The sequence below is a fragment of the Hyperolius riggenbachi genome, chromosome 9, assembly GCF_040937935.1.
Source record: "Hyperolius riggenbachi isolate aHypRig1 chromosome 9, aHypRig1.pri, whole genome shotgun sequence".
Taxonomy (NCBI): domain Eukaryota; kingdom Metazoa; phylum Chordata; class Amphibia; order Anura; family Hyperoliidae; genus Hyperolius; species Hyperolius riggenbachi.
Genome location: NC_090654.1, coordinates 140,074,216 through 140,362,573, shown reverse-complemented (window position 1 = coordinate 140,362,573; position 288,358 = coordinate 140,074,216). Strand labels below are relative to the sequence as shown.

The window sequence follows — 288,358 nt, the reverse complement described above, 5'->3', positions numbered from 1 at the left end:
TTTTGGTGCACAAAACCACTGCTGATCTACTGTGCTATGGTCAAATATTTCACTAAACCTGATATGTTATCTTACTTCAATGATAAAAATTCAATAAAGCACTAATTCCACAAGCTCAGTCAGGCATTTTTCCCACTAAAAGCCCTGTTTTAAGTCAAAGCCTTGCATACAACCCACACGTGTAGCATAGCAGCAAAGACATATCCACATTTTGCCAGTTTTTTATCCCTCCCTACAGCACTTATTTTAAAGAAATGGAAAAAAATGAGTTATACCCAGTTTTGTCAGTACTTCTTGGCAGCGAGGGCAAAGTGCACAATCCTGGTCAATGAGGACATGCTTCATTCCATAGTACACCACGGGAGCTACATCATAAAGACATGGAGGGGGCAGGAAGAGGAGGTGGGCTGTAGTCACATGACAGGCCTAAAGGTCAAATTTAATCTCTAGGTTGCCACATTATTCCAGCAATGATCATATCACTCACATTCCTGATTAAAACAGTTTTGCCGAGTTTAAACATGCTCAATTAAAACAAAATTCAACATGTGATACACATTAGTGTTGTCCGGATCATGAACGATTCGGATCTTTGATCCGAATCTATTTTATGAGTCGATCATCCGAATCATCAAAATGAGTGATTCGGATCGCAAAAGGGGCGGGGCCAGGAGCGACACGCCCCCTCTCAGCGGGCAGCGGGGTCTTGGAAGCAGAGCAGAGATGGATCGCTCTGTTGGAAGGGAGGCAGCCTTGCAGGGCCAGGTAGATGAGAGAGAGGGGACATGGGTGCCACTGCCAGATACGTGTAGAGCACACATACTGGCTATAACGTGCTGCTCATTACAGGCTGTCTGTTCTGTAGTGCTGCACAGTGAACACATGGGAAGCTTTTGGCTCAGCTCAGCACAGCTCAGTAACTTTGCAGACAGTGTGATTGAAAGGCAATATAATCCTCCTGCACTCGGCACTAAACAGCTGCACTTCACTTCTGGGAATGCTTTCTTTCACTGTGCGACCTTTTCTTTCAAAGTGTACAGATGAACATATAGGTGAAATATATGTAAAGCATATGACTTCAGCATGTGGGTATTACGTGCAAACATTTCTGCTCTCTGCTCGTCCCTCCTCCCATCTCTGTCCACTCCCTGCCCTCTGTCCATCTTCTCCCCTTCTCTGTGTCCACTCCCTCCCCTTCTCCTGTCCACAGACCTGTCCTGCTGTTCATTTCACCCCCAAATGCTTCCGGTAGTAAAATGATCCGAGATTCGGATCAAAGATCCGGATCTCTTCAATGATCCGATTCGAATCATCCGCATCATTGAAAAGATCCGAATTTCCCATCTCTAATACACATGCTGCTTTTAATGACAAATTCTGACTTTCGGGCTGTATGACTCTTAATAGCCATGCATGTAACCTGTAATACTGGTGCACACACTTGTAGTCTGCCAGTGGCTCCCTTCTATCTGTTCTCCCTTTCTCAGCTTAATTTTCGTCTCAGCCAGCTCAGGGTCCCTTCACACTTCACTGCACTAGCTTGCCTGGAGCAGCACACAAGAGAGGTGACAGCGGCAGCCGGCCACACCAGCCACTGCAGTCTGCTCTTTGCGTCGGGGTGGGCGGAACTAAAAAGTTTACCACCACAACAGCCAATAGTGAGAACATACAGCAAGTCTGTGACAGGGGGCGGCCCGCAGGGGGCAGGCATTGAAGTGAGAGGTCGCAGCAGCAGCACATTAATCACGAGGCAGCTGACTGTCACTGCTGTGCGCAGTGTACACCTGTCCTGCACCTGACCGGCCCTAACTACTTAGGAAGAGGGCAGCCCGGGGGGAAATTGCCCCCCGTCCTCCCGGGCCAGTCCGCCCCTGGACCCAATGCTGTGTGCCAGAGATGTCACCACTTGCCTTTCAACATAACGGTACAGTTTAGGTATCGCCTTTTTTGAGAAAAAATTGTGGCCTGGTATCTTCCACTCCGGTGTGTGGCTTTGCTTTTGTGTGCTGCTTTTCCTCAGGTGGTCATCCCATTGCAGTTTGTGCTTTGTAATCTCGTGCCTTCGTAAGGTAGTTGTCCCTACGCGGGTCTTGGTCTTTCCACGGCTCAATTTTCGGTGGCAGAGAGTACAGATGGCATTGCTCTCATCTGAGGCAGACACACACAAAAATTTCCAAACTGCTGAGCCCTGGGGTGATGGCCCTTTGGTGGTGGCGGCCGACTGAGTGTTAAGTGGGGTGCCAGAATCAGAGCAGGAGGAGGAAGATATGTCATGCTTCCATGCGGAAGCTGAGAAAGATGAGGTGTTCTGTGTTAAATAGTCAACTACGTCCTGACAATATTGGGGGTTGATGGCATGTGCCTTCTTCTGAACACTGTACTTTGGTCGAGGGCCACCCAAAATCACGACAGCGTGACCTCGAACAGACCTGAAAGGTTGCCTGCCTCTGGCTCTGCCTTTTGTTTTGTCCATATTGGGGGGGATGAAGTGGAAGGTATGCACTGACTTGACTAATACAATGTACGGTTACACAGGTGCAGTGAACAGGTATGCACAGAGTGGTATATCACACTGCGTGTGCTCACATAGGTAGGTGGGTGCACTGAACAACAGGTAGGTATATGCTGTGATGGGTATTACAAATGTGCACCTGTCACACACATGTGACGTGAACAGGTACAGTGACTGGTGGTATTAAATAGCACACTGCGTGCGCTCATGTAGTTAGGTGGGTGCACTGAACAACAGGTAGGTATAGGCAGTGCTGCTGGGTATTACAAATGTGCACCTGTCACACACACACACGTACCGTGAACAGGTGCACGGAAGAAAGGCGGAAGTCTGAAACAGCGGGCTGTCGCTGGTCATCGGCCCCACGCAATTTTACCATTTTTATGGATTTTTAAAATCTTTCAATAAAGAGCTATGTTTTAAGTAAAAGAGCTTGTACATTTTTGGAGGTGCTGAACACTGCTTTTGGGTATTACAAATGTGCACCTGTCACACACACACACACACACGTACCGTGAATAGGTGCATTGACTGGTGGTATTAACAATACGTGCGCTCACGTAGGTAGGTAGGTAGGTGGACTAAACAGTAAACAGGTGCAGTGATTGGGATTACAAATGTGCAGCTGCCTGTCACTCACAGGTAGTCACAGAATGTGCTGGGCCTGGCAGTGGCACAGTAGTAATTAAGGGGCCAAAGGCCAGCTGCGACTGACTGACAGGGCTGTATATAAATATAATGCAAGTGGGCCACACACAAAAAAAAAATAGATCACAAGAACAAGATTAGCTCACAAAAGAGCTGTTGAGGGGTGCTTTTTTTAGCAATAAGAATCAGCAAGGAGCAAGCTAACAAGCCTACAAGAGCCTAACTAAGCTTTCCCTATGAGAGTCTGCAGCAGCTTTCCCTTCTCTAATTACTGCAGGCACACGAGTGAGTCCAATGCCTAACGCTGCCTGCATTTTATAAGGGGGGAGGGCCTCCAGGAGGGAGTGTAGCCTGATTGGCTACTATGTGCCTGCTGACTGTGATGTAGAGGGTCAAAGGTGACCCTAATGATGTACTATGGGGGTGAATCGAACTTCCTGAAAAGTTCGCGGTTCTCTGCGATCGCGAACACCTGAAGTTCACCAGCAAACCGTTCGGGCCATCTCTATATAATAGACAATGACAAGTTCAAGAACCCCCTGAGCCCAACTAAGGTACCCCTGGGGTACGCATACCATGTAGTGTGAACCTATGTGCTGTAAGTGCACATGAAATACACTACCCACATAAGACCTCATTCACACTAGGGACGTTTCTGTGCGCTTTTCAGAGCACATTGCGCTGTGCATTAAGCAAGGTACATTGTATTCTCATTAACTTGAACGTACCTTGTTCACATCTATGTGCTATGCTGAGCAGCGTTACAAAAACTTATTGTTGCATGCATTTCTGTGCGTTGAGCTGTAAAGCGCACATCAATGCAAGTGAATGGGTGTGCTTTTTTGAGGCATCCAAGCGCATGCGCTTTTTACCCCTAATTGGGAAAAAAAAAACATTTTCATAAGAAAACAAATCTTTATTGACAACTGCTACAATAAACAAAACTTGCTTTAAAAAAAGTGCACCGCAACGCACTGAAACACGCACTAAAACATTCACCAACGCATGCGTTTTTATCACGCACTTTTACATGTTTTTGAACGCACCAGATGTCATCGAGGCCTTACTCAATGGCCACGTCCACATCTCTGCATTGCAACGGATTCTAATTTTGTAACCCACAGTCCACAGTCTAGTATGTAAACACATATGAAATGCAATGCACATAGTGTGTAAGAGGCCTTACAGGGGCTGTTATTTTATCAGTGGATAGAAAGAAGGGAGGAATCAAGCTTTCACTGCTACCAGCATCTTTTTAGGATGAGTTTTTCTAACTCTGTAATTCAATAAGCAATTTTTCTTGCTCTACACTTCACACCAGCAACCAGCATTTTAGTTGTAGTGCAATCTGACAATTGCATCACACTGCAACGGTAAAAAAGAGTATTTGTGTTTACCTGCGCTAATCTGCAGTAATGAGCCTTCATGTAATTCCTGGCAGCAATTCAAATCTTAAGTGAGGGTCTTTAGTGCTCACTTCCTGTGATGGAAATACACATTGAAATAAATTGTATTGATAAAACTTGCTGCTGCGCATGCACACTGCAACATGAACACATCTTAAAACATCTGTGGCGCCATTGACTTACATGACTTGTGGACGTCACTGCGGATGTTGACCCATAATGGTCTGATGCTTTTGTGTCAGATCCGATACTTCCAGCGCATCGTATCAGGTATGAAATGTCCTATAGACTTTCAATGCTTTAGCATTACCCGGCGATAAAATAGGGTAACACAATGTACTGAAACCGCGCTAGTGTGAAAGGGGCCTATTGCTACTTTCTCACTGCATCCATTGTGGTGTGTTGTAATGGCATATTAACATCAGCAGATTCAGTCGAAATGATGCTCAGCATACTGTACATTTATTGAATGAAATGCAAGATTACAGTAGCAGTGAAGCCGACGTCACTCCGAATGGGCACATCATATGTGGATAGAATGACGTGTCTATGTGCAATATACGTCTGGTTGCTGCGCAACTAGAGTAGCATGTGACGCTCATACAAGAGGTGGTATCGCCTGGCAGGGACTGCCCCTTGAGTGAGCAGTGGTTGGTGTAGTATAGCTCCCACGTGGTCATTAGCGTGATGCACGTGAGGGGTGGGGCTATGTTCTGAGAGCTGACATTGCATTTTATTCATAACTGGTGAATTCATATTGTAATGTGTGCAGAAATGCTTTCTGAGTATCTGTCTGTGTTCTAGAGTGTCTGAATTGCCAGAGAATGTTTACATTCCTCATTTGGTACAATTAACCACTTCACCACTGAAGGGTTTTACCCCTTGAGCACCAGAGCAATTTTTACCTTTCAGCGCTCCTTCCATTCATTTGTCTATAACGTTATTATTACTTATCGCAATGAAATGAACTATATCGTTTTTTTTGTCACCAATTAGGCTTTCTTTATGTGGGACATTATGCCATGAATTATTTTATTCTAAATGTGTTTTAATGGGAAAATAGGAAAAAATGTGGGAAAAAAATCATTATTTTTCAGTTTTCGGCCATTATAGTTTTTAAATAATGCATGCTACTGTAATTCAAATCCATTAAATTTATTTTCCCATTTGTCCCGGTTATTACACCATTTAAATTATGTCCCTATCTCAATGTTTGGCGCCAATATTTTATTTGGAATAAAGGTGCATTTTTTCAAGCCCATAGTTTATAAAGTAACAGTGTTGTACCCTCTTGACATAAATATTTAAAGAGTTCAGTCCCTAAGGTAACTATTTATGTTTTGTTTTTTTTTATTGTAATTTTTTTTTTTAATTGCAAAAAAATAAATAAATTGGGGAGTGTGGGAGGTAATGAGTTAATTTATAGTGTAAAAGTATGTATTTGTATATGAAAATGTTTTGGATGTAGTTTTACTATTTGGCCACAAGATGTCCACAGTAATTTTTTGTTCATGCTACCTGTAAGCGTCGGAAGTACGCTTACAGGAAACTTTGGCTGGGAAACTTTTTTTTTTCACAATGATTGTGCTGCCAATCATTGGTTGGGGGCTGAGATCAACGAACGGGAATGGTTTCTCCCATTCATTGATCTCCAGGCGAGCGGCGTGCACGAGTGCGGGAGCGTGCGCACAAGCGAGCGGGAGAGCGGACAGCAGCGGTAGCGGCGGGAGGTGCGTACATCTACACTCCTGGTGGGGAAAGGGTGTAAAAAGGAGCATAGATATACGCACCGCTGGTGGTAAAGTGGTTAAGTAAACACAAGATAATGTTATCTCCAGTTCGGATACCTCCAGCTTTTCCTGCAGGGGGAAGCAGGAAATTTGGGCGCATGAGACAAGTGGACAAAAAGGGCGCCGCCATTCACTCCCATAATAAATATCGTTTGATGGGCGCTGAGCAGGAAAAAAGGGCGCCCAGAGATTATTAACGTTTTCAAACGGCACCCAGAGATTATTAACATTTTCAAAATGCGCTTGTGATGATTTAAGTTTACAAAATGTGCCCGTCACGAATAACGTTTACAAAAATACTAAACATATTTATCATATTTAACTATAACGTTATTTAAAATTGTATCCCTTACTTTTTGTAAAACATTATTATTCACATAATAAAGCGGTCAGTAAGTAAATTGTAATATATTTTTTACAGTAACTATTTGTAAAACATTGTGTATGGTATAACGTGGTACAGCGCTCTACACCTTATAGCTCTAGTCTCTATAAATGAATACACCACAACAGTATATATATATATATATATATATATATATATATATATATATATATATAGCAGAAACACAAATGAGGTTATATCAGGAGTCCTTATGAATAACTAGCAAAAGTCCACCATAAAAAGTCCACTGTGATTGCCCTTATCCAAGCAGGAATCATATGGTAATATGAACTACGCTCACCAGATTCAATGGCTAATTGGTTAAGATCAGCAAACACAGGCTCAGTCATATATAGGATCCTTGGGACCACTTGTACTTCTTCCTAATAATGGCTCAAAAGACAGAAGGGGCATACATAGCGTAATTGTGTTTCAGAAGAAAAAACCTAGCTTTCTCCTCCACCAGAGTAAAACCACAGTGCACACTCTGTGTAATGATCTCTCCTTAGTGCACAAAGATCTGAATACACACTCACCAGATGCAATGGCTGACCCTGCAACAGACCAGCTTCATGCGCTTATGGGTGTAATCACAATCTTCAATCCCTCATGTGCGGTAGTCCTCCTTTAAAAATTACAGGCCGCCATAGCATAATACCATTTAATAAATAAAAAAAATATACAACAGTGCACTCACATTTTAATTAAAAGTAATGTGCATATCTTAAAAGTACATAGGACGTCATCTCTGCCGCCACTCTCAGTCAGCGTCTCCACCACCGCGACGGAGGCTCCGCCCTACTGGTTTCGTCATCAATGATTTCATACACCTTATTAAATGTTTTTTAATTAGTAAAACATTATTGCAAACAAAATACAACACAATATTTTATAAACGCTATTATCGCTTATCGTTTACACCACATGCCCTTTTTTCCCCAACGCCCTTTTTGCATGGATGTGTATGCTTGTTAGTCCTGTGTTTAACTAGTTGAATGCTGTTCTAGTAAAAAAAAAAATGGTGGTAGTATATAATATGCTGTAAATAATCTTTTAGAGCAAAGAAGAAATGCTGGGTTTCATACCACTTTAAGGCTGGTTTCACAGTGGGACGTTAAAGTCCCACGTTACAGCAGCCAGTAATGCAGCCTAACTCACAGCACTGTAAAATCAATTGTGCTGTTCACAGTGCACACGTTGCGTTACATAGTAACGCAGCACGTTTAAACAAAGTGCTGCATGCTGTTTGTTATACTGGTCTAAGCCACGTTAGACTGTTTGCACATGCTCAGTAATGTTGGAGGAGGAGGTCTCCCCTCCTCCTCCGCGGCCAGCCACATGGCTAATTAATATTCACTGCACTGTGTGACTCATGGTGGGACTGTAGTGTTGTCCTGATCATGAACGAATCGTTCATTTGATCCGAATCTTTTTTGTGAGTCGAATCATCCGGATCATCACAATGTAAGATTCGGTTCACAGTGGATGTCTGTCTGGAAGAAACAGGAACATACAGAATGTACTGTGCAGGGAAAGTCCTGTCCTGCTAGTCATTTCACCCAGTGTGCTTCCCTAGTAAAATGATTCAAATGATTCAGTTCAAAGATCCGGATCTTTTCAATAATCCGATTCAAATGATCCGAATCCTTAAAAAGATCCGGACTTCCTATCACTAACCTGGAGCGGCTGCTTTGAGAGCTGCATTACGCAGCTCAATCCAAAACTATTCATACCCTTCTCAACAATCATTAGAAAAGCCTTTATTTGCCATTACAGCAATCAAACACTTCCTATAATTGCAGACCAGCTTTTTGCATGTCTCTACAGGTATTGTTGCCCATTCATCTTTAGCAATGAGCTCCAAATCTTTCAGGTTGGAGGGACTTCTTGCCATCATCCTGATCTTTAGCTACCTCCACATATTCTCAATTGGATTCAAGTCAGGACTCTGGCTGGGCCACTCCAAAACGTTAATGTTGTTGTCGGCTAACCATTTCTTCACCACTTTTGCTGTGTGTTTTGGGCCATTGTCATGCTGAAATGTCCACTGGTGCCCAAGGCCAAGTTTCTTTGCTGACTGCCTGATGTTGTAGTTGAGAATCCTCATGTATTGCTCTTTTTTCATTGTGCCGTTTAATGTGATTAGGTTCCCTGGTCCATTGGCTGAAAAACACCCCCAAAGCATTAGGTTCCCACCACCATGTTTGACAGTGGGGATGGTGTTCTTTGGGTTGAAGGCTTTTCCTTTTTTACTCCAAATGAATGAAACATTATTGTGACCAAACAATTCAATTTTTGCTTCACCTGACCATAACACAGAAGACCAGAAATCTTCTTCTTTGTCCAGATGAACATTTGCAAAGGCCAAGCGAGCTTTTGTGTGCCTTATCTGGAGAAGTGGCGTTCTTCTTGCAGTGTGCAGTGTCTGCCTTGAAACATTGCCACCAGCAGAGCCCAGATTCACCAGGGTGGCCTTGATGGTAATCCTTGGATTATTTTTCACCTCTCTCACTATCCTCCTGGCCAGCTCAGGTGTCACTTTTGGCTTCCGACCACGTCCTCTGAGATTTTCCACGGTGGGGAACATCTTGTATTTTTTAATAATACTTTGCACTGTAGCCACTGGAACTGGAAAAACATTTAGAAATGGCCTTGTAGCCCTTTCCTGACTTGTGAGCAGCCACAATGAGCAGCCGCAGGTCCTTACTGAGCTCCTTTGTCTTAGCCATGACTGTCCACAAACCAACTGCAGAGAGCTGCTGTTTTTCACCTGTTGAGTTGATTAAAACAGCTGTGCCCAATTAATCAGGGTAATTAGGATGCTTTAGAACAGCTTGGACTATTTGAAATGGTATAGAACTTTGGATTTTCCCACAGACTGTGACAGTTTGTGAAGGGTATGAATAATTTTGAACTGGACACGTTTTGCACAAATATAAATAAAAGCTGTGAAATGTTTTTTTTTTCCCACAATAATGCCTCTTGTACATCGTCTTATTATCTTTTGGGAGACACCTATGTCATTTCCCGTCAAAAAATTACTTGCTGGTTGAATAAAAGTAACTTTAAGTCAAAATTTGCCAGGGGTATGAATAATTATGGGCAGCACTGTATATCTAGGAATACTAAGTAAGACGTTGCTGACATATACTAATTAGGGGAATGAGGCAGCATATTTAAACATTTGGGGAATGGTTATGTCTTTTAATACTGCTTATATGCCTTGACAAAGGGGACCCCACGGGGCCCCAAAATGATTTGTTGGATCATGGAATGAATTTGCATCACAACTATTGAATAAATAATCAGAATCAGAATCAGAATTAGAATCAATTTATTTTCGCCAAGTAAGTTTGCACCTACAAGGAATTTGTCTTGGCAGTTGCTTAACAAACACAAACAAAAACAATACAAGGACAGACAGTGTGAGTATTACAAGTTAAGGACATTATAAGTATAGTGGCAGTAAGCAATGTGAGAATTGTTCATTTACAGTTCTGTGCTGATTACTATCAAGTCCTAGCAGCTCTAATGTGGTTCAGCATTAAGTAAGGCTACCGCTTGAGGAAAAGCTCAAGCTGTTCCTGTGTCTGGAGGTTTTGGTAGCGATTGACCGGAATCTTACTCCTGAAGGCATGCGCTGGAAGATGGAGTGAACTGGGTGAGAGGGGTCAGAGGCCATTTTGGTTGCTCTCTTTCTGCACCTGCTAGCGTAAAGATCCTGCAGGGAAAGTAAGCTACAGCCAATTATCCTTTCCGCTGATCGGATGATGCACTGCAGCCTCCCCTTTTCTAATGCTGAGCAGGAGCCGAACCATACAGTCATAGATGATGTTATGGTGGATTCGATGATTGCAGTGTAGAACTGCACCATTAGATTTTGAGGTAGGCCAAACTTTTTCAGCTGCCGTAGATGGTACATTCTCTGTTGCGCTTTCTTGACAATAGTGACAGTGTTGTTGTCCCATTTTAAGTCGTTTGAGATCATGGACCCAAGAAACTTGAATGACTCTACTTGGGTTATTGTGGATCCATTTATGGTTAAGGGGAGGTGCTGGGGGGGGGGGAGAGATCTCCTAAAGTCTATTATCATCTCCATAGTTTTGAGAGCATTTAGTTCCAAGTTGTTGCTGCTGCACCAGGAGGAAAGCTGTCCCACCCCATGCCTGTATGCAGACTCATCCCCGTTTTGTACGAGACCAACTACTGTTGTGTCATCTGCAAACTTCAGAACCTTAACAGATGGATCTGTGGAGATGCAGTCATTGGTGTAAAGTGAGTACAGCAGTGGGGAAAGCACACAGCCCTGGGGTGCACCAGTACTGACTGTCAGAGAGCTTGATGTGTGTTTACGAAGTCTAACACGCTGTCTTCTGTTGGTTAAGAAGTCGGTTATCCATTTGCAGATGGATTCAGGTATGTGTAGCTGGGAGAGCTTGCTGTGTAGCAGAGATGGCATTATGGTATTAAATGCAGAGCTGTAATCTATAAATAAAATCCTGGTGTAGGTTCCTGGGGTGTCTAGATGCTGTAGTACATAATGCATACACATGTTCACGGCATCATCTGCGGATCTATTAGGCCTGTAGGCAAATTGCAAAGAGTCCAGCAGAGGATCTGTGATGGATTTCAGATAAGTCATTATCAGTTTTTCAAATGCTTTCATGACCAATGATGTCAGGGCAACAGGCCTGTAATCATTTAAGCATGTAGGTTTTGTTTTTTTTGGAATTGGTACAATAGTTGAACTTTTAAAGCAGGCGGGAACAATTAAGAGTTCTAGAGATGCTTTGAATATGTCTGTGAATACAGGAGCTAATTGGTCGGCACAGAGATTCAAGCAATTTGGTTATTACTGAGTGTGCGGACCCTCTGGATTTCTTCTATCACATTGGTCCTGCACCTCATGAGTGGCATGCGATTCTTCATCTACGCATTATCTAGGTTGAAAAAAAGGCATGCATCCATCAAGTTCAGTCTCTTGAGCTTCACTACACCTCAACATGACTGGATGGAGGTATCATCTTCTTACACTTAGCAATCATAGCTGTTAATGTGCTTCAAAGTTAGATAAGCATCAAAGTCCCTTTTTAATAGCAAGTATAGATTTTGCTATAGCTACTTCCTGTGGTAACATATGCCACATCTTAACCACACTTACCATTACACAGATTATAAATCCTTTGGAGTATTATACCTATCAGTATAACTACTTGCGGACGACGGTGGTTGAAATCTACTCCCTGTTTTGATGCTGTTATTCCTGCCAGGGCGTAGATTTCACCACACCGCCGTTGCGCATTCTCGTCACCTCCGCCGATCTCGTTGCTCTCTGTCCGCAGCTCACTCGTCTCGCTGTATCTATGCTGGCAGAGCTCTGTGACCCGTCAGAAGCCATTTTCATTGGTTGCTGACCCTGTCATCAATGTAAGCAACTCCCATTAGCTTACATTGATCACACGGTCAGGAGCCAATGAAAGGGGCTCCTAACTAGCTAACAGAGCTCTGCTGTTATAGGGATGACAGAGTGGGTGGCCTGAGATGACGGGTGTGCGGCGTGGATGGTGGTAGCGGCGGGTATGTGCGGTGATTCGCCGTTATGCGCCGGTCTCTGGTCCTTAAAGGGACACTTAAGTAAAAAAAAATGAGTTTTACTCACCTGGGGCTTCCAATAGCCCCCTGCAGCTGTCCGGTGCCCTCGCCGTCCCCCTCCGATCCTCCTGGCCCCGCCGGCAGCCACTTCCTGTTTCGGTGACAGGAGCTGACAGGCTGGGGACGCGAGTGATTCTTCGCGTTCCTGACCACAATAGCGCCATCTATGCTGCTATAGCATATATCATATACCATATAGCAGCATAGAGGGTGCTAATGTGTCTGGGAACGCGAAGAATCACTCGCGTCCCCAGGGAGATGGCGAGGGCACCGGACAGCTGCAGGGGGGCTATTGGAAGCCCCAGGTGAGTAAAACTCATTTTTTTTTTGTTTGACTTAAGTGTCCCTTTAAAGAAAACCTGAACTGAAAATTAAAAGTCAAAATAAACATACACAGGTCATACTTACCTCCAGTGTAGTCTACTCATTAATCTCTTTCTCCTCTCCCGTGCCCTGTTTGTCCACTGTGATCAATGAAATTCTCCATCCTCCATCTTGAAAATGGCCATTACCCCATAACAGCCTCCTGGTCAGCACACTGTTAAACTGTAATATTGACCACTTGAGCCATAGGGAAACATGGACATTACCTTGCACATTCAGTTATAACTGACAGCAGCTGATATATAACTGACAGCAACTGGTATATTTCAGTTCTGACAAAATATTGTCAGAACTGGAAGGGATCACTGTAAGAAGATAAAGGTGAACTTCTGAGAGGAACTGACAGCGAGGTAAGTATGTAATATTCATTTACAGCTACATCATGTGTTTATTTTAAATCATTTTACTCAGTTCAGGTTCCCTATTCCTACTAAGAAAACTGTATCAAATAAGACTAAATGAAGGGACAGACATGAATAAATGGAATGCGAGAAGTAGTGGCACAAATCAAAACAATTAGGGAAGATGTAAAAGACAGCTGTGTGTCAGCCACATGGCCTTGGCCGGCCTTTGACCTGAGCGACCGGAGCGGTCGCTCAGGGCGCCGGCTTCCAGGGGGTGAACGCTTCCCTCCGTCCGATAAAAGGTCTTCTGTGCCCCACAGCTTCCCTCTTTCCCTCCGATTAATGTCCCCGCTCTGAGCTCCTCTCAGTTCCCTTCCCTCCCTCCGATGTAGAGAACAGTGCAGGTAGTGGCTCTCACCGTCCATCTTGCAAACAGCATCTTTGCTCAGCTCCCGAGGCATTTTTCTGAATTGTAGCTTTAAGGGTCCTTGCTTGATGCAAGGACCCTTAACCACCTCGGCGTTCTGATTCCCAAGGATTTCTGTGCAAAAAGCGGTACATTTAATTTTCAGCACCTTTTTTCCTGTAACTTACCAAAATGAGCCAAGCAAGAGTTTAGTATACATTCTGAGTATAATAAAAGTGTCAAACACTAATTCTTGTCAAAAATAAAATAAAATTTATTAATAACTAACTGAAATACCTTGCATTTTTCCTCAATGCAGAAATATAAAGAAAATGCAGAAATAAATAAATCAATACAGAAATAAATAAATGAAGGCAGAAACAAAATTATACAGGGTACAAGTATACCTTAGAACACTTCTTTAGTGTGGTAGATCTTGAAGCATGGTAATGCGCAAAGTGGCACGTCACAATCTGGGCAGTAAGTGCGGGTCTCTTTCCGCATCTTTTTGCCATCCTTGTCCTTCTTATTGCAGCAAACAACGCACCTTCTTGTAGGGTTTGCTTTCTGTGGGGTCGGTGGCAAGTACTCCACAAAGTGTCTCCCTGAAAGCCGTGCCGGATTCACGACATATGATGCCCTGCGCCCCGGTCTAGATGTTGACTCTGGTGGGGGGTACTTCATGCAGATTGCTTCCGTCAGCTGCCAGACAAAGTCATGGTGGGGTACAGGCCTTACACAGCTTTTCTTGTAGAGCACATAGCCATTCCACAAACACTGCTCAAGTAAGTGGCGGAAATTTTTTTTATAATATTTCCGCTGCTGCTTGCGGACAGCCGGATAGAAAGTCATGGCTCCATCAGCCCTGTCCACACCCCCCATAGTGTTGTTGTAATCCAGTATGGCTTTGGGTTTATCCACCTCCTGTTTACTCCTGTTGGTGGTGCGGACAGTCTCGGCATTATGAATAGTGCTGAGGACACATACATCACGTTTGTCCTTCCACCTTAGAGCCATCATTTTGCCTTTCTGCCAGGCAACGACCTCCCCCTTTTTCAGCTTCCTGGCAGAAAAGGCCGGCGGCAGATTCCGACGGTTAGCCCTCAAGGTACCATAGGCATCGGTTTTATGCTGGACCAGGTAATCAAAAAGTTCAGGGGAGCTGTAGAAATTGTCTGTCGTCAGGCAGTACCCCTGATCCAGCAATGGCTCAATTAGGGTTAGGACAGAGGAGGTGGCACACCCAAACTGGCTGAACTGAGGGGCAAATTTGGTGCCTTTGCCCGTGTAAATTACAGAGTTCCAGATGTACCCGGAGTTGGCCTCACATAACATAAACGACTTCACCCCAAAGCGTGCCCTTTTTGATGCAATAAATTGCACCCAGCTCAGTCTCCCCTTATATGCCATGAGGCTTTCGTCAACCGTGATGTCGCGATCTGGAACATACACAGCCTTGAAGTTCGCAACAATCATCTGGTATATGTCCCAAATTTTTTTCAGCTTGGGTGCGGGATGGGTGGCCTCATCAAACTCCTCGTTGTTTCCGAAGTGCAAATACTTCATGATGAGGGTATACCGTGGCTCGGACATAACAGATCCAAAGAAGGGCGTACTGAGGATCTTATTAGTGGTCCAGTACCACTTCTGCAGCGGCTTACCAACAACTCCCTGGAGGATGACGAGCCCCAGGAACACCCAGATGTCGTTGCTGGTCACAGGTTCCCACTTCCTGCTCCGCGAGAACCTGGGTAGAGAAGATTCCTGCTGATGTTGCGCTGCATAGCGATTCGTCTCCTCAACGATCTTGCGGATGACGTCATCAGTCAGGAAGAGCTCCAGAAAGGACAGCGGACTCTCGTCGCACGCGATCTTCTGCCCGGGTGCCCCTGTGAAGGGGAACCTGGGTTGCGGAGCTTGAGTGGGGCTCCCCAGCTCACACCAGGTGCGTGCGACCGTCACTAGCTCCTCGGCTTCCTCATCACTGGTCTCCGTCTCCGAAGACAGGTTACCGGGAACCTCGCTGTCTGTCGATTCCTCTAGGAGCTCGTCTTCGCTGTCGCTTGCCTCGAGGACATCCAGCAACTCCTCGTCACGCACACGCCTCCGGGAGGACGAGGCCATGACCCCAAGCAGGGTACGGGGTCACGGGCAGCGACAAAAAAAAAACCAAAAAAAAAAACCAGCAAGAGCAAACGCACAGGGATCACAGCGTCTTGAAAAAGACGGAAAGCAATACGCAATCTGACAGTAATATGAACGAAGCTAAGGCTGGAAAAAAGCAGTAATCGCACAGAAATCGCACAGAAATCACAGATGCTAGCTGACTAACACTGGACGCTGGGGACTCTGAAAGAGGGAGAGCCAGTAACTGTTCAGGGCTTTTATTGAGAGCTGACAGGTGTTTGTGTTTGTGCAAACAACTTTTTGAATTACTGTAGCATGATTGGATTACATAGAGTTTGTTTCCCTATGTAATCCAATGATGCTGTCGCCGCGACGGACACTAGGGGGCGCAGGAGCCGGCGTCAGAGGAAGTGGCTGGGCTACGCCATCTTCCCTGACTGCCGGATCTCCGTAGGCTTGCGGAGAGAAGAGGGGAGCGGGGACCGGAGGATCGGGGGAGCCTGGGGAGCCTGGGACCGGCGATCAGAGCCCAGCAGGAGGGAGAGGGAGCCCCGCAGCAGCCGCAGCAGCACAGAGAAGGCGGCGGAAATCATGCGCTGCACAGCGGTGAGTGGGGACAGCGCTGGACGAGCTGAGCTCGTCCTAAACACTAACAGCAACTTTTTCTTGGACGAGCTCAGCTCGTCCAGAACGCTAGGGTGGTTAAAGCTACAATTCAGAAAAATGCCCCGGGAACTGAGCAAAGATGCTGTTTGCAAGATGGACGGTGAGAGCCACTGCCTGCACTGTTCTCTACATCGGAGGGAGGGAGGGAAGGGAACTGAGAGGCGCTCAGAGCGGGGACATTAATTGGAGGGAAGGAGGGAAGCTGTGCAGCGGGGAAAACACTTTTATTGGAGGGAGGGAAGCTGAGTGGCTGGGTGACGGTTTTATCGGAGGGAGGGAAGCTGTTTGTGCATGTGTGTGTGGTCTGCACATGTGTATTTGATCTGCATGTGTGCGTGATCTGTGTCTGTGTGATCTGCATGTGTGAGTTTGTGCGTGTGGTCTGCGTGTATGTGTATTTGATCTGTGTGTGTGTGTGTGTGTGTGTACAGTGTGTGTGTGTGTAATGTGTGTGTCTGGTGTGTGTGTCTGGTGTGTGTGTGTGTGTGTGTATGTGCGTGCGTGCGTGCGTGTGTGTGTGTGTGAGTGATATGCATGGTGGCTGGATAGAGTACTGGTTAAGGGCTCTGCCTTTGACATGGGATACTAGGGTTCGAATCCTGGCTAGGTCAAGTACCTATTCAGTAAGGAGTTCAAGGCAAGACTTCCTAACATACGGTGACCATACGTCCCGCTTTACCCGGGATGCGTCCCGCCTTCGGGGGGCGCTGTCCCAGGCTGCATGAGGTCCCGGGAAACGTCCCGCTTTTAGCAGCGGGACGTCCCGGCCTCGGGACTCTGGCCACCGTACAATGAACTAGCCGCAGCGTCTCATAGACGCTGCGCTAGTTCATTCTCCGCAGCCCCGCTCCACTCCAGCAGTCTGCATTGTGTTCCGGGCGGCACAGGCAGAGCAGGGCTACGGGAAGATGGCGTCCGGAGGCGGAGAACTGTACTGTCTCCAGTACAGGGCTCCGCCTCCGGACGCCATCTTGCCGTAGCCCTGCTCTGCCTGTGAGAGCGGGAGATTGAAGGAGGAAGATCGTCCAGGGGGAGCTGCACACACCAGAGGCCGGCTGCGTGAGGGGACGTCTTCTGTCAGGTGAGTAACTAAATGCTTTTTTTTCCCAGGTGACATGTTTGCCCGCAGTGCGTTTAGTTTGTACTGACATGTTTGCCCGCAGTGCGTTTAGTTTGTGCTGACATGTTTGCCCGCAGTGCGTTTAGTTTGTGCTGACATGTTTGCCCGCAGTGCGTTTAATTTGTGCTGACATGTTTGCCCGCAGTGCGTTTAGTTTGTGCTGACATGTTTGCCCGCAGTGCGTTTATTTTATGCTGACATGTTTGCCCGCAGTGCGTTTATTTTGTACTGACATGTTTGCCCGCAGTGCGTTTATTTTGTACTGACATGTTTGCCCGCATTGCGTTTATTTTGTACTGACATGTTTGCCCGCATTGTGTTTATTTTCTACTGACATGTTTGCCCCCATTGCGTTTATTTTGTGCCGACATGTTTGCCCCCATTGCGTTTATTTTGTACTGACATGTTTGCCCCATTGCGTTTATTTTGTGCTGACATGTTGGCCGCAATGTGTTTATTTTGTGCTGACATATTGCCCGCAATACGTTTATTTTGTGCTGACATGTTGTCCTCAATGCGTTTATTTTGTGCTGAAATTTTGCCCGCAATGCGTTTATTTTGTGCTGAAATGTTGACCTCAATGCGTTTATTTTGTGCTGACATGTTGCCCATTGCATTTATTTTGTGGTGTCTGGGGTAACTGTTGCTGCATTTATTATTTAATGGTCATAGTTGGCTGTGTTTGCTGCTTTGGGGTTATGGTATACTATTAAATAGCATCACACAGTTTCTGCACACCCATGATGCGAATCCTCGTTTGACCACATCACGGCGTAAACACTGCTTTCTTATGCCTCGCTGTTGCATCATTTGGTTAGCTCCGCCCATAGAATGTCATGGCCACACCCATTTTTTCACGCGCGCCACAGACTCCACATTTTTCGCCGCGGTACGCGCGCCGCACCCCCTATTTTCCGCCCCCCCCCCTGCCGCCCTGTCCCAGGTTAAGCCTACAAAAATCTGGTCACTCTACCTAACACTGCAGGGTGGCCTCTTGAGCGCGTCCCAGTGGCTGCAGCTCTTGAGCGCTTTGAGTCCGACAGGAGAAAAGCGCTATACAAATGTTCGGATTATTATGTGTGTGAGATCTGTGTGTGTGTGTGTGTGTGTGTGTGTGTGTGTGTGTGTTCGGATTATTATGTGTGTGAGATCTGTGTGTGTGTGAGATGTGTGTGTGTGTGTGTGTGTGAGGTGTGTGTGAGGTGTGTGTGAGGTGTGTGTGAGGTGTGTGTGTGTGTGTGTGTGTGTGTGTGTGTGTGTGTGTGTGTGTGTGTGTGTGTGTGTGTGTGTGTGTGTGTGTGTGTGTGTGTGTGTGTGTGTGTGTGTGTGTGTGTGTGTGTGACAGGAGGATGAATGGGGGGGCACCAAAATCTGGTTGCGCTCAGGGCGCTGTGAAACCTAAGGCTGGCCCTGGTCAGCCATATTGCTGTGTAACTTACCAGAATCATACAATGCACTGATTAACACTCTGGAAACCAGGCCTGAAGCAGAACTGACACTAGAATTTGTTAAAACCAGACCGAGGCCTGGAACACACCAGAGGAATTTTTCTGAGCGTTTTGAGTTTTTAAATCTGCTGCTAATGTTATCCTATGTGTCTGTGCACACTGGAGCAATGAGGTTTTGTAAAAAAAAAAACATAGCATTACATGGGGAAGAGCTTTTGAAACCTTTTAAAAGCTCTTCCCCATGTAATGCTATGGGTTTTTTTACAAAACCTCATTGCTCCAGTGTGCACAGACACATAGGATAACATTAGCAGCAGATTTAAAAACTCAAAACGCTCAGAAAAACTCCTCTGGTGCAGTGGTGCTCAGCAGAGCTCGAATATTCGAGTAGCTCGAATATTCGAGCTCTTTTTCAGCTATTCGAGCTCGGTATTCGAGCTCCGAATAGCTGGAGCTATTCGAATGGGCTATCCGAGTACACTCGAATAGCCCATTCACTATTCGAGCTATTCGAGCAACCCGGCGCTATTCGAGCTCGGTACCGAGCTCGAATAGCGTCATAGCCCAGATTGATGTCCTTAGAGCCAATCATAGGGCTCCCAGGCCCTCTGACGGCAGCCAATCACAGAGGGGGACCCTGGCCAGCCCCTACCCTATAAATAGCGGCCGCCATGTTCCGTTTCTCCATGCTTGCCTGAGACTTGTACAGAGAGAGAGTTGCTCCTTTGTGCTTTGGCTTAGCAAGTGCTCTATTGTGATCATTTACCTAGCGTTTTTGCTCACCTACACCTGCCATATACACCTATATTGTTGTTAGTTAGATAGACATTGTATTTTAGTTAGTAGCTTGTGTGTTACATTAGAGACAGGCAGCTGCTGCAAGCTTACAGGTTTAGGCCTCAGGGGGGCCTTGCCTCTGTGGGCAGCTGTCCTCTGTTTATTTCTCTCATCTATACCAGTATTTCTGCTGTCCTTTACTAATAGTATTGTAGTTATACTGTACTAGGAGTAGGACACTCACTGACTGTCACTGTTTATAGGCTACTAGCTAGCTCCTGCGTGTGTGCACTCACTCACTGTCTGTGTGTACACACACTCTATTTCCTTCTGATTACTGATAGATTATTGTTAGTTAGTTGTACTTACTTACTACTTACTCTTACTGTACCCGTAGGGACACTCACTGTCACTGTTCATATAGGCTACTAGCTCCTGCGTGTGCGCACTGCACTCACTGTCTGAGTGTACACACACAACACACACTCTATTTCCTTCTGATCGCTGATTGATTATCGTAATTAGTTAGTTTTACTTACTGTTACTACTTACTCTTACTGTACTAGGAGTCTAGGACACTCAGTCACTGTCCATAGGCTACTAGCTCCTGCGTGCGTGCACTCACTGTCTGAGTGTACACACACCCACACTCCATTTCCTTCTGATCGCTGATTGATTATCGTAATTAGTTAGTTGTACTTACTGTTACTACTTACTCTTACTGTACTAGGAGTCTAGGACACTCAGTCACTGCCCATAGGCTACTAGCTCCTGCGTGCGGTCACTCACTGTCTGAGTGTACACACACCACCCACACTCTATTTCCTTCTGATCGCTGAGTGATTATTGTAATTAGTTAGTTCTACTTACTGTTACTACTTACTCTTACTGTACTAGGAGTCTAGGACACTCAGTCACTGTGTTCATAGGCTACTAGCTCCTGCGTGCGGTCACTCACTGTCTGAGTGTACACACACCACCCACACTCTATTTCCTTCTGATCGCTGATTGATTATTGTAATTAGTTAGTTCTACTTACTGTTACTACTTACTCTTACTGTACTAGGAGTCTAGGACACTCAGTCACTGTGTTCATAGGCTACTAGCTCCTGCGTGCGTGCACTCACTGTCTGAGTGTACACACACCCACACTCCATTTCCTTCTGATCGCTGATTGATTATTGTAATTAGTTAGTTCTACTTACTGTTACTACTTACTCTTACTGTACTAGGAGTCTAGGATACTCAGTCACTGTGTTCATAGGCTACTAGCTCCTGCGTGCGTGCACTCACTGTCTGAGTGTACACACACCCACACTCCATTTCCTTCTGATCGCTGATTGATTATTGTAATTAGTTAGTTCTACTTACTGTTACTACTTACTCTTACTGTACTAGGAGTCTAGGACACTCAGTCACTGTGTTCATAGGCTACTAGCTCCTGCGTGCGTGCACTCACTGTCTGAGTGTACACACACAACACACACTCTATTTCCTTCTGATCGCTGATTGATTATCGTAATTAGTTAGTTCTACTTACTGTTACTACTTACTCTTACTGTACTAGGAGTCTAGGACACTCAGTCACTGTCCATAGGCTACTAGCTCCTGCGTGCGTGCACTCACTGTCTGAGTGTACACACACTAAATTTACTTGTGATTACTACTGATTATTGTAACTGCTAGTTGTACTTCCTGACTGTTACTACTTACTTACTGTACTAGGGGACACTCACTCAGTCACCTCACCAACCAACCCACTCCATTAAAGTACCCCACTTTTCACCCGCCCTTTTACAAAACTTTTGTCTATACGCCCAAAACATTTAAGATGTCTGGAAGTGGCAGCCAGCGCGGTTTGGGCAAGGGGAAGGGCAGCAAGGGAATCAGGAGGAGAGGGAGCAGCATTGTGGCAAGCCGCGGCCGCGGGCGCGCCACCATGCACAGTTCCGCAGCAGCAGCGTCAGTGGCTAACATTCCTCCCATAGCCACTGGCCGTGGACGCCTTGGGCGCCGCCCAGCAGGAGCATCTGCAACTCACGCTGCAGAGACACAGCAGCAGCAGCGTGTAGCACCTGCTCCCATTTTCCTCCAGCCGGGTCGGAAACGTCCCATTGAGGAAAAGGATGCAGACACTGTGGTGCAACTCATGACGGAGGATGAGCAGCCCGCCATCAGCTCTGCATCCGAGGCCTCCACCCTCACCACCACCACCACCACCACCACCCCTGTTCGCAGCAGCCGCCCAGCAGGGCCTGGGGAGGAGGCCAGTTCACCGTCAGTTGGCGACCTGTCATTCAGCAGTCTTTTGACCCCAGGCATCATGAGTCAATTGTCTGCTGTTGTTGGCGATTTTGAGGAGGAGATGCTGATGGGCACTTTGGGGGATGAGGGATTGGACAGCAAGACTGTGGCGACAGTCAAGCAGCCCATCCATGCATCAGGAGAGGAGTTTGGGGGGTCCTCATCCCAGCAGGACATGTTTCAGGAGGGGGAGGATGATGATGACCCGGTGACAGACAGAGACTGGGTGCCACCACCTCCAGGGGATGTCGTCCTCAGCAGCTCTGAGGAGGAGGAGGAGGATGCTCTTGTGGGCCTTGCAAGGAGGCGCATCATTGCAAGCATTGGCAGCAGCAGTAGGCAGGTCCCACAGCCTGCTGGTGTCTCAGGCTCAGCAGCAGCAGCAGCAGCATCTGCCAGTACCACCACCAGCCGCACCCAAGCCCCCCAAGCCCCCCCCCCAACCACCACAGGGAGACAGGCAGCAGCGCTTCCATGCCGTAGGGGGATGTTTAAGTCACCAATCTGGCGATATTTCACCATGCCCACTGTGTACAGCAAGTACGCCACTTGCAACCACTGTCAGCGGAAGTTGAGCAGAGGTGCAGACCCCTTAAAGTTCTGCACCAGCTCGCTCATCAACCACCTTGCGGCTAAACATTTCCACCAGCATAAGGAGTTCCAGAGGCTGAAGGCATCTGGTGCTGGCAGTGGCACCACACCCATCACTGCACAGCCTTCAGCAGCAGCAGCAGCAACAGCAGCCACCCGCCCTCCTGCTCCTCCAGCAGCACCAGCAGGAGTGCGGAAACGCACTGCTCCTCCCCCCTCTGCAACTCCTGCCGCCGACACTGAGGCCTGTTCTGGCAGCCAGTCCTCAGTGGCCTCCTCTGCTGTGTCTGCTGATTCCCGTGTCAGCAAAAGGCCACGCCAGAGCCTTTTGAGCGAGTCCTTCCAGGGGGTGGTTAGGGCTCTGCCTCCCAGCAGCCGTCGCGTGCGGCAGCTGAACGGCTTGCTGGCACGGGCCATGTGCTCCCAACTCCTGCCGTACACGCTCGTGCAGGAGGGGAGCGACATTCGTGCGCTGCTTGCTTGCGCAGCCCCAGACTGGCAGCTCCCCAGCAGACACTTCTTTGCCCGCAAGGCCATTCCTGCACTGCACCGCTTTGTGATGGCCAATGTGGAGCGAGGGCTGGAGCACGCGGTTGGTGAAAGGGTCCATGTCACCATGGACTCCTGGAGCAGCCGCTTCGGGACAGGCCGCTACCTGTCCTTCACTGTCCACTGGGTCAGCTTGGTGGAAGGGGGTGAGGATGGGAGAGCAGCAGCGGGCACAGCAGCAGCAACACAGTGGGTGGTGCCACCCCGCAGGGTCAGGGGAACTGCAGCAGGTTCCTCCGATCCTCTGCCATCCTCCGGCACACCTGGCCAAACCCCCCGCCTCAGCAGCAGCGTGAAGGCCCGCCACTGCCAAGCGCTGCTGCACTTGGTCAGCCTTGGGAAGACCAAGCTGACGGCAACCCATGTGTTGGCCAAACTCCAGGAGCAGGAGAGGATTTGGCTGACCCCCAGAGGCCTCAGAGTCGGAGAGGTGGTGGCCGACAATGGGGCCAATCTGGTTGCCGCAATAGACAGGGGAAACCTGACCCACATCCCCTGTCTTGCCCACGTGCTGAACCTGGTGGTGCAGAAGTTCCTGCGCACCTACCAGGGGATGGGCGAACTGCTGGAAACGGCAAGGAATGTTGTGCGTCACTTCCGGCGCTCGGCTGCAGCCTGTGCGAGCCTGGAAGACGTGCAAAAGGAGCTGGATCTGCCACGCCATCGGCTGATCCTTGACGTTCCGACTCGCTGGAACTCCACCCTGGCGATGTTGAAGCGTCTGGTTGAACAGAGGCACGCTGTCAAACAGTACCTTGCCCTGGCCACTGTTTCCGCAGCTCAGAGAAGGGACAAGACCAGCAACATCCCGTCCATCGTCCCCGATGATGACTGGAGGCACATGCAGCAGGTGTGCTTTGTGCTGGCTCCCTTCCTGCAGGCCACAAACATGGTGAGCAGGGACCATGCTATGGTCTGCGAGTGGGTGCCCCTGGTTTCTCTGCTGAACAGGGCCCTCGATGCTTTGCTGGAACAGGGAGCGGCAGCCTTGGACCAGCAGGAGCGGCAACCAGCTGCGCAGTCCACCTCTGAGGGGGAGGAGGAGGAGGACTTGGTGGAGGTCCCTGACCTGGCTGCTGATGAGGGGGATCAGCACAGCGCAGCTGAGTTGGTGCGGGGGTGGAGAGAGGATGAGGCGGCAGAGGAGGAGGATGAGGACAGCACTGACGTCGATGTGCCAGCAGACGTGGCCCGCCTCTTCCCAATGGCAGCGCACATGCTGACGTGCCTGCGCAGGGACCCCAGGGTGATCCAGATGAAGCAGAGGGAGGACATCTGGATCAGCATGATGTTGGACCCACGCCTCAAGGGGAAGTTGAGCCAGTTCCTGCCGCCTGCAGGAGGAGACCCAGCGCAACAAATAAGGAGCTTGCAGCAGGCCCTTGTTGAGCGCTTGGAGGAAGCCTTCCCCCAGCCTTCCACCCCCACTGTCCAGCAGCGAGCACAGAGGCAGCAGCAGGTGCCTGCATCCAGCAGCAGCAAGCGCCCCACAGACCTGCTGTCTCTCAGCCACGAGCTCTACAGGACTGTAGAGGCTCCGGCAGCAGTGACTAGAGAGGAGATGCATGCAGCAGCATCCTCCTCCGGTCACAGCCAGCGCCTGACCCGCATGGTGGCTGACTACATGGGGTCGTACAGCGGGCTTGACAGCGATGCCCCTGTTGATCCCATGGAGTATTGGGTCAAGCGCATGGAGATCTGGAGCGAGCTGGCGCAGTACGCCCTGGAAGTGCTGTCCTGCCCCCCTTCCAGCGTGCTGTCCGAGCGCTGCTTCAGTGCAGCTGGTGGCGTGGTCACCGAGAAACGCTCACGTCTGTCTCACAAGTCTGTGGACAGACTGACGTTTCTCAAGATGAACCAGGCGTGGGTGGAAGGCGAGTTCCTGGCCCCTGTTGTCGGCGAGAGGGGGACATGAACTGGCTGCCGGAACCATCGTTAATGTGCCTTACCACCCTTTACCACCTCCTGGCTCCTGCTCACTAAGCCAGCCTGGTTCACTTTGACTATTACGTCGCCTGCAGCCACACATTTTACACCTACAGTGGGCTGCTGTGCCCTTCTGCTGTCTGTCTGTGTTTCCCACTGCCAGGGTACACAGAATTACCTTCTTCTGCTGCCACTCTGCCACCAGCTATTACGTCAAACAATAGCTATATTGGTTGCAAAACCAAAAACCAAAAAACCATAAAAAAAAAAAAAGGTTTAATTTTTCTGAGGTGCCCGGGTTGAAAACTGTGTTGTCCCAGTTGTGTATTGGACACAATGTGGGCTGCACGACCGCTGTCTGGGACCTCCTGTTGTGTTTATTTACAGCCCTGGTATCACCGCTAGGTACCAGGGCTATTATGTCACGCTGCCTACCTGCTGCCACACTCACACTGCTCCTCCATACCTCCTCCTGCTGCTGCTGCTGCTGTCTGTCTGTGTTTCCCACTGCCAGGGTACACAGATGATTTACCTTCTGCTGCCACTCTGCCACCAGCTATTACGTCAAACAATAGCTGCTCGCCTACTCCTCCATTCCTCCTCCTGCTGCTGCTGTCTGTCTGTGTTTCCCACTGCCAGGGTACACAGAATTACCTTCTGCTGCCACTCTGCCACCAGCTATTACGTCAAACAATAGCTATATTGGTTGCAAAACCAAAACCAAACAAACCATTAAAAAAAAAAAAAAGGTTTAATTTTTCTGAGGTGCCCGGGTTGAAAACTGTGTTGTCCCAGTTGTGTATTGGACACAATGTGGGCTGCACGACCGCTGTCTGGGACCTCCTGTTGTGTTTATTTACAGCCCTGGTATCACCGCTAGGTACCAGGGCTATTATGTCACGGCGAGCTGCCTGCCTCATTGACTGCCTGCTGCCACACACTCATCCTCCTCCTCCTGCTGCTGAATTTACCTCCTGCTGTCTTTGTGTTTCCACTGCCAGGGAGCACATACAATGGCGCTTCCAACATGCGTGCGCCCACCAGCTATTTGTTACGCTCAAAAATAGCTGCATTTCTTTAAAAAAAAAATTGAAAAGAGAAATACGTGAAGAAGAAGAAGACGATATTGAAAAAGAAGGAGAAGGAGAAGATGAAGATGAAGAAGAAGATGAAGATGAAGAAGATGATGAAGAAGAAGATGAAAAAGAAGAAGAAGATGAAGAAGATGAAGAAGAAGAAGATGAAGAAGAAGAAGAAGATGAAGAAGAAGAAGAAGAAGATGAAGAAGATGATGAAGAAGATGAAGAAGATGAAGAAGAAGAAGAAGAAGAAGAAGAAGAAGAAGAAGAAGATGATGAAGAAGAAGAAGAAGAAGAAGAAGAAGAAGAAGAAGAAGAAGAAGAAGAAGATGAAGATGAAGATGAAGAAGAAGAAGATGAAGAAGAAGAAGATGAAGAAGATGAAGATGAAGAAGAAGAAGAAGATGAAGATGAAGAAGAAGAAGATGAAGAAGAAGAAGAAGAAGAAGAAGAAGAAGAAGATGAAGAAGAAGAAGATGATGAAGAAGACAATATAGAAGAAGAAGAAGAAGATATAGAAGAAGAAGATCGAGAAGAAGAAGAAGAAAGATAAAGAAGAAGAAGAACAAGTATATACAGTAACACTACTGAACAAAATTAAGGACACAACTTCTCTTTCCACATTTTTTTTTAAAGGAACATCCCCACATAATCACTTGCTGTTGTTACTTGGAAAAAAAGATGTTTCTTGCATCATTCACCCTCAAAACAAGTGTTGGAAGCTATTTAAGGCCAATTCGAATAGTCAGCTCGAATAGTGAGCTCGAATACCGACTCGAATAGTGAGCTCGAAGTCCGAGGTCGAATCGAATAGTAAAAATTATTCGACTCGAATATTCGACTGACCTCGAATAATTTACTATTCGAATTCGACCAAACTCGAATTTTAAAAAGGGGTATTTGAGCATCACTACTCTGGTGTGCACCAGGCCTTATAGACGAGTGCAGGCGCAGAAATGAACGGACAATGCACAAAGTAATGCTGAAACTGCACTTAAAGCTACTGACACAAAAACACACAGAAAAGAGAATAAAGCATGTTTCTGGTGCAAGAAGGTTAGATTCTTTAAGAAAGATTGTTCAATATGGAGAGCATAGTAAGAGACAAGATTCTCAAGGAACCCTTAACAGTCAGTGAGAACTACAGTAAGGGCCCTTTTCCACTATGAGCGTTTGCAGTGCCGAATTGCAAAATCGCAAATCGCTAGTGATTTTTAAATCGCTAGGTTTGCAAGATAACGTAGGAATCACGGTAGGTATTTTCCACTACCGCGATTCGGTTTTTACAAAAGCGTGATCATGCCTCAGCTATTTTTGCTGCAATTTTGCAATGTAATGCATTGCATATGCAAAATCGCTATCGCGTATTAGCAATTGTGATTGCGATTGCTAGTGGAAAAGGGCCCTAAATGATAATAGAGACCATTGGCAAAGAACATTTAAAGCAACAGGCACTCCAGCAGGCCAGAATTGATATATATATTCAGGAGCAACGATTCACATGACCTGTTTCATACAGTGTCATACTGGTAGGTGGAAAAACTGAGGAAATCCTACTGCTGACCAAACAGCAGTAACCCTATGTTATCACTCCCATTAGAAACCTGCAGCAAGTCTTCACTGTGAGCAGCAACACCTGATTACTGCTGCTTGGCCAGCAAGTGGCTTTCCTCAGCTTTTCCAGCTCCCAGTCCGACACTGGTTACATACATTTCTTTGCAGAACTTGATCCAAGTAATAGTCAAGTCTCATTACTTGGATCAAGTTCTGAAAAGAAATGTATGTAACCAGTGTCAGGTTTTGCCGATGGGAGCAGCATGCAGCTGAGGGCATCAGTCATGGCAAGCTTATACGTCACAATGCAGATGGTCAAAGTCTAGGTATACCAAAGACAGAATGTGTTATACTGTATGTTCCCAAACTAGATGGTGGACTCTGATGCTTCAGGCTACTGACAAGCAAGAGATTGATCACAAAATTCCAAGGTGACCAGTGCACTACCCAACATGGAGAAGAAGTGATTGCAACAGCCAAAGTGGGTAAGCACCAGGGGTCGAGTTCTGCGTGGACGCGGGTGAACGGCGTACACCCACTTTTTCTCAAGCGTGGACGCCGTTCACCCTGGCTTGTGTGGAGGGGAGCAGAGCAGAGAAGGAGAGCTATGGGGACATCTCCCCCCCCCCCCATCCCTCACCTTCGTGCTCCCCTTCCTGCCTCTCCCCTCCAGTGTTTTGAAGTGTCGGGCCCGGCGACGAAAGTGGGCGAAGACTTTCCGCGTTCCAGTCGCAAGGGACGATCCGCTCTGTGTGCGGCTAGAAGACCAGACTAGCCGCACACAGAGCGGAGCGTCCCTTGCGACTGGAACGCGGTAAGTCTCCGCCCACTTTCGCCGCCGGGCCCGACACTTCAAAACACTGGAGGGGAGAGGCAGGAAGGGGAGCACGAAGGTGAGGGATGGGGGGGGGAGATGTCCGCCCATCCCCGCTGTCCCCATAGCTCTCCTTCTCTGCGCTGCTCCCCTCCTGCTGCGCTGCTCCCCTCCCCACCTGGCTACCTGGGCACATATACCCCTGCCTATATATACTGGGCACATATACCCCTGCCTATACTGTATATACTGGGCACATATACCCCTGCCTACATATACTGGGCACATATACCCCTGCCTACATATACTGGGCATATATACCCCTGCCTACATATACTGGGCACATATACCCCTGCCTACATATACTGGGCACATATACCCCTGCCTACATATACTGGGCGCATATACCCCTGCCTACATATACTGGGCATATATACCCCTAGCTACATATACTGGGCACATATACCCCCTGCCTACATATACTGGGCACATATACCCCTGACTACATATACTGGGCACATATACCCCCTGCCTACATATACTGGGCATATATACCCCTGGCTAAATATACTGGGCACATATACCCCTGGCTACATATTCTGGGCACATATACCCCTGGCTACATATACTGGGCATATATACCCCTGGCTACATATATTGGGCACATATACCCCTGCCTACATATACTGGGCACATATACCCCTGGCTATATTTACTGGAGACATATACCCCTGGCTACATATACTGGGGACATATACCCCTGTCTACGTACACTGGGCACATATACCCCTGGCTACATATACTGGGCACATATCCCACTGGCTACATATACTGGGCACATATACCCCTGACTACATATACTGGGCACATATACCCCTGACTACATATACTGGGCACATATACCCCTGACTACATATACTGGGCACATATACCCCTGCCTACATATACTGGGCACATATACCCCTGGCTACATATACTGGGCACATATACCCCTGCCTACATATACTGGGGACATATACCCCTGCCTACATACACTGGGCACATATACCCCTGGCTACATATACTGGGCACATATACCCCTGCCTACATATACTGGGCACATATCCCACTGGCTACATATACTGGGCACATATACCTCTGCCTATATATACTGGGCACATATCCCACTGGCTATATATACTGGGCACATATCCCACTGGCTATATATACTGGGCACATATACCCCTGCCTATATATACTGGGCACAAATACCCCTGGCTATATATACTGGGCACATATACCCCTGACTACATATACTGGGGACATATCCCACTGGATACATATACTGGGCACATATACCCCTGGCTACATATACTAGGCAACTATACCTCTGGCTACATATACTGGGGACTACTATACTCATGGCTACTTATACTGGGGACACCTATAGACCTGGCTACCTGGTGGTACCTATTTTGGGGGAACTGCTGTCAGATTATCTGTATTTTTGTGGAACCGCTGTTATGTATTTTGGGGAACAGCTGCCAGATTATGTGTATGTTAGGGGAACGGCTGCTGCCAGATTATGTGTATTTTGGGGAACTGCTGCCAGATTGTGTATGTTTGGGGGATCACTACTGCCAGATTATATGTCCTTTGGGTGTTACGTGTATTTTGGGTGATCCGCTGCCAGGTTTCGCGTATTTTGGGGAACTGCTTCCAAATTATGTGTATGTTGGTGGAACTGCTGCTGCCACATTGTCTATTTTGGGGGAACCACTTCCATATTATCTGTATTTTGGAGGAACTTCTACCAGATTATGTGTCTTTTTGGTGAAATGCTGTCAGATTACATCTATTTTTGGGGGATACAATACGGCAGAGCTCAAACTTCCTCGGCAGACCTTTTACATCACTGCTAAGGTCATGTATATTTGGCCCCATCCATGACCACGCCCACGGTGTGCTTGACCACACCCATTTTTTGGCGTTCTCCAAGTGAGTCCACTCACTTCTTTTCCCAGGACTAGACCCCTGGTAAGCACCTACATGAACTTGACACAATTAAAGGAACCCTAAACAGAAGAAATAAATGGAATCTGAACTTATGTGGGGCTTCTTCCAGCCCCTCCGTAGCCCGCAAGATCCCTCGGCGTCCTTTGGGTCCCCTCTGTTGTCTCGCTGGCAGTGACTAAGTGACTTTGGCTGGTGAAGCACCGGGTGTGCGGAAGGGCCGTGCATGCGTGACTTCAGCCAAAGTCGCCAAGTAATGGAGCCATCAGCGGGTCAACAGAGGGACCCAGAGGATGCTGAGGGACCTTGCGGGCTATGGGGGGCTTGAAGAAACCCCAGGTAAGTCCAAGTTCCATGAATTTCTTCTGTTCAGGGTCCCTTTAAGAAACAAGCAAACCTTTGCGCACCTGGACATAATAATTGCATTCATGTGTGGCAGAGATCCCTAGGTCAAAGACACCCTTACAGCATACAGGAACTGAATAGACAAAACCTGACAAAAAAATGTTGTCAACCTGTTCGATTCCTTTGAAATGTGAGTATTGTATCAAATCCAAAGTGACAAGGGCAAGTCTTTCCAAGGCAAGAAACACAGAGCTTGAAGACCATTTGATCTCATACACAGTGATATGTGTGGGCCCATGAGAGTCCCTAAACCATGAGGAAACAGTTAAATACTGACCTTCATAGATGACTATTTAAGGTACACAGTTATATATCTAATGGAGAGCAAATCAGAAGTGCTTGATAAGCTACAGGACTCCATAACAAAAGCAAGTAACAAATTCCAAAGAAAACTTCTTGTGGCAATGGAGGTGAATTTGCTGGACACAGAGTACAGAGTTACCTGAACAGAATGGGGTAGCTGAAAGGAAAAATAGAACACTGACAGAAGTTATCAGATGTATGCTGACAGACTCCAGACTTTCTGAAAAATATTGGGGTAAAGCAGCAATGACCGCAAATTATCTTCAAAACAGATTGTACTCTAAGACAGGGGCGGACTGACCATTAGGGCACTCGGGCACGGACCGAGGGCCCGTGGTCAGGGGGGGCCTGCCGCCCGCCAGAGAGCCCTGAGCACGAGGGGAGACAGCCAGCGAAGGAGGGCGATGGGCAGAGCAGCGGAGAAGGGGGGAAGTCCCCCCCCCCTTCTCTCACCTTGGGGCCCCCCTTCCTGGCTCTCCCCTCCAGAATCGGTAAAGTGTCGGCACAGTGGCTGACAGCGGGCGGAGACTTACCGCTGTTCAGCCAACGGAGGGAGCGCTGATCTGTGTGCCACTAGTCTGGGCTTCTCAAGCTCAGACCAGTGGCACACAGATCAGCGCTTCCTCCGGTGGCTGAACAGCGGTAAGTCTCCACCCCCTGTCAGCCGCTACCCGCTGCGCCGACACTTTACCGATTCTGGAGGGGAGAGCCAGGAAGGGGGGCCCCAAGGTGAGGGAAGGGGGGGGGACTTCCCAGAGCCGGATTAAGGCTAAATGGGGCCCTAAGCAAAGTAACTGATTTGGGCCCCCCCCCCATCGTGTCGTAATAGAATCAGAAGATGCAGCTGCACAGCAACACCGGGGCAGCCGAGCTTCTGGTTGCTATGGGCAACAGCCCGCTTTCCTCTGTGGGTGCACAATGCAGGGAACAGCAGCGGCAAAATGCAGAGTGAGAGATGAATGGCTGGGACATTTGCACTCATGGGCTGGGGCACCCCTGTGAAGAGGGTGTTAGATATCACAACAGCAGCACTTTCCCCCTGCATCTTCAACCTGGCAATAGCAGAAAGCTCTGGACACCGCCAAACCTGAAGACGTTCCTCGGACAGAATTACATAACTACCCCCACCACCGAACAACCAATTTCGTCCCAAACTAGACAGCCACCATGTAGCCTCCATCCCAGTGAATACGATAGTCCAGCAGAGAAGGCAGCCGCAGCGGGAGAGAATGACAGCACCAGATGACTCACATTCACCTATTGCGATCCAAGCAATAGAGGTCCCGTCATCCGGAGCCCATCTGTCTCCTCTAGAGTGCTACCGCTCTGTTACTACTACTATTACTACTTCCTACTTCCTGTCTGATCTGAGAATCAGGAAGTTCAGAGCGAGCGGCTGCACTGTAGAAGAGACATGGGTTTCAGATGAAGGGATCTCTATCGCTTGGATCATGGATAGGTGAGTGAGCGTTTGCCATCTGCTGCTATCATTCTTGCTGCAGCTGTGGTTCTCTGTGGGAAGGGAGGGAGGAGTGGGCAGCAGCAGAGCGCACAGTAGCAGGAGGGGACCTAGGAGGAGAGCCTGGCTCTGAAGAGAATCAGCAACGCACGGCATCATTTGACAAGACAAGACAAGACAAATAACATTTATATCGCGCTTTTCTCCTGGCAGACTCAAAGCGCCAGAGCTGCAGCCACTAGGACGCGCCCTATAGTCAGTAGCAGTGTAAGAGAGACTTGCCTAAGGTCTCCTACTGAACAGGTGCTGGCTTACTAAACAGGCAGAGCCGAGATTCGAACCCTGGTCTCCTGTGTCAGAAGCAGAGCCCTTAAAGGGACTCCGAGCAGTGCCTGTGGGTATGCCTTTAAGCATACCCACAACTAATTAATTACATCCTCACACCTACCAGCATGATGTTTGTAATTATATCCCCCTGGGTTCCTTATATTTCATTGCATTGTGCTGAATCGAGCTCCCGACTTTGGAGAAAAGTCGTCCTGTGTAATACATTGTAAATATGGAAAGATGCATATCATTTTGAAGCTCTCTTTCTTCTCTTTCCAATGATAGATAAACTGCCACCCTACACCTTTTAGTTTTCGCTATTTTCGCGATCGAAATTGCCGTGGCCGCGATTTCAATTGCGAAAATAGTGAAAACTAAAAGGCATAGGGCGGTGGTTTATGTATCATTGGAAAGAGGAGAAAGAGAGCTTTAAAATGATATGCATCTTTCCATAGTTACTGCACTGCTCAGAGTCCCTTTAACCATTATACTATCCAGCCACCGCTGACAGGATGGTGAGGGCTGGTTTATGTGCTGATGGGGCCCCTTTGACTCTGTATGGGGCCCCAAGCGACTGCTTTTGTTGCCTGGTTGGTAATTCGGCCCTGGGACTTCCCCCCTTCTCCGCTGCTATGCATATTGCCCTCCTTCACTGGCTGTCTCCCCTCCTGGAGACACTACAAGCCTGGCTGCATATACTGGGGGCACCTATACGCCTGGCTATACCGGGGAGACCTATACACCTGGCTGCATATACTGGGGAGACCTATACACCTGGCTGCATATACTGGGGGCACTTATACACCTGACTACATATACTGGGGGCACTTATAGACCTAGCTACATATACTGGGGGCACCTATAGACCTGGCTATACTGGGGACACCTATACACCTGGCTGCATATACTGGGGAGACCTATACAGTACACCTGGCTGCATATACTGGGGGCACTTATAGACCTAGCTACATATACTGAGGGCACCTATAGACCTGGCTATACTGGGGAGACCTATACACCTGGCTGCAAATACTGGGGAGACTTATACACCTGGCTGCATATACTGGGGGCACTTATACACCTGACTACATATACTGGGCTCACTTATAGACCTAGCTACATATACTGGGGGCACCTATAGATCTGGCTGTGTATACTGGGGGCACCTATAGACCTGGCTATACTGGGGACACCTATACACCTGGCTACATATACTGGGGACACCTAAAGACCTGGCTGTCTATACAGGAGACACCTATATACCTGGCTGTCTATACAGGAGACACCTATAGACCTGGCTATCTGTACTGGGGACACATATAGACCTGGCTATCTGTACTAGGGACACCTATAGGCCTGGCTACATATTCTGGAGACACCTGTAGACCTGGCTACTTATACTGGGGACACTTATAGACCTGGCTATCTTAACTGGGGACATCTATAGACCTGGTTATCTATTCTGGGGACACCTGTAGACTAGGCTACTTATACTGGGGACACCTATAGACCTGGATACCTGCACTGGGAAAACCTATAGACCTGGTTACTTCCACTGGGGATACCTTTTGACCTGGTTACCTATACTGGGGGCACCTATTTTGGGGGAACTGCTGCCAGATTAACTATTTTTGGGGAACTGCTGCTGCCAGATTAAGTGTATTTTGAGAAACAGCTGCCAGATTATGTGTATTTTGGGGGAACCGCTGCCAGATTGTGTATAATGGGGGAACTGCTGCTTCCAGATTCTGTGTATTTTGGGGGAACCACTGCTGCTACATGTATTTTCGGTGATCCGCTGCCAGATTATGCATATTTTGGGGAGCCGCTGCCAAAATATGTGTATTTGGGGGAACCGCTGCTGCCAGATAACGTCTATTTTGGGGGAACGACTGCCATATTATCTGTATTTTGGAAGAACCTCTGCCATATTGCATGGATTTTCGGTGAAATGCTGTCAGATTACATGTATTTTGCGGGGAAACACTATGGCAGAGTTCAAACTTCCCCGGCAGACCTTTTACACCACTGCTAAGGTCATGTATATTTTGCCCCACCCATATGCTGTTGCGTGACCACACCCATTTTTTGGCGCGCCGCACGGGTTTTTATCAGTATAAAATATAACATATTTACTGTTGTCAGTAAATTATTATATCTTAGTCTGTAAAAATATAACGTGGGAAACACTGGTATGGGGGCCCCAAAATTTCCTATTGCCCCATGAGTTGTCAGTCCGCCCCTGCTCTAAGACAGTCACAAAAATTTGATATGAATTGTAGAATGGGGAAAAACCAAGTATGAAACATATTAGAATCTTCAGATATAAATCCTTTGTCTACATCCCAGAAGAGTAAAGTAGTAAGCTCCAAAACTGGGCAATGGAGGGTATCCTTGTCAGTCATGCAGAGAACTCCAAGGGCTATAGAATTCTGACTCCAAAGACTGAGAAAGTGACAACCAGTAGCAGTGTAACCTTAATTGAAGATTTGAGAAATGGTGTGATGATTTCACCCGAACCCACAATAGAAACAAACAATGGCCCAGAGCAGTTAACCAGCACACCTACAGAACAGGAAATTGAAGTAAGCATTGAATCAAACATCACAGATGTAGAAGCACACACAAGTCCAGAGACAGAACCGAGGCGTTCAATTAGAGAAAATAGAGGCAAACCACCTTCAGACTTTTATACAAGGTGAATATAGCCCACAAGCATGAACCGACATCCTGGGATGACATATTTCATCTCCCAGAAAGGGAAGCCAACAAGTGGATAAAGGCAGCTGAAAAAGAAATGACTGCACTGATAAGCCTGGAAACTGACAAAGGCAAAGCTGCCAGCAAACAAAAGAGCTAGAGGCTGTAAGTGAACTTTTAAAATAAAGTATAACACCGAGTGTTTAGTTGAGCGATACAAAGCAAGGCTAGTAGCCAAGGTATATTCTTAAAAATATGGAGAAGACTATGATAAGACATTTGCTCCAGTGGTTAAGCACACCACAATCAGAACATTGCTCGCTGTTGCAGCAACAAAGAAAATGCACATAAGATACTTTGATATAAGAACAGCCTTCTTAAAGTGTACCAGAGACTAATCAATACAAAAGATTTATACATCGTTCGCACCCACAACGTCTTCCTCTGCCTTCTCCTGGTCCTGGTAGAAGCCCTGTAAATTTGACCAGTCAGAGTCAGTTGGCGCATGCGCATTGCAGCCGCGCATGTCCCTCCGCCTCACTCCCGCAGTTGGGAGCATTCTGCATTTAGGTGCAGAGCGCTCCTAGCCACACGTTGCTGGGCCGCGCATGCACAGTGCGCCCCGACTCGCCAAACTTACAGAGCTTATACTGGGACCAGGAAGACGTTGTGGGAGCGATCGATGTGGAGGGGGCTGGAGGAAGCCCCCGGTATGTGTAACGATTGGTGTCAGCAACACAGATTTTTCTGATTATTGGTGATCTGCAGTATCACCAACAATACAGATGCTATACCTGATTATGTGGTGATCTGCAGAATCACCAATAATACTAGTATAGCTAGACACAGGACACCCAATGTGGTATTGTGTTTGGTGCAACAGTAAATGGAGAAGTTATCTCCCGAGGAGCGGGAGATACAGACACTACTGCAGCCAAGGATTCCCTGAGGGGCAGGGAATCGGACTGTACTGCAGCCAGTGGATGCCTGAGGGGCAGGGACCACTGAATGGAGTGATATGATAGGATTGGTCTGCAGCTAGGGATTCCTTGAAGAGCAAGGAATCAGACTGTACTGCAGCCAATCAACCTTAGAGAGGTAGAGACCCACTGACTGTGCTGCACGATGGCCTCCAGAGGAGCTGGTGACCATAGGCCTGATATAGCAGCTAGTAACCACCTGAAGAGCAGGTGTCACAGGTGTACAGTAAGGCTGATCACCCAAGGGCTAGGTGACAGCCAGAAAGGTCGGACAAGCCAGGTCGGCAACACACGGACAGACAAAGTACAGAAGCGGAAGACTGATTCGGTATCCAGGTACAGGCAATGTTGGCAACAGATAATCAGATGGGCGGAAGTACCGAATCAGAGAACAGGAGAGTAGTCAGGAAAGCCAAAGGTCATAACAGGTAACAAATAATGTGTCACAGTCCTAGTCTTAGGTGTGAGGACCTTGGTCTCAACACCTGGGATCTAGTCTAACAGATAAGCAGTGACAATATAGTAATCTCCTAGTCTTAGGTGTGAGGTCCGTGGTCTCAACACCTGGGAACTAGTCTAACAGATAACAGTAGCAAATGTAGATCTCCTAGTCTTAGGTGTGAGGTCCTTGGTCTCAACACCTGGGAACTAGTCTAACACATAAACAGTAGCAAGAAATAGTACTTTAAAGCTATCAATGGAAACTGACTCAATGTGAATTCCCAGCTCCGGCTGGTTCTAACACACTGTGGGATCTGACTCAAGTCTGAGCGCTCACACGTAAATGTTCGCAACAGCAGACAACTTGCAAGTGATAGGCAACTCCTATATATACTAAAAGCACTCCACAGCGCCGCCCCAGTCACTCAGCCAATCCAGAGCATAGCTGGAGTCAGCTGATCGGCATGATCAGCTGACTCCCCTTCTAGCAGCATAAAAGTCCTGTCGCCTGGCGTTCGCGCGCGTAACTCTCCATCTGTGTGCACTAGAAGGACAAGGCAAAGCAGTATCACGCTGCTGCGCGGCAGCAGCCGCTGGCTGGGATGCGGAGATAGCCACCATGCTGCTTGCCCATGCGGCGGCATCTCCGCTGTTCATTACAGTATGTATAAATCTTTTGTATTGATTTGTCTCTGGTTTACTTTAAGATACTGTAGGGGGGTCGGGGGAAAATGAGCTGAACTTACCCGGGGCTTCTAATGGTCCCCCGCAGACATCCTGTGTTGGCGCAGCCACTCCCCATTGCTCCGGCCCCGCCTCCGGTTCACTTCTGGAATTTCTGCCTTTAAAGTCAGAAAAACACTGCGCCTACGTTGCCGTGTCTTCGCTCCCGCTGATGTCACCAGGAGTGTACTGCGCAAACACAGACCATACTGGGCCTGCGCTGTGCGCTCTTGATGACATCAGCGGGATCGAGGACACGGCAACGCAGGCGCAGTGGTTTTTTTGACTTTAAAGTCAGAAATTCCAGAAGTGAACCGGAGGCGGGGCCGGAGCATCAGTGAGCGGCTGCGCGGGCACAGGATGTCTGCGGGGGACCATTAGAAGCCCCGGGTAAGTTCAGCTCATTTTCCCCCGACCCCCTACAGTATCCCTTTAAGGACCACGGTCTTAAACCCCCCTAGTGACCAGGCTATTTTTTACAATTAAGGCCACTGCAGCTTTAAGGCCTCACTGCAGGGCCGCACAACTCAGCAGACAAGTGATCCCCCCCTTTTCTGCCCACCAACAGAGCTTTCTGTTGGTGGGCTATGATCGCTCCCAGGATGTTTATTTTTTTTTGTAAATATTTTTTTTCCTTTTTTTTCTTATAAATGTCCTCTTTATTATTTTTATTCCAGTCCCTCCCTCCTCCCCGCCAGCCAATCAGCACGATTGGCTGTCATAGGTTTAAGCCTATGACAGTGGATTGCTTCCCTGCCGCCCCGCTGTACTGAGTAAATAGACAGCGGTTTCGCTGTATAACAGTCTCCTAGTGGCGATCACCACTGGGAGGCTGATGACGGGGCGGATCGGTGGGCACAACCCCTTGCAATCTTCGCCCTTAGCACTTCACGCCAATTGGTGTGGAGTGGTCCTGGGGCTGCCGCTGCGTTCACGCCAATCAGCGTGGAGAGAATGGTAAGCAGTTATACAGCTAGTTAACAGAAGAGATCTACATGGAACAACCAAAAGGATTTGTTGACTCGCAAAAGCCAGATCTAGTATGCAAACTTCAGAGATGAATCTGCTTTCTTAAGCAAGCAGCTAGACCATGGAACATGAAAACCAATGATGTGCTCACAAAAGAGAATTTTCAGAGGAGTCCAGAGGAGTCCTGAAATTTCCAACAAATACAGGGAAAACACAGAGAGCGACCAGGAGCCCCTTCTGGTGTATTATTTTAACGTAAGGTTCTGTATAAATACACTATCTAAGATACTCTCAGCACAACACAGATCCCACCACTGCCACCACTATCACAAGCCCCCTCAGAGTCGGACCACTCAATGCCTTCCAATGTATTTCAACCCACAGACCGTCCAACCTGGTGGACGTAATCAATGAGCTAAAGCAGCTGGAATTTGGCAGCAGACAGGCTAGAGGGTAGCTTGCGAGCTACAGTAACACAAACTACACACTATTTCAGGGTACAAAGCTGCCACCACCTCTGTAGAGGATAGAGGACCTACTCTCACTGATTCTAAAACCTGTGAATAAAACCGTTAGAACACACTAATTTGGCTATAGCAATATAGTTACATCAGGTAGCATATCTTCAGAAGCTAGGATTCCTTCTGGATGGCTGAATAGCAGGGTGCAGCTGAGACAAAATGACTTAGAAGTCTTTTTTATTATAAATGCAATATAAATAATTAATATATACAGAAAATCTTTAAAAATAACAATTAGAGAGAAGAGTAAACTATCGTAAAATAAAAGGGAAAGAAAATAAACGGATACTTAAAGGGACTCCGAGCAGTGCAGAAACTATGGAAAGATGCATATCATTTTAAAGCTCTCTTTCTCCTCTTTCCAATGATATATAAACCACCACCCTACGTCTTTTAGTTTTCGCTATTTTCGCGATTGAAATTGCCGCGACCGCGATTTCGATCGCGAAAATAGAGAAAACTAAAAGGTGTAGGGCAACGATTTAGGTGTCGTCAGAAAGAGGAGAAAGAGAGCTTTAAAATGATATCCATCAAGCCATAGTTATATTGTATTACACAGGCCGACACTTTCCCCAGTGTCAGCAGCTCCATTCTGCTGAATGCAGCTGCTGACTTTGACAAAAAGTCGCCCTGTGTAATACAATATAACTATGGCTTGATGGATATCATTTTAAAGCTCTCTTTCTCCTCTTTCTGACGACACCTAAATCTTCGCCCTACGCCTTTTAGTTTTCTCTATTTTCGCGATCGAAATCGCGGCTGCGGCAATTTCAATCGCGAAAATAGTGAAAACTAAAAGGCGTAGGGCGGCGATTTATATATCATTGGAAAGAGGAGAAAGAGAGCTTTAAAATGATGTGCATCTTTCCATAGTTTCTGCACTGCTCGGAGTCCCTTTAAGTTTGGAAGAAATATGTCCCTTTGTGTGGAAAACCGAGCACATGGAAAGTTCTTTGTTTCCGGATCAGAGTTCAGACCAAATGGCAGCTAGATCTGTCCTCATGCTAGCTGCATGCAATCCTTACGATGGTAAAATGGAGGACTGCTCCTCCTTGCATGCACCTTGGTTTTATTGGAGCTAGTTTTGGGGTGGAACAAAGCCTGCCCCCCAGGGGCGTCGCTAGCCCTGTTTTAGGGGGGCACGTGCCCCCAATCTTTCCTGGGGTGCCACGGATCTCCGCCCGGCCGCCCCCTCTGTCAGACTCAGCGGCTCCCTCCAGCCGCCGCGTCACTGACAGTCTCAGACCTCAGGATCAGGCGGCGAGCCGGCGACCAATCGTGCATCTGGTCGGGTCGCCGCTGATCCTGAGGTCTGCTGAGAGGTAGGGGGGGGAGCGGCGGCGGCTAGAGAGGGGGCCTCCCTGTCACTCACTCACTCACTAAAGGGGCTCCCTGGCACGCACTCACTCCCTAAAGGGGCTCCCTGTCACTCACTCACTCCCTAAAGGGGCTACCTGTCACTCACTCCCTAAAGGGGCTCCCTGTCACTCACTCACTCCCTAAAGGGGCTCCCTGGCATTCACTCCCTAAAGGGGCTCCCTGTCACTCACTCACTCCCTAAAGGGGCTACCTGTCACTCACTCACTCCCTAAAGGGGCTCCCTGTCACTCACTCACTCCCTAAAGGGGCTCCCCTGGCACTCACTCACTCCCTAAAGGGGCTCCCTGGCACGCACTCACTCCCTAAAGGGGCTCCCTGGCACGCACTCACTCCCTAAAGGGGCTCCCTGGCACTCACTCACTCCCTAAAGGGGCTCCCTGGCACTCACTCACTCCCTAAAGGGGCTCCCTGTCACTCACTCACTCCCTAAAGGGGCTCCCTGGCACTCACTCACTCCCTAAAGGGGCTCCCCTGGCACTCACTCCCTAAAGGGGCTCCCCTGGCACTCACTCACTCCCTAAAGGGGCTCCCCTGGCACTCACTCACTCCCTAAAGGGGCTCCCCTGGCACTCACTCACTCCCTAAAGGGGCTCCCTGGCACTCACTCACTCCCTAAAGGGGCTCCCTGGCACTCACTCACTCCCTAAAGGGGCTCCCCTGGCACTCACTCACTCCCTAAAGGGGCTCCCCTGGCACTCACTCACTCCCTAAAGGGGCTCCCCTGGCACTCACTCACTCCCTAAAGGGGCTCCCCTGGCACTCACTCACTCCCTAAAGGGGCTCCCCTGGCACTCACTCACTCCCTAAAGGGGCTCCCCTGGCACTCACTCACTCCCTAAAGGGGCTCCCTGGCACGCACCCACTCCCTAAAGGGGCTCCCTGGCACGCACCCACTCCCTAAAGGGGCTCCCTGGCACGCACCCACTCCCTAAAGGGGCTCCCTGGCACGCACCCACTCCCTAAAGGGGCTCCCTGTCACGCACCCACTCCCTAAAGGGGCTCCCTGTCACTCACTCACTCACTCCCTAAAGGGGCTCCCTGTCACTCACTCACTCCCTAAAGGGGCTCCCTGTCACTCACTCACTCCCTAAAGGGGCTCCCTGTCACTCACTCCCTAAAGGGGCTCCCTGTCACTCACTCACTCCCTAAAGGGGCTCCCTGTCACTCACTCCCTAAAGGGGCTCCCTGGCACGCACTCACTCACTAAAGGGGCTCCCTGGCACGCACTCACTCACTAAAGGGGCTCCCTGGCACGCACTCACTCACTAAAGGGGCTCCCTGGCACTCACTCACTCCCTAAAGGGCCTCCCTGTCACTCACTCACTCCCTAAAGGGGCTCCCTGTCACTCACTCACTCCCTAAAGGGGCTCCCTGTCACTCACTCACTGCCTAAAGGGGCTCCCTGTCACTCACTCACTGCCTAAAGGGGCTCCCTGTCACTCACTCACTGCCTAAAGGGGCTTCCTGTCACTCACTCACTGCCTAAAGGGGCTTCCTGTCACTCACTCACTGCCTAAAGGGGCTCCCTGTCACTCACTCACTGCCTAAAGGGGCTTCCTGGCACTCACTCACTGCCTAAAGGGGCTCCCTGGAACTCACTCACTACCTAAAGGTGCTCCCTGTCACTCACTATCGGGGTCCCTGTCACTCACTACCTAACTGGAGGCGCCTGTCACTCACTAGCTAACCTGGGGGTCCCTGTCACTCACTACCTAACTTGGGGGGGTTACCATATTAAGGGGGCATTCTGCCTATTTATGTGAAATGCTGTCTATTTATGTGCCTCATGACTGCTGAATGTGTCTTGTTGGGAGCCTTATGATTTGTTGGGGGCCTCATGATTGCTGAATTTGTCTTGTTGGGGGCCTCATGATTTGTTGGGGGCCTCATGATTGCTGAATTTGTCTTGTTGGGGGCCTCATGATTGCTGAATTTGTCTTGTTGGGGGCCTCATGATTTGTTGGAGGCCTCATGATTGCTGAATTTGTCTTGTTGGGGGCCTCCTGATTTGTTGGGGGCCTCATGATTGCTGAATATGTCTTGTTGGGGGTCACATGATTGCTAACTGCGAGACTATGGGAAAAGCTGAATCCTTATCATATGAGACAATAGCATTAAACCTACTTTTTTAGCGTTTTAAAACAGAAAATAAAACTGGGAGGTTCTAAAAAATTGAATACATTTTTCAGGAGTAGGATGGATGAAATTGTTTATCTTCACAGTTTATTTTCAACTTGGATTTTCCATAATGTTCATGTATGAGTTAAAACGTTTGTACAGTATTTAGTTTAAATTGCTGTTGCCACTTTGCGATAGATACCGGTAAGTGACTTTTGGGTTGCAGTTTGGGCACTCGGCCTCCAAAAGGTTCGCCACCACTGTCCTAATCTGATGTCCCACCATTGCTAGGTTCATGTAAATTTGTCTCCACCCGTTACCACACCTATATTCTGGTCCATGGCCCACCCATTTTTTGGTGCGGCGCGATAAGCACGCCACACAACGTGATCGTCATATTTTTGGCACGCTAGCTGCAGTGTGCTGAATTCTGCTGCCTACAGTATGTACAGTATACGCTGTTCTCTAGTGCTTGCACTGTGTGCTGATTTACCTCCAGTGTGTACAGTGTAAGGTGTTACTCTGTGCCTTTATTGATTGTAAACCAGCTGTATTGTATGCTGATCCCTGCTACTTTCAGTATGTACAGTATTAGCTGTAAAGCCTGGTACACACATACAATTTTGATTAGCCAATTTTAGCTCTGTTCATAAAATTCATTGTCTGTTGGCCCACTTACTGCACGGGGGTGGGAAATTGGGGGTCAGTGATTGACCAATCAAAATTGTATGTGCGTATACATCTTTGATCTATGCCTATACTGATTGTAAATGATCGAAATAAAGGACAGGGGGCTCCGTCCAATATTTCGATGGGCAGGCCCGTTATCCGTAGCTTACACCGCTGCTAAGTTCATGTACATTTGGCCCCACCCATGGCCACGCCCACTCACCGCATGGCCACGCCCATTTTTGCCATGTACCTCCCCTCCTGGTGCCCACAGGTGCCACTGATCTCCAGGGACCCTAGAAACGCCCCTGCTGCCCCCTATGGTTTACAGACCAATCACAGTCCATCTCCTTGGACCTTGGAGGGAGATTTTAGGTATAAACTGTAAAACACTGTAATTCAAAAACGATAAATGCCATATTTGTGCTGATAACAGATTTATACACAGTGAATCCGGTGAATTCTACAGAGACCAAGGACCAATGATCTAGCCTAATTAGTTGCTCCAAAATTAATATCTTGGTGGCTGGGAATGTCAGTGGAATAAGATTGATATTAGAATACTCAGCTGATTCTGACCAACAAAATGATATAATTCTCATACCTGTCATATGTATGTTAACCTTTACAAGGCACAAAAATCATATAATACATTTAGTTTGTATCTGCTCAGACTGGCTCCAGTAAGGCCCGGTTCACATCTGCATTTGCCAACGGAACCGGCTGCACGGTTCCGTGGTCCGTTCCTCTGAACGGACTAAAAAATGGTGCAGGACCTAATTTTCCGGCCCGTTTTGCTCAACGGAACGGAAACGGAAGGTTTTGCAGCTACATAGTAACAAATAGAACACTGACAGTTTACAGCACACTGGCTGTAAAAACTGACAGTTTTTCCTGATCCTGATGGCCGGATCAGTACGACCGGCTCCGCAAAAAAACACTAATGTGTACCGGGCCTAAGCCTACTCCCTACTGTGAAGAGCTGCTTCTGGCTTCCTTTACGGAAAGGTAAACATTTGCTACTGGCTGCTGGCAGAGCTTTACACCTAGCTATTACCTGCCAATGAAGAAAAAGCCCTTTTATTCTCATTAATTAAACACAAACATTGGCTTCCCTGGAGAACATATGGAGTCACATGAATAGAGACCTGCTAGAATAGACAGACCCCAAGTTATTTACATTCTGCTATAACTACACATACAATGGAATTGTACTGTTAATCACAATCGGTGCAATTAAGAAAACCGATTGCAGTTGTGTTTTTTCACAGCTCATCCATGACACTTGCTTCTTCAGGGCATCTATCTAGTTAGTTATTCTATCTGGTGGCACTTAAATTAGGACTAGAGTCGGTACACACTTGTTTCAAAACCGTATCTGTTTTTTGCCCTGGACAAAAACGGAGCCCCGGATACCAATGTTAAAAATAGCGTCCGTCTTCACACACTTCAAAAAAACGGATCCATGGGCTCCGTTTTAGAAAACTGAACGTAGAGTCCGGATATTGCAAATTTTAACGGAGCCCAGATACCCGTGGAGGCAATGAAAGGCAACACAAAAATGGATCTCCCTCTACACAGAGAACTTTTGCACACAAAACAGATGCCAAAGCAGATTGCCCACTGCCTGCTCCTTCCCTCAGCATCATCTTTGCGGACCTCTTTATTTAATAGAAACACACAGAAAGGAAGGACACGTTTTTGACATATGTTTAAATGGCCTGGAAACATACGCTGCAAAAGCACAGCATTCTGAAAAACGGATACATTTTTAGAAAAACTGATTGGTTTAAAACGCATTCCGATCTGCAACCTGACAAGTGTGGACCGACCCTAAATTAAAGCTGGTCTTTAAGCACAAACCAAGCTGTTAGCAAAGCAGAACTGTCAGCACTTACTGCCATCAGTAGAGAGTTTAAATACTTGTCTATATATTATGGAACAGTGGTGCTCGGATACCTCTTTTTATTATTCGAGTGGATCCCAATTCAAATAGCCCGAAATTCAGATAAGTCCGAAGTTTCGAATTCGAACGATTCGGAAATTCGATTTGAATTCGGTTTTCGGACCCATTATTCGGGAAAATTTGGTATTCGAACTGAAATCACGAACTGGCCTTTAAATTGCTTCCAAAACGTCTTTTATAGTAAATGATGCATGAAGCATCATTTTTTTTAAATGAAAAACAGCAATTGTTTATGTGGGGAGGTATAATTAAAAGAGAAAAAAAATGTCTGTAAATTAACATCAGGAGGTTCCAGACAACGATCGTGAAACCCACATTGTGTCCAATACACAACTGGGACATCACAGTTTTCAACTCAGACATCTCAAAAAAATTATACAGTTTTTTTTTTCAACAATACAGCTATTGTATGGCGTAATAGCTGGTGGCAGACTGGCAGCAGAAGATTTGTTCTGTGAGTGGACCCTGGCGGTAGGAAACAGACTGAGACAGCAGCAGGAGGAGGAGGAGGTAGATGCAGCTATTGTAGTGGCGTAAGGGCCCATTCAAACTTGCTGATCGCAAAATGCTAGCGATTTTGCTAGCGTGTTGCTCTGGCTTTTTTCGACGATTAATGCCAAAAAATCACCGTTCACACCTGGCGATTTTTTTAGTGATCGCGTTTTGCGCTTCTATAGCACTAAAACACGATCGCCGGGAAATTGCTTGAAAATGGTGCAGGCTACGCGTTTGCATTTAGAGAACAGGCCCTTTATTACCCTAGCGCTTTCAAAAATCGCCGGCAAAACACTCCAGTGTGAATGGGTCCTAATAGTTGGTTGTTGCAGACTGGCAGCAGAAGATTTGTTCTGTGTGGACCCTGGCAGTGGGTAACACAGACTGACAAAGCAGAAGGCAGGGCCGGATTTGGGGAAAGGCACCCAAAGCCCGTGCCTAGGGCGCCAGAATCCACGAGAATCCAAAGGGCGGCAGGTGGTGACAAGGATGACTGCACTTGTTGTCACCAGCGGTAAGAAGAACCGCTCCGCATGTCAGCAGCCGCCCGCCCCTTTACAATCGGCGGCTTGGAGTGCGTCGCTCTTCCAGACAGTGTGGAACGCCTTCCTGAGGCTTGGGCAGCAGGGTCACTCAGCTCAGCCACAGCCCGCACCTCCCTCCGCCCCTGCGAGATTGGCCGCTAGATGCTATCCCCTGCCAAGTGCCAATTCTCCCCCCGCCCCAGCAGGAGACTGTGCGGATGTCTTCTCCCCTCCCCAAACCCCGAGAGAGCGGGAGTAGCAGAGTAACGTACCTCTCCAGACTTCCAGCGCTGCCTCCGAAGTTTCCTCTGTCAGCCGCCGCTGTGCATCTCTCCCTCTCCTGCTGGCGATTCCTGTCATGTGTCTCACTGGTAACTTGCCAGCGAGTCACATGAGTCACATGTGAGAGACGCCAGCAGGAGAGGGAGAGATGCACGGCGGCAGCTGACAGAGGAAACTTCGGTGGCAGCGCTGGAAGTCTGGAGAGGTATGTTACTCTGCTGCTTCCGCTCTCTCTCGGGGTTTGAGGGAGGGGGGGGGGAGACATCCGCATAGGCTCCTGCTGGGGCGGGGGGAGAGTTTATGGGGGATAGCATCTGGCGGCCAATCTCGCGGGGGGAGTTGCAGCATTTAACTATACTGGGGGGGGGCAAGGGGTGATAGAATCGGTCTACCTATGCTAAAGGGGGGGGGGGGGGCATGGCTACTGGCTACCTATACTGGGGGACAAGGGGGGACAGAATCTGACTACCTATACTAAAGGAGGGGGGCATGGCAACCGGCTACCTATTCTGAGGGGGGAAGCCTCTGGCTACCTATATTACTGTAAAGGGGGGGGGGGGCAGGTTCTGACTGACTACCTATACAAAAGGGGGGACCACATCTGGATACCTACAGTGAGGGGGCAAAGGGGGACAGCATCGGACTACCTTTACTAAAGGGCAGGGGGGAGACACATAGCATCTGTCTGCCTATAGTAATAGAGGGGGGGGGGTGGAGTTCAGCATGTGACCACCTATACTTAAAAAGGGTTGGGGACATCTGTTTACCTATACTAAGGGGGTGGACAGAATGTGGCTACCTATACTGGGGGTCATGAACATATTCAGTGCACAGGACCCTATTTTTTTTCCTGGCTGCACTCCCATGTACAAGTGCAACTGTACTGGGCACACATGAGTATGGCACTCACATTACTATTAGCATAAAGTCACTTGAGCACAGAGGAAACAGACATGCACTAAAGGCTTTGAGCTACTGGGCATGTGTGGACCATGCTTGTGCAGATCCAGTATGGTTGCACACAGATGGGAGTGTTGTAGCAACAGCATAGATGAGGGTCCCAGGCAGCAGTGAGGGGTCTGAATATGTTCAGAGGGTCCCAGGGCAGGAACAGTGGGCACCGAGAGGATCTGTTAAGTATTTTTCGTATTTTGTGCCAGGTGAAGACTTTTTGCTTGGCGGAAAGTGTAAGTTTGGGGCTGTGGAGATGTTGTAAAGTGTGTGGGGGCGTGGGAGTGTGTGGGGGGGGGGGGGGTGTGGGGGGGGATGTGTGTGGAGGGGGGGGGGCGGCTGGTGACAGTAGGCCTTGGGCGGTAAAAGGTACAAATCCGGCCCTGGCAGAAGGAGGAGATAGATGCAACTATTGTAGTGGCGTAATAGCTGGTGGGGGCAGACTGGCAACAGAAGATTGGTTCTGTGTAAACCCTGGCGGTGGGTTACACAGCGAGCAGCAGGAGGAGGAGGAGGTAGATGCAGCTATTGTAGTGGTGTAATAGCTGGTGGCAGACTGGCAGCAGAAGATTTGTTCTGTGTGGACCCTGACGGTAGGTAACACAGACTGAAACAGCAGGAGGAGGAGGTAGAAGCAGCTATTGTAGTGGCGTAATAGCTAGTGGTGGCAGACTGGCAGCAGAAGATTGTTCTGTGTGGACCCTGGCAGTGGGAAACACAGACTGACACAGCCAGAGGAGGAGGTAGATGCAGCTATTGTAGTGGCGTAATAGCTGGTGGCAGACTGGCAGCAGAAGATTATTCTGTGTGGACCCTGGCGGTGGGAGACAGAGACAGCAGCAGGAGGAGGAGGAGGAGGTAGATGCAGCTATTGTAGTAGTGTAATAGCTGGTGGTGGCAGACTGGCAGCAGAAGATTTTTTCTGTGTGGACCCTGGTGATGGGTAGAGGTGTACCGAACGGTTCGCTGGCGAACGGTTCCAGGCGAACATTGGGTGTTCGCGTTCACCTGCGCCAGGGCGAACTTTTCCGGAAGTTCGATTCGCCCCATAATGCACTATGAGGGTCAACTTTGACCCTCTGCATCACAGTCAGCAGGCACATTGTAGCCATTCAGGCTACAGTAAGCCCTGGAGCCCCACCCCCCCTTATATAAGGCAGCCTCCGGCGGCCATTACAGTCACTCGTGTGCCTGCTAGAGAGAGGAAAGGGACAGCTGCTGCAGACTTTTTCTCTTAGGGACAGATTAGTTAGGTTCTAGGCTGCTTTGCTTGTTCCTGACTGATTAATATTGCTTTTAAAGCACCCAGCAACAGCTCTTTTCAGAGCTCAACCTGTACATTTTTTTTTTCTGACACTTTGTTGCATGCACAGCCTTGCTAATTGATAGTGTGTGTGCCACTGCCAGCAGCCCAGCACATTCAGTGACTGACTGCCTGTGTGTGTGACAGGGAGCTGCACATTGTACTACCCAGTACTGCATATACCCCAGTACCTGTTGTGTTTACTTAACCCACCTCATCACTGCATATACCTAGCTTTGTGTTGAGTGAACCCAGCTCACTGCATCTAACTACCAGTACTTGTTGTGTTTACTTAACCCACCTCATCACTGCATATACCTAGCGTTGTGTTGAGTGAACCCAGCTCACTGCATCTAAGTCTAACTACCTGTTGTGTTGAGTGAGAACCCACCTCACTGCATCTTAAGTACCTTTACTGTATACTGTTCAGTGAGCCCAGCTCACTGCATCTAACTACCCAGTACCTGTTGTGTTTACTTAACCCACATCATCACTGCATATACCTAGCGTTGTGTTGAGTGAACCCAGCTCACTGCATCTAACTACCTGTTGTGTTGAGTGTGAACCCACCTGGCCACCTCACTGCATCTAACTACCTGTTGTGTTGAGTGAGAACCCACCTCACTGCATCTTAAGTACCTTTACTGTTGAGTGAACCCAGCTCACTGCATCTAACTACCTGTTGTGTTGAGTGTGAACCCACCTGGCCACCTCACTGCATCTAACTACCTGTTGTGTTGAGTGAGAACCCACCTCACTGCATCTTAAGTACCTTTACTGTTGAGTGAACCCAGCTCACTGCATCTAACTACCTGTTGTGTTGAGTGTGAACCCACCTGGCCACCTCACTGCATCTAACTACCTGTTGTGTTGAGTGAGAACCCACCTCACTGCATCTTAAGTACCTTTACTGTTGAGTGAACCCAGCTCACTGCATCTAACTACCCAGTACCTGTTGTGTTTACTTAACCCACCTCATCACTGCATATACCTAGCCTTGTGTTGAGTGAACCCAGCTCACTGCATCTAACTACCTGTTGTGTTGAGTGTGAACCCACCTGGCCACCTCACTGCATCTAACTACCTGTTGTGTTGAGTGAGAACCCACCTCACTGCATCTTAAGTACCTTTACTGTTGAGTGAACCCAGCTCACTGCATCTAACTACCTGTTGTGTTGAGTGTGAACCCACCTGGCCACCTCACTGCATCTAACTACCTGTTGTGTTGAGTGAGAACCCACCTCACTGCATATAGCTAGCATACCCCCGAGATGGAAAAAATGGACAAACCAGGTAGAGGAAGAGGTAGAGGCAGACCCAGAGGAAGGCCACCAGGCACCGGCAGGTCTGTGGCTGTGCGAGGTGGTGTTGCTGTGATTTCATGCGGACCTGCCCCAAAATACAGTGCTCAGAAGAAGGCACGTGCATCACTTCCCAAAATCGTGAGGAGGTGATTGAGTATTTAACACAGAACACCTCATCTCCCGCAGCCACCAGCGCTACAACAAGCACCACATCCGCTGCATTTGACACTTCACAGGAGTTATTTGGTGGTGGTGGTGAAATCACTGATTCCCAGCCACTACTGCAACAACAACAAGAAGGCGCAGGTGCACCACCTCATACGTCTGAGTTAGGTGGCGATAGTATGGACGTAACATGTGTGGATGGGGATGATGGTGGACCACCTGAAGTTGGTGCACTTGAGGAGGTGTCTGAGGAAAGCGCACCTGGCCAGGAGGATTATGATGACGATTATACAGATACCACATATGTTCCCGGTAGAGGAGATGACCAGGGGGACAGTTCAGAGGAGGAGTCAGAGAGGAGTAGGAGGAGACGACTCCATGATAGAAGCAGAGGGAGCTCGTCCTCAGAAACAGCTGGGGGCAGTGTCCGGTGCCATGTATCGCCAGCTATGGCCAGGGAGCACACATGCCTTCAACGTCAGCTGCTGATGCCACCGTAGCGCCATCAGCCCAGGGGGGCTCAGCGGTTTGGAAATGTTTTCACGTGTGTGTCTCAGATCGGAGCAAAGCCATCTGTTGTCTCTGCCAGCAAAAATTGAGCCGTGGAAAGGCCAACTGTCACGTAGGGACAAGTGCTTTACGAAGGCACCTGGAGAGAAGGCACAAACAGCTATGGCAAGAACACCTGAGGAAAAGAAGCACCCCTCAAAAGACAAGCAGCGGAGAACAACAGTGGCAGCCGTCACAGGGGGCTTCTGCTGCTCCACGTTCCCATGGTATTGTTCGTGGCTGGGGGAGGAAGAATGGATACACTTTTAAACAATTTAAAAATACAACCATCTAAACTTTCAAACAATTTAAAAATACAACCATCTAAACTTTCAAACAATTTAAAAATACAACCATCTAAACTTTCAAACAATTTAAAAATACAACCATCTATCATTTTCAAAAAATTTAAAAAAAGGGCAAAAAAACTTGCCCTCCGTAAAACATTCTTGGCAAATGCTTTCGACTTGGTTTGTCTTCCGCTGCTCAAGGGTCCATCTGACCACAGATGCCTGGTCTGCAAAGCACGGTCAGGGCAGCTACAGCATGGGTCTCAGCAGGCTCCCACTTCGGGCCGCAATCCAACCTTCATTCCCCGCGGTGACAATGGCAGACTTGCCCTCCATAACGGATTCCCGTTAAAGGATTTAAAGTTAATTAATTTCAAATACACAGCAGGGCCTCGAAAGTCCGCCTCCTGTATTGTTATTTTGGTCACTACCTCGGGGCGGGCGTGCATGCCTACCTGCTGCCCTCCTTGGATGTGTAGTGGTAGCCGTTTCTCAGGCTCCACACCGGATTCCATCCCTCATTCCGGGCCATTACCTAGGGTCACAAATGACAGACTTGCCCGCCTCCATATGATTCTCGTGAAAGAAATGTGGTGTCATCTTTGCCCGCCATAACTGGTTCTCGTTAAAGGATTTAAAGTACATTCATTTCAAATACACAGCAGGGCCTCGAAAGTCCTCCTCCTGTATTGTTATTTTTGGTCACTACCTCGGGGCGGGCGGGCGTGCATGCCTGCCCGCTGCCCTCCTTGGATGTGTAGTGGTAGCCGTTGCTCAGGCTCCACACCGGATTCAAACCTCTCATTCCCCGGCCATTACCCGGGGTCACAATGGCAGACTTGCCCGCCTCCACAGGATTCTCATTGTAGCGGTACTGAACAAGTACACAGCAAGTAGAAAATGTAAATTAAAAACAAAACGTAAGCTTTTTAACAATGCCATGGAAAGTTGAGAAGGAAGTCACACATTACCTGACATCACTGAGTGAGGAAGAGCAATCACGCCATGTTGCGTAGTGGTCCAGCATGGCCGTCACTACACAAACAGCTGTTTGCGGTGCGTTACACAGTGAGTTTGGTGTGTCAGTGTGAAGCAGTACTCTAATTACACTCCCTGTTTGATGTATACACATGCAAGATGTTTGAAAGCACGTTAGGCCTGCAATTTAGCATTCAATGTGATTTCTGCCCATAAAACGCTGCTTTGCGTCACATCCAGATTTTTCCCCCGGGACTTTTGGCATGTATCCCACTCCGCCATGCCCCCCTCCAGGTGTTAGACCCCTTGAAACATCTTTTCCATCACTTTTGTGGCCAGCATAATTTTTTCTATTTTTCAAAGTTCGCCTCCCCATTGAAGTCTATTGCGGTTCGCGAATTTTTCCGCGAACCGAACCTTCTGCGGAAGTTTGCGAACCCGGTTCGCGAACCGAAAATCGGAGGTTCGCGACATCTCTAGTGATGGGTAACACAGACAGCAGCAGCAGGAGGGGGAGATAGATGCAGCTATTGTAGTGTCGTAATAGCTGGTGGTGGCAGACTGGCAGCAGAAAATTATTCTGTGTGGACCCTGGCGGTGGGAAACACAGACAGCAGCAGGAGGAGGAGGAGGATGTAGATGCAGCTATTGTAGTGGCGTAATAGCTTGTGGCAGACTGGTAGCAGAAGATTTGTTCTGTGTGGACCCTGGCGGTGGGTAACACAGACAGTAGCAGGAGGAGGAGGTAGATGCAGCTATTGTAGTGGCGTAATAGCTTGTGGCAGACTGGTAGCAGAAGACTTGTTCTGTGTGGACCCTGGCGGTGGGTAACACAGACAGCAGCAGGAGGAGGAGGTAGATGCAGCTATTGTAGTGGTGTAATCAGGGCCGGCCCGCTCATGAGGCGGGGTGAAACTTTTGCCTCAGGCGGCAAATTTCTAGGGGCGGCATCCACCCATCGGTGGGTGCGGGGAGCCGGCCGCCCAGCTGGAGGGGTAGCGGGCAGGACGGGGGTATTGGGCCTAGCGGCGGGGAGGGGGGTCGGACCCCCCCCCCCCTCCCTCGCCTGGGTCCCCCGTCCTCCGCTCCCCTCCAGCCTTAAATAGATAAGAAGCGCAACTCGTAAGAGGCAGTGGGCGGGGAGGACTCACCTCTTCCTCGATCCAGCGTGCGCTCCACTGACGTCATTTCCTGCAACGCCGCCCACTGTATTGTAAGTGGACGGCGCTGCAGGAAGGGACGTCAGTGGAGCGCACGCTGGATCGAGCGAGGAAGAGGTGAGTCCTCCCCGCCCACTGCCTCTTACGAGTTGCGCTTCTTATCTATTTAAGGCTGGAGGGGAGCGGAGGACGGGGGACCCAGGCGAGGGAGGGGGGGGTCCGACCCCCCTCCCCGCCGCTAGGCCCAATACCCCCGCCCTGCCCGCTACCCCTCCAGTTCGGCGGCGGCGGTCCCCCCCACAGGGGGGGTGGCGGCAGCAATCATTTTTTCCTCAGGCGGCAAAAAGTCTAGGGCCGGCCCTGGGTGTAATAGCTAGTGGCAGACTGGCAGCAGAAGATTTGTTCTGTGTGGACCCTGGCGGTGGGTAACACAGACAGCAGCAGCAGGAGGAGGAGGTAGATGCAGCTATTGTAGTGGTGTAATAGCTGGCGGGAGTGGCAGACTGGCAGAAGAAGATTGTTCTGTGTGGACCCTGGAGGCAGGGTTGCTCGGGTAGTACTTTTTAATACCCGCCCGGATCCGGATCCAGGTACCTAGATATCTGGATCCGATTCGGGTACCCGGATCCGACCTTGCGGATACCCGAGTGAATTCGGGTATCCGACCAAAACACCCGCGGGTACCCGACCTATTCGGGTATCTGGATATAAAAACCGGAAGTGCCCTTTAAATAGCTTTAACCACTTGAGGACCTAGGGCTTTCTACCCCTTAAGGACCGGCCACTTTTTTTCCATTCAGACCACTGCAGCTTTCACGGTTTATTGCTCGCTCATACAACCTACCACCTAAATGAATTTTGGCTCCTTTTCTTGTCACTAATAAAGCTTTCTTTTGGTGCTATTTAATTGCTCCTGCGATTTTTACTTTTTATTATATTCAGCAAAAAAGACATGAATTTTGGCAAAAAAATGATTTTTTTAACTTTCTGTGCTGACAGTTTTCAAATAAAGTAAAATTTCTGTATACATGCAGCGCGAAAAATGTGGACAAACATGTTTTTGATAAAAAAAAACCCATTCAGCGTATATTTATTGGTTTGGGTAAAAGTTATAGCGTTTACAAACTATGGTGCAAAAAGTGAATTTTCCCATTTTCAAGCATCTATGACTTTTCTGACCCCCTGTCATGTTTCATGAGGGGCTAGAATTCCAGGATAGTATAAATACCCCCCAAATGACCCCATTTTGGAAAGAAGACATCCCAAAGTATTCACTGAGAGGCATAGTGAGTTCATAGAAGATATTATTTTTTGTCACAAGTAAGCGGAAAATGACACTTTGTGAGGAAAAAAAAAAAAAAAAAAGTTTCCATTTCTTCTAACTTGCACCAAAAAAAAATGAAATCTGCCACAGACTCACCATACCCCTCTCTGAATACCTTGAAGGGTCTACTTTCCAAAATGGGGTCATTTGTGGGGTGTGTTTACTGTCCTGACATTTTGGGGGGTGCTAAATTGTAAGCACCCCTGTAAAGCCTAAAGGTGCTCATTGGACTTTGGACCACTTAGCGCAGTTAGGCTGCAAAAAAGTGCCACACATGTGGTATTGCCGTACTCAGGAGAAGTAGTGTAATGTGTTTTGGGGTGTATTTTTACACATACCCATGCTGGGTGGGAGAAATATCTCTGTAAATGACAATTTGTTAATTTTTTTTACACACAATTGTCCATTTACAGAGATATTTCTCCCACTCAGCATGGGTATGTGTAAAAATACACCACAAAACACATTATACTACTTCTCCTGAGTACGGCGATACCACATGTGTGGCACTTTTTTGCACCCTAACTGCGCTAAAGGGCCCAAAGTCCAATGAGTACCTTTAGGATTTCACAGGTCATTTTGAGAAATTTCGTTTCAAGACTACTCCTCACGGTTTAGGGCCCCTAAAATGCCAGGGCAGTATAGGAACCCCACAAATGACCCCATTTTAGAAAGAAGACACCCCAAGGTATTCCGTTAGGAGTATGGCGAGTTCATAGAAGATTTTATTTTTTGTCACAAGTTAGCGGAAAATGACACTTTGTGAAAAAACACAATTAAAATCAATTTCCGCTAACTTTTGACAAAAAATAAAATCTTCTATGAACTCACCATACTCCTAACGGAATACCTTGGGGTGTCTTCTTTCTAAAATGGGGTCATTTGTGGGGTTCCTATACTGCCCTGGCATTTTAGGGGCCCTAAACCGTGAGGAGTAGTCTTAAAACGAAATTTCTCAAAATGACCTGTGAAATCCTAAAGGTACTCATTGGACTTTGGGCCCTTTAGCGCAGTTAGGGTGCAAAAAAGTGCCACACATGTGGTATCGCCATACTCGGGAGAAGTAGTACAATGTGTTTTGGGGTGTATTTTTACACATACCCATGCTGGGTGGGAGAAATACCTCTGTAAATGGACAATTGTGTGTAAAAAAATCAAAAGATTGTCATTTACAGAGGTATTTCTCCCACCCAGCATGGGTATGTGTAAAAATACACCCCAAAACACATTGTACTACTTCTCCCGAGTACGGCGATACCACATGTGTGGCACTTTTTTGCACCCTAACTGCACTAAGGGGCCCAAAGTCCAATGAGTACCTTTAGGATTTCACAGGTCATTTTTGTTTCAAGACTACTCCTCACGGTTTAGGGCCCCTAAAATGCCAGGGCAGTATAGGAACCCCACTAATGACCCCATTTTAGAAAGAAGACACCCCAAGGTATTCCGTTAGGAGTATGGTGAGTTCATAGAAGTTTTTATTTTTTTGTCACAAGTTAGCGGAAATTGATTTTAATAGTTTTTTTCACAAAGTGTCATTTTCCGCTAACTTGTGACAAAAAATAAAATCTTCTATGAACTCACCATACTCCGTACGGAATACCTTTGGGTGTCTTCTTTCTAGAATGGGGTCATTTGTGGGGTTCCTATACTGCCCTGGCATTTTAGGGGCCCTAAACCGTGAGGAGTAGTCTTGAAACCAAATGTCGCAAAATGACCTGTGAAATCCTAAAGGTACTCATTGGACTTTGGGCCCCTTAGCGTACTTAGGGTGTAAAAAAGTGCCACACATGTGGTACCGCTGTACTCAGGAGAAGTAGTATAATGCGTTTTGGGGTGTATTTTTACACATACCCATGCTAAGTGGGAGAAATATCTCTGTAAATGACAATTGTTTGATTTTTTTACACACAATTGTCCATTTACATAGAAATTTCTCCCACCCAGCATGGGTATGTGTAAAAATACACCCCAAAACACATTATACTACTTTTCCTGAGTACGGCGGTACCACATGTGTGACACTTTTTTGCAGCCTAGGTGCGCTAAGGGGCCCAACGTCCTATTCACAGGTCATTTTGAAGCATTTGTTTTCTAGACTACTCCTCGCGGTTTAGGGCCCCTAAAATGCCAGGGCAGTATAGGAACCCCACAAGTGACCCCATTTTAGAAAGAAGACACCCCAAGGTATTCCGTTAGGTATATGGCGAGTTCATAGAAGATTTTATTTTTTGTCACAAGTTAGTGAAAAATGACACTTTGTGAAAAAAAAACAATAAAAATTAATTTCCGCTAACTTTTGACAAAAAATAAAATCTTCTATGAACTCGTCATACACCTAACATAATACCTTGGGGTGTCTTTTTTTTCTAAAATGGGGTCACTTGTGGGGTTCCTATACCGCCCTGGCATTTTACAGGCCCAAAACCGTGAGTAGTCTGGAAACCAAATGTCTCAAAATGACTGTTCAGGGGTATAAGCATCTGCAAATTTTGATGACAGGTGGTCTATGAGGGGGCGAATTTTGTGGAACCGGTCATAAGCAGGGTGGCCTTTTAGATGACAGGTTGTATTGGGCCTGATCTGATGGATAGGAGTGCTAGGGGGGTGACAGGAGGTGATTGATGGGTGTCTCAGGGGGTGGTTAGAGGGGAAAATAGATGCAATCCATGCACTGGGGAGGTGATCGGAAGGGGGTCTGAGGGTTTGGCCGAGTGATCAGGAGCCCACACGGGGCAAATTGGGGCCTGATCTGATGGGTAGGTGTGCTAGGGGGTGACAGGAGGTGATTGATGGGTGTCTCAAGGTGTGATTAGAGGGGGGAATAGATGCAAGCAATGCACTGGCGAGGTGATCAGGGCTGGGGTCTGAGGGCATTCTGAGGGTGTGGGCGGGTGATTGAGTGCCCTAGGGGCAGATAGGGGTCTAATCTGATAGGTAGCAGTGACAGGGGGTGATTGATGGGTAATTAGTGGGTGTTTAGGGTAGAGAATAGATGGAAACACTGCGCTTGGGTGGTGATCTGATGTCGGATCTGCGGGCGATCTATTGGTGTGGGTGGGTAATCAGTTTGCCCGCAAGGGGCAGGTTAGGGGCTGATTGATGGGTGGCAGTGACAGCGGGTGATTGATGGGTGGCAGTGACAGGGGGTGATTGATGGGTGGCAGTGACAGGGGGTGATTGATAGGTGATTGACAGGTAATCAGTGGGTTATTACAGGGGAGAACAGATGTAAATATTGCACTGGCGAATTGATAAGGGGGGGTCTGAGGGCAATCTGAGCGTGTAGGCGGGCGATTGGGTGCCCGCAAGGGGCAGATTAGGGTCTGATCTGATAGGTAACAGTGACAGGTGGTGATAGGGAGTGATTGATGGGTGATTGATGGGTAATTAGTGGGTGTTTAGAGGAGAGAATAGATGGAAACACTGCGCTTGGGTGGTGATCTGATGTCGGATCTGCGGGCGATCTATTGGTGTGGGTGGGTGATCAGATTGCCCGCAAGGGGCAGGTTAGGGGCTGATTGATGGGTGGCAGTGACAGGGGGTGACAGGGGGTGATTGATGGGTGATAGGTGATTGGCAGGTGATTGACAGGTGATCAGTGGGTTATTACAGGGAAGGACAGATGTAATTAATGCACTGGCGAATTGATAAGGGGGGGGGGGGGGGTCTGAGGGCAATCTGAGCGTGTGGGCGGGTGATTGGGTGCCCGCAAGGGGCAGATTAGGGTCTGATCTGATAGGTAACAGTAACAGGTGGTGATAGGGGGTGATTGATGGGTAATTAGTGGGTGTTTAGAGAAGATAACAGATGTAAACGATACATTTGGGAGGTAATCTGACGGCGGGTTTGCGGGCGATCTAATGGTGTGGGTGGGTGATCAGATTGCCCGCAAGGGGCAGGTTAGGGGCTGATTGATGGGTGGCAGTGACAGGGGGTGACAGGGGGTGATTGATGGGTGATAGGTGATTGGCAGGTGATTGACAGGTGATCAGTGGGTTATTACAGGGAAGGACAGATGTAATTAATGCACTGGCGAATTGATAAGGGGGGGGGGGTCTGAGGGCAATCTGAGCGTGTGGGCGGGTGATTGGGTGCCCGCAAGGGGCAGATTAGGGTCTGATCTGATAGGTAACAGTGACAGGTGGTGATAGGGGGTGATTGATGGGTGATTGATGGGTAATTAGTGGGTGTTTAGAGAAGATAACAGATGTAAACGATACATTTGGGAGGTAATCTGACGGCGGGTTTGCGGGCGATCTAATGGTGTGGGTGGGTGATCAGATTGCCCGCAAGGGGCAGGTTAGGGGCTGATTGATGGGTGGCAGTGACAGGGGGTGATTGATGGGTGATAGGTGATTGGCAGGTGATTGACAGGTGATCAGTGGGTTATTACAGGGAAGAACAGATGTAATTAATGCACTGGTGAATTGATAAGGGGGGGTCAGAGGGCAATCTGAGCGTGTGGGCGGGTGATTGGGTGCCCGCAAGGGGCAGATTAGGGTCTGATCTGATAGGTAAAAGTGACAGGTGGTGATAGGGGGTGATTGATGGGTGATTGATGGGTAATTAGTGGGTGTTTAGAGGAGAGAATAGATGTAAACAATGGATTTGGGAGGTGATCTGATGTCGGATCTGTGGGCGATCTATTGGTGTGGGGGGGTGATCAGATTGCCCGCAAGGGGCAGGTTAGGGGCTGATTGATGGGTGGCAGTGACAGGGGGTGATTGACGGGTGATTGATGGGTGATTGACGGGTGATTGACAGGTGATTGACAGGTGATCAGGGGGATAGATGCATACAGTAAACAGGGGGGGGGTGGTCTGGGGGGGGGGTCTGGGGAGAATCTGAGGGGTGGGGGGTGATCAGGAGGGGGCAGGGAGCAGGGGGGGGGATAAAAAAAAAAATAGCGTTGACAGATAGTGACAGGGAGTGATTGATGGGTGATTAGGGGGGTGATTGGGTGCAAACAGGGGTCTGGGGGGTGGGCAGGGGGGGGGTCTGATGGGTGCTGTGGGCGATCTGGGGCAGGGGGGGGAGAAATCAGTGTGCTTGGGTGCAGACTAGGGTGGCTGCAGCCTGCCCTGGTGGTCCCTCGGACACTGGGACCACCAGGGCAGGAGGCAGCCTGTATAATACACTTTGTAAACATTACAAAGTGTATTATACACTTTGTATGCGGCGATCGCGGGGTTAACATCCCGCCGGCGCTTCCGTATAGCCGGCGGGATGTTGCGGCGAGCGAGCGGTGACAGGCGCCGGCGGAGGATCGCGTCACGGATGACGCGATCGCTCCGCCCATGCCCTTAAATGGACCGCCGCCTCTGTGGGTGAGGCCGTCCTGAAGGGCTCCACTTCCCCGCCGCCCCTGTGTAGTGGGCGGTCGGGAAGTGGTTAAAAAGGGTTTTTAGGGAAAATGATGCATGTAGCATCATGTTTTTTTAAAGGGAAATACTAATTTATTATTTGGTGGACATAAAATGAAAAAAAACAAAAAAAAAAAGCTGTCAATTAACATCAGGACTAGGTTCCAGACAGCGGTCGTGCAGCCCACATTGTGTCCAAAGTCCAATCGCACAACTGGGACATGATAGTTTTCAGCCCAGACACCTCCAAAAAATGACACCGTAATTGTGTTTTGGGTTGAATATAGGTGGTGGTATCAGCAGCAGTGGCCTGTGGCATCGTGGCGGTGGGAGCCAGCGCCAGCTTGCTTCAGCCTCTTGAACTCCTCATGCTCAACAACATGTTTTTTGGCCAGATGGGTGATGAAGCTGAAGGTGCCATACTTGTAGGGGTCACAACCTCTGCTCATCTGTAGTTTGCACACATTGCATATGGCAAACTTGCTGTCCAATGAGGGCAGAGTGAAAAACCACCAGATTGGGGAGGTGAAGATTCCCCTGCAGCCTGAATGGGATGCTGCGGCTTTTCTCCCTGTGGTGGTTGGGGGTTGAGTGGTGCGGCTCGTGGTAGCAGCAGAAGGATGTGGTGGGTCCCGCATTCCACGGCCACTGTCTGCAATGCTGATCCTCCGTGCCAAACCCACTGATGCATCCTCCTCCTCAGAGTCAGAGCTGACATCCCCATCCTGTGGATGGTAGTCATGGTTCTTCATCCCATTATCAACATCATACCCAACCACCTCAAAACCCAGAACATCCTCCTCAAACTCCTTGCGGCTAACAGCCGTAAGCTCAATCGTGGCGCCTGGAGCAAAAAGCTCGCTGACTGAGGGTAGGCTGCCCACTGGGGTCGACACTGATGCGACAGATCTTCTAATGTTGCTCCCTGTCCTCTTGCTGCCCCTCCCCCGGCTGCCGGTGCCAGCAGACATAGTACAACTTTATTATTATTATTATTATTATTATTTAGTATTTATATAGTGCCGACATATTACGCAGGGCTGTACAATGTATATATATATCTTGTCACTAACTGTCCCTCAAAGGAGCTCACAATCTAATCCCTACCATTGCCATATGTCTATATATTATGTAGTGTAAGTACTGTAGTCTAGGGTCAATTTTAGGGGGAGCCAATTAACTTATCCGTATGTTTTTGGAATGTGGGAGGAAACCGGAGTGCCCGGAGGAAACCCACGCAGACACAGAGAGAACATACAAACTCTTTGCAGATAGTGCCCTGGCTGGGATTCGAACCAGGGACCCAGCGCTGCAAGGCGAGAGAGCTAACCACTACGCCACCGTGCTGCCCACTTATACGTGATGATGTCACCAGATGATGTGGGGTACTTTTGCTTTAATGAAATCGGGGTTGAACTTTAAATCAAATCAGTACGGAGTGACAGACCGCAGAGTAGAGGACAGACAGTGCACACTATCTGTCTAACTGTCACACTGACAATGCTCAGCACAGCAGCACTGCAGTAATCTGTAGTAAGCTAACACAGTACTACTCTCTCTAACAACTAACTGAAGTACTAACTAACTATATAATACAATACAATAACACAGTAATCCTATTCCCTAACCTATACTGTCCTGCTGGCCTGCACACAGCACACACAGACACAGACAGGACCTAACTGAGTGAATGAAATCAAACAATTACACAAGCTAGCTAAAAAAAAAAACAATAGAACAATAGTGTAGTGAAGGTGTTTAGCACTCAAAGCTTTAGGTTTATCACTGTATACAGGCAGCACTTGCTAAGCCAACAGCACTGGAGCAAGTCTGTCAGTGACCAGTAGGGTTGCCACCTGGCCGGTATCTCCCCGGCCCAGCCGTTAAATCAATTAAAAAGCCGCTGCCGTAAAAATGTTTTTACCGGCAATGTATCTGCCCGGTAAGGCCCGGTTCACATTAGCGGTTGTTTGCCAAACGGACCGGATGACCTGACCGGATCCGGACCGGATCCGGATCGGAACCGTACGGTTCTGATCCGGATCCGATCCGGATCCGGTCAGGTTGCATCAGGTGGTAATCAGGATGCGATCCGGATCCGTTTGGCAAAGTAAACGTAAAAAAAAAAAAATGTTGGGGTCTGGGAGGTCAGCAGAAGGGGGACCTGTGGAATCAGGCCCTCTGCTGTTTAGCACTCACCTCCACCTCCGACATGCTGCCAACATCCTGCCAACTTGCCCATGTGTCCCCAGCCAATATCGCCGCAAAAATCCGCATAGGAAGTGGGGTAGAACATCCGGATTTCTCAGCCAGTGTGTTGTGCGGCCTCCGGTTCCCATTTGTTTGTATTGGCCGGATGGTGCAGTCCGGCTCCGCCCCGGATACGGCTGCCGGAGGGGCCGGATGAAAAAATAGCGCATGTTGGAACGGAGGCCGGAGTCCGGATCCGGCCCGGATCCGGTCCGGCTCCGGTTCTGCAGAACGGACCCATGTGAACGGACGCATAGGCTTTAATTGCTATGCCGTGCGTCCGTTCCGTCCGTTCTGCAGGCGGTGCGGCTCCGGCACGGCGATTCCGGAGGGCCACCGCAAGTGTGAACCGGGCCTAATTTGGACTATTCCACGGAGGGGGAAACGCCAGGTCTGTTATAATAATTCTTTTCTAACTTAGATGAGGCTACAGCCTGCTCTCTCCCTTCCTCCTTGGTGATTGCACAGCTTCCTGTCACTGCGGACTGCGGAGCTGATTACACTGATTGACTTCAGTGTGGAGGAGAGGAATGTGCAGCTCCTCCCCCTCCTCCTCCTGCAGACTGAGGACGGCCAGAGAGGATAAGAGATACAGTCAGACACGTGGAGCTGAAGCTGTGAGTGCCAGGAGATGCTGCTGCTATAGGAGAGGTGCTGTCACTGCTGTGTGTGTATGGATGCAGTGTGTGTACATGTATGACGTGTGTGACGTGATGTGTATGCATATAGTGTGTGTGTGTCTCTGGGATCTGTGTGTATACAAAGCAGGTGTGTGTATGTAAAGTATATAGTTAGAGTGACCAGACGTCCCGGATTGCCCGGGACACGTCCCGGATTCGGGGTCCGCTGTCCCAGGCTTAATGAGGTCCCGGGAAACGTCCCGCTTTGAGCAGCGGGACGTCCCGGCCTCGGGACTCTGGCCACTCTCTCCTCAATGAACTGGCAGCGGCGTCTATAGACGCCGTGCCAGTTCATTGCCCGCAGCCCCGCTCCAGCCTCCTGCTTCTTCCGGTGTCTGTTTCCGACACCAGCAGGCGAGCAGGGCTACGGCAAGATGGCTGCCGGAGCCCTGTACTGGAGACCTATTTGTGTCACTAGTACAGGGCTTCGGGCGCCATCTTGCCGTAGCCCTGTCAGCGCGGGAGACCAGAGAGAGCAGGAGGAACAAGACGGTCCCGGGACGGAGCAGCGCGCCAGACCAGAAGAGACTTCTGCCAGGTGAGTAAATGCTTTCTTTTCCAGGTGAACTTTGCCCGCATTGTTTCTTTTCCAGGTGAAATGTTTGCCCGCATTGTTTCTTTTCCAGGTGAAATGTTTGCCCGCATTGTTTCTTTTCCAGGTGAAATGTTTGCCCGCATTGTTTCTTTTCCAGGTGAAATGTTTGCCCGCATTGTTTCTTTTCCAGGTGAAATGTTTGCCCGCATTGTTTCTTTTCCAGGTGAAATGTTTGCCCGCATTGTTTCTTTTCTGGTGAAATGTTTGCCCGCATTGTTTCTTTTCTGGTGAAATGTTTGCCCGCATTGTTTCTTTTCTAGTGAAATGTTATTGTTTGCCCGCATTGTTTCTTTTCTGGCGAAATGTTTGCCTGCAGTGCGTTTCTTTTCTGGCGAAATGTTTGCCCGCAGTGCGTTTCTTTTCTGGTGAAATGTTTGCCCGCAATGCGTTTATTTTGTACTGACATGTTGCCCGCATTGCGTTTATTTTGTACTGACATGTTTGCCCGCATTGCGTTTATTGTCTGGTGAAATGTTTGCCCGCATTGCGTTTATTGTCTGGTGAAATGTTTGCCCGCATTGCGTTTATTGTCTGGTGAAATGTTTGCCCGCATTGCGTTTATTTTGTACTAACATGTTGCCCGCATTGCGTTTATTTTGTACTGACATGTTTGCCCGCATTGCATTTATTTTATACTGACATGTTGCCTATTGCGTTTATTTTTTGGTGTCCGGGGTAACTGTTACTGCATTTATTATTTAACCACTTGCCGACCGCACGCTTATACCGTGCGTCGGCAAAGTGGCAGCTGCAGGACCAGCGACGCAGTACTGCGTCGCCGGCTGCAGCCTGATTAACGAGCGATCGCGCGGCTGTAGCCGCGCGATCGCTACGTCACACTCTTCGGCCCCCATGTGACTTCAGCCCGCCGGCCAATCAGCAGCGCCGGCGGGCTGTAAACATTCAAATTGCCCAATAGAATGAGTATAATACAGTTTGTTTACGTAACAAACTGTATTATACTGCCTGCCTCCCGCTGGTGGTCACACTTAGCGATCGACCACCAGCGAGGAGAGCAGGCATAGTATAGCAACACACACACACACTTTAGGAGCCCCACAGACCCCCCGATCACCCGCAGCACCCATCAGACACCCCCCTGTACCCCCCTGCAGCCCGCAGATCAGACCTAACCACCCCCCATATCACCCATCAATAAATCCCTGTCACCACCTGTCACTTCTATCCATCAGAGCAGACCCCCAACTACCCCTTAGGGGTATCTGATCACCCCCACACCTCCAGATCTCCCCCCGACCCCCCCCCCCCCCCCCTGTATACTGAACCTATCTATCTCCCCTGCATCTGTCTATCTCCCCAGTGATCAGCTGCCAATCACCTATCAGTCACCTGTCAATCATCCCTTGTCACCACCTGTCACTGCCCCCCATTAGATCAGACCCCCAACTGCCCCTTAGGGGTATCTGATCACCCCCCACCCCTTCAGATCTCCCCCCCCCCCCGTATACTGCATCTATCTTCCCTGTAATTGCCCGCTGATCAGCTGTCAATCACCTATCCGTCACCTGTCAATCATCCCTTGTCACCACCTGCCACTGCCCCCCATCAGATCAGACCCCCAACTGCCCATTAGGGGCTTCTATCACCCACCCACCCTTTCAGATCCCTCCGAGACACCCCCCCCCCCCCCCTGATCACATCAGCAGTCCATTGTTTACATCTGTTTTTCCCTGTAAACACCCACTTATCACCCGTCAATAACCCATCTATCACCACCTGTCACTCCTATCCATCAGATTAGACCCCCAACTACCCCTTAGGGGTATCTGATCACCCCCCACCCCTTCCGATCCTCCCCACACCGTCCTAGTTCATTGATTGCGTATATTCTCCCCCCTGCCATTGTGTATCTTATCTCCTGTCTGTAAGGCTTGATTGTGCTTTGTTTGGCTACAATTGTCTCAATTGCACTGTGATTGGCATCGATTGTCGTGTGATTGGCTTCGATTGTCACGTAATTGGGCTTCGATTGTCGCGTGATTGGCTTCAATTGTCCGTAATTGGTTTTGATTGTGCCAATTGCCCACTGATTGGCTGTTTTGCCCTGTGATTAGTATCGATTGTCGTGTGATTGGCTTCAATTGTCACGTAATTGTTTTTTGATTGTCACGTTATTGGATTCAATTGGTCCGTGATTGGCTTTGATTGCGCCGATTGCTGTAATTGTGTTGTAATTGTCTCGTGATTGTTTTTGATTATTTGTGATTGCTCTCTGATCCCCAACCCCCCCCCCCCCCCCCCCCCCCCTCACCATCACCATCACTATCACTGTCCTAGTGATCTAAAAAAAATTTTAGTATCACTAGTGGTAACAAACAGTTAGGCCAGTTATCTAAGCAAAAGGGTTGTTAGTGTCAGTTAGTGCTCAGCCCACTGCACCACAGTCACTAATTAGCGTCATCACTGTCGCTAATCAGCATTGGTACTATATAGTATCTGTAAGTGATTATTAGTGATCACAGTCAGATCTATATTAGGGTCTCTAGGATCCACAAAAAAACGCAGTGTTTGCCCGATCAGACCTGATCGTTCGCCTGCACTGCGTTCAGCCCGCCCCACCGCAGTGACAGAAATTTCTTTTTTCTGATCACTGCAAAAAACACTGTACACAAGCTGTGGCACTGTAAACATCAGTTTTGATTTTTTTTATCTAAACTCAGTGACCACAGCTTTCTACCTCTCAAGTACTCCCTTTCGCTAGGTAGGTGCTCTTTTCCTGGGTAGTCTCAGAGGAATACCTCCTAAATTTAGCAGGCCACCATGGCAAAAAAGAGGTTTTCCAATGAAGACATCTACAGGTACATGGACCAGTCGGATGAGGATGATTGGGTCGACTTATTCGACGAATCTTCGGGTTCAGAGTACGATCCTGTAGACAGCAGTGGCTCTCAGACCGATAGTTCCGATGACGAGGTTGAGGTCCCGGCTAGAGCCAGGCGTACCACACCCCATGTCACTGGACTGCAGGTGGCGGAAGATCAGTCTCAAGGGCAGCAGAGTGGCGCTGATCTGATTTTTCTTGGTGAGGCATGCACCAGCAGCGCAGCATCTCCTGGGCCTATCAACACCAGTACTTCCGCAGAAGACCCTGATGAAGTGGCGGACACCATCCTGGAAGTAGAAACTGGTTCGGTGGTACGTGAATTAAGATCCGATCCGCAGCCACCAAGTAGACGGGCCCGTACTCCCATTGGTTTTCCAGAGGTGCTGGCAAACCCTGATTGGCATTCCCCTGATCCCGCCGCACCCATACTGCCCCCTTTCACCGCCCAGTCTGGAGTCCAGGTGGAGACATTTGAACTAGGATCGGCCCTAGACTTTTTTGAACTGTTCCTCACCCAGGATCTCCTTGACTTAATTGTGGCTGAGACCAACCTATATGCCACACAATTTATAACCGCCCATCCGAAAAGCTGCCACGCCCAGCCTTTTCGGTGGAAACCACTCCAAGTTTCCGAACTTAAAATTTTTTTGGGCCTTCTCCTCAACATGGGTATTACTAAAAAAAATGTATTGCGCTCTTATTGGTCTACACGCCAAATACATAACATGCCCGTGTTCTCTGCTGCCATGTCCAGGACGCGATTTGAGATCATCCTGCGCTTCCTGCATTTCAATGACAACGACACCTGTCATGAAAGAGACCACCCAGCTTATGACCGGCTCCACAAAATTCGGCCCCTCATAGACCACCTGTCATCCACATTTGCAGATGCTTATACCCCTGAACAGAACATCTGTGTAGATGAGTCCCTCGTACATTTTACCGGGCGCCTTGGCATCAAACAGTACATCCCAAGCAAGCGCGCCCGGTATGGGGTGAAACTGTATAAGCTCTGTGATAGGGCCACAGGCTATACATCTCGTTTTAGGGTCTATGAGGGAAAAGACTCAAAATTGGAGCCGGTCGGATGTCCTGACTACCTGGGGAGCAGTGGAAAGATTGTGTGGGACTTGGTGTCACCCTTGTTCCAGAAGGGGTACCATCTTTATGTGGACAACTTTTACACAAGTGTGGCCCTCTTTCAGCACTTAAAGTTAGAAGGAATCCGATGCTGTGGCACCGTGCGGCCTAGTCGCCGGGGCTTCCCCCAACAGCTCGTTAACACCAGACTTCAACGGGGGGAGAGGGCCGCCTTGTGTACCGATGACTTGCTCTCGGTGAAATGGAAGGACAAGAGGGACGTTTACCTTCTGTCTACCATTCACACAGACACGACAGTACAAATTACACGGGCAACAGAGGTAATTGAAAAGCCCCTCGCCGTCCACAGCTATAATGCCAACATGGGAGGGGTGGACTTCAATGACCAGATGTTAGGGCCCTATTTAATTTCCCGGAAAACCAGACGCTGGTATAAGAAAGTGTCTGTGTATTTAATTCAATTGGCGATGTACAACAGCTTTGTTCTCTACAGTAAGGCTGGGAGAACTGGATCTTTCCTTCAATTCCAGGAAGACATTGTTTCGGCACTCCTCTATCCAGAAGGTGACAGAGCCCAACCCCCAAATGCAACTAGCCGGCTGCATGGAAGGCATTACGCCTACCCGATTCCCAGTACCCCAACTCAACGCAACCCCAGAAAAAGATGTCGTGTCTGCAGCAAGGCTGGAATAAGGCATGACACCCCCGTTTACTGTCCCCCGCTGTCCTGACCAGCCTGGCCTATGCCTAGGGGAGTGTTATGAGAGGTACCATGAGAAGGCACACTTTTAGAACCTAGGGAACTACAGACACAGCAGTAGGCACACAAGGGTCTCTCAGTGCTATTTCACACTGGCGCGATGCGTTAGGGCAAATTGCCTAGCAAAAGTCACACTTTGCGGTCCCCCCCTACGCCGGAAGTGCTTGACTTAACGCTAGTGCATGCCTACGTTACTGCGTGGCTTTTGCGGCAATTTGGGTCGGCCCGGAAGTCATGTTAGTCTACGGCGACGCAGTTAATTACTAGGCCGAATGCTACTCTTGTGGTATTCCCTGAAGATCTATTTTGGGCGAGACGGTGCGGCGGGCTCGACCGACCGGATAGGCCAGTATGCAGTGTGAACCCAAACATCAGGTTTTGAGAGATCCAAATACACTGGCCTGCCAGAAACCTCTCCTTTCACTTGGGACAGAATGCATAATGTACTTCGCCACATATCTGTGCGATTTGCACTTTGCACATTGACCCATGGGGGAGGAGAAGTTTATCCTCAGCTCGCAGGTAAAAAAAAACAAAAAAAAAAAAAAACAGGTAAGCAAAAAAGTTAATATTTGGTTACCAATGTTATTGTTTGGTTTGAACATATTTAATAAAGTTTAAAAAGTTAATGTTATTGAAGTGCTTTGCTGCTTGCTTGCTTTTTTTTTTTTTTTTTTTTTTCTTCTTCTCTCTTTTTTTCCAACCGACCAATCAGCTGCAGCACTGATGATGCATCCTGACAGAAGCATTGCGCTTCTGTCAGGTTACACAAAATCGGTGCATGCAGCGCTGTAGGACGAGATTTCTCCTCCACAGTAAAAAAGATACGTTTGCCGAGGCATATGGGCCAAGGTGTGGTGTTGGGGATTCATATGCTTTGGCAAGCACTTTGTATCAAAAAAACTCAAGCAATGATTTCTCCATTCACATCGATCAATGTGGATGAATAAATCAGGATTGCCTGGGCATACGAGCTGGTGGGTTTGGATTTTTGGGGTGGCAGCTCCTATGTCCAGGCGAACGCCTTCCCCTCCTTTTTGTTTTGTTTTTTTCGTTTTTCTTCTCTCTTTTTTCTATCCAGACCGACCGACCGACCGACCAATCAGCTGCAGCACTGATGGTGCATCCTGACAGAAGCATTGCGCTTCTGTCAGGTTACACAAAATCGGTGCATGCAGCGCTGTAGGACGAGATTTCTCCTCCACAGTAAAAAAGATACGTTTGCCGAGGCATATGGGCCAAGGTGTGGTGTTGGGGATTCATATGCTTTGGCAAGCACTTTGTATCAAAAAAGAACTCAAGCAATGATTTCTCCATTCACATCGATCAATGTGGATGAATAAATCAGGATTGCCTGGGCATACGAGCTGGTGGGTTTGGATTTTTGGGGTGGCAGCTCCTATGTCCAGGCGGACGCCTTCCCCTCCTTTTTGTTTTGTTTTTTTTCGTTTTTCTTCTCTCTTTTTTCTATCCAGACCGACCGACCGACCGACCAATCAGCTGCAGCACTGATGGTGCATCCTGACAGAAGCATTGCGCTTCTGTCAGGTTACACAAAATCGGTGCATGCAGCGCTGTAGGACGAGATTTCTCCTCCACAGTAAAAAAGATACGTTTGCCGAGGCATATGGGCCAAGGTGTGGTGTTGGGGTTCATATGCTTTGGCAAGCACTTTGTATCAAAAAAGAACTCAAGCAATGATTTCTCCATTCACATCGATCAATGTGGATGAATAAATCAGGATTGCCTGGGCATACGAGCTGGTGGGTTTGGATTTTTGGGGTGGCAGCTCCTATGTCTCTCTTTCTTTTCTTTTTGTTTCACATTTTTTGGCAGATATTTGTTCATCCACATTGATCGATGCGAATGAAGGGATGTTTGCCATTCATTTTTCCTTTCAGCCCAGAATGCACTACCTGTATGCCCAATATAAGGAGTATAGCAGAAATACTGGCCATACATGTAATGATTGCAGAGGCCCTAAAATGCCAGGACAGACCCCACAAATGACCCCATTTTGGAAAGAGGACACCCCAAAGTATTCCGTGAGGTGCATGGTGAGTTCATAGAAGATTTTGTTTTTTGTCACAAGTTAGCATAAATTGTTGTTTTTTGTTTTTTTTCACAAAGTATCCTTTTCTGCTAACTTGTGACAAAAAAGAATTTTTTTTATAAACTCACCATGCCCCTCATGGAATACTTTGTGGTGTCTTATTTTTAAAATGGGGTCATTTGTGGGGTTTGTTAACTGTCCTGTCATGTGGGGGGGGGGGGGGGGCTAAATTGTGAGCACCCCTGTAAAGCCCAAAGGTAGTCATTGCACGTTGGGCCCCTTAGCGCAGTTAGGCTGCAAAAAAGTGCCACACGTGCTATCGCCGTACCCGGGAGAAGTAGACCAATGTGTTTTAGGGTGTATTTTTACACATACCCATGATGGGTAGAAGAAATCACTCTGTAAATGACAATTTTTTGATTTTTTTTACACACATTTGTCCATTTACAGAGATATTTCTCCCACCCAATATGGGTATGTGTAAAAATACACCCCAAAACACATTGTACTACTTCTCCCGAGTACGGCAATACCACATGTGTGGCCCTTTTTTGCACCCTAACTGCGCTAAGGGGCCCAGAGTCCAATGAGTACCGTTAGCATTTCACAGGTCATTTTGAGAAATTTGGTTTCAAGACTACTCCTCACGGTTTAGGGCCCCTAAAATGCCAGAGCAGTATAGGAACCCCACAAATGACCCCATTTTAGAAAGAAGACACCCCAAGGTACTCAATTAGGAGTATGGTGAGTTCATAGAAGATTTTACTTTTTGTCACAAGTTAGCGGAAAATGATTGTTAATGGGTTTTTTTTACCAAGTGTCATTTTCCGCTAACTTGTGACAAAAAAAAAAATCTTCTATGAACTCACCATACTCCTAACGGAATACCTTGGGATGTCCTCTTTGTAAAATGGGGTCATTTGTGGGGTTCCTATACTGCTCTGGCATTTTAGGGGCCCTAAACCGTGAGGAGTAGTCTTGAAACCAAATTTCTCAAAATGACCTGTGAAATGGTAACGGTACTCATTTGACTCTGGGCCCCTTAGCGCAGTTAGGGTGCAAAAAAGTGCCACATATGTGGTATCGCTGTACTCGGGAGAAGTAGTACAATGTGTTTTGGGGTGTATTTTTACACATACCCATATTGGGTGGGAGAAATATCTCTGTAAATGGACAATTGTGTGTAAAGAAATCAAAAAATTGTCATTTACAGAGATATTTCTCCCACCCAATATGGGTATGTGTAAAAATACACCCCAAAACACATTGTACTACTTCTCCCGAGTACGGCGATACCACATGTGTGGCCCTTTTTTGCACCCTAACTGCGCTAAGGGGCCCAGAGTCCAATGAGTACCTTTAGCATTTCACAGGTCATTTTGAAACATTTGGTTTCAAGACTACTCCTCACGGTTTAGGGCCCCTAAAATGCCAGAGCAGTATAGGAACCCCACAAATGACCCCATTTTAGAAAGAAGACACCCCAAGGTACTCAATTAGGAGTATGGTGAGTTCATAGAAGATTTAGCTTTTTGTCACAAGTTAGCGGAAAATGATTTTTATTGGGTTTTTTTTACCAAGTGTCATTTTCCACTAACTTGTGACAAAAAAAAAATCTTCTATGAACTCACCATACTCCTAACGGAATACCTTAGGATGTCCTCTTTGTAAAATGGGGTCATTTGTGGGGTTCCTATACTGTCCTGGCATTTTAGGGGCCCTAAACCGTGAGGAGTAGTCTTGAAACCAAACTTCTCAAAATGACCTGTGAAATGCTAACGGTACTCATTGGACTCTGGGCCCCTTAGCGCAGTTAGGATGCAAAAAAGTGCCACACATGTGGTACCGCCGTACTCAGGAGAAGTAGTATTATGTGTTTTGGGGTGTATTTTTACACATACCCATATTGGGTGGGAGAAATATCTCTGTAAATTGACAATTGTGTGTAAAGAAATCAAAAAATTGTCATTTACAGAGGTATTTCTCCCACCCAATATGGGTATGTGTAAAAATACACCCCAAAACACATTGTACTACTTCTCCCGAGTACGGCGATACCACATGTGTGGCACTTTTTTGCACCCTAACTGCGCTAAGGGTCCCAGAGTCCAATGAGTACCTTTAGCATTTCACAGGTCATTTTGAAACATTTGGTTTCAAGACTACTCCTCACGGTTTAGGGCCCCTAAAATGCCAGAGCAGTATAGGAACCCCACAAATGACCCCATTTTACAAAGAGGACATCCCAAGGTATTCCGTTAGGAGTATGGTGAGTTCATAGAAGATTTTATTTTTTGTCACAAGTTAGCGGAAAATGACACTTGGTAAAAAAAACCAATAACAATCATTTTCCGCTAACTTGTGACAAAAAGTAAAATCTTCTATGAACTCACCATACTCCTAATTGAGTACCTTGGGGTGTCTTCTTTCTAAAATGGGGTCATTTGTGGGGTTCCTATACTGCCCTGGCATTTTAGGGGCCCTAAACCGTGAGGAGTAGTCTTGAAACCAAATTTCTCAAAATGACCTGTGAAATGCTAACGGTACTCATTGGACTCTGGGCCCCTTAGCGCAGTTAGGATGCAAAAAAGTGCCACACATGTGGTACCGCCGTACTCAGGAGAAGTAGTATTATGTGTTTTGGGGTGTATTTTTACACATACCCATATTGGGTGGGAGAAATATCTCTGTAAATTGACAATTGTGTGTAAAGAAATCAAAAAATTGTCATTTACAGAGGTATTTCTCCCACCCAATATGGGTATGTGTAAAAATACACCCCAAAACACATTGTACTACTTCTCCCGAGTACGGCGATACCACATGTGTGGCACTTTTTTGCACCCTAACTGCGCTAAGGGGCCCAGAGTCCAATGAGTACCTTTAGCATTTCACAGGTCATTTTGAAACATTTGGTTTCAAGACTACTCCTCACGGTTTAGGGCCCCTAAAATGCCAGAGCAGTATAGGAACCCCACAAATGACCCCATTTTACAAAGAGGACATCCCAAGGTATTCCGTTAGGAGTATGGTGAGTTCATAGAAGATTTTATTTTTTGTCACAAGTTAGCGGAAAATGACACTTGGTAAAAAAAACCCAATAACAATCATTTTCCGCTAACTTGTGACAAAAAGTAAAATCTTCTATGAACTCACCATACTCCTAATTGAGTACCTTGGGGTGTCTTCTTTGTAAAATGGGGTCATTTGTGGGGTTCCTATACTGCCCTGGCATTTTAGGGGCCCTAAACCGTGAGGAGTAGTCTTGAAACCAAATGTCTCAAAATGACCTGTGAAATCCTAAAGGTACTCATTGGACTTTGGGCCCCTTAGCGCAGTTAGGGTGCAAAAAAGTGCCACACATGTGGTATCGCCGTACTCAGGAGAAGTAGTACAATGTGTTTTGGGGTGTATTTTTATACATACCCATGCTGAGTGGGAGAAATAACTCTGTAAATGGACAATTGTGTGTAAAAAAATCAAAAAATTGTCATTTGCAGAGATATTTCTCCCACCCAGCATGGGTATGTGTAAAAATACACCCCAAAACACATTGTACTACTTCTCCCGAGTATAGCGATACCATATGTGTGACACTTTTTTGCAGCCAAACTGCGCTAAGAGGCCCACAGTGCAATGACTACTTTTAGGCTTTACAGGGGTGCTTACAATTCCGCACCCCCCAAAATGCCAGGACAGTAAACACACCCCATAAATGACCCCATTTTGAAAAATAGACACTTCAAGGTATTCATTGAGGGGCATGTTGAGTCCATGGCAGATTTCATTTTTTTTTGTTACAAGTTAGCAGAAATGGAAACCTTTTTTTTTTTTTTTTTTGTGACAAACTGTCATTTTCCGCTAACTTGTGACAAAAAATAAAATCTTCTATGAACTCACTATGCCTCTCAGTGAATACTTTGGGATGTCTTCTTTCCAAAATGGGGTTATTTGTGGGGTATTTATACTATCCTGGAATTTTAGCACCTCATGAAACATGACAGGTAGTCAGGAAAGTCAGAGATGCTTAAAAATGGGAAAATTCACTTTTTGCACCATAGTTTGTAAACGCTATAACTTTTACCCAAACCAATAAATATACACTGAATGGGTTTTTTTTTTTTTTTTTTTTTTTTTTTTTTTTTTTTTTTTAAACATGTTTTATTGGCATTTTCATTTTCAACCACATCATGGATCAAGATTACAGTATAGCATAACATGTGCAATTGGCAGTTATAGCCAAAAACTATAACATTATGTATGTAGAAGGAAATCTTGGTCCAGAAAAGAGTCCCTATCCCTCCCCTTTCCCCAACACCCTCCCCCCCCCCCCCCTTCCCTGTCTCTCAGCAATTTTTATGGACTGCATGCAATCAAGTATATTGTAGGTATCACCTTAGTGCAATTCTTTTTTTAGTCATTCAATGGTGGGATGATACTTCAGTGCTCCTAAAGAGTCACCTAGGTCTTCAATACAGTACCAGGTAGTTAATATAAAGTCTTTCATAAACATATTTATCTCTGGAGCCGTGAAAGTGTCTATGATGTAATTTTTCCACACTTTGAAGAACTTCTTTGACCTCTTTTCTAGGCTTTGAGAAACCTGCAATTTTTCCAAGCTGAAGAGTGATAGAAGCTCCTTTTGGAGCATTTTCAGCGTGGGTGATGATGGTTGAATCCAAACTTGAAAGATGACACGCTTAGCTGTCGCTAATATAATATGGAAGAGTTCAGATGGATTTTCATAGTTGTTCTCACTTTGTATTGCATGATGGTGAAATAGACATAATAGATAAGACTTTTTGACTTTTTTCTTACATAACTTGTTTGCATATTCGATTACCTTTTCCCAAAAGTGGTCTATCTCTTGACATTCCCATATACAATGTTTTAAATTTGCGTTTAGTGCTAAACATTTTGGGCATTCTGGTTTATAGTGTGGTGGTGGGTGTGTATACTTGATATTGAATGCATATTTAGCTCTATGCAGAAAAAGTAAGTGGGACGTTCTATGTTGCTCATTTACTATATAAGATCTATATGTAGTTAAACCCTGGATAATACATTCTCCCATATTTTCAGTTTGGAAATCTTTATTCCACGCTTTAAAACTCCCCTGTGTCAGTTTTGGTTTTTCTATTTCTACCAAGCAGGCTACTAGCTCCGATAGAGATTTTATGGGGCCTCCCGGGTTTATCAGTTTATCAAAGGTGTTGGGAAGCGCTATAGCTGACACATTTGCCACGTGCGATTTTACAAAAGATTGTATCTGGAGATAGGGAAAGAAATCTGCTGCCGTTATCGAGTATTTATTACGTAGGTCAGCGAAGGACAACCATGTGCCAGTGTCTAAGTGTAGAAGGTTTCCCAATTTTGTAATTCCTCTTTGGTCCCACCTAGAGAAGAATTTCTGAGTGATACTTATTGGAAAGTGGGGGTTCCCCCATATGGGCATATATTTGGATACCAAGCAATGCACACCTAAAAGTTTCCTGACTGCTCTCCAGGTCATCACCGTATCTCTGAAAATGACATTTTGCCTAAGTCTTACTGGGAGTTCTGTTAGTTTAGAATGCAGGAGGCCAAGGAGCGACCAGGGTTTCGCGATTTCTGCTTCTAGAGCTAAGTTTGAGCATTTACTTGTTTCTTTAATCCAGTCCTGGACATGTCTAAGAAGTGCTGCTAGGTTGTATCTTCTTATATTTGGGAGATTTAGCCCCCCTAATTGCTTGCTCATTTGGAGCTTTTTAAGAGCTATACGGGTTTTTTTACCTCTCCACAGAAACTTATTGAAGGCAGCTTCCAGTGTCTGTATGTCCTTGTGCTGGATAAGGAGTGGGATTGTCTGCATGGGGTACAGCAGCCTTCCCATTGTTGTCATTTTTATAAGGGCTGCTCTTCCTGCTATACCCAGTGGCAATTTGTCCCATCTTTCCAGCTGACTTTTAAGTTGGTGGAACAGGGGAGTGTAGTTTAATGAATATAGCTGTGTTGGATCTCTTGGGATTTTTATTCCCAGATATTTTATGTGGGAGTGTGTTACTTTCAGACCTAAAGTGGGCCATTGTCTGGTGTCTGCCTGTTTTGAAAGGGGCATCAGCTCGCTTTTATCTTTGTTTATCTTTAATCCTGAAAGAGCTGAGAATTCCGTTAATATGTCAAAAACCTTAGGTATTTGTGTCAAGGGATCCTCTAAAAAAAGGAGGATATCGTCAGCAAAAAAAGATTGTTGGATCTCCACCTCACCCACTTTTAGTCCCGCTATGTGCTTTCTCAAAAGTATAGCCAGCGGCTCTAGTGCTATATTAAATAATAGAGGAGACAGCGGGCAACCTTGCCTAACACCTCTTTGCATCACAAGTGCTTCTGAGAGGAATCCATGTGTCATTATTCTGGCTTTTGGACAGGAGTACATAGCTTTTACTGCTTTCAAGAAGGGTCCAACAAATCCCATTCTCTGCATCACCCCCAGCAACCAACCCCACTCCACACTATCAAATGCTTTTTCAGCGTCCAGCACAAGGACAGCAGATGTTTTATAGGTTTTGGGATAAGCACGTACGTGTTCTATTATTGTCAAAAGTTTTCGTATGTTCGTGACCCCTGCTCTGCCTCTTATAAATCCTACTTGATTTGTGTGGATTAGACCTGGCATTAGCTGGGCTAACCGTTCTGCTAATATTTTGGATAAAATTTTGGCATCTTGATTTATAAGGGAGATGGGTCTATATCCCGCTGCTTCACATAAATCCTTTCCCTCTTTAGGGAGTAATTTAACATAGGCTGTTGCCCCCGTTTCTGGATAGAATTCATTTTTCATTATGTGATTAAATAACGTGGTGAGGTGCTCAGCTACATCTTGTTTTAATATTTTGTAAAACTCAGCAGAGTACCCATCTGGTCCTGGAGATTTCTGATTTGACAGGTTTTTAATTGCTTCCCTAACCTCCTGCATTCCTATTTCAGCATTTAGCTCATTTATTTGGTCTTCTGTGAGTTTCTTGAATGGGTTTTTTTTCATCAAAAACATGTTTGTCCACATTTTTCGCGCTGCATGTATACAGAAATTTTACTTTATTTGAAAAATGTCAGCACAGAAAGTTAAAAAAATCATTTTTTTGCCAAAATTCATGTCTTTTTTGATGAATATAATAAAAAGTAAAACTCGCAGCAGCAATCAAATAGCATCAAAAGAAAGCTGTATTAGTGAGAAGAAAAGGAGCCAAAATTCATTTAGGTGGTAGGTTGTATGAGCGAGCAATAAACCGTTAAAGCTGCAGTGGTCTGAATGGAAAAAACAGCGCTGGTCCTTAAGGGGGGGTAAAGGCTGAGTCCTCAAGTGGTTAATGGTCATAGATGGCTATGTTTGCTGCTTTGTGGTTACGGTATACTATTAGCATCACACAGTTTCTGCACACCCATGATGCAAAGTCTCGTTTGTCCACATCATGGCGTAAACACTGCTTTCTTATGCCTCGCTGTTACATCATTACGTTAGCTCCGCCCATACAATGTCATGGCCACGCCCATTTTTTCGGCGCGGCGCGCAGCCCCCCTCCCCCAGTCTTCGCCGCTGCGTGCTCCTCACTCCTTCCCACTTTTCGCCGCGGCGCGCTACGCGCGCGCCGCCCCCCCCCCGTCCCCCCCCCCCGTCCCAGGTTGGACCCACAAAAATATGGTCACTCTAATATAGTGTGTGTGTGTTGTGATCTGCGTGTATATATAAAGCATGTATGTATGTATATTGAGTATGTGTACTGTATACAGAGCATGTGTGTGTATGTATATAGTGTGTGATGTGATCTGCGTGTATATATAGAGCATGTATGTATGTATATAGAGTATGTGTGTATGTACTGTATACAGAGCATGTGTGTTAGTATATAGTGTGTGTGTGTGTGTGTGTGTGATGTGATCTGCATGTGTATAGAGAGAGAGAGCATGTGTGTATGTATGTACGTCTATATAGAGTATGTATGTATGTATGTATGCATATATGTATGTATGTATGTATACAGAGCATGTATGTATGTACATAGAGCATGTGGGTGTATGTATGAAAAACTGCATCCCCCCCTTCAGTGTAACACCCCCTCCCTTAACCCCATAGCAAGCATGGGCAATACACCTCCACGCTTCTTCTGCACTAGTTGTCCTGCCATAACCCTGCCCTCCCCTCCCCCACCTGTCCCTGATAGACCTGACCCACCCTTCTCTTAACTGCTTAAAGTAGTACTGTGGGGCAAAGGGGAAAAAGAGTTGAACTTACCTGGGGCTTCTAATGAACCCCCGCAGACATCCTGTGCTCACGCAGCCACTCACCAATGCTCCAGTCCCTGCCGCCGGTTACTTCTGGAAATTGCCACTGTCGCCTGTACGGCCTGCGCAGTATGCTCCCGGGGATGTCAGTGGGGGTAAAGAGAAGCCTGCGCAGGCACAGTAGTTTTGCGACTTAAAAGCTGCAAATTACGGAAGTGAACTGGAGGCGGGGCCGGAGCATCGGTGAGTGGCTGCGCGGGCACAGGATGTCTGCGGGGGACCATTAAAAGCCCCAGGTAAGTTCAACTCATTTTTCCCCTTTGCGATCTACAGTAAATAACAAGCTTACATCCCCCTAGTGACCAGGCTATTTTTTAAAATTCAGGCCACTGCAGCTTGCTGCAGGGCCATACAACTTAGCACGCAATTAAATCTTGCCCCCTTTTGTTGCTACCAACAGAGCTTTCTGTTGGTGGCATCTGATTGCTGCTGAGATTTTTTTTTTTTTTTTAAATAAAATCACGTATTTTAAATGATTCACCCACCCTCCCTTTCCACCGGAGAGCCAATCAGAGCTGATCACCTCTCATAGGCATCAGCCTATGAGAGGGATCTTCTTGTGGCACACTCGAGGGGACAGCTCAGTTACAGAGCTGTCCCCCGTACAGCGCTGCGGTAGATCGCAGGGCTGTACATGTAAATAAACTATTTTTTTTTTAATGTGAAACAGGCTGCCGCCTGCAGGCAACTGATCTCGTAACTCCGCTCCTCCCCCAGGACTTGTTGCCAGCCGGCATTAGACGGTCCTGGGGGAGCCACCTTGCGACTGCCCATCAGCGTTAGTCGGTCGCAAGGAGGTTAAAGTGTACCTGATATAATAGGTGTATTTATACTTACCTGGGGCTTTTTCCAGCCCCATGAAGTGTGTGGGCTCACTTGCAGCCTCTCCGTTCACTTGATATCCCCCGGTAATCTGGTCAGTCACAACCAGTCATGCGCATCTGCATATACGCAACCCAGCCACTACCGCACATGTGTGTAATGCTCCCCGCTGCAGGAGCACTACATAGGTAGATGCATGGCACACAAGAGCGCGGCCAGCCAGATATTACCAAGGGGAGCATATCAAGTGAATGAAACAGCTGGCTAGGGAGCCCCTACACCTCATAGGGCTGGAGGAAGCTCCCCAGGTAAGTATAAATACACCCATTAATGCTGCCTCTACGAGACCCAGATTGAGCCTAATGCTAGGTACATACTAAACAATTTTCTGACTGATTTACTGTCAGATTTACTATTTCTGTTCTGATTTCCGGTACATTTTCCATAGAAGTGAACAGAAAATCTATCGGAAATCAGATCGGACCTGTTGGAAATAGTCGATCTGACAGTAAATCTGTCAGAAAATTGTATAGTGTGTACCAAGCATTAAAGGTCAAGTGACCTGAGAGAGGGATAAGGAGGATGGCATATTGATTTCCTTTAAAACAAAGCCAGTTGCCTGGCTGTCCAGCTGAACTTTCTGGCATTAGTAGTGTCTGCATCAAACACCCGACACAAGCTTGCAGCTAATCTTGTCACACTTCTATGCTGGGTATGCACAATACATTTTTCCGCTCGATAGATGGATCTGATAGATAATTCCTGTCATGTCCGATATTCCTTCTGATCGATTCTATTTGTCATAGAAGTGAATGGAAAAAGATAAGAAAAACAAGCGGAAGATAAGAGAATCGAGTGGAGAATTGAGCGGATAAAACGAACGGGTTGAAAAATCGAGCGGAAAAATGTATCGCGTGTACCCAGCATTAGTCAGAAAACTCTGATCTGCATGCTTGTTCAGGGGCTGTGGCTAAAACTATTAGAGGTAGAGGATCAGCAGGACAGCCAGGAAATGTGTGTTGCTTCAAAGTAAATAAATTATGGCAGCCTCCATATCCCTCTCAGGTCAGTTGTCCTTTAAAAAGTCCGTGACACACCACTCCCACTTTTAGACCACACCCCTCAGGCCACACCCACAAGCCGGTATTTTTTCACCATAAAGGTGGCAACCCTGGTGACCAGCCAGCCAGTCACACAAGCAAAGACGATCTGTCTCATCATGCCAGCCCTCCTTATTACACAGGGGGGCTGGCCAGGGTTCCCTTCTGTGATTGGGTGCCTGGGCTTAGGCTGGGAGGCCTCTGATTGGCTCAATGAGGTCAGGTGGGGCTGGCCAGAGTTCCCCTCTGTGATTGGTTACTAGGGCTTCTGCTGGGAGCGCTCTGATTGGCTGGGAGGCCTCTGATTGGCTCAATGACATCATCTCCCTTGTTACAGTACCCAGATCCAGATACCCGTCGGATATCCGCGGGTACCCGCGGGTATCTGGATTATGTGGCCAGATACCCGCATAGAGCTATCCGGATATTGGCCCAGGTATCTGGATCTGGATCCGACCCGGATAGTGTAAAAATGGTCGGGTACCCGGGTTTACCCGGGTACCCGGATCTGGATGAGCATCCCTGCCTGGAGGTGGGTAACACAGACGGCAGCAGCAGGAGGAGGAGGTAGATGCAGCTATTGTAGTGGTGTAATAGCTGGTGGCAGACAGGCAGCAGAAGATTTGTTCTATGTGGACCCTGGCGGTGGGAAACACAGTCTGAGATAGCAGGAGGAGGAGTTAGATGCAGCTGTTGTAGTGGCGTAATAGCTGGTGATGGCAGACTGGCAGCAGAAGATTTATTCTGTGTGGACCCTGGCGGTGGGTAACACAGACAGCAGCAGCAGGAGAAGGAGGTAGATGCAGCTATTATAGTGGCGTAATAGCTGGTGGTGGCAGACTGGCAGCAGAAGATTGTTCTGTGTGGACCCAGACGGTGGGAAACACAGACAGCAGCAGGAGGAGGTAGATGCAGCTATTGTAGTGGCGTAATAGCTGGTGGCAGACTGACAGCAGGAGATTTGTTCTGTGTGGAACCTGGCGGTGGGAAACACAGACTGGCACAGCAGGAGGAGGAGGTAGATGCAGCTATTGTAGTGGAGTAGGAGCTGGTGGCAGACTGGCAGCAGAAAATTATTCTGTGTGGACCCTGGTGGTGGGAAACAGAGAGAGCAGAAGGAGGAGGAGGAGGTAGATGCAGCTATTGTAGTGGCGTAGGAGCTGGTGGCAGACTGGCAGCAGGAGATTTGTTCTGTGTGGACCCTGGCGGTGGGAAACACAGACTGACACAGCAGGAGGAGGAGGTAGATGCAGCTATTGCAGTGGTGTAATAGCTGGTGGCAGACTGGCAGCAGAAGATTTGTTCTATGTAGACCCTGGCGGTGGGAAACACAGACTGAGACAGCAGGAGGAGCAGGTAGATACAACTGTTATAGTGGCGTAATAGCTGGTGGTGGCAGACTGGCAGCAGAAGATTGTTCTGTGTGGACCCTGGTGGTAGGAAACACAGACAGCAGCAGCAGGAGGAGGTAGATGCAGCTATTGCAGTGGTGTAATAGCTGGTGGCAGACTGGCAGCAGAAGATTTGTTCTATGTGGACCCTTGGTGGTGGGAAACACAGACTGAGACAGCAGGAGGAGGAGGTAGATACAACTGTTATAGTGGCGTAATAGCTGGTGGTGGCAGACTGGCAGCAGAAGATTTGTTCTGTGTGGACCCTGGCGGTGGGTAACACAGACAGCAGCAGCAGGAGGAGGAGGTAGATGCACCCTGGTGGTGGGAGCACAGGCAGCTGGAGACAGGAGGAGGAGTATAGTGTGTGGCAGCATAGCTAGACCATGGCACCTAGTGTTGGTACCACGGCACAGTTAAACCATAACAACCGTGAGGTTCCAGGAAGCGGTTGTACTGCCGCAGTTGGGGCCTCCCCACAACTCGGACAGCACAGTTTTCATCCCAGAAACCTCCAAAAAATTACACAAATTTTTGGGCTTCACAGCTAGCAGCAGTGGCCTGTGGCACCCTGGCGGTGGGAGCACAGGCAGCGGGAGACAGGAGGAGGCGTATAACATGTGGCAGCATAGATAGTCCATGGCGGTGGGAGCATAGGCAGCTGGAGCAGGGTAATGCAGCAAAAGCAGGTGTAACGTGTGCCAGCAGCATGCAGGAGATTGTACCATGGCACATAGCGTTGGTACAACGGCTGTAAAAAAATTGTGAACCAGGCTGATTAAACCGGAGGAGCCAGGAGGTTGCGGTGGTAAAGGGTGGTAAGGCAGCCATAGTGATTCCCAGCCACTTCATGTCCCCCTCTTACCAACAACAGGGGCCAGGAACTCACCAACCTAAAGCCTGGTTCATTTTGAGAAACTTAAGTCTTTCCACAGACTGGGTGGACAGACTAGAGCGCTTCCCAGTGACCTCACCACTGGCCGCACTGAAGCACCTCTCTGACAGCACGCTGGAAGGCGGGCAGGACATCACTTCCAGGGCGTACTGCGCCAGCTCGCTGCAGATATCCAGGCGCTTGACCCAGTAATCAAAGGGGTCCACAGGGGTGTAGGTGTCAAGCCCGCTGTAGGACCCCATGTAGTCTGCCACCATCCAGGTCAGGCACTGGTTCTGACTTTGAGAAGAGGATGCTGCTGCAGGCACCTCCTCTCTAGGCAGCTCTACCGGTGTGGTGTAGAGTGCCTTTGTCAGAGACAGCAGGTTTGTTGGGCGCCTGCTGCTGCTGGACGCAGGCACCTGCTGCTGTGCTGGCTGGACTCTGACAGCAGGGGGAGTGGAAGGCTTCCTCCAAGTGCTGAACCAGGGACCGCTGCAACTCCCTCATTCGGCGTGCAGGGTCTTCTCCTGCAGGCAGGAACCGACCCGGCTTCCCCTTCAGCCGTGGTGATCCAGATGTCCTCCCGAGCACGCATCTGGATCACCCTTGGGTCCCTGCGCAGGCACCGCAGCATGTGTGCTGCCAAGGGGAAGAGGCACGCCACAGCAGACACGTCATCACCCCCAAAGCTGACAGTGCTGTCCTCCTCCTCTGACCCCTGATCCACCTCCTGTTCTCTGCATCCCCGCACCACTGCAGCTGTACTCGGCTGTGCTCCTTCATCATCAAGGTCAGGGCCCTCCAACTCCTCCAACTGCCAGTCCTCCTCCTCCTCCTCGTCCCCCACAGAGGAGGAATGTGCAGCTGGCTGCTGCACCTGCTGGGTGATGGCTGCCTCTCCCTCTTCCAGCAGACCAAAGAGGGCCTTGTCCAGCATGCAAACCAGGGGCACCCACTCACACACCAACGCACGGTCCCGGCTGGAAGGGAGCTAGCACCGAGCACACCTGCTGCATGTGTCCCCAGTCAGCACTGGGGATAAGGGGCGGGAGTTTGGTGGTGCCGGTCTCGGACATGGTAGCGTCCACAGGGGCATTGGCCAGGTACTGGCTGACAGCCTGCCTCTGCTCAACCAGCCGCTCCAACATCGCCAGGGTGGAGTTCCAGCGTGTCGGGACGTCGATCATCAGCCGGTGACGTGGCAGGTTCAGCTCCTCCTGCAGGGCTTCCAGGGACACTGAGGCAACAGCCGAGCGGCAGAAATGACCCACGGTTCTCCTTGCCGCTACCAAAAGAGTGTCCATCCCCTGGTAGGTGTGCAGGAATTTCTATACCACCAGGTTCAGGACATGGGCCAGACAGGGGATGTGGGTGAGGTTTCCCCTGCCGATGGCAGCAACCAGGTTGGAGGTTGGCCCCATTGTCGGACACCACCTCTCCGACTCTGAGGCCTCTGGGGGTCAGCCAACTCCTCTCCTGCTCTCGGAGTTTGGCCAGGACGTGGGCTGCCGCCCGCTTGGCCTTCCCCAGGCTGACCATCTCCAGCAGCGCTTGGCTGTGGCAGGGCTTAAAGCTGCTGCTGAGATGGGGTGCTTGGCGACAGGTGTGCCGGAGGATGGAACCGGATCAGAGGAACCTGCTGCACTTCCCCTGACCCTGCTGCGGGGTGGCACCACCCACTGGATTTCTGCTGCTGCTGCTGCTGTGTCTGATGCTGCTGTCCCCTCCTCACCCCCTTCCACCAAACTGACCCCAGGTAGCGGCCTGTCCCGAAATGGCTGCTCCATGAGTCCATGGTCACATGGACCCACTCACCCACTGCATGATCCAGCCCACGTTCCACATTGGCCATCACAAAGTGGTGCAGTGCTGGGATGGCCGTGCGTGAAAAGTAGTGGCGGCTGGGGATTGGCCAATCCGGTGCTGCACACTGCAGGAGCGCATGCAGGTCGCTCCCCTCCTGCACAAACGAGTATGGCAGGAGCTGGGAGGACATGGTCCGTGCAAGCAAGCTGTTCAGCTGGCGGATGCGACAGCTGCAGGGAGGCTGAGCCCTGACGAGGAAGGACTCGCTCCGCAGGGTCTGGTGGCATTTCTTGCTTGCACAGGAAGTGGAGGAGGGAGCAGAGGAGGCCACTGAGGACTCGCTGCCTAAACAGGCCTCAGTATCGACAGGAGTGGCAGAGGGGGTTCTGGTGCTGCTCTGATGACCACTGCTAGTGCTACCTTCCTTCAGCCTCTTGAACTCCTCATGCTCATCCAAATGCTTCTTTGCCAGATGGGTCAGGAGACTGGAGGTGCCCTACTTGGAGGGGTCACAACCTCTGCTCATCCTCAGTTTGCACACATTGCAGGTGGCAAACTTGCTGTCCACTGTGGGCGGAGAGAAAAACTGCCAGATTGGGGACACGAACATTCCCTTACGCCCTGAATAGGATGCTGCTGCTGCTGCTGCTGCTTTTCTCACTGTGGTAGTTGGGGCCCGGGGTTGAGTGGTGCGGCTGGTGGTAGTGGCAGAAGATGAAGAAGCAAGCTCTGGGTCCTGCATTCCACACCTACTGCTGCTCCTGCCAATGTCTGCAATGCTGATTCTTTGTCCCAGACCCACTGACACATCTTCTTTCTCAGAGCTGACCTCCCCCCCTGTGGATGGTAGTCACGGTCCTTCACCTCGTGGTCATCATTCTCCTCCTCATCAAACAACTGCTGGGATGATGACCTCCAAACTCCTCCTCTGCTGCCACATCCAAGGACTCCCCAACAACCACCGTCTCCATCTCTAACTTCTCCTCATCACCCAATGTGCCCATCCTCAGAATCTCCTCCTCAAAATCGCTTGTAACAGCCCTGATTGCGCTCGCAGTGTCTGGAGTGAAAAGCGAGCTCACTGAGGGTAGGCTGCCTGCTGGGGTCAACATGATGATGACCTCCCCAGGCCCTGCTGGGCGGCTGCTGCTGCTCCTGCAAACAGGAGTGCTAGTGGGGGTGGAGGTCTCTGTTGTAGAGGTGGTGGTGGCCTGCTCATCCACCATCAGCTCCATCACAGGCTTGGCGTCTTTCTCCTCCAATTTGCACCTACAACCCTGCTGGAAAATGGCCGCTACACGCTGTATCGCCTCTGCAGCGTGAATCCCGATAAGAGCTGGGCGCCCAGTGCGTCCACAGCCAGTTGTTAGCGTCAGAATTGACACTGACGCAGACATGTCGACGGTAGCGGCAATGCTGCTTCCTCTCCTCTTGCCCTTGCTTTTCATGCTGCCCCTCCCCCGGCTGCCAGTGCCAGCAGACATAGTAAAACTTTATATATGTCCAAATGAAATGGGGTACTTGGACTTTATTCAAATGTAAGTAGTAGTAGTAGATAGTAGTAGTAGTAGTAGAACTTCAACTAACGGAGAGACAGCAGAGTAGCAGACACACTAACAGTCTGTCTATCTGTCACACTCTAACAGCACCGCAATTAAATTAAGCTAACTCAGTACAAATTAGCTATATATAACTGGTAGTAGTAGACTAGTAGTAGCAGTAGCAGTATTAGATAGTAGTAGTAGTAGTAGAACTTCAACTAAGGGAGTGACAGCAGAGTAGCAGACACTGCACACTAACTGTCTGTCTATCTGTCACACTCTAAAAGCACTGCAATTAAATTAAGCTAACTCAGTACAAATTAGCTATATATAACTGGTAGTAGTAGACTAGTAGTAGCAGTAGCAGTAGTAGATAGTAGTAGTAGTAGTAGAACTTCAACTAAGGGAGTGACAGCAGAGTAGCAGACACTGACACACTAACTGTCTGTCTATCTGTCACACTCTAACAGCACTGCAATTAAAGAGGAACTGAAGTAAGAGGTATACGGAGGCTGCCATATTTATTTCCTTTTAATCAATACCAGTTGCCTGGCAGCCCTGCTGGTCTATTTCTCCGCAGTAGTATCTGAATAACACCAAAAAAAAGCATGCAGCTAGTCTTGTCAGATCTGACGAATCTGAAACACCTGATCTGCTGAAAGCTTGTTCAGGGGCTATGGCTAATAGTATTAGAGGCAGAGGATCAGCAGGGCTGCCAGGCAACTGGTATTGCTTAAAAGGAAATAAACATGGCAGCCTCCATATATCTCTCTCTTCAGTTCCCCTTTAAATTAAGCTAACTCAGTACAAATTAGCTATATATAACTGGTAGTAGTAGACTACTAGTAGTAGTAGTAGTAGTAGAAGTAGTAGTAGTAGTAGTAATAGTAGAACTTCAACTAAGAGAGTGACAGCAGAGTCACACTCTAAGAGCACTGCAATTAAATTAAGCTAACTCAGTACAAATTAATTGTATATAACTGGTAGTAGTAGTAGTAGTAGTAGTAGTAGATAGTAGTGTCACAGACCGCAAGGCCAGTCTGCGATCAAGGACTATCGATCAGAGTCAGAAATCCTCTCACACTGTCATTTTGCTCATCACGAAGCGTAACCTGACTTCGCAAGTTGATGAACTGACTAGCGGAGGGGCGTTCGGACGCCAAAGGATTCACCACACACATAAAATTCAAAGATCTGCCACCAAGCAGGTTACACAGCCCGCTACTGTAATTATGCTAATATTTCGAGAACGCTCTGTTAAACCTTTGCAGTATGCAGGAATCTGGGTCAAATCTGAATATCTGAGCCGGATTCCCGCATACGGGTTATAAATGTACACTTCTATTAAACACAGGGTAGCGGTTTCAGGAGAATAGGTACGACTGTGTATGTTTAGCAACAGGTCATAACTGCTAAACTATTTTTAAACGTTTAATAACAAAAATGCATTACACACATTTATATACACTAATTAACATATACACACAAAGCTTAAAAATAAAAGGGATAAAATCAGAAAGTTCTTACTTTAGTTACGGCTGAGCAGTCCATTTGGAGAATGAAGAAACAGAGTCCGGTTTAAAGTAGGCATTAATGTTAAGAGTCCTTGAAACAGCATGCATTCGGTCCTCCTTGAACACATGCTTGGACAGTCCTGGTCGATGGAATTTGGAGAACTGGGCGGGTTTCTTCCTGCCCCAACTTTTATAGGTCCTGAGTTTTGGGCTGTCACTACCTGGAAAGTAGGTGTGTTTGGCGGGGTCTGTATCAATTGAGGCTACACATGCCTATTCTATCACGTTCGGTCAGCGCAGGCTGAATAAAGCCGTTTCCCGACTGACCCCTGACAGTTGGAAAATTGCAATTCGGTTGGCTGATAGAACTGGCTTATGGGTATCAGAAAATGTATTTTATGTATTATATGTATAGTAGTAGAACTTCAACTAAGGGAGTGACAGCAGAGTAGCAGACACTGCACACTAACTGTCTGTCTATCTGTCACACTCTAAAAGCACTGCAATTAAATTAAGCTAACTCAGTACAAATTAACTATATATAACTGGTAGTAGAAGGCTAGTAGTAGTAGTAGTACTAGTACTAGTAGTAGTAGTAGAAATTCATCTAACGGAGTGACAGCAGAGCAGCAGACGCTGACACACTAACTGTCTGTCTATCTGTCACACTAACTCAATTAAATTAAGCTAACTCAGTACAAATTAGCTATATATAACTGGTAGTAGTAGACGTAGTAGTAGTAGTAGTAGTAGTAGTAGTAGTAGTAGTAGTAGTAGTAGTAGTAGTAGTAGTAGTAGTAGTAGTAGTAGTAGTAGTAGTAGTAGTAGTAGTAGTAGAACTTCAACTAAGGAAGTGGCAGCAGAGTAACAGACACTGACACACTAACTGTCTGTTTATCTGTCACACTCTAACAGCACTGCAATTAAATTAAGCTAACTCAGTACAAATTAGCTATATATAACTGGTAGTAGTAGACTACCACTAGTAGTAGTAGTAGTAGCAGTAGTAGTAGTAGTAGTAGTAGTAGTAGTAGTAGTAGTAGTAGTAGTAGTAGTAGTAGTAGAAGAACTTCAACTAAGGGAGTGACAGCAGAGTAGCAGACACTGCACACTAATTGTCTGTCTATCTGTCACACTCTAAGAGCACTGCAATTAAATTAAGCTAACTCAGTACAAATTAACTATATATAACTGGTAGTAGTAGGCTAGTAGTAGTAGTAGTGGTACTAGTAGTACTAGTAGTACTAGTAGAAATTCATCTAACGGGGTGACAGCAGAGCAGCAGACGCTGACACACTAACTGTCTGTCTATCTGTCACACTCTAACTCAATTAAATTAAGCTAACTCAGTACAAATTAGCTATATAAAACTGGTAGTAGTAGACTACTACTACTACTACTACTACTACTACTAGTAGTAGTAGTAGTAGTAGTAGTAGTAGTAGTAGTAGTAGTAGTAGTAGTAGTAGTAGTAGTAGTAGTAGTAGTAGTAGTAGTAGTAGTAGTAGTAGTAGTAGTAGTAGTAGTCGACTACTACCAGTTATATATAGCTAATTTGTACTGAGTTAGCTTAATTTAATTGAGTTAGAGTGTGACAGATAGACAGACAGTTAGTGTGTCAGCGTCTGCTGCTCTGCTGTCACCCCGTTAGATGAATTTCTACTACTACTACTAGTACTACTACTACTACTACTACTGGTTGAACTCGATGGACGTATGTCTTTTTTCAACCAAAATAACTATGTAACTATGTACTACTACTACTAGCGCAAAACATTTGATCAGGTGTGTACTGCGGTGCTAACCCAGTTGGTGCTATAGTTATCACGCCTAAACTTATCACACCTAAACTTATCACACCTAAACTTATCACGCCTAAACTTATCACGCCTAAACTGAGTTTAGGCGTGATAAAGGGCTTTTCACCAGCGTGCTAACTGTTAGCACCGCTTTGTGAATCAAGCCCTAACTGTCTGTTTATCTGTCACACTCTAACTGCACTGCAATTAAATTAAGCTAACTCAGTACAAATTAGCTACATATAACTGGTAGTAGTACAGTAGTAGTAGTAGTAGTAGTAGTAGTAGTAGTAGTAGTAGTAGTAGTAGTAGTAGTAGTAGTAGTAGTAGTAGTAGTAGATAGTAGTAGAACTTCAACTAAGGGGAGTGACAGCAGAGTAGCAGACACTGACACACTATGGGCCCTTTTCCACTAGAGCGATTGTGATTGCTGAATCGCAAAATCGCAAATCGCTAGTGATTTTTAAATCGCTAGGGTTGTTACTTTATCATAGAAAGCATGAGAAGTATTTTCCACTACAGTGATTCGATTTGGAAATCGCTAATCGCAAATCGCAATCGCTTGCTGGAGCGATTTTTACAATGATAATACAATGCAAATAAAATCGCAAATCGCAATCGCATAACAGAATGAATGAAAAATCGCAATCGCAATCACTGGCGTTTGTGATTTGTGATTGCGATTGCTAGTGGAAAAGGGCCCTAACTGACTGTCTATCTGTCATATTCTAACAGCACTGCAATTAAATGAAGCTAACTCAGTACACATTAGCTATATATAACTGGTAGTAGTAATAGTAGTAGATAGTAATAGTAGTAGTAGAACTTCAACTAAGGGAGTGACAGCAGATCAGCAGACACTGCACACTAACTGTCTGTCTATCTGTCACACTCTAAGAGCACTGCAATTAAATTAAGCTAACTCAGTACAAATTAACTATATATAACTGGGAGTAGTAGAGTAGTAGTAGTAGTAGTAGTAGTAGTAGTACTAGTAGATAGTAGTAGTAGTAGTACTAGAACTTCAACTAAGGGAGTGACAGCAGAGTAGCAGACGCTGACACACTAAGTGTCTGTCTATCTGTCACACTCTAACAGCACTGCAATTAAATTAAGCAAACTCAGTACAAATTCACTATATATAAATGGTAGTAGTAGACTAGTAGTAGATATTAGTAGTAGAACTTCAACTAATGGAGTGACAGCAGAGTAGCAGACATTGACACACTAGCTGTTTGTCTATCTGTCACACTCTAACAGCACTGCAATTAAATTAAGCTAAATCAGTACAAATTAGTTATATATAACTGGTAGTAGTAGACTAGTTGCAGTAGTACTAGTAGAACTTCAACTAACGGAGTGACAGGAGCACACACTAATTGTCTATCTGTCACACTGACTCTAACAGCACAGCAGCACTGCAGTAACTATCTGTAGTAAATAAAGCTAACACAGTAGTAGTACTCTAACAACTAACTACACAATAACAGTAGTTCTAGTAGTACAGTAATCGAATCCTAAACCTACAGGCTATACTGTAGCTAAGGCCTAGCCTGCGCACAAGGCCTAGCCTGCGCACACAGGTCCTAACCTAGCCTAGCAGCTGCAGCACTGAGTCTGACTGTCACTGACTAAAATCAAAATACAAGCTAGCGAACTCCAAAACAATACAATACAGGTGTAGTAATGGTGTTTAGGAGCAAAAACACTAGGTTTAGAACGTTTGAAAAGCACTTACTCGGCCAACAGCACTGGAGATATCTCTCAGTGAGCAGTCACAAAAGCAAGGACGAGATTTTGCAAATGGCGCCCACCTTATATAGAGGAGGGGCTGGCCAGAGTTCCCCTCTGTGATTGGTTTCTAGGGCCTCGGCTGGGAGCCCTCTGAATGGCTCAATGACGTCAATGGACGTCATCTCCGTGGTTACGCTATTCAAATTCGGTATTCGAACTAGGTATTAGTCCGAATACCCCGAACACCTAATGCAAATTCGAGTGCACTCGAATAGTGCACTCAAATCTATCCAGCTATCTAGATTCGGTACTCGAACCCGAATATTGGAAAAACAGTTTGAGAGATGGCCCGAACCTCCGATTTTCGGTTCGCGAACTTCCGCAAAAGGTTCCGTTCACGCAAACTTTCTTGAACCACAATAGACTTCAAAGGGGTGGCGAACTTTGAAAACCAGAAAAAATTATGCTGCCCACAAAAGTGATGGAAAAGATGTTTCAAGGGGTCTAACACCTGGAGGGGGGCTGTAATGATCCGCTCAGCTGTCTGCACAGGCAGACAGCTGTTTGACCATTCTTTAGGTCTGAGTGCTGCAGGTCACTGGAAAGGAGACCTGTCTTCACTTTGCAAGTTTCAGAGTTGCTCTGCTGGTGGGAAATTTGCATACACTTGTCATGTAATTGCCTAGCTGCCTCCCTTGATGGCTTGCAGTATAAATACCTTGTGCTCCCAGAATTCCTTGCTGGTCATAGAGGTTTGTTCCTGCTGAACTCACCTGGAGTGTCAGCCATTGCTACCTTAGTGTAGTTAATTCTTGGGGAGTGCTCCTTGCATTCCTATTTAGTGCAGTCAGTTTGTGTATAATTTGTACTGCCTATTCTGTCTTGACTTGTCTGTGCGATTGCACAGTCGCCAGCGGTTGGCGATAGTGAATCGTTCTGTCTTGAACTTAGATCGCATTTGCCCTAGCGTTAGAGGCGGTGGATCTTTCTAGTCCGTATCTTGGAGTATAACCTCGGCTGCGGTTGCTACTGGTTACTCCTGTCTTGCGATTGTCTTGTCGCCATCGGTGGTCGACAGGAAATCGTTCTGTCTGTTGGGATCGCACTCGCCCTAGCGGGAGTGGCGGTGGTTCCTTCTGTACTCTGTCTGGGAATGTAGGCCAGAGCTGCGGTTGCTGTTGGCTGCTCCTTCTGTCTGTCTTGTCTGATACGAACACTTGCTGTAGGCTCGGTGAGGTAACCGTTTAGCAAGTGTTCGCGTTCTCTATTTCGTGTTTGTGTTTCTTTGGTTAGTTAGGGTGGCACGCTTATCACTGGGCGCCTAACTCGCGGTGATCGTGCTTAAACGCGTTCGCTGTTGCAAATGAGTGCGGTGTTCGCGTTTAGCTAGCGTTTGTTATTTTCCTTGACGGTTTGATCATTGTTGGTTGCTGTGCCTTTCTTGCTACACTTGTGCTCTGTCTTGCTCAGTCTTGTGTCACTATTGGCAATCGCCACTCTTGCGATTGCGTTCCTACTTTGTTTCTGCTGTTGTGTGTTCACCGTCGCTGGGTGGCGACTAGATTGGTGGACACACATACATTCTGTCCCTGTGCTCATTCTTATGGGCAGTCGCCACTTTTGCAATTGCGTTCTCACTTGGTTTCCGCTGTTGTGTGTTCGCCGTCGCTGGGTGGTCGACTAGATTGGTGGACATACATACATTCCATCTCTGTGCTTATTCTGTCTGGTGTCACTGTTAGCAATCGCCATCTCTTGCGATTGCTTTCCCACTTGGTCTTCACTGTTGTGTGTTCACCGTCGCTGGGTGGCGACTAGATTGGTGGACACACATACATTTTGTCTCTGTGCTCTCTCTGAAGGGGCTATCTTGCCCTGCATTGCTTCCCCTCGTACAATTCCTATCTGTCATCTGTGGCAGTACAGAGAGAGGGGTTGTTCCTCTGTTCTCCACAGCTCCATCTGCCAGCAGGAATTCCCCTCTACTGGTGCTTTGCACCAAAAGCTGGGTTCTGTCATTTGATACGCTTGTGGAGGACTTCTGCAGTGTCAGCGCACATCTTGTGCGCTGACCACGGAGATAATTTCACAACCGTTACAGGGGCATGGCGGAGTGGGATACACGCCAAAGGTCCCGGGAAAAAATCTGGATTGGAAGCAAAGCAGTGTTTTAAGGGCAGAAATCATATTGAATGCTAAATTGCAGGCCTAAAGTGCTTTAAAACATCTTGCATGTGTATACATCAATCAGGGAGTGTAGAGTACTGCTTCACACCAAACTCACTGTGTAACGCTGTTTGTGTAGTGATGACCGTGCTGGACTGGTGCGCACCATGGCGAGAGTGCTCTTCCTCACTCAGTGATGTCAGGTAATGTCTCTGACTGCGTTATCAACTTTCGATGGTTCTTTCCCTACCATTGTTAAAGCTTACTTCTATTTTTGTAAATACTTGTTCTGCTTGCTGTTTAGTACCTGCATCGAGAATCTGTTATGGAGGGCAAGTCTGCCATTGCGAGTGCCCAGGGGTAATGGCCGGGGAATCCTGGTTCGATTCCAGTCCGGGTGGGAACCTAAGAAACGGCTACCACCACACATCCAAGGAAGGCAGCAGGCATTGCGTGCACGTCCCGAGGTGGTGACCAAAAATAACAATACAGAAGGACTTTCGAGGCCCTGCTGTACATGTGAAATGAATCAACTTTAATTCCTTTAACGAGAATCTGTTATGGAGGGCAAGTCTGCCATTGTGAGTGACCACGGGTAATGGCCGGGGAATCAGGGTTCGATTCCGGTCCGGAGTGGGAGCCTAAGAAATGGCTACCACCCCTGCACTTCCAAGGAAGGCAGCAGGCATTGCATGCACGTCCCGAGGTAGTGACCAAAAATAACAATACAGGAGGACTTTCGAGGCCCTGCTGTATATGTGAAATGAATCAACTTTAAATCCTTTAACGAGAATCTGTTATGGAGGGCAAGTCTGATGGTGTCTTCACTGTGACTCACCAGGTTGGTCACCTCCTCAAGGAGGAGAGAATCTGTTATGAAGTGTAACCGGTTTTAACCGACAACTGAAGGAGAACTTGTAACGATTGCGGAACTTTCTCCGAGATCAGCGCACAACGCGTGCACTGATACGGCGGAAATCCTCTACAAGCGTATAATTGCAGGAACCCAGCAAAAGGTGCTACGCACCCGTAGAGGGAAATTCCTGTCGGCAGATGGCGCTGGGGAGTGCAGAGGAACCAATCCTCTGTACCTCCACAAATGCTAGACAGGAATTGTACGAAGCGCAGAACGCAATCGCAAGAGAAGCGATTGCGAATGAGAACGAGCAAAGGGACAGGTTGTATGTGTGTGCGCCAATCTAGTCGCCACCCCGTGACAGCGCACACACAACAGCAGATAAGAAGTAGGAACGAGATCGCGAGAGGTGCGATCGCCAGACGTGACACAAGGCTACAGCAAGGCGGAGCACGAGAGAAACAAAGGCACAGCAAATCATACAATGAGGAGATACGGAAAATAACAAACGCTAGCTAACCGCGAACACCGCACTCATTCGCAACAGTGCACGCGGTTATGCGCGGTCTCCACGTGATAAGCACAATAGAGACAAGCACGCCTAACTAACCATCGACAGACAAACATGAAACAGAGGATGCAAACGCTTGCTTAACGGTTACCTCACCGAGCCTCCAGCAAGCGTTCGTAGCAGACAAGACAGACACATGAAAACAGGGACAAGCGAGAGATAGGATCCACAGCACTAGCGAAAGTGGCTAGTGCGATCCAGGAAGACAGAACAGAAGGATCCACAGCACTAGCGCAAAGCGAGTGCGATCCAGGAAGGCAGAACAGAAGGATCCACAGCACTAGCGCAAAGCGAGTGCGATCCAGGCAGACAGAACAGAGTAGCAGACCAGAAGGATCCACAGCACTAGCGCGAGGCGAGTGCGATCCAGGAAGGCAGAACAGAAGGATCCACAGCACTAGCGGAAAGTGGCTAGCGCGATCCAAGGAGACAGAACAGAAGGATCCACAGCACTAGCGCAGGATGCTAGTGGGATCCAGGTACAGAGTAACAGAACAGAAGGATCCACAGCACTGGCGCAGAATGCCAGTACGATCCAGGGAAACAGATCAGAAGGGGCTACCAGTAACAACCGCTGTTCCGGTTAGCACCCAGTCACACAGAACGATTTCCTGTCGACCACCGCTGGGACAGGACAATCGCAACAGACAAACAAAACAGATAAGCAATCCTAACTGCACTAAGGAAACATGCCCAGTGCAGTTTCCAGGGATTACTCTAAGCTGATCTTCAAACACAGAGCAAGGCTGACACTCCTCCAGGAGTGTTACACAGGACAGAATCCTTATGACCAGCCAAGCATTGTGGGAAACACATAGTACTTATAGTACACGCCTCCAATGAATGTGGCCAGGCAATTTGCATGACAACGTATGCAAATTCCTCTGCAAGCACAAGCTGCAAAACTGACAGAAGCTCTTCTTTCCAGAGTCCTGCAGCATGCAAACCTAAACAATGGTCAAAAAGCTGCCTGCCTGCACAGGCAGCTGAGCAGATCATTACAGTACCCCCCCCCCCCCTCCAGGGTCGAATTCCAGACGACCCTCAAAACTGCTATAGGCTAAAGACTCCAATCGAAGACTCATGAAGGTCGGGACAGCCCGACAAGGTCCAATTCCAGAGTCAGTCCACCCGAAACCGACCTCATCGAAAACAGAAGCCACCAAAACATGCCCATCAGCACTACAAGTCTCAGCGTAACACCCATCAGGACTGTGGATACCAGAGAAGAAGCCACCGACACCTTCCAGACAATACCCACCACCTTCCAAGGAGCGTCCGAAAATACCAAATCTGCTACAAAACCTGTTCGAAGTGTCTGTTTCAAAACAAAAGCCGCTGTTGATCGTATTCAGGGTACCAAGCAAAACTTCTCTCGAAATCTCCCAAAACGCCTTGAAGCTCCGCAGAGATTCCAAGAAGCCAGAACGCTCACCAGGCTCACATGGAGAGCTACCAAGCACCCCCATGGAACCTATGACAGTTCCAGATTCAGAATTAGCAGGACACCCATCAAGATCAGGACTTTCAGGGACCACTTCTGGGCATGCAAGCAGGCAGGCTAAATCAGAACATGTCTCCACCGAGGAAGCATCTGAGTACGCTGGTAACCGAGGCACACTTGGGCTTTCTGGGTCACAGAGCACACTGGGGTACACCAGCACAGGAGAACCCTCAGGACATGTCGGGGAACTGCCAACCTCAGAGTCCGTCACAACCAGACCAAAACCAGGACCGGGCAGAAAATCATCACGAGTAGAGGTCACGGGTGCTGGTATTTCAAAAGAAAACTCGGTCTCAGGCTTAGAGATCTCAATGACTGTAATGGCATCTGACAGAAATTCATCATTGACTACCCATGACTGAAGCTCCACCAAAGCTGAAAAGGTAGCCAGCAAGGCAGCAATGCCCATGGAAGAGGGTAACACCTCAGAAGGACTTGGGGGGCAGGAGACATCTCCCACAAGTTCTGCACCCTTTGGGAGGAACTCGGAGACCTCCAGAACATCAAACAAGACCTCAGGAACATCATTTTCCAGGTTTTCTAAGCAGGATTCTGAAGTATCCATGTTACAGGGCTGAACATTAAATACCTCCTGCAGGCAGGGCAGATGTCCCAGGAATGGTTCCACCATAACCTGAGACTGAACTTCATCATAATTAGCGGGATGTACAGGAATATTTACTGGAACACACACTGACTCCCTAACTTCATTCTCACTGTACCCAGAATTCTGTGTGGCAGTCAAACTAGCTTGTAACTCCAAAACTGCAGAAAAACAGGTGAGTATAGTGGCAATACCTAGACGAGCCTCTAGGGACACTGCAGGGGATTCTGAGCAAGGCCACATTGACTCATCCAGAGTACAGGGTGCAGAATCAGAACTTCCCTCAGAGCAAGAAAGGGGCTCACAAACGTCAGTGTGAAAGGAAAACATGTTTTCATTCATGATACAGGGCAGGTTCAGAGAAAGCGTCTCTGAATAAGGCAAAGAAGGTTCAGCATCAGCATCAGATTCGCAAAACCGAAGCGCTGTCTCTTAGATTCGGTTAACATTGTCGAATCCGAGGAATCAGAACGCAAAACCTGCGAATCAAAATTCACTTTAGGTTGTGAAACTGACGCTTCCATAGCGCAAACCTCCGCGATCTGCGGAGCAGACTGCAAGGCATCTAGGACCGAAACACTGGAGCAACTGTCATCAGGCAACGGGCCCCTACAGGTGTGAACAGGGTGAGACAGAGACTCATTTGCAGAAGAAATAGCGACATCAACAGGATAAACTTTATTAGGCATAATAATTTTACTTTTGACGCTGCATAGTCGAGAAATTTTCCCCATAGCAGGGTCACAGACGGAAGATCTCAAAGATCTGTTTCTAAATGACAAAGGATCCCACACATCCTTGAGGAAACCGGCAGACTCATGCCGATCACAATCTGCAGGAACATCCGAGAAACAGGCATCAGGTCGCACAGATTCAAACTGCACACTGTCAGGAGAGAATCCTTCAGGATTCGCACAGGAATCAACCACAGCGGCACACTCATTCATTTCAGATTGCACAAAGTCAAGACTCACATGCTTTACCCCAGAAAGGCAGGAACAATCATCCGAAAACGATGTCTCTTTATTGGAATCAATTGGTTGGTGTGTGTGCAACTCATCCAAAATCGTCTGCCACACATAAATCACCAGATCCACATCACCCTCGTCACATTCATCGGAATCAATCAAAAGGTACATAGAATCGAGACAATCATTCAAGACATCCTTGCTTTTTGCGATGTAAAAATCGCAAAAGGCTTTCCAATCAAAATTGAATTCCTCCAGCAAGGCTCCAACATCCCAGGAAGCAATTGGGGGTCCAAACAGGCCAGTATCCAGAAAATCTCCATAGGGGTGGAGTTCAGGAACAAGAACAGATTTTTTAACTGCTTTAATATAGTGTGCGATCCTACCTATAGTAGGATCCACATAAGCTTTGGATTGGGGCAAAAAACCTGAAAACTGATCAGCAGATGCATACTCAACAAAATCGTACAAATCGGAAATTCCGTCTACACTGGGGTTTTGGGTTGGGCTGGTCATACTGTAACGATTGCGGAACTTTCTCCGTGATCAGCGCACAACGCGTGCGCTGATACGGCGGAAATCTTCCACAAGCGTATAATTGCAGGAACCCAGCAAAAGGTGCTACGCATCCGTAGAGGGAAATTCCTGTCGGCAGATGGCGCTGGGGAGTGCAGAGGAACCAATCCTCTGTACCTCCACAAATGCCAGACAGGAATTGTACGAAGCGCAGAACGGAATCGCAAGAGAAGCGATTGCGAATGAGAACGAGCAAAGGGACAGGTTGTATGTGTGTGCGCCAATCTAGTCGCCACCCCGTGACAGCGCACACACAACAGCAGATAAGAAGTAGGAACGCGATCGCGAGAGGTGCAATCGCCAGACGTGACACAAGGCTACAGCAAGGCGGAGCACGAAAGTAGCAAAGGCACAGCAAATCATACAATGAGGAGATATGGAAAATAACAAACGCTAGCTAACCGCGAACACCGCACTCATTCGCAACAGTGCACGCAGTTATGCGCGGTCTCCACGTGATAAGCACAATAGAGACAAGCACGCCTAACTAACCATCGACAGACAAACATGAAACAGAGGACGCGAACGCTTGCTTAACGGTTACCTCACCGAGCCTCCAGCAAGCGTTCGTAGCAGACAAGACAGACACATGAAAACAGGGACAATCGAGAGATAGGATCCACAGCACTAGCGAAAGTGGCTAGCGCGATCCAGGAAGACAGAACAGAAGTATCCACAGCACTAGCGCAAAGCGAGTGCGATCCAGGAAGGCAGAACAGAAGGATCCACAGCACTAGCGCAAAGCGAGTGCGATCCAGGCAGACAGAACAGAGTAGCAGACCAGAAGGATCCACAGCACTAGCGCGAGGCGAGTGCGATCCAGGAAGGCAGAACAGAAGGATCCACAGCACTAGCGGAAAGTGGCTAGCGCGATCCAAGGAGACAGAACAGAAGGATCCACAGCACTAGCGCAGGATGCTAGTGCGATCCAGGTACAGAGTAACAGAACAGAAGGATCCACAGCACTGGCACTGGATGCCAGTACGATCCAGGGAAACAGATCAGAAGGGGCTACCAGTAACAACCGCTGTTCCGGTTAGCACCCAGTCACACAGAACGATTTCCTGTCGACCACCGCTGGGACAGGACAATCGCAACAGACAAACAAAACAGATAAGCAATCCTAACTGCACTAAGGAAACATGCCCAGTGCAGTTTCCAGGGATTACTCTAAGCTGATCTTCAAACACAGAGCAAGGCTGACACTCCTCCAGGAGTGTTACACAGGACAGAATCCTTATGACCAGCCAAGCATTGTGGGAAACACATAGTACTTATAGTACACGCCTCCAATGATTGTGGCCAGGCAATTTGCATGACAACGTATGCAATTTCCTCTGCAAGCACAAGCTGCAAAACTGACAGAAGCTCTTCTTTCCAGAGTCCTGCAGCATGCAAACCTAAACAATGGTCAAAAAGCTGCCTGCCTGCACAGGCAGCTGAGCAGATCATTACAGAACTCCACAAACACCAATGCAGGTTTTAAAATTCAAAAAATTTTATAAAAAAAATAAAATAAAAATGCAATTTCTACTCCATGTAACCAATGAAAATTATTCAATAAACAATTCTAAACATAACAGTCTTCTTATTATCTTCTTTTCTTCTTACTGGGTGTACTTCTTGGATCTAGAAAGAAAATTGGTTATATTCAATCTCTAACCTTCCAACCCGGTAATTAACTACTGAGAGTGACCACCCACTTTACCTTCAGTTTTATAGAATAAAATTGGACCTTGACCTTATTTGGATTACATAAAACCCTGCGTACTAGCTTTGGAAAAGGTAATTTTAGTTCAATACTTCACTACAATGCAGTTATATAGACATTAACCTCTAATTTTGCTGATCAGCAAAAATCTTCAATACACTCAATAGTAAATGGAGTACTCCCACTTTTCGTTCCTGGGCTGATAAACAAATCTGGCTATTTTACTCATTCAATATTTCAGCCAAATGTTATGAACTATGCTAAATAAATATATTAATTAATGAATGAATAAGTTAATGATAAAATAAATAAATAAATTAGTTAGTGAATTAATGAGTAGTTAGTAAATTAATAGTGTTACTTGAATTAGTTAAATAAAAAAAAACTGGAACCAACAAAAAGGAGCAAAATGACTCCACCACTTGTTTTTGTAGGCAAAACTATCCATTAGGCTCATTCCAAAATAAAGAAAAACTTGAGGAAAAAGAAAAAAAACAGTTCTTAGATCCAAGTCTGTCGCTCATATATTCAACCCCTTCTGTTCTTTTGCAGGTTCACACTACGAACAGGAAACAGTCTATTACCAGGTACTTATTCCAAATCATCCTTTACTGCTAGTAAATCATCATATTAACTATTTCTCCTTACTTTTCCAGGAACTCTGCTGGACGACTCTTCCGGAAGGTAAGTATCTCTTAAATATAACTTCTCACTATCTTATGCACAACACTAAAAAAAATGCTCTTTGCACTTTATATTTAAAGAGTCAGTTGGCTATGAGGGAAAATAACAGGCCTTTAGCAGACAGGGCACTAGATTATTTCATTAAGCAGATATACTTTCTTCTCAAAATAACTATTTCATAGTCCTATACATAGTACATAGGTGATAGGCCGTTTTTGGACTTTCATACAAAAAAACTTTCTTCCCATTTCCACAGTATTTCAAGAAAGGTTGTAAGAACAAAAATAATAATAATAAAAACAATAATAGTGAATGGAAATCCCAATTTTCTATCTCACCAATACTATGCATTAACCGTGAGGGACATTTCTATAGTCAATTCACTGAAATTAATGCCTTCAAGCATTCTTTCTTGTTACAAGCTGATTTATCACAATAATAAGCGTGTGTCATACGTGTCAGCTCTGAAGTATTCTTTCCAACACTTCTGTATCCCCAGTGACTGGATAAACATCTGACTGGCTTTTTTTTCATCTGCCCAAATCTCTCTCCGCTTCCACACACGGCAGCGGCCATTACAGATAAGGGCAAAATGCCCTTACTTCCCAAACCTGTGTCAGCAGCACCTCTATTTAAAGCTGCTGACCAGGTAATAATATAAAAATAAAAAAAATAGATCCCCCTCTTTCTACCTGCTACAATTGTCTGCCATTGTGAGTGACCACGGCGGGTAATGGCCGGAGAATCAGGGTTCTATTCCGGTCCGGAGTGGGAGCCTAAGAAACGGCTACCGCCACACATCCAAGGAAGGCAGCAGGCATGGCATGCACGTCCCGAGGTAGTGACCAAAGATAACAATACAGGAGGACTTTTGAGGCCCTGCTGTATATGGGAAATGAATCAACAGGTAGGTAGGTATATGCAGTAATGGGTATTACAATGTGCACCTGTCACACAGACAGGTAGTGGATAGGCACAGTGACACTAAGTGCGCTCACTTAGGTAGGTGGGTGCACTGTGAACAACGGGTAGGTAGGTATACGCAGTAATGGGTATTACAATGTGCACCTGTCACACAGACAGGTAGTGGACAGGCACAGTGACACTAAGTGTGCTCACTTAGGTAGGTGGGTGCATGTGAACAACAGGTAGGTAGGTATATGCAGTAATGGGTATTACAATGTGCACCTGTCACAGGTAGTCACTGAATGTGCTGGGCCTGGCAGTGGCACACACACAGTATGAATTAGCAAGGCTGTCTATGCAAGTGTCCGTGGGACACACAGAAATAAAAAAAAATAGATCACAAGAACAAGATTAGCTCTCAAAAGAGCTGTTGTGGGGTGCTATTTTAGCAATAAGAATCAGCAAGGAGCAAGCTAACAAGCCTACAAGAGCCTAACTAATCTTTTCCTATGAGAGAGTCTGATGCAGCTGTCCCTTCACTAATTACTGCAGGCACACGAGTGAGTGTAATGGCCTGCCTTTTATAAGGGGGGGGGGGTAGCTCCAGGAGAGTGTGTAGCCTGATTGGCTACAATGTGCCTACTGGCTGTGATGTAGAGGGTCAAAGTTGACCCTAATGGTGCACCATGGGGGCGAACCGAACTTCCGGAAAAGTTCGCCTTACATGGCGAACGCGAACCACCGGAAGTTCGCCGGGAGCCATTCGGGCCATCTCTACTTTAGTATTCGGTAGTTCGAGTATCCGGAATCCTGATGAGCACCACTGTTATGGAACACCTATGGAACAAAATAGCATCAGTTCCTCTGTATATACAAGGTTTGTTCCCCCTTGCAACCTGCTTATATACGTGGCCCCAGCCAAGGTCATAGACTCAAGTGGGTACATGCACTCATAAGTCCACCACCCATGTGGCCAGGATGCCCAGAGACACAGGTAATATGACACTCGATGACCCTGTATACGTGTCCAGCTCAAGTGTTCTGTAATTAGTCTGACTCCACTGCACATGCTTGTTCCAGATGTGACTCAGACACTACTGAAGCCAAAAGATCAGATTGACAGTCAGGCATTTGGTAATTGTTAAAAGTAAAAGTAAAAAAAAAAAAAAGATGACAAATGCCAAATTCTTTGGGCTTCAACAGCAATTTCAGGATTTATTTATAAGTAGGGGCGAATTGGGAGCCTTTTGTGGAATTCAGTATTAATACATGACCTTTTGCAGATGGACCTCAGCATTGAAGCACAGCAGGCTGTAAGAGTGAGATGTTTATCTTGGCTGCATCCACCCTGAATAAAGTTTGTGTAAGGGATTACACTATTTACAACTATATATCGAGCTGCTGGTGTGCAGTGCCATAGTCACGTCTTCAGAATCGCACTTACAGTGATATTCCTACCCTTCTGCATTCCTTACCCCTTCTATGTAACCCTTCCTTTAACCCTTAACGGGCTGTACCGGGCTCAGTTTATCTCCTGGCCTGGGTGTACCGTCCATGTTACACTGGAAATATTTCTGCCTAAACTCTTGAAATTTCCTCTTGTCCAAGTCCAAAATAAACAACCCAAACATTCATTTATCAGCAGTAGAGAGCATTATTACTGTGGCAAATATTATGACAAGTTAAGTGTTTAGACTCCACTGCATAAACACAGCAGCAAGCCTATACATTTGTTTTCTTATGACACTTTAAAATGAACTTGTTATTACTACTAACCGTTTTCAATGGTACTGTTCTTTTAATTATAATTTGGGGTGGACTAAAGTATAGCTACCGTATATGATATTTTTTAAGTCCAACTCCTGGCACACATTCCCTGTTAATCTTTTTCTTTCAAATGAGTCTTTAGCAAATTTTATTTTTAAAAATCTAGTCATATGATTGTCTCTCAATGGTTCAAGCAAACACTTTTAATATAAATGTGTATTAAACAAAATCCATTCTACAATGCTCTGCAAAAGAAGTTACATGTGGCTGCCATGGATTCAACTTGCTACATCTCTAGGCATGCAGTATATTCTGCTAAAAATATAATACTGTAATTGAATGACTTCAGGCTCTAAAATGCACAGTGTGTTTTGTAAGTTCACTTTTTTTCTGCCACATTCTGTAACCTCTATATGCATAAGTGACTATGTCACGCTGTTGATCTTTATAATGTAAGACTTTAATCACGACTGTGATTGTAAATATTGGAATATGGACAAGCTGAAGGAGGACCTCTCCTCAAATGACTCACAAGCCGTGTGGCGAGGGCTTAAAGCTGCAACCAATTACAAGCCCCCCCCAAAGCGCACCTCCCAGCACTGAGCTGGCGGAAAACCTCAGCGACTTCTACTGCAGGTTCGAGGAGAATGAGGCTCCTGCGAGGCTACAGGCCCCCATCACTTCACCCCATACCGCCGTACCACCTGGCCATAACTTGCCTCCCCCGGCCGTAAGCGAGGCGGATGTGGCGTGCCACCTGTCCAGGCTAAAGGCCAGGAAAGCCTCGGGCCCTGACGGAGTGTCGCCAGCCTGCCTGAAAACATGCGCACAGCAGCTCGCTCCTATCTTCTCCTCCGTCTTCAACAAGTCCCTACAGTGTGGCAGAGTACCGGCATGCTTCAAGAGGTCCACCATCATCCCTGTACCCAAAAAGCAGGGCGCGTCCGACCTCAATAATTTCAGGCCTGTCGCCCTCACATCAGTCATAATGAAAACTTTCGAAAAGGTGGTCCTGCCCCTCCTTAAACACAAAACAGAAACCCAACTAGACCCGTACCAGTTTGCATACAGGGCAAATAGGTCGACAGACGACGCCATTAACATCTGTCTGGAGCTTGTCTACAACCACCTCGACAAACCAAATTCATATGCCAGGGTCCTCCTCCTCGACTTCAGCTCAGAATTTAACACCATTAGCCCCCACATACTACGAGAGAATCTGGCTGAGCTCGGGGTCCATCCCACACTCCAACTGTGGATCAATGACTTCCTTACAAACAGATCCCAGGTGGTAAAGCTGGGCTCCACCTCCTCGCAACCAAAGACCACCAACACAGGGGCTCCACAAGGCTGCGTCTTGTCACCATTCCTATTCTCCCTGTACACGAACAATTGCAGATCCTCAACAAGCTCTGTCAAGGTAATCAAATTTGCAGACAACACCACCATAGTTGGCCTGATCTCCAACAATGACGAGCAGGCTTATCGCCATCAAGTGGAAAGGATTTGCCACTGGTGCAAGGAGAACAAGCTGGTCCTCAACAATGCAAAAACCATTGAGATTATCATTGACTTTAGGAAACATGCTTCCTCGCCACCTCCACTGCACATTGGAGGAATGGTGGTGGAGAGTGTGCCCTGTGCCCGCCTCCTGGGCACCACCATCTCCAACACCCTGAAGTGGAAGGCTAACACGGTCTCCACCCAGAGGAAAGCCCAGCAGAGGCTTTACTTCCTCCGCCAACTGAAGAAGAAGAATGTCACAAAAACTCCTGACGAACTTCAATACCGCAACCATCGAATCCGTCCTCTGTTCTTCCATCCTTGTATGGTATGCTGGCTCCTCCGAAGGCGACAGACGCAAACTACAGAGGGTCATCGGGTCAGCAGAAAGAATCATCGGGAACACACTCCCTGCCCTGGAATTCCTCTACCATGCCAGACTACGCCCCAGAGCACTGAAGATTGCCAAGGATCCCTCCCACCCTGGCCACCAGTTTTTCAATCAGCTCCCCGTGGGGCGGAGGTATCTGAGGTACCGGTCCATCTCCACAAAGACCACGAGACACAAAAATAGCTTCTTCCCCTCAGCTGTAATTTCGCTGAACTCTATAAGCTCTGCCCTTTCTCTCCCTCCGTAGGCTGCCCCCCCCCCCCCCCCCATGACTTTCTGCATATAAACCACCACATGGCTGATGTGTTTGGAAAGGTATTACGTATATGTTTGGAACCAGATGTGGTGTAAAGTATTGTTTGTAAAGTATTGTTCTTTAAGATGTTCTATGCTCTGTTGTCTCATATGTTTCTATGTACATGCCCTGTATTCTTGTGCCAAGCCCAATTCCGGGCACGACCCTGTCGTGCTTGGCGAAATAAATGCGATTCCGATTTTATGTGTACTATCATGTACCCACGGGTATGCTTGCTTTATTAACCAGCCGGGCGGTATGGACGAGCTCAGCTCGTCCATCACCGCCGGAGGCTGCCGCTCAGGCCCTGCTGGGCCGATTTTCATCAAATAAAGAGCAGCACACGCAGCCGGCACTTTGCCAGCCGCGTGTGCTGCCTGATCGCCGCCGCTCTGCGGCGATCCGCCGCGAGCAGCGGCGAAAGAGGGTCCCCCCAGCCGCCTGAGCCCAGCGTAGCCGGAACAAAAAGTTCCGGCCAGCGCTAAGGGCTGGATCGGAGGCGGCTGACGTCAGGACGTCGGCTGACGTCCATGACGTCACTCCGCTCGTCGCTATGGCGATGATGTAAGCAAAACAAGGAAGGCCGCTCATTGCGGCCTTCCTTGTTTATTCTGGGCGCCCTGGCGATCTTAATAGAACGCCAGAGTGGTTAATAAAATAGTTTACAGTTTTTACAATTAAAAATCTGGTCACACGTTGCCTCATGTAGGCAAGCTGAAGGGAACAGATACAATTGGGTGACATAGACCAAATGGATCTTTATTCCCCCACCATACCTTCTATCTACACACCGGTTCCCCTGTTCCACTGCCACCACTGTTCCCTAGCCAGGCTAACACACACACACACACACAGACACACACACTGACACACACACACACACTGACACACACACACACACACACACACACACACACACACACACACACACACACTCACTTTTACTGGTCCCTCAGGCTCTGGTTTTAAACTACCCCACATAACCAAAACAAAATGCTTTTCTGAAGAAACATTGAAGCAAATTCCCTGGTGGTCTCGCCCCCATTATACAGAGTATTTAGAAAGTGTGAGTGTGTTTGTCACTCTTCTGCAGCTCCTGACAACAATAATTCCCTTTCCCCAATGCCGGAGAAGGAATGGAATCGCAAAAAGTTTATTAGGGAGTCGGGACTTATCCCAAACAATAAAAACAATTAAAAGCTAGCCAGCAAGCAGCAGATCAAATTCTAATACATAATCCATACAATACATATATTAATCAATGGGCAGGTGAATCAAAACATAACAGACATCAATGATAATAATAAGAGGGAGAGATAGAAACAAGAAAAATACACAGGGACTTAGCTGCCTTACCCAGAGAAGGATGGTGAAAGATCCATCCCCTGCCGCGCTGTCTCACGCGTATTAAAACACCTGTTCCTTCATCAGAGAAATCTCCAAAAACAGGTGTTTTTAAACACTTGAAACAGCAGGGCGGTGAATCTTTCTCCATCTTTCTTTGGGTAAGAGGGCTGTGTATTTTTCTTATGTCTAGCTCTCCCTCTATCGAGTTTATTATTATCAATGACATCTGTTATGTTTGGTCTGTATGAGGGGTCGTTTATTAGTGATTCACCTATCCATTGATTAATATATGTATTGTATGGATTATATACTAAATTTTGATCTGCTGTTTGCTGGCTAACTTTTATTTATTGTTTGGAATAAGTCCCTAATACACTTTTTGCAATTTGGACATACAAAATTGGTGTTATTATAGTCAGTCATGGATAGTCATCTCCCACTAACTTTGCCATTGGTGCCAATAAACACCATGACAGCCGGGTCTTCCCCAGCCCCACCCAATAATCTGTCAATTCTTTCCGCTACAGGCCGAACCCGAGCACCCGGGAGACAACAGACTGTACGGCATTCACGGTTTCTTCGACAGATTACCCTATCTGTGTACCTAATAATTTAATCCTTTAGATTGTAAGCTCGCAAGGGCAGGGCTCTCACCCTTTTGTGTCATGGAATGTTATTAATTTAATTACTTGCACTCTGTTAGACATTTTTACATTTTAGTCATCATGTTAAATTTGCTATTGGAATCAGCAGTTCTGTATTTTGTATCAGTGTTCATATTTAATGTATATCATTGTCTGTATCTGTAATGATCGCTGCTGCAGCAGCTATTGCTGGAAGTAGTAGTGCTGCAGCTCAGGCAGTTCTGATCTATTTCCATGCAAGCTGCATAGCTTTGTCTGTCTTTCCCTGCTGTCAGCTTGTGACTGATTATCATTCACCTGTGTGGGAATCTGCATGTCTGCTCCCATTGTATGACCTCAGTATAAAGATCTGCTTCCTGCAGGGTTTCCTTGGGTTTTCATAGCTTCAGCTTAAGCCTGCCTTGCTGTCGCTTTAGCCCCCGATCGTGTTTCTTGTTATAAAGATACTTTGCTGGTCTTTGCTTCATATATTGGTTCATTGCCAATATATATGCATACCAGCACGTTTATTATTTTCCTTGTATTTGTGTTACGTTGATACATCAGTGTCGCTGATGTATACGTACACGAACTGTTTATATCCTGTGTGCAGTTAGTCAGCTTTCCAGCACGTTTTGGTAGGTTGCGCGTACCGTGACCACCCGTGCTGAGGTAGTTACCCTGCTCCTGGTTCTGTTTGTGGATTGCGTTCATCTCTGCGAAGAGATAACGAATCCTTCTGAATCCTGTTCTGTTACTGTTTGTGGATTGCGTTCATCTCTGCGAAGAGATAACGAATCCTTCTGAATCCTGTTCTGTTACTGTTTGTGGATTGCGTTCATCTCTGCGAAGAGATAGCGAATCCTTCTGAGTCCTGTTCCCTGTGTTACTCCATTCCTAGTCAGCGTTCCTGCTTATGTCATATATCGGTTCATTGCCGATATATACATATGTTAGTCAGACGTTACAAATAGTTTCATTGATAGCTGTAATTGTAATACGCTAGGAAAACATACTTATTGTATATTTATCTGTGTTACGTTCATCTATCTTAATCCTGCTATTTTCTGACTATCCTGTCCTGTCTTTGTGAGGCACGCCATCGCCGCATCGCATTGGCTGCCTCATTCCAGTCTGTCTGGTTTTGGACGCTTGCTGTCGCTAAGTAGCCGCTAGCTAGCAAGCGTTCATTCTGTCTACCTGTCCTGATCTCCTCAGTTCTGGTTTATGCGCTCAGCGCTACTTTGCGCTGAGACGTTATAACGAAAGCATTGTTTGTGGCTGTCAGATCTGCACCGGCTCTGTGCGCCACAATCTCCTATTGGAGTCAGTCCTCCCCTCCACTATACTAGGGATAGCCTGTTTCCTTGTGCTAGTGTGTGTACCTCCTCCACGTCAGCTCATGCGTTGCATGCTGACTGTGGAGAATACACCACCAAGCCTTACATTATGAAAACCCCATTACCAATCCCCATTGTGGGGGGGATTCCCAGAAAGTATGACACTGTTAATTATGGTTCCTGTTCCTTTAAGAAATTTGAAGAACTTAGCTCTGAAACAGAAAATGAGTTTTTCTCTGAATGTGCCAGGTTCCTGACCAATCCTGATCTCCAAGCGACTCCTGTTTCAACCTGGGCACTCCAACTAAGTTATATTTTGTTTAAAGGGGAATTATTCCAGTGGGCATTTGATGTTCTCAATCATTCCGATTTGAAAGATAGACCGCTGGAATTTCTAGCGTTTGTGATCCATAACTGGTTGCGCATAGATCCATTGCCTTTTCCTCTTAATGAACTCCTGGCAGCAGGCCAATCAGCTACTCCTTCAATTGCTTGCAAAAATGTTCAGCAAGCAGAAAGTGTTACTGATAATTTTCCTGCAGCCTTGAATAAATCACCAAAAACAGCAGGGTCTAAGGCCAAACGCAAACGTTATAAGAAACGTGTCCGATCTGCAGAGTCGTTATCCTTAGCGACTGAGACCTATAATGAGATTCTGCCATTAACAGATAATGAAATGCAATTGTCTTCCAGGGGAGTTAAATGGACTTATGAAACTACTAACTTTCCTCCCTGGCTAGGGAAAATAAAGATTTTTGTTTAAAAGAATTATCTGAGTATGATTATGAGGAGATATTACAGAGTATTGAACAAATCAACTTATTTGTAAAGCAAGGAAAGTTTGCATACACTACAGTTCAGCACTTGCTACAGGTATTGGAGATTCTTAGGAATAAGGAATCTGCCAATCACCTGCTAATTAACCCAATATATGTCCCTGCTACAATCATATCTGCAAACCATGATCTGCCTGTTAAGTATGCTTGGAATCCTCCATTTGAGAAAGGAGAGATGGAAGCTCTGGTCAATGAATGGAAGAATGATTCAAGTTCATTTTGTCAATTTTACAGTGCAAAAAGTGAATTGGTATTGAATGCATGCATTAAGTCTGCCTATAACCTAATAAAAACTGGTATGTGTGAGTATGACTTTGTGGCTCCATTGATTGATGTGTGGGAACTGATTTTGGATGATTTTTATGTGACTCCGAATTCGCAAATTTGGCGTTCTGACCCGCCTGCTTCAGCACCTTTGGCTGATTCAGCAGGTGATTCGGAGCTCTTTTTGTGTGAAATTGAAGTTCCTGCAATTCCACCCTGTACCATGGATAACTCAGTGTTACTTCCCAGTAAAACAGAAGCCACTGATACTTTCTTAACTTTGCCCTGCACAAATTTCTCAGCAGAGAATCCAGAGGTCCTGCTGACTTCTGAGTCTAGCCTAGCCAGTACACATGAGTCTTTGTTCAGTGAAACAGACACCAGAAAAATCTTGCCTGTCTCTGCAAACACTTCTGCAGAAATTACCCGTGTTAATAAGGTTCAACTCCTGTCTGATCCAGCAGATGCCAATAGATGCACTACATCAGTTTCCGAGTCCCAGCAATCCTGTCCAGAAACCTCAGAACCCCAGCATCTGAATTTTCCAATTTTACAATTGAATGGTGATTCAGATGCGCAAACATTGTGTCTTGATCTTCCTGTTTCTACACCTCGCTCTAGTTTCGTGAATAGCTCAGAGCATCTGCTCTGTGAACCTGAAATCGCAGAATTATTACCTTGTTCAGAAAATGTTCCAATAAATTTGCCCTGTACCATGAATTGTGCAGTAGATCTCTCCAATGAAACTCAGGTCACAGAATCATTATGCTGTCCAGCAGGTGCTTCCATGGTTTTGCCCTGCAATATGGACTGTTCAGTGATCCTGTCCAGTGAAGCTGTGGTCGCAGAGTCTTATGCTTCACCCAGTACTTTGGATATTTCAAACCCTCTAGCAGGGGAGTCTGAGGTACTGCTTACCTCAGTTGGTGTTGCAGTAATATTCACTTGTCTAGCAGCTGTTTTGGAATTACAGTCTGCTCTAATAAAACTTGATGAATTTCTGCCCAGCAAAGCAGAAGCCATTGAAATATTGTCCTCGTCAGCAAGTGTGTTAGATACCTTGCCCTGTTCACAGTCTGATTTAACCAATGTTGTTGAGTCCCTCTCCAGTGTTGTAACAGCCGAGGAACTCCAGCCCTGTCCTCTGAATGTTTCAGAAGTCTTGCCCTGTAACATAGATCATTCTGATTCTCTGGTCAAAATAATAGAAATCTCAGAATTTCAGTCCGGTCTGATGAGTGTTCCTGAAACCCAGCCCTGTATCCTGAAAGATTCTGGTTCTCTGGCCGCTGTGGCAGAGGTTCCAGAGTCCCCTTCCTGTCCAGGGAATTCCTCAGTTTTGCCTAGTCCAGTGGGGGCTGCTGCAATACTGACTTGTTCTGTAGCGCCTCATGAGCTCCAATTCAGTGTATTAAATGAGTCTCTGTCCAGTCCAGAGGTAGTTGTGGAGTCCCTATCTGTTTCAGTGCATACATCAGAAGATTTGTCCTGTCTTGTTAGTGCCCCTGAATCTGATTTGTTACTGACTTTGCTGGAATCAGCGACATCTAAGTCCGATCCAGCATTCTCGTGTAAAAGTCCAGTAGTTGCGAAGTTTAGTCATGATGATTTTTTTTTTGGCCAGTCCTGGTTTTGGTCCTGTCTTGGCTGACCCTGAGGCTCACAGTTCCTTGACATGCCCAGAGGTTTCTCTTGTGCCGGTGTGCCCAGATGTTCTTTGTGTGCCAGAATGCCCAAGTGTGTCTAAGGTGTTAGCGTGCTCTGATGCTTCCTTAGTGGGAACACGTTCTGATGTTGCCAGTCTGCCTGCATGCCCAGAGATGGTTCTGGTCCCTGAAAGCCCTGATATTGATGTTTGTCCTTGTGGCCCTGACTCGGGAATTGCCCTAGGTTCCATAGGGGTTCTTGATAGTTCTCCATGTGAGCCTAAGGGGCATTCTGACCTATGGGGATCTCTTTGGAGCTTCAAGGTGTTCTGGGAGGTCTCTGAGAAAACTTGTCCTGGTGCCTTGGACTGGTTCAACAGTGGGTTTTGTGTTGGTAAAGACAGTACCGGTGGGCATTGCAAAGGCTTTGGCGTTTCTGAACGGTTCCTGGAAGGCGGTGGGTATCGCTCAGGGAATTTCGGAGGGCTTTCTTCTGGAAATCATGGTTCTGATGGGTGTCACACTGGGGCTTGTAGTACTGATGGGCATGGTTCTGTAGGTTCTGGTTCTGATGGGTCCAGTCTTGTGGGGACTGATTCTGGAATTCGGTCTTGCCGGGCTGTCCCGGTCATCATGAATTATCAGTCAGACTGTTTTGTTGGGAATTTCAGTTTTGAAAAGCGTCTGGAATCCGCTTTTAAAGGCGGGGGTACTGTAATGATCGCTGCTGCAGCAGCTATTGCTGGAAGTAGTAGTGCTGCAGCTCAGGCAGTTCTGATCTATTTCCATGCAAGCTGCATAGCTTTGTCTGTCTTTCCCTGCTGTCAGCTTGTGACTGATTATCATTCACCTGTGTGGGAATCTGCATGTCTGCTCCCATTGGATGACCTCAGTATAAAGATCTGCTTCCTGCAGGGTTTCCTTGGGTTTTCATAGCTTCAGCTTAAGCCTGCCTTGCTGTCGCTTTAGCCCCCGATCGTGTTTCTTGGTATAAAGATACTTTGCTGGTCTTTGCTTCATATATTGGTTCATTGCCAATATATATGCATACCAGCACGTTTATTATTTTCCTTCTATTTGTGTTACGTTGATACATCAGTGTCGCTGATGTATACGTACACGAACTGTTTATATCCTGTGTGCAGTTAGTCAGCTTTCCAGCACGTTTTGGTAGGTTGCGCGTACCGTGACCACCCGTGCTGAGGTAGTTACCCTGCTCCTGGTTCTGTTTGTGGATTGCGTTCATCTCTGCGAAGAGATAACGAATCCTTCTGAATCCTGTTCTGTTACTGTTTGTGGATTGCGTTCATCTCTGCGAAGAGATAACGAATCCTTCTGAGTCCTGTTCTGTTGCCGTTTGTGGATTGCGTTCATCTCTGCGAAGAGATAGCGAATCCTTCTGAGTCCTGTTCCCTGTGTTACTCCATTCCTTGTCAGCGTTCCTGCTTATGTCATATATCGGTTCATTGCCGATATATACATATGTTAGTCAGACGTTACAAATAGTTTCATTGATAGCTGTAATTGTAATACGCTAGGAAAACATACTTATTGTATATTTATCTGTGTTACGTTCATCTATCTTAATCCTGCTATTTTCTGACTATCCTGTCCTGTCTTTGTGAGGCACGCCATCTCATTCCAGTCTGTCTGGTTTTGGACGCTTGCTGTCGCTAAGTAGCCGCTAGCTAGCAAGCGTTCATTCTGTCTACCTGTCCTGATCTCCTCAGTTCTGGACTGGTTTATGCGCTCAGCGCTACTTTGCGCTGAGACGTTATAACGAAAGCATTGTTTGTGGCTGTCAGATCTGCACCGGCTCTGTGCGCCACAATCTCCTATTGGAGTCAGTCCTCCCCTCCACTATACTAGGGATAGCCTGTTTCCTTGTGCTAGTGTGTGTACCTCCTCCACGTCAGCTCATGCGTTGCATGCTGACTGTGGAGAATACACCACCAAGCCTTACAGTATCATTATGTATCCCTTGTTTGTTCTCTTACATTGTACAGCGCCACGGAATATGTTGCCGCTTTATAAATAAATAATAATAATAATCCCCTACCACCAGTATCTGTCTAGCCTTAGCTGCACTCCTATTCCCTTTCTCGTTGCAGCAGTCTGACCCTTGGCTGCTAAGGGACACATCCTGCTGCAGCATTGCTACTCCAGAATCATCCTCCCCAATATTACGCAAACAAGCATACTTATTAGGGAGGGACAACTTGGGACTAGCCTCCCTGCCACTTTTCCCCCTAACCCTTCTAACTGTGACCCAACTAGCAGCTACCTCTGTTTCTTGCTCCGGCTGTACTCCACCCACCTCATTTTCACCGGTTTCCTCCAGTGTCTGGATCGTGAGATCCAAGCTCTTCTCCATGTTTTGTATGCGTCTCAGTGTTGCGAGATGCTTATTTAGCTCTGTGACTTTAGTCTCTAAATGAGCAACACGCACACACCCCGGGAATCAGTAAACACCCTCAATCTGCTGATCAAGGCATGCATACATGTTGCAGGATGTACACTGTACTGCATTGCCCAACATGATGACTATTGTGTGGGGAAAAATTACTTAAAGTTTTTTTACTGCTGTCTGTGTCCCCATCTGGAAAAAATTCCATTAATTTCCTTTCCAAACAAGATGTTAGTAAATCTCTTCAACAATTACATACCCAGCTACAAAAACAATATTGTAGAATGGGAAGAGTTAAAACCCCATTAAACTTGTATTGCTGTTCATCATCTTTTATCTTTCAGACACAGAGTTCTTTTAAAATTCCCTGTGAACAGAGGTTCCAGAGAAAGGAAGTGAGTGACGGTCTCTCCAATGGGGCCAAAGACAGTAATACAATTTTGAAGGACATTCTTATCTCTTTTCCACACTGTTATGATTTATATTTTCTGGAGTTTGACTAATAAAGCATACAGGTATTTGTATAGTGTTGTTACAGACAGAAAACTCAACTTTTCAACAAAACTATCCAGTTCCGTATATATCATAAAGTACTTTTTATAAACCAATGCAGCACTGAAGTGTTAAATGTTATCTCATTCTCAAGCGTTCATACTGTAGTCACAGTTTTACTCCTGTTTGAAAGATGAGTATATAGAATGTTGGTGAGGCTCAAATAAAAACTTATAAAGTGTTTTTTCCAGGAAAATGGAAAGCGTGTCAAAGTTCCTCGTAACAAAAATAAAATCTATTACTAGATCTGATCTGTAGGCCAATGGCTATTTTAGATGTGTGGATGTTACTGCATGATATACAAACTTTCTCATTAATGCATCACTAGAATAGTTACATCCTGTCAGCAGAATCAGCCAGAATCGTCTATAATTTAGATCCTGTCACAGGGAAAAAAGGGCTTCTGACCTCTAGCATCTGTGTTTACTATTAGCTCTCATCTAGAGATTTGTATCTAGACAGCATTTTTGCAAAGTGTTGCAATCCAGCAGCTTTTAGGGCCCATTACCATTTGCGAATGGAAGCCGAAGAGATGTGATGCGGTTATGCATCACTTCCGCATCCCCTGATGCAGAAGTGAATAGAGGAGATGGGGCGGCTGGGGCGGATGCGGGCGTGCAATTCTCTAATCGCTCCGAAACTGTTCCATTGACACACTTTGGTTTCAGTTCGGCCCCGTGTAGTGGAAACGGGCCTTTAGTCTACAAACACCAGCAGATGTAATTGCTCATAAATGCTTGCACACTGATTTCCAATTAATGTGGAAGTGTACTAAAGCCCAGATTTTCTGTAAAGGCTACATAGGCCCAGGCCTACGGCTGCTGTTCAAGGGGGCTGCATAAGACAGAAAATGGCTGCTGTACATGGATGTTACATATGGAAGAGGGGCTGCACATGGAACGAGGGAAGGGGGCTGCTGTATTTGCAAGGGTAGCCACAAGAATGTTGGCATAGGGTAAGAAAAAGTAGAAATCCGATACAATCTATACAATATAGAATAACTAAAATATTTAGGGAGCTTAACACAATATCTCTCTCAGTGTAAGTTATACAGGTTTCTAGACCACTGTTTGTAACAGTTAGCCCTCGTTGAAATAATTAGACCACTTAGACCAGAATATTTTCATGTAAAAATATATTCCTGTAGTTATATACAAAGAATACATAAAAATTACAAAGTACAGGGTTATATAGTGGGATGCGAAAGTTTGGGCAACGTTGTTAATCATCATGATTTTCCTGTATAAATCGTAACAACCGGAGAGGTTGTTACGATAAAAAATGTCAGTTAAATATATCATATAGGAGACCCACACAGTTATATTTGAGAAGTGAAATTAAGTTTATTGGATTTACAGAAAGTGTGCAAAAATTGTTTAAATAAAATTAGGCAGGTGCATATATTTAGGCACTGTTGTCATTTTATTGATTCCAAAACCTCTAGAACCAATTATTGGAGCTCAAATTGGCTTTTATTGGAAAGCTCAGTGACCCCTGACCTACATACACGGGTAAATTGAATTATGAGAAAGAGTATTTAAGGGGGTCAATTGTAAGTTTCCCTCTTCTTTTAATTTTTCAGAAGATTAGCAACATGGGGGTCTCAAAACAACTGCCAAATGACCTGAAGACAAATATTGTTTACCATCATGGTTTAGGGGAAGGCTACAAAAAGCTGTCTCAGAGATGTAAGCTGTCTGTTTCCACAGTTAGGAACATATTGAAGAAATGGAAGACCACACGCTCAGTTCAAGTTAAGGCTCGAAGTGGCAGACCAAGAAAAATCTCAGATAGACAGAAGCAACGAATGTTGAGAACAGTCAGAGTCAACCCACAGACCAGCACCAAAGACCTACAACATCATCTTGCTGCAGATGGAGCAACCATTCAGCACACTTTACTCATGGAGATGCTGTATGCGAGAGTGATGCAGAGAAAGCCATTTCTCCGCTCACAGCACAAACAGAGCTGCTTGAGGTATGCTAAAGCACATTTGGACAAGCCAGTTTCATTTTGGAATAAGGCGCTGTGCACTGATGAAACTAAAATTGAGTTATTTGGGCATAACAAGGGGCGTTATGCATGGAGGAAAAATAACACAGCATTCTAAAAAAAACACCTGCTACCTACAGTAAAATATGGTGGTGGTTCCATCATGCTTTGGGGCTGTGTGGCCAGTGCAGGGACTGGGAATCTTGTCACAGCTGTGGGATGCATGGATTCCACTCAGTATCAGTAGATTCTGGAGACCAATGTCCAGGAATCAGTGACAAAGCTGAAGCTGTGCCGGGGCTGGATCTTTCAACAAGACAACGACCCTAAACACTGCTCAAAATCCACTAAGGCATTCATGCAGAGGAACAAGTACAACATTCTGGAATGGCAATCTCAGTCCCCAGACCTGAATATAATTGAAAATCTGTGGTGTGAGTTTAAGAGAGAGGTCCATGCTCAGAAGCCATCAAACCTGAATGAACAAGAGATGTTTTGTAAAGAGGAATGGTCCAAAATACCTTCAACCAGAATCCAGACTCTCATTGGAACCTACAGGAAGTGTTTAGAGGCTGTAATTTCTGCAAAAGGAGGATCTACTAAATATTGATTTAATTTCTTTTTTGTGGTGCCCAAATTCATGCACCAGCCTAATTATATCACTGTATGTTTCTCATCAGAGGCGTAGCTAGGGTTTTCAGCGCCCGGGGACAAAGACTATTAATGCGCCCCCCAAAGTCAAGGTTGCGGCGCGCGTAGCCAAATGTATATGGAGGTTAGCAGGCTCACGCTCACCCACCCTCCCTCAGTATGTACCTTCCAGCATGTTCCAAGACAAATTCAGCAATCATGAGCCCCCCCCCCCCCCCATCAAGACAAATTCAGCAATCATGAGACCCCCAACATAACCAACTCAGCAATCATGAGGCCCCCAACAAGACAAATTTAGCAATCATGAGGCCCCCAACAAGACAAATTCAGCAATCATGAGGCCCCCAACAAGACAAATTCAGCAATCATGAGGCCCCCAACAAGACAAATTCAGCGATCTTGAGGCCCCCAACAAATCATGAGGCCCCCAACAAGACAAATTCAGTAACCATGAGGCCCCCAACAAGACAAATTCAGCAGTCATGAGTCACATAAATAGACAGCATTTCACATAAATAGGTAGAATGCCCCCTTAATATGGTAGACACCTCTCACCTGGCAGCAGTTCTCCAAAATACACTCAATCTGACGTGGTTCCCCAAAAATAGGTAGCCCCAGGTCTATAGTTGTCCCCAGAATAGGTGGCCAGCAGTATAGATGTCCCCAGAATAGGTGGCCAGCGGTATAGATGTCCCCAGAGTAGGTGGCCAGCGGTATAGATGTCCCCAGAACAGGTAGCCAGGGGTAGAGATGTCCACAGAACAGGTAGCCAGGGGTATATGTGCCCAGTATATGTAGGCAGGGATATGTGTGCCCAGTATATGTAGCCAGAGGTATATGTGCCCAGTATATGTAGCCAGGGGTATATATGCCCAGTATATGTAGCCAGGAGAATAATATGTGCCCAGTATATATAGTCAGGCGTATATGTGCCCAGTATATGTAGCCAGGGGTATATATGCCCAGTCCATGTAGCCAGGGGGTATATATGCCCAGTATATGTAGCCAGGGGGTATATATGCCCAGTATATGTAGCCAGGGGGTATATATGCCCAGTATATGTAGCCAGGGGGTATATATGCCCAGTATATGTAGCCAGGGGGTATATATGCCCAGTATATGTAGCCAGGGGTATATATGCCCAGAGTAGGTAGCCAGGGGTATATATGCCCAGTATATGTAGCCAGGGGGTATATATGCCCAGTCCATGTAGCCAGGGGGTATATATGCCCAGTATATGTAGCCAGGGGTATATATGCCCAGTATATGTAGCCAGGGGTATATATGCCCAGTATATGTAGCCAGGGGGTATATATGCCCAGTCCATGTAGCCAGGGGGTATATATGCCCAGTAGATGTAGCCAGGGGTATATATGCCCAGTAGATGTAGCCAGGGGTATATATGCCCAGTAGATGTAGCCAGGGGTATATATGCCCAGTATATGTAGCCAGGGGGTATATATGCCCAGTATATGTAGCCAGGGGGTATATATGCCCAGTATATGTAGCCAGGGGGTATATATGCCCAGTAGATGTAGCCAGGGGTATATATGCCCAGTAGATGTAGCCAGGGGTATATATGCCCAGTAGATGTAGCCAGGGGTATATATGCCCAGTAGATGTAGCCAGGGGGTATATATGCCCAGTAGATGTAGCCAGGGGGTATATATGCCCAGTAGATGTAGCCAGGGGGTATATATGCCCAGTAGATGTAGCCAGGGGTATATATGCCCAGTAGATGTAGCCAGGGGTATATATGCCCAGTAGATGTAGCCAGGGGTATATATGCCCAGTAGATGTAGCCAGGGGTATATATGCCCAGTAGATGTAGCCAGGGGTATATATGCCCAGTAGATGTAGCCAGGGGTATATATGCCCAGTAGATGTAGCCAGGGTGTATATATGCCCAGTAGATGTAGCCAGGGGGTATATATGCCCAGTAGATGTAGCCAGGGGTATATATGCCCAGTAGATGTAGCCAGGGGTATATATGCCCAGTAGATGTAGCCAGGGGTATATGTGCCCAGTAGATGTAGCCAGGGGTATATGTGCCCAGTAGATGTAGCCAGGGGTATATGTGCCCAGTAGATGTAGCCAGGGGTATATGTGCCCAGTAGATGTAGCCAGGGGTATATATGCCCAGTAGATGTAGCCAGGGGGTATATATGCCCAGTAGATGTAGCCAGGGGTATATATGCCCAGAGTAGGTAGCCAGGTGTCCCCCTCCCTGCCTCCCCAGCAGGAGGGGAGCAGCGCAGAGAAGAGGGAGAGCTGCTCTCTCTCCCTCGCTGTCCCCTCCATTAATGTCCGGGTGCTGGCAGCGGCGGGCGGAACTTACCTCCGTCTCGTCGCAGCGCGGATGGATCTGCCGCTACTCTGGTCTAGTCCAGACCAGAGCAGCGGCTGCAGGATCCGAACTTCCGGGCCGGCGCTGGAGCGAGACGGAGGTGAGTCCCGCCCGCTGCGCCAGCACCCGGACAATAACGGAGGGGACAGCGATGGAGGGAGGGAGAGCCCTAAGGTGAGAGAAGGGGGGGAGATGGCCCCCTTCTCCACCGTCCGCATAGCTCTCCCTCTTCTCTTCTCTGCGCTGCTCCCCTCCGCAGAAAAAAAAAAAAAAATCAGCTCAGCTGGGCGCCCTTAGGGGCCCGGGGGCACTTGACCTACCCCGACCCCCCCTAGCTCCGCGCCTGTTTCTCATATATGATATATTTAACTGACATTTTTTATTGTAACAACCAACGATTTATACACGAAAATCATGACAATTAACAAGGTTGCCCAAACTTTCACATCCCACTGTAATCAGATTTCAAATAAAAAATACAAAGAAACATAATAGAAGAAGATTGGTTGTCAAAATGACATTAGCAAAAATATATTTAACATTATCAGCTGTTCTCTTTCTCTCTGTCTCATTTCATTTTCTGGGTTTAGCAGCCTTCACTGAGTCTACCATCATGCTATCATTATGCTGGACACCCGACGCCGGGACACAGGAGCAAGTGCCCTGTGACATCACTGTGCGGCACAGTATGTTCGGGTTTGGAGTCACCGAGCATAACGGGACTGACTGGAGGAGAATGGCGAGTGACGGAGGGGAACGGGAGGCGCAGTATTTGCTTATGCGGCTCTACCTACTGCACCTTCACTTTTCACCAGAGATTTATCCTTTAACCTATTGCCTACTGCGTCGCTTCGATGAGCGTGGCCGCGACGGCAGCCCCAGGACCGCCAAACGGCGTAAAGTCCTGGGGCTTCGTTTTGCAGGAGATCGCGTGCACGCTGCACGTGCATCTCCTGCTTAGTCTCCCAGCAGTGATCGCTGCTCGGAGACTGTTAGACCCGTCTAATTAGCACTTATTAGCATGTGACATGGCTGTCTCCTACAGAGTCTCGGCGGTGATCCGCTGTCATAGGCTGAAACCTATGACAGCCAATCACAGTGATAGGCTGGGCGGTGGAGGGAGGGCGGTGGAGGGAGGGCGGGGCCACAGTATAAATAAAAAAAATACACACCATTTTTATTAAAAATAAAACAAATATTTATAAATAAAACATTGGGGGAGCGATCAGACCCCACCAACAGAGAGAAAAGGGGGGGAGGGAATCACTTGTGTGCTGTGTTGTGCGGCCCTGCAGCTTGGCCTTAAAGCTGAAGTAGCTTATTTTACAAAAAATGGCCTGGTCTTTTGGGGGGTTTAACACTGTGGTCCTGAAGAGGTTAATTGGATATGTATGCATTTAGGCATGTCCATCACCAAAATACTTTTACTTTCTAGTAACAGACAGACTACTTTCATTTTTCTATTTTCCTACACTCTCATACCGGGTCCGGAATCCATCTGCTAAAGCCATAATTCTCACATTCACTGAGAAATGCATTACATTGTTTTCACAGGCTGGCTCTCACCATTAAATCAATTGTACAGGATTTCAATAAAGTTATTATGACATCTTGAAAACAGAAAAATCATAAAGCAAAAATCCTAAAAACTAATGAAGAATAATGCAATATTTCTGACGAGCGCTACACTTATTATCCAATACTGTAGACCGAAGCAGCATTTTGTTGGTCTGATAACTTTCTGTGCGCCTCTTCCTGAAAACACCTCAGTGCTGTCCATGACTGTGTGTGATAACATTACTTAAGCTGGCCATACACATATAGATTTCCACCCAGTGTTCCAAAACAATTCATTATTTTATGAAAAAGAATCGATTCAGGAGGAGTCAATTCCTACTTTACACTGTATACCAATATCCAATAGATTACGGCATGGGCCATCAATCTACCAATCTTGTCCCATCCCTGATCAGCCTACATTTTCCATCTTGTCAGGTGACATTTTGGAGAATTGATTTGCAGCAGATGAATCAAATCTGCAGCAAATCGAATTGGAAAATCGATGAGTGTAGAGGCACTGATATGTTATCTGCATATCAGTTAGCGATGTAGGCACACAGAGGAGTAGCACTACCATGAACATCAGTAGGGTGTTTACAGGGAGAAGCACAGGGCTATTAGAACAGTGCTCATTCACAGAACTGCTGGCATATACAGTGGGATGCAAAAGTTTGGGCAACATTGTTAATCGTTGTGATTTTCCTGTATAAATCGTACATTGTTACAATAAAAATGTACATTGTTACAATAAATATATCATGTAGGAAACACACACACACAGTGATACAGTGAAATGAAGTTTATTGCATTTACAGAAAGTGTGCAATAATTGTTTAAACAAAATTAGGCAGGTGCATAAATTTGGGCACTACAACAAATAAATGAAATCAATAGTTAGTAGATCCTCCTTTTGCAGAAATTACCATCTCTAAATGCTTCCTGTAGATTCCAATGAGAGTCTGGATTCTGGTTGAAGGTATTTTGGACCATTCCTCTTTACAAAAGATCTCTAGCTCATTCAGGTTTGATGGCTTCCGAGCATGGACCTCTCTCTTTAACTCACACCACAGATTTTCAATTATATTCAGGTCTGGGGACTGAGATGGCTATTCCAGAACGTTGTACTTGTTCCTCTGCATGAATGGCTTAGTGGATTTTGAGCAGTGTTTATGGCCGCTGTCTTGTTGAACGATCCAGCCCCGGGACAGCTTCTGCTTTGTCACTGATTCCTGGACATTGGTCTCCAGAATCTGCTGATACTGAGTGGAATCCATGCATCCCTCAACTTTGACAAGATTCCCAGTCCCTGCACTGGCCACCCAGCCCCACAGCATGATGGAACTACCACCATATTTTACTGTAGGTAGCACATGTTTTTCTTGAAATGCTGTGTTATTTTTCCTCCATGCATAACACCCCTGTTATTCCCAAATAATTCAATTTTAGTTTCATCAGTCCACAGCACCTTATTCCAAAATGAAGCTGGCTTGTCCAAATGTGCTTTAGCATACCTCAAGCGGCTCTGTTTGTGCTGTGGGCAGAGATAAGGCTTCCTCTGTATACAGCATATCCTTGTTTAAAGTGCACAGAATGATTGAACGAAGCACAGTGACTCCTTCCGCAGCAAGATGATGTTGTAGGTCTTTGGTGATGGTCTGTGGTTTGACTCTGACTGTTCTCACCATTCGTCGTTTCTGTTTAATTTTATTTAAACAATTATTGCACACTTGCTGTAAATGCAATAAACTTCATTTCACTTCTCAAATATAACTGTGTGTGTCTCCTATATGATATATTTAACTGGCATTTTTTATCGTAACAACCAATGATTTATCCCACTGTATTGTACAGACTGGTAAAAATGAACAATGTTTAGGCAGCCAAGGGGAAATCAGTTATATATTTTAATATGATAGCATTATTCATACCAATGGTAGGAGGCAGCACGCATTATCTTATTGGAAAAAAGGAGGGGTGTCCGCAACTCAAGCTTGTGGATAAATAATCTACCAAGTGTGCTAGGGCTCAATATATAACACAAGAGAAGAAAAGAGAGAGAAAGCCCATATATAAGCACCACTGGGAAGGTGCAAAAAAGTTTATTCCATGATTCAAAAAAGCATATTAATAATGACACAATGAAATTCAACACTATTAAAACCAATTAAAACATACGGCAAAATCAATTCACTGCTGCAAAGTATCAATCATGTATTCATTGGTATTATACAATAATGGCATCACAAGGAATATAATAAATATAACCATCTATTATTGCTAATAGCACAGTGGGCATCTGACAAGAGCCCAATAATGCCTATGAACCCGGGTTCAGTAATAAAGTGCAAATAACAATGTGAAAAGAGATCCTGTGCAAAATAAGCAATATACATATATCCTAATAGTGCAAAAAATGGCTGTAAACACAGCTGTAAACACACAACAAGAGCAGCCTAAAGATAAAGTGCATAGGAAGAAAAAATGAGGGTGCAAACGAAGAAGATACTTATCCCCGGGTGTGATGCAAGCAGCAGGAATGGTAGGTATCCCTCAGGACAATCCCGCTAGCTCCGCGGGCGTCACCCCGCTTTGAAGGTGAGAGGACACCGCACTACATGCACGCCAAAGCGGCGTTTAAATGGAGGCAACATGGAAGGCGTGAACACCAGCCGGAATCACGCCAGCCGGATATGACGTCACCATAGACGAATGGAGGAGACCGGAAAGAGGAAGAGAGCCACGGTGGAGCGCAGCGGCAGAGGCTGCTAGGTGAGTGGTCCACAGCCTGGAAAGGGAGGGAGGAACACGCCCACAACCACACAGCCCACAGAGCGAGAGTAACATAGATCAGCAAACAAGAGGAGGAAACTTGCGAGGAGCCCAACAGCACATCAAATATAAAATAATTAAGACAGCATATTATCTGCATACATATATCAGGTCCCAAATATAAGTACCCACAACACTATACATATATACAAAAATTATCATTATACATTGTACATCTGGGAAACACATGTTCAAAAGTTCTTAAAGGGGCAGCACCAAATCATAATGCAGTCCATGTAGCACCCCATAGAATACGGGATGCACTGATGTTTTGAAAACGACGCACAACGGCCGCAAAGAGGATTCCCAAGGTGAGTCCAAGTTCAAGAGCACAATTCATTAGGAAAATTCCATAATGATAGGGTCCAAGAGATCCACAACATAACGTCCATGTCTTAAAGAAGTCCACATCCAAATATCAATTACAGCACATATGTAATATTGTACAATCTGCATGAAAAACAAAATAGATGTTAGTCATCAATGAAAGGGTCCTCATGACAGTATGCACCACTGCAGAACCCTCACTACAGAGGAACCCCAACTAGATGCATCTGTTTATTAACAATGACCCCTCTATTGGGGCCCTCAGCCCAAATAGCCAGTCCAATCGATCTCCTCATTGATGCCTAGTGGAGCCATACTATTTAATTGATAAATCCATCTGGCTTCTCGTTTTAATAACTGCCTAACCAAATCTCCACCCCTGAGGCCCAATTTGATCTGTTCAACACCAATAGCACGCAGCCCCACTGTTGAACCCCCATGTGAGTATAGAAAATGGGAAGCAACTGATGTTAAAACTTGGCCTTTGGCTGCATCACGTGCAGCCAACCTAATTTTGGATAAATGTTGCTGTATTCTAATCTTGAGCATATTTTTTGTTTGACCAACATAAATCTTATTGCAAGGACATAACAGTGCATACACTACACCTCGACTTTTGCAGTTAACATAACCATTTAACCTATATTGTTTGGTCCCTTCCATATTAGTAATATACTGTTGAGGCCTCATATGCTGACATACATTGCACTCCCCGCAGGGGTAGCTACCTTTAAGAGGACCTCTACAACTCTTCTTTTTCTCAATGAAATAGCTCGAACAGAGTTTGTCGTTAAGATTTGGGCATCTCTTTGCTGTTATAGATGCCTGGGGTGTGATGAATTTAGCAATCGTAGTATCTGAAAGTAAAACTGGCCAAGACTTATTAAAAATACGATACAAGTCCCTCCATTGATTGTTGTAGATGGTACTAAGTCTTACCAGTTGATTGGTTGGTCTGGATGTCTGATGAAGAAGACTTGGTCTTTCAGTGGATCTGGCCCTCTGATAAGCCCTTGATATCACTTTTTTGGGGTAACCCCTATCTTTAAACCGTTCAGTCAGTCCACGTGCCTGCATAAAAAAATCATTCTCATTAGAACAGATGCGACGTATGCGAAGAAACTGTCCCACCGGTATATTATTGCGTAAGGGTTTAGTATGTGCACTATGATAGTGCAACAAGGAGTTTACCGAGGTTGGCTTGCGGAAAAGGTCCGTATTCAAATGACCATCCGCATCAATCTTAATTTTGATGTCCAAAAAGTCAATATCTGTGGATGAGATATGTCCAGTTAAGTGGATATTCATTTCATTGTTATTAAGCAAATCAAGAAATTCATTATACTCATCCCTGGATCCCCCCCACAGCATAAATACATCGTCAATAAAACGATGCCAACCTAAGATAAAAGGCTGGAACCTCTCCATTGCCAGACCAAATACCAGTTCACGTTCCCAAAAGCCCAAAAAAAGATTAGCTATAGATGGAGCGCACTTGGCGCCCATCGCTACACCACAAACCTGTTTGTAAAAGCAGCCATTAAACAGAAAATAATTATGACTTAATGCAAAATCAGCTAGACACAGGAGCAGTTCTTTGAGCTCACTCTGCTGGTTCCCCTCCATACTCAAAAAATATGCCATAGATTTTAGCGCCCACGTATGTGAGATGTTTGTATATAAGGACTCTACGTCAAGGGAAACCAACAGGGTGCCTGGCAACACTGTCAGGCCCTCAAGTGTCTTCAAAAGATCTGAACTGTCCCTTAGGTAGGAGTCCAAGCTGATTACGTGCCTTTGCAAGAAGTAATCAATGAACTCACAAATGGGGGCTGTAAGTCCCCCAATACCTGCTACAATAGGTCTGCCTGGTGGACATGTGGCATTTTTGTGGATCTTTGGCAATAAATAAAAAGTAGGTATTACTGGATGTTTAACCAGAAGGAAATCCAGTTCCTTCTTGGAGATAATACCTGTATTGTAAGCTCGTGTCAGAATATCGTCCAGCAATGCTTTATAATAGTCTGTGGGGTTTCCAGGTAGAGACACATAGTTGTTGGTATTCTTCAATAACTTGTATGCTTCCTGTAGATACATCTCCTTCGGCCACAAAACGACGTTACCACCCTTATCCGCCTCTTTAATTAGAAAAGAGTCATTGTTAGACAAATCTTTGATGGCTTGCTGTTCCTCCTAAAGGCCCATACACACGTCGGATTTTAGCGAACGACCCGTCGTTTGAACGTTCCGTCGTTCGGACGTTTTCGCGTCAAATCCGACGTGTGTACAGACTATCGTTCGGGTGATAAGACCGGTTACCAGCGATCCGCCCGGCGGATCGTTGGTAACCAGTCTTATCACCCGAACGATAGTCTGTACACACGTCGGATTTGACGCGAAAACGTCCGAACGACGGAACGTTTAAACGACGGGTCGTTCGCTAAAATCCGACGTGTGTATGGGCCTTTACTCAGATACTGGCCCTGATAGCGAATAATGGGTAGTTGCTTCACATCCTCACAAACTGATTCAAAGAAAAACTTGATCTGGGGACATGAGCCAAAGGGAATAATTTGTTTAGATTTGGGTCTGAATGTTCTCGATCGATCACTCACCAGTCCTTCTTGTTGATTCTCTTGCAGCAATGTCATTAGATCCTCAAAGACTTGTCTGTCTGAAGATTCCATATATGGCGGGGCCTCCAAACCCCCTTCAAAATATTTCTTAAATGTCAGTTTTCTGCAAAAGAGATAAACATCTTTGAGAAGCTCAAATTTGTCCAACCCCTTAGTGGGTGAAAAAGTCAGACCCCTTGCTAACACTTACTGCTCCGCCCCAGTCAACTGATGATTCGTAAGGTTTATTACTTTTAATCCATGTGCTGCTGCTCCCTCATTCTCTTGACTCGAGGAGTTTGTGGGTCCCTGAGATGTTTTATTCTTACATCTCCTACCACCCCTCCTTGTTCGCTTTCTATGTCCACATCGCTGTCTGATAAAAAAATCACTTGTGGAAACGGTGTCATTGGCTTGGGGTGCTCTGGGATTCTGATCATAATTAATGGGTCGAGGGGCTCCCCCATTGGGCCTATTGGGTTTGTTAGGGTTGGGGCGTCTTCTACGCTTCCTCCCATTCCCCCTATGCCTCCACCTATAGGCTGCTCCATTGTCATAATCATTACGGTCCCTAGCCAATTTTTTCTTTTTCCCATCAATAATGAATTTTTCAAAATTCTCCATATCTAGTTTTAATTGGCTAAGGAAAGGTTGGACAATGGTGCTTTTGTCAAAGGCCAAAAGAGAAGCCTCAAGTTTTTTAATTTCCATTTTTTTCTTTATCATTAATTTTTCATCATGCTCACTCAGCATGTCTATAATGATAACAGAGCACTTTGCCAAACCTATCTCCCAAGTTGGTCTGTAGTCATCCTCCACCTCCCAGGCCGGGAAGATTTGGACTCTGAGGTCCCTCGGATAAATTTTTTCTTCTCTATATTGTTTGAGACTATGGACATTCCACCACAGTCTCAAATAAGCCTTATTTAGATCTTTGAACATTCTGCATAGTTGTTTAGCCCCATCAGGGACAACATCACTACCATGTGGACCAGTCCCAGAAAAAGCAGTCTCGAATCTTCTACTCCACCCAGTCTCCAAATCATCAATAAAGCCCTCCATATTGAATTTCAAAGTGTCAAAATATGAGGAATATAAATCCCAAAATCAATAACTCAATATAATGTGAGCAATGAAAAATTATATCAGCTCAATATATATCTTGAGATAGCAAGGTGCAGGACTGAAGAAGGCGACATAAGTTGACGTCTTTTGTATATAAAGGAAAAAAGGAGGGGTGTCCGCAACTCAAGCTTGTGGATAAATAATTTACCAAGTGTGCTAGGGCTCAATATATAACACAAGAGAAGAAAAGAGAGAGAAAGCCCATATATAAGCACCACTGGGAAGGTGCAAAAAAGTTTATTCCATGATTCAAAAAAGCATATTAATAATGACACAATGAAATTCAACACTATTAAAACCAATTAAAACATACGGCAAAATCAATTCACTGCTGCAAAGTATCAATCATGTATTCATTGGTATTATACAATAATGGCATCACAAGGAATTAATATTAATATGCTTTTTTGAATCATATGCTTTTTTGAATCATGGAATAAACTTTTTTGCACCTTCCCAGTGGTGCTTATATATGGGCTTTCTCTCTCTTTTCTTCTCACGCATTATCTTATTACAACACCAATAAGGCAATAGCAATGCTGATGTAACCCAGTTATCATGTGCTAAAGGGGTTAAGCGCACATAGCTAGTGCCCTATTAATGCTGTGCTAAAAGTGTAACATGCACTTCCCCCCTGCTGTTAGTACCAGTAAAACTGCCATGTGCTGCTTGCGCACAGCAATCTTAATGCTGCTTTGTGCATCAGGCCCCATGTCACATGTCAGTTCAGCTACCTATTAAAAAAGAAAAAAAAAGTACAGTACATACAGTATATCCTTGTGAGATTATGATACACTGCAAGTTCATAAACAGCTCACTGTTCGTTGGTATGATCTGATGCAAACAGCTGCAGATGAACAGAAGTTTCATTGCAGTTTTCTAAACAGAAAATGTACTTTTTGCAAACGCAGCAAAACCATGGTACAAATGGTTTTGCATGCTGTGGCTGCACTTTGGCCCCGAAGTCTAGTGTATACAAACCTTTGATGTCACAACAATGTATTTTGAGATTATACCTTATTTGTATTGCATTTGTGCTGTGGTTTCAGATTTTCCATATTCAGCAAAATAACTGCATTTGGAAAATACAATGCATCACAACCACAGTCTGCAATTAACCACACTTCATGTAGTGTTGGGCGAACACCTGGATGTTCGGGTTCGGGCCGAACAGGCCGAACATGGGCCAGATGTTCGGCATGTTCGGCCCGAACGCCGAACTCAATGGAAGTCAATGGGACCCCCGAACATGCCCATTTTGGGGGCCCTATGGGGTCGCAGGCATAAGGGGGGAGCATGCCCCGATCGCGGGGGGGTCGGAAATTCCCCCCACCCCCTCCGCTAGCGCTCCCCCCTCTGCCCGCTTCCCCATAAAAAAAGTTTGAGGCAAGTTAAATAGTACTTGGTGGCTGGCCTGGCACTGGCAGTGGAGTGAGGCGGAGGAGGAGTCCGAGTAGCAGAGTGACGCGTTGAGGCCGGGCAGCGGGCGGTTCAGCGGTAGTACCCTTGTGGTACTTCCGCCCTTTCTCTGACCTCACGTCCTCTACGTGATGACACATACGAGGGTATGCGTGACGCGTACCCTCGTATGCAGAGGACGTGAGGTCAGAGAAAGGGCGGAAGTACCACAAGGGTACTACCGCTGAACCGCCCGCTGCCTGGCCTCAACGCGTCACTCTGCTACTCGGACTCCTCCTCCTCCTCACTCCACTGCCAGTGCCAGCCACCAAGTACTATTTAACTTGCCTTTGTATGGGGAAGCGGGCAGAGGGGGGAGCGCTAGCGGAGGGGGTGGGGGGAATTTCCGACCCCCCCCCCCCCGCGATCGGGGCATGCTCCCCCCTTATGCCTGCGACCCCATAGGGGGGCCGTATTGCGGCATGTTCGGGCGAACAGGGCCCTGTTCGGCCGAACAGGGGCCCTGTTCGGCCCTGTTCGGCGGCCATTCAGTAGTTCGGGACGAACCCGAACTTAAAAGGCCGAACACCATCAGGTGTTCGGCCGAACTCGAACATCACCCGAACAGGGTGATGTTCTGCAGAACCCGAACAGTGGCGAACACTGTTCGCCCAACACTAACTTCATGTACACAAGCCTTAAAGGAATACCGAGGTAGGGTGAAAAGGTATGCTTTTACTTTCTTGGGGCTTCTTCCAGTCCCCTGTAGTCTAGAAGGTCCTTTGCTGTGCTCCCGGTCCCCCTTTGTTGGTCTGCTTTCAGCCCCAGTAGAGTTAGCATGTCGCAGGGGCATAGCAATAGTCATAGCACCTGCTATGTGCCCTGGAGCATAGGGGGCAAAGGTGGTACTTAATGTATTCACCATTAACTTTGTCTTGTTCCTCCACCCTCAAACTTTGTCTCAGTGCCCATCAATTATGTGTAGTGTTGATTGCATGAGAATGTAAATTGCCCAATTAACTCAAATCCATAGGGTAGGGTAATGTGGCATTGGTTAAGAGTGCCTACATCCGAGGGCCTCATGACGGTTTTGCTATGTGGCCCCATAATCTCTAAATACACCACTGGCGTGTCGGCTGGGTTCGCGCACTACTGCACATGCGCTGACCCAGGGGCGCACCACCTGAAACGCACTCTCGTAGCCAGGAGCGTCTTGTGCTTGCGCAGTTTACCAAGACTCATAACTGCGCATGTGAAGAACACTACCTGCTATGGAAGGGCATTTCAGGAAGTGCAATGCCAGGTCAGCACATTCGCTGTAGTGCGTGACGCAGCTGACATGCTGACTTTACAGGGGCTGCAAGCTAGTCAATGAAGGGGACCGGGAAGACAGCAAGGGACCGTCAAGAAGACTACAGGGGGCTGGAAGAGGGCCCAGATAAGTAAAAGCATACTTTTACACCCTGTCTTGATATTCTATTAAAGGAACACTCTCAAACCAAGTGTTCTAAAATGACAATGTACAAATAATATCTAAGTAGCTGTGTAAGTAATTTCCTACTTGTTATGTTAAATATCAGAGGCAAAAGCTTTAATTCATTGTGTGTAGATTTTGGAATGTTTCATTTGCAAAAGTGTTTCTTTTGTTCTCTGTTTCAATATTACACGTTTCTTTTCCATGTCAGACTGCAAAGTTACCGTATATGAAAAGACTCTGGTGTCAGGTTTCACACACAATTACAAATGTTTATGTTGCACATAAGATACTCTGCTCTCTGCAGACAGATAAATCAGGATTAATAGATGTAGTGTGAGGAAATCCCCCTTCCCCTCATGGTTCACTGGCCTGTCAGTTTTGGTGTCAGTAAGTGTGAAAGGAATTTGATAACAGTAAACAAAGAGATAAGCATTAAAATGTATATACCAGTACTTAGCAGCACTTCCCAAACAATCCCTATTTCAATTGAAGAAAAAAACCATGTTAATCGATAGTGTTTCTGTGAGGAAACGCGGAAAAGCCGCCGCAAGTGCTCAGAGTGAGGCGGCTGTTTCCGTGTCTAACATGGCGGCCTTATCTGTCTGTGTGTTAACGACCTGGCTTGCCGACCTCGAGAACTGGCCTTACTGTTAGAGGCAGTTCCCAGATCTGTTAGTGACACCCTCTCTCTGGTGTCACTCATGCTCTGTCCTTCCTACTCTCAGCCTAGCTCCTCCCCCGGGAGAGTCTAGGCCATCGGAAGGAACATACTTCTGTGCAGTACTCAAAGTATACTGTTGCATCTAACACTCACTTGTAATCTCAGGTGTCTAGAGGTTAGTAGATATATCTGATTATCGGTGATACTGCAGATCACCAATAATCGGGTATATTCTGTATTCTCGGTGATACTGCAGTTCACCGGTAATCAGACCCTCTCTGTGCTACACCGATCGTTACAGTTCCTTTAAGTGCCCCTTTCCACTAGAGCAGGCATGCGTCTTGGAGATGCACGCCAGTACTTGCTGTGATATGAAATTGCCTCCGAATCACATGTCTATGTGCAGTACCTAGCACACAAATAAGTATGCTGTGTTCTTTTTTTCGTTCTCTGCCTGAAAGAGTTAAACATCAGGTATGTAAATGGCATTTCTTGTCGGAGTCACAAACTGGGTCAGACTATAGTGTGACCCTCACTGATAAGAAATTACAACTATAAAACACTTTCCTAGCAGAAAATGGCTTCTGAGAGCAGGAAAGAGATAAAAAGGCTCAATAGTTCATAGATTTTAGCTCTGGCATATTTCAATGAATGTGCCATTAAGCAAAAACAATAAAACAGTAAAAACTTAAAAAGTAGATTTAAATATAAAATAAAACTGATATATCTTAAAAATACATTTTTAGGAGAAAGAGGATAGATACAATTGTTTATTTCATTAATTTATTTTCACCTCAGGTGTCCTTTAACCATTTGCCAACAGGAGAAAAGCGCTATACAAATGTTCGGATTATTATGATTATTATTTATGGTCTGTTTAAGCAGCCTTATAAATAATGGTTCAGCTAGAAGTTGATGCCATATGCCATATTTTCTGAGATCTCAGCAGACTCCTCTCCTGAAGGTCTTTAGAGATGAGTTTAATGAGTTGTCTGTCAAGTTATACCTGATGTATACAGTAGTAGTTTTTGAGCATTACCCTTTACCTTCCAAAGTGACTGTATTTTACCTGAAGCAGTGGCCTAGAGCCATGAGACGCATCGTCTGCAGAGCTGAGCTCGGGCTATGCCACGCAGGAGGATTGCTCAGGCCCCGCTGGGCCGATTTACATAATTTTTTTTGTTGTTGCACGCAGTTTGCTAGCTGCGTGAACTCACCGATCGCCGCCGATTCGCCGCCGCTCGCCGCGTTAGAGGGTGTCCCCCACGAGACCCCTGGGCAGCCTGGCAAATCAGTGCCAGGCAGCGCTGAGGGGTGGATCGGGACTCCCTCTGACGTCACAAAGTCCATGACGTCGGTGACCTCATCGCGCCTGTCGCCATGGCGACGGGGGAAGCCCTTATGGAAATCCCATTCAGAACGGGATGGGCCTGATTGCCGGAGGTGATCAGAGGGGGTGGGGGGTGCCGCTGCTCAGCGGCTATCATGTAGCTAGTGTTAGGCTAGCTACATGATTTAAAAAAAAAAAATTAAAAAAAAACTGCTGCGCGTTAAATAAAATTCATGAAAAATTGATGTCTACTTTATGAAGATATGCTAACTCTCTTTCACCAACTTTGCCATATCTTTAAATGGAATCTTTTATTGCTCCTAATTTTTAAAGTACTGAATTTTTCGGACCATAAAAAGATCCTGACAATAAGATGCACCTAGGTTTAGCAGACAAAACCAGTGGAAAAAATATACTAAATCTGGTGCTTCCATTGTGCAGGAGCGTCTTGTGGATCTTCTTATCCAAATCCTTCCCAATTATTATGTCCTTGAACCTTTTGTATCCCCCTTATACCTCTTGTGCACCCCTTGTACCTCTTGTGCACCCCTTGTACCTCTTGTGTCCCCTTTGTACCCCTTGTGTCCCCTTTGTATCCCCCTTGTACCTCTTGTGTGCCCCTCTTATCCTGTGTTCCCCAGCCTCATGCAAAGTATATGCGAAGGGAAGCAGCAGTGTGTCTCACCTGCTCCAGACAACTCCATGCAATGAACAATGTATTCTCTCCCTCCCTCCTATTGCCAGCTTCTCCTGATTGCGTCATTACACATGACAGACATTAGGAGAACTCAGGAGGGAGAAAAGACATCGCACATTGCGTGGAGGTGCCCGGAGCAGGTGCAACACATGCTGCTGCACAGGGAGGACAGGGAGTCCCCAACAGGTAATTTCGATGGATAGGTAGCCATTCATATTGGCAGGTTTTCATAAATTGGAAACTCTGTATTTGGTCCATAAGACACACTGAATTTTTCTCCTTACTTCTGAGAGAAAGTGTGTCTTATGGTCTAAAAACATGGTAGATTGCTACCTCCTAATGTATCATGGTATTGCTGTATATTGCCTTACTTTTGCTGCTATGCACCTCCTAATGTGTAAGCACCATATAAGGGCTGGTTTACACTAAATCAGATGCTCTCAGCTTTACCGCAATGCAAAACTGATGCACAGTACAGGTGAAGGAATTTTCTATATTTCCCTATGGGTCAACTTGAACCTAAGTGTTTTAACTCCCTAGTTTGCAAAATGTTATATTATTGATACATTGTTGTAACTGACAAGTGATACTATTGATAATTAATGAAATAATAATTTCAACAAAAAAATAAACATCGTAAATATTTATGGTAAATGTCAGCAAATATGCCCCATTAATAGTTTTCAAGTCGGATGTGAGATGAGTCCAGGCTGAACGAAGGTCTGCTTCACCTTTTCATAAATAAACAAACTAGGAGATGTGCTTGGTCTGAAAAAGCTCTGTTCACAGGCTGCAGTGGCTGCTGATTCAGCAACTCCCTTTTCAGCAGCAGATAAGTTTGTTAAAGTTGTTGTGGAAGTTTTTGCAGCTCTGGGACAGTTGGGAGGCTTCCTGTGATTGGGGTGGGGAATTTCCCAGCTTGCTCCAGCCTGGAAGGCCCAGAGACACTGGACAAACAAACCTGTCCATTATTTCCCGGAGAAAAATAGATAGGTACTGAGATCGATAGATGTTTGCATCTGAAACCTACACATCATCAAACAAGCAGGATTACCTTGTGGGGCAGGTGGAGCCCCTGATCACCTCAACAGCCCCACTACAGCCCCACCTTCCACATCAAGACATCCCCATCTTCTTCTTCCAAAGCTACAGAAAGAAAAAAAATAAATGCAACAAGGTTAGTAACTTTTATTTCTGAAACAAACTAAAAAAGTTCTGTAGGGCCCATTCACACTTAAGCGTTTTGCCGGCGATTTCGGCAAAACGCTCAAACGCTAGTGCTTTTCAAAGCGCTAGGGTAATAAAAGTCTATGGGCCCGTTCTCATTTGGGCGATTTGCGCTAATAGCCGCAAATCACCCAAAAACGCTAAACGCAAACGCGTAGCCTGCACCATTTTCAGGCGATTTCCCTGCGACCGTGTTTTAGTGCTATAGAAGCACAAAACGCAATCACTAAAAAATCGCCAGGTGTGAATGGTTAATCGACAAAAAACGTCAGAGCAAAACGCTAGCAAAATCGCTAGCGTTTTGCAATCAGCAAGTGTGAATGGGCCCTTAAAGTACATTTGAAGTAATAGAAATGAGATAAATAACAAATTGTCATTGTTGACATTTAAAAAACATTTTGTGCTGAGTTCTATACTTTTGAAGCACACCTGAATTGAGAGGGATATGGAGGCTGCCATATTTACAGTACGAGTTGAAAGGCTGTCCTGCTGATTCCGTGCCTCTAAGACCTTTAGCCATAGACTATGAACAAGCATGCAGATCAGTTGTTTCTGACTGAAGTCTGACTGGATTAACCACATGCTTGTTTCAGGTGTTTAATTCAAATACTAATGCAGCCAAAGAGCATTAGCATAGCAATAGGGGATAGAGAGTTTGCAGTCGCAAACTCTCTATCCCCTATTGCTATGCTAATGCTCTTTGGCTGCATTAGTATTTGAGCCGGGGGGCCCACTAGGGGCCATCCTTCGTCCATCTTATTAGCTTTTTATTGGTGTTATGCTGATAATGAACATCTCAATATGTGCATTGAATAGTGGTAATCCTCACCAAGCTATTTCATTAAGGTGGCCACTAACGGTCCAATTTCTAGCAAAAAATTATTCAAACGATCAGATAATTAAATGGGAAATAAAAACTCGAGATGCTAGCATAATATTGTTCCTGTTTAACTCTAGTAAGGCCACATCTGGAATATGGAATTCAGTTCTGGGCACCACATTACAGAAGAGATATTGCAGTTTTAGAGCAGGTGCACAGACGGGCAACACGATACGTGGGATGGAAGGTCTCACTTACCAAGAAAGGTTAGATAAACTGGGTTTATTTAGTCTAGAGAAAAGACGCCTTAGAGGGGATCTAATTAACATGTATAAATACATCAGAGGGCAATATAATAGCTTGGCGGATGAGCTTTTTGTCCCTAGGCCTTTTCAAAGGACTAGAGGACATGATCTGCGCAGGGAGGAAAAACGTTTTAGTCATTTATTTAGGAAAGGGTTCTTTACAGTAAGAGTGATTAAGATGTGGAATGCATTGCCACAGGAAATAGTTATGGCAAACTCTATACCTGCATTTAAAGGGGGCTTAGATGCTTTCCTTGCGTTGAAAGACATCCATGGCTACAATTACTAGGTAATGCCTAATGATGTTGATCCAGGGATTTTATCTGATTGCCATCTGGAGTCAGGAAGGAATTTTTTTCCCTTTTGGGGCTAATTGGACTATGCCTTGTAAGGTTTTTTGCCTTCCTCTGGATCAACAGGAATATGTGAGGGAGCAGGCTGGTGTTGTACTTTGTTCTCTGGTTGAACTCGATGGACGTATGTCTTTTTTCAACCCAAATAACTATGTAACTATGATAATTCTGATCGGAAGAAAAATAGTTCACTACACCATCAACGAACCAATCTTTGCTTCCTAGCTATCACAACCAACAAGATATTCCAAATTTTGGTTTGACGAAAAGCCAATCGGACGACTATTTTTATAATCGTTCGTAATCGATTGTGCCCCTCAACGGAGATTATTTACAACCAATCCGATCAGAATTTCTGATCGTTCAAACCATTTTTCGCTAGAAATTGGACCGTTAGTGGCCACCTTTACTCTGATTACACCTCTCTGACACTGCAGCTGTCCATGGTATGTTTTGGGGCTCCCGAGTGCTTGAGACCAGTGCTGGTCGTAATGGAAAAATCTACGCTTACGGATCATTACGCGTAATTTTACGCTATTACGCATTACGCAATTACGGTTACGGCGTAGGAAATTATCTACGGTACATCACTGTAATTACGTGTAAACTTACGCAATTACGCGTAAGGATACCGTAATGAAGGCGCTTACACTACAATGTTACGCGTAGTGCCGTAATGCCCATTAATGCGTATTTTTTTACGCATGCGGCCGATATGTACGCAATAGCCGTCAATGTGACAGTTATTGCGTACATATCATTCGTATGCGTCAAAACGTACGCTTATACTGAAGGGCGGGAGAAGATACTATTGGTTGCTTAGGATGTTGACTGATTGGCTACTCTTAGAAAATGGGAGATTTTACGTTAGTAATTACGCGTAAAATTACGCGTAAGTGTTCGTAAAATTACGCATGCCTAGCAATTACGGTAGACAGTGTAATTACGATACCACTTACGGTCTTACGCGTAAATAATTACGCGTAAGACCGTAAGTTACGCGTAACGCTTACGCGTAAATTTACATTGAATTACGATGCGTAATTACGCTCATGCGTAATTTCGGCCCAGCACTGCTTGAGACCTCATGTAAACTTGCACCGGGGCACCAAACTTCTTAGTTACGCCACTGCTAAAGAGTTCAGCTTGACTGCCAGGCAACTTTGCACATGCCTTATTACATTAACATGTTAATGTAAGCACCATTGCTGATTTCATTACCAAACTCTATCTTCTGATCGTGCGAAGCGCCGTAGTTTTCATTGGCATTCCGCACTTGCGAATGGTTGAAACTGTTCACGTGCACAATGGGCTCTATTCACTAAAGCGTGATAACTAAGTTATCACGTGTAAAGGCTTTGCATGTGCAAACGTGCGTGTAAAGCATTGTGCGCGTAAACAGTTTCCACCGTTTGTGTGTTAAGTTTTATCACGCGAACGGCGTAACCCTTCACGCGCTAAGTGCAGAATGCCATTCAAAAACAACGGCACTTTGCACGATCAAAAGATAGAGTTTGGAAATGAAATCAGCAATGGTGCTTACATTAACATGTGCGTTAATGTAATACGGCACGCGCAAAGTTTAATGCACATCACTTTATGTACTGTATACAGTAATAATTCATGATCTACATTCCGTTTGCGTGATTTGCTGTGACTTCACGTGATAATAATACTTAGCACGTGATAATGATACTTAGTACGTGATAATGATACGTTGCACGTGCAAAACCTTTACACGCGCGTTTGTACATGCAAAGCCTTTACACGCACGTTTGCACATGCAAACCCTTTACACATGATAACTGAGTTATCACGCTTTAGTGAATCGAGCCCCATGTATTTAGAGGCTTGCAAGTGCTCCAGGCCAATTTATTTTAGCACATTTTTTTTATTTCTTTGTTACATTTCCTTGCTTCTAATTAGGAGTTCTGGTCTAGACTCCCTGACACTGCTACTATCTACTGAGCATGCCCTTGTGGTTGCAGCTTAAGCACTTTGAGTCCACCAGGAGAAAAGTGCAATATAAATGTTATTTGTCTTGTCTTGTTCTACTGTAATGTGTATTTATGGCCATTTGTCACTAGGGGGCAGTGTGAGACAACAGAAGAGGACTTTTGTTTTCAGTTTCTATATTTTTGCTAGGGAGAGAGATCAAAGCATTCAAAGAATTTACAGTATAAGTTCTGTCGACTGAGGTCAAAAGCAGTGCACTTATCTCAAACAAGATTCTATTGAAGCTGCTAATGGATTAACAGTATGATTTAGCATTTGAGAAGAAAATGTAATGCCAATTAAATCACAATGAGAACATACAAACTTCACGCTGATAGCGTCGTGGTCCAGATTTGAACAGGATAACCTAGTGCTGCAAGTGCTAATGCCCCTGTCCTGCACTGATCTCTGTCACCATGTATTTTTCAGTGGAAATTGTACCAAATCATTAGTTCAGCAACACATTTGTGATTTGCGAAAACAAAATATTTTACAATAGCCAGCATTACAGAGACAGATTAGTACTTATCTATAATTCTGCATAAAAAGTACAATACTAGCAAATAAACAACATTTACGAATTTGTGACTTGTTAGTAGTACTGGGCTGTCCAGTGGGGGACCAGAGCAGCCTGGAGAGATGGCGAGGGAGCCCACGGCCTGAAGCTGGCTGAGGAAGCCCCAGGTAAGTATAAATGTTTTCCATTTATTCATCTTAGGTACACTTTAAAGAGAATCTGTATTGTTAAAATCGCTAAAAAGTAAACATACCAGTGCGTTAGGGGACATCTTCTATTACCCTCTGTCACAATTTCGCCGCTCCTCGCTGCATTAAAAGTGGTTAAAAACAGTTTTAAAAAGTTTGTTTCTAAACAAACAAAATGGCCACCAAAACAGGAAGTAGGTTGATGTACAGTATGTCCACACATAGAAAATACATCCATACACAAGCAGGCTGTATACAGCATTCCTTTTGAATCTCAAGAGATCATTTGTGTGTTTCTTTCCCCCATGCACTGAAGTTTCAGGCTGCTCTTTTCTTCCTGCAAACAGCTTTGCCCTTGTTTGTAATTCCTCAGTATGTGAAAGCCCAGCCAGCTCAGAGGACGATTTATCCAGCTTGTAAAAGATAAGAAAGAAGAGAGAAGCTGCTCTAATCTAAATAACACACAGGCAGTGTGCAGAGAGGGGCCTGGAAGGGTGAGTTCATAGCAGAACCACAACACTGAAGAACTTGGCAGCCTTCCAGACACAGGCCGACAAGTCTGACAAGAGAGAGATAAGTTGATTTATTACAGAGACAGTGATAGTATAAAGTGCTGCAGTAAGCCAGAACACATTAGAATAGCTTTTGGAACTTGTAGGATGATAAAAAACAGGATGCAATTTTTGTTACGGAGTCTCTTTAAGCAGGAAGCATGTTACCCAAAACAGAATTCAGCAGTGTGTGCACCAGACTTCACAATTAGCAGCACCTCCACCAAGAAACATAGAGTTTCAACTCCAATCAACATATTAAGGGCCTGGGCACACTATCACATTTCTCTGCAGGTGGCCATGCTTTTACAGAAACGTCTGTCACTGTCACCTGCATTGCTCTCTGTTGCAGAGCTAACCCCATTCAACTATACTGAATGGGACAGCACTGCATTGGGCTCAAAGTGATTGGAGCCTTGCATTGTCAGAACACACTGCTGCACAGCACATTAGTGAGCCCCACAGATGGTGCTGTCTAAGCACTCTCTGATGTTCCTGCATATCACACACTGATACGTGTTACTTACAGCGGCGTAGCTAAGGGGCTTTGGGCCCCGATGCTAGTTTTACATTGGACCCCCCAAGCACTCTATACGTAACAATTCATACGGTGCACCAAGACCTGCCAAGGAAACCACAGTGTCAGAAGTGCAAGAAGTGGATAGAAAACAATTTTGTTAATGATTTCCACTATTTAAAGCATCTATAAAAGTGATTATTACCAGCACAGGACCAACAGAGAGCTAATATTGTATTTGTGGTAGGACCCCTCCAGCCCAAGGGGCCCCGATGCGGTTGCAACCTCTGCAACCCCTTTTGCTATACCACTGACCACTGGTTACTTAAAGGAGTTATCAGCCATTTCTATGCAAAATAAGTGCTACTTACCTGGGGCTTCATCCAGCCTCAAGCTCCCAGCATGTCCCTCGCCGCAGCTCTGCCGTCAGCCGTTCGCCGCCGCTGCCTCCCGGTCCCGGCGATGACGTCAGGCCGACCTGGAAGTCGGTCTGTACTGCGCCTGTGCGAGCGGCGCTGTCTATCACCGCCACGTGGACCGGAGCGTACTGTGCAAGCGCAGAACTCTTACGCCTGCGCAGTACGCTCCAGTCCACGTGACGGTGATTGACAGCTCCACTGTCAATTTCACACACACAATTACTGAACCTCTCTTAGGGGGAGTGCCTCCGGGTAAGGATAATTTAAGAAGTATCAGGAGCATGCAGGTGGCTCATTATACTTAACACATGTAAACACATACATTATGTACATATCTCCCTGAGTATAATGCACTAAAAATTACCTTTTTTCCTGTGTTGTTGTCACCTACACTAAGCAGTATAAATAGTCCATCTCCTCGTGGAAGGTCTTAGCATTTCCTGTACCCATTTCCTTTATCCTTTGCAAAAGCTCTCCCTGTAAAGGATATATACATAAATACAATTAAGATTCCAATCAGCATCCCTACTTGCTTGCAAACTATTCTGGGAGTTGGACTGAGCAAATGCTATTTATTAAGTGCTTTTGAAAATAAAGAAAACCCCTATGAGAAGATTGACTAGTCCAAAACCTGTCAGGACTGTCAGATTAACCTCCAGACCTGGTTGCTAAAGGAGCCCACAGACACTGAAACAAAACAGGCAACTATAACTGTATTAATTATGCTTCCCTTGCTTCAGTACTCTGCATTAGGGCTGGTGCACACCAGGGGCTTAATTCACTAAACTGTGATAACTCAAATACCCCACCTTATCAAAGATCACACCTTATGAAAAGATATCAGACCTTCTCAAAGATATCACACCTTATCAAAGTTAGCACGCCTTATCAGGGTAGCATAATGAGCGCTACAAACTTATGCCTGCTAATTGGCAATGGCACTCATCCTGCCCTGAGCCCCTGTGGGTTTGTAGCACTCGCTATGCTACTCTGATAAGGCATGTTAACTTTGATAAGGTGTAATATTTTTTTATAAGGTGTGATATCTTTTCATAAGGTGTGATATTTGAGTTATCACGGTTTAGTGACTCAAGCCCCAAGAGTGGTTCTGAGCATTTTTTAAAACGCTTGGGGGTAGAAAACCGCCTGGCTAATGTATTTCAAAGGGCTGGTGCACACCAGAGTGGCTTGTTTTCCCCCCAAACGCAAACTCGGGTCCTGCAGCATTTTTGAGATTTCTGAGGCGTTTCTGCCTCAATGTAAAGTATAGGAATGTGGGAAACTGCTCTGAAAAACGCTAGATCGCGGTTTTGTTACAGAACCTGTTCAGTTACAGCTTTACTGTAACAAAATATAAAATCTGCTACACAAAAACGCTCCAAAAAACGCTAGGCATGTTTAGAAAATATCTCTAATCCTGCCTTGAATCGCTCTGAAAAACAGCTTTAAAAACTGCTAGCATTTGCGGATCCGCTAGCGGTTTTTGGTGTGCACCAGCCCCCAGAGGGTTTAGGCAGAACAATCAGTAGGCCGATAGTAGCTTGCGGCACTGTTGACACTGACACGTTTTGTTGGCGCAAGCTTTCCCAGGGCGCGGAATTAAGTAATCACACCAGGGTTTCCCAAAGGGGTTGATGGCCCACTACCCCTCATGGTCTGTGGAGCACTTTGCTTCAAGTGACTTCCAGGTCATGGCCCATAAGATCACCCTGCTGGTGGCACAGAGATCAGATGTAGATGTAAATCACAGTAGAGAGAGGAAGGAAGTTCACAGAATGAGGTCAGTTTCAGGCCAAGAGTCAGGGCAAGCAGCAGACTAGCAGGGTTGGAAATTAAGCCAAAATGTAAGGTCAGGCTGATATCAATAGGTGTAAATCAATAAACAGGCAGATGGCTGGCAAGATGCAGGTAAGGTAATGGGCAGAAGGCAGCAATAAGTCTCCAGCTATAGCTCAGGTAGCTGCTCAGAAAAGCTTGGAGTGAGGTTTAAATAGATAGCAGAGTGGCATGGACACACACAATTCTTTGATTGCCAGTATCATAAAAGGAAGGCCAGTTTTACATGCGCACACATAGGGCCTGATTCACAAAGCGGTGATAACTCAGTTATCACGCCTAAAAGACTTTAGGCGTGATAAGCCGTGCACTGCTGAGTTAGCACCGCTTTTGCTCTTTATCGCGCGCAAAGTCCCGCGCTCAAAGTTTTGCGCGCGCAATCGGCAGCGCCCATAGGGTTTAATGGGCACATCGCGCGAACTGCACCGTGCGCCGGGCGATTGCGCACGCAAAACTTTGCGCACGGAATTTCGCGCGAGTTTCATTTTATCACGCCTAAACTGAGTTTAGGCGTGATAAAGGGCTTTTCACAGGCGTGCAAACACTTTGCACCGCTTTGTGAATCAGGCCCATAGACAAGCAGATGCTCATAAAAGGTATGACAGCAGGCTAGCAGGTGAGTGGGCAGTATTATAGGGACAGAAGGGGATCCTCTGGGAATGAGGCAGCTTGGGGCAGCTGCTCCTCTTATCCCTATAGCTAATATGCAAACTGAAATGGTAAGATCATCAGATGGATGGAGAGGTATATGGAGGCTGACATATTTATTTTCTGTGCCTGAAGTGGACTTTAGAGAAAAAGTTATATACTTACCTCAGTAGAGGGAAGCCTTTGGATAATCCAGAGGCTTCTCCCACCCCCCTCGAGTTTGCTGTTACAGCGATGAGACCCTCTAAACATTTTCAACTAGGGCACATCAAACATGTTCACACAGCAGCGCTCCTGTCTGTGTACGAGCACGGCTACACTGTGCAGATGCAAGACGGCCCGTGCCTGCACAGTAGCATGGAGCTGCTTGTGCAAGATTTTTGCCTTCGTATACAAACAGCTCTATGCTACTGCATAGGCTGTCGGTGCGCGTGCAAAGTGTGGACGCGCTCCTACACGGATGTAGTGGGAGCTTTATCTTCAGATTGTTTTGGGGGGCACAATGGTAAGTTGGTAAGGACCATGACAGAAAGAAAAATGTACTCAGCAATAATCTATTATAGTATATATGTTCCATTTAAACTTCTTCTTTCTTTTAATGCAACTTGCTACGTTCAGCAAAGACCATTTAAAGAAGAATAATGCTAATATTTAAGACAAAACACTGCCACAGTATGAGTAGTACTGCAGCATAGTACGAAAACCATAATAAACGTGCTTTTTGTGGAGCATGATAAGATCACAATAAAAACCATGACTGAACTTAGTGACTACCAGCACTTGCATCGGTAAAATAGCCCACATTCTCATAAATTAATAATGTTCAAGCAGGGGCATAGCTAGAAATTATGGCCCCATAGCAAATTTTTTGTATGCACCCCCCCCCCCAACGACCTTCTAACCCACTGCACCTTTTGGACCTCCAACCCAAACATTCCTCCAGAACCCTCCACCCCAACATTCCCACACCCCTCCAAGTCACCAGAAAATAATTGCTATGTGCGCAGCTTTCACCAGAAAATAATCGCTATGTGAGGAGTATTCACCAGAAAAGAATCACTATGTGCGAAGCATTCACCAGAAAATATCGCTATGTGGGGAGCATTAACCAGAAAATAATTGCTATGTGGGGAGCAGTCACCAGAAAATAATCGCTATGTGGGGAGAATTCACCAGAAAATAAGCGTTATGTGGGGAGCATTCACCAGAAAATAATCGCTATGTGGGGAGCATTCACCAGAAAATAATCGCTATGTGGGGAGCATTCACCAGAAAATAATCGCTATGTGGGGAGCATCCACCAGAAAATAATCGCTAAGTGGGGAGCATTCACCAGAAAATAATTGTTATGGGGAGCATTCACCAGAAAATAATCGTTATGTGGGGAGCATTCACCAGAAAATAATCGTTATGTGGGGAGCATTCACCAGAAAATAATTGCTATGTGGGGAGCATTCACCAGAAAATAATCGCTATGTGGGGAGCATTCACCAGAAAATAATCGTTATGTGGGGAGCATTCACCAGAAAATAATCGTTATGTGGGGAACATTCACCAGAAAATAATCACTATGTGGGGAGCATTCACCAGAAAATAATCGCTATGTGGGGAGCATTCACCAGAAAATAATCGTTATGTGGGGAGCATTCACCAGAAAATAATCGTTATGTGGGGAGCATTCACCAGAAAATAATCGTTATGTGGGGAGCATTCGCCAGAAAATAATCGATATGTGGGGAGCATTCACCAGAAAATACAGTGGGTTGCAAAAGTATTCGGCCCCCTTGAAGTTTTCCACATTTTGTCATATTACTGCCACAAACATGAATCAATTTTATTGGAATTCCACATGAAAGACCAACACAAAGTGGTGTACACATGAGAAGTGGAACGAAAATCATACATGATTCCAATCATTTTTTACTAGAGATGGGACGACGAATCCGGCGAATATTGGGAAATATTCGAGATGCGTGGATTCGAATCCCGACGCCATTTTCCACTTTACGAATATGCCGAATCCCGTCGCTGCATCGCCGCGCATCCGCCGCTCGCACTCGTCCTCCTCTGACCCCCCCTGCGTCTCCTCCGCCCGCCCGCGCCTCCTCCGCCCGCCCCGCATACTTTGTATCAACTCACCTGTCCAGTGGAGCGCAGAGCGGCAGACCTCTCGCTGACTTCCTGGTTCCCTCTAGTGACGGCTTTTACAATGACGTCATCAGTAAAAGCCGGTCCGGCCACTAGAGGGAACCGAGAAGTAACGACGAGGTCTGCCGCTCTGCGCTCCACTGGACAGGTGAGTTGATACTTATGCAGGGGTGAGTGAGGAGGCACGGGGGACGGAGGAGGCCGTGGGGGTGAGCGGAGGAGGCACGGGGGGGGGGGCGGGGGCACGCCTACCTACCTACCTACCTACCTACCTACAGGCCCCTATACCTACCTAAAGGCCCCCTATACGTACCTACCTACCTACCGGCCACTATACCTACCTACCTACAGGCCCTTATACCTACCTAAAGGCCCCCTATATGTACCTACCTACCTAAAGGCCCCTATACCTACCTACAGGCCTCTATACCTACCTACCTACCTAAAGGCCCCCTATACGTACCTACCTACCTAAAGGCCCCTATACCTACCTACCTAAAGGCCCCCTATACGTGCCTACCTACCTAAAGGCCCCTATACCTACCTACCTAAAGGCCCCTATACCTACCTACCTACATACCTACCTATACTTAAGGCCCTATGCCCTGCTACCTATACTGAAGGTCCCTTTAACTACCTACCTACCTACAGGACACTATACCTACCTACCGGCCACTATACCTACCTACCTACAGGCCACTATACCTACCTAAAGGCCCCCTATACGTACCTACCTACCTACCTACCTACCTACCTAAAGGCCCCTATACCTACCTACTTACCTAAAGGCTCCTATACGTACCTACCTACCTACCTAAAGGCCCCTATACCTACCTACAGGCTTGTATACCTACCTACCTACTTAAAGGCCCCCTATACCTGCCTACCTACCTAAAGGCCCCTATACCTACCTACCTAAAGGCCCCCTATACGTGCCTACCTACCTAAAGGCCCCTATACCTACCTACCTAAAGGCCCCTATACCTACCTACCTACATACCTACCTATACTTAAGGCCCTATACCCTGCTACCTATACTGAAGGTCCCTTTAACTACCTACCTACCTACAGGACACTATACCTACCTACCGGCCACTATACCTACCTACCTACAGGCCACTATACCTACCTAAAGGCCCCCTATACGTACCTACCTACCTACCTACCTACCTAAAGGCTCCTATACCTACCTACCTACCTAAAGGCTCCTATACGTACCTACCTACCTACCTAAAGGCCCCTATACCTACCTACAGGCCTCTATACCTACCTACCTACTTAAAGGCCCCCTATACCTGCCTACCTACCTAAAGGCCCCTATACCTACCTACCTAAAGGCCCCTATACCTACCTACCTACATACCTACCTTACCTATACTTAAGGCCCTATACTCTGCTACCTATACTTAAGGTCCCTTTAACTACCTACCTACCTACAGGACACTATACCTACCTACCTACTGGCCACTATACCTACCTACCTACAGGCCACTATACCCACCTAAAGGCCCCCTATACGTACCTACCTACCTACCTAAAGGCCCCTATACCTACCTACCTAAAGGTCCCTATATCTACCTACATACCTACCTATACTTAAGGCCCTATACCCTGCTACCTATACTGAAGGTCCCTTTACCTACCTAAAGGCCCCTATACCTACCTACATACCTACCTATACTTAAGGCCTCTATATACCCTGTTACCTATACTGAAGGCCCATATACCCTGCTACCTATACTGAAGGCCCATATACCTTTCTACCTATACTGCAGGCCCCTATACCTTGCTACCTATACTGAAAGCTACCAATATTGAAGGCACCCATACCTAGCTAGCTATACTGAAGGCACCTTTACCTCGCTACCTATACTGCGGGCAACTATACCACGGATCGCACAATTCTTATGTGCAGGATTCGTTAGATTCGGGATTCAAAAGGTTCGAGATATTCGAGAACCTTTTCAGATTCGGATTCGGATTCAAAAAAATTGTGGATTCGTCCCATCCATATTTTTTACAAATCAATAACTGCAAAGTGGTGTGCGCATAATTATTCGGCCCCCTTTGATCTGAGTGCAGTCAGTTGCCCATAGACATTGCCTGATGAGTGCTAATGACTAAATAGAGTGCACCTGTGTGTAATCTAATGTCAGTACAAATACAGCTGCTCTGTGAGGGCCTCAGAGGTTGTCTAAGAGAATATTGGGAGCAACAACACCGTGAAGTCCAAAAAACACACAAGACAGGTCAGGGATCAAGTTATTGAGAAATTTAAAGCAGGCTTAGGCTACAAAAAGATTTCCAAAGCCTTGAACATCCCACGGAGCACTGTTCAAGCGATCATTCAGAAATGGAAAGAGTATGGCACAACTGTACACCTACCAAGACAAGGCCATCCACCTAAACTCACAGGCCAAACAAGGAGAGCGCTGATCAGAAATTCAGTCAAGAGGCCCATGGTGACTCTGGACGAGCTGCAGAGATCTACAGCTCAGGTGGGAGACTCTGTCCATAGGACAACTATTAGTCATGCACTGTACAAAGTTGGCCTTTATGGAAGAGTGGCAAGAAGAAAGGCATTGTTAACAGAAAGCATAAGAAGTCCCGTTTGCAGTTTGCCACAAGCCATGTGGGGGACACAGCAACCATGTGGAAGAAGGTGCTCTGGTCAGATGAGACCAAAATTGAACTTTTTGGCCAAAATGCAAAACACTATGTGTGGCAGAAAACTAACACTGCACATCACTCTGAACGCACCATCCCCACTGTCAAATATGGTGGTGGCAGTATCATGCTCGGGGGGGTGCATCTCTTCAGCAGGGACAGGGAAGCTGGTCAGAGTTGATGGGAAGATGGATGGAGCCAAATACAGGGCAAACTTGGAAGAAAACCTCTTGGAGACTGCAAAAGACTTGAGACTGGGGCAGAGGTTCACCTTCCAGCAGGACAATGAACCTAAACATAAAGCCAGGGCAACAATGGAATGGGTTAAAACAAAACATATCTATGTGTTAGAAAGGCCCAGACAAAGTCCAGATCTAAATCCAATCGAGAATCTGTGGCAAGATCTGAAAACTGCTGTTCACAAACGCTGTCCATCTAATCTGACTGAGCTGGAGCTGTTTTGCAAAGAAGAATGGGCAAGGTTTTCAGTTTCTAGATGTGCAAAGCTGGTAGAGACATACCCTAAAAGATTAGCAGCTGTAATTGCAGCAAAAGGTGATTCTACAAAGTATTGACTCAGGGGGCCGAATAATTACGCACACCCCACTTTGCAGTTCTTTGTAAAAAATGTTTGGAATGATGTATGATTTTCGATCCACTTCTCACATGTACACCACTTTGTATTGGTCTTTCACGTGGAATTCCAATAAAATTGATGCATGTTTGTGGCAGTAATGTGACAAAATGTGGAAAACTTCAAGGGGGACGAATATTTTTGCAACCCACTGTAATGCGTAAATTATAGTTTTCAGATTTTATTATCTTACTAATATATCGCTTTTAATATAACTGTTATTTCAAGATTTTTTAATGCGTATGTGATTGTAAGAGTATTTCAGAATCAGAATCATTTTTATTTCACCAAGTACAGCAGAGCTGTACTCGGAATTCTTTGTGGTACACATGGCATAGGCATAGTATAGGAAAACAAAACGCACAACACAACACAAACAGTTGGAGTTACAGTAATGGTATAGGTCTAACCCACAATAGTATCAGACCCCGGTCATCAGTTAGTGTTCTTCCTGTCGTGCAGGAACAGTCAATACTGGTAATAGTAATGATAATGATAATAGTAATAATGATGATGATTGATGGTGGCCCTCATACTGCCCAGGGCAGCGAGAACCAGGGCGGGCAGCGGCGAGAAATGTCTGGAAGGCCCTGCTAGGGCATGCCAGAAGGCGGGCCTGACAGGGGGAGGTTGGAGTTCAGCAGCCAAACCGCTTGGGGGAAGAAGGTGTTCTTCCGTCTGGAGGTTTTGCATGTTATAGTCCTGTAGCGGCGGCCCAATGGGAGAAGCTTGAAGTAGCATCTGCCTGGGTGGGAGGGGTCACGGGAGATCACCGTGGCCCTCCTTATCATCCTAGCGGAGTGGAGGAGATCAAGTGGTGGAAGAGAAGACCTGATGATTCTCTCTGCGTCATTTATGACTCTCTGCAGTTTGTATTTTTCGCTGGCCGTTGCACCCATGTACCATACAATGATTGAGGAGCAGAGGATGGATTCTATAGTGGCAGTATAGAAGCTGGCCAGCAGCTTCCTGGGCATGCCAAATCTCTTCAGTTGGCGCAGGAAGAACAGCCTCTGCTGAGATTTCTTCTGAATGTTGGTGGTGTTCTGCCCCCACTCAAGGTTGTTGGAGAGAGTCGTGCCAAGGAACCGCACAGATGTCACCCTAGAGACTTAGGTACACCCAATGAGGACAGGTGGAGGGGGGGGGGATTCTTCCTGAAGTCCAAGATTAGTTCAACGGTCTTAGCGGCGTTGAGTACTAGGTTATTGTCACTGCACCAGTTGCAGATTCTCTCTACTTCGCTTCGGTACTCATGCTCTCCGGAGCTGCCAATTAGGCCGATGATGGTGGTGTCGTCTGCAAATTTGATGATTTTCACAGAGTCCGCGGAAGATATGCAATTGTTGTCGTATAGGGAGAACAATAGTGGTGACAATACACAGCCTTGTAGAGCCCCTGTATTGGTGGTTCTGATGCTGGAGTAGCAGTTGCCGAGCTTCACCTGTTGCGTTCTGTTTGTCAGGAAGTCCTTGATCCATGCTCGAAGGGAGGGATCTACTCCAAGCCGCGTCAGATTTGTGAGCAGGATGTCTGGGCAGATTGTGTTGAACGCTGAGCTGAAATCTAGGAACAGGATCCTGGCGTAGGAGGCAGGGTTGTCTAGGTGCTCAGTGAGGTATGCCAGGCTGGCATTGATGGCATCCTCCACTGATCTATTTGGCCTATAAGCAAATTGGAGCTGGTCGAGGTGGGCGTCCGTGTGCTTCTTCAGATGGGCAGATATTATAAATATATAACTTTTTCTATTTATAATGTTTTCAATACATACGTGATTGTAAGGCTATTTATTCGGTAGCAGGACGGCTGAAAGTGGATGAAAAGGACGCCGCCATAGACTTTAATGCAATTAGCGTTAATACGGCGAAAAAAGCAGAAAAAAGGGTGCCGCGATAAATATCGTTAACAGCATTAGAACATTAAAGTTTTTGAAGTATGTTATCATTTTAGAAGCTTGCAACGTTATCGTTTTTGTCATATTATTTCGTTTGTATGTATAGATTTTACGTTATCAAAGATATTATATTTTCTATGTGGTAAAGGGTGTTTCTGCAGAGGGAGTGGTTAGGGTTAGGCAACACCAGGGGAAGTGGTTAGGGTTAGGCACCACTGGGGGGGTTAGGCACCACCGGGCGGTGGTTAGGGTTAGGCACAATTGGGGGGGGGGGGGGCTTAGGGTTAGGCACTACCAGGGGAGGGTTCTATGTGAGAGTAGGGTTGGGTTAAGCTGTATTGTCAAATCATGTAATGATTTTTAACGTTAATATCTTTTTGTTAATATCGTTATTATTTCCCATCGGTATTTATCGTTAACCAAGTTTGGCAACGATGTTTATAGTTATTAGATTTTTTTATTCACCGGCGCCATTTTGTTATCCAGCGGGCCCTTTTTTCATGGCGTCCTTTTTTCATGCATGCATTTATTCTATTACAAATATGTAACTTTTACTATTCATAATATTTTTAATGTGTACTTGATTGTAAGGCTATTTATTCTATTAAAATAAATAAATTATTCTATTCATGTTATTTGTAGTGAAGTTTTTTTACGGTATCAAATATATTATTGTTTCTATGTGTGTAAGGGTGTTTGTGTAGTGGAGATGGTTAGGATTAGGCACCACCAGGGGGTGCTTAGGGTTAGGCACCACCAGGGGGATGGTTAGGTTTAGGCAACACCACGGGGGAGGTTAGGGTTAGGCACCACCAGGTGGGTGGTTAGGGTTAGGCACCACCAGGGGGTGGTTAGGGTTAGGCACCACCAGGGGGATTTTAGGTTTAAGCACCACCAGGGGGGTTTTAGAGTTAGGCACCACCAGGAAGGGTTCGGAGAGTAGGGATAGGTATAGTTCCAGTACAATATTTGTAATATGTACAATTTTATTAAACTATGCTTTTTACCACGGGGGGGGGGGGGGGGGTGTCTAGGGGTTAGGGATAGGTATAAGGAGAGTTCTGTGTGAGAGTACAGTTAGGTATAGTTGCAGGAAAATACATGTAATATCTACAATTGTATTACTATGTTTAATACAAGTGTAAATATCGTTTTTTATTATTTTGCCATTTCATTACCATTAATTCAACATTTTTTGCATTTGATTTTCGTGTATAATATAGAAACGAAAAATATTGTTTTAGATAAAAACATATAATTTTGTCTATATCCCGTGCCCTTCTTTCCAGACGCCCTTTTTACATGTATGCCTTCTAGCGACATCACGATTACGTCCAACCGAAGCCTCCCAACTGAATGCTGCCTAATTTAAGCAATTCCTGCTAGATTTGGTACAGCAGGCAAAGGGGGTATAACTGTGCCCTTGATTGGCTGACAGGCGCCTGCTGACCAGATAAACATAATAACAATATGGTAGTACATTAGACTATAACTATGCAATATAAATACTTATAATAATATGGCAATAAACGAGACACATGGGAAGGGGGGGGGGGGGGCTTTACCATGGACTCTTAGGAGACTGTGGGGATATGGCATAACTGGGGTGACACATTGTGAACATGTCTATACTGAGGAATACATTAGCAAGTGCTTTACAAATCACAAATGCTTAGACTTGTGCTGCTAGTGCGTTCAAGGCTGAAGACTTATTTTTAAACAGTCTTGTTTACTGATGAGTGTGTGCAACCCTGGATGGTCCAGATGGATGGAGTGGTGGATGGTTGGAAGACAGACACCATGTCCCAACGAGTCTGTCAGCAAGAAGGTGGCAGAGTCATGTTGTGGGCCAGAACCATAGAGAGAGAGCTGGTTGACCCCTTTATGGTATCTGAAGGTGTGAAACTCACCTCTGAGGTGGATTTTCTGACTGACCACTTTCTTCCATGGTACAAAAAGAAGAACCGTGCTTTCCGTGAAAAATCATCTTCATGCATGACAATGCAAGGAATAAGTCTGCATCATTGGCTGGTCTCGGCATAAAAGGCAAGAAACTCATGGTGTGACCCCATCTTCCACTAACCTCAGTCCTATTGAGAACCTCTGGAGCATCCTCAAGCAAAAGATCAATGAGGATGGGGGGTGATTTAAATCCAAATAGTGGCTCTTGTAGGCTACTCTGACATCCTGCAAATAAATGTAAACCAAAACTCTCCAAAAACTTATATGTAATGGTTGATGACTCAAATATTATGCTGACTGCCACTTGCATCAACTATCTATGAAAATCAGAGCAAAAAACTTGCATAATTTGGAATGATGTTAACATTCCACATGGGTGGCTGGAAAGTGTACTGGTTAAGGGCTCCGGGACAGGAGACCAGGGTTCGAATCTCAGCTCTTCCTGTTCAAGTAAGCCAGAACCTATTTAGTAAGAAGACCTTGGGCAAGACTCCTCAATACTGCTAATGCCTACTGAGCGGTGGCTGCTGCTCTGTTGCTTTGAGGCCGCCAGGAGAAAAGCATGATATAAATGTTCTGTGCCATCTATAAACTGTCAATACCACATGATAATTTCCAGCATGCGTAGTTTACCTAGGCCTTTGACTAAGATGGCGCTGTTAATTGGGCCATCATGGGAAATGTTTAATTGTTTTCCTTTCGGAAACATTAAATAAACCTCTGATGTGCAAGTATCTAAATATAGCGCATTAGTGAATGGTAAAAATAACAATTGAGCAGCTGCAGCTGTTTTGATAAATGGCCCAGGCGACCTATAACAATGGCGCGTGTGGTGTACACATCCCACCCATTCACCGAAGCCTCCACAGCGAGGAAGACTTGGCTGGGAGGAAGCAGAGCTGTTTGGTTTGGTTTCCTGACCTCTTCCTGTTTCTTGCTTATTACGGGGAGGATGTGATACTAAACACAGTGCTGTTCACAAGTCATGCTCTAGAAGAGGGACTGTAGTCTGGTAACAGACAATAACCCAGGTGGCAGAAACAATGCACAAAGAAAGCCAGAGGGTCGCAGTCAATGGGGAGAGATGGTTTGCCTTGTATTTGATGTAGACCAATGTTTCTCAGCATCACAATATGTGCCCTATAAACAAGGATGTATTACCCCCATATAGAGAGTTTTGACATACCATTTTTAAAGGGCAGTTCCATTTTTAAACTAAAACTCTTTTCTTTTTGTCTGTCCTTTTGGGTTCGATGTACACATCTGTTGAAATAGATGCATGTGCGTTTATAAGGCTCTAAACTTTATTCCCATCCTCTAAATTGAAGTACAGCTTGTTTGCAAATTTTAATATAAGGAAAAATCAGAGATGACAGAAAGAACCAGCAAGATTTTAATAAAGTACTGTTTTGCTCATTAATTCTTCATGGAGGGCATAAATATGAGTGAGATAGTGGTATGACTGGAGGTGTGGTAGGTGGTATATCTCCTTCTTTCCTATCTCAAAAAGTTGGGAAGTGTGTAAATTATTTCCAAATTAATTAACTGAAAGTTCAGATTTGTTTTTGGTTTATCCTGTTTAACCTAACGCTCAATGTAATGAATAGATTTAGCATTACTACTTGAAAAACATACAGTAGTTACTATTTTGATATTACAATATTCTGGTCTGTTTTTTTATTTGACTGTTCTCCTTTTGTATTTGTGACATTACTTGCCATAAAAGCAGCAATTTTATTAAAAGTAAAGCTGGCACCCACTAGCTGCCTGCTCTAATCAATACCAGGCAGATACAAACACTTTGATCCATCACATCTCTCTGAAATCTCTTGCTTGCCCTGGATTGAGTCAATAACCTTCAAACAGTTCTCAGAAGAAAATAAATCATGACAGTTATTAGAAGTGGCAGAAAATAAGCATTTTATTCAAAGTAATGAGTAGAGGATGTGTTTTTTTGTTCGTTAATACTAACCCACAATTCCCTGTATTGTATAAAAATGTAAAACTCAATAAAACTTACTTGTTAAAAGAAAAAATACTAACCCACAACATTAGTTGAAATCCGATCCCATTTCTGCTGGAAATGTGATGATGCTCACATGTTTTCTATGATGCCTTGATTTCTGCTCCCCAACTAGCATTTTGCTAAAAGTAAGTAAACTTAAAATAAGGAGGGATAACACACAATAAGCTGACACTCTGGTATGCTGTTTTGCCTCTTCTGCAGGGTAACAGAAGTGCAAAGTGTAAAATCAGAACATACAAGAAGCTGTTTACCATTTACTCCCTTGGAGTACTACTGAATATTTGCATCAAGGGATACTTGAAATAATGTTACCCACAACAGAGAGCGCTTAGGGCTCTTTCACATCAGAGCTTGCGTTGGAGAACGCTCAAAGCATACGTTTTGTTGTATGCGTTTTAATGCGTTTTGATATGCGTTGCACTGCAGTAAGTGTGCGTTTTTAATGCGTTTTCAATGCGTTACAGCACATAGGAAAACGCAGGTAATTTTAGTTTTCAACTTTCTACATTGTTCCTCTGTTGCCTGCATTAAAGGATTAAAAACGCGCATAGTGTGCGTTTTACATTGACTAACATTGTAACGCATAAAGCTAGTGTCGGCCGAAAAACTGCGCCTGGGTGCAGTGTAACGCAACGCACAAAAAGGCTGCGTTATATGTGAAAGCTAAAATGAAAGTCTATGGACTTTCATTTTACCTTGGGTCACGCAAACTTTACCCGTTGTGTTGAAACGCAGAAAATCTGCCCTAATGTGAAAGAGCCCTAAGGCCCGTTACACACCAAAAGCGTGCAGGAGAACGGCTCCTGCACGCATTGCGGCGTGTCGTCGGGAAACTCCGGTGCGACGCTGAGTAGCGGCGGTAGTAGTTAATTACCCCGAAGGGGGAAACGACGATTCCCGACGATAAAATGCGCCGGGATGCGTCGTACCGCAACGTATCGAAACGCAGCGTCGGGTGTGAAAGGTAAAAGGAAAGTTAATGGACTTTCCTTTTACCTTGGTTAACGCAAAGTATAGACTTTGCGTTAAAACGCCAGAAGTGGGCTCTGGTGTGAAAGAGCCCTTAGCAAACACCATTCTCAATAAAGTGGTACAGGCTGTTAAGAAACATTGATTTATCTGAAACTAGCCAATCACAGAGCTTCTATACATATCTTAAAGAGAAAACTCTCTGCAACCAAGAGATTGCAACGGACTTTTTCTTGTAGAAAGCAGTTTGTTTTGTTCCAGTTAATTTGGAGTCTGGCATGCAGCTACTGTAAAACATGGCCAATGTCTGACCTAAACATACCCTATTTTTTAGTATGGATCAGCTCATAAACTGACAATAGCCCTATACCTATTCTTTTAAAGGGAATCTGAAGTAAAAACAAACTTATAATATAATGATTTGTATGTGTAGTACAGTTAAGAAATAAAACATTAGGAGCAGAGACATGAGTCCAGGGGTGCTCATCAGGACTCTCAAATTCGAATATACCCGAATATTCGGGTAGATTTTCAGGGTTGCCGAAGTGGAAGCCGAAGTCGAAGCCCGAATGCTGATACCGAATTCGCATCCGAAGGTTCCCGAATAGTCGCATTTGAAATCGGACGGATGACGCGGTGATCACGAGGTTTGGCTTCGGTATCTGGGGATGACGTCATTGGGCCAATCAGAAGTCCTCCAGCCGAGGCCCTGGCAACCCTAGCAACCAATCAGAGGAGGGGAGCCTGGCCCTCCCCTCCTCTATATAAGGCGGCGGCCATGTTGCGGAGCCCCGTTCTTACTTAGTGACTTGTGGTACTGAGAGCATCTCCAGTGCTGCTGCGTCTGACAGCAAGTGCTTTTCTTGTGCTAAACCCAGCGTTTTGCATCCTACACTCATTCTACACTCTTATATTGTACTCATCTATAGTTAGATAGTAATTTGATTGTTTTTAGTCAGCTAGTGTATACTCTATACTGTGCTAGGCTAGTGTTAGTCTGTGTGCAGGGTATGCCTGCTAGCCTAGGTAGCCTTAGCCTACTACTAGCTTAGGTAGGTTAGGGATTATAGTTAGTTGTGTACTAGTACTAGTTTAGTTAATTTGTACTGCTGTAGTCTATTAGTTTATTAGCTTCAGTACTGTGTTAGTTAATAGTTACTGACTGTGTACAGGCCAGCATCCATTGTGATCTGTGACAGTAATCTGCCCGACCCTATTGATTGATTGCATCCGACCGTGTGTGACCGACTTTAATTGTCACTCACTGTTATTGTGTAGTACACTAGGGATTTATAGTTAGTTGCGTACTACTACCTACCACTACTACTACTACTACTACTACTACTACTACTACTACTACTACTACTACTACTACTTCTACTACTACTACTATTACTACTACTACTACTATTACTACTACTACTACTACTACTACTACTACTACTACTACTACTACTACTACTACTACTACTATTACTACTACTACTATTACTACTACTACTACTACTACTACTACTACTACTACTACTACTACTACTCATTTACTTAATTTCTACTGTTAGGCCTAGTGCACACCGGAGCGTTTCCGCTGCGGTTTGCGATCTGCTTGCGGGTGCGGATCCGCTAGGGTAATGTATTTCAATGGGCTGGTGCACACCAGAGCGGGAGGCGTTTTGCAGAAACGCATACTCCCGGGCTGCTGCAGATTTTGGATTGCGGATGCGTTTCTGCCTCAATGTTAAGTATAGGAAAACCGCTCTGAAAAACGGCACTTCAGAGCGGTTTGCCAGGCGTTTTTTGTTACAGTAGCTGTTCAGTAACAGCTTTACTGTAACAATACATGAAATCTACTATACCAAAACCGCTACACAAAACCGCAAAACGCTAGCTGAAACGCTACAGAAAAAGAAGAAAAAGCGTTTCAAAATCTGCTAGCATTTTGCGGATCTGCTAGCGGGTTTTGGTGTGCACCAGGCCTATGTCTGTGAATTTATTAGTTTCTGTACTGTGTAATAGTTAATTCACAGGCCAGCATCCATTGTGATCTGTGACTGTCATCTGCTCGACCCTATTGATTAATGGCGTCCGACCGTGTGTGACCGACTTTAATTGTCACTCACTGTCTGCCACACGATTCAGTTATTGTGTAGTACACTAGGGATTTATAGTTAGTTGCGTACTATTACTACCACTACTACTACTACTACTACTACTCATTTACTTAATTTCTACTGTTATCCTGTGAGTTTATTAGCTTCTGTACTGTGTAATAGTTACTTCACAGGCCAGCATCCGTTGTGATCTGTGACTGTCATCTGCCCGACCCTATTGATTGATTGCGTCCGACCGTGTGTGACAGAATTTAATTGTCACTCACTGTCTGCCACATGATTTAGTTATTGTGTAGTACACTATGGATTTATAGTTAGTTGCGTACTACTACCTACCACTACTACTACTACTACTACTACTACTACTTGTTTACTTAATTTCTACTGTTAGTCTGTGAATTTATTAGCTTCTGTACTGTGTAATAGTTACTTCACAGGCCAGCATCCGTTGTGATCTGTGACTGTCATCTGCCCGACCCTATTGATTGTTTGCGTCCGACCGTGTGTGACCGACTTTAATTGTCACTGTCTGTCACACGAGTTAGTTAGTGACTACTGTAGACTACACTACTGTTAGTAGAACTACTACTATTTAAATAAAAAAAACAAAAACTTTAATTTTTTCTTGTCACTCAGTCACCACCATTCACCACCAACTCAGACTCTTTATTAAAGTTTACACCCCCTTTCCTACCCCTTTCTACGCATATTTTTTTTTCTTATTGTATTTATATAATTGTACAATGACTGGCAGAGGTAGAGGGCGAGGCACCAGCAGGAGAGGCAGCGCCATTGCAGCAGCCACTGCCAGCACCAGCAGGTCTGTGACTGGTCCGCCGCCAGCCACTGACTGCAGAGTTGTGGAGGAGGGAGCAGAGGTGAAACAGCAACGCGTTGCGCCTATCTTTGAGACGGGTCGTCGCCCCCGGCCCATTGCGGAGAGTCAGGTGCAGGCTGTGGTGGAAATGACGGCGGAGCAGCAAGCCACCGTTTCCAGACAGACCTCCAGCACCAGCCAGACCAGTGCCACCACCACCAGCTTGAAGTCACGTCGACCCCAGCGACCAGCCTGCCCTCACTGAGCTCGCTCTTCACCCCAGGGACCGCGAGCATTTTGAGGGATGTTGTGGAGCAGTTTGAGGAGGAGATGATGGAGACATGCAAGGAGGAGGAGGAGTTTGAGGTGGAGGAGTTTGTTGTTGACGTTGATGAGGAGGGGCAAGATGCAGGGGATTTTGGGGTAGAGGAGTTGGTTGAGGCGGGCTCAGAGGAGATGTTTGGGGATGATGATGATGTGCTGCTGGATCCTTCCCATGTGCCACCAGTACCACCAGCACAGTTGGTTGAAGGCAGCTCATCATCAGAGGAGGAGGCATCTCTGGCGCAGAGGCGCAGCAGCAGCAAGGTGGCCAGCACAGGGCGTGGAAGGCAGGAGCCACAGCCTGCTGCTTCAGCCACTACCACCACCCGCAGCAAACCTCCAAGCAAATAGAAAAACCACAACCCTCCAAGGGCAAAAAAATCCCCAGCCCTCAAGTTCAAAGGGCAAGCTGAAATCCCCACAGTCTGGCGGTTCTTCAATACGTGCGAAGACGACAAGACCCATGCAATTTGCCACACTTGCGGTGTCAGTCTGAGCAGAGGTCGCGATCTCAAAAAGTTGAGTACCTTGTGCCTGCATTCCCACTTAGAGACCAGACATTTCAATGAGTACAGTGAGTTTGTGAAGCCAAAGGACAGTGGCGCAGGCAGTAGTCAGAGCCAGACAGCCACTGCACAGACCTCAACAGCAGCAGCAGCAGCAGCATCTTACCCTCCTACCCATCCAGCAGCAGCAGCAGCAGGAGCACAGCAGCAACTCACTGCTCCCCCCCCCCCCCCGGGCAGCCAGTCCTCAGTGGCCTCATCAGCTCCCTCCACAGTGGCCTCCTCTTCCTCCGTGCAGGCAAACGCCGCCAGACCCTGGTCAGCGAGTCGTTCTCCGGTGTGACCAAAGTGCTGCCTCCCACCAACAGGCGCATCCGGGTGCTGAATGGGTTGCTTGCCCAGGCCATGTGCTCCCAGCTTCTGCCATACTCCTTTGTGCAGGAGGGGAGTGACATGAGAGCGCTGCTGCAGTTTGGGATCCCGTAGTGGCAAGTCCCCAGCCGCCACTATTTCTCCCGCACGGCGATCCCAGCACTGCACCGCTTTGCTATGGCGAACCTTGGCCGCATGCTCGATCACGCCGTGAGTGCGTGGATCCACGTCACCATGGATTCGTGGAGCAGCCATTTTGGGACAGACCTCTACCTGTCTTTCATGGCCCACTGGGTTAGCCTGGTGGAATGCGCCAGCGAGGAAGCAGCAGGTCCATCCTCGGGCGCATCAGTGGCAGCAGCAGCACCAGTCACACACTATGTGGTGCCACCACGCGGGATCAGGGGAGAAGCAGCAGCTCCCGCCGCCAAGTGACCCCGCCTGAACAGCAGCGTGAAGGCCCGCCATTGCCAAGCACTGCTGGAGATGAAAAGCCTGGGTAAGAACAGTCTGACCGCAGCCAACGTGCTCCGCTACCTGAGGGAGCAGGAGAAGACGTGGCTGACCCCCAGAGGCCTCTGAGTCGGATTGGTGGTGTCCGACAATGCCGCCAACCTGCTGGCTGCCATCAGCAGGGGAGACTTGACCCACGTCCCCTGCTTGGCCCACGCAAAATTGTGCGCACTTTCCACTGCTCAGCTGCTGCCGCAGCAAACCTGGCACACATCCAGCAGCGCATGGGCCTGCCACGACATCGCCTTGTCATTGATGGGCCAACTCGCTGGAACTCCACCCTGGCGATGTTGGAGCGGCTGGTTGAGCAGTGGAGGACTGTCAACTGCCACATCATCGAGGGCACTCTCGCCGGCACCACCAAACTCCAGATCCTCTCCAACGCACAGTGGGGGCAGATGCAGCAGGTCTGCTTGGTGTTGGCTCCCTTCCTGCAGGGAACCAACCTGGTCAGTGAGGAACGGGCATCCATCTGCCAGTGGGTGCCCTTTGTTTGTCTGCTGGACAGGGCATTTGGCGATTTGGTGGATTTGGGAGAGGAGGCCCTGAACCAGCTGGAACAGCAGTCGCCTGCGCAGTCCACTGCTGCACAGGTATTTGAGTCCTTGGAGGAGGATGAGGAGGAGTTGGAGGTGCTGGACATTGCTGCTGAGGGGGAACAGGGGAGCGCAGCTGCAGTGGTGCAAGGGTGGAGAGAGGTGGAAGAGGCTCAGGGGCCAGAGGAGGAGGAGGAAAGCGTTGCGACCACTGACCCTGATGTCTCTGCTGGATGGACCACCCTGTTCCCCATGACAGCGCACTGCCTGTGCACAGACCCCAGGGTCAAGCGGATGCAAGCGAGGGAGGACGCCTGCATCAGCATGATCCTGGACCCACAGCTGAGGGGGAGGTGGGCTCAGTTTCTGCCTGCCGGAGACCGTAAGCAGAAAACAAGGGAGTTGCAGGAGATCCTTGTTCGGCGATTGGAGGAAGCCTTCCCCCAGCCTTCCACCCCCTCTGTGCCTGTCCAGCCAGCACAGCAGCCGGTGCCTGTGGCCAGCAGCAGCGTCAGACGCCCAGGAGACCTGCTGTAATTGACGAAGGTGCTCTACATAATGGTAGAGCAGCCGAAAGAGGAGGTGCGTGCAGCAGCCACCTCCTCTCAAAGTCACAGCCAGCGCATGACTCGGATGGTGGCCGACTACATGGGGTCATTCAGTGGGCTTGAGACCGGCAGCGAGGAGCCTGTGGACCTCATGGAGTGAAGTGCTTGCACATCTGGAGTGAGCTGGCGCAGTACGCCCTGTAAGTATTGTCTTGCCCCCCTTCCAGCGTGCTGTCCGAGAGGTGCTTCAGTGCGGCCAGTGGCGTGGTCATCGAGAAGCGCTCTCGTCTGTCCACAGAGGGCGTGGACAGACTGACATTTTTGAAGATCAACCAGGCCTGGATTGAAGGCACGTTCCAGGTACCTGTTGTCGGCGAGAGGAGGACATGAGGTGCCTGGGAATTATTGTTTGACATCAACCTTCAGTCCCTGGGTCGTGATAATTTGGCCTGGTTTTTCTGTGGTACTAACGCTAGGTACCATGGTGCCACACGTCACTCCTCCTCCTGCTGCTGCTGCTGCTGTATTTAACATCCTGCTGTCTGTGGTCCCACCGCTAGGGTCCACAGAATACATTGTCTGCTGCCAAAGTCACTCCTCCTCCTGCTGCTGCTGTATTTATTTATTGTATTTACAAAGCGCCAACATATTACGCAGCGCTGATTTTTATCCTCCTTCTGTCTGTGTTCCCACCGCAAGGGTCCACAGAATTATGCGCTGCTGCCATGCACCACTAGCTATTACGCCACTACAATAGCTATATAGTGTTGTAAAAAAAAAAAAAAAATTCTGAGGTGTCTGGGTTGAAAACTGTGCTGTCCCAGTTGTGCATTGGACACAATGTGGGCTTCACGACTGCTGTCTGGAACCTCCTGCTGTTGGTGTTTATTTACAGCCGTGCTGCCAACGCTAGGTACCATGGCCCCCTTACATTGCCTGCTGCCAAACGTCACTCCTCCTCCTCTTGCTGCTGCTGTATTTAACCTCCTGCTGTCTGTGTTCCCACTGCCAGGGTCTACAGAATTATGTGCTGCTGCCATGTGCCACTAGCTATTACGCCACAAATTTACCTATTCTGGTGTTGAAGAAAATTTTTTACAACAGTAGAGTTCTGTAAGGGAAAAAACATTAAGTTGGGTACAAGAGGAAGAATATGAACACAAAACAAAAAAAAGATGGTGGTGGTGAAGAAGAATAACCAGGTGAAGAAGAATAAGAAGAATCAGGAGAAGAAGAACCAGGAGAAGAAGAAGAAGAAGAAGAAGAAGAAGAAGAAGAAGAAGAAGAAGAAGAAGAAGAAGAAGAAGAAGAAGAAGAAGAAGAAGAAGAAGAACCAGGTGAAGAAGAAGAAGAAGAGGAACCAGGTGAAGAACCAGGTGAAGAAGAACCAGGTGAAGAAGAAGAAGAACCAGGTGAAGAAGAAGAACCAGGTGAAGAAGAACCAGGTGAAGAAGAAGAAGAACCAGGTGAAGAAGAAGAAGGAGAAGAAGAACCAGGTGAAGAAGAAGAAGAAGAACCAGGTAAAGAAGAAGAAGGAGAAGAAGGACCAGGTGAAGAAGAAGAACCAGGTGAAGAAGAACTAGATGATGATGATGAAGAAGAAGAAGAAGAAGCAGATGATTGAAGAAGAAAAAGAAGAACCAGATGATGAAGAAGAACAATCAAATGATGATGAAGAAGAACTGATAGCTCAATTTCATCGGAGGCAGCTACAAGATAATTTAGCAGATCCCAGATCTGCAACCCAGGTAAAATTCCCCCCTTCTAAGTGAATAATCTCTCTCCAGCTAAGAGACAGAACCACAACACTCAAGTCTATGGAACAGCATCTCTGTCTAGCTAAGAGGTACAGACACCACGCAACACTCAAATTGGTGAAAATGCATCTCATAAAGTTTATATTGCATGTGATATTTGTGATACAGGTACAGACATTGATGTATTACAGTAAGCAACAAGTACAGTGAAATTCAACAGTATAAAGCATAAAGCTTAGAAACCAATGCACACAATGTATACATTAATACAGGTAACCTGAATGCAGCTTCCCAATATGTCCTACAAATACAACCCATATTACCCAGAACCATTACATGATCTTATCTTACCCAAGCCAAGAGAAACAGCTCTCACCGCAGACCACAGCACACAGAGAGTAGAAAACAGCATGCTCAAAGACAATATACCCCTTGACTCCACCCCCTCACCATGCATCACTTCCCTGTGAGAAGGCTCAGTGTGATTGGCTGAAAGGATGCAGATTTGAACTTTAGCTCCGCCTAAGGTCAGTTAAACAGGAAGTGAGTCTTTTGTCTTAGAAACATGTGCTCTAAGAATGGATGCAATGCCTGCTCCACAAAAGCAAGCAGTGAAACACACAGTCCATATCTTACAATCCCCCACTTGAAGGTGATCGAAAGTTATGAGAGAACCTTCACCAAAATTTAACAGTCCATATTTCCATGAATGGGATTAATTTGGATTCCAATGTCCATATAAAGAGTCCATAAAAGTTCAAAGTAAAACAGTCCATAAAGTTGTCCTTTGTTCAAATGTTTTTCCAGGTTGCAGATTTTAAAGTTCATAATGACTCCAGTGTGGATGCATTCACTAGATCAATTATTAGTTCCACCTACAGTTGAGCAAAAATAACAGAACACAAAGCAACACAATTCACAGACTCACAAGTCTTATTATTTAGTTTAGGCAGTTTTGATAAGGCTCCTGATTGAAAATGACTATGATATACAAAGACACTGCATGGGACCCATAACATAACCAATCACTAGGGTCTCCCATGTCTCTGTACATCAGCATCATCTCCAATTGTGACTCTGTAGACTTGCAACACATAGAAAACATTATAAAAACATAACAGACTTAGATATCTGGACTGTAACAACCTGAATACAATGTGTTTGAACCACTCTGTGAAACAGTCTCTATAAGAATATAGACATACACAGTTTAATCTTAATACACAGTTATACAATCTTATGGACCTTTGACTGCATAAACAAAACATCTCCAGGGTTTAGATGCTCATAAAGAGAGCACATGGACTTTCAACATTTGCTGAATCTGATCAATAATTCTGGCTAAATCTTGGCTAAGATATGATCTGCATATGGAAACTGTACAATGGTTTGGGCATCTACAATAACAATAGGAACAGTTTAAATTGTGCTTTCTGTAACAAAATAAACAGAGAAAACATCCCCCACTTGGCTATATACAAACCCCCATCAACACAGTAAAAGTACTAAAAGCAAAACTGTTGTGTGCTTTGCAGTTTCAGGTTAATGCAAAATACCTGACAAAAGCCCACATGAAAAACGAAAAACATCAGATTGAACATGCCTTTCCTTATGTTAATTTTTTATAACCAACTTTAAATTACAATTAAATTACAAATTTTAAGACATGTTAAATCTGGTTCACCCGAAATAAATTGTTGCCTTGCAAAACGCAAAATTAAAAACATCACAATGGCCAGCAACTTTGTGCATGGGTCCTTCAGGCCATTCACAAACCCTCTGCTATAGTAAAGTAACAAAGGCAACCTATTCAAATTTACATAGCTACAGTCAGCACCTGAAACTACAAAAGTAATTTAGAATTTAACTTTTCTGACTGTAGATAAAATGATCAATTAAATAAGAGGCTTATTCCAAACTAAAAATTTGTTAGGATCCTCTTCATACATAAACACATACATAGACAGACAAACACCAAAACACAGCTGGGATCTTCTTTTGTTCCTCGGTTTCCTATGGAACAGAAACTGGAAAACCATTATTAACCTCTAACAAGATCCCTGCACAAACGGTGTTCAGGAATGTTCCTTATTTTCCTATATTCCAGCATCTCCTGCTTTATTTCATTGACCTCCTGAGTAAGTTTTCCTGGAAACCAACTTACCTCAGCTTGTAAGTTGCCCTTCTGTGCCATAACGCTGTAAGGAACCCAGGACCTATCCTGGCCCCTCTGCCTGTTCCCCCACCTTGGAGAGTACACCTCAGCTTCTCTCCTCCTGGTAAGGAATTTATTATCGCTGAAATAATTCTGCTTGTCTCTCCCAAGTGACGGGCAAAACCGTTTCATGTGTCCCTGTTCTCCACAGTGGTAGCAACGCCGGGTCACATGACTTCTCTGGGGCTTATTTACTATATGTGCATCTCTGTCCCTTACAGGCTGCACAGCAAAAACTCCATTGAAATTTCTCCTGTGTTGCACTGATGATTTGAAAGGGTTATTTTTCAAATCATCTCTTGGACTCTCTAAAGTCCTGTTTCTCTGAATGGGCCTTGCCAGAGCAGGCTGTTCCTGCTTACTCTTTGGCATCTCAAAAACTGAACCACTGCATTCAGAAGAACTACTATAACCAGCATCACTTTCACCTGGACACTGATTAACTGCTTCACTACTGGAGGACACAGACAATGTTTCCAACTTGCATTGTGCAATCTTCAACTGCTCAGTCAGACCTGCATTCTGAAGAAGCAATCTTTTATTTTCCTCAATAATTTGTTGCTGGGAAATGGCAACCACATTTGCCTCTTCAGCAGCAATTGTTAAAATGGAGATTGCACTTTGCAAGTCTTTCACACTGTCTTTCAGCCTCTGAACCTCATTTTCTAGGTTTGATTTTTGTTCAACCATACCTCTGTATTGCTCTGCTATCCATTGGGCGACAAAAATAAGCATAGCTTTGCCCTCCTTTTTCTTCAGCTTCTTATTGTTTATCAGATCATACACATACATTTGGGCTTGTTTCCATGGATCTATAGAGCTTTGCATTACATTAACAATACCATCTAGATCTTTTACTTTAGACTTTTTCAGAAGTAACAGTTGTACAGAGGTCTCCATTCTGTTTACCCCTAAACAAGACAATGGTCACTCTATTCAATGCAAACACTTTGATCTCTGTACACAATTGGCAGAGTCTACACTTAAACAATGTGGCTGCTTCACCACATGCTGCTTGCTCAATTGCTCCCAAAATCTGTCTGAAGTATAACATCAACATCAGACCTCAAACACAAATCCAACATGCAATACACAATGTTTAGAGAGAATATTCACTATTTCACACAGTACTGCTTTCTTAATTGGGGCATCAGACCCTCTATAGGAATATCAGATTCCTGGAAAGCTTTCTTGGGCATCAGACCCATCTATTTTCTTTAGGAATATCAGATTCCTGGGAGAGGCGCTACAGAAGCGCTTTACTTCCGGGTTCTATTAATCCGCTCTAACAGTACAGGGTGGTAATAAAAATATAATTAATCACCCAATACTGTATATGGCGGATCCCACTTCTGACACCAAACTGATAGCTCAATTTCATCGGAGGCAGCTACAAGATAATTTAGCAGATCCCAGATCTGCAACCCAGGTAAAATTCCCCCCTTCTAAGTGAATAATCTCTCTCCAGCTAAGAGACAGAACCACAACACTCAAGTCTATGGAACAGCATCTCTGTCTAGCTAAGAGGTACAGACACCACGCAACACTCAAATTGGTGGAAATGCATCTCATAAAGTTTATATTGCATGTGATATTTGTGATACAGGTACAGACATTGATGTATTACAGTAAGCAACAAGTACAGTGAAATTCAACAGTATAAAGCATAAAGCTTAGAAACCAATGCACACAATGTATACATTAATACAGGTAACCTGAATGCAGCTTCCCAATATGTCCTACAAATACAACCCATATTACCCAGAACCATTACATGATCTTATCTTACCCAAGCCAAGAGAAACAGCTCTCACCGCAGACCACAGCACACAGAGAGTAGAAAACAGCATGCTCAAAGACAATATACCCCTTGACTCCACCCCCTCACCATGCATCACTTCCCTGTGAGAAGGCTCAGTGTGATTGGCTGAAAGGATGCAGATTTGAACTTTAGCTCCGCCTAAGGTCAGTTAAACAGGAAGTGAGTCTTTTGTCTTAGAAACATGTGCTCTAAGAATGGATGCAATGCCTGCTCCACAAAAGCAAGCAGTGAAACACACAGTCCATATCTTACAAGAACCAGATGATGATGAAGAAAAAGACGAAGAAGAAGATGAAAAACCAATTGAAGATGAACCAGAAGAAGAAGAACCAGGTGAAGAAGAAGAAGAACTTGAAGAACCACATGCAAGTGAAGAAGATGATGATGAAGATGATAGTAATGATTGATGACGAGAAAGAAGATGGTAAAACAGAAAAAGAAGACAGTGAAGAAAAAGATGTAGAGAACAAAAAGAAGGTGAAGACGGTGAAGAAGAATAAACAAGAAATGCAGAAAACAAGTTTTCCATCAAATTTTTTTTTTATTACGCCTATTTAAATGTGATTTCCCTTTAGAAAAAAAAAGGCCATCCGAATTCGCGAACACAAATTTTTCCCGAATTCAGTTACCGATCACGAATCGAATTCGATGGTCACGATCGAATTCAAATCCGAATTTGCCCCGGACCCGAATTCGAATGTACTCGAATCGAATTTGGGTACATTCGAGCATGCCTGCATGAGTCTAATATTGTTTCCAGTACAGGAAGAGCTAAGAAACTTCAGTTGCTATCTATGCAAAAGAGCCACTGATCTCTACGACTTTCAAAGTTGCAGAGAGCTCTGTCTTCTGAAGCTTATTATCTCAAGTGTCTGTCACTGTATTTTGTTTGTTTCTCTGCAGAGGAAAATTCAATTGTTTACTAGCCTGCTCTGTAAAATCAATTAGAATGCTGAGTGTAATGTGTAAACTGCAAATATTAGAGAATGATGCAATGTTTTATATATATATATATATATATATATATATATATATATATATATATATATATATATATATATATCTGAAGATAAAAATATGAGAATATTTTCTTTGCTACTGATGTTCTAGTAATTATCCATACTACACAACCAATTCATTATATTATAATTTTTTTTTCGCTTCAGTGTCACTTTAAGTTAGCTAATGAAAGGTATCATCCGGATTCAAAACTTCTTGCCTATCCCCATTCGTGTGACACAATTTGTAAAAGCATGGGTAACAAGAGGATGTATATATTTGTGAAGAAAAAGGTTGCCGTCGTAGGCTCTAATGTTAATTGCCATGGTAAGCCTATATTAATGGTAAAAAGGTCACAAGGTTCCTTTTTACCGCTAATCACAGCTATTCACATTAGATCCTATGGTGGCAATTAGGTGCCTGATAAATAGCGGGATGCACAGATGCACAATTAGATCCTTTGGCAGCGATTACCAGGAGACTGATAAACTAGCAGGCTCCGGGCTGCCTACTATGCAGTTTTCTAACAGAAATCTTAGGCATGGGGGAGGTTTAGGCATGTGTGTGTGCGGGGAGGGGGGTTATTTAAGGTCAGGCACCCACAGGGGGTTTAAAGTTAGGTTCCACCAGGAGGTCTTAGGGTTAGGCATTGGTAGAGGGAGGGCTCTGTGTGAGAGTAGGGTTAAGTCATAGTAAATTACCGGTAAAGATTACCGATATTTTACTATCGAAATTAACTAATGGAATGTCAGTAATTTTACTGATATTCTACAAGCAGTTTTTTTTTTTACATATAAGTGTTTATTTATACTCGTGTACTTTTTAACATTGTATTTAGCCCTGCCCATAGAGTCATACACAGTCCAGTAGTTAATAGATGAAAACAAACCCTGGGACTCTCCCTGGAAGATAAATATATTTTGTGCATGTGTACCATATGGAGAAAAGCACAATGTTTCGGTTCAAGAGCGAAGGTTTCTGATCAATACTTCATGCTTTTCACACTATGGTACAGATGCAGTAAAGGTTTTATCCCAATGTCTGCTTCTCTGTTTAGTGGCAGATGCTTGTTTGACACAGACAGGTTAACACTCTTAACAGGACACTCTTTTCACTAAATTATCAGATGGTACATTTAGATCAGCGCATTAATTTGTCATCCACTTTGAGATGTATTATTTTAATATCGTTTCTTATTGTGTTCATCCTTTGTAGTTCATGATGTCATTGCATGCAGTGAGGACAGCGTGTTCACAGTGAAGAATGAGATGCAGGTATTAATAACAGGTAAGTTGACCCCTCATTATTTATTTACTATATGCTGGAGCTCTGTGTCTGGAGGAAGTAAAGATAACTAGTAAGGGATAACACTCCTATATTTCAGGTGCTGCGTTTGGATCTGGGCTGAGCAGGTAAAACAGATCTATAATATTCTATGTATTTCTAATGTCCCATATTGACGTGTGACATATGTGGTGTAGCTGGATTATGCTATCTGGGTCTATGTTGTTTTTATTGGGATAACATTAGTCATCAAAGAAATTCATTTTGTTTGTGTAGTGGGTAACCTTAGCAATTCATATTACAATCTTCATGTAGTTTTGCTATATATATATATATATATATATATATATATATATATATATATATATATATATATATATATATACTGTATATAGGCATGTTTATACTGCCATTTCCCCAAATTCTTGACTATCCAAGCACTGAATATGAAGAGTAGACTGTCTGCAGACTCAATTTTCTAAAACCTATCCTAGCCTTCTACCTCCAAAGTTTCAACAAGGTCACACTGGGTCTTTCTGCTGTGTCTCCATTATCATCACAGTAGTCCTGCCTCCTGCTGTCATTACTAGGTGGGGGTACGCTGCTCATGCCACTAACCAACTCTTTTCACCACTAATTAAAGGTGGGCATGGCTTTTACAGCCACCAACCATTAAACATTGTAAGGTCCGCTATGCCTGGGCAGCGGCGGAATGCAGAGACAACAGCTGTCATCAGTTGACACACTGACACGCTGGATTGCTATTGGTTTGTTTTCAATTCTGCTTTTGTTGATTGGTTAGTTCTAGTATTAAAACCAGGTGAGCGCCCCAGTTATCGCCCGTGATAGCATTAGCTTTGGCTTGTTGCTGGGTAGCGCTCACTGTGAGGCTCCCTGCACACTGCATGCAATTCCGATTCTGATTTTTAATTGTTTTTTACATCCGATTCCGATTTGTAATCGTTACTGCATGCTGTGTTTTTGCCTCTGTTTTTCTGTTGATTGCATTCAGGGAAAATCGGAATTTCAAATCGGAATTGGAAATGGAATCGGAATCGCAAAACGGATTTGCAGTGTGCGAGGAGCCTTATATTGGATTCCTGTTGCCAACTATTGCCTTGTAGCTTAACCACGCTTAACCTCTGCTTAATTCCTGTTGACGACTACTGCCTTGTACCTTGACTACGCTTTGCCTTGCTGCCTGGATTGACCTTTGCTTGGACACGGATTTCCATGAACTCTGCCTGGACTGACTTCAGCTTGCCTTGACTATGCTACCTCTGGAAAGTTCCTATCTGGACTACCTCGCTGTCACCAGGGACTCCGAGCACTTCTGCCACTTGATTCACTCGTCACTAGGCCTCAGATGACTACTATATATATATTATATATATATATATCCACTGTGCCCATATTACATTGCCAAGAATTATCAGGTTCTGTCTGGTGATTAACTATCTGTCAGACTGTCAGGCTACATCTACCTGCAGGGTGTATTGTATTATTGTGTTAGGCAGGAGTTTGCGCAGGCGTTACGGGCTGGGCTCTGGGTGAGTCATATGGGCATACAGTGTGCACTATGGTTATTGACCAGACAAGTCTGAAAAATATTCTACTCATCGGTATTAGGTGTGACTACTTTAGAAGACCTTGTGAGGGTAGGGGGGGGGGGGGGTGCAGTGAAGAGGGATCACTGCAGATCTTACTGGGATGCAACTTTGGTGGAGGATGTGAGAACAGCACTATTGAACCTGAAGTGGCCAGAAGAACTGTGGTTGTCTACTAAGAGAGTAACCCCAAGTGGAAGACATCTGTAGATAAAATTACGTGTTTGAGGGCAGGGGTACATTGTTATGTTATTTGGGCAAAAGAAAATAATTAGTGAAAAAAAATTGAAGAGGAACTGTGGTGAAAATAACATAATGAATAAAATTGCTAATTGTTTAAAAAATTAATTTATAGATTATTTAGTCAGTGTTTGACCATTGCAAAATCTTTCCACTCCCTGATTTACATTCTGAAATAAATCACTGGTGGTGACATCTTTGGTTTTGCTGGATGATCTGTGTGGAATGTTCCACTCTGAGAGTTCTATGCACAGAAGGCGGTATTGCTTGCTTGGCAGTTGGAAAAAGCCTTTCTTTTCCACAATGCAACAAGGTTCACAGACAGAAAACTGTCAGGGCCATGGTCATGACATCACACTGTGGAAGGGGTTTCACCACAATATTAGCCAAACAGACCCCTCTGATGATCTATTTAATAACAGGTAAAAATTTGCCTTGGAGATGCCTGGTGCCTAAAAACTGCAACACACAGTGGGATGCGAAAGTTTGGGCAACCTTGTTTATCGTCATGATTTTCCTGTATAAATCGTTGGTTGTTAATATAAAAAATGTCAGTTAAATATATCATATAGGGGACACATACCAGTGATATTTGAGAAGTGAAATGGAGTCTATTGGATTTACAGAAAGTGTACAATAATTGTTTAAATAAAATTAGGCAGGTACATAAATGTGGGCACTGTTGTCATTTTATTGATTCCAAAACCTTTAGAATTAATTATTGGAACTCAAATTGGCTTGGTAAGCTCAGTGACCCCTGACCTACATACACAGGTGAAGTATTTAAGGGGGTCAATTGTAAGTTTCCCTCCTCTTTTAATTTTCTCTGAAGACTAGCAACATGGGGGTCTCAAAACAACTCTCAAATGACCTGAAGACAAAGATTGTTCACCATCATGGTTTAGGGGAAGGATACAGAAATCTGTCTCAGAGATTTCAGCTGTCTGTTTCCACAGGAACATATTGAGGAAATGGAAGACCACAGGCTCAGTTCAAGTTAAGGGTCGAAGTGGTAGACCAAGAATAATCTCGCATAAACAGAAGCGTCGAATGGTGAGAACAGTCAGAGTCAACCCACAGACCAGCACCAAAGACCTACAACATCATCTTGCTGCAGATGGAATCACTGTGCATCATTCAACCATTCGGCACTTTTTACACAAGGAGATGCTGTATGCGAGAGTGATGCAGAGTAAGTCTTTTCTCCGCCCACAGCACAAACAGAACCACTTGAGGTATGCTAAAGCACATTTAGAAAAGCCAGCTTCATTTTGGAATAAGGTGCTGTGGACTGATGAAACTAAAATTTAGTTATTTAGGCATAACAAGGGGCGTTATGCATGGAGGAAAAACAACACAGGATTCCAAGAAAAACACCTGCTACCTACAGTGAAATAAGGTGGTGGTTCCATCATGCTGCGGGGCTGTGTGGCCAGTGCAGGGACTGGGAATCTAGTCAAAGTTGAGGGACGCATGGATTCCACTCAGTATCAGCAGATTCTGGAGACCAATGTCCAGGAATCAGTGACAAAGCTGAAACTGCGCCGAGGCTGGATCTTTCAACAAGACAACGATCCTAAACGCTGCTCAAAATCCACTAAGGCATTCATGCAGAGGAATAAGTACAACGTTCTTCAATGGCCATCTCAGTCCTCAGACCTGAATATAATTAAAATAATAATATTTATAATTAAAATCTGTGGTGTGAGTTAAAGAGAGCTGTCCATGCTCGGAAGCCATCAAACTTGCATAAACTAGAGAAGTTTTGTAAAGAAGAATACCTTCAATCAGAATCCAGACTTTCATTGGAACCTACAGGAAGCATTTCGAGGCTGTCATTTCTTCAAAAGGAGGATCTATTAAATATAGATTTCATTTCTTTTTTGTGGTGCCCAAATGTATGCACCTGCCTAATTTTGTTTAAACAATTATTGCACACTTTCTGTAAATCCAATAAACTTCATTTCACTTCTCAAATATCACTGTGCGTATCTCCTATCCTATATAATAATTAGCCTGTGTCGCTGCGTCCAGCAGTTTGCAGCGTCCCTGTTATTTTGCTACTGCATATGTGCGCAGTAACGGACAGCTGGAGGGACCAGGGAGCGAGGTGGGCAGGCAGCGGCGGGTGCGCGCGCATGTGCAGTGACTGGCGGCGGCGGCAAAAAAAAGACCTAGAGCCCGTTTTTAAATGGGCTTGGGTCTACTAGTATGATATATTTAACTGACATTTTGTATCGTAACAACCAACGATTTATACAGGAAAATCATGACAATTAACAAGGTTGCCCAAACTTTCGCATCCCACTGTATTTTGTCTGAGCACAGCCATAGCACCTTGCTTGGATGTGCAGGGCTGCCTCATCACTGCCTGTGCGGAATGCCAGCAAGTTCCTGACCTGTGCATGGGAGCAGTTGACATGTTGTGAATTCTCCACCTACCTATGTTTAAATTATCCAATCACTTTCCATCTACACACTTGCGGACCTAATGGGGAACTAAAGCTGCAGGAAAAGAGCCACTCACAATGTCTACCAAGAACCTCGTGGTCATCCAGGAAGTGCAGGGGAAAAGAGGTGTGACTGCTCCAATAGGAGTGCACACCCTTCTGCTGCTCGTCATATCTCCGTCTCCGCCTCCAAGTCCGCTGACCTGATGGGAGACAGGAGAAACCAGCACGTCATCTCTGGCAGAACGCCAGAGAGAAGCGACCAATCACCGCCGTGCGCGCGTGTCTCCCACTGGCACATCATCCACCGAAGTCCCGTCCGCCCATACCCCAGCAACCAGACCAAGCGTTGCTATGCAGCCTTGCTCGGTCTGGCGCAGGAGATCTGCGAGCAGGTAAACAACGGCAGACAGCGGCATCAGCCACAGCATGCATCCCCAATGAGGCACCAGGTCACCCATCCCAGAGGGATGGCTTATTCCCAGTGCCCCCAGGGAACACATTACCGTGGATGATCATGGGGGTCACAACGCAGCACGGCGATCGCGGTGTGGGCTGACTATAGTCAGCAGTTGGACTATCCGTGTTGGGACCAGCGGCAGAAAAACTTACAAGAGACCACCTACACTTCGAGACCGTTTGACACATGCAGAGATGAGAACTCTGGTGAGACCACCAGAGTCCTCACGTAGAGGCACGTTTCCATGTTTAAACTGTGTCCATTGTAATTCCATAATCAGAAGTCCCTATTTTGTTCATCCTCTAACCGGTAAATGGTATGACATCCGTGGCTGCTACACATGTGATTTGCAATATATAGTATACCTATTGAAATGTCCATGTGGACTAATCTATGTGGGACAGACAACCACCAAATTTAAAGTGTGTCTGTCCTCTCACAAACATGCCATTAGAAAGAAACTGGCAGAACAAGCAGTTTCAAATCATTTTAGATTGCATAATCACAGTGTTAGCCAGCTTAGATGCCAGATCGTTGAAGGGGTACCTCCACTTAAAAGGGGAGGAGATAGATACAAGAAATTTTTAGAATGTGGGGCATACTGGATTAAGACCTTAGATGCATTAGAACCACATGGTCTCAATCGTGAATATGATTTATTACCTTTGTTGTAATTATTATTACTGATTTACTGTCTCTTTATGTCCTTTAGCAGATGTGACTCCAGGTGGTCCGGGGTTTTTCTGCCGCTGGTCCCAACACGGATAGTCTAATTGCTGACTAAAGTCAGCCCACGCCAATCGCCGTGCTGCGTTGCTACCCCCATGATCATCCGCGGTAATGTGTCCCCTGGGGGCACTGGGATTAACCCATCCCTCTGGGATCGGTGACCTGGTGCCTCATTGGGGATGCATGCTGTGGCTGATGCCGCTGTCTGCCGTTGTTTACCTGCTCGCAGATCTCCTGCGCCAGACCGAGCAAGGCTGCATAGCAACGCTTGGTCTGGTTGCTGGGGTGTGTGGCGGGCGGGACTTCGGTGGATGACGTGCCAGTGGGAGACACGCGTGCACGGCAGTGATTGGTCGCTTCTCTCTGGCGTTCTGCCAGAGATGACGTGCTGATTTCTCCTGTCTCCCATCAGGTCAGCGGACTTGGAGGCGGAGACGGAGATATGACGAGCGGCAGAAGGGCGTGCACTCCTAACGCAGCAGTCACGCCTTTTTTCCCCTGCACTTCCTGGATGATCACGAGGTTCTTGGTAGACATTGTGAGTAGCTCTTTTCCTGCAGCTTTAGTTCCCCATTAGGTACGCAAGTGTGTAGATGGAAAGTGATTGGATAATTTAAAGGGGTTCTTTCGCGAAAAAAGTAGGCAGTTAAAAAATGTGACAGATGACAGGTTTTGGGCCAGTCCATCTTTTTAAGGGGGATTCTCAGGGCTTTTTTTGTTTTCAACAGCATTTCCTGAACAACAGTTTAACTGCCAAAATAGCAAGATACCAGCCGGCCTCCCTAATTACTTGCACACTATTATGTCAGTTACATTTTGCAACTGTTGTTCAGGAAATGCTGTTGACAACAAAGAAAGCCCTGAGAATCCCCCTTAAAAAGATGGACTGGCCCAAAACCATCTGTCACATTTTTTAACTGCCTACTTTTTCGCGAAATAACTCCTTTAAACATAGGTAGATGATTGGCTGTATTAGTTAGAGTGAGGATATAAATGAAGCGTGAACATGAACATATGTCAGACTGTCACACACTTGATAAAGAAGGTTACTCCGAAACGTTGTGGCTGTATACTTGTGACATGACTGAATAAAAGAGCTTAAAATACAGATGGTGCCAGCGTATGTATTCCTGTGAATGAAGGAGTGGTGATTCCATTGCTGGGCACATCAACGGTTACTAGTGACAGGGTGCATTTCTGTAAGATTTCAGATACTTGAACACCTGTAACTACTTGTGCAGTATATCTACGTCCCTGAGGACTTCTTCTGAAGTCCCAGGGACGTAGATATGCATCTGTTGTCGCCGCGCACTCCCATTCACTTCCGTGTTTGCTTCTGCATGCGTTCTCACTGCCGATCATTAGTAGAGATGGCCTGAACAGTTCACATGCGAACTTATTCACGCGAACTTAGGTGGTTCGCGTTCATGAACGAACGCAAACTTTATTGCGGTTCGACCCGTCCCCTATACTACATCATTAGGGTCAACTTTGACCCTATACATCACAGTCAGCAGGCACAAGGTAGCCAATCAGGCTTCACTCCCACCTAGAGCCCCACCCCCCCTTATAAAAAGCAGGCAGCATCACCCATTTCACTCACTCGTGTGGCTGCAGTAATTAGAGAAGGGAGAGGTGCTGCAGAGACATTAGGGAAAGCTTAGTTAGGCTTGTTAGGTTGCTCTTTCTTGCTGATCCTTACTGCTAAAAAGCACTCCTCATCCTCAACAACTCTTTTGAGAGCTAATGTTGTTCTTGTGATCTTTTTTTTTTTTTTGGTGTGAGTCCCACAGACATTTGTGTTGCATATACAGCCCTGTCAGTCAGTCTTAGCTGCTGGACCTTGGCCCTTTAGTAATTCCTACTATGCCACTGCCAGGCCCAGCACATTCAGTGAATACCTGTGTGTGTGACAGGTGCACATTTGTAATACCCATCACTGCATATACCTACCTGTTGTTCAGTGCACCCACCTACCTACATGCGCGCACGCAGTGTCACTGTACCTGTTCGGTACGTGTGTGTGTGTGTGTGTGTTGTGTGTGTGTGTGTGACAGCTGTACTTTTGTAATATAATTCTTGGCATAATGTTCCAAGGAAAGAAAGCCTAATTGGTTGCGAAAAAAACAAGATATATATAATTTTGTTGTGATTAGTAGTAATTAAGTAATTAGCGAATGAATGGAAGGAACACTGAAAGGTGAAAATTGCTCTAGTGCTTAAAGGAGAACTGTAGTGAGAAGAACATGGAGGCTGACATATTTATTTCCTTTTAAAAAATACCAGTTGCCTGGCAGCCCTGCTGGTCTTGGTCTATTTGGCTGCAGTAATGTCTAAATAACTCTAGAAACAAGCATGCTGCTAATCTTGTCAGATCTGCAATGTCAGAAACACCCAATCTGCTGCATGCTTGTTCAGTGTCTATAGCTAGAAGTATTAGAGGCAGTGGATCAGCAGGATAGCCAGGCAACTGGTATTGCTTAAAATGAAATAAATATGTCAGCCTCCATATCCCTCTTGCTACAGTTGAAAAAACCCACAGTGGTCAAGTGGTTAATGTCGCCAGCAAAGGTTATAGATAGATGACTGGATTGTCTGTTGAGGTAAATCAAGATCACTTTCCTCATATCCAGTTTGTGGAATTCTCTTTTAGTCATTTTTATAGTTACATATTACCTAGCAAGCACATTGTGAACCACAACTTCTAGGAGTGAGGGGCTGAAATGGAACAAAATGTCTCCTTTCTCCTTCTTAAAATAGAAGATATTTGCGATTATTCAGGTTGGAGTGAGTATTTGAAGTGTCCCAGGGTGCATCACTGCTGAATATGCAAATCATCCCTTTGTTGTCCCTGATAGCTAAACACACCTCTAGAATCTGCTGGACTGCAATGACGTGTCAGCTTGTTAATATTACAGAGCCAAACTAATCCACCATGCATACAGCCTGTTTCGGATTGGTTGATCCTTATCAGTGCATGGCACGGATTAACATAGCTACATGGGGTAGGACTTGAAACACCCAGATTTACAGTACCTAGCAAGCTCATGGTGAACCAAAACTCCTAGGAGTGTGTGTGTGTGTGTGTGTGTGTGGGGGGGGGGGGGCAGAGGATCAGGGATTGTATGAGAAAAAGAGGTCTCTGGTGATATGTTAGATAAACTGATTATTTTGTAATGTCCTGCCGCTGGGATGAAGTGTGTGTGTGTGTGTGTGGGGGGGGGGGGGTCGTGTTATCGGTAACGGGGGCCGGTGGAGGCAGAAGGAGAGGAGCCAGGAGGAGGCCGGGGGACCTCGCCGCCTACGGTGAGCTGGAAGAAGCCCCAGGTACGTGTACTCTTTTAATTTATTGCTCGGAGTCCCTTTAAGGGTGCTGCCTTTGATGTAGAGTTTCAGTCTTTAACCTGTTCTGTACCAGCTGTCTCTGGCCCCTTAAAGGGAACCTTAACTGAGAGGGATATGGATGTTTCCTTTTAAACAATACCAGTTGCTGGTCAGCCCTGCTGATCTCTTTGGCTGCAGTGGTAGCTGAAACACAGACCTGAAACAAGCATGCAGCTAATCCAGTCTGACTTCAGCCAGGGTACCTGATCTGCATGCTTGTTGAGGGGCTGTGACTAAGTGTATTACAGAAACAGGATCAGCAGGAGAGTCAGGCCACTGGTATTATTTTAAAAGTAAAAATCCATCTCCTTCTGAGTTTAGGTTCCCCTTAAGGACCAGAGACTGTTGGGTACAGCAAAGCGGCACAAAACGGCGCTTACCAACGAATCTCCACGCTGGTCTTCTCACCGGTCAAATTGCTCGCCCATCGCCACACTGTGAGTCCCCCCCCCCCCCCCCCCCGGAGAAAAGCATTATGTTAATGTTATATGTTTTGTCTATTGCAGTTCCAAACATATTTTTCCCATAACAAATGTATTCAGTCCACTACTTTGCACCTATACACTGTTTGCATTTAGGTATCCTCATTATTATTAGAATTTGCTTTGTTCCTTTTGAGATTTTGTTAGCCACCATCCAGCAGTATCAGAGGAGGTGGGTCCACGTACGTGTAACACATACCTGTCAGAAAGCTGTTGCTGTGTCCACATGCTTGAAGATGCAGTTGTGCATATCTGCACCTCATTTCCAGTTTGTGTAATTCTTTTAACTCACTGTGTTGATCGACTACAAACAGTGTGCGAGGTGGCAATAGTGTTGTACAAATTATTTCATTTTATTTTTTTCTGTTTGAACTTGATGGACAGATTTTTTTTTAGCAACCAAGCTATGTAATATCTGTGAGGAGTCCACGGTCAATCAATCCAGACTACCTAGAAGTCACAAACTCGAAGCACAGCACATATTTGAGTATCGCCTGGGATAAAATCTTTATGCAAAAAGATCCATCCACTTCTGTCTGATTTACAGATGCCTGCACTTATCTTCACCTCTGCTCCTCAATGGTAGTGGGTGGAGTTCTCCATTAACCTTTACTTTTGTAATTTTAATGCAAGTTGTATGCAGCTTTATATTCTACTGACTATTCTACAAAATACACAGTTTTCACCTTGTTGGAGGAGATACATATTAAAACATAACTTTTAATAAATCATTGAAACGGCAACTGCTTATTACTATTACTAGTAATTGACTGGATGAGGAAAGAGGTGGCAAAATACAATTGTGCAACAAATCCTAATCTATCTGCAAAGGATTGTTCCCTCTCTCACTCACTGATCTTGACATTTCACACATAAATTCTCCACACCAACTCAACATGTTTTACCCCTCTAAAGGGGACTTCATCAGGGGACGAGTGCTCAGTGCTAACACAGGAAAATTAAATACATTTCGATCACATTGAAAAGTTATAGAAAGCCTTAGTTATAGAAAGCTCTAGGTTGGCTGCTTCCAGAGTAATAGTAATTAGCAGTTGCCAAACCGTTTTAATAATTTATTAAAAGTTCTGTTTTAATATTTATCTCCTCCAACAAGGTGAAAACTGTATTTTAAAAAAATGCATTTCTGTAACATCTGCGGCTGCAGGCACGCAGGGTGTCCCCGCAGCCGCCTTGGTTCCCTGCTTGGAGGTTGTTTCCGTCCCGCCGGCGTCTAGCACGTCGAGGACGGAATTGTCATTGGCACATAGGGTTCTGGTATCGCGCGACCGCGCGCGTAGACCGGACCTTTATGCTGGGAGGAGGCGCATCAGCTGACCCGCTGGTCGGCTGACGTCAGAGGGGGCTCACGCCGCTCTGGATTGGCTGATTGTGGTGGGGTCTTCTCTGCTTCTTAAGCCTTCTCTGTTCAATCGCAACCTGTCTGCGGTTGCGAATACATACGTGTTAGCGCTCAGACCTTAGACTAGTATCCGGTGTGCTTTGATCTGGGAGGAAACCAGGGATTTCGCACAAGACTAGGATTATTGTATTACTGTATATTTGATATTCTGTGTATGACTCTGGCTAATCTCTGACTCCGCTCTTGCTTACTGATTCTGTACCTCTGCCCATCTGATCTAGTTGCTGAACTTCTGCCAGAATACTTACTACTCTCTTGCCTACTGATTCTGTACTGTATCTGCCTCTCAGTTGCCGAACTAAGCCTGTCTGACCTCTCTACTCACCAATGGGCCCTTGCCACTGGTGAGGTGTTCTTCTTATAATAGTACCCACCAGCTCCTCTGGTGAGGTTCTGCCAAACTAGTCAGTTACTGGCCTCAATTCACGGAGCATTATCAAACGTTTATCAAACACTTTATGAAACGTTTGAAAATTTACCTCATGGGTAAAATCTCATTTTGAATTCACTAAGGTGTTATATATTTGTTGAACGTTTTATCGGTAAAACATTCGATAAATATATAACACCTTAGTGAATTTAAAATGAGATTTTACCCATGAGGAAAATTATCAAACGTTTGATAAAGTGTTTGATAAACGTTTGATAATGCTCCGTGAATTGAGGCCACTGTGTTATAATAGCACCCACCAGCTCCTCTGGTGAGGTTCTGCCAAACTAGTCAGTTACTGTGTTCTTATAGGGCCCACCAGCTCCTCTGGTGAGGCCTAGTTATACTATTGTATTACTGTTGCACCAAGCACTATACACTATTATATTATCCTGTTAGCTATACTTGCATTATTGGTGATTCTGCAGATCACCACATAATCAGGTATAGTGTCTGAATTATTGGTGATTCTGCAGATCACACATAATCAGACATCTGTGTTGCTACACCGATCGTTACAGAACCGCAGACCTAAAAATGTCTATGGATACACTGTTCAGTCATGTTGAATGCCTGATCTCGGCGGTTAATCAGATGTCTCACACGGTTAACACCCAGCAGACTCAGATTCACCAACTATCTGAAAAGGTGCAAAGCATTCTACCATCCACTGTACCAGTGTTATCCTCTTTTGTTGTGGAGCCCAGGTTGCCTCTTCCTGAAAGGTTTTCTGGGCATAGGGCCGATTTTCTGAATTTTAGAAATCAGTGTCTGTCATACTTTGAGCTATGTCCTAGCGCTTCAGGCTCTGAGAGTCAGAGGGTCATATTAATAAAGACTTTGTTATCTGGAGATTCACAGGCATGGGCCTACAGTCTTCCCGATACCCATGAGGCTCTGGCATCGGTTCAGAATTTCTTTAAAGCTATGGCAGTTATATATGATGATCCCGATTTAGCAATAACGTCAGAAAGGAAGCTTAAGACCCTCAGACAGGGGTCTAACACTGTGGAAATGTATGCAGCAGAGTTAAGAAAGTGGGCAGTAACAGCCAGATGGGGGCGGCATGCTTTACTTGATTGTTTTTTATCGGGGTTATCTGAGGCAGTAGCTGATCTGATGTTGGGCCATCCTGAACCAAAAACCATAGATGAGGCAATCTCTTTAGCAATTAAGATTGATTGTAGAGTACGACATCACAGACAGACCCGGGGTAAACTCACCAGGGGATCCTCTGTGATTCCGTTTCCGCTGCGGTTTGCGATCTGCTTGCGGGTGCGGATCCGCTAGGGTAATGTATTTCAATGGGCTGGTGCACACCAGAGCGGGAGGCGTTTTGCAGAAACGCATACTCCCGGGCTGCTGCAGATTTTGGATTGCGGATGCGTTTCTGCCTCAATGTTAAGTATAGGAAAACCGCTCTGAAAAACGGCACTTCAGAGCGGTTTGCCAGGCGTTTTTTGTTACAGTAGCTGTTCAGTAACAGCTTTACTGTAACAATACATGAAATCTACTATACCAAAACCGCTACACAAAACCGCAAAACGCTAGCTGAAACGCTACAGAAAAAGAAGAAAAAGCGTTTCAAAATCTGCTAGCATTTTGCGGATCTGCTAGCGGGTTTTGGTGTGCACCAGGCCTATGTCTGTGAATTTATTAGTTTCTGTACTGTGTAATAGTTAATTCACAGGCCAGCATCCATTGTGATCTGTGACTGTCATCTGCTCGACCCTATTGATTAATGGCGTCCGACCGTGTGTGACCGACTTTAATTGTCACTCACTGTCTGCCACACGATTCAGTTATTGTGTAGTACACTAGGGATTTATAGTTAGTTGCGTACTATTACTACCACTACTACTACTACTACTACTACTCATTTACTTAATTTCTACTGTTATCCTGTGAGTTTATTAGCTTCTGTACTGTGTAATAGTTACTTCACAGGCCAGCATCCGTTGTGATCTGTGACTGTCATCTGCCCGACCCTATTGATTGATTGCGTCCGACCGTGTGTGACAGAATTTAATTGTCACTCACTGTCTGCCACATGATTTAGTTATTGTGTAGTACACTATGGATTTATAGTTAGTTGCGTACTACTACCTACCACTACTACTACTACTACTACTACTACTACTTGTTTACTTAATTTCTACTGTTAGTCTGTGAATTTATTAGCTTCTGTACTGTGTAATAGTTACTTCACAGGCCAGCATCCGTTGTGATCTGTGACTGTCATCTGCCCGACCCTATTGATTGTTTGCGTCCGACCGTGTGTGACCGACTTTAATTGTCACTGTCTGTCACACGAGTTAGTTAGTGACTACTGTAGACTACACTACTGTTAGTAGAACTACTACTATTTAAATAAAAAAAACAAAAACTTTAATTTTTTCTTGTCACTCAGTCACCACCATTCACCACCAACTCAGACTCTTTATTAAAGTTTACACCCCCTTTCCTACCCCTTTCTACGCATATTTTTTTTTCTTATTGTATTTATATAATTGTACAATGACTGGCAGAGGTAGAGGGCGAGGCACCAGCAGGAGAGGCAGCGCCATTGCAGCAGCCACTGCCAGCACCAGCAGGTCTGTGACTGGTCCGCCGCCAGCCACTGACTGCAGAGTTGTGGAGGAGGGAGCAGAGGTGAAACAGCAACGCGTTGCGCCTATCTTTGAGACGGGTCGTCGCCCCCGGCCCATTGCGGAGAGTCAGGTGCAGGCTGTGGTGGAAATGACGGCGGAGCAGCAAGCCACCGTTTCCAGACAGACCTCCAGCACCAGCCAGACCAGTGCCACCACCACCAGCTTGAAGTCACGTCGACCCCAGCGACCAGCCTGCCCTCACTGAGCTCGCTCTTCACCCCAGGGACCGCGAGCATTTTGAGGGATGTTGTGGAGCAGTTTGAGGAGGAGATGATGGAGACATGCAAGGAGGAGGAGGAGTTTGAGGTGGAGGAGTTTGTTGTTGACGTTGATGAGGAGGGGCAAGATGCAGGGGATTTTGGGGTAGAGGAGTTGGTTGAGGCGGGCTCAGAGGAGATGTTTGGGGATGATGATGATGTGCTGCTGGATCCTTCCCATGTGCCACCAGTACCACCAGCACAGTTGGTTGAAGGCAGCTCATCATCAGAGGAGGAGGCATCTCTGGCGCAGAGGCGCAGCAGCAGCAAGGTGGCCAGCACAGGGCGTGGAAGGCAGGAGCCACAGCCTGCTGCTTCAGCCACTACCACCACCCGCAGCAAACCTCCAAGCAAATAGAAAAACCACAACCCTCCAAGGGCAAAAAAATCCCCAGCCCTCAAGTTCAAAGGGCAAGCTGAAATCCCCACAGTCTGGCGGTTCTTCAATACGTGCGAAGACGACAAGACCCATGCAATTTGCCACACTTGCGGTGTCAGTCTGAGCAGAGGTCGCGATCTCAAAAAGTTGAGTACCTTGTGCCTGCATTCCCACTTAGAGACCAGACATTTCAATGAGTACAGTGAGTTTGTGAAGCCAAAGGACAGTGGCGCAGGCAGTAGTCAGAGCCAGACAGCCACTGCACAGACCTCAACAGCAGCAGCAGCAGCAGCATCTTACCCTCCTACCCATCCAGCAGCAGCAGCAGCAGGAGCACAGCAGCAACTCACTGCTCCCCCCCCCCCCCCGGGCAGCCAGTCCTCAGTGGCCTCATCAGCTCCCTCCACAGTGGCCTCCTCTTCCTCCGTGCAGGCAAACGCCGCCAGACCCTGGTCAGCGAGTCGTTCTCCGGTGTGACCAAAGTGCTGCCTCCCACCAACAGGCGCATCCGGGTGCTGAATGGGTTGCTTGCCCAGGCCATGTGCTCCCAGCTTCTGCCATACTCCTTTGTGCAGGAGGGGAGTGACATGAGAGCGCTGCTGCAGTTTGGGATCCCGTAGTGGCAAGTCCCCAGCCGCCACTATTTCTCCCGCACGGCGATCCCAGCACTGCACCGCTTTGCTATGGCGAACCTTGGCCGCATGCTCGATCACGCCGTGAGTGCGTGGATCCACGTCACCATGGATTCGTGGAGCAGCCATTTTGGGACAGACCTCTACCTGTCTTTCATGGCCCACTGGGTTAGCCTGGTGGAATGCGCCAGCGAGGAAGCAGCAGGTCCATCCTCGGGCGCATCAGTGGCAGCAGCAGCACCAGTCACACACTATGTGGTGCCACCACGCGGGATCAGGGGAGAAGCAGCAGCTCCCGCCGCCAAGTGACCCCGCCTGAACAGCAGCGTGAAGGCCCGCCATTGCCAAGCACTGCTGGAGATGAAAAGCCTGGGTAAGAACAGTCTGACCGCAGCCAACGTGCTCCGCTACCTGAGGGAGCAGGAGAAGACGTGGCTGACCCCCAGAGGCCTCTGAGTCGGATTGGTGGTGTCCGACAATGCCGCCAACCTGCTGGCTGCCATCAGCAGGGGAGACTTGACCCACGTCCCCTGCTTGGCCCACGCAAAATTGTGCGCACTTTCCACTGCTCAGCTGCTGCCGCAGCAAACCTGGCACACATCCAGCAGCGCATGGGCCTGCCACGACATCGCCTTGTCATTGATGGGCCAACTCGCTGGAACTCCACCCTGGCGATGTTGGAGCGGCTGGTTGAGCAGTGGAGGACTGTCAACTGCCACATCATCGAGGGCACTCTCGCCGGCACCACCAAACTCCAGATCCTCTCCAACGCACAGTGGGGGCAGATGCAGCAGGTCTGCTTGGTGTTGGCTCCCTTCCTGCAGGGAACCAACCTGGTCAGTGAGGAACGGGCATCCATCTGCCAGTGGGTGCCCTTTGTTTGTCTGCTGGACAGGGCATTTGGCGATTTGGTGGATTTGGGAGAGGAGGCCCTGAACCAGCTGGAACAGCAGTCGCCTGCGCAGTCCACTGCTGCACAGGTATTTGAGTCCTTGGAGGAGGATGAGGAGGAGTTGGAGGTGCTGGACATTGCTGCTGAGGGGGAACAGGGGAGCGCAGCTGCAGTGGTGCAAGGGTGGAGAGAGGTGGAAGAGGCTCAGGGGCCAGAGGAGGAGGAGGAAAGCGTTGCGACCACTGACCCTGATGTCTCTGCTGGATGGACCACCCTGTTCCCCATGACAGCGCACTGCCTGTGCACAGACCCCAGGGTCAAGCGGATGCAAGCGAGGGAGGACGCCTGCATCAGCATGATCCTGGACCCACAGCTGAGGGGGAGGTGGGCTCAGTTTCTGCCTGCCGGAGACCGTAAGCAGAAAACAAGGGAGTTGCAGGAGATCCTTGTTCGGCGATTGGAGGAAGCCTTCCCCCAGCCTTCCACCCCCTCTGTGCCTGTCCAGCCAGCACAGCAGCCGGTGCCTGTGGCCAGCAGCAGCGTCAGACGCCCAGGAGACCTGCTGTAATTGACGAAGGTGCTCTACATAATGGTAGAGCAGCCGAAAGAGGAGGTGCGTGCAGCAGCCACCTCCTCTCAAAGTCACAGCCAGCGCATGACTCGGATGGTGGCCGACTACATGGGGTCATTCAGTGGGCTTGAGACCGGCAGCGAGGAGCCTGTGGACCTCATGGAGTGAAGTGCTTGCACATCTGGAGTGAGCTGGCGCAGTACGCCCTGTAAGTATTGTCTTGCCCCCCTTCCAGCGTGCTGTCCGAGAGGTGCTTCAGTGCGGCCAGTGGCGTGGTCATCGAGAAGCGCTCTCGTCTGTCCACAGAGGGCGTGGACAGACTGACATTTTTGAAGATCAACCAGGCCTGGATTGAAGGCACGTTCCAGGTACCTGTTGTCGGCGAGAGGAGGACATGAGGTGCCTGGGAATTATTGTTTGACATCAACCTTCAGTCCCTGGGTCGTGATAATTTGGCCTGGTTTTTCTGTGGTACTAACGCTAGGTACCATGGTGCCACACGTCACTCCTCCTCCTGCTGCTGCTGCTGCTGTATTTAACATCCTGCTGTCTGTGGTCCCACCGCTAGGGTCCACAGAATACATTGTCTGCTGCCAAAGTCACTCCTCCTCCTGCTGCTGCTGTATTTATTTATTGTATTTACAAAGCGCCAACATATTACGCAGCGCTGATTTTTATCCTCCTTCTGTCTGTGTTCCCACCGCAAGGGTCCACAGAATTATGCGCTGCTGCCATGCACCACTAGCTATTACGCCACTACAATAGCTATATAGTGTTGTAAAAAAAAAAAAAAAATTCTGAGGTGTCTGGGTTGAAAACTGTGCTGTCCCAGTTGTGCATTGGACACAATGTGGGCTTCACGACTGCTGTCTGGAACCTCCTGCTGTTGGTGTTTATTTACAGCCGTGCTGCCAACGCTAGGTACCATGGCCCCCTTACATTGCCTGCTGCCAAACGTCACTCCTCCTCCTCTTGCTGCTGCTGTATTTAACCTCCTGCTGTCTGTGTTCCCACTGCCAGGGTCTACAGAATTATGTGCTGCTGCCATGTGCCACTAGCTATTACGCCACAAATTTACCTATTCTGGTGTTGAAGAAAATTTTTTACAACAGTAGAGTTCTGTAAGGGAAAAAACATTAAGTTGGGTACAAGAGGAAGAATATGAACACAAAACAAAAAAAAGATGGTGGTGGTGAAGAAGAATAACCAGGTGAAGAAGAATAAGAAGAATCAGGAGAAGAAGAACCAGGAGAAGAAGAAGAAGAAGAAGAAGAAGAAGAAGAAGAAGAAGAAGAAGAAGAAGAAGAAGAAGAAGAAGAAGAAGAAGAAGAAGAAGAAGAACCAGGTGAAGAAGAAGAAGAAGAGGAACCAGGTGAAGAACCAGGTGAAGAAGAACCAGGTGAAGAAGAAGAAGAACCAGGTGAAGAAGAAGAACCAGGTGAAGAAGAACCAGGTGAAGAAGAAGAAGAACCAGGTGAAGAAGAAGAAGGAGAAGAAGAACCAGGTGAAGAAGAAGAAGAAGAACCAGGTAAAGAAGAAGAAGGAGAAGAAGGACCAGGTGAAGAAGAAGAACCAGGTGAAGAAGAACTAGATGATGATGATGAAGAAGAAGAAGAAGAAGCAGATGATTGAAGAAGAAAAAGAAGAACCAGATGATGAAGAAGAACAATCAAATGATGATGAAGAAGAACTGATAGCTCAATTTCATCGGAGGCAGCTACAAGATAATTTAGCAGATCCCAGATCTGCAACCCAGGTAAAATTCCCCCCTTCTAAGTGAATAATCTCTCTCCAGCTAAGAGACAGAACCACAACACTCAAGTCTATGGAACAGCATCTCTGTCTAGCTAAGAGGTACAGACACCACGCAACACTCAAATTGGTGAAAATGCATCTCATAAAGTTTATATTGCATGTGATATTTGTGATACAGGTACAGACATTGATGTATTACAGTAAGCAACAAGTACAGTGAAATTCAACAGTATAAAGCATAAAGCTTAGAAACCAATGCACACAATGTATACATTAATACAGGTAACCTGAATGCAGCTTCCCAATATGTCCTACAAATACAACCCATATTACCCAGAACCATTACATGATCTTATCTTACCCAAGCCAAGAGAAACAGCTCTCACCGCAGACCACAGCACACAGAGAGTAGAAAACAGCATGCTCAAAGACAATATACCCCTTGACTCCACCCCCTCACCATGCATCACTTCCCTGTGAGAAGGCTCAGTGTGATTGGCTGAAAGGATGCAGATTTGAACTTTAGCTCCGCCTAAGGTCAGTTAAACAGGAAGTGAGTCTTTTGTCTTAGAAACATGTGCTCTAAGAATGGATGCAATGCCTGCTCCACAAAAGCAAGCAGTGAAACACACAGTCCATATCTTACAATCCCCCACTTGAAGGTGATCGAAAGTTATGAGAGAACCTTCACCAAAATTTAACAGTCCATATTTCCATGAATGGGATTAATTTGGATTCCAATGTCCATATAAAGAGTCCATAAAAGTTCAAAGTAAAACAGTCCATAAAGTTGTCCTTTGTTCAAATGTTTTTCCAGGTTGCAGATTTTAAAGTTCATAATGACTCCAGTGTGGATGCATTCACTAGATCAATTATTAGTTCCACCTACAGTTGAGCAAAAATAACAGAACACAAAGCAACACAATTCACAGACTCACAAGTCTTATTATTTAGTTTAGGCAGTTTTGATAAGGCTCCTGATTGAAAATGACTATGATATACAAAGACACTGCATGGGACCCATAACATAACCAATCACTAGGGTCTCCCATGTCTCTGTACATCAGCATCATCTCCAATTGTGACTCTGTAGACTTGCAACACATAGAAAACATTATAAAAACATAACAGACTTAGATATCTGGACTGTAACAACCTGAATACAATGTGTTTGAACCACTCTGTGAAACAGTCTCTATAAGAATATAGACATACACAGTTTAATCTTAATACACAGTTATACAATCTTATGGACCTTTGACTGCATAAACAAAACATCTCCAGGGTTTAGATGCTCATAAAGAGAGCACATGGACTTTCAACATTTGCTGAATCTGATCAATAATTCTGGCTAAATCTTGGCTAAGATATGATCTGCATATGGAAACTGTACAATGGTTTGGGCATCTACAATAACAATAGGAACAGTTTAAATTGTGCTTTCTGTAACAAAATAAACAGAGAAAACATCCCCCACTTGGCTATATACAAACCCCCATCAACACAGTAAAAGTACTAAAAGCAAAACTGTTGTGTGCTTTGCAGTTTCAGGTTAATGCAAAATACCTGACAAAAGCCCACATGAAAAACGAAAAACATCAGATTGAACATGCCTTTCCTTATGTTAATTTTTTATAACCAACTTTAAATTACAATTAAATTACAAATTTTAAGACATGTTAAATCTGGTTCACCCGAAATAAATTGTTGCCTTGCAAAACGCAAAATTAAAAACATCACAATGGCCAGCAACTTTGTGCATGGGTCCTTCAGGCCATTCACAAACCCTCTGCTATAGTAAAGTAACAAAGGCAACCTATTCAAATTTACATAGCTACAGTCAGCACCTGAAACTACAAAAGTAATTTAGAATTTAACTTTTCTGACTGTAGATAAAATGATCAATTAAATAAGAGGCTTATTCCAAACTAAAAATTTGTTAGGATCCTCTTCATACATAAACACATACATAGACAGACAAACACCAAAACACAGCTGGGATCTTCTTTTGTTCCTCGGTTTCCTATGGAACAGAAACTGGAAAACCATTATTAACCTCTAACAAGATCCCTGCACAAACGGTGTTCAGGAATGTTCCTTATTTTCCTATATTCCAGCATCTCCTGCTTTATTTCATTGACCTCCTGAGTAAGTTTTCCTGGAAACCAACTTACCTCAGCTTGTAAGTTGCCCTTCTGTGCCATAACGCTGTAAGGAACCCAGGACCTATCCTGGCCCCTCTGCCTGTTCCCCCACCTTGGAGAGTACACCTCAGCTTCTCTCCTCCTGGTAAGGAATTTATTATCGCTGAAATAATTCTGCTTGTCTCTCCCAAGTGACGGGCAAAACCGTTTCATGTGTCCCTGTTCTCCACAGTGGTAGCAACGCCGGGTCACATGACTTCTCTGGGGCTTATTTACTATATGTGCATCTCTGTCCCTTACAGGCTGCACAGCAAAAACTCCATTGAAATTTCTCCTGTGTTGCACTGATGATTTGAAAGGGTTATTTTTCAAATCATCTCTTGGACTCTCTAAAGTCCTGTTTCTCTGAATGGGCCTTGCCAGAGCAGGCTGTTCCTGCTTACTCTTTGGCATCTCAAAAACTGAACCACTGCATTCAGAAGAACTACTATAACCAGCATCACTTTCACCTGGACACTGATTAACTGCTTCACTACTGGAGGACACAGACAATGTTTCCAACTTGCATTGTGCAATCTTCAACTGCTCAGTCAGACCTGCATTCTGAAGAAGCAATCTTTTATTTTCCTCAATAATTTGTTGCTGGGAAATGGCAACCACATTTGCCTCTTCAGCAGCAATTGTTAAAATGGAGATTGCACTTTGCAAGTCTTTCACACTGTCTTTCAGCCTCTGAACCTCATTTTCTAGGTTTGATTTTTGTTCAACCATACCTCTGTATTGCTCTGCTATCCATTGGGCGACAAAAATAAGCATAGCTTTGCCCTCCTTTTTCTTCAGCTTCTTATTGTTTATCAGATCATACACATACATTTGGGCTTGTTTCCATGGATCTATAGAGCTTTGCATTACATTAACAATACCATCTAGATCTTTTACTTTAGACTTTTTCAGAAGTAACAGTTGTACAGAGGTCTCCATTCTGTTTACCCCTAAACAAGACAATGGTCACTCTATTCAATGCAAACACTTTGATCTCTGTACACAATTGGCAGAGTCTACACTTAAACAATGTGGCTGCTTCACCACATGCTGCTTGCTCAATTGCTCCCAAAATCTGTCTGAAGTATAACATCAACATCAGACCTCAAACACAAATCCAACATGCAATACACAATGTTTAGAGAGAATATTCACTATTTCACACAGTACTGCTTTCTTAATTGGGGCATCAGACCCTCTATAGGAATATCAGATTCCTGGAAAGCTTTCTTGGGCATCAGACCCATCTATTTTCTTTAGGAATATCAGATTCCTGGGAGAGGCGCTACAGAAGCGCTTTACTTCCGGGTTCTATTAATCCGCTCTAACAGTACAGGGTGGTAATAAAAATATAATTAATCACCCAATACTGTATATGGCGGATCCCACTTCTGACACCAAACTGATAGCTCAATTTCATCGGAGGCAGCTACAAGATAATTTAGCAGATCCCAGATCTGCAACCCAGGTAAAATTCCCCCCTTCTAAGTGAATAATCTCTCTCCAGCTAAGAGACAGAACCACAACACTCAAGTCTATGGAACAGCATCTCTGTCTAGCTAAGAGGTACAGACACCACGCAACACTCAAATTGGTGGAAATGCATCTCATAAAGTTTATATTGCATGTGATATTTGTGATACAGGTACAGACATTGATGTATTACAGTAAGCAACAAGTACAGTGAAATTCAACAGTATAAAGCATAAAGCTTAGAAACCAATGCACACAATGTATACATTAATACAGGTAACCTGAATGCAGCTTCCCAATATGTCCTACAAATACAACCCATATTACCCAGAACCATTACATGATCTTATCTTACCCAAGCCAAGAGAAACAGCTCTCACCGCAGACCACAGCACACAGAGAGTAGAAAACAGCATGCTCAAAGACAATATACCCCTTGACTCCACCCCCTCACCATGCATCACTTCCCTGTGAGAAGGCTCAGTGTGATTGGCTGAAAGGATGCAGATTTGAACTTTAGCTCCGCCTAAGGTCAGTTAAACAGGAAGTGAGTCTTTTGTCTTAGAAACATGTGCTCTAAGAATGGATGCAATGCCTGCTCCACAAAAGCAAGCAGTGAAACACACAGTCCATATCTTACAAGAACCAGATGATGATGAAGAAAAAGACGAAGAAGAAGATGAAAAACCAATTGAAGATGAACCAGAAGAAGAAGAACCAGGTGAAGAAGAAGAAGAACTTGAAGAACCACATGCAAGTGAAGAAGATGATGATGAAGATGATAGTAATGATTGATGACGAGAAAGAAGATGGTAAAACAGAAAAAGAAGACAGTGAAGAAAAAGATGTAGAGAACAAAAAGAAGGTGAAGACGGTGAAGAAGAATAAACAAGAAATGCAGAAAACAAGTTTTCCATCAAATTTTTTTTTTATTACGCCTATTTAAATGTGATTTCCCTTTAGAAAAAAAAAGGCCATCCGAATTCGCGAACACAAATTTTTCCCGAATTCAGTTACCGATCACGAATCGAATTCGATGGTCACGATCGAATTCAAATCCGAATTTGCCCCGGACCCGAATTCGAATGTACTCGAATCGAATTTGGGTACATTCGAGCATGCCTGCATGAGTCTAATATTGTTTCCAGTACAGGAAGAGCTAAGAAACTTCAGTTGCTATCTATGCAAAAGAGCCACTGATCTCTACGACTTTCAAAGTTGCAGAGAGCTCTGTCTTCTGAAGCTTATTATCTCAAGTGTCTGTCACTGTATTTTGTTTGTTTCTCTGCAGAGGAAAATTCAATTGTTTACTAGCCTGCTCTGTAAAATCAATTAGAATGCTGAGTGTAATGTGTAAACTGCAAATATTAGAGAATGATGCAATGTTTTATATATATATATATATATATATATATATATATATATATATATATATATATATATATATATATCTGAAGATAAAAATATGAGAATATTTTCTTTGCTACTGATGTTCTAGTAATTATCCATACTACACAACCAATTCATTATATTATAATTTTTTTTTCGCTTCAGTGTCACTTTAAGTTAGCTAATGAAAGGTATCATCCGGATTCAAAACTTCTTGCCTATCCCCATTCGTGTGACACAATTTGTAAAAGCATGGGTAACAAGAGGATGTATATATTTGTGAAGAAAAAGGTTGCCGTCGTAGGCTCTAATGTTAATTGCCATGGTAAGCCTATATTAATGGTAAAAAGGTCACAAGGTTCCTTTTTACCGCTAATCACAGCTATTCACATTAGATCCTATGGTGGCAATTAGGTGCCTGATAAATAGCGGGATGCACAGATGCACAATTAGATCCTTTGGCAGCGATTACCAGGAGACTGATAAACTAGCAGGCTCCGGGCTGCCTACTATGCAGTTTTCTAACAGAAATCTTAGGCATGGGGGAGGTTTAGGCATGTGTGTGTGCGGGGAGGGGGGTTATTTAAGGTCAGGCACCCACAGGGGGTTTAAAGTTAGGTTCCACCAGGAGGTCTTAGGGTTAGGCATTGGTAGAGGGAGGGCTCTGTGTGAGAGTAGGGTTAAGTCATAGTAAATTACCGGTAAAGATTACCGATATTTTACTATCGAAATTAACTAATGGAATGTCAGTAATTTTACTGATATTCTACAAGCAGTTTTTTTTTTTACATATAAGTGTTTATTTATACTCGTGTACTTTTTAACATTGTATTTAGCCCTGCCCATAGAGTCATACACAGTCCAGTAGTTAATAGATGAAAACAAACCCTGGGACTCTCCCTGGAAGATAAATATATTTTGTGCATGTGTACCATATGGAGAAAAGCACAATGTTTCGGTTCAAGAGCGAAGGTTTCTGATCAATACTTCATGCTTTTCACACTATGGTACAGATGCAGTAAAGGTTTTATCCCAATGTCTGCTTCTCTGTTTAGTGGCAGATGCTTGTTTGACACAGACAGGTTAACACTCTTAACAGGACACTCTTTTCACTAAATTATCAGATGGTACATTTAGATCAGCGCATTAATTTGTCATCCACTTTGAGATGTATTATTTTAATATCGTTTCTTATTGTGTTCATCCTTTGTAGTTCATGATGTCATTGCATGCAGTGAGGACAGCGTGTTCACAGTGAAGAATGAGATGCAGGTATTAATAACAGGTAAGTTGACCCCTCATTATTTATTTACTATATGCTGGAGCTCTGTGTCTGGAGGAAGTAAAGATAACTAGTAAGGGATAACACTCCTATATTTCAGGTGCTGCGTTTGGATCTGGGCTGAGCAGGTAAAACAGATCTATAATATTCTATGTATTTCTAATGTCCCATATTGACGTGTGACATATGTGGTGTAGCTGGATTATGCTATCTGGGTCTATGTTGTTTTTATTGGGATAACATTAGTCATCAAAGAAATTCATTTTGTTTGTGTAGTGGGTAACCTTAGCAATTCATATTACAATCTTCATGTAGTTTTGCTATATATATATATATATATATATATATATATATATATATATATATATATATATATATATATATACTGTATATAGGCATGTTTATACTGCCATTTCCCCAAATTCTTGACTATCCAAGCACTGAATATGAAGAGTAGACTGTCTGCAGACTCAATTTTCTAAAACCTATCCTAGCCTTCTACCTCCAAAGTTTCAACAAGGTCACACTGGGTCTTTCTGCTGTGTCTCCATTATCATCACAGTAGTCCTGCCTCCTGCTGTCATTACTAGGTGGGGGTACGCTGCTCATGCCACTAACCAACTCTTTTCACCACTAATTAAAGGTGGGCATGGCTTTTACAGCCACCAACCATTAAACATTGTAAGGTCCGCTATGCCTGGGCAGCGGCGGAATGCAGAGACAACAGCTGTCATCAGTTGACACACTGACACGCTGGATTGCTATTGGTTTGTTTTCAATTCTGCTTTTGTTGATTGGTTAGTTCTAGTATTAAAACCAGGTGAGCGCCCCAGTTATCGCCCGTGATAGCATTAGCTTTGGCTTGTTGCTGGGTAGCGCTCACTGTGAGGCTCCCTGCACACTGCATGCAATTCCGATTCTGATTTTTAATTGTTTTTTACATCCGATTCCGATTTGTAATCGTTACTGCATGCTGTGTTTTTGCCTCTGTTTTTCTGTTGATTGCATTCAGGGAAAATCGGAATTTCAAATCGGAATTGGAAATGGAATCGGAATCGCAAAACGGATTTGCAGTGTGCGAGGAGCCTTATATTGGATTCCTGTTGCCAACTATTGCCTTGTAGCTTAACCACGCTTAACCTCTGCTTAATTCCTGTTGACGACTACTGCCTTGTACCTTGACTACGCTTTGCCTTGCTGCCTGGATTGACCTTTGCTTGGACACGGATTTCCATGAACTCTGCCTGGACTGACTTCAGCTTGCCTTGACTATGCTACCTCTGGAAAGTTCCTATCTGGACTACCTCGCTGTCACCAGGGACTCCGAGCACTTCTGCCACTTGATTCACTCGTCACTAGGCCTCAGATGACTACTATATATATATTATATATATATATATCCACTGTGCCCATATTACATTGCCAAGAATTATCAGGTTCTGTCTGGTGATTAACTATCTGTCAGACTGTCAGGCTACATCTACCTGCAGGGTGTATTGTATTATTGTGTTAGGCAGGAGTTTGCGCAGGCGTTACGGGCTGGGCTCTGGGTGAGTCATATGGGCATACAGTGTGCACTATGGTTATTGACCAGACAAGTCTGAAAAATATTCTACTCATCGGTATTAGGTGTGACTACTTTAGAAGACCTTGTGAGGGTAGGGGGGGGGGGGGGTGCAGTGAAGAGGGATCACTGCAGATCTTACTGGGATGCAACTTTGGTGGAGGATGTGAGAACAGCACTATTGAACCTGAAGTGGCCAGAAGAACTGTGGTTGTCTACTAAGAGAGTAACCCCAAGTGGAAGACATCTGTAGATAAAATTACGTGTTTGAGGGCAGGGGTACATTGTTATGTTATTTGGGCAAAAGAAAATAATTAGTGAAAAAAAATTGAAGAGGAACTGTGGTGAAAATAACATAATGAATAAAATTGCTAATTGTTTAAAAAATTAATTTATAGATTATTTAGTCAGTGTTTGACCATTGCAAAATCTTTCCACTCCCTGATTTACATTCTGAAATAAATCACTGGTGGTGACATCTTTGGTTTTGCTGGATGATCTGTGTGGAATGTTCCACTCTGAGAGTTCTATGCACAGAAGGCGGTATTGCTTGCTTGGCAGTTGGAAAAAGCCTTTCTTTTCCACAATGCAACAAGGTTCACAGACAGAAAACTGTCAGGGCCATGGTCATGACATCACACTGTGGAAGGGGTTTCACCACAATATTAGCCAAACAGACCCCTCTGATGATCTATTTAATAACAGGTAAAAATTTGCCTTGGAGATGCCTGGTGCCTAAAAACTGCAACACACAGTGGGATGCGAAAGTTTGGGCAACCTTGTTTATCGTCATGATTTTCCTGTATAAATCGTTGGTTGTTAATATAAAAAATGTCAGTTAAATATATCATATAGGGGACACATACCAGTGATATTTGAGAAGTGAAATGGAGTCTATTGGATTTACAGAAAGTGTACAATAATTGTTTAAATAAAATTAGGCAGGTACATAAATGTGGGCACTGTTGTCATTTTATTGATTCCAAAACCTTTAGAATTAATTATTGGAACTCAAATTGGCTTGGTAAGCTCAGTGACCCCTGACCTACATACACAGGTGAAGTATTTAAGGGGGTCAATTGTAAGTTTCCCTCCTCTTTTAATTTTCTCTGAAGACTAGCAACATGGGGGTCTCAAAACAACTCTCAAATGACCTGAAGACAAAGATTGTTCACCATCATGGTTTAGGGGAAGGATACAGAAATCTGTCTCAGAGATTTCAGCTGTCTGTTTCCACAGGAACATATTGAGGAAATGGAAGACCACAGGCTCAGTTCAAGTTAAGGGTCGAAGTGGTAGACCAAGAATAATCTCGCATAAACAGAAGCGTCGAATGGTGAGAACAGTCAGAGTCAACCCACAGACCAGCACCAAAGACCTACAACATCATCTTGCTGCAGATGGAATCACTGTGCATCATTCAACCATTCGGCACTTTTTACACAAGGAGATGCTGTATGCGAGAGTGATGCAGAGTAAGTCTTTTCTCCGCCCACAGCACAAACAGAACCACTTGAGGTATGCTAAAGCACATTTAGAAAAGCCAGCTTCATTTTGGAATAAGGTGCTGTGGACTGATGAAACTAAAATTTAGTTATTTAGGCATAACAAGGGGCGTTATGCATGGAGGAAAAACAACACAGGATTCCAAGAAAAACACCTGCTACCTACAGTGAAATAAGGTGGTGGTTCCATCATGCTGCGGGGCTGTGTGGCCAGTGCAGGGACTGGGAATCTAGTCAAAGTTGAGGGACGCATGGATTCCACTCAGTATCAGCAGATTCTGGAGACCAATGTCCAGGAATCAGTGACAAAGCTGAAACTGCGCCGAGGCTGGATCTTTCAACAAGACAACGATCCTAAACGCTGCTCAAAATCCACTAAGGCATTCATGCAGAGGAATAAGTACAACGTTCTTCAATGGCCATCTCAGTCCTCAGACCTGAATATAATTAAAATAATAATATTTATAATTAAAATCTGTGGTGTGAGTTAAAGAGAGCTGTCCATGCTCGGAAGCCATCAAACTTGCATAAACTAGAGAAGTTTTGTAAAGAAGAATACCTTCAATCAGAATCCAGACTTTCATTGGAACCTACAGGAAGCATTTCGAGGCTGTCATTTCTTCAAAAGGAGGATCTATTAAATATAGATTTCATTTCTTTTTTGTGGTGCCCAAATGTATGCACCTGCCTAATTTTGTTTAAACAATTATTGCACACTTTCTGTAAATCCAATAAACTTCATTTCACTTCTCAAATATCACTGTGCGTATCTCCTATCCTATATAATAATTAGCCTGTGTCGCTGCGTCCAGCAGTTTGCAGCGTCCCTGTTATTTTGCTACTGCATATGTGCGCAGTAACGGACAGCTGGAGGGACCAGGGAGCGAGGTGGGCAGGCAGCGGCGGGTGCGCGCGCATGTGCAGTGACTGGCGGCGGCGGCAAAAAAAAGACCTAGAGCCCGTTTTTAAATGGGCTTGGGTCTACTAGTATGATATATTTAACTGACATTTTGTATCGTAACAACCAACGATTTATACAGGAAAATCATGACAATTAACAAGGTTGCCCAAACTTTCGCATCCCACTGTATTTTGTCTGAGCACAGCCATAGCACCTTGCTTGGATGTGCAGGGCTGCCTCATCACTGCCTGTGCGGAATGCCAGCAAGTTCCTGACCTGTGCATGGGAGCAGTTGACATGTTGTGAATTCTCCACCTACCTATGTTTAAATTATCCAATCACTTTCCATCTACACACTTGCGGACCTAATGGGGAACTAAAGCTGCAGGAAAAGAGCCACTCACAATGTCTACCAAGAACCTCGTGGTCATCCAGGAAGTGCAGGGGAAAAGAGGTGTGACTGCTCCAATAGGAGTGCACACCCTTCTGCTGCTCGTCATATCTCCGTCTCCGCCTCCAAGTCCGCTGACCTGATGGGAGACAGGAGAAACCAGCACGTCATCTCTGGCAGAACGCCAGAGAGAAGCGACCAATCACCGCCGTGCGCGCGTGTCTCCCACTGGCACATCATCCACCGAAGTCCCGTCCGCCCATACCCCAGCAACCAGACCAAGCGTTGCTATGCAGCCTTGCTCGGTCTGGCGCAGGAGATCTGCGAGCAGGTAAACAACGGCAGACAGCGGCATCAGCCACAGCATGCATCCCCAATGAGGCACCAGGTCACCCATCCCAGAGGGATGGCTTATTCCCAGTGCCCCCAGGGAACACATTACCGTGGATGATCATGGGGGTCACAACGCAGCACGGCGATCGCGGTGTGGGCTGACTATAGTCAGCAGTTGGACTATCCGTGTTGGGACCAGCGGCAGAAAAACTTACAAGAGACCACCTACACTTCGAGACCGTTTGACACATGCAGAGATGAGAACTCTGGTGAGACCACCAGAGTCCTCACGTAGAGGCACGTTTCCATGTTTAAACTGTGTCCATTGTAATTCCATAATCAGAAGTCCCTATTTTGTTCATCCTCTAACCGGTAAATGGTATGACATCCGTGGCTGCTACACATGTGATTTGCAATATATAGTATACCTATTGAAATGTCCATGTGGACTAATCTATGTGGGACAGACAACCACCAAATTTAAAGTGTGTCTGTCCTCTCACAAACATGCCATTAGAAAGAAACTGGCAGAACAAGCAGTTTCAAATCATTTTAGATTGCATAATCACAGTGTTAGCCAGCTTAGATGCCAGATCGTTGAAGGGGTACCTCCACTTAAAAGGGGAGGAGATAGATACAAGAAATTTTTAGAATGTGGGGCATACTGGATTAAGACCTTAGATGCATTAGAACCACATGGTCTCAATCGTGAATATGATTTATTACCTTTGTTGTAATTATTATTACTGATTTACTGTCTCTTTATGTCCTTTAGCAGATGTGACTCCAGGTGGTCCGGGGTTTTTCTGCCGCTGGTCCCAACACGGATAGTCTAATTGCTGACTAAAGTCAGCCCACGCCAATCGCCGTGCTGCGTTGCTACCCCCATGATCATCCGCGGTAATGTGTCCCCTGGGGGCACTGGGATTAACCCATCCCTCTGGGATCGGTGACCTGGTGCCTCATTGGGGATGCATGCTGTGGCTGATGCCGCTGTCTGCCGTTGTTTACCTGCTCGCAGATCTCCTGCGCCAGACCGAGCAAGGCTGCATAGCAACGCTTGGTCTGGTTGCTGGGGTGTGTGGCGGGCGGGACTTCGGTGGATGACGTGCCAGTGGGAGACACGCGTGCACGGCAGTGATTGGTCGCTTCTCTCTGGCGTTCTGCCAGAGATGACGTGCTGATTTCTCCTGTCTCCCATCAGGTCAGCGGACTTGGAGGCGGAGACGGAGATATGACGAGCGGCAGAAGGGCGTGCACTCCTAACGCAGCAGTCACGCCTTTTTTCCCCTGCACTTCCTGGATGATCACGAGGTTCTTGGTAGACATTGTGAGTAGCTCTTTTCCTGCAGCTTTAGTTCCCCATTAGGTACGCAAGTGTGTAGATGGAAAGTGATTGGATAATTTAAAGGGGTTCTTTCGCGAAAAAAGTAGGCAGTTAAAAAATGTGACAGATGACAGGTTTTGGGCCAGTCCATCTTTTTAAGGGGGATTCTCAGGGCTTTTTTTGTTTTCAACAGCATTTCCTGAACAACAGTTTAACTGCCAAAATAGCAAGATACCAGCCGGCCTCCCTAATTACTTGCACACTATTATGTCAGTTACATTTTGCAACTGTTGTTCAGGAAATGCTGTTGACAACAAAGAAAGCCCTGAGAATCCCCCTTAAAAAGATGGACTGGCCCAAAACCATCTGTCACATTTTTTAACTGCCTACTTTTTCGCGAAATAACTCCTTTAAACATAGGTAGATGATTGGCTGTATTAGTTAGAGTGAGGATATAAATGAAGCGTGAACATGAACATATGTCAGACTGTCACACACTTGATAAAGAAGGTTACTCCGAAACGTTGTGGCTGTATACTTGTGACATGACTGAATAAAAGAGCTTAAAATACAGATGGTGCCAGCGTATGTATTCCTGTGAATGAAGGAGTGGTGATTCCATTGCTGGGCACATCAACGGTTACTAGTGACAGGGTGCATTTCTGTAAGATTTCAGATACTTGAACACCTGTAACTACTTGTGCAGTATATCTACGTCCCTGAGGACTTCTTCTGAAGTCCCAGGGACGTAGATATGCATCTGTTGTCGCCGCGCACTCCCATTCACTTCCGTGTTTGCTTCTGCATGCGTTCTCACTGCCGATCATTAGTAGAGATGGCCTGAACAGTTCACATGCGAACTTATTCACGCGAACTTAGGTGGTTCGCGTTCATGAACGAACGCAAACTTTATTGCGGTTCGACCCGTCCCCTATACTACATCATTAGGGTCAACTTTGACCCTATACATCACAGTCAGCAGGCACAAGGTAGCCAATCAGGCTTCACTCCCACCTAGAGCCCCACCCCCCCTTATAAAAAGCAGGCAGCATCACCCATTTCACTCACTCGTGTGGCTGCAGTAATTAGAGAAGGGAGAGGTGCTGCAGAGACATTAGGGAAAGCTTAGTTAGGCTTGTTAGGTTGCTCTTTCTTGCTGATCCTTACTGCTAAAAAGCACTCCTCATCCTCAACAACTCTTTTGAGAGCTAATGTTGTTCTTGTGATCTTTTTTTTTTTTTTGGTGTGAGTCCCACAGACATTTGTGTTGCATATACAGCCCTGTCAGTCAGTCTTAGCTGCTGGACCTTGGCCCTTTAGTAATTCCTACTATGCCACTGCCAGGCCCAGCACATTCAGTGAATACCTGTGTGTGTGACAGGTGCACATTTGTAATACCCATCACTGCATATACCTACCTGTTGTTCAGTGCACCCACCTACCTACATGCGCGCACGCAGTGTCACTGTACCTGTTCGGTACGTGTGTGTGTGTGTGTGTGTTGTGTGTGTGTGTGTGACAGCTGTACTTTTGTAATATAATTCTTGGCATAATGTTCCAAGGAAAGAAAGCCTAATTGGTTGCGAAAAAAACAAGATATATATAATTTTGTTGTGATTAGTAGTAATTAAGTAATTAGCGAATGAATGGAAGGAACACTGAAAGGTGAAAATTGCTCTAGTGCTTAAAGGAGAACTGTAGTGAGAAGAACATGGAGGCTGACATATTTATTTCCTTTTAAAAAATACCAGTTGCCTGGCAGCCCTGCTGGTCTTGGTCTATTTGGCTGCAGTAATGTCTAAATAACTCTAGAAACAAGCATGCTGCTAATCTTGTCAGATCTGCAATGTCAGAAACACCCAATCTGCTGCATGCTTGTTCAGTGTCTATAGCTAGAAGTATTAGAGGCAGTGGATCAGCAGGATAGCCAGGCAACTGGTATTGCTTAAAATGAAATAAATATGTCAGCCTCCATATCCCTCTTGCTACAGTTGAAAAAACCCACAGTGGTCAAGTGGTTAATGTCGCCAGCAAAGGTTATAGATAGATGACTGGATTGTCTGTTGAGGTAAATCAAGATCACTTTCCTCATATCCAGTTTGTGGAATTCTCTTTTAGTCATTTTTATAGTTACATATTACCTAGCAAGCACATTGTGAACCACAACTTCTAGGAGTGAGGGGCTGAAATGGAACAAAATGTCTCCTTTCTCCTTCTTAAAATAGAAGATATTTGCGATTATTCAGGTTGGAGTGAGTATTTGAAGTGTCCCAGGGTGCATCACTGCTGAATATGCAAATCATCCCTTTGTTGTCCCTGATAGCTAAACACACCTCTAGAATCTGCTGGACTGCAATGACGTGTCAGCTTGTTAATATTACAGAGCCAAACTAATCCACCATGCATACAGCCTGTTTCGGATTGGTTGATCCTTATCAGTGCATGGCACGGATTAACATAGCTACATGGGGTAGGACTTGAAACACCCAGATTTACAGTACCTAGCAAGCTCATGGTGAACCAAAACTCCTAGGAGTGTGTGTGTGTGTGTGTGGGGGGGGGGGGGGGCAGAGGATCAGGGATTGTATGAGAAAAAGAGGTCTCTGGTGATATGTTAGATAAACTGATTATTTTGTAATGTCCTGCCGCTGGGATGAAGTGTGTGTGTGTGTGTGTGGGGGGGGGGGGGGTCGTGTTATCGGTAACGGGGGCCGGTGGAGGCAGAAGGAGAGGAGCCAGGAGGAGGCCGGGGGACCTCGCCGCCTACGGTGAGCTGGAAGAAGCCCCAGGTACGTGTACTCTTTTAATTTATTGCTCGGAGTCCCTTTAAGGGTGCTGCCTTTGATGTAGAGTTTCAGTCTTTAACCTGTTCTGTACCAGCTGTCTCTGGCCCCTTAAAGGGAACCTTAACTGAGAGGGATATGGATGTTTCCTTTTAAACAATACCAGTTGCTGGTCAGCCCTGCTGATCTCTTTGGCTGCAGTGGTAGCTGAAACACAGACCTGAAACAAGCATGCAGCTAATCCAGTCTGACTTCAGCCAGGGTACCTGATCTGCATGCTTGTTGAGGGGCTGTGACTAAGTGTATTACAGAAACAGGATCAGCAGGAGAGTCAGGCCACTGGTATTATTTTAAAAGTAAAAATCCATCTCCTTCTGAGTTTAGGTTCCCCTTAAGGACCAGAGACTGTTGGGTACAGCAAAGCGGCACAAAACGGCGCTTACCAACGAATCTCCACGCTGGTCTTCTCACCGGTCAAATTGCTCGCCCATCGCCACACTGTGAGTCCCCCCCCCCCCCCCCCGGAGAAAAGCATTATGTTAATGTTATATGTTTTGTCTATTGCAGTTCCAAACATATTTTTCCCATAACAAATGTATTCAGTCCACTACTTTGCACCTATACACTGTTTGCATTTAGGTATCCTCATTATTATTAGAATTTGCTTTGTTCCTTTTGAGATTTTGTTAGCCACCATCCAGCAGTATCAGAGGAGGTGGGTCCACGTACGTGTAACACATACCTGTCAGAAAGCTGTTGCTGTGTCCACATGCTTGAAGATGCAGTTGTGCATATCTGCACCTCATTTCCAGTTTGTGTAATTCTTTTAACTCACTGTGTTGATCGACTACAAACAGTGTGCGAGGTGGCAATAGTGTTGTACAAATTATTTCATTTTATTTTTTTCTGTTTGAACTTGATGGACAGATTTTTTTTTAGCAACCAAGCTATGTAATATCTGTGAGGAGTCCACGGTCAATCAATCCAGACTACCTAGAAGTCACAAACTCGAAGCACAGCACATATTTGAGTATCGCCTGGGATAAAATCTTTATGCAAAAAGATCCATCCACTTCTGTCTGATTTACAGATGCCTGCACTTATCTTCACCTCTGCTCCTCAATGGTAGTGGGTGGAGTTCTCCATTAACCTTTACTTTTGTAATTTTAATGCAAGTTGTATGCAGCTTTATATTCTACTGACTATTCTACAAAATACACAGTTTTCACCTTGTTGGAGGAGATACATATTAAAACATAACTTTTAATAAATCATTGAAACGGCAACTGCTTATTACTATTACTAGTAATTGACTGGATGAGGAAAGAGGTGGCAAAATACAATTGTGCAACAAATCCTAATCTATCTGCAAAGGATTGTTCCCTCTCTCACTCACTGATCTTGACATTTCACACATAAATTCTCCACACCAACTCAACATGTTTTACCCCTCTAAAGGGGACTTCATCAGGGGACGAGTGCTCAGTGCTAACACAGGAAAATTAAATACATTTCGATCACATTGAAAAGTTATAGAAAGCCTTAGTTATAGAAAGCTCTAGGTTGGCTGCTTCCAGAGTAATAGTAATTAGCAGTTGCCAAACCGTTTTAATAATTTATTAAAAGTTCTGTTTTAATATTTATCTCCTCCAACAAGGTGAAAACTGTATTTTAAAAAAATGCATTTCTGTAACATCTGCGGCTGCAGGCACGCAGGGTGTCCCCGCAGCCGCCTTGGTTCCCTGCTTGGAGGTTGTTTCCGTCCCGCCGGCGTCTAGCACGTCGAGGACGGAATTGTCATTGGCACATAGGGTTCTGGTATCGCGCGACCGCGCGCGTAGACCGGACCTTTATGCTGGGAGGAGGCGCATCAGCTGACCCGCTGGTCGGCTGACGTCAGAGGGGGCTCACGCCGCTCTGGATTGGCTGATTGTGGTGGGGTCTTCTCTGCTTCTTAAGCCTTCTCTGTTCAATCGCAACCTGTCTGCGGTTGCGAATACATACGTGTTAGCGCTCAGACCTTAGACTAGTATCCGGTGTGCTTTGATCTGGGAGGAAACCAGGGATTTCGCACAAGACTAGGATTATTGTATTACTGTATATTTGATATTCTGTGTATGACTCTGGCTAATCTCTGACTCCGCTCTTGCTTACTGATTCTGTACCTCTGCCCATCTGATCTAGTTGCTGAACTTCTGCCAGAATACTTACTACTCTCTTGCCTACTGATTCTGTACTGTATCTGCCTCTCAGTTGCCGAACTAAGCCTGTCTGACCTCTCTACTCACCAATGGGCCCTTGCCACTGGTGAGGTGTTCTTCTTATAATAGTACCCACCAGCTCCTCTGGTGAGGTTCTGCCAAACTAGTCAGTTACTGGCCTCAATTCACGGAGCATTATCAAACGTTTATCAAACACTTTATGAAACGTTTGAAAATTTACCTCATGGGTAAAATCTCATTTTGAATTCACTAAGGTGTTATATATTTGTTGAACGTTTTATCGGTAAAACATTCGATAAATATATAACACCTTAGTGAATTTAAAATGAGATTTTACCCATGAGGAAAATTATCAAACGTTTGATAAAGTGTTTGATAAACGTTTGATAATGCTCCGTGAATTGAGGCCACTGTGTTATAATAGCACCCACCAGCTCCTCTGGTGAGGTTCTGCCAAACTAGTCAGTTACTGTGTTCTTATAGGGCCCACCAGCTCCTCTGGTGAGGCCTAGTTATACTATTGTATTACTGTTGCACCAAGCACTATACACTATTATATTATCCTGTTAGCTATACTTGCATTATTGGTGATTCTGCAGATCACCACATAATCAGGTATAGTGTCTGAATTATTGGTGATTCTGCAGATCACACATAATCAGACATCTGTGTTGCTACACCGATCGTTACAGAACCGCAGACCTAAAAATGTCTATGGATACACTGTTCAGTCATGTTGAATGCCTGATCTCGGCGGTTAATCAGATGTCTCACACGGTTAACACCCAGCAGACTCAGATTCACCAACTATCTGAAAAGGTGCAAAGCATTCTACCATCCACTGTACCAGTGTTATCCTCTTTTGTTGTGGAGCCCAGGTTGCCTCTTCCTGAAAGGTTTTCTGGGCATAGGGCCGATTTTCTGAATTTTAGAAATCAGTGTCTGTCATACTTTGAGCTATGTCCTAGCGCTTCAGGCTCTGAGAGTCAGAGGGTCATATTAATAAAGACTTTGTTATCTGGAGATTCACAGGCATGGGCCTACAGTCTTCCCGATACCCATGAGGCTCTGGCATCGGTTCAGAATTTCTTTAAAGCTATGGCAGTTATATATGATGATCCCGATTTAGCAATAACGTCAGAAAGGAAGCTTAAGACCCTCAGACAGGGGTCTAACACTGTGGAAATGTATGCAGCAGAGTTAAGAAAGTGGGCAGTAACAGCCAGATGGGGGCGGCATGCTTTACTTGATTGTTTTTTATCGGGGTTATCTGAGGCAGTAGCTGATCTGATGTTGGGCCATCCTGAACCAAAAACCATAGATGAGGCAATCTCTTTAGCAATTAAGATTGATTGTAGAGTACGACATCACAGACAGACCCGGGGTAAACTCACCAGGGGATCCTCTGTGATTCCTTCTCCTTCTCAGTTTGACTCTGTGCAGCCCGTTCCTTTCAGTCTCCCTGAGCCTGAAAATATTAGGAGACCTTTGTTGAGATCTTCTTCATGGGATACTGAGACGGAAAATTTATATTGTTCGCTGGTAGTTGGTGGTACCACTTTGGAGGATTCAGCGATACCGTTAAGTGATAATAGATTACTCCTCCCACTATTATTTGGGGAGATCAAGTCCAGACCACACAGGCCTTTATAGACTCAGGCTCTGCGACCAACTTTATGGACTATGATTTCGCTGTTAAGCTTGGTCTTCCTCTCCAGTCCTTGGGCTATCAGCTCGTGGTTACTGCAGTGGACGATTTACCACTGCAGGGGAAACGATCTCTTTCTCAAACTCCTGAAGTTTTCTGTCAGATTGGGGTTTTGCATAAAGAACAGATACAATTTCTTGTTCTCAAAATGGCTACCTCCACTGTGATCTTTGGTATGCCGTGGCTTCAGAAACATTCCCCTCAGATTGACTGGAGTTCCAAACAATTGCTAAATTGGTCTCCTTTCTGTCATCATCAATGTTTGGAGGAAAGTCACGGAATGCGCAACCAAGGTCCAAGTGTATCGTTTGCCTATTCAGTATTCTGAGTTTTCAGACGTTTTCTGTCCCCGGCCTGCAGACAAGCTTCCACCCCATCGAAGTTTTGACTGCCCTATTGACTTAAGATCAGGTTGTATGCCCCCTAGGGGCCATCTGTATAATCTTTCTGGGCCTGAGAAACTGGTCGATGCGGGAATATATTACTGACAACTTGGCCAAGGGGTTCATTCGTCCGTCCAGGTCCCCGGCCGGGGCAGGCTTCTTTTCTGTTAAGAAAAAGGACGGTGGGCTTAGGCCCTGTATCGACTACAGGGGTTTGAATAAGATTACAGTAAAAAATCGTTATCCTCTTCCCCTGATCGACGATTTATTATCTCAGATTACTGATGCCAGTGTCTTTACCAAACTTGATCTTAGGGGGGCATACAACCTGATCCGCATAAGGCAAGGTGATGAATGGAAGACGGCGTTCAACACGCCCGACGGGCACTACGAGTATCTTGTTATGCCCTTCGGGTTGTGCAACGCACCCGCCGTCTTCCAAGAGCTGATTAATGAAGTTTTCAGGGAGGTTCTGGGGCAATTTGTCCTCGTCTATTTAGACGAAATCCTCATTTTTTCACCCTCTTTGGCAAAACACAGGGAACATGTACAGTACGTTTTGAGGAAGTTACGTCAGAATTCCCTGTACACCAAGATTGAAAAATGCCTCTTTGAGGTTTCAGAAGTTCCTTTTTTAGGGTATGTGATCTCCACAGCAGGGTTGTCTATGGACCCCAGTAAGGTGTCTGCTGTCCTGGAATGGCCTCGACCTTTGGGTCTGAAGGCACTCCAGCGATTTCTTGGCTTCACCAACTACTACAGAAGATTCATAAAGGGGTTCTCTTCTGTAGTGGCGCCTCTTATTGAACTTACCAAGAAAGGGGCAGATACCTACAACTGGTCGGCAGAGGCACAAGCTGCGTTTTCATCACTCAAACAGTTGTTTTGTTCTGCCCCCATCTTAAGACATGTAGATTTGTCTCTTAACTTAATCGTTGAGGTGGATGCTTCTGAGGTTGGGGTGGGGGCTGTGCTCTCTCAACATTCCGGCCTACAGGGCAGGTTGCATTCATGTGCGTTTTTTTCTAGAAAGTTTTCTCCTGCCGAGAAGAATTATGATATTGGGAATCGTGAGCTACTGGCGATCAAACTGAGGAGTGGCGACATTGGCTGGAGGGGGCTGAACATACCATAACAGTCTATACGGGTCATAAAAATTTAGAATATATTGAAGGAGCTAAACTCTCACCCCTAGGCAGGCCCGTTGGTCTTTATTTTTCGCACGATTCAGATTTGTCATTTCGTATAGGCCCGGAAGTAAAAACCTGAAAGCAGACGCGTTGTCGAGATGCTTCGAACCTGAGACTGTGCAGCCCACCTCTCCGGTGAGCATTCTTCCGGAGAGAGTGGTCCTGGCGGCTGCAGGTATTCATGATGCTCAGGCTTCAGTTGGGACCTCTTCTCAACTAAGCGAGTGCTTACACTCGGAGGAATGGAACTTCATACCAGGTGACATGTTGTGGGTCCTGCCACCCAGAGGGGGTGAGGTTAGCTCTTCTTCTGTTTCCCTCTCAGGGTCGCTAGCGCAGGGACATCCCTCCCCATCCCTCCCTGAGATCTCTATTGCTCATAAATTTGGAGAGGAGTCTCAGGAGTCGCATCTGGACAGGCCTAGCGAACCGTATTCGGAGTCCACGCCTCAAGGGGGGGGGGGGGGTACTGTAACATCTGCTGCTGCAGGCAGCTTGGAGGTTGTTTCCGTCCCGCCGGCGTCTAGCACGCCGAGGACAGAATTGTCATTGGCACATAGGGTTTCTGATCGCCGCCGCTCTGCGCTGAATCGCCGCTAATCGCCGCGCCGTGCCCCCCCCCCCCCAGACCCAGTGCGCTGCTTGGCCAATCAGTGCCAGGCAGCGCCGAGGGGTGGATCGGGACTCCCTTAGACATCACGACGTCCATGACGTCGGTGACGTCATCCTGCCCCGTTCCCATGGCCACAAGATTTCCTGATCCAAGATTGCCGGAGGCGATCGAAGCGGGGGGATGCCACTGTACAGCAGCTATCATGTAGCGAGCCTAGGGCTCGCAACATGATTTAAAAAATAAATAAATTAAAAAACAGTGCTGTGCTGCCCCCTGGCGGTTTCTAATAGACCGCCAGGAGGGTTAAGTTAATTTTCTCAGGAGTTTATGACTTTGCACTTTGTGCGGAATTATAAAAGCTGACTCTTACACTCTTCTCTTATTCCTGACTGCCTATTTCATAACATGCTATTTAGCAAGCACTGTTGGAGTAGTTTAACCATTTCCTTGTAGATAAAAAGTTTTTTTTGAAAACAGTGTTTATTGTCAAACAAACATACCATTTGGAAGTTCCTTCCTTGTGTGTACCTGCTGTTCTTCTGATTAAATATAAATTGGTACTCTAGTCACAACTTTTCAATAGTTTTACATGAAAAGAGAAGGGGTTAAAACCTTTGTAAAATATACTGCTGCATGGTTCAGGGCATTCCTCACCAATTTCTGTTCTAGTGACATGGACAACAAGAAAAAGAGTAAGGCTAGGTTCACAGTGGTCAGTTGCATAGCTCATGCCTTATATTGACTGTGAACTGCAATGGTGACTGGCCATAGACTTTAAAGTGGATCCGAGATGAAAAACTAACTATAACAAGTAACTTGTCTATATATCTTATCTAAAATTTAGATAGTTTGCACAGCAAATCTAGCTGCAAACAGCTTCAACAGTAAGGCCTGGTGCACACCAAAAACCGCTAGCAGATTTTGAAACGCTTTTTCTTATTTTTCTTTAGCGTTTCAGCTAGCATTTTGCGGTTTTGTGAAGCGTTTTTGGTGTAGTAGATTTCATATATTGTTACAGTAAAGTTGTTACTGAACAGCTTCTGTAACAAAAATGCCTGCAAAACCGCTCTGAACTGCCGTTTTTCAGAGCGGTTTGCGTTTTTTCCTATACTTTACATTGGAGGCATAAACGCCTCCGCAATCCAAAATCTGCAGCAGCCCAGGAGTATGCGTTTCTGCAAAACGCCTCCCGCTCTGGTGTGCACCAGCCATTGAAATACATTACCCAAGCGTTTCCACATCCGCAAGCGGATCGAAAAACGCTGCCGAACCGCTCTGGTGTGCACTAGGCCTATATGATTATTTTTTTCCTGTGATACAATGAGGGCAGCCATGTTCTGCTTGTCACATTACGTCAGGCAAGTTGATAGCATCTCAGCCTGTGAAAAGTCTCCTCCCCCCCACTCCTCTGCCTCTGAAATCTCTGGCTAATAACACCTCCTCCTCCTGCCCAGACTGAGCTCCCATAAGCCCTTGCTACATTGCTCTAAAAATGCCAAGGCACAAAAGGAGCAGTGGGCGAGGCTTGTTTAGTTTATAGGGAATTAGACTATTAAAACAAAAAAAAGTATTTGGCTTGAGGAATGCCCTATAAACTATATAAAAGGAACACAACCATGCAATGAGTAAAAGTTTATCTCGGATCCACTTTAAAGTGAACCAAAGACGAAGCACCCTCATCCTCTATAATAAAACCCCTGTGTCCCTGCGTGTGTTGTCTCTGTGTAGCTGGTCCATGCTTTTTGCTACTGCGCATGTGCGCAGCATGGACCCAGCTCACAGAGACAGGTGGACGGGCCAGGGAGCCGGGCAAGCGGCGGCTGTGCGCACGGCGGGTCAGCGCACAGTGCAGCAGGTGCGAGCGCAGTAACATGCAGCGGCGAGAAACAAACCATAGAGCCCGTTTTTAAACAGGCTTGGGTCTACTAGTACTGTATATTAACATATATATCAGTGGGAACATTAGAGAAAACACCTACCCTGCTCTCTGTTTTATCCTTCACTGCTCAGCCTGCTTGTTATCAGCCCTGACAAAATCCTCGACTGAGCATTCAGTCTGGCTTTGCTGAGGAATAATTATAGCTTATGTCTTTTCAAGCCCAAGCCTGCCCCCTTCTGGCTTTGCTTTCCTGTTCTGTATACTGCAGCATCACAGAGAGCTGTGATGAGTTGGTAGGAGCTGCTAGTGCCAAGGAAGGAGCTATTTTTTAATCTATATTTGTTAGTCAAAAGAGGTTTTTAGAAATGGTGATTTCATTTTGCACACAGCCCACTAAATAATATGCTTTTCTGATGAACTGTGTTTTGCGTTAAATTTTAGTAAAAAAAAAAAAAAAAAAAACACAAAAAGGGCACACCAGAGCGGCGAAAATACCAGGTATAGTATTTTTTTTTTACAATCTATCGGGGGATATGTTTATTTTATGCCAAAGCGTTCATCTCTGGTTTCCTTTAATACAAAGTTTGCATGCAGCAATTTAGAATAACACAAGCTCTTACTGTGAACAGTCCCACAGAACTGTATGGGCATTGAGTTGATATGCAGAATTATTCTGCAATGCAACAGACCACTGTGAACAAGGCCTGGATTCACACTGTGTGTGTTGCATAATGCTTGGGTTATAATGTGTGTGAACTGCAATGGACATTGCATATGTTACACAATACATGTTAATTCAAAGCCAGCATGCAGCAAGTTTGAATAATGCAATTTATTACAACGCAGAGATGTTAACAGACCCATAGAATTCTGCAATGCAACTCTGATGCAGTGTGAATGCACCTTTAGGCCGGTTTTACACCTGGCCATAGCATTGCAGTGCGATGCTCCTCTCCCATCGCATAGCAACGCCGAAAACTTAATTCATATGACCCTGCGGCAGAGTGCGCTGACAGGGTCAATGCAACGGGGTGAGTGTGCTAGGCCCCATAGACTTTCATTGCTATTGCATTGTCCTGCGTGCAGAAAGGGTAATGCAAAGCAATGAAACCAACGTAGTGTAAAAGGGGCCTTAGGCCTGGAACCCACTGCAAAACGCTATCGCTAATCGCAAGCGCTAGCATTTTGTATGAGCAGTTTGTCAGCGGTTTCATGAGCATTTTAGGAAGTGATTTTACAAAGTGTATCAATTTGCCAGCGATTGTGTAGCGATTAGCGATTAGCATTTTAAAGTCTGATTGGTCTTTTCAATTAATTTTAATTTTGTTACAGTGTGTTGTAAGGCTAAAACGCTAGCAAAATCGCTCCATGCAGGTTTTAATGAGCGATTAAGCCAGCGTTTATATACTTTACATTAAAGCGCTAACGCTCCCAAAATGCTGCATGTCCTGCGCTTGCGATTTGAGGAATCGCAAACGCTCCGGTGGAAGTTGCCCCATCCATTAACATTAGCTGAGCGTTTTGGCAAAACGCTAGCGTTTTGAATCGCTCCAGAAATGCTCACAAAACCACTCTTGTGGGTTCCAGCCCTTATGGTACAATCTATGTGATGGGGAATATGGACACTAAGGCCCAATTCACAGTGCCTCAGGTGTGTTGCAGATTAGTTCTGCATGTCAACTCACTGCCCAAACAATTCAATGGGGTTGTTCACAGTACTCCGTTGTAACGGATCGTGTTGTTCTAACTCGCTGTATGGAGACTTTTAATAATGTCTATGCCTAGTCTCCATTTCAATTCACACTCATTATAATATGTGCATTATGCAACACACCACTATGAATCCAGCCTTAGGCTAGGTTCACAGTGGCAGGAACAGCAGGAACGCAACGGATTGGGAAAACAGTGCCACATGTTATCCGCATGTTGCGTTGGATACAGTGAAGCATACAATATGCTTCACTTTAACTGTTAACGCATGCATTTTGTAGCAATGCGCTGCAATCATGCAGCATGTTACAATGCCACATGCCATTATATCGCAACGCACCAACCACACTGTGAACATAGCTAGAGGCAGTGCATTTCCATGTGGCAAGCCGCGTTACAAAAGTGGAATTATGCTGCTTTGAGGTGCACCACTGTGAACATAGGCTTAGGGTCCTTCCAGTTTGTCAGTTGTGTCACATCACAATGGTCAAAATCATCGTGGCACAAATTCAATCTTAGGCCCAGTGCACACCAAAAAACCTCTAGCAGATCTGCAAAACGCTAGAGGTTTTTGAAGCAGATTTCAGAGCGATTCTAGGCAGGTTTAGAGACGTTTTCTAAACATGCCTAGCAGTTTTGAGCGTTTTTGTGTAGCAGATTACAAATATTGTTACAGTAAAACTGTTACTGAACAGCTTCTGTAATAAAAATGCCTGGAAAACCGCTCTGATCTAGCGTTTTTCAGAGCAGTTTTCCACTTTCCTATACTTTAACATTGAGGCAGAAACGCCTCAGAAATCTAAAAAAAATGCTGCAGCCCCCGAGTTTGCGTTTGTGGAAAAAACGAACTGCTCTGGTGTGCACCATCCCATTAACTTTCATTAGCTAAGCGGTTTTCCCCCTGCAAGCGTTTTAAAAAACGCTTCAGAACCGCTCTGGTGTGCACCAGCCCATAGTTCTATGGGGTTATTACATTGTTTGAGGTGTGTTGGGTTCCTTTGGGATAATGCAGTGGATGCAGTGCATGTCTTTTCTGAAACATTGCGGAGCAATTGAAGAATAATCACATTACAACGTTCTCTTCTCTTGCTGCCATGTACGAGAACACGATGAAGAAGCACATAGCTGGACAGCTTTGGGGGGTCACCGCTGCTGGTTGAAGGGTGCGGAAGGGAAGTGGGGGTACAGGATGACTGCACGGAGCTGCAAGGAGCCCCAGGTGCGTTAAACTGCTTTTTTTTAAGACTTAAAGAGACTCTGAAGCGAGAATAAATCTTGCTTCAGAGCTCATAGTTAGCAGGCGCACGTGTGCCCCTGCTAAACCGCCGCTATAGCGCCGCTAAACGGCGGTCCCTTCACCTCCAAACCCCCCACTGCGACACTTGGTCGCAGACTTGGTCGCTCCTGGAGGCAGGGCTAACGGCTGCAGCCCTGCCTCCAGTCGCGTCTATCAGCGGTGCATCGCCGCCTCTCCCCCGCCCCTCTCAGTGAAGGAAAACTGAGAGGGTCGGGGGAGAGGCGGAAATACGCGCTGACAGACGCGCGTGGGGCAGGGCTGCGGCGGTTAGCCCTGCCCCAACCAGGAAGCGCTCCCCCGCTGAAACGAGGGGATTTGGGGGTGAAGGGACCCCCGTTAAGCCGCGGGATAGCGGCAGTTTAGCAGGGGCACACGTGCCCCTGCTATCTACGAGGTCTGAAGCGAGATTTATTCTCGCTTCAGACTCTCTTTAAAGGGATACTGTAGGGAGGTCGGGGGAAAATGAGTTGAAGTTACCCGGGGCTTGTAGTGGTCCCCCGCAGGCATCCTGTGCCCGTGCAGCCACTCACCGATGCTCCGGCCCCGCCTCCGGTTCACTTCTGGAATTCCAGACTTTAAAGTCTGAAAACCGCTGTGCCTGCGTTGCCGTGTCCTCGCTTCCCCTGATGTCATCAGGAGCACACGGCGCAGGCACAGACCATACTGGGCCTGCGCAGTACACTCCTGGTGTCATCAGCGGGAGTGAGGACACGGCAACGCAGGCGTAGTGGTTTTCAGACTTTAAAGTCTGAAATTCCAGAAGTGAACCAGAGGCGAGGCCGGAGCATTGGGGAGTGGCTGCGCGGGCACAGGATGTCTGTGGGGGACCATTAGAGGCCCCGGGTAACTTCAACTCATTTTCCCCTGACCCCCCTACAGTGTCCCTTTAAAGTGACTCTGAGATGGGGTCTTATATATAAAATATACATACCTGGGGCTTCATCTAGCCCCCTCCAGGCATATCGCTCCCATGCCGTCCTCCTCCTCCTCCTTGTTGGCCCCAGAAAGTCCTCCAGTCCGGGGGGCCAACTGCACATATGTGGCCCAGCTGCTCGCGCTCCCGTCTTGCATCTGGTGATGGGACTGTGCATATTGGAGGACTTACTGGGGCCAGTTGTGGACAAACGAGGCGGAGGAGGACGACGTGGGAGCAATATGCCTGGAGGGGACTGGAGGAAGACCCAGGTATGTATATTTTATATATAAGTCCCAATCTCAGGTATACTTTAACCTCCTTGGCGGTTATCCCGAGCTAGGGTCGGGGCGGAAAACCGCAGCTAAGAGCGGTAATCCTGACCTCTGCTCGGGGGTAGCCCCCGGAGGCTATATGCAGAGCAATGTGCGCAGCGGGAGCGTTTCTACATACCTCCCGGGGATCCTGACGTCAGCTGGCATTCTTCTTCCTCTCCTCAGGGGCTATGCTTCCTGCTGGTGAGATCGCCGGCTGTTGTCATGACGACAGCCGGCAATCTCACTTTAGAGTTGCAGCGCCACCCAGAGGATAGAGACATAACTGCAGTGCGGGAGACCAGGGAGGTGAGTGATTGCTGGGGCTGTACAGATCTCCCTGGCAGCATGATTTTTTCCAGGTCTTAGGGTCTGAAAGGGTGCAAAAAAATTGCACCGCTTTTAGACACTAAAATCTGGAAAGAATCATAAAGCCAAGGGGGTTAAGCGTTCCTCCATACAATCTTGATTGAACAATCTTAGCAATCTCATGTCATTTGATAGGTTACCTAAATACCAGTTATTAGTATTATCAGTATGTTGGTTCTTATGCCTCATAGAAGCATAAGCCATCGTTCACACTGGGAATCGCAAGACACAATCGCCTAGCAAATGGAATTGCGCATTTGCATTCTAATGTACCATGATTTTACCGCAACTGCGTTTTTGCAATTTTCATTTCAGGGAATGAAAATTGCATCACATTTGCTCATAAAATGCTGCATGCATCTTGTTTGCAATCGTCAGAAATCACAATCACCGCAGTGTGAGTAATCCCACAGGATTACATGTTACTGCGCATTGCTGATCGCTGCTGCCAGCGATTAGCAAAGCGCAAAACACCGCTGGAAAGCACCCAAGAGTGATACTTGGTCAGCTTCACAGATTGCCAGCAGATTTGATTAGCGATTGCAAACTGCCTGCAGTCGCTAAAGGAAACCTGAAATCTTTTAAAAAAAAGAGTTACACTTGCCTGGGGCCTCTGCCAGCCCCTTGCAGCCTCCCTGTGCCCACGCCATCTCTGAACAATCATCTGGTCCCCCGCTGCAGCTAACTTGCGGTATCGCAAGTCGATGGCCACTGTGCCTGCACGGCCCTGTCCGCGCACTTCGTCATTCCCCTCGCCGGGAGCATCCTGCGCAGGCACAGTATGAGGTTTTCTCGTACTGCCCCTGCGCAGGACGCTCCAAGCAATGGTAGAGTGAATGAGGATACACGCGGCCGTGCAATACCGAAAGTTAGCCGCAACATTGGACCGAAAGATCATTCGGTGATGGCGTGGGCACAGGGAGGCTGCTGGGGGCTGGCAGAAGCCTAAGGTAAGTGAAAATGTTCAGGTCCGCTTTAAAGGGAACCTTAACCGTGGATTAAAAAAAAAAGTTTCACTTACCTGGGGCTTTCCCAAGCCTCCTGCAGCCGTCCTGTGCCCGTGCAGCTCCTCCAGTGTCCTCTGGTCCCCCGCCGCGGCTTAGTTTTGTTTTCGCTCGACTGCCAGTCGTCCTCCGGCAACGTGTCCTATTCTTCCGCATTCCCCGACGTAAAGTGACGTAAAGCACGTCATTCGGGCGCGCTATACGGCGGGGAATGCGTTCCATGGACGCGCTTTACGGCACTTTACGTCGGGAAATGCGGAAGAATAGGACGCGTTGCCGTTGGACGACTGGCAGTCGGCCGAAAATGAAACTAGGCCGCGGCGGAGGACACTGGAGGAGCTGCGCAGGCACAGGACTGCTGCAGGAGGCTTGGGAAAGCCCCAGGTAAGTGAAACTTTTTTTTATCCACGGTTAAGGTTCCCTTTAAGTTCATTATTTGGCAGACTTGTGTACCCAGTTAGTATACTTCTGTTTAGTTACGTTGTGCATCATCCATCAGCCCACAGAGCCTCCATTTTCATAGAACATCTGTGCCCACACACTGCCCCGCAGCATCCCATCGCACCCAGCAGGTATGTGTGGACCTCTCCGTGACAAAGGAGTTCAGGTTTTCTTTCAGTTACGTCTCATAAGGCTGAACAGTCCTCTCCTCCTCCCCGGCTGGGGGCGGGACAGGTCTTCAGTTCCTCAAGGAAGTCCCTGAAAACTTATCGTAGTAGAAGTTTGAGAGTCTGTCACAGGCGGGAGACAATCAGTCAAGGTGTGAGTGGCTAGATTTAAACAAGACATCCACTGGTAAGTTAACCACTGGTGGGAGTAAGAGGGACAGTTATTGATAGGAGTGTTGGGCACTTTGGGTTTGTTCTGCTAGGCTGACACCTCTCTCTTTGTCTCACGGGCAAGTTTAAGCAAGCAGCTCTCGTTCCTTTCTTTAAAATTGTACAGCATCGACATCGCTTCATCAGAGAGCAGTCCCCAGCTTTGTCTGCCACACCTGGCTGGTTCTGAAACTTTTCAGCTCATCATAAACCCTGCAAAAATGTTGTTTCATTTTGCAGTTTATCATAGTTGCATTTTATTTTTCTTTAGCTATATGATGAAGCAATTATACATAAAGATGTTAGATGCTAGTTAGGGAAGGTACATACGAGGTAACATTTGTTTCTGATTAATTATCTGCTTGAAATTATTGAATTGTCAGTTAATCAGTATTAAATTATTCAAACTGGTCAGTATCTTGGTTGATAAGTTATTATTAAGTATTATTATAGCACTGACATCTTTTGTAAGAGCAAATCGACCAAGAGACAGATCTCCCTCTGATCCAATCTGATCGAAGAGAGATTTGTTGCCTGCCCATAAACTGCTGGCTGATTTCCGATTGATTTCAGCATGAACTTTCTCAGATATCAGCCTTGTAACGCCGCATCCGCCCCCGACACTTTCCTCCATAATGTGCCCTGTGCAGTATACTTTACCGGTCTGTGTCCACCCCTGGCTTTGTGCTCTGTCCTCCGTCCACATACACTTGCCCGACATCACACACTGGCAACCACCTGGGGCCACGTGTATGAGGACATAGCGTGGAGCTAGCGGCGGACACGGATACTGTACCAGGGGGGATTAACACATTAGGGGGGACAGCGCTGGGGGTTCCGTCTCTTCATCACACATCCCGATATCACACGCCATTACCGCTGCGCACCCGATCGAGCATGTCGACCCTACATCTTGCAACATGTCCAATTGATACATGTAATCAATTACAGCCTGTACTGTTCTCGTTGTCGTTTGGGCATGCTCTTGGTAGCACCAATTTTCATCCGATTTATAATAATCAAATTGGATGGTCGATAGGTTGTCAAGTTGCCTGATGTATGGCCACCTTTACAAAGTGTACATAGAAATGTCAATAACTGTCCTTCAGAGGATCTTTCTAATACCTAACATGATTATTGTTTTATGTTTCTCTGGTACCCATACATCTAGTGATTTTGATGGCCGATCGATCAATTGACAGATCTCTATCTGATTCAATCTTATCGAATTGAGATCTGTTGGCTGCCTAAACCGCAGGCCAATGCCCGATCGATCTTAAAAGTCACTGCCTGTCAGCTGCTCTCCTGTACCAGCCGGGCATACCGGTGCTGCATAGGCGCCCACCCCCCATAGAGTGAGGCCGCGCTCAGACTCGTCATGCTGCAGTATTCCACCTCCCAGTAAGACCACCGATTGACACGTGTTGTGTTACAACCGCTGCAATTCAGCTGCATTTAAATTGCACACGAATTGCACTGGCTGGGGGCAGACATTAGGCTGAACTGCTCAGCAAACGCATAGTTCAGCCATCCATCTAAAACGGCCTTAAAGTTGCATGGAAGTTGGAATTATTTTCATATATACCGATTTGATAGTTTCTGTTCCAGTGCTGTGTATAGAATTATGGTGACACTGACCATGATTTAAGACTAGGTTTCAGTCAAAGACGCTGTAGGCTCAGTTCACATTGAGCAGCACGCAGCTCCTGCGCTGCATTCCGCTCTGTGAAGCGGAGAGATCATGCAGGTCGGGAACATCCGCTCCTACGAGCGGAACGTAGCAATGTGAACTTTCCCATCGGGAAAGCATTGCTTCCGCTGCTGCGTTCCGCTCATCGGAGCGGAACGTAAGCTAATGTGAACCGAGCCGTAGTGTGGTCACCAGCCATACTTCCTGATCCGTATTTTATTCAAATGTATGAGTTAGTAATTTTGTGGCCAACCATAAGACAGCAGGATGTTTATTATTAAAAGTCAACTCCTGCTAAAGATGTCTTCCTTGTCCTGTGCAGCACTCTGTAGCAGAACATGTATTTGCGTAAAAGTGTTTTTTGTTTTTTTTCTAATTAGTTCATATAAAATACATCACTTGTAAATTACCTGGTTAGTTACCCCTTCACCACCCATTCGGTGCAGCACAGACTTCCAGAGCTGCGGGATTTGTTCTCAGATCTATCTGTGTCCTGCTACCTTAATCAATCTGAGCCAAGTAGCTGTAACTCATCCAACAGAGGTCATTCTTTACCACTTCAACTGGGCTGCTTAAAGGGGAACTGAAGTAAGAGGTATACGGAGGCTGCCATATTTATTTTCTTTTAATCAATACCAGTTGCCTGGCAGCCCTGCTGGTCTATTTCTCTGCAGTAGTATCTGAATAACACCAGAAACAAGCATGCAGCTAGTCTTGTCAGATCTGACTTTAAAGTCTGAAACGCCTGATCTGCTGCAAGCTTGTTCAGGGGCTATGGCTAATAGTATTAGAGGTAGAGGATCAGCAGGGCTGCCAGGCAACTAGTATTGCTTAAAAGGAAATAAACATGGCAGCCTCCATATACCTCTCTCTTCAGTTCCCCTTTAAAGGGAACCTAAACTGAGACATGGATGTTTCCTTTTAAACAATACCAGTTGCCTGGCAGGCAGTCCTGCTGATCTCTATAGTTGCAGTAGTGGCTGAATCACACACCTGAAACAAGCATGCAGCTAAACCAGTCTGACTTCAGTCAGAGCACCTGATCTGCATGCTTGTTGAGGAGCTGTGGCTAAGGGTACATACACACATCCAATTTTTATTGGCCAATCATTGACCAATTTTACCACCTCCATGTAATATGAGGGTCAATAGATAATGAATACTATGAGCAGACTGTGTTAGTAAACCCTCACACTACATGGAGGTGGTAAAATTGGTCAGTGATTGGCCAATCATAATTGAAAGTGTGTACTAGGCTTAAAAGTATTAGAGACACAGGATCAGCAGGAGAGTCAAGCAACTGGTATTATTTTAAAAGGAAAAACCCATATCCTTCTCAATGTAGGTCCCCTTTAAAGTTAACCTTAACTGAACTAAGAAAAAAAGTAAATTACCTGGGGCTTCTACTGGCCCCCTGCAGACATCCTGTGCCCAGGCCAGGACAAACCCATCCTCCAATCCCTGCTGTGAGCCAGTTTCATTTCCGGCGACTGGCTAGTCAGCGGGCCACTGTGCCCGTGCGGCTCTGGCCGTGTGGGTCCTCGATCACGCTCACGTTGCCATTCTGCACATGCCCAGTATGGCGACGGGAACGTGATCGAGGATACGTATGGCCAGGGCCATGCAAACTAAACTAGCTTGCTGCAGGGACCGGAGGATCGGTCTGTCCTGGCACAAGCACAGGATGTCTGCAGGGGGCATGTAGAAGCCCCATGTAAGTTAATTTTTTTTTTTTTCTACTGAAGTGAGACGTACATGGAGGCTGCCATATTTATTTCCTTTTAAGCAATACCAGTTGCCTGGCTGTCCTTCTGATTCTCTGCCTCTAATGCAGGGAACACACGATGCAATTTCCTATCCTGTAAGTTGTAGTGTGTGTACATGTCCAAACTGTTCCTGATCGATAGATCGATTTTCCGATGATAATTTTGCAAAATTGATTCCTTTCTTGATCGGAAACAGAGGGTACGTGTCGGAAATATTCGCCAGATTCCCGCTGAACAGACAGGAAATTGCATTGTTTGTTCCCAGCATTATACTTTTAACAATAGATTCTGAACAAGCATGCAGCAGATCAGGTGTTTCTGACATTTTTGTTAGATCTGACCAGATTAGCTGCATTCTTGTTTCTGGTGTGATTCAGACACTACTGCAACCAAAAAGACCAGCAGGGCTGCCAGACTACTGGTATTGCTAAAGGAAATAAATATTTCAGCCTCCATATCCCTCTCACTTCAGTTGTCTTGTAAAGGATACATCCAGGGTTGGTAAAAAACAAGATCTACTTACCTGGGGCATTCTCCAGCCCCTGGCAGCCCATCCGTCCCACACTGCAGCTCCGCTCCCAGCTGGAGTCCCCTCCGTACTAGGTCGGCATCTTCTGTGCCAGTTCAGCTTAATGAATCAACACCAATATTCTTTACCTTTTACGAGGATTGGGGGGTCGCACAAGCACAAATTTTATTAGACAAGACAAGACAAATAACACTTATATCGCGCTTTTCTCCTGGCAGACTCAAAGCGCCAGAGCTGCAGCCACTAGGACACGCTCTATAGGCAGTAGCAGTGTTAGGGAGACTTGCCTAAGGTCTCCTACTGAATAGGTGCTGGCTTACTGAACAGGCAGAGCCGAGATTCGAACCCTGGTGTCCTGTGTCAGAGGCAGAGCCCTTAACCATTACACCTTCCAGCCACTGTTTTATGCAAAGTAACACTCCACACACTCTCTCTCTCTCTCTCTCTCTCTCTCTCTCTCTCTAGGAGCATGCGTTGATAGAGATATGGAGGCTGCCATTTTTATTTCCTTTGAAATAACACCAGTGGCCTGGCAGTAGGGTTGCAACGGTATGAAATTCCAGAGATAGGTATAGTCAGTAGTAGGTGGCCGCAGCATAGGTAGCCAGGGATAGGTGTAGAGAGTAGTAGGTGCCCGTAGCATAGGTAGCCAGGGATGGGTGTAGCCAGTAATAGGTGGTCACAGTATAGGTAGCCAGGAATAAGTGTAGCCAGTAGTAGGTGGCCGCAGCATAGGTAGCCAGTAGTAGGTGGCCGCAGCATAGGTAGCCAGTAGTAGGTGGCCGTAGCATAGGTAGCCAGGAATAGGGTGTAGGCAGTACTAGGTGGCACTAGTGGACAGGAAAGAGTGGCGGCGATGTTATACTGCCTAAAATGTGTCCAGCTTACCAGTCCTGTTTGTAGAGCTTGGACCGGGCATTGAGTGGCAGCAGGATAACGGAGAATGGCAGCGGGATACAAGAGAACATTCAGCGTGCAATACCGAAGAGGCAGACTTCAAAGGCTGTCTTTTGATTGGCCCCGATGGTCGTGACGGCGGGAGAAGAGCCCCGTTACTGAGCCAATCGCTGCGCTCGCTCTTCTCATTGTGCTGCGTGTGCGCTCCAGCCGCTGGGGGGAGCAGTCTCTGCGTTCCAGGCGGCGTCATCATAGGACGCACGTCACATTCGGCACCTGCGCAGTATATCAGCAAGCCTCCCACAACCAGGAAATAGCTTCGGGAGCTTGCTTTTTCATGGAGGGAGACAGAGAGAAGGGAAATGCGAAGCGGTGGCAGCAATGATGCGGAAGGCAGCAGGAAAAAACTGTATTTTGTAAATATGCATGGTATGATTACCATGCACATTGAAACCGTGGTATACCGTAATACCGGTATGTCGCGGCAACCCTACCTGGCAGTCCTGCTGATTAACTAACTTATAGCTCATCTAGTCAGACTTCAGTCAGAGCATCTGACCTGCATGATTGCTCAAGGCCTGTGGCTAACAGTATTAGAGGCAGAGAAGCAGCAGGCTAGCCAGGCTACTTGCATTTTTAAAAGGAAATACATGTCAGCCTCCATATTCCTCTCACCTCAGGTTCCCTTTAAACTATTGTTATCACCGTTTTATAAATTATGTTCTTCTGTTAAACATTTACATTTTATTTCCTTTTTGAAATCTAATACTAAAGGCCAATTTACATCTAACGGGCGTTCAACAAGACGGCAAGCAGTCCCAAGGCTGGTAAAACATCCTTATTACAGTTTATACAGAATGTCTTTTTATAATTATCAGCCAATATCAAATGACTCACTTTTAGACTACCTGATTAGTAACACCTTCGCCACCCATTCTCTGTAGCACAGACTTCCAGGGCTGCATGATTTGATCAGATTTGTTTTCAGGTCTATCTGTGACCTGTCACCTTGAAATAAATAGGATAATCAATCTGAGCCAAGTAGCAGTAGTTCATCCCACAGAGGTCATTCTTTACCATTTCCACTGGGCTACTTCAGGTCACAAGACCAGGCATTTAAAGCAGGATTACAACAGCAGAAACCTTGTTTTACTGAAAAAAGTAACATTCTATGTTTGTGATCTATGTCTACAAATCTGTCATATGGTGTATGTAGATCTGTGACCAAAGATGGACATTAATCTTTTCCTGCAATCTCCCTGCATATTCAGTCCAATGCACAATCAGATGTTGGGCAGTCAGTTTGATTGACTCTTCCTCCAATTATCATGTTCCCATCTAATCTCTCTTGGCACATGTCAGCAATGTCAGCTGCTTGCAACAGTTCAAACTGCCCTTACCAAAGAATATTTCTTCTTAAATTTATGGGGATTGTTTTTGGACACTCAAAAGCACAAATCATATGATGAAAAGTTAAATTCCAAAATGTTGCCTTTTAAATGATGTCAGGGGGTAACTTTCTGTATATTCTTGTAGGCAATTTTGAGGAAGGGGGGAGAGACATGTGATGAAAACACTAACATGCTTCTGTGTCCAAATCATTCAACACTTTCCTCTTCAGGTACACTTTAATTATTGCAAAAATGGCGGAAGGTTTTTGGCCGTTGCCTCTGCCGAGAATCCACCATGCGTACAGCAGCCCCTGGTGCCCCTTGACACGTCAGCCAAGGGCATTATTCTCCTCACCCCACCCACTCAGTCATGCACCATTCTGTCATCCCTTCTCCACAGCAACAGAACGCATTGCTAACCTACTCTGTACAGAACGCATCTCCAAACTATGAAGTCATGATCACCACAGGTGACAGTCTACATACGTGTCCACGAGGCTTTAACATTTTTCCAGCAGACTTTCACCAACTTCTTCACCATATGGCAAGAGAGGTATGGACTCCATTGCAATGTCTGCAGAACAGGGTCGCCAAATCATCCCTTTAAATACTGACACATCTAAGCTATGCAGGTTCTGGGGCTGCTCACATGTAATCAGTCTCTAAACTGCATTTAACAAGCCACAAGACCTGTATAACTCATATATGTCTGTATTTAACCATTTCTGCCGCCTGAATGTGAAGCTCACGTCCGGGCGGCTGCTCTGCTGCAGTGCCATGCTTCGGCACGCGATCGCGGGCGAGCCCCCGTGCACCCGTGGTGTCCCTTGGTAGCCCTGGGATCAGTAAATGGGAACATGGTTCCTTGATCACCGATCCGTGTCCCCAGCAGAAAAACCGAAGCGCTCTTACAAGAGGCTTCAGTCTTTCTGCCGTAAAAATTTCCGCCTCCCCCTTGTGCTTCCACTTAGCGAGAAGCACAAGGAGGGAAAAAAAACTCAAGGTGGCCAAATAGTAAAACTACATCTACATATGTTTTACATTACAATTTACACATATAACATTAAAAATTAATAGTTTATTTCCCACACCAATATTACCCAAATAATATTTGTAATGGAAAAAAAAATTACAGTTAAAACAAAAAACATAAATAGTTACCTAAGGGTCTGAACTTCTTAACCACTTACCGACCGCCCACTGCACAGGGGACGCCGGAAAGTGGATCCCGCAAGGACCAGCTCATGCCCAGAGGCGGCGGTCCTTGTAGGGGCATGGGCGGAGCGATCGCGTCATCCGTGACGGGATCCTCCGCCGGGGACTGGCTCCGCCCCCCTCGTGCTGTAACCTGCCGGCCGTTCGGAAGCGCCGGCGGGTTACTAGCACCCGGATCGCCGCATACAAAGTGTATAATACACTTTGTAATGTATACAAAGTGTATTATACAGGCTGCCTCCTGCCCTGGTGGTCCCAGTGTCCGAGGGACCACCAGGGCAGGCTGCAGCCACCCTAGTCTGCACCCAAGCACACTGATTTCTCCCCCCCCCCCCCCTGCACCCTGATCGCCCACAGCACCCCTCAGACCCCCCCCCCCCTGCCCACCCCCCAGACCACTGTTTGCACCCAATCACCCCCCTAATCACCCATCAATCACTCCCTGTCACTATCTGTCAACGCTATTTTTTTGTATACCCTAAACTGCCCCCTGCTCCCTCCTGATCACCCCCCACCCCTCAGATTCTTCCCAGACCCCCCCCCCCCCCTGTGTACTGTATGCATCTATCCCCCTGATCACCTGTCAATCACCCCCTGTCACTGCCACCCATCAATCAGCCCCTAACCTGCCCCTTGCGGGCAATCTGATCACCCACCCCCACCAATAGATCGCCCGCAGATCCGACGTCAGATCACCTCCCAAGTGCAGTGTTTACATCTGTTCTCTATCCTAAACACCCACTAATTACCCATCAATCACCCCCTATCACTGCTACCTATCAGATTAGACCCCTATCTGCCCCTAGGGCACTCAATCACCCGCCCACACCCTCAGAACGCCCTCAGGCCCCAGCCCTGATAACCTCGCCAGTGCATTGCTTGCATCTATTCCCCCCTCTAATCACACCTTGAGACACCCATTAATCACCTCCTGTCACCCCCTAGCACACCTACCCATCAGATCAGGCCCTAATTTGCCCCGTGTGGGCTCCTGATCATTCGGCCAAACCCTCAGATCCCCCTCAGACCCCCTTCCGATCACCTCCCCAGTGCATTGATTGCATCTATTTTCCCCTCTAACCACCCCCTGAGACACCCATCAATCACCTCCTGTCACCAACCTAGCACTCCTATCCATCAGATCAGGCCCAATACAACCTGTCATCTAAAAGTCCACCCTGCTTATGACCGGTTCCACAAAATTCGCCCCCTCATAGACCACCTGTCATCAAAATTTGCAGATGCTTATACCCCTGAACAGTCATTTTGAGACATTTGGTTTCCAGACTACTCACGGTTTTGGGCCCATAAAATGCCAGGGCGGTATAAAAACCCCACAAGTGACCCCATTTTAGAAAAAAAAGACACCCCAAGGTATTCTGTTAGGTGTATGACAGGTTCATAGAAGATTTTATTTTTTATCAAAAGTTAGCAGAAATTGATTTTTATTGTTTTTTTTTCACAAAGTGTCATTTTCCGCTAATTTGTGACAAAAAATAAAATCTTCTATGAACTCGCCATACTCCTAACGGAATACCTTTGGGTGTCTTCTTTCTAGAATGGGGTCATTTGTGGGGTTCCTATACTGCCCTGGCATTTTAGGGGCCCTAAACCGTGAGGAGTAGTCTAGAAAACAAATGCCTCAAAATGACCTGTGAATAGGACGTTGGGCCCCTTAGCGCACCTAGGCTGCAAAAAAGTGTCACACGTGCTACCGCCGTACTCAGGAAAAGTAGTATAATGTGTTTTGGGGTGTATTTTTACACATACCCATGCTGGGTGGGAGAAATCTCTCTGTAAATGGACAATTGTGTGTAAAAAAAATCAAACAACTGTCATTTATAGAGATATTTCTCCCACCCAGCATGGGTATGTGTAAAAATGCACCCCAACACACATTATACTACTTCTCTTGAGTACGGCGGTACAACATGTGTGGCACTTTTTTACACCCCAAGTGCACTAAGGGGCCCAAAGTCCAATGAGTACCTTTAGGATTTCACAGGTCATTTTGCGACATTTGGTTTCAAGACTACTCCTCACGGTTTAGGGCCCCTAAAATGCCAGGGCAGTATAGGAACCCCACAAATGACCCCATTCTAGAAAGAAGACACCCAAAGGTATTCCGTTAGGAGTATGGTGAGTTCATAGAAGATTTTATTTTTTGTCACAAATTAGCGGAAAATGACACTTTGTGAAAAAAAAAACAATTAAAATCAATTTCCGCTAACTTGCGACAAAAAATAAAATCTTCTATGAACTCGCCATACTCCTAACGGAATACCTTGGGGTGTCTTCTTTCTAAAATGGGGTCATTAGTGGGGTTCCTATACTGCCCTGGCATTTTAGGGGCCCTAAACCGTGAGGAGTAGTCTTGAAACAAAAATGACCTGTGAAATCCTAAAGGTTCTCATTAGACTTTGGGCCCCTTAGCGCAGTTAGGGTGCAAAAAAGTGCCACACGTGGTATCGCCGTACTCAGGAGAAGTAGTATAATGTGTTTTGGGGTGTATTCTTACACATACCCATGCTGAGTGGGAGAAATATCTCTGTAAATGGACAATTGTGTGTAAAAAAAAAAATAAAAAATCAAACAATTGTCATTTACAGAGATATTTCTCCCACCCAGCATGGGTATGTGTAAAAATACACCCCAAAACACATTATACTACTGCTCCTGAGTACGGCAATACCACATGTGTGGCACTTTTTTGCAGCCTAACTGCGCTAAGGGGCCCAAAGTCCAATGAGCACCTTTAGGCTTTACAGGGGTGCTTACAATTTAGCACCCCCCAAAATGTCAGGAAAGTAAACACACCCCACAAATGACCCCATTTTGGAAAGTAGACACTTCAAGGTATTCAGAGAGGGGCATGGTGAGTCCGTGGCAGATTTCATTTTTTTTTTTGTCGCAAGTTAGAAGAAATGGAAACTTTTTTTTTTTTTTTTTTGGTCACAAAGTGTCATTTTCCGCTTACTTGTGACAGAAAATAATATCTTCTATGAACTCACTATGCCTCTCAGTGAATACTTTGGGATGTCTTCTTTCCAAAATGGGGTCATTTGGGGGGTATTTATACTATCCTGGAATTCTAGCCCCTCATGAAACATGTCAGGTGGTCAGAAAAGGCAGAGATGCTGGAAAATGGGAAAATTCACTTTTTGCACCATAGTTTGTAAACGCTATAACTTTTACCCAAACCAATAAATATAGGCTGAATGGGTTTTTTTTAATCAAAAACATGTTTGTCCACATTTTTCGTGCTGCATGTATACAGAAATTTTACTTTATTTGAAAAATGTCAGCACAGAAAGTTAAAAAAAATCATTTTTTTGACAAAATTCATGTCTTTTTTGATGAGTATAATAAAAAGTAAAAATCGAAGCAGCAATCAAATAGCATCAAAAGAAAGCTTTATTAGTGACAAGAAAAGGAGGTAAAATTCATTTAGGTGGTAGGTTGTATGAGCGAGCAATAAACCGTGAAAGCTGCAGTGGTCTGAATGGGAAAAAAAAGTGCCTGGTCCTCAAGTGGTTAAATATGCATGTGAAGGGGGTATACTACGAACATTTTTTAAATGATAAGCTTGTAAATAGTGATGGACGCAAAACGGAAAAAATGCACCTTTATTTCCAAATTAAATATTGGCACCATACATTGTGATATGGACAAAATTGAAATGGTGTCATAACGGAGACAAACGGGCAATTAAAATACATAGGTTTTAATTATGGTAGCGTGGATTATTTTAAAGCTATAATGGCCGAAAACTGAGAAATAATGAATTTTTTTCCATTTTTTTTCTTATTAATCCTGTTAAAATGCATTTAGAAAAAAAATATTCTTAGCAAAATGTACCACCCAAAGAAATCCTAATTAGTGGCGGAAAAAACAAGATATAGATCAATAAATTGTGATAAGTAGTGATAAAGTTATTAGCGAATGAATGGGAGGTGAAAATTGCTCTGATGCAGAAGGTGAAAAATCCCCGCGAGCTGAAATGGTTAAAAAGAGATGAGTTGGCAACACTGCTGCAGAATGTCAACAGACACTTCCTCTTTACAATTAAAGCTTAAAGCTCTGTACACACCCTAAAGTCAGCTGAGGTGGCCGATAAAGACCGCCTCAGTCGATAATCCAGCGTGTGAACAGTGGCCCTGACCACCGCTCGCAAGCAATCCGCCAGAAGGATCAACTTGCTCAAGTGATGGCGGATGCCTGTGTGCAAGTCACGTCTGCTCCATCAACCCTCCTTCTCTCGACATAGCAACAGATGGGTTGTCAGCTATAGAGCTGACTCCCTGTCTGTACAGCATCGGCCCAGCGATGTCACCCAAGAGAGCAGGTCCCAATCCCTAACGGGCTACATTAGTCACGTGTGGATGGGCCTTAAAGAGAAACTCCGACCAAGAATTGAACTTTATCCCAATCAGTAGCCGATACCCCCTTTTACATGAGAAATCTATTCCTTTTCACAAACAGACCATCAGGGGGCGCTGTATGGCTGATATTGTGGTGAAACCCCTCCCACAAGAAACTCTGAGTACTTACTCCTGGCAGTTTCCTGTCTGTAAACCTTGCTGCATTGTGAGAAATAGCTGTTTACAGCTGTTTCCAACTGGCAAAACAGCAAGCAGCAGCCACATCACCTGCCAACAATAAAAATGTCACCATGTAATAAATGTCAGATTGTAAATCAGGGATTTAAAAGATTTTAAAATTGGGAAAACACTGACTAAATCATGTATACATAATTATTGTAAAAGTGAAGCACTTTTTTTTATTACATTATTTTCACTGGAGTTCCTCTTTAACCTTTTCGGGACCGCCTCTATGAGATCCTACGCCGCACTTGTGGCTGTTCTAGCCTGATGCGGCGTAGGATCTACGCCGGCCCGCAGTTTCCGCTCCCGACGCGATCGTGCGCACCCGGAGGGGGAGATTAAGCTGTCATATGACAGCCGACATCTCCCCCGAGTGATCATCAGCCATCGCGTATGGCTGCTGATCACATGATCACTACGATTGCCGTCGGATCGTAGTGATCAGTTTGACAGCTGCGGAGGCAGGGGGGGAAAGAAGAGGATCCACTCACCTCCCTGCCGTTCCAGCGACGATCGGCGCCCCCCTCCACTCTGGCCGGCATCTCCGCTCCGTCTGACGTCAGCGCCGGGTCCCGGCTTGATGATGTCATCAACAGGGTCCCGTGCGGCTCATCGCTGGTGCCTGGAAGGTAAGTGAAGGCTGCTGGCAGAAGGGGGGGCCAAGGCCACCATGGGGGGACACAAATCCATGCAGCCACAGACGGGATCCGGCCGCCTGACCCCCCCCCCAAACGCGCGCACCCCCTTCCCGCGCAAAATGCCTGGTCCTTAAGGGGGGGTAGGTGGCCGGTCCCGAAAAGGTTAAAGCTCTGTATAAATTCTTCCATTGCCTGACACCATCATATGTGATCATCACAGGTGATAATATAGTGTGAATACCTGTGTTCCCTGGTGTTGGTTGCTTCCAGTTCAGCCATCTGCTGGGTTGAATTGCTCTCCTTTAACCACTATTGTATTTCTTTTGTAGTCTCCACAGAAGGGTACCTGTAAGGTCACACTCTCTGCCCTCTAGAAGAGAACAGGCTCTTCAGCAGGTACCCTAGCAGCATTCTTGCACTGTGATTGTTCACAAACAGTCACCCAAAACAATCATAATTGATTGTTTGGGCTACAGTAATCAATCATATGTGATTATCTTAACTTTGGTCACAAAACTAAATTGTTTAGTAAGCAGATTGCCCAAATGCTTTTGCGTCGAACAGGACTTCTGCAGCTATGAAATATGTTTTAAATATGAGCTTATATGGCCTGAAGCATCTTTAGCTAAAGGATTTAGCAGCAGGCTCATGCTGCTTGGCTTACAATACTGTTCAGAATACCAAGGGATGGGGCATGGATATCTCTGGGGAAGATCATATGCTGAAGCTCTGTAGGTCTGTGCTGTCAGAAACAGCTGGAAAAAAGGCTTCTGATTTGAATATTTACTTACTGGTAGCTTGCACCAATCAAGGATCTTCTACATACCCTCTTTCCCTGAAAATAAGACCTACCCTGAAAATAAGCCCTAGCTGGAGTTTTCAGCATGCTTGAACTATAAGCCCTACCCCGAAAATAAGCCCTAGCGGAATTCAAAGAGGAGGAAGAGGCAGCCAGTATGTGGGGACAAAGTGGTGCAGTGCCAATCGGGCACTGATCCTGTCATCCCAGCACACAGCAAGGTTATCAGCTGTGTGCAAGGAAGACAGGGCAGGTGCCTGATCAGTACAGTAGCATACTTTCAAATCCATGAACATCACAGTACAAAGGAACAGGAAATGTTCTGCTGAGAGACACTTCCTTAAATAAATATAAGACATCCCCTCAAAATAAGCCCTAGCACATCTTTTAGAGCAAAAATGAATATAAGACACTGTCTTATTTTCGGGAAAAGACGGTAGATAAACATAAGCTCGACCACCGAGTGCTGCACAAGACTAGGAACAGCCTAAGGCCTCCTTTCCATGGACTGTTGATAGGCAGTGAAATGCCTCTCAAACTCTCTCAACTGCTCACTGCTGCCTGGTATCTGCTTGATGCTGCAAGATAACTGCCTACTTCTGCCTGGTAACTGCTTGCTGAGCACACAGCTCAACAGTCCGTGGAAAGGAGGCCTTAGGCATCTTTTCCATGGACTGTTCATAGGCAGTGAAATGTTTCACAAACTCTCACAATTGCTTGCTGCTGCCTGGTAACTGCTTGCTGAGCACACAGTTCAACAGTTCATGGGAAAGAGGCCTTAAATTGTCAGTTTACAAAAACTGGGCTTTAGGCCTGGTTCGCACTACCATCGTTTTTTAAGTGCTAGTGATTTGAAAAGCTCTTGCTAATGCAATGCTATGGGTGATATAAGTGAAAACACACATATAGCAGTACAGTAGCTAGAGTTTTTAAACTCACAAGCGCTTAGACAGTGGCTCTTGCCCTGTGAACCAACCCTTAGGCCTGGAACCCACTGAAAACCGCAAACGCAAAACGCAACCGCTAGCGTTTTGTCTGAGCGGTTTGCAAGCGGATTCATGCGCGTTTTTGGTCGTGTTTTGCAACATTGTATTTTTTTCCCCAGCGGGTGCCTAGCGTTTTGCGTTTTGCGTTTTTATCCTGATTGGTCCTGTGAATTATTTTTCATTTTGTTACAGTGTGCTGAACCGCAAAACGCTAGCAAAACCGCTCAGTTTAGGTTTTGCTAAGCGTTTCTGCTAGCGTTTCAATACTTTACATTGAAGCGCTAACGCTCCCAAAATGCTGCAGGTCCTGCGATTGCATTTCTGGGAAACGCAAACGCTCCTGTGGAAGTTGCCCCATCCATTAACATTAGCCCAGCGTTTTGGCAAACTGCTAGCGTATCGCAGTGCTGCCAAAACGCTGCCAAAAGCGCTCCTGTGGGTTCCAGCCCTTACAATGTAAAAAAAAAAAAAAAGACAAGTGAAGTTTCACACGTGCAGAAGTCTTTCTTCTGTTTGCAGTTAACATGCAAACATGTCAGTATCCTGTGTTTTCTCACTAAACACTGCACACCCAGCGGCTAAATGGCTGTTGCAAACGTTAGTAAAACAGTTTGTTCAGTGATTATGAAAGTGTTTGGCGGTGAACGTTTATCTGCTGATTTGATTTTAGAGGTTTTCAACTATTTATGAATATTAATACAACTATTGCTCTATAGAGAGCATCCTGCTATTCCTAGCACATATCAAGTTATGTGTTAGGGGTGGTGCACACCGAGCGGCTTTTTGGGCGTTTTCAGATCCGCTTGCGGCTGCGGATCTGCTTGGTCAATGTATCTCAATGGGGTGGTGCACACCTGAGCGGGAGGCATTTTTCAAAAACGAAAAATGCCTGGGTGAGGCATTTTTTGGATTGTGGATGCGTTTCTGCCTCAATGTTAAGTATAAGAAAAACGCAAACCGCTCTGAAAAACGGCACTTCAGAGCGGTTTGCCAGGCGTTTTTGTTACAGTAGCTGTTCAGTAACAGCTTTACTGTAACAATACAGGAAATCTACTACACCAAAACCGCTAGACAAAACCGCAAAACGCTAGCTGAAACGCTACAGAAAAATAAGCAAAAGCGTTTCAAAATCTGCTAGCATTTTGCGGATCTGCTAGCGGTTTTTGGTGTGCACCGGCCCTTAGAAAGCAGCAGGCCATACCCACACAGTAGATCTGTCAAATAAAATCTTTACAGTTAAAGAGGAACCGTAATTATATATAGTAAAAAAAACAGTAAATTATTCAGATTACCTCTTTAGATTGTAAGCTTTCAAGTGCATGGCTCTCACCCTTTGTTTCTTGGAATTTGTCACACATTTAGGAATCTTTTCCATGGACTACTAGTTGGGAGAGTTTAAGAGGCATTTCACTGCCTATCAACAGTCTGTGGAAAAGAAGCCTAAAGGCCCATACACACGTCGGATTTCCGCGAACGACGGGTCGTTTAAACGTTCCGTCGTTCGCCCGCTAAATCGGGCGTGTGCACAGACTATCGTTCGTTTGATAAGAGTGAGTTTGAGCGATCCGCCGGGCGGATCGCTCAAATCCACTCTAATCAAACGAACGATAGTCTGTATACAAGTCCGATTTAGCGGGCGAACGACGGGACAATCAAAGACCCGTCGTTCGCGGAAATCCGACGTGTGTATGGGCCTTAATTCATATTCATTTTGTACCAACTCTTTATATTGGTGTATAGTGCATACCATTGTCTATTATTTTGTACCCCATGTTGTTTTTTACTTTGTACAGCGCCACGGGATATGTTGGCACTTTATTAATCGATAATAATAATACCCACCTTTATGCTAAATATCTTGCTTTCAGCATCATAAACACTTCCTATTTCTATATATTGTTGTATAGTAATGTGTAGCTCTGCTTTCCCACTGAGGCTTAGTCTAGGCTTTTTATTATGCTGAATTCTAACAACCCAGCCCTCCCAATTCTGGGGGACCAGGTATCCTTACCACTGACTTTGGAACGGGGACCCACTAGGAGTGCTTTTGCTGTAATTGCTGGCGATTGGCGCTTCTCCAGTTGATCCCTATGCGGTTGGTCCCACTAGCAGTGTTGCATTTGCATAGCGATGCTTGCAGCATTTTGGGAATGGTCACATTAGTGGCTGCAGTAGCCAAATCATGATTGCTCCGGGAATCGCGGTAAAATGGCTGTACTATAAATTAATTTTGTAATTAAAATTGTTTTTTGACTGCAGTTCATTTAAACTAAAATGGGTGGCAACAGTGCAGTGCAGAATGTTTTTTCCTGGTGGTCACAGCTCTCTTAATGCAGGGCTGATGGAATGGGGGAATCAACACACTGTGGGCAGTTTCCCAGTTTTTCTACAATAAGGCCTCTTTTTCACGGACAGTTGATAGGCAGTGAAATGCCCCACAAACGCTCCCAACTGCTTGCTGCTGCCTGGCAACTGCTTGCTGAGCACGTAGTTTAACTGCACGTGGAAAAGAGGCCTTTAGATGCCGGTTTTAATGCACGTGAGTTGGCGGATCCTCCTTTTTCACTCAATACACTTTGACTGGACATGACAAGTTTGGGCAGCTGTACTACTAGGCAAGTGCCAAAGTTATTTATTATTAGTGCTGACATCTTCCACATCGCTTTACAGAGTATGTAGTGTTGTCATTAAAGGTCCTTTTCCACAGGTGGCTGAACTGCGCATTCATTGAGCAGTTACCAAGCAGCAGCGACCATTTACATGGCAGCAGCAAGCAGTTGTGAGAGTTCGACAGTCTTTTCACTGCCTATCAACTGCTCGTAGTATTTACCACGAGCAGTTGATAGGCAGTGAAAAGACTGTCGAACTCTCACAACTGCTTGCTGCTGCCTGGCAACTGCTCACTTAGGCCTCTTTCACAGTGCAACGTTAAAGTCGCATGTTATAAAAAATAACGCAGACTAACGCACAGCAATACAAAGTCTGTGCGGCATTCACAGTGCACACGTTGCGTTGTGTGTAACGTGTAGCAATATTTAGAAAGTGCTGCATGCTGTGCATTTAGCAATAAATGTGCTGCTTTATGTGTTTTGCACATGCTCAGTAACGTTTTTTTTTATAAATGTAACGCATGCGCCCTTTTTTGTTCTATCAGTATGCAATGAAAACGGCGCACCAAGAGACACAACGCAGTGCAAAATAACGTCCAATATCATAACCAACATTAGGAGCACGTTGTGCGACTTTAAAGAGAATCTGTACTCTAATATTCTTACAATAAAAAGCATACCATTCTATTCATTATTTTCTCCTGTGCCCCTCTGTGCTGTTTCTGCCACTCTCTGCTGCAATCCTGGCTTGTAATTAACAGTTTTAGGCAGTGTTTACAAACAAACTAACCAGCTTCTAATAGGCTCAGCTAAGCATAGTGTGTGAGTCATTCAGAGTGTGCAGCGGGCCTGCAGAGGGTGTGTATCGCTTCTACCAATCACAAGCAGCCCTGCACATTCCACACAATCAAGCCTTAGCCCGACAAACAGGACAGAGGAAAGATACATTGATTTATTACAGAGACAGTGCAGTTAGGAAAGACTGCAGTAAGCCAGAGCAGATTAGAACAGGCATAGGAACTTATAGGATAGAAGAACTAAGGCTGAAAAATTTGTTACAGAGTCTCTTTAACGTCACAACAAACGCAATGTCCCACTGTGAAAGAGGCCGAAGTGTGCAGTGCAGCCACCTGTGGAAAAGGGCCCTTACTTCCCCTATAGAGGGGCTTACAATCTTATCCCTACCATAGTCCTATGTCCATCGTAGTCTAAAGCTGAGTACACACGTTGGTGTTGGTGGTACTTGAGGACAGGGCTGCCTGGGAAGCCCTGTTTTAGGCCACTACAAAAAAATCCCAGTGGTTCTCATTTAGGCCTCTTTGCCACAAGCAGTTGATAGGCAGTGAAATGCCTCTCAAACTCACAACTGCTTGCTGCTGCCTGGTTACTGCTCACTGTTGCCTAGAAACTGCTTGCTGAGCACACAGTTCACCTGCCCGTGGAAAAGAGGCCTTACTTAAATATTATTGGGTACTATGTAACAACACTCACAATCCCAATCACAGAGTGATTAAAGTGACCCTGAACACACAGCAAATCAGTATATTAAAGTAAAGTGAGAAAAAAAATCAGATACTTGGGGCCCTTTTCCACAAGCAGTTGATAAGCAGTGAAAAGACTGTCTGAGGCCTCTTTTCCACGGACTGTCGAGGCAGAACGAGGCAGTGAAATGCCTTTCAAACTCACACAACTGCTTGTTGCTGCCTGGTAACTGCTTGCTGAGCACAGTTCAACTGCTTGTGGAAATGAGCCCTAAATGTAGTAAGAATTGATCTTAGGGCTTGTACACATTGAAAATTGCCAAGCGCAATCTCAATGCAATCACGTTTTGTAATCACAATTCTACTCACAATTATTATGCTTGTGGGATGCAATTGCGATTTTACTTAGGCCATCTTCTCTTGTTGCAAGGTTTCTTGGGATTGTTGACCTAAAAAACGCAAAGAAAATGGCATGCGTTGCGGGTTTTTTTTTACTGTGCTTCACAAACGCAAGCACTCATAGGCCTCAATTCACTAAACTTATCTCCTGTCTTTAATAACTCTTCTAGAGTTGTTACCATGGTGATAAGGCATGTAGTATTCAGGAAACATTTTACCTCAGGCAAGCCTAAAGTTAACTCTTCTGTCTTTAAATTAACTCTCCAATCCTTAAAATAACTCCAGAGTTAAAGACAGGCTGTTAATTAGCTGCATGTGAAAATAACTACAGAGGAGGTAAATTAACTACAGAGGAGGTAACGTAACTACAGAGGAGGTAAATTAACTACAGGAGGGGTAACTTAAGGAATGAAGAGGTAAGATAACTCTCTCACGTGTGGAGGTAAGTTTTCTCTTGCCTTATCTCCAGCATGATATTAGTGAATTGAGGCCATAGTGATACAGGCACTGCAATTTAGGCATTCATTGGAGTCAGTTTTCTGCATTCTGCGAATGCGGTAACGCTTAGTGAATTGAGGCCATTTTAGCAATCATGCACTTAAAGAGAGTCTGAAGCCATTTAATTTACCTCTTTTTATTGCCCAGTTATCTTAAGCATTAAGATCAAAGCTGATTCGCTGCATTCCCGCGACAGAACGAGGTATTTATCCCCTCGAAATCCCGGGGCTAAATTCCACTTTCCAGGTGGTAGAATTTGCTGCCCGGGGTAAGTAGAGCTGTGCGCAGTAGCTCTGCCTCCAATCCAGTCAGTCTCTGCCGATCTGCGCCTCTCCCCGCCCCTCTCAGTGAAAGAAGACTGAGAGGGGCAGGGAGAGGCTGAGATTCACTGGAGCAGAGGTAGAGCTACTGCGCATAGCTCTGCCTCTTCCAGGAAGCAAAATTCTGTGATTGCCGCCGCATCAGCTTTGATCTTAATGCTTAACCTCCCTGGCGTTCTGGACGAGCTCAGCTCGTCCAGTGACGCCGGAGGGCACCGCTCAGGCCCTGGTGGGCCGATTTGAATGATTTTTTTTTTAAACACGCAGCTAGCACTTTGCTAGCTGCGTGTTGTCCGCGATCGTCGCCGCCAATGTGCCGCTACCCGCTGCGTAACAGGCCCCCCCCATGTGCAGCCTGGCCAATCAGTGCCAGGAGCGCTGAGGGGTGGATCGGGACACCCTGTGATGTCACGACGACGTGATCGTCGCCATGGCGACGGGGGATGACCTAAAGGAAGGCCTCCTTTCCACGAACTGTTGAGCTGTGTGCTCAGCAAACAGTTACCAGGCAGCAGTTATCATGCAGCAACAAGCAGTTACTAGGCACCAGTGAGCAGTTGAGAGAGTTTGAGAGGCATTTCACTGCCCATCAACAGTTCGTGGAAAGGAGGCCTAAGATAACTGGCCAATAAAAATAGGTCAATTAAATGGCTTCAGACTCTCTAATAGATTTTCCCATTTGATTCCCATTGTGAATTGATTCCTCAAAATTGCCAGATCTATTTTGACCAAAAATCGATCAAAAGTATGGATCAGACAGGATGGAAAATGCAAGTCAATTGTGGGCGGAGCACGGGCGGTGGTAGATTGATAGCTCATAATCGAGTAGTGCAACACTGTGGTTGGATCGATTTTCTGAAGATTCCTTACTGGTATTAAAAAAAAAAAATGCAGTCTGGTAGGAATCAACTGCTTTCAGAAAGAAGTTGATCGTTTTGAAACATTGGGTGGAAATCTATATGTGTATGCAGTCGGAGCAATTTTTGTGTACCTGGAGTCAGAGGTTTCATAAACTGAGGAGTCGGGTGTATTTTGTACCCACTCCAAAGCCCTGGTAAGCAGTAGACTAAGGGCTGTGGAGACGGAGTCAGAGCAATTTTGGGTACCTGGAGTTGGTGGTTTTATAAACTGAAGAGTCGGATGATTTTTGTACTGACTCCACAGCCCCGGTAATCAGAATCAGAAACTTTTTATTTTGCCAAGTACAACGCAAGTTGCACCCGGAATTATTTTTGGCATTTTTTTTAAGCATTAAGGCTCATACACACATCAGACCATAGTCTTTTGAAAATGAAAGATCACAGACCAATTTTACCCCATTCCATGTAGTATGAGTGCCATACTCTACACAGTCTATTCTATGGAGCTGAACTCCCCATCAGACAGAAATCTTTGCAAGATGCTGCACACACAGATGCTGTACAGACACAAAAGATCAGTGTCTGCAAAAGATCTGTTCCTGCCAAAGATCCGTTCCTGAAATTGCATTCATAGTCTATGAGATCTGCAGATCATCATACACACCTTGTTTAACTGACATTCATCTGCAGATCAGACAATCATCTGCAGATCTGAAAATCCATCCTGGTGGATCTGATCTGCAGATGAATGTCTGTTAAACAAGGTGTGTATGATGATCTGCAGATATCATAGACTATGAATGCATTTTGCAGACACTGATCTTTTGTGTCTGTACAGCATCTTTGTGTGCAGCATCTTGCAAAGATTTTTTTCTGATGGGGAGTTCCGCTCCATAGAATAGACTGTGTAGGTATAGCTCTCATACTACATGGAAGGGGGTAAAATTGGTCTGTGATCTTTCATTTTCAAAAGACTATGGTCTGATGTGTGTATGTGGCCTTAGAGTCCATAGTCTTGTTTCCAGCCCATGGCTAAGCTGATAACTGTTCAGAACTGGTGCTGCTTCAAAAAAAAAAAAAAAAAGCTGCCAGTCATGCTGGCCTTTTCACTTTAGTAGTGTTTGGGTCACACACCTAGAACAGATTGCCTAGCAAGCTAATGGTGAACCAGAACTAGAACAAGCACACATTTATGAAGTCAAACTTATAACAGATCATGTGCAATGACTTGAAGGACAGGATAAGCAAAATAGCCAGAAAATTAACATTTTGTAAAAAAGTGGTTCATACACTGGTTGATTTCTGCGATCGATCGATTTGTGGCCGATTTTGATCGATTTGACCTATCTGACAGGATGGAAGATCTAGGTCGATTTGCTGCTGGCAGCATATCGATGGCCCATACAGTTGCTAATGGTGCAGTAATGCCTTTAGATCGCTTTTCAATAGATTTCATTCTGAAATCTATTGGAAATCTGTTCCTAGTATGTGGCACACATCAGATCGATTCCTGTCAGATTGAACCTGACAGGCATCTATCTGATGGTCGAATCTTCTGCAAATCTATCAGTCTATTGCCACCTAAATGGAATACAGGTGGCAGCCTTGATATCCCTTTCATTACATTGCAAAACAGGTACTACAGAATGCATGCGAGAATTTGATTGGATGCTGCGCAGAGCATTTTTATTTTGGATATAAAAGTACAACAGTATGAAATGTCATTTTTATTTGCATTGCACAAAAAGAAGGTTCTGGCACAGGTGTGGCGTGGTGCCTGCTGTATCCGTTTGTAGAGCCAGCAGTGAGTAATGTGATTGTAGTGCCATATCTGGAAACCTAGGAGGACTGCTCTGTCTAATACCAGCATCTCTTCTGTTTACTCAAGTGTGGACATGTACAGAAATCTGTGAGATTGTATGACTGCAGAGAAAAATGTCACCTTTCAATCCTTGTAGCTGCAGGCACTTCACTGTCACACACCCATTTAGTAGAATGAAACTGCCAATGAACAGATTTAAATTTCCCAGAAGATAAGATTACAGGCTGGCCTCTCCCTTCCTGCCACAAAGCTGCAGAAACACAGTCTTAAGGGGCCCATACACTGGTCGATTTCAGTGATCGATTCTATGGAATCAGTCGATCAGAAATCGATTCTATTGATCGATTTGCGGCCAGTTTCGATCGATTTGATCTGACAGGATGGAAAATCTAGGTTGATCTGCTGCTGGCAATCTATAAGTGTATGGCCACCTTAAGGCCTCTTTCACAGTGGGACGTTAAAGTTGCACGATATAAAAATGTATAACGCAGACTAACGCACAGCAATACAAAGTCTGTGCGACATTCACAGTGCACACGTTGCGTTGTGTGCAACGTGTAGCAATATTTAGAAGGTGCTGCACGTGTAGCAATATTTAGAAGGTGCTGCATGCTGTGCGTTTAGCAAAATAATTTTTTTTTAAATGTAACGCATGCGCCGTTTTCGTTCCATCAGTATGCAATGGAAACAGCGCACCAAGAGACACATAACACAGTGAAAAATAACGTCCAATTTCATAACCTACATGCGCTGCATTAGGGGCACGTTGTGCGACTTTAACGTCGCATCAAACGCAACGTCCCACTGTGAAAGAGGCCTTAAAGTACACCTGACAAGAGAAAACTATAAAGGCTGCCTTGGCTAGATTTTGGATGTCGTGTTGATCCTGATTATAATATTTCCTAAATTGCTTATCTGAATCATGTTTGCACATCAGGTTTTGCTTTACAGACAACCAGAGGAGTCAAAAATGTAAAAAAAAGGTAAATACTTAGAGAGGGAAGTCTCTGGAGGATTCCACGTTGTTCTTTGCCCGTGACCCTGGCACGAGCACGGGTGTGCATGAGCAGTAGCACTCTCCGGCTTAGGCCACACTTATGCCTGAAGAGGAGTGCGGCCTGAGGTTCCCATCAATAAGCCTTTGTCCTTTAATCTTTGGGCAGTCCACAACAGAGGACCAGAGGACAGCGTGGGAAGCCTCTATGGCAGCGTTCCCCAACCCTGTCCTCAACGTTAACGAACACTGCCGTTCCAGCGCAGGAGACTTGGGTGCAGCAGTGAGTAACTTCAGCACCATCAAATGACGAAGCTGAAGTTACTTATAAAACACTATAATTCGGCCTCCAGCAACTGCTGGAAGCCGAATTATTTCATTCCCGCCATCCATGGCGGCCTGGAGGGGGAATAGTATTTAAAATTAATGGGAATTTGTGCAGGAGCAGGCTAATGCTACGTACACACATGCGACAACGATCGTTCGTTAAGAACGACGAACGAACTTTTAATTGATGAAAGAACGACCTAAGTAAAGGTAGTTTTAAAATGTGTGTAACGATCTGATCGTTAGAACGAACGTTACAGCACAGAAAGCAACTATTGCGCCTGCGCATAAAAATGAGAAGTTCCATGGAGAAATAGTGAAATGCGCATGTCAAGCCTAGTACGAACGATCGTTTCCAACGATGTACTACTTTTGCAAACGATCGTCGTTGGTTAAAATCCGCCGAGACAGAACTTTCTTTTGTCACTAACTGTCCCTCAAAGGAGCTCACAATCTAATCCCTACCATTGCCATATGTCTATATTATGTAGTGTAAGTACTGTAGTCTAGGGCCAATTTTTAAGGGGGAGCCAATTAACTTATCCGTATGTTTTTGGAATGTGACTATAGTCACATGTGTGTACGCACCTCAAGCCATACAGGCTGTATCCTGCGCCCAAGTCTCCTGTGCTGATTCCTCTCGTACTCATCCTCAAGGCCTACCAACAGTGCAGGCTATGTAGAAATCCACAAAGGTAGGTAATTAGCTCTGCTGAGACACTAATTACCTCACCTGTGCATGTTTGTGGTTTTCTGCAAAACATGTACTGTTGGTGGGCCTTGAGGACAGGGTTGGGGAACTATGCTCTATGGGATCCAGAGACTTCCCTCTTCTTAGGTCTTTTTTTTTTTTACCCGAGGTTCGCGGGGAGGGGGGGGGGGGGGTGTACACTTTTAAGCCCTTCTATAGTGAAGATTGAAAACTGGACAGAAGGACTAGCCGCTAGTGCAGTGAATACAGTGGTGACCTGCCTGTCTTACCTGCCAAAATTGTCCTGTTCACTGACTGGTAAGTTTCTGGGATGTTGTGAACAAGTGATTCCAACCTGAACATGTGCGCGTTCTGATTTATGCATGCTCAGTGAAAGGAAGCTTGGGCGCAGCCGGCGCCTCCATAGACTTCAATACTAATCATTCCTATTGAACCGCTTAGTGAGTAACGTCGGCTTCGTCAGAAGACGGAGCCGAAGTTGTTTAAAAACATAATTCGGCCTCCAGCAATCGCTGGGAGACGAATTATTTCATTCCCCCACTATCCATGTCGGCCTGGAGGGGGAATAGTAATTAAATCGGCCCGGACTTGTGCAGAAGCAGGATCAGCTATATACCGGCTGTATTCTGCGCTCAAGTCTACCGGCGCCGATTTCAAATGTACTCAAAGGAAGTGCTCATGCATTTCTTCTTTCTTTGATGCAGGAGCATTCCCTTCAGTGGCCTTGTTTGTTTTATAACTTATTACATACCCAGTTTAAAAGAGCTTGTCCATGGCAATGGGCACTACCTGGACAATATTCAACTCATGGGTCAGTCCAATATTAGAAGAGGTTGGGAAAACAAGCAGCAGAAAAAGTGGTGGGGTAAAAGTCATTATAAGCCACCATTAATGTAATTAATATAATTTCTGGTGTCGGGTACTTTGCATTGCAAAACAACATTTTGTGAAAATGTATGAGAAAAAAAAAAGAGCAGTTATTCCCATCTCTATGGGTTACAGCTATAAAATAAATATTATTTATGTTATCAATGGCAGCCCCCATATGTTTCAATGACAGGTTCCCTTATTGTCACAGGATTAGAAGTACCTCTGTTGAGATTGACAGTGCACTCGGCTCATTTTGCTCTGTTGGGTGTCAGCAAAATATCACGACAAGCAGCCCACATCCTCTTTTTCTACAACACTTCCTTCCTGCATTTCACCAGATCTTATGTTTGTGTGGCAATCAGATTTGCAACCTTGCACGGCCGCTCTGCCTCAATCCAAGCATATAATAGTTTGTTAGATGTTTCTGGCATCTGTTTGTGACTCCCCATTTCCCTCACTGCCAGATTAATGTACATATAGTACAGTTGTTTTTTACCTTCTGTGTCTAATGCTGGGCATACACGGTGAGTTTGATATTATCAATCGAGCTGATGGCTCGATTGATAATATCCGACATGTCCGATCACCGCGGCGGATCGATTCCGCGCTCAATCCCCACGGGCGGACAATACAAAAAACGAAGCGCTGATAAGGAAGTGCCCGCGGGGACGAGCGGGAATCGATCCACGCGGACGAACGGGGACGCTCCAGCATCGAGCCGCTGGTTCGATACCGGCGCATTATTGAGCCATGTATGCCCGGCATAATGCTGGGAATACACCATACAAGATTTACCTGCCAGATAGATAAAGTTCAACATGTTGGAAATGTATCTATCTGCCCAGCAATTAGGCATTGTACTACTCAGCAGGAGATAAACAGAAGACAATGCACCAGAGATAATGACCATTCTACAGAAAATAATCTAATTATGCATTCTAACACAAAAATAACAGAAGAATCTAACAGAAAATTGTATGGTGTATTCCCAGCATTATGCCTAGTACACACCATACAATGTTCTGTTAAGGTGGCCATACACTGGTCGTTTTGCCATCAGATTCCACCAACAGATAGATCCCTCTCTGATCGAATCTGATCAGAGAGGAATCGTATGGCTGCCTTTACTGCAAACAGATTGTGAAACGATTTCAGCATGAAAACGATGACAATCTGTGGTGGTGCCCCTCAGACCCCCCCCCCCCCCCTTGCCCACCCCCCAGACCACTGTTTGCACCCAATCACCCCCCTAATCACCCATCAATCACTCCCTGTCACTATCTGTCAACGCTATTTTTTTTTATTCCCTAAACTGCCCCCTGCTCCCTCCTGATCACCCCCCCACCCCTCAGATTCTCCCCAGACACCCCCCCCCCTGTGTACTGTATGCATCTATCCCCCTGATCACCTGTCAATCACCCATCAATCACCCCCTGTCACTGTCACCCATCAATCAGCCCCTAACCTGCACCTTGCGGGCAATCTGATCACCCACCCACACCAATAGATCGCCCGCAGATCCGACGTCAGATCACCTCCCAAGTGCAGTGTTTACATCTGTTCTCTTCCCTAAACACCCACTAATTACCCATCAATCACCCCCTATCACCACCTGTCACTGTTACCCATCAGATCAGACCCTAATCTGCCCCTTGCGGGCACCCAATCACCCGCCTACACGCTCAGATTGCCCTCAGACCCCCCCTTATCAATTCGCCAGTGCAATATTTACATCTGTTCTTCCCTGTAATAACCCACTGATCACCTGTCAATCACCCATCAATCACCCCCTGTCACTGCCACCCATCAATCACCCCCTGTCACTGCCACCCATCAATCAGCCCCTAACCTGCCCCTTGCGGGCAATCTGATCACCCACCCACACCAATAGATCGCCTGCAGATCCGACGTCAGATCACCTCCCAAGTGCAGTGTTTACATCTGTTCTCTACCCTAAACACCCACTAATTACCCACCAATCACCCCCTGTCACTGCTACCCATCAGATTAGACCCCTATCTGCCCCTAGGGCACTCAATCACCCGCCCACACCCTCAGAATGTCCTCAGACCCCAGCCCTGATCACCTCGCCAGTGCATTGCTTGCATCTATTCCCCCCTCTAATCACACCTTGAGACACCCATCAATCACCTCCTGTCACCCCCTAGCACACCTACCCATCAGATCAGGCCCTAATTTGCCCCGTGTGGGCTCCTGATCACTCGGCCAAACCCTCAGATCCCCCTCAGACCCCCTTCCGATCACCTCCCCAGTGCATTGATTGCATCTATTTTCCCCTCTAACCACCCCCTGAGACACCCATCAATCACCTCCTGTCACCCCCCCCTAGCACTCCTATCCATCAGATCAGGCCCAATACAACCTGTCATCTAAAAGGCCACCCAGCTTAGGATTCCACAAAAATTGCCCCCTCACAGACCACCTGTCATCAAAATTTGCAGATGCTTATACCCCTGAACAGTCATTTTGAGACATTTGGTTTCCAGACTACTCACGGTTTTGGGCCCGTAAAATGCCAGGGCGGTATAGGAACCCCACAAGTGACCCCATTTAAAAAAAAAAGACACCCCAAGGTATTCTGTTAGGTGTATGACAAGTTCATAGAAGATTTTATTTCTTGTCAAAAGTTAGCGGAAATTGATTTTTATTGGGTTTTTTTTTTCACAAAGTGTCATTTTTCACTAACTTGTAACAAAAAATAAAATCTTCTATGAACTCGCCATACACCTAACGGAATACCTTGGGGTGTCTTCTTTCTAAAATGGGGTCACTTGTGGGGTTCCTATACTGCCCTGGCATTTTAGGGGCCCTAAACCGTGAGGAGTAGTCTAGAAAACAAATGCCTCAAAATGACCTGTAAATAGGACGTTGGGCCCCTTAGCGCACCTTGGCTGCAAAAAAGTGTCACACATGTGGTACCGCCGTACTCAGGAAAAGTAGTATAATGTGTTTTGGGGTGTATTTGTACACATACCCATGCTGGGTGGGAGAAATCTCTCTGTAAATGGACAATTGTGTGTAAAAAAAATCAAACAATTGTCATTTACAGAGATATTTCTCCCACCCAGCATGGGTATGTGTAAAAATACACCCCAAAACACATTATACTACTTCTCCTGAGAACGGCGGTACCACATGTGTGGCACTTTTTTGCAGCCTAACTGCGCTAAGGGGCCCAAAGTTTAATGAGCACCTTTAGGCTTTACAGGGGTGCTTACAATTTAGCACCCCCCAAAATGTCAGGGCAGTAAACACACCCCACAAATGACCCCATTCTGGAAAGTAGACACTTCAAGGTATTCAGAGAGGGGCATGGTGAGTCTGTGGCAGATTTTATTTTTTTTTTGTCGCAAGTTAAAAGAAATGGAAACTTTTTTTTTTTTTGTCACAAAGTGTCATTTTCCGCTAACTTGTGACAAAAAATAATATCTTCTATGAACTCACTATGCCTCTCAGTGAATACTTTGGGATGTTTTCTTTCCAAAATGGGGTCATTTGGGGGGTATTTATACTATCCTGGAATTCTAGCCCCTCATGAAACATGTCAGGTGGTCAGAAAAGGCAGAGATGCTGGAAAATGGGAAAATTCACTTTTTGCACCATAGTTTGTAAACGCTATAACTTTTACCCAAACCAATAAATATAGGCTGAATGGGTTTTTTTTTAATCAAAAACATGTCTGTCCACATTTTTCGCGCTGCATGTATACAGAAATTTTACTTTATTTGAAAAATGTCAGCACAGAAAGTTAAAAAAATCATTTTTTTGACAAAATTCATGTCTTTTTTGATGAATATAATAAAAAGTAAAAATCGCAGCAGCAATCAAATGGCACCAAAAGAAAGCTTTATTAGTGACAAGAAAAGGAGCCAAAATTCATTTAGGTGGTAGGTTGTATGAGCGAGCAATAAACCGTGAAAGCTGCAGTGGTCTGAATGGAGAAAAAGTGCCTGGTCCTTAAGGGGGGTAAAGCCCACGGTCCACAAGTGGTTAAACTTTCTGCCGGGACAGGAAGGAGTGAAGCCTGCTGGACTCTGAGCCCAGCACGGAGACGGAGCAGCAGTGACCAGGGGACTCAAGACGGCAGAACAGGTGATGTATTGCGTCGGTCGTCGGGCATTCGAAAGCCGCTATCGACGCACTCCCGACCCGCCGGCGATCGAGCAAAATCTTCCGCATGGACGGCTCGACGGGAACGATTGATTTCGGACAGAAATCAAATCTGCTGTATATCGGCAGGAAAATCGTTAGATGTATGGGCCCCTTTAGATTTTTCTGTTAGATTTTTCTGTTAGATTTTAGTAATGATCTATCTGGCAGGTAAATCTTAATTGTATGGTGTGTACCTAGCATTAGGTAAATGAAGGGAGAGAAGCTAGCCGCTCACTGTTTTCCTACCCTGCTCCTGCAGGGTGTGCATTTGCAGGCACACACTCATTAGTGGTGAGTGCTAAGGGTGTGGTAATTGTCATTGAACTGTGAGGCCTGGGACCCACTGCAAAGCACTATTGTAATCGCTAGCGATTTGTGGTAGAGCTTTGCAAGCGATTTTGGGAGTGATTTCCCTGCTACTATACAATACTTTAGGATGGAAAGCTCCCAAAATGCTGCATGTCCTGTGCTGTCCTGTCACATTGTAGATTAATTAACCATGTTGTTGTTATTGCTGTGGGTTTATACTGTTCAGTCAATTGCTACCGTAAAAACCAACAAGTAGCACTATTTAAAACCATTATTATTATTAAACTTTATTTATGAAGCACTAACCTATTACGCAATAGGCAGACAATACAACGTTGAACAATATAACACAGGGACTTTACAGTATTAAACAATGGTACACAAAACAGTGAAGCCATAAGTAATGGAGTGCAGGTTGCAAGGTGGGTAAAAGTATAGAAGACAAGAAGTATGGTGTAGGAGAAGAGTACACAGGGAAGAGGACCCTGACACAAATAGGCTTACAATGTAAGGGGTGGAGGAGTGGACACATTAGGGGAGATGGGGTGGTAGTTCAGTGGGGGTGGGGGGAATTGGAGCTATGAAGATGCTGGGTAAGCTATGGTAAACAGATGGATGTTTAAGGCCTGTTTAAATTAGTTAAAGGTGAGGGTGAGCCTGATGGGTGAAGGGTGGATGTTCCATAGAGTAGGGGCTGCTCAGGAGAAGTCCTGGAGTCTTGAGAGTGAGCAGGTGATGCAAGGGGTGGACATCTGTAGAGTGTTGGAGGGGCAGAGAGAGCAGGTTGGGTAGTACCTCTGCACAAGATCAGAGGTGTATGAAGGGAAAGTATGGTAGATGGATTTGAATTCCAGGCAGAACAGTTTAAATTTAATTCGGAGGGAGATAGGTAGCCAATGAAGGGACTTGCAAAGCTGTCATGGTCAGTTACCTGTCCAGGAAAGGCGGCTGGTATGCACGGATGTCAGCAGGCATCCTGGTGCATCTTGGCCGGTCCCTATGCGTGCGGGTCTGGCAGGTTGTGCATATGCATGTCAGTGTTCTCCCCAGAATTTTTTTCCAGCCGGGTGGCATGAAATAGTAGCCGGGTGGCATAAAAAAAAAATAGCCGGGTGGGGAAATATGAGATAATGCTGGGCTGGTGCTTCTGTGCGCAACTCCGCTTATGGCATGGGAGTTGAGCCAATGATAGCCGGGTGCTCATCAAAATCAGCCGGGTGGAGCACCCGGCTAAAAGAGACTGGGGAGAACACTGCATGTTATGTGTTGCGTCGCAATCGCTGGTGCCACCACGCATTAGTGTGAACGCTGTAGGCATGTGCGCGCCATGGTGCATCTGTTTTGCACATATCCTCCTGTTCGTTTACATGTTGCATAATGGCGTGTGCACGTTTCGCAATTCTCACCAAACGACCTTAAAGAGAACCTGAACTAAAAATTAAAAGTCAAAATAACAATACACAGGCCATACTTACCTCCTGTGTAGTCTACTCCTTATTCTCTTTCTTCTCTCCTGCAGGGCTTCGGAGTCGGAGTCGTGGAGTCGGGCATTTTTGGGTGCCTGGAGTCGGAGTCGGGAAAAAATGCACCGACTCCGACTCCTAATGAATTTGTAACTGTAATTAAAATAGAAAATATGATAAAATGTTCTATTTCTCAGATAATAGTCATTAAAAATAATGTATATATACAGTATATACACAGTAATAGCTGTGCTTAGTCCACAAAAATGAAATAAACCAATCAAAATTAGTTACTTGTGCTGCTTCATTAAAGCAGTCCCCATATTTTTAAGGTCAGATATACATATCTGATTGTGACTGTATATATGATGTGTACACAGGAATCTCTTATATATACTAAATAACATCTATGCTGTAAGAATAAAGCCTGATGTGTAGCCGTGTCACTAATAGAGATGGTCAATGAGATGGAAATAATTCTGCATTGATGCTGATTTATGCAAATGTATGCACTCCCTTTGCTGATGAAATCAAATAATTTGATATGTAGTTAAAATTTGGTTTGGTGACTACAAATTAAAGGGTACCTGAGACGGATAAAAAGTAAAGTTTGATACATACCTGGGGCTTCCTCCAGCCCCCTTCAGGCTAATCAGTCCCTCGCTGTCCTCCACCACCCGGATCTTCTGCTATGAGTCCTGGTAATTCAGCCAGTCAGCGCTGTCCGGCCGCATGCCGCTCCCACAGCCAGGAACATTCTGCACCTGCGCAATAGTGCTGCACAGGTGTAGTATGCTCCAGGCGGCGGAGTGTGTGCATGCGCACTACGCCCGGCTGGCTCAAGTACCTGGATTCATAGCAGAAGATCCAGGTGGCGGAGGAGGACAGCGAGGGACTGATTATCCTGAAGGCGGCTGGAGGAAGCCCCAGGTATGTATAAAACTTTAATTTCATCTGTCTCAGGTTTACTTTGTTACACAGTAGTACTATACTCTACATACAGTATGCACTCTCCACAAAGCTGCATGGAATCCACTGAGAATGTTGTGCACATTGAACACAGAGGTGTTGTCTATCACCTATAAACCTTATTCAGATTGCGCATGAAGAATGTGTAATAGAGGAAGAATCTCCTCATTCCCCTGCATAGTACCTGCACATCACTCTTACATGCACCCACACTTACATTGCCTAGGGCCTGATAGATGTTCTTTGTTCCGGTCTGTATCTTTTACAAGTACTCTTACCAAGGACTAGTTTTAGTCTAAAGGGAATAAATATAGTAGTCTACATATCCTTCTCACTTCAGTTGTCTTGTAAAATTCCTAAGCGTTGGCAGTTAAGAGACGAATTTCATGTTACATACTTTTAATCAACAAAATTGTAATATGCAAATTAGAGGAGTCGGAGTCGAGGAGTCGGAGTCGGTGGAATCCTAAACTGAGGAGTCGGAGTCGGTGGATTTTTGGACCGACTCCACAGCCCTGCTCTCCTGCACCCTGTTTGTCCACTGTGATCAATGGAGTGCATGAGCCTGGCTTCTGCATAATAGATTGCAGTCTGGTCTCTGGAAGTCCAGAAAGGAGGGCATTGCAGTAGTCCAGACAGGAGATGACCAGAGCACGGATCCGGAGTTTGGCAATGTTTCAGGTTAGGTAGTGACGACTTTTGGCTATGTTGTAGAGACTGAAGTGGCACATCCTGAATACGTTCAGGATATGGGGGAGAAGGAGATTGCTATGTCTAGGGTTTTACTCAGACAGCGGATAGTCAAGGGTTACACTCAGATAGCGGATTTGATGGACAAGCTGGAAAGATGTGTTATTGATAGTAATGGAGACGTCGGGGAGAGGATTGGTTGAACGGATGGGAAGATCGTGAGATAAAGATTGGGTGGGGCTGCCGGTCACCGGGCCTGTAGCAAATAATTGGTGTTCACTGGACTGGAACACAGGGATTCACAAACCCATTGATTATCAAAGGTAAAGTGGGCCTAAACAGATCATCTATATCTGTATATGCATTTATTTGTGGTGGGGGAGCATTGTGTTCATGCCATTAAAAAGCAGATAATGATTGCAGTCTGGTTGTATCAGGGGAAGGAATATGCAGCAGATAATATCTGATAAGAAAGATAAGCGTGCATATTAGATGAGGGACTAGAAAGCAGTATATTCAACAGCATATTAACTCTGGGTTAATTTGTGTAAATGTTATGATCTGTAATTCACCACTTCATAAATCGAGGCCACTTAGAATCAAATGACACATGTGACCCACCCTTAATCCTTGTGTGAGGACTGTTGCCAAAGAGGGATTGTGACTCAATCCCCCATGGGACAGTGTGGAGCCAAGGCTGAACAGATGCAAAGCTAGCATTGCTATTAAAGCGGGATTGTCACCATAAAAATCAAATTTCAACTGCAACTGGTCTGAGTGTATTAAGTGATACAGATGCTAATCCTGCCTTCAAAACGTTTTCTACTGTTATGATTTGGAGTTATCACATACTTAAAGAGACTCTGTAACAAAAATGTCATCCTTTTTTTCTACTATCCTACAATTTCCTAAACCTATTCTAATGTGCTCTGGCTTACTGCAGCACTTTCTACTATCACCGTTTCTGTAATAAATCAACTTATCTTTCCCCTGTCGGATTTGTCGCCCTGTGTCTGGAAGGCTGCCAACTCTTCAGTGTTGTTGTTCTGTTATCCACGCCCCTCTATGCACACTCCCGTGTGTGTTATTTACATTAGGCAGCCTCTCTGCTCTCTTGTCAGTGAGAGAAGAGAGCTGCCTTTTACAAGCTGCATAGATCGTCCTCTGTTAGGCTGTGAAAGGAGCTGGGCTGTCACATACTGAGGAATTACAGACACCAGAGCTGTCTGCAGGAAGAAACAACCAGCCTGTCATTCTTCAGTGGATGGGACCTGCAGGGGGTAAACACACAAATGATCTCTTGAGATTAAAAAGGAAGGCTGTATACAGCCTGTTTGTGTATGGATGTATTTTCTATGCGTGGACAACATACTGTACATCAACCTACTTCCAGTTTTGGTGGTCATTTTGTTTGTTTATAAACACGCTTTTTAAAACTGTTTTTGACTACTTTTAATGCGGCGGGGAGCGGCGAAATTGTGACAGAGGGGAATAGGAGATGTCCCCTAACGCACTGGTATGTTTACTTTTGTGCGATTTTAACAATACAGATTCTCTTTAAGGAGCACTGGCCCTTTAGTAGTCAGTGCCAAACAGTTGCATGCTGGAGGTTCTTTTTATCTATAATATATTCCTGCTCTTCCATTTATTTCCCTGCCTAGCTGCTTATCTGAAACACGATCCCCTGCTCACTTGTTTTTACAAGCAAGGCTGAGGTGACTCAGCGATTGGAGGAGAAAAGAAAAAAAAGTAAAGGGCATGAATGACATCCGGATTTAGCCTAAACTGTGGGCAAAAGACATGGTTCCCACCAGGAACAGAATTCTTTTCATTTACTATATAAAATGAACTGAAATCAAAACGTGGACAGTACAATACATGTGTTATGTAAGTAGATCAAGTATTTATCTACTTACCGTATATATGTGGTTTTTTTCTCTGGCATAGTATGGCTAATCCTCCCACATCCAATGCAACAGATATGTCTAAACGTGTGTCCTGTTCAGTGGATGGTAACAGTGTGTACGCTGTCCGCGGCCCTGCACAAATTATGTGTGAACCTAGCCTATGACATAAAGGATGTATCAGAATCTAATTTGAATTTCACACCGGAAGGCTGATATTTTTATTAGCATGTTGGCTGCAGTCATCCCTGCTCACTGTAATTGTTGTCGGGCAAGTTCTGCAGATGTACAGAAGCCAATGCCCTACAGCTAATGGTTTTGGAAACAATTGCACGGTGAAGGCAAACCTGTTTCCTGTCACACTCCAAATCATGTAGAGAGTAGCAAAAGCTTATCCTGTCTTCCTCCAATCTAATAAATGACCTCTACTTTTATAGTGAAGTTCCAAGTTCACTACAACCAGCTATGAATTTCCAAAGCGAACTGTATGGTTAAATTGCACTTCTTTGCAAAACCAAATATCTGGACACTTTGGAATACGAAGTTCCCAGAATTTCCCATCTTCTTTCTCAAATAACGAACTACAAAATAGGACCCTCTGTAAAGCTACATACACAAGCTGGTTTGAACTTGGCCATGGCCACAATAAAGGCTGGCTGATGCCTGAGCCTGCCCGATCACATTGTTTTCCCTTTCCCCCTCCCGCGTGAATCTGCTCTATCCCACACCGCTCTTTCCCCATCCACCCACCCCCACCTCCCTCCTTGCATCTGTTCAGTGTTGCCAGTGCGCCATCACCCAAGGGATCGTGTACCAATCCCTGCTGGCAACAAAGATCACCCAGTGTGTACGGGACTTTACCTGAGTGGTCAACCACAAAATCCAGTTTTGTAATGACTGGACCATAGCAAACCACACTTGGATAAATTAAATGAAACTTGAATTGTTTTTTTATATTGTCTAAGAATGACCAGTTCACTGCACCATGTGGCATTTTTCTCAAGGCATCCATGTGTAAAAAAAAAAAAAAAAAAAAAAAAGTGTTAGATCTTATTAGCAGTTAAGCATTTGTTCTAGCCTCGGCTATGGTGTAATCAAAATATATACATAACTGCACATTGATTAAGAGTTCAAATACAAAGGTTTTAACATAACCCTTGCTACTCCTCAAAGGAGTAGATATGCAGAAAGGTGTAATTATGTCACCAGCACACATACTGGATGTGCTTTTAGTTTCACCTACCTCTTATGAATCATTAAACATCATAGGCCGTGCTTAAAGCCACAGCATTGTTTGGAGGAGACCATTAGCAATGTGGTGTAGCATGTGCTTTTTTTCAATTAAAAAGTTGAATGCATCAATGGAGTTCTCCTTTTTTTGTTTAGCTTCCTCGTCTGTTGTATGGCATTGGATGGAGCAGCTTGGATGGTGTTTGCTGACTTGGTCAGAGTGACAGGTCTCCAGGCCCAGCATGGAGGGGCAGGTCCCAGGCTTATCACCAAGGAATATGTGCCCAGGCCCAGAAATGAGTGTCAACATTGACTCTCAGCAGGGCTGGTTCTCTCATAAAGCAAGGTGGAACAATTGCATCAGGCGCAGAGATTACAGGGGCAGCATGTTTGTACTGTGTGTTTACACTAAACGCATGCAGTCAGAGTAGGAGGTGAAGTGAGCGAGGTGAAGAGGTTCAATGGGGAAAGCCGCTTGTTGTGCTGTGTGAGGAGTCTGACAGTGAGTGAGGAGGGGGGTGGCAGGAGAGCAGCAGTGTTTTATTTGACTTGCACAGCAGAAGGGAGGAGGTGGCACTGTTATCCTGATTGAGGAGGAATGAAGGACAGCCAACTGGCTGAGGGTGAGCAGTTTGTTTGTCACAGACTCGCAGCCATCCAGTGTGCTATTGTGTTGAGCTGGAGCATGTCAAGTGAGAACATTAAATGAAGCAGAGTAAATTGCCGGATGCTTTGCAATCCTTTCAAATCGGGAGGGGGGAGGCACATCCTCATATTCTTACCTGTGTGATGTGGTAAGAATGTTCCTCCTCTCCTCTCTGGTGCTATGAGTTTTCCTTGTCGTTTGTGGACTCCTCACTATCTGACATGCTGTGAAGGAGGAGATTCCTAGCAGCTAAGCCATCAGGTTTGCAGCATGATGTTTAACATGGCACTCAATAAGCTATCCTAATCCTCTGTCCTATGCACCCACATTATGAGACACATTAACAAAGTAAAATTCCACTCTTGCTAAAACTTTCCCATAAACATATATTAGTATTGAACAAATGTTTTTTTGCAAATGTTATATCATTAAAACATTTTTTAATGTTTTTGCAGACATCCATTTCTAGAACTGAGTGCATGCAAAAACTGTACTTATTTTGTTGACTGGAATCGCTACGTTGTGTTTCAGTTCAAACAGCCAAAGTATTTCCTCTTCCTGCACGAGTAATCAGCCATACAAAGAAAAAGGTCTTGTTAGTTATTTGTTACAACATTACTAATTTAGTAGCTGTCCTTTACTATGAATAATCTCAACCTGACTGTTTTAAGGTCATGGTGGTGGAACTATGGAAGAGCTGGGCAATTGTGTGCTTATTAATCAAGATATGCAGTTGGAATAAATGGTAACGTTATTATATGGGATATAACAAAGTATTAAAAATATGTTTAATAGCAAGTCTCAAGCAGATACTAGGTTAATTCGGCATCTACAAATCCCCTAGGCGCCAAATAACTGAGATTCCGTTCAGAATACTTTGATAAATCTATATCATTACAGAAAGTTTTCCTTGCAGGGACTACATGATGGCAATTTCACATATGGTATGTTGTAAGAATCCTCACTTTAATGTGACCCAGGTGAAGGTTGCAAACCAGTGGCGTAGCTACAAACCTCTGGGCCCCGATGCGGAATCTGGATGTGGCCCCCCTCCCCCCCACAACACCCGACGCACACACATATGCGAATCCCTATAGCTGGGCATGGCTATACCAATTCAGCTTTGCAGCAGCATGGGTGCCACATTCAATTTGCAGACATACGCAGCACCCAGAGGAAATAGGGCAATTAGTAGCAAGATGCCTTTAATTAGATAGATTAGTATCAGTATAGGCATAGAATAAAGATCCATACACACATTCAATTTTGATTGGTCAATCACTGACCAATTTTACCACTGCATGTAGTATGAGGGCCAAGAGACTTTGAATACTGTGAACAGAGCTGGGCTCTCATAATACCTAGAAGTAGTAAAATTGGCTATTCAAAATTGTATGTGTGTACTAGGCTTTACAGCTAATACTGTACATACAATACAGCTGGTTTACAATCAGTAAAGGGACAGAGCAACACCTTATACTGTACATACTGGAAGTAGCAGGGATCAGCACACACTGCAGCTAGTTTACTGTCAGTACAGGCACAGAGCAACACCTTATACTGTACATACAGGAGGTAACAGATCAGCAAACACTGCAGCTAGTTTACTATCAGAACAGGCACAGAGTAACAGCTTATACTGTACATGCTGGAGGCAGCAGAGCTCACCACACGCTGCAGTTAGTTCACCATCAGTACAGGCACAGAGTAACCGCTTATACTGTACATACTGGAGGTAGGAGATCAGTACACACTGCAGCTAGTTTACTATCAGTACAGGCACAGAATAACAGCTTATACTGTACACATTGAAAGTAGCAGAGATCAGCCCGAACCTAGTGCTGGGAATACACGGCTCGATTCTGAGCTGATAAGATGGCTCAATAGATAATTTCCGACACGTCCGATCGTTTTTGCCGCTCGATTCTGCATTGGGGACAAAGGAAAAAGATAAGAAAAACAAGCGAAAAATAAGAGAATCGCCCACAGATTTGAGTGGCAAAAACGATTGGGCGCAGAATCGAGCCCCAGAATCAAGCCCCAGAATCAACCCGTGTATTTCCAGCATAAGGCCCGGCTCACACTTACGTTTAAAAACTTTGCTGCCAACACGCACATATATATACACACACACTTCTGCTGACTGACACGCACGCACGCACACACCTTAGCACTGGGTCACAAAGCTGACTGGTAATACCAATTTGTATTATACAAACATGCCTAATTAAACTTCACACTTAAATAGGATAATAATACAAGTGCTTAACCACTCCAGAATACTGAAAACACTGCAATAAAATGCTACATTCTAAAGCATAAATTCCCTGGACAGATTATAGGACCAACACAACAAACATACCCAGGCAATCAGGGGTGAGCCTGGGGTGCCTGGCACCTGGGTGCAAGATTTTCTCTGGCGCCTATGGGAGTGTTTAAATTAACCGCGCCCAACCACATAACCACACCTAGGTCCTGCCTAATCACACCCACACCTTCCACCTCTTTACGCATGCATGTGATACCCCATTCCTACCCCTCTTCCATTGGCTTGCTCCTGGCTGGCTTTGGCTGCCTGCGAGTCTGCTAGTCTCTGGACTGACGCAGGCTGAGAGGTTCTGCGAGTGCGAGGCAGTCACACACTGCGTATTTATGGCTGCCTGCGGCCACCCTACTCTCGCTCGCTGTCGTCGGCTCCTCCCCCCGCCAAGCCCAAGCGTGAGGTGGGCTGCCTGTATCTTTCCCGTTGCGCTGCGCAGCCTGCCAGTGTTGCCAACCTTTCATGTTATTTTTTACTGACAAATACCTAAAAATTTACTGACAAAGATTATTTTTACTGACAAAATTTCCCCACTAAATGCACATAAGAGACACCGTTTCACCAGTAAATGCACGTAATGACAGACAGCCTTTCATCAGTAAATGCACATAATGAGAGACAGCTTTTCCCGAGTAAATGCACATAAGAGACCGCTTTTCACCAGTAAATGCACATAATAAGAAACCGCTTTTCACCAGCAAATGCACATGCACATAATAAAGGAGCCCCTTTAGGCAGTGAGTGACAGGGAGCACCTTTAGGTACTGAGTGAATGACAGGGAGCACCTTTAGGTAGTGAGTGAGTGACAGGGAGCCCCTTTAGGTAGTGAGTGACAGGGAGCCCCTTTAGGTAGTGAGTGAGTGACAGGGAGCCCCTTTAGGCAGTAAGTGAGTGACAGGGAGCCCCTTTAGGCAGTGAGTGAGTGACAGGGAGCCCCTTTAGGCAGTGAGTGACAGGGAGCCCCTTTAGGCAGTGAGTGACAGGGAGCCCCTTTAGGCAGTGAGTGACAGGGAGCCCCTTTAGGCAGTGAGTGACAGGGAGCCCCTTTAGGCAGTGAGTGACAGGGAGCCCCTTTAGGCAGTGAGTGAATGACAGGGAGCCTTTAGGCAGTGAGTGACAGGGAGCCCCTTTAGACAGTGAGTGACAGGGAGCCCCTTTAGGCAGGGAGCCCCTTTAGGCAGTGCGTGACAGGGAGCCTTTAGGGAGTGAGTGACAGGGAGCCTCTTTAGGCAGTGAGTGACAGGGAGCCCCTTTAGGCAGTGAGTGACAGGGAGCCCCTTTAGGCAGTGAGTGACAGGGAGCCCCTTTAGGCAGTGAGTGAGTGACAGGGAGCCCCTTTAGGTAGTGAGTGAATGACAGGGAGCCCCTTTAGGCAGTGAGTGACAGGGAGCCCCTTTAGGTAGTGAGTGACAGGGAGCCCCTTTAGCTAGTGAGTGACAGGGAGCCCCTTTAGCCAGTGAGTGACAGGGAGCCCCCGCTGCCGCTTCCCCCTTACCTTGCAGGCTGCGGCGTGTCAGACCTCAGGATCAGCGGCGACCCGACCAGTAAGAGCGGGCGCCGGACGCACCCGCTCTATATGCGGAAGTGATGTCACTTCCGCATATCAGTGCGGGCGCTGGGTCCTAGCGCCCGCACTATTGGTCGCTGCGGCGGCGCCGCCTGATCGAGGTCTGACGGCTGGAGGGAGGGAGCGAGCGGCGACTAGAGCGGGGGGGGGCCGGGTCCTCGAAAACACAGCCCCCGGGGCCCGGGCCCCTCCCCTGCCTCTTCAGGAGGCGGGCCTGGTCGCCACAGCGACCCCTGCGACCGCGGGCCCTACGCCAGTGTTGCAAACCTTTGCCACCTTATAGTGTCAGTTTAAAAAGTATCCAGGCCAAGATTTCACAAGTTCTCAGTTGGTCTCTACTGCTGTCCAACTGTAGTAAATCATGGCCAGAGTGTTTATAGCAGAAAGAATGCAGTTTATAGCAATCTTAAGAAGCAAATCGTTAGGAAGGGAAAAATATTCAATGAACTGCAATAACAGATACAGGCAGAAAGATATTTTTTATTTCACATACCCTAAAGCTCTCCTTTAATAACGTCCAACTCTAGGAAACAATTGTATTACTTAATATAATAGAATGGAAAGGTGTTTTAACCTCCTTTGGGTTTTTAGTGTATCCTTTTATGGGTTTCCTAATACTTCCTGTCTCTGGGACCTCCGAGGACCTCTTTGCTTTTCATGTGACCACTGGATGTTCTAGTTTCAAGAAATGAATGCCAATAATTTGATGCAAGTTGTAACCTTTCACCATTCTACAAAAATAGAAAAAAAGCCCATTTCAGTCAATGTTGGGGAGCTTTAGGCTAAATTCACACAATGGGCTTGATTAATGTGAAGGAGCACTTGCTATGCACACCTTAAATAGCAGTGGGTGGTCCTGTGTGAAGTAATCACTAGCGGCCGCTACTATGTTAATTAACATAGTTACAGTAACTATGTTAAGTAACAAAGTAGCGGCCGCTAGTGAAGTATCACTGTCGCGATACTTCACAGGACTACCCACATTTAAAGTTACGTGCATTGCTATGTAAGCAACGCGCGTAACTAAGGAAGGCACGCTCCTTACATAGCAGCAAGCGCTGCTATGTAAGGCATGCATAGCAGCCCAATGGCCCTTATTAAGTTTTGTTTTCATGCCTGATATTTTCATGCCTTATCAATAAAATGCCTTTTAAGCCAACATCAAGCAAGAAAATACTAAGAAAAATTTTGACAGTACTTTTCCATCTACTTTTTGGTATTTTTTCAAACGCGGAGTGCTGAAAATTTTAATCAGAAAAAAAAATTATATTCTAGGAGAAAATTTACAAGAAAAAGTGAATGAAATAAGGGCCAATGTGTGTGTCTCTTTAAATAAGCTAAACAACTTCTCTAACCTTGGTAATGTTCAAGCCCAATCTAAATCACATTTTCAAGCAAACATATAATTTAAAGTAGGTCATTTTAGTTGGTTATTCAGCTGCTATTGCTTCCAGTTAAGCTATGCACAAAGCACATACTGGTAGTTTATTTGACATACAGCTTACCATCTCCCCTAGTCTCATCTGTCCATCCATGATCCTATTAGACTTTAAACTCCAATGTGCCTCATCTTCTATTGCATTTTGGTATTGCTGTATATGTATGATTATTTTACCTAAATATATGTAGTACATGTTTTACAGTTGTTAAAGAGACTCCGTAACAAAAATTGCATCCTGTTTTTTATCATCCTACAAGTTCCAAAAGCTATTCTAATGTGTTCTAGCTTACTGCAGCACTTTGTACTATCACAGTCTCTGTAATAAATCAATGTATCTTTTCCCTGTCAGACTTGTCGGCCTGTGTCTGGAAGGCTGCCAAGTTCTTCAGTGTTGTGGTTCTGCTATGAACTCCCCCTTCCAGGCCCATCTATGCACACTGTCTGTGTGTTATTTAGGATTAGAGCAGCTTCTCTCTTCTCTCTTATCTTTTACAAGCTGGATAAATCGTCCTCTGAGCTGGCTGGGCTTTCACATACTGAAGAATTACAGACAAGGGCAAAGCTGTTTGCAGGAAGAAACGAGCAGCTTGAAACTTCAGTGCATGAGAACAGGGGGAAATAAATACACAAATGATCTCTTGAGATTCAAAAGGAAGGGTGTATACAGCCTGCTTGTGTATGGATGTATTTTCTATGTGTGGACATACTGTACATCAACCTACTTCCTGTTTTGGTGGCCATTTTGTTTGTTTATAAACAAACTTTTTAAAACTGTTTTTAACCACTTTTAATGTGGCGAGGAACGGCGAAATTGTGACAGAGGGTAATAGATGTCCCCTAACGCACTGGTATGTTTACTTTTGTGCGATTTTAACAATACAGATTCTCTTTAAAGTATGTAGTCATTTCTCCAGCACAGGATAAAAAGAAATGTAAAAATAATCCTTTTTTTTTTAAAGCGTTTATCAAAACCTGGATCTTAATACACTACGTAGGATCTGTAGTGTGAAAGATGAGCTAATCATTTTCAGTAATTATAGCATGGTAAGCTAAACTGTGACAGCCATGCGACTTTACTCAAGCATAAAGAGCTAATGGATGATCACATACAACACATCTTTTTAGATATCCTTTCTCCTACCAATAATATGCAAACTCCCTATTTAACTGTTTCCGGACCAGGCTAATTTAAATCTAAGCCCTGTTTGGGAGCCAGGACTTCAATTAGCCTGCTGCACACTACTGCAGATCGCGCCGCTCTCTTGCTGCTGCAGCTTACTCACCCTGCTGTCGGTATGACGGCACAACTCTGTGAGCTGGCCAGGAGCTAATTTCATTGGCTATGGACCCCGTGATCACTGAGAGCCAATCTCATTTGCTCACATTCATCACAGGTTGACCGGCTAACAGAGCTCTGCCATCATAGTGCCAGCAGGGCAAGTGAACTTCAACGAAGGGAATTCATGCGGCGGGACGTCACTAGGTGCTCTTTTCCATACCAACGGTCTCTGGTCCTTAAATTGTGACCAATCAGATCAGTATTTAGAGTAACCTGGTTTGTCCATATAACTTGTTTTGTAAAATTGTTTATTTGTTTATCATCACATAAGATGTTAACAATGTATAAATTGTTAACAATAATAGTAATAGTAGATTCATACAAAGGAATAATATCCTGAAATTGTTAATAAATGTATGGTTATTAAGAGAGACATATGTCAATATAAGGGAGAATATTTCTGCTTACAGTTCCAAAAGGACCATCTCCTGGATGTCTGCTAGGTTCCTGAAACTAAATCTAGACAAAACGGAATTTATGATCTTCCCACCCCGGCCATGCCTAAACCTCCCAGATGTGCATGTCACTGTTAACCAGACTACCATTCGCCCTACCTCTTAAGCCCACTGTCTGGGTGTCACCCTGGACTCTGCACTCTCTTTCACTCCCCTCATCCAAAACCTCACAAAGTCCTGCAACTTCCACCTCTTCCTGCAACTTCCACCTCTGTAACATCTGCAAGATCCGCCCTTTCCTGTCCTCTGCCACCACCAAACTCCTCATCCATGCCCTCATAATTTCCCGCCTTGACTACTGCAATGCCCTTCTGTCTGGTCTCCCTATGACCCGAATTGCCCCGCTGCAGTCCATCAAGAATGCAGCAGCCAGAATTATCCACTGCTCCCATCGCTCCGCCGCAGCGGCTCCCCTCTGAGTCCCTCCACTGGCTTCCTATCCAGTCCAGAATCAGATTCAAGATGCTGTGTACACACCTAGCCGCTCACTCTGCTCCTCCAATGAACTTCGCCTGACCGCCCCCCGCATCATCCAGTCCCATGCACGCCTCCAGGACTTCTCCAGAGCTGCTCCAAAACTATGGAACCTCCTACCTCCACCCATTAGGGCAGCCCCCTTATTCAACATCTTCAAAAAGGCCCTCAAAACTCATCTTTTCACATTGGCCTACCACCCCTCACAAGTGCTCTAAACCCGTACCTGAATTCTGGTCCCTACCTTTCGTGTCCCTACCTCTCCCTCTAGATTGTAAGCCTTTGGGCAGGGTCCTCCTCCTTTTGTGCCCTAACTGATCATGCACCTCCATTACAGTGCACCCATGCTATGCATTTGAGTTAACTCAACTTGCTTAATCTCCATGCTTCCATCCAGTGACTAAGCATTACCTCGTATTTATACTGTGCTGCGTGATCTGGTTTTTCTTGTTTTCCTGTATTGTCGTATTGCTGTATGTCACCCCTAAATATTGTCTTTAACCTAAACTAATGTCCAGCGCTGCGTAATATGTTGGCGCTTTATAAATACAATAAATAAAACCCTGTTTGGCAGGACCAGAATTCAACAAAATTTAAGAGGTGGCCTCCTATTTTTCACCAGACATGTAGGAGTGTATGCAACTGGCTGCCAAGTCTACATGTAAACAGTGCAGAAGATGAGTCAGGAAAAGTGCAAAGGTCCCTGGGAGTAGGGGAGAAAAACACTGAAATGGTGTATGAAACTTGATTTGCATTGTTCTTTCGCTAGGCTGAGAAGCACACTGGCCAGGAAGGAGTTAATGTTTAGCAGTACACGTCTGCCAGTACTTTCAGACACTCTGCAGGTGACTACCTCCATGCCTTACAAGCCCATTAAACACCAATCAAGGTGATGGATGGCTAATGGGGATTTAAGTGAGAAATTTTCGATTAGTGTGGGTTGTATCAAGCAATGGGTCACTAGCTGCAAGCTTAATGCATGTGTGACCAATTTGTTCCTGAGTACTGTATGTCGCATGGATTGCTTAACCCATCCTAGACAAAGATGTGCAGTTGTGAATGTCACCTTGTGTTCTGCACTGTTTTCAAGACAGCATCATGTTCCAGTATATTACCATATCTGAATATCCAAATTCAGACACTTTTTTTTGGGGGGGGGGGGGGGGGATTAGAAACTTAAGAGGTTTTTCTTTTGTCGGTGTTCCCATTGGAGAGATTTTCTTCTCACTTTGTGCTCCCAAAGCCTCTGTGGACCGTGTGTGAGTGGCTTTAATATGTACAGTGAATGGTCAATTCCCGGGATAAGAAATTAGGGAAAACAATAAAACTAGTCAGTAATTGTAATTTTTATCCACTTTGCAAAACATTTAATCTGTTATTGTCTCTGAGAGATATCACTACTTCTTGGGTGTATTGGAAGTGCTGGAAATTGTCACAGATGGGGACACAGCGCATAAGTAAAAATAGGGACACGGCCTAAGTAAAAAATACCAAATAGTCTGTTTTCTTATCATATTATCCAGAAGTACAGTATATATAAAAAATTCTATAAGTGGCCTCAAATAGATCGTTATGTATACCAATAGATTTAAAACTGATGAGCTTTGACAGTAATGAAATGCCTTGAATGCTGCAGCCTTTCAATCAACTTGCAAAACACAGTATATTAAAAACAAAGAAGCCAGAATTGGATTCAGAAGCAACATAAACTGGCAGTTGGAGTCAAAAGCAATTCTATACTATAACTTTTGCAATAAATTCAAACTGGCTGCAACAGTACCTAACCAGATTGCATAATAGTTGTTCTGTTGGTATAAAGGCTCGTTAGCTGCTTAAAGGGGCACTTAAGTCTGTGGAAAAAAATTAGTTCTACTCACCTGGGGCTTCCAGCAGCCCCCTGCAGCTGTATTGTGCCCACGCAGACTCCATCAGATGCTCCTGGCCCCGCTGGCAGCCACTTCCGGTTTCGGCGACAGGAGCCGACAGGCAGGGAACGCGAGTGATTCTTCACATTCCCAGCCACAATAGCGCCCTCTATGCTGCAATAGCATAGAGTATATATCCTATAGCAGCATAGAGGGCGCTATTGTGGCTGGGAGCGCAGAAAATCACTCGCGTTCGCTGCTGTCGGCTCCTGTCGCCGAAAACCGGAAGTGGCTGCCAGCGGGGCCAGGAGCATCTGATGGAGTCTGCGTGGGCACAATACAGCTGCAGGGGGCTGCTGGAAGCCCCAGGTGAGTAAAACTCATTTATTTCCACAGACTTAAGTGCCCCTTTAAGGGCTACTACAGCAATTACAAAAATCTGTACAATTGAGGATCCTGATGTGTGATCCTCTTTCAGGTCTCTAGTGGCTCAAGCCCAATGAGGAAGTGGCTGTTTTATGCAATCATTTGGTTTTCAGAGGAATACCGTATATACTCGAGTATAAGCCGAGATTTTGGGACCAAAAAATTGTCCCAAAAGTGGAGGTCTCGGCTTATAGTCAAATCTTAACTTAGTGCCAGTGTCGCCTCCCTGAGTGCCCCCTCTATCAAATGCCATTCAGCTTTTGCGGGCAATTTGTACATTGTGCCGGCCAAATGTACCGCAATTGATGTCACGGATCCCCGTATCTCCAAACCTTATCCCCCTCATTGCTATATGCTGCTTGGTGTACACAGCGGGGAGCCTTCACTCACCCGTCCTCGTCGGCAGAGCGGAGCAGCGAAGTATATGCCTGCTCTCTGTCCCCCATTAGCACACGCTGATTGGAAATGGCAGGAGCGGGAGCTTTTCGCTCACCGTTCCTCACTGGCAGAATTCCCCTGCATGCCTGTAGTGGACTCTCTCCTATGACGCCCTCTAGTGGCGTTTCGCCACTGCCTGACGTCATAGGAGCGAGTCCATTACAGGCATGCAGGGGAATTCTGCCGGCGAGGAACGGTGAGTGAGGAACACTGGCACTAAGTTGTGACTCGGGCGGGGGTTGGACAGCATGTCACTTCTATCTGCAGTGTTTCTACTTCCTGATGCATGGAAGCAGATATATTGTTAACAGCCTGTGCTTGGAAATGAGCTTACCTGCAATCTCTGCCGTGGCCCAGGGAACAGCCAACTTACATCTTGTGATTAGACACTAATGAGGGGGGATATTAACAGGTTAAACTCTCTAAATACATACAGTGTGCATTTCTCTATGTTTTCCTTCTGTCCTGTGCAAGAAGTTAGGTCCACTTTAACTAGCAACAGGTGATGCAGAGGCTGAGACCGCAATGGGCCCCCTTGCCCAGTCCTTCATCCATCTTGCTTGCTTTTAGTTGATGCTATGCTGGCAATGAACACCCCTATATGCGCATTGCATAGTGCTAACCCTTAACCACTTAAGGACTGCCCCCAGCCGATGGGTGGTGGCAAAGACCGGGCCCAAACGACCGCAATACGCCCATCGGCGTGGGCGGCTGCGGGCGTGGTTATGCGGCGATCACGTCATTCGTGACGCGATCAGCCGCCGGCGACTGGCTCCGACCCCCTCTCGCGCTGTAACCCGCCGGCCGTTCGGAAGCGCCGGCGGGTTACTAGCACCCGGATTGCCGCATGTACATTGTATAATAGGCTTTGTAATGTATACAAAGCCTATTATACAGGCTGCCTCCTGCCCTGGTGGTCCCAGTGTCCGAGGGACCACCAGGGCAGGCTGCAGCCACCCTAGTCTGCACCCAAGCACACTGATCTCCCCCCCCCCCCCTGCCCCCTGATCGCCCACAGCACCCCTCAGACCCCCCCCCCCTGCCAACCCCCCCCCAGACCACTGTTTGCACCCAGTCACCCCCCTAATCACCCATCAATCACTCCCTGTCACTATCTGTCAACGCTATTTTTTTTTTAACCCTAAACTGCCCCCTGCTCCCTCCTGATCACCCCCCCACCCCTCAGATTCTCCCCAGACCCCCCCCCCCCCTGTGTACTGTATGCCTATCCCCCCTGTAATAACCCACTAATCACCCATCAATCACCCCCTGTCACTGCCACCCATCAATCAGCCCCTAACCTGCCCCTTGCGGGAAATCTGATCACCCACCCACACCAATAGATCGCCCGCAGATCCGACATCAGATCACCTCCCAAGTGCAGTGTTTAGAATCAGAATCAGAATCAATTTATTTTCGCCAAGTAAGTTTGCACCTACAAGGAATTTGTCTTTACAGTTGCTTAACAAACACAAACAAAAACAATACAAGGACAGACAGTGTGAATATTACAAGTTAAGAACGTTATAAGTATAGTGGCAGTAAGCAATGTGAGAATTGTTCATTTACAGTTCTGTGGTGATTACTATCAAGTCCTAGCAGCTCTAACGTGGTTCAGCATTAAGTATGGCTACTGCTTGAGGAAAAAAACTGTTCCTGTGTCTAGAGGTTTTGGTAGCGATTGACTGGAATCTTACTCCTGAAGGCATGCGCTGGAAGATGGAGTGAGCTGGGTGAGAGGGGTCAAAGGCAATTTTGGTTGCTCTCTTTCTGCACCTGCTAGTGTAAAGATCCTGCAGGGAAGGTAAGCTACAGCCAATTATCCTTTCCGCTGATCGGATGATGCACTGCAGCCTCCCCTTTTCTAATGCTGAGCAGGAGCCGAACCATACAGTCATAGATGATGTTATGGTGGATTCGATGATTGCAGTGTAGAACTGCACCATCAGATTTTGAGGTAGGCCAAACTTTTTCAGCTGCCGTAGATGGTACATTCTCTGTTGTGCTTTCTTGACAATAGTGACAGTGTTGTTGTCCCATTTTAAGTCGTTTGAGATCGTGGACCCAAGAAACTTGATTGACTCTACTTGGGTTATTGTGGATCCATTTATGGTTAAGGGGAGGTGCTGGGGGGGGAGATCTCCTAAAGTCTATTATCATCTCCATAGTTTTGAGAGCATTTAGTTCCAAGTTGTTGCTGCTGCACCAGGAGGAAAGCTGTCCCACCACATGCCTGTATGCATACTCATCCCCGTTTTGAATGAGACCAACAACTGTTGTGTCGTCTGCAAACTTCAGAACCTTAACAGATGGATCTGTGGAGGTGCAGTCATTGGTGTAAAGTGAGTACAGCAGTAGGGAAAGCACACAGCCCTGGGGTGCACCAGTACTGACAGTCAGAGAGCTTGATGTGAGTTTACCAAGTCTAACACGCTGTCTTCTGTCGGTTAAGAAGTCGGTTATCCATTTGCAGATGGGTTCAGGTATGTGTAGCTGGGAGAGCTTGCTGTGCAGCAGTGATGGAATTATGGTATTAAATGCAGAGCTGAAAGCTATAAATAAAATCCTGGTGTAGGTTCCTGGGATATCTAAATGCTGTAGTACATAATGCATAGACATGTTCACGGCATCGTCTGCGGATCTGTTAGGCCTGTAGGCAAATTGCAAAGAGTCCAGCAGGGGATCTGTGATGGATTTCAGATAATTCATTATCAGTTTTTCAAATGCTTTCATGACCAGTGATGTCAGGGCAACAGGCCTGTAATCATTTAAACATGTAGGTTTTTTTTTTAATTGGTACAATAGTTGAGCTTTTAAAGCACTCAGGAACAATTGAGAGTTCTAGAGATGCTTTGAATATGTCTGTAAATACAGGCGCTAATTGGTCGGCACAGAGATTCAAGCATTTTGCAGACACAGCGTCTGGTCCCATTGCTTTCCTGGTGTTTTGTTTTTTAAAGAGTCTATTTACATCTGATTGGCATATTGTTAGAGCATGCACATCTGGGGACAGGTTAGCAGATTGTCTGGTCTGCTGTGTTGTGTACATACTGAGGCACTGCAGGGGGTGGAGATGATGACTGGTTGGAGGAGTGCTCAGTTTGCCTGTGGCAGAGATGCAAATTGACTTGTTGTTTGGCTTTTGTTGGTAGTGTCAAACCTGCAATAAAATGTATTCAGTTCATTTGCAAGCTGCAGGTTATGTAGTGAGGGGGGAGAAGATCTCTTCCTGTAGCTGGTACATCTGTTCTCTACCCTAAACACCCACTAATTACCCATCAATCATCCCCTATCACCACCTGTCACTGTTACCCATCAGATTAGACCCTAATCTGCCCCTTGCGAGCACCCAATCACCCACCCACCCACACACACGCTCAGATTGCCCTCAGACCCCCCCTTATCAATTCACCAGTGCATTATTTACATCTGTTATTCCCTGTAATAACCCACTGATCACCTGTCAATCACCTATCAATCACCCATCAATCACCCCCTGTCACTTTCACCCATCAATCACCCCCTGTCACTGCCACCCATCAATCAGCCCCTAACCTGCCCCTTGCGGGCAATCTGATCACCCACCTACACCAATAGATCGCCCGCAGATCCGATGTCAGATCACCTCCCAAGTGCAGTGTTTACATCTGTTCTCTACCCTAAACACCCACTAATTACCCATCAATCACCCCCTGTCACCACCTGTCACTGTTACCCATCAGATTAGACCCTAATCTGCCCCTAGGGCACCCAATCACCCGCCCACACCCTCAGAACGCCCTCAGACCCCAGCCCTGATCACCTCGCCAGTGCATTGCTTGCATCTATTTCCCCCCTCTAATCACACCTTGAGACACCCATCAATCACCTCCTGTCACCACCTAGCACACCTACCCATCAGATCAGGCCCTAATTTGCCCCGTGTGGGCTCCTGATCACTCGGCCAAACCCTCAGATCCCCTTCCGATCACCTCCCCAGTGCATTGATTGCATCTATTTTTCCCCTCTAACCACCCCCTGAGACACCCATCAATCACCTCCTGTCACCCCCCTAGCACTCCTATCCATCAGATCAGGCCCAATACAACCTGTCATCTAAGAGGCCACCCTGCTTATGACCTGTTCCACAAAATTTGCCCTCTCATAGACCACCTGTCATCAAAATTTGCAGATGCTTATACCCCTGAACAGTCATTTTGAGAAATTTGGTTTCCAGACTACTCACGGTTTTGGGCCCGTAAAATGCAAGGGCAGTATAGGAACCCCACAAGTGACCCCATTTTAGAAAGAAGACACCCCAAGGTATTCTGTTAGGTGTATGATGAGTTCATAGAAGATTTTATTTTTTGTCACAAGTTAGCGGAAATTGATTTGTATTTTTTTTTTCACAAAGTGTCATTTTCTGCTAACTTGTGACAAAAAAAAAATCTTCTATGAACTCCCCATACTCCTAACAGAATACCCTGGGGTGTCTTCTTTCTGAAATGGGGTCACTTGTGGGGTTCCTATACTGCCCTGGCATTTTAGGGGCCCTAAACCGTGATGAGTAGTCTAGAATCCAAATGCCTCAAAATGACCTGTGAATAGGACGTTAGGCCCCTTATCGCACCTAGATTGCAAAAAAGTGTCACACATGTGGTATCGCCGTACTCAGAAGAAGTAGTATAATGTGTTTTGGGGTGTATTTTTATACATACCCATGCTGGGTGGGAGAAATCTCTCTGTAAATGGACAATTGTGTGTAAACAAAAATCAAATAATTGTCATTTACAGAGCTATTTCTCCCACCCAGCATCTGTATGTGTAAAAATACACCACAAAACACATTATACTACTTCTCCTGAGTACGGCGGTACCACTTGTGTGGCACTTTTTTGCACCCTAACTGCGCTAAGGGGCCCAAAGTCCAATGAGTACCTTTTAGGATTTCACAGGTCATTTTGCGACATTTGGTTTCAAGACTACTCCTCACGGTTTAGGGCCCCTAAAATGCCAGGGCAGTATAGGAACCCCACAAATGACCCCATTTTAGAAAGAAGACACCCAAAGGTATTCCGTTAGGAGTATGGCGAGTTCATAGAAGATTTTATTTTTTGTCACAAGTTAGCGGAAAATGACACTTTGTGAAAAAAAACAATTAAAATCAATTTCCGCTAACTTGTGACAAAAAAAAAATCTTCTATGAACTCACCATACTCCTAACGGAATACCTTGGGGTGTCTTCTTTCTAAAATGGGGTCATTTGTGGGGTTCCTATACTGCCCTGGCATTTTAGGGGCCCTAAACCGCGAGGAGTAGTCTTGAAACCAAATGTCGCAAAATGACCTGTGAAATCCTAAAGGTACTCATTGGACTTTGGGCCCCTTAGCGCAGTTAGGGTGCAAAAAAGTATCGCCGTACTCAGGAGAAGTAGTATAATGTGTTTTGGGGTGTATTTTTACACATACCCATGCTGAGTGGGAGAAATCTCTCTGTAAATGGACAATTGTGTGTAAAAAAAAAATCAAAAAATTGTCATTTACGGAGATATTTCTCCCACTCAGCATCGGTATGTGTAAAAATACACCCCAAAACACATTATACTACTTCTCCTGAGTACGGCAATACCACATGTGTGGCACTTTTTTGCAGCCTAACTGCGCTAAGGGGCCCAAAGTCCATTGAGCATCTTTAGGCTTTACAGGTGAGCTTACAATTAGGCACCCCCCAAAATGCCAGGACAGTGAACACACCCCACAAATGACCCCATTTTGGAAAGTAGACACTTCAAGGTATTCAGAGAGGAGCATAGTGAGTCCGGAAATGGAAACTTTTTTTTTTTTGTCTCAAAGTGTCATTTTCCGCTAACTTGTGACAAAAAATAAAATCTTCTATGAACTCACCATGCCTCTCAGTGAATACTTTGGGATGTCTTCTTTCCAAAATGGGGTAATTTGGGGGGCATTTATACTATCCTGGAATTTTAGCACCTCGTGAAACATGACAGGTGGGCAGAAAAGTCGTAAATGCTTCAAAATGGGAAAATTCACTTTTGGCACCATAGTTTGTAAACGCTATAACATTTACCCAATCCAATAAATATACAGTGAATGTTTTTTTTTTTTGTCAAAGACATGTAGCACAATAACTTTCGCGCTCAAATGTATAGGAACTTTTACTTTATTTGAAAAATGTCAGCACAGAAAGTTAAAAAAGTCATTTTTTTGACAAAGTTTTAGTCTTTTTTGATGAATATAATAAAAATTAAAACTCGCAGCAGCAATCAAATGGCACCAAAAGAAAGCTGTATTAGTGACAAGAAAAGGAGGTAAAATTCATTTAGGTGGTAGGTTGTATGACCGAGCAATAAACCGTGAAAGCTGCAGTGGTCTGAATGGGAAAAAAGGCTCTGGTCCTTAAGGGGCGAAAAGACTGTGGTCCTCAAGTGGTTAAACTGTTTCCCAACTCTGATTACACCTTATTATAGCTGCTGCATTTCCTATCCCCGGCTTATACTCGGGACACTAATTTTTTTCCTGTTTTTTAAGGTAACAGTTAGGGGGTTGGCTTATACTCGAGTATATACGGTAAGTCTGTTTATTTAACCGCTTCACACCCTGCAGGACACCACAATTTCTGCAGACTGGATTAATCATACTCCAAGGTCACACACACAGGCGTCAGTAGAAAACATAGAAAGATTATTATTTTAGTGGATGATCAGATGAAAATATTTGAATCTATACAAAAGTGAATGAATAAACAGATCATTTGTTTTGTTTCTGATCCGTTTCTGGCCAGCTTTTTTAGCAAAAAGTTGTAACCAAGTAGGAGTTTTTTTTAGATAATTCATACTGGGAGCCCATCTTGTGTTATCGTTCCTAGCTCAAGATTGGGGTTCTCTGCCAGCACAGATACCTGGAGAAGCGGAAGGGTTGCTGGCTTAATGTACAGTAATGGTCAAACCAGTTTTCAGAAATCTGATACCAAAAGCTTCTCAACAGATCCTGTGCACCTGACAACACAATGGGAGGAATTTATCAGTCTTTCTCCTTTCTGCGAGTGACTTGCATTTACTGTGTCATGTCAAACATAATAGGTGCTTGCTTGCACAGTTGTTTTCTCACTGAACAGGAAGTGTTTCCTGCATCCTGTATGCCACATAGTGTGTCTTGTCTGTGTAAAGCTGCTGTTTAGAGTGCTGGTATTATTGATAATTTATACAGAACTGTTTTGAACAATAGCATACAAGTTACATACGAATTGTGTGTATAATGTGTATTATGGAAACTTTACACGCTCTATGCACATACATTTTACCATGTGTAGCAGGATGGCTAACCAAGAGCCTGGAAAAGTCCTGTCAGGAGTTTATATATCACCCCAGGGAGCCTAGCACCCGCTACGTATTCCCCCTCTCACACATGTTATAACGAATATACCCCAATATTCTTTGTGCTAAGAAAATAGTAATTATAGGCCTACAACATACACCAAAAACAACTGACCTGATAGACAACCTAGGTTGTAATACAAAATACACTTATTCATCCAATTTAGTACTGGACTGGTAGAAGCCCCAGGTAAGTAAAACTACATTTATGTTTTGTCCTTTAAGGACCAGGGCCTTTTTTATTCGTTATGCTGGTTTATGATCAGCCAGGAATCTAGCGATTCTAGTACAGGTGTTCCAAGAGGTCAATTCAAAATCTGGCATGCCTTTAAGCGAAATTGGAAGCCAAGTCCAGTGTTTCCCATCCTTAACCCGCCCACCAAAGGTACTCAATCATGCCTGGTGTCAACCCCTTTTTTCCCTCTTCATAGAGGCAGAATGCATCACTTGGTTCTTGCCTAGCAATGCGTCTGAGCCGCATTGAGGGCTAAAGCGCCACCCACAGGATTGAGTTTTATGTGCATTTGTACACAGCTTAAAGGATACCTCAACTGACATGTGACATGATGAGATAGACATGTGTATGTACAGTGCCTAGCACACAAATACCTATGCTGTGTTCCTTTTTTTCTTTCTGTGCTTGAAAGAGTTAAATATCAGGTATGTAAGTGGCTGACTCAGTCCTGACCCAGACAGGAAGTGACTACAGTGTGACCCTCCCTGATAAGAAATTCCAACTATAAAACACTTTCCTAGCAGAAAATGGCTTCTGAGAGCAAGAGAGAGATAAAAAGAGGAATTTCTTATCAGTGAGGGTCACGCTGTAGTCACTTCCTGTCTGAGTCAGGACTGAGTCAGCCACTTACATACTTGATATTTAACTCTTTCAGACAGAGAAAGAAAAAAAAGGAACACAGCATAGCTATTTGTGTGCTAGGCACTGTACATACACAGGTCTATCTCAACATGTCACATTTCAGTTCGGGTGTCCTTTAAAGTAAACCAGAGAGTAAGCATTATAATTAATCGATACTTACCCGGGGCTTTCTCCAGCCCTATAAGCACGCCGGAATCCCTCACTGTCCTCCCACGGTCTGCCGTTCAACTGTGATCAGCCCTGGTAACTGGCTCAGTCATGTCAGTCTGGGCCTACTGTGCATGCACAGGAGGTCCGCGCATGCGCAGAAGACCCAGACTGAACCCAACTGAGCCTGTTACCGGGGCTTATTACAGCTGAACGGCAGACCGCGGGAGGACAGCGAGGGACTCACACGTACTTATGTGGCTGGAGGAAGCCCCAGGTAAGTATTGATTTGTTCTAATGCTTAGTCTCTGGTACACTTTCTAGGGAACCTAAACCAATGCTTCCATATGTATTTCCTTTTAAGCAATACCAGCTGCCTAGTTATCCTGCCCAACTCTTTGGCTGCAATAGTGTCTGAATCACACACTTGAAACAAGCAGGCAGCTAATCCAGACAGACTTCAGTCCAAGCACCTGATCTGCATGCTTGTTCATAGTCTATGGCTAAAAAGTATTAAACACAGGATCCACAGGATAACCAGGCAATATGCATTGTTTAAAAGGAAATAAATATGGTAACCTCTATATCCCCTCTCGCTTTAACCACTTAAGGACTGCAGTCTTAAAACCCCTTAAGGACCAGACACTTTTTTTCCATTCAGACCACTGCAGCTTTAACGGTTTATTGCTCGGTCATACAACCTACTATCTAATTGAATTTTACCTCCTTTTCTTGTCACTAATACAGCTTTCTTTTGGTGCTATTTGATTGCTGCTGTGATTGTTAGTTTTTATTATATTCAACAAAAAAAGACATGAATTTTGTCAAAAAAATGACTTTTTTTTTTTTACTTTCTGTGCTGACGTATTTCAAATAAAGTAAAATTTCTATATACATTTTTGTCTACATTTATTGTGCTACATGTCAAAAAAATCCAATAAGTGTATATTTATTGGTTTGGGTAAAAGTTATAGCGTTTACAAACTATGGTACAAAAAGTGAATTTTCACATTTTTGAAGCACCTTTTCTGAGCACCTGTCATGTTTCATGAGGTGCTAGAATTCCAGGATAGTATAAATACCCCCCAAATGACCCCATTTTGGAAAGAAGACATCCCGAAGTATTCACTAAGAGGCATGGTGAGTTCATAGATTTTATTTTTTGTCACAAGTTAGCGGAAAACGACACTGTGACAAAAAAACCCCTGAAAGTTTCCATTTCTGCTAACTTGTGACAAACAAAAATGAAATCTGCCATGGACTCACCATGCCCCTCTCTGAATACTTTGGGATGTCTACTTTCCAAAATGGGGTCATTTGTGGGGTGTGTTTACTGTCCTGGCATTTTGGGGGGTGCTAAATTGTAAGCACCCCTGTAAAGCCTAAAGGTGCTCATAGGACTTTGGGCCCCTTAGCGCATCTAGGCTGCAAAAAAGTGTCACACATGTGGTATCGCCGTACTCAGGAGAAATAGTATAATGTTTTGGGGTGTATTTTTACACATACCCATGCTGGGTGGGAGAAATATCTCTGTAAATGAGATTTTTGTGTTTTTTTTTTTTTTTTTTTCTACACACAATTGTCCATTTACAGAGATTTCTCCCAATGTTTTGATTTTTTTTTTACACACAATTGTCCATTTACAGAGATGGTTCTCCCACCCAGCATGGGTATGTGTAAAAATACACCCCAAAACACATTATACTATTTCTCCTGAATACGGCGATACCACATGTGTGACACCTTTTTGCTGCCTAGGTGCTCTAAGGCCTAGGTTCTCAACGTGTGGTACGCGTACCCAAGGGGGTACTTCTGATAGTTCCAGGGGGTACTCGGGCTTGATATATTTAACCAAGAATAACAAATTTAGAGTTTTAGAAAATGATAAATCGTATTTAAACACCATCAAATTAGTATTTTAGCTAATTAAAAGCAATAGTAAATGCTTGGAAATTGTTTAGAACCAATTATCATGTGCTAAGATTAAATATATATTTGTCAAGGGGTACTTGTGATAATGTTTACTATGCTAGGGGGTACTTGGTGAGTACGGGGTTTTAAAAGGGGTACAAACCGATAAAATGTTGAGAAACACTGCTCTAAGGGGCCCAAAGTCCTATGAGTACCTTTAGGATTTTACAGGTCATTTTGAGGCATTTGGTTTCTAGACTACTCCTCACGGTTTAGGGCCCCTAAAATGCCAGAGCAGTATAGGAACCCCACAAGTGACCCCATTTTAGAAAGAAGACACCCCAAGGTATTCCGTTAGGAGTATGGTGAGTTCATAGAAGATCCCCGCCTATTCAGTCCCCCAGGTACTGCCGCCGATCGGCGTTACACGATCCTGGGGGTGCCACTTTGCTGCCGCCAATTGGTAGTGGGCGGTCAGCTAGTGGTTAAAGAGGATTTTTAACCCAGGATTAAACTTCATCCAAATCCAGTAGCATTACCTCCTTTCCCACGAGAAATCTTTACCTTTTCTCAAATAGATAATCAAGGATGCCTTTATGGCTAATATTGGGGTGAAATTTCTCCCACAGTGTGATGTCAGGGCCATCGCCCTGACATTTTGCGGTCTTTTAACCTCGTTGAATTGTGTAAATAACTGTTTTTCCCAACTGCCAAGCAAGCAATATGTCCCTTTGTGCATAGAATTCTCATTAAACGGTCATTCCGTGGAGATCACATGACAGAACTAAAGATCTTGCCACATGTGATAAATTTCAGATTGTAAATGAATATTGTAAAAAAAAAAAAAAACAACACAGTTCTTCTTGGTCCGTTGCAGATCGGATCCGTTTTATACAAATTCGTTTTTCTAATAATATTCCTCATGTTTCCGTAAATGCTGATCTGATTGAAGTCAACTATAAATTACTATTTCGATGGTATCTGGTTCCCCAAAGGCTGTCAAAGATCAAAGCAAATTCCTCTCGCAACTGCTTTAGGGGATGCGCAGAGGTCGGCACTCATAATCACATATGGTGGAAATGCAGAAAAGTACATAGGTTATGGATAAGAGTTTGCACCTGGGCTTCATCATTACTGAACGTTCCAATCCCCAAAAACCCTGTCCACACACTCTTAAGGCTCATACACACATCAGACTATAGTCTTTGGAAAATGAAAGATCACAGACCAATCTTACCACCCTTCATGTAGTATGAGAGCCATACTCTACACAGTCTTTTCTATGGAGCTGAACTCCACATCAGAAAAAAATCTGATCTGCAGATGAATGTCAGTTAAATCATGTGTGTATGATGATCTGCAGAGCTCATAGACTATCATTGCAATTTGCAGGAATGGATTTTTGGCAGGAACAGATCTTTTGCAGATACTGATCTTTTGTGTCTGTACAGCATCTGTGTGTGCAGCATCTTGCAAAGATTTTTTTCTGATGTGGAGTTCAGCTCCATAGAAAAGACTGTGTAGAGTATGGCTCTCATACTACATGAAGGGTGGTAAGATTGGTCTGTGATCTTTCATTTTCAAAAGACTATGGTCTGATGTGTGTATGTGGCCTTAGGCCTTCCATACCCAAACTTGACCCCCACTCAAAATGCACTGATTAATTTTATCTTTACAGCAACGATATTAACCATAGCCGCTTCCTGGAATACTATAACCCTGTCTTTCGACCGGGTTAAACAACGACTCTGCCATATTTTAATGTTTGAAAAACTTAAGGCTAGACTAATGGATACCATGAAAAAATTTGATAAAGTATGGTCTCCACTCACAAATTATATACTAGGGTCCGAAACGACTTCTCAACTTAGACATTACTAACCTGGGCTAATCTACCTCGTGAAAATTTTTCTCGCTTTGTGGAAGTATCGCATGCCCCCCGCTCTCATGGTCCTCTTCTCTCTAAATTTCATTACTTTTTCCTATTCCTTCTTCTGTACTCTATTCATTCTCATACCTTTTTATCTACGGCTTGTTAACTTGTCAAGGCATAAACCTACACAGCTTCGCTTTGATATCATACCCCCGAGATATCACCTTTTGTGGACATATCTACAACAGTTAGACCTTTCTTTGTTTGTGATAAAGATCCTGCTTCACAGGAAGCAGGACCTCATGAGCACTCGTTGCACTTACGGGTTGACAGCTCTGCCCAGCCATATTTGGTTTTGTGAATGGGCAGTTGCTGTCCTCCCCAGCGGTGTTGGCAGGTTTTTAGTACACTGGCTCTTCAACACTGAGTTACTACACTTGGGGGATGCTGTTATATGATTATTACCTGTTCTGCCTATGTCAATATACAATGCATTCTTCCTATACTATTGTTTGTTCGGATATAGCAATGTATAAAATGACACAGTACATCTGCTGTTGATTTTGTTCCTGTACTTGTTAAAACTAATAAACTATTTAAACTAAACTTTTTTTTTTCCCCCAAACACACCCCCCCCCCCCCCCCCCCCCCGGTTTCTTCCTAAAAATATTTTTGTAGCATACGTTTCCAGTCTGTGGAAGCGTATGCCCAGCCAAGGGGGAGACGCAGCTTCCATGCTAAAGGGGTATAGCAGGCAGGACGGGGGTGGCAGCGAGTCCCACATCCCTACTACTCCTCCAGCTAGTAGTCCGCAAAACTTGTTACAATGTATAGCAGGGAGCTTACCTACTCTTTTGGTTCACGATCCGGTTCTTTTTAATTAACCGATTCCAATGAATCGATACAAAAAGAGCCAAACTTCCCATCACTATGCGTCGCTGCCTGCAATGCCGCCCTCTATACTTCAGAGGGCGGCAAGTAGTGAAGGGAAATTTGGCTCTTTTCAATGAATCAAATCGATTTGATTACATAGTTACATAGTTATTTGGGTTGAAAAAAGACATGCGTCCATCGAGTTCAAACAGAGAACAAAGTACAACACCAGCCTGCTCCCTCACATATGCCTGTTGATCCAGAGGAAGGCGAAAAACCCCTACAAGGCACGGTCCAATTAGCCCCAAAAGGGAAAAAATTTCCTTCCCGACTCCAGATGGCAATCAGACAAGATCCCTGGATCAACATCATTAGGCATTACCTAGTAATTGTAGCCATGGATGTCTTTCAACGCAAGGAAAGCATCTAAGCCCCCTATAAATGCATTAAAAAGAACCGGATCGTGAACCGAAGGAATATGTAAGTAGGTAAGCTCCCCGCACCCTGCTATACATTGTAACAAGTTTTGCAAAACTAGCTGGAGAGGTAGCAGGGACGTGACCGTTGCCACCCCCGTCCTGTTTGCTATCACCCTCCAGCATGGCGGCCCCCTCTCCCACCCCCCAGGCTGTGGCACAGAATTGGATCCGTTTCTGTGTCAAAAGTTGCCTGTGTAGAGGGAAATCCATTTTCCCATTGCCTGCCACTACCCCTTGCGTGTATCTGGGTCCAGATCCGTTGCGTGAAAATGCAGCAGATCCAGACCTTCCGTTCAGGTTTTGAAAACGGGTACCTGCAAACGCAGATGGATCCGTTTTTTCTTGGGTGAAGACGGCTGCTATTTTTAACATTGCTATCCGTGGCACCGTTATTAGTCGGGGCTGAAAAACGGAGCAACGGATATGTTTCCGGACCTAGTGTGAACCAGCTCTACGCCATTAATCTTGTGTGAAACATAATGACACACTACAATATCTGGTAGATATTAGATAAGGTTTCAGTACATATCATGTCTAATATCAATTGCGCTACTGCAGCTAACTGAAGGAAACTTTGTACTACCAGATGAAGTGCAAAGCTAGGCAAACCTTGCTGGCCCCTACCCTTCTCATGGCTTTTGCAGGTATCGATTGGGCAAAAGGTGGGCATGTCCAATAACTATTCAATATATAATTCTTAATATCAATCATACATACCATAGCTTTAATAGATTTTTGTTAGATTCATTGTTTATATTGAATTTTATGTATAATCTATCATAAATGCCTACTTTTAAGGTGCCCACATACCAATCGATTTTCCCGGCCGATTCAATCACAGTGATCAAATCTGCCAGAGATCGATCCTCCAATATGGCTGCCCAATTGTAAATTACCATCGCTTTCGTTTGGAAAGATCTTGCTCGACGGGGAGATGTGGCTGTACACTGGCCAGCACACTTGGCCACCCACGATCTAATATTAATCTCCCAAGGCCCCTAACCAAATGCGTGCAGCGGAGCACATTCAGCTGTCCACCGACATGCTCCCTCCTCTTTTCTTCTTCTAATATTGCCTTTGGCCATCTGTTCTCTGTGACCTGATGGCATGTTACATGAGGGTGAAGCCAAAAGGATAGAGGGTGAACAGATGTATGTGCTCAACTGCAAGCAGTCCAAGGGATCACTATTAGATGGAGGGGAGACCTGGGGGGGGGCTCGTCAGCTTGCCTGCTGCACTGGTTTTAGACATTTTTTTTATAGATTTCAAATCAATTTCCAGTGTCAATTTCATTTAGAGTGGACATCGGCTAGTATATGGCCACATTTAGAGGTAGGACACTGTACTAGTACCTTGACTAATAGGTAGGCGAATACACTATTACCGTGACCGAAAAAGAGCCAGTGAGCTAATGTTATGACTGGGAGGTACGCCAATTAGTCAATGACTTGTCTGGGATGGAGGCTTAAACGATAACCTCCTGATTTGAGTTATGAGTCATGGTAGTGACTTGACTCAAGTGTAAGCTAATAGTAACTTGAATAAGAGGCAGAATAATAACCTGATGATTCACTTAGAGACAGACCAGAAAGGCATTTTGTTTACTGAAAAGTAGACCAATAAAGTATTGACATCACTGAGGGGCGGGCCAGTGAGGTAGTGATTTCACTGAGGGGGAGGCCAGTAAGCCAGACACTTCACTGAGGCGCAGGCAAATGAGGTAGTGGCTTCACTGAGGGGGAGGCCAGTAAGCCAGAGACTTCACTGAGGGGCAGGTCAGTAAACCGGTGACTTCACTGAGGGGCAGGTCCGCAAGCTAATGAGTGACAGGTAAGAACATCTTAACTTACAACAATTATCATCCCCTTTGTACACCTTGGATCTCCCCCAGAGATACTCCAAAACCCGCTGTGACGGTCGGGTTCACCAGCAGAACCACGCCACCTGCGCAATCATACAAAAATGTGTACAAAATATGACCTGGAGTACCCCTTTAAATCCATTAGCCTGTGTTGAGAAGACAGTGTTCCTTGCAAAAACCAGACCTCTGCCACACAGGAAAAAGGTTATCTACCAAGGGGGCAATAAAGCTTCTCCAGGAAGTTTCCCCATCCTAGTTTTAAAGATAAGGAGAAGAACAGGTCCCCTCATAAAATCATTAGGTCCACATTCCTGCTCTAGCCTGATGAGAGGTAGAGAGACTTTTAATTCCCCTTGTTATGAAAGAATAAATCATTCAGACATTTTACTAAATTAATCAATGTTCCATAGATGCCAAACAAGTCAAAATTATCAGATATGCCTTAAACCTGAACTGGAGGTATCTGGTCCACAAAGTGTTGATCTGGAACCTTCTATACCTGAGATATCAAATCCCTCGGCAGAGAAGGTGTCAGCCCAAGCAAGTTTGATATCGATTGGTTCTGAACATGATGACGGAATGTAAAATGATGGTTTTTATATGATCTGTCCAAGATCCGCTGAGTTATGGCATAATTGGAGAAAATGCTAATTCGGCCCCTTATACAATAGGGGCCGGACTTCAGATTGCTAAGGGTGGGAGAACATCTCTAGTTACTATCCACACCCTCTGGCAGAGAAAGGGTTAAAAACTGACTGGACACTCAGACAGAAAGAGACTCCAGCCATCCTTATAACATCACGGATTTGGCTGAATTATAAAAGGACTTCTACCCATTCCACAAAACTTTCCTTAACTGGACTTTATATCTTCTGTTGGACTTATTATCGCAAAGGACACGGTAACTTGACAAATTGCTCAGACTATCAACAGCTATTTTCCCATTTAATCTTTGATTTCTGTATCGATTTGTTTCATTTGCTAAATGTAATTCTGCATTATTTCTTTAAATAAACGATTACAAATCGCTCGTCCAAGTGCGGTTCTGAAAATGTATTTATTTATTTATTGTATTTATAAAGCGCCAACATATTACGCAGCGCTGAAAATCTCTGTAAAAGGATTCATATCTCCGTAGAGACGTTACCATAACTGTTTTGATATAAATGTCGGTAGTTTTGCTATGTCTATAAAGGTTGTCAAATGAACCGTTTTTTCCTACAGGATTTAGCTAGAGTTAAGGTGCCCATACACTTGCTCGATTTCCCGCCGATAGACAGCAGATTCGATCACTGATCAAATCTGCTGTGAAATCGATGTGCAACGGCTGACCGATTTCCGTCCAAAATCAATCGATCCCGTCGATTTGTCCGCACGGAAAATTTTGCTAGATCGACGGCCGGTCGGGAGTGCGTCGATAGCGGCATTCGAATGTCCGACGACCGATGCTAGCGGCAATACATTACCTATTCCGCCGGCGCGTGTCCTCGCGGTCCCTTCTCCACGCTGGACTCCGGCTAGCTTCACTTCGTCCTCTACTGTTTAAACTTCCCCCAACAGGAAGTAAAGTGAAGCTGGAGCCCAGAGCGGAGAAGAGACAGCGGAGACCGAGGGACTCGCACCGGCCGGATCAGGTAATGCATACATCACACCCACTCTCTCTGATCCTCCAACACTCGGATGTGCCCAAAATTGCTTCGACTCCACAGCCCTGGCTGGAAAAGCACTACAAATTTAAGCATTATTTAGTGACTAATAGCAGTTAAACGTTCAAGGTAAAAGTGTAACATTTCCTCTGAAATACTTGCATAGGTGTGTGCAGCCTACTTGTGTGACAGTTCTGTAATACTGGAATGTGGTTACAGCCAAATACACTCTTCCAGACATAAAGGGATCTAAAAAGTTTACTGTAACTGCAATAAGTCTTTTGGCAAATATGTCCAAAATCCCCTTCCCATTAACATAACTACACTCCATTTCCGCTTTTGCTTCTTATGCAGTAGCACCTTATATTTCAGGGAGCAGCTGTGCCACAGTTGGTTTCTATTATGGCAAAATGCAGGACAGTGTCCCCCTTAAACTGGAAGTGTACCTAAAAAATGGATGTAGAGGGACTGAAAGTGTGTCTTTCAGAGATATTCTGCTGAAGGTTACAGTGGAGACATTTTAAATATTTCCACCCTGATCACCATGGAGTGTTGGGTATAGTCATTTTTTAAAGTGTAATTTCAAACGGTAAAGTAAACATTTAACTAATATGTTTAAAATCACCTTTTTATCAGTAATCAGTGGCATCAGAATATGGGCTACTGCATTAGTCGGCACATCTATCATTGGTGTTATAGGTGTAATTATTACATAGTGGGCAGCACAGAGGCGTAGTGAATAGCCCTCTCCCCTTGCAGCACTGTGTCCCTGGTTTGAATCACAGCAAGGACACAATCTGCATGAAGTTTGTATATTCTTCCCATGCCTGGGCGGGTTTCCTCCGGGAACCCTGGTTTCCTCCCATATCCCAAAAACATACAGAGAAGTTAATTTGTCCCCCCCCCCCCCCCCCCCCTTAAAAGAAATTGGCCCTTGGCTATGATGGGCATATGTCTATGCTAGGGATTCGATTGTGAGCCCCTCTGAGGCACAGTTAAGTGACAAGACTATATACTCTGTACAGAGCTGCAGAAAATGTCAGCACGATATAAATATTAATAATTTCTCACCATTCAGTGCTTAACTATCTTTCACTGCTGCTGTTTTTCTGAAACAGATCCTAGGAAGAGGGGAAGAAATATTCTGCTGAGGTGCCCTGTTGTAACATTTGCATTAGTGCCTATGCTACTGTGCTATGTCAGAAATTGACTACAGAGTGCCTGCCTCAACTCTTGACTTAACCTATCTGCTGATTGCTCTATTGTCTGGCTTGACCACCACCTTAACCCAACTACCAATTGCCTGCCTTGACTCCTGAGCAAATAAAACTACCAATTGTCTATCATGCGTCATGATTGAGATTTTCACTAAGCTTGACCCTAAGTGGCATACAACCATGTAAGAATCTGGGGAAAAAAGGATTAATGAAATAAACACCTTTTAAACAAGATTTGGACATTTTTAATACACATTCATGACACTGGGACTTTTGCTGGGGAACTTTGTGAACGACATCTTCAGAACTTCCTTATACTTGGTAATATATAAGCATGATATCCTTATCTTCTCTACTTAAAATGAACACAGAATGGAATAAAAAAAAAGTAATTTGCTGTCTCTGTAAACCCCCAAAAAGTGATCTGAAAGGAAGTCCATTTGATTCCTCTACCTTATTTTTTCACAAAGCATATTTCTGTGGACTAGTAAGGTTTCTGCTGAATAAGACTTTCCCGCCCCCACTGTAAATAAAGGGATAAAATGATTCTTGATATTTGCCCCTTTACCACAAGTTCAACAAAATAGTTTCTGGTTGACGTCAGCAGGTATATTAGCCAGACTTAGTCCAAGACTGCAAAGTGTATTTGTTCCCATTTCAAGAGTACCGGGGGTGCACACTGGAGATTAATATGGGGACTATTGCTACACTTTATTGCAACAACTCATTAAAAAAAAGACAAACTCACATCTTGGGTCCATGCACACTGGACCCTTTTTGCTTTAATACATATCAATAGACTATGGCACAATAACCACCAGTAAAGTGCCAAGTGCTCAGAAAGTCACCAGATTGTAGTTCCGAGAATACCTGTTCTCCTTCCTGACCAGGTTTAGGACTCCTACTGTCATCAGAGGATCAATCCTGTGTATGAACTAAGCCGTGACTCATGCATATATGTTTTTTGATGACTGTCAGTTCTCCAATATTAAGCACAAGGTGTCTGCACTGCAGGCTTCACAGTGTGCGGGAGAGGAGTGCAATAGAGAGCACGGAGGATTATCTTTTATCTTTGACATATTGTTCTATGGTGGATTAGAAAACCTCTGGCTGCTGATTGATTATTAATACATCTACTCTTATATTACATCTGCATACTACCAGATCCATATCTGTGCATTGTCAGTTATTCTCCTCATCCAACCCCCCATCATAATCCCTTCCTTAAAAATGTGACTGTCGGCTGAAGTTTTCAGACAAGTAGAGGCAGGCTTGTTCCCGTCAATTAGCTTTCCAATCCCTTCTTTCTTCTTTTAAGGGGAGTGAATGGGGCAGGGGAGGTGATAGGAGAGTACAACACAGCAAGTCTGCCCTTCCTGGCTGAAAATATGACTTTGCCAAAAGTAGAATATTTTTTAGAAGTGATTACAGAGACCAGGGGAATGAGGAAAAGAACGGACAACACACAGAGGGATGTGAATCCAACACTAACTTACTTACAGTAAGTGCTTACCTTAATTAGCTTTTCCCTCAGCTCAGCTGTACTTAAACAAAAAAAAGGCAGGCGCATGACAGCCCTGACTAAACACTTACTCATATTCAACATAGGATAAAAGTAATTTATGGTGCATTTTACTCTGGAAGAAATGTACTTGCATGTATGCAGGTATTTCAAATTTTACAACTTGCAATAGTAGGTTTTTCATGTTTTTTTCTTTGTTTTCCTCAGCATTCACAACTAAAATACAACTTTCAGCTGGAGCAGGATTTTAAAAAGTTGTTTTAACTAGTTTTATTAAACTTATTTCTGACTTTAGTATATATTTATCTTTGTTTCTTTTTATAGAACATGGAGACATTTAGCTCTAAAGACCTTGCCCTTCAGGCACAAAAGAAGATCCTAAGTCGCATGGCCAGTAAATCCATGGTGAACATGTTCATTGATGAAACAAGCAGCGAGGTCTTGGATGAGTTGTACCGGGTCTCAAAAGAATACACAAAAAATAAATCTGAATCCCAAAAGGTGATCAAGAACCTCATCAAAATTGCGGTGAAAATTGCTGTCTTGTACCGTCACAACAGATTCAGTCCAGAGGAATTAGTGCTAGCAGAAGCCTTTAAGAACAAGCTGCACAATGGCGCCATGACTGCCATAAGTTTCTATGAGGTGGAGTTCACTTATGAAAAGGAGGTGTTACCCCAGATTCTTACAGAATGTAAAAACTTGCTCCTTCGCCTCGTTGAAAAACACTTAACTCCCAAATCTCTTGGCCGCATACAACATGTTTTTAACCACTTTGCTGACAAGGAGATGCTCAGCCAGCTCTATGACCCCAATGGATCTATGAAGCCCCACTTACAAAAAATGTGTCAGGGGATGAACAAACTGATCGATGAGGGGAAATTGTGATGGATAAGAATGCATTTAGAACTTGATATTTATGATGAACAAATGAACAAGAATTCTGCCCTTGATTGGCTAGAATGTCCAAGTGTTTGACTTGGTGTTTACTGTTGTACTGAAACAATACCCATGTATTGCTAATGGGACATGGAGGTTTTGATAACCAAGACCACCAGTGTTATATCAGATTTTTGTGTTACTTTTGCACAAATATTCTTACAAGACCAACATGGGAAGCTACCTCTTAAAAACTTAACATAACAGGTAGAACTTTATTTGTTCAAGCTTGAACAAGCCATGTCTCCAAAGTAAGATATAATTTCAAGCTCCAATCCTTCAAAATGGAAAATGCTTTTAAAGGTGAAGATTAATTTTAAGGATGTATATTTTATAGAGAATGTGTTTGTTGTTATTAACCACCAAGCTTTTACCAAAGTGAATGCAGATACATTAGTGACTTTTTTCTTATAAGTGATGGCACTCATCTCAAACTGTATGTTACAAAAAAATGTAAATGTTTTGCGTGTGTGTACTCCAGGAATGGGCACACAGCAATTATTTGGTACAGAACTGAAAAGAGTTTAATTTTGCGGTTGCATGCAACCATGGATGCAAGAACCTTAGCACAAAAATAGTGTTGACAATGACATCCATTGTGAGAAAAGCTATGTTTTGCATCTTAATATTACTGAAGCACATCATAGTCAAAAAGTAATTAACACTGTAATGCATGAGAAGATTATACACCGGTTAGAAATAACTTCTTCAAAATCCAAAAGCTTGCTCCCTTTGCCTGACTAAATTCTAGATGTCTATACCATCCTTTTATATGGTTAGATCAACCAGATTTTCTAGTCTTTGACATAACTGTCATGCTGCCGGGCCAGACTTGATTCATTTACTTTTGGCTGAATTATGGCAACAAAAGGCAGTTGAACCTTACTTCATGCTAATTATTAGTTGTTATATTAGTTCTTCCTGCTCATCAATTTGTTTACTGCCTAAGCCCAAAGCGAGATCAAATTTCGTATTGCCGTTGCATGCCAGATGGCCCTCAGTGGGTTTAGGCTTGGATCGATGGTGCCTTTGTTATGTTTAACATTTGAGGCTTCAGTTTTCAAGCTTGCCAAGAACATCTACATTTCAGCTATGTTTACAATTGTGTTAGGGCTTGTTTCCACTACATGCAGAATGGATGCAGAAAAACTGACTCCAATGAAAGCCTATGGGCCTGTTTCCACTAAACGCAATTTTTCTGATGCAGATTTTCCCATAGGCATTCGTTGGAGTCAGTTTTTCTGCATCTATTCTGCATCCAATCTGCGTGTTTTGGAAACAGGCCCTTATGTTTACCAGCTCCATTTCCATAGAATTTCATCAAAATTGAAGGGAATGTATTCTGATTATCTTATTTATTAGTTTCAGTAATGAAAATAGATTTTCAAAATATTTTTATTAGGAAGATGCTTAATATAAATTGAAATTGTCATATTTGTTTGCAGCAACACAAAGAAAGTCTGAAGTAGGATTCACACTTGTCTGTCATTTTTCTGCATGCGTTTTCTGCACACCATAACCCCTTATTCAAATCACTTTTTCTCCGAAGGGATATATATCCCCTTCTGTTTAAAATAACTTTTCAGCACTCTGCAACTGAAAAGGTACCAAAAAGTAGGTGAAAAAGATGTGAAAATATTACTTAGGAGAAAAAGTGAATTGTATCCGGCCTCATGTGTTTTTGCATTTGGGAAAAGGAAGATTTTTTTTTTTATTTTTTTTTAACAGAAGCGTATGTAATTGATAGGTAAAATCAACACAGTGTTGCACGCGAAAAAATGCATTCATGTTTGAACCTAGCCTGTTGATTAACATGGTTTCTAATGCTGGGAATACACGGTTAGATGTTGAGCCATTTAGATGGCTCGATAGATAATTTCCGACATGTCCGATCTCGCGCCCGATCGTTTCCGCGCCCGATTTTGCATGGGGAACAATGGGAAAAGATAAGAAAAATGAATGGAAGATAAGAGAATTGTGCGCAAAATCAAGCGGGGAATCAATCGGGCGGGATAATCGAGCCTCAAAAACGTACCGTGTATTCCCAGCATCATTTTTACTATGCAGAAAAACCCACAGAAAAACAGACAAGTATGAATGCTTCCAAAGGCCTTTTTCAGATGGGCGACTGAACTCTGCTCTTGCCAAGCAGTTCAGTGTCCTGTCTGCTGGCCACTGGTGCAATTTGAGTGTAGTTAAAATGCAGACAACTTGCAGCATTTAAAACACCACGTGTGTTAGCGCTTGTCACATGGCATTACCTGGAGGACTTAGATGTGTCGCTTCTGAGCACGGCAGTGGCCACATTTAAATGTGACTCCATTGGGGGGGTGCCAGTACTGAACCAGTGCAGGAGAGCAGCTGACAGGTGGTGAATCCACTATGTCAGCTGTCCGTCTGGAAGAGGCCTTAGACTGTAATCTAAAGACCATATGTGATCATATTTCTAACTCATCTTTTAAACAGGGTGACTTTTGGATACAATCAGATCTTGGAAATACTGCTAGCAAAAGTTATTTAATTTTGTTTCAAACAATGCCAGCAGGACATCTAATTAAAAGCAAAAAGAAAATGATCGGGAGGGTTGATAAATTTAATTCAATCCTATTAGTTCCTGCTTGAGTCACAAAAACAATACAGCAAAAAATCTGCATTATTGTTCTAACAGCCCTTTTATAATATCCCCATAGTCTCCCAGTACCGCCTCCCACCCAAAATGGAGAAGCTGACTTAAAGAGAAACTCCGACCAAGAATTGAACTTTATCCCAATCAGTAGCTGATACCCCATTTTACATGAGAAATGTATTCCTTTTCACAAACAGACCATCAGGGGGCGCTGTATGACTGATATTGTGGTGAAACCCCTCCCACAAGAAACTCTGAGGACCGTGGTACTCCTGGCAGTTTCCTGTCTGTGAACCTTGTTGCATTGTGGGAAATAGCTGTTTACAGCTGTTTCCAACTGTCAAAAAAGAATGCAGCAGCTACATCATCTGCCAACAGTAAAAATGTCACCATGTAATAAATGTCGGAATGTAAATCAGGGATTTAAAAGATTTTACAATGGGCAAACACTGACTAAATCATTTATACATAATTATTGTAAAAATGAAGCACTTTTTTTATTACATTATTTTCACTGGAGTTCCTCTGTAAGGCCCATATACATGCTAGATTAAAGTCAGCTGATAACGACCTCTGACAATAATCCGGAGTGTGTACAACAGCCCTTAACCACTGCCCAGCCAGCAAGCCTCCAGGTTTATCAATTTGGCCGGGCGATGGCCGATAGCTTTGTTCTCTCCACCCCC

At 45.5% G+C, this 288,358-nt stretch overlaps 1 protein-coding gene across 4 annotated transcripts; it reads left to right on the top strand.

The window, feature by feature from the left end:
- Positions 1-134,775: 134,775 nt before the first annotated feature.
- Positions 134,776-285,765, top strand: TNFAIP8L2 (TNF alpha induced protein 8 like 2). 4 transcript variants are annotated; one of them, XM_068253586.1, is made up of 5 exons: positions 134,776-135,016; positions 169,251-169,322; positions 193,920-193,991; positions 194,089-194,116; positions 284,432-285,765. In XM_068253586.1, exon 5 carries the CDS (start codon positions 284,435-284,437, stop codon positions 284,993-284,995), a length of 561 nt encoding a protein of 186 aa, XP_068109687.1. In that variant the 5' UTR covers positions 134,776-135,016; positions 169,251-169,322; positions 193,920-193,991; positions 194,089-194,116; positions 284,432-284,434; the 3' UTR covers positions 284,996-285,765. The 4 variants fall into 4 exon arrangements, with proteins under 4 accessions (XP_068109687.1, XP_068109688.1, XP_068109686.1 ...); XM_068253587.1 differs by lacking the exon at positions 194,089-194,116; XM_068253585.1 differs by lacking the exons at positions 134,776-135,016; positions 169,251-169,322; positions 193,920-193,991; positions 194,089-194,116 and adding an exon at positions 217,088-217,189.
- Positions 285,766-288,358: the final 2,593 nt, after the last annotated feature.

Excerpts from the sequence above, each read along its gene's own strand:
- TNFAIP8L2 (XM_068253587.1), top strand. The coding sequence starts at position 284,435 with ATGGAGACATTTAGCTCTAAAGACCTTGCCCTTCAGGCACAAAAGAAG.